Source organism: Lacerta agilis, chromosome 11 (assembly GCF_009819535.1).
Source record: "Lacerta agilis isolate rLacAgi1 chromosome 11, rLacAgi1.pri, whole genome shotgun sequence".
Classification (NCBI taxonomy): Eukaryota; Metazoa; Chordata; class Lepidosauria; order Squamata; family Lacertidae; genus Lacerta; species Lacerta agilis.
Genome location: NC_046322.1, coordinates 6,540,634 through 6,828,991, shown reverse-complemented (window position 1 = coordinate 6,828,991; position 288,358 = coordinate 6,540,634). Strand labels below are relative to the sequence as shown.

General features: G+C 45.4%; 1 protein-coding gene across 2 annotated transcripts; it reads right to left on the bottom strand.

Moving 5' to 3' along the window:
• Positions 1-105,844: 105,844 nt before the first annotated feature.
• PIK3C3 (phosphatidylinositol 3-kinase catalytic subunit type 3) lies at positions 105,845-217,388 on the bottom strand. 2 transcript variants are annotated; one of them, XM_033164180.1, is made up of 26 exons: positions 217,273-217,388; positions 215,044-215,232; positions 212,895-213,038; positions 210,987-211,116; positions 205,971-205,997; positions 199,978-200,064; positions 197,723-197,818; positions 192,572-192,643; positions 191,316-191,420; positions 188,317-188,409; positions 186,443-186,628; positions 184,536-184,690; positions 184,103-184,193; positions 182,672-182,739; positions 177,800-177,905; positions 174,233-174,349; positions 171,657-171,788; positions 168,850-168,978; positions 166,731-166,800; positions 165,901-165,965; positions 162,988-163,072; positions 160,292-160,366; positions 140,585-140,753; positions 135,202-135,292; positions 112,041-112,166; positions 105,845-106,336 (listed from the first exon to the last, which is right to left on the bottom strand). In XM_033164180.1, the coding sequence occupies exons 1-26, from the start codon at positions 217,338-217,340 to the stop codon at positions 106,322-106,324; spliced, it is 2,691 nt and encodes an 896-aa protein (XP_033020071.1). In that variant the 5' UTR covers positions 217,341-217,388; the 3' UTR covers positions 105,845-106,321. The 2 variants fall into 2 exon arrangements, with proteins under 2 accessions (XP_033020071.1, XP_033020072.1); XM_033164181.1 differs by lacking the exon at positions 205,971-205,997.
• Positions 217,389-288,358: the final 70,970 nt, after the last annotated feature.

The window sequence follows — 288,358 nt, the reverse complement described above, 5'->3', positions numbered from 1 at the left end:
CATAGCCAAGCAGGAATTTGAACCCTGGTCTACCAGGCCCTAGTCCAACGCTCTAAGAAATATACCACACTGGCTCTACAAATGCCATGCATCTCTCCTGTCAAACAAGAGCCATTATCACAGTTGAAGGACTAGAGTTAAGGGAGTTATTTGGTTCAGTTTGCATTCAAAGGCAAACCTACTTAACTTGCGCACTTTCCCAAACGATGCAAGAACTCAAAAATAGCCATTCTTCCAAACTTCTCTGAATTTTGCAGGGTAGTTGTGTGTGCAAAAAAAGTATGCACTAAGGTAAAGAATGCATAGGGTTGTGGAAAAAAAGATATATTGTCAAAAATGCAATATAGTGAGGAAATGGGTTTGCAAAATGTATATATTAGCCAAAAAAAAAAAAATCATGCAAAATTAATAGGCGGGAAATGCACAAAAAAGGTTGATCAATATCATGAGAGCTTGATAATAATACTAACCCCAAACTGATGTGAAAATGTGGAGAACTGAATTTAAGAATGGAAAAGTTAGAAATTGGTGGAAACTGAAAGTGATAGATTCAACCCTCCTTACCAAGCAAACTCACTTAAGGAGGGCGTGGCCTTTGGAAGGGGTGTGGCATGAGGAGTGTCCCAAGGGCCAAACTGATTGCCCTTGAGGGCCACGTTTGGCTGCTGGGCCTGAGCCTCTCCACCCCTGTCCTAAAAATTGCAGCAAGACTTTTTTATGAATAAGCATGTGTGGGATTTCTTTTCAGATGTTCACAGTTGAAGTGACAGACAGGGCTACCAGCCAATCAAAGAGTGGCCCAAGCTGTCGCTCTTTCTTGCTGCTCCATCTGGGGGAAATTACCAAAACGCCCTGAGGCAGCTGCATTGAAAGGAGAAAAGGCGGGAGGGAGCAGATGGCCACTCCTATGCTCATCTGTCCATTGTTGTTGCGAAGGCACATTCGCATTAGCTGTAAGTTCTTCGTATTGTTCCATGCCACACCAATCTCCGAGAGAATCCAGGGGTTCCAGACACTTACTCAACCTCAGTCCAGTATACCTGAAGGAGCGTCTCCACCCCCATCATTCTGCCTGGACACTGAGGTCCAGCGCCGAGGGCCTTCTGGCAGTTCCCTCGCTGCGAGAAGCCAAGTTACAGGGAACCAGGCAGAGGCCCTTCTCGGTAGTGGCACCCGCCCTGTGGAACACCCCCCCCACCAGATGTCAAAGAGAAAAACAACTACCAGACTTTTAGAAGACATCTGAAGGCAGCCCTGTTTAGGGAAGCTTTTAATGTTTAATAGATTATTGTATTTTAATATTCTGTTGGAAGCCACCCAGAATGGCTGGGGAAATGCAGCCAGATAGGCGGGGTATTTAATAATAATAATAATAATAATAATAATAATAATAATAATAGCAGTGAAGGCCAGCAGAGACTGTGGTGTGTTTAGGAGGTATGGATCTATTTACACAATTCTACAACCTGAGTACAAGATGGAGGGGTATCTGGTTTGTATGCTGAAAGTCCCAAACTGAATCCCAAGCAGCTAGAAGTCAGACTGGGAGGAACCCCTACCTGAAACCCTGGAGAGCTGCTACCTTTTGGTGTAGATCAATGTTTCACAACCTTGGGTCTCCAGCTGTTTTCAGACTACAACTCCCATCATCCCTGACCACTGGTCTTGCTAGCTAGGGATGATGGGAGTTGTAGTCCAAAAACAGCTGGAGCCACAAAAGTTAGGAAACACTGGCATAGGCAATACTGATCTAGATGGAACCATGGATAGCTCAGTTGGTTAGAGCATGGTGCTGATAATGCCAAGGTTGCAGGTTCGATCCTCATATGGAACAGCTGCATATTCCTGCATTGCAGGGGGTTGGACTAGATGATTCTCAGAGTCCCTTCCAACTCTACAATTCTATGATTCATTACCTCAGTGCAGGGTAGCTTCCACTTTTCATACGGAAGGACACACATTCCCCCATCCCGGCCTTAGAAGACATCCATGAGAACATAAGGAGAGCAATCTGGATCAAGTCAATGGCCTGAATTGGGAACACATTGGGTTTCATTGTATGTCCATGACTTCTTGCGTTATGAGAGAGAGCGCAAAACATTTCTCTATCCACTTTCCCCCATGCCATATGTAATTTTATAAACTTTTATCATGTCGCAACTTACCTTCTCACACTGCACTGTTTAGTATTCACACCATGGCAACCAAATTCGTGGAATCCCCATTTAAAACACACTCAGTACAATGGCATACACACAAACCCTTGGATGTATCTCAACTCTGCAAAGGTTTAAAGAATCGGTGCCACCTGCCCTAACCCTGCTGCAACACTTTGTACTAGCGAAACCTAGACTGTCGGTCTGTTTGTTTTGTTTATGGTGTGCTGCTGACGCAATATTATCCACTGCAAAGCTGGAGTGTTTCCAATTATCCTAGGAATACACGGCATGTCAGCATCCCAGAAGAGGCAGCATCACCTGCCAACATCCCAAGACGTTCCATTTTAGAAGATGAGATGTGGTTATGAAGCAGCGAGTGTCATTGATTTCCCTGCATACCTCTCTTTGCTCGCTCAGTCGCTCCCATAATAACAACAGCATAATGCATGTTAAATAGATTGGGCTGATCTCGCAAGTCCCCTTCTTCCATAGCCTCTAATCTTGTCAGTTGACTTACAATTTGGTCCTTGGCAGCCAATTAAGAACCCATATGTCCATGGCACTTATCTTTGTTCCATTCTCCAAATCAAGTGGTTTGTCACCGGTTTCAAGGAGATCATCGCAAAATTGTATCAGAAGAGCTTCCTTAAGGTGGGAAAAGAAGACAGAGTCCTTCACAGACAGGGAGAGATATTTATTTGGGGGAGGGGGATTTAGGAGTTTTTTTGCACAATATAGTGCAAATATATATTGCAATATTATCTGCCTGCATGCCTGCCTGCCTATATTCGTTTACAGCACGGAGTTATGATCTGCATTTGGGGGAAGGGCTTAAAACTCAGCGGTAGAGCATTTGCTTTGCCCCAGAAGGTCCTGTCCTGGACATGGGTAAGACCAGGAATATTCCCTATCTGAAACCCCGTGGATTTGCTGCCAGTCACTGTAAGGTAAAGGTAAAGGGACCCCTGACCATAAGGTCCAGTCATGTCCGACTCTGGGGTTGCGGCGCTCACCTCGCTCTCTAGGCCAAGGGAGCCGGTGTTTGTCCGCAGACAGCTTCCGGGTCATGTGGCCAGCATGACTAAGCCACTTCTGGCAAACCAGAGCAGGGCACGGAAACACCATTTACCTTCCTGCTGGAGCGGTCCCTATTTATCTGCTTGCACTTTGACGTGCTTTTGAACTGCTAGGTGGGCAGGAGCTGGGACCGAGCAACGGGAGCTCACCCCATGGCAGGGATTTGAACTGCCGACCTGCTGATCAGCAAGTCCTAGACTCTGTGGTTTAACCCACAGGGCCACCTGGGTCACTGTAGACAGTCCTAAACTAGATGGGACAATGGTCTGACTCAGCACAAGGCAGCTTCCTAGGTTCCTAGGATAACCATTATCTAAATTGAGGGGGCGGGGGCTCACAACATATATAAAATACAATCAAAGCTTAAACATAATAATATACAATAAAACCATCTAAAATATCCATTTCATAACAGTAAAATCCTAACAGCCAACAGAGAAGTAGACTAAAACATTAGCAGTAAAACTCAATGAGACGCTGGCACAACACCTTTAGTTTCTAGCCCCTCCTTATATCAGGAAGAAAATGCCTTAGGGGAGAGGTAGGTTTTCCACCCTTATTCTACAAAGTAGCTTATTCAGGACGCCTAGTCTTTTCCCCTTGGTGTTTCCTGTGATTCCGGAAAGCTTGCCCAATTCTGTGCCCCCCATGAATTACTGATGTTTTATTGCTCTTTCGATAGCCTGATAGCTGAACACAACGCGTACCATGAATATTTAACCGTAAGTGGTTGCAGAATTCGGAGGACATGTTTTATCAACTCTGTTTTGTGGTGCCTTCTTGCTAACTTCCAACTAATTAACTCCCCAATGTGCAAAGCTATCAAGCCCTTTCCCCGCTCGTGGCTGACATCTCTCGGTTCCTTGGTACCTCGCTTGTTTCTTTTTACCTTGTTGTGCTGCCATTTTCTTCTTCAGGATAAGAACATCACAAGGGGGCCCATCTCATACAGCATCTTTTCCCACAGTGGCCAACCAAATGTCTCTGGGGAGCCTACAAGCAGCAGCAATGGAGGGGACTTGCCAGTTGACTCACTCAATCCCCACTTAATCAACCCCCATTGTCGACTCCCCATACCCAGGGAGCCACATCTTCTGATCTATTGATTACTATGGTACCTACAGAGGTGGATTTAGAATAATAGGATCATAGAATTATAGAGTTGGAAGGGACCCCAAGTGTCATCTAGTCCAACTCCTTGAAATGCAGGAATTTAGCGGAATGTTTGGTTCGGCTGCACTGGGTTCAGAGCCTTGGGGACTCCGCAACTATTATGTATAATGGAAGGCAAGAAGCAGGGGGCACTGGATTTTGGCACTGCACAGGGTGGCACTGAAATTTGAGACCCCAAGGCATTGTTAAAACTCTGAAGCCTGTGAGCACTTTCTGAAGACCTTTCACATGCTACTAAGACCAGTCTCTTCACCTCTGAACTTCTTCAGTGATGCACAACTTAGCAGAGTAGTGCAGCTTTTCCTAGGCAACGATTGAGACTGCTCAGTCAGGACGATGATCAGGAACAAAGCTGACGACTAGTAACTTGATTTTGTAGTTTATTATATAAGGCAGTAAACTTACAAGCTATATACAAACTATACTACAGAAGGTCATAACCACAGCCCGAAAAATTATTGGTCATCCTCTCCCATCTTTGGAAGAACTATACAGTTCCCATTGCCTTAAAAAAGTAAACAATATTTTACAGGGTCCATCTCATCCGGGATATAATCTTTTTGTGCCACTGCCTTCGGGCAAGAGATATAAAACAATTAGATCAAGAACAAAGAGATTGAAGAATAGTTTCTACCCAAGAGCTATAACCATCTTAAATGCTTTAACCAGATAATATGACCTTGGAGAGTTGTGATGGGTGTGTATGTATGTGCATGTGTGGCTGACAATGTGTTTTCTTTTTTGTGCTTTTTTTGTTTTGTTTTTATGGGATGGCATCCAATTTTGTTGCACTTGTACAACATTGTACTTGTACAATGACAATAAGGAAATCTTATCTATATACAGACACTAACTTCATCACTCTCCGAGCACTCCAGAATACTCCTAACTAGCCAAATAATGTCATAGGTCATGCTGCCTATATGAGAGACCTGAGCCAATCACCGAGCTGTTACTAGATCCTCTTATCTCCAGGCAAATTTCTCCCATGCTCTGTCTCCCTAGCCCAGCGGTGGCGAACCTATGGCACGCGTGCCACACTTGGCACACAGAGCCCTCACTGCTGGCACACACGCCATCAACCCATCCACGCTGTTGTTGTTTTTTCCCCAGGCTACAGCCTGCGTCCACTGTTGAAACCCGGTATACATGTTCTCGATCCCGCCGGCGCCTGGCTCCTCCTCTTCCTCCCTGCTCTTTCCTCATCCCCATCCCATGTGTTCTAACCGCGCGGCGCCGGCTTCACGCGCTCGTGGCACTGCATCCCCCTCCTCTGGTTCCGGCCTCGAGAGATTCGGTGTAGGCGAGGCGGGCAGGCTGTTTTTCCTCCTCGGCTTCGCGGGTGAGGAGAGCGCGAGGGGGAAACAACAGTTAAAAAGGGGCGGGGTAGAAAGCATGCGCGTGTATGTCATAGATGGGAGGGGGTCGCGGGGGGAGAGCTTCGAGGCTGCTGCACGAGGAGGCGGCCAAACTGTTGGGGTCCCCCAGCAAGAAGAGTCGAGGGGGGAAGGCGGTTAGACTGAGCTGAGGAGAAGGGCGAGTGAAAGGGGTCGCCTCTTTCCCTTGGCCAAACCCTCCCCATAGGCTGCCTCGTCTGTGGGGTCAGCAGCTCCCAAAAAGAGCTCAACAATTTTGGGGAGCCCCCCCCCCCCCCGCAAAAACCCCTCAATGAAAAGCTCAACAGCTCTGAGCACTTTGCGATAAATAAGTGGGTTTTGGTTTGCAATTTGGGCACTCGGTCTCTTAAAGGTTCGCCACCACTGCCCTATCCTGTAGTCCAAACACTAATTGATCACTAGCCAAGCCGCACATAGACTATGAACGCCAACGGGCATGACCTACCAGGCTACCTATGTAATGGGCAACCTTTGCGACAAGCTGCTACTCCTCCTTTCAGTCTGTATCCCATTGCACACTCAAGTATATATGTTGCTAAGTATCATGTCACATAGTACCATGACCACACCCACCCTCACCCTGGCCATTCACTTTCCTGACCCTGCTTTGCACCTCAAGTGTTTTTGCTTGTCTGGAAATTGGATAATGCTTTTTTGCTTGCCTGGATAGAAGACAAGGCGTAAATGTGCATAGGAACTAGCATACTGTACAGAAGTAAAATTTACATTTGTTGTTGCCTTCAAACCCACCCACCACTGGTTTGTGACCCTCGAAAGGTTTCCCAGAAGGAAATGCGTCCCTTGGCTTTACAAGGGTTCCCTGTAACTGGGGTATAGGATTGCAGCCTAAATTCTACAGCCCTGCTCCCGTGTTCTAAATTGCACAGCCCTCTTTTTTCCTATTTCTTGAAATGTAAGCCTAAGTGTGCCTCAACCGCATGCTGGATCGTGGCCTGCAAGTTTTAGTCAGACCATTTAGGTGTCAGGCTGAGATCTAACGGCGGCCCAAGAACAATGCGTTAACAAGTTTATCAAGCTACCTTGCCCTTTAGAGCCTCTTAATGCTTATTTTATGCCTGCAGAATATACGGTAGGCAGAAGCGTTTGCAATTAGCACACTTTGCAAGGTTTTATAAGACAGCAGGCAAAAGGCCAAGAGACTCAGATGGGAGAGTCACCTTCATCCTGCAGCACAGGCAGAGACATGGGCTGGATAGATGAGTCAAAGCGATGTTCTGGACATCATCGCCAATGATTCCAAATAGCCTTACATTCTACAGGTGAAACTCAAAAAATTAGAATATCGTTGAAAAGTCCATTTATGTAAGCAATTGTTTTCATTAGCTACTGGAGTTTAATATATGAGATAGGCTCATGACATGCAAAGCGAGATATGTCAAGCCTTTGATTGTTATAATTGTGATGATTATGGTGTACAGCTGATGAAAACCCCAAAGTTGAAATTGTTAATTTGGGGTTCTCATCAGCTGTACGTCATAATCATCACAATTATAACAAATAAAGCCTTGACATATCTCGCTTTGCATGTCATGAGTCTATCTCATATATTAGTTTCACCTTTTAAGTTGAATTACTGAAAGAAATGAACTTTTCCACAATAGTCTAATTTTTGAGTTTCACCTGTATCTGGTAATGTCTCTGAAAGGTTGGGAATGGATCCTAAGATTTTCCTAGGATGCAGGTGATGTCCCTGGCTCATCCTACTTTGACCTTGGACTTTAATGAGCACACAATCACTGATTACCCAATAGACAGACTAAACTTCTTTCTTCTTCTTCTTTGGCGATCACTCGTAGCCGAGTAAAATTGTCTTCCATAAACACGGTTTTAACAATGAGTCCGTAAGTGATTGTGGAGGCCAATTCTGGATCCACATGTCCTTCCACAGTAGGGACATTGGTTTCTGGGTGAGAGTTGATCATGGTGTGGATTTGTCAAGCGTCCCTTCCTCTTAGCACGTTTCACCCTTGTGTCCTTCATTCAAGTGTCTTCAAAACCTGTGACACCTTCAGTAAAGGCTGTTCTCTATTTGGAGCGCTCACAGGCAGGTTTTTCCCAATTGTTGGTGTTTATACTACTTTTTAATAATTTGCCTTACTTCCATAGGAAGCAAGTCGAACGGACTTCAGTAACACATTCTCTTTGAAAACCAAGGTACGGCTTTATTTGGTATGCACTTTTGACTAATAAACTCCTATTTGCAAGCCAGTTTCCAAGATATACTGCACTTTAGTGTTTCATTATTGTCACTAATATACGCATTTCCATACACACTTCTGCCTATTATATTGCTACAAAAATTGGGGGCCACACACCTGCCAAGCAGTAGCAAGATTCCAGGGGGTTCCGGGCACCAAGGGTCTGTGTTGCTTTCGAGAACTGAGAGGCAGAGGAGACTGCCATAGCTTTAAGAAATATAATTTACTCATATGCTTAAACCTGAGTTTGGAGGGAGGGAGTTCAGATCTTACAGCATGGTCATCTCAAGAAGGGCTTGTTCTCCACAGCAGCACAGGCACTGGAATCAAAGGCATCTCTCACAGCAAGCCTCCTCAAGAGGTATCTCTCTCTTTCTTCTCTCCCTTCTTCCCAGCACATCTTGCTAAAAACAGTCCTTTTCCTGTCACCTCACACCCAGTTATCATCAGGTGGGTGAGAGGGACAGTTCTCTTGCATCGTCAATGGCCCTCAATGGTCCTCTATTGTTTCTTAATGGCTCTAGCTTGGCCAGGTTGTTTTGCATAGGCTAGCTGAGGACCATAAAGAAGACTGATCACCGAAGAATTGATGCTTTTGAATTATGGTGCTGGAGGAGACTCTTGAGAGTCCCATGGACTACAAAAAGATCAAACCTATCCATCCTTAAAGAAATCAGCCCCGAATGCTCACTGGGAGGACAGACCCTGAAGTTGAGGCTCCAGTACTTTGGCCACCTCATGAGAAGAGAAGACTCCCTGGAAAAGACCCTGTTGTTGGGAAAGATGGAGGGCACAAGGAGAAGGGGACAACAGAGAATGAGATGGTTGGACAGTGTTCTCGAAGCTACTAACATGAGTTTGGCCAAACTGCGGGAGGCAGTGAAGGATAGGCGTGCCTGGCGTGCTCTGGTCCATGGGGTCACGAAGAGTTGGACACGACTGAACGACTGAACAACAAAAATATGCAACTCATGTAAATGCAATGTGTGTGTGTGTGTGTGTGTGTGTGTGTGCAAGTCACATAAATGCAAAATGACATTCATGGGTGGGTTCCCAATAAACATTTTCTTGTTCTAAGTGGAATTGTGGGAAGACAGAAAGTCCAATGTGTCTCAAATATACAGTAATACAAAACAGTATTCTTTTTGTGTGTTGGGGGGTGGATGGGGTGTCCCCCAGTATCACTTTTCTTGTTCCAAGTGGAATTGTGGGAGGATAAAAGACATGGATGCGTCTGAAATATAATTCACTTAGTTTCCCTTGGCCAATTTTAAAGTGAAAAGTTGGGGGGGGGGGAGTTTTGAAGGAGAGAGAGTGGGAGGGAGAAAGACCTTCTTTTATATCACTAGGATATAAAAAATAAATTACAGCCTGTAACCCATCCCTTGGATATTAATAAAAGTTTGGCTACTTCATAAATAGAATTCATAATGAAGGGTTTTAAAACACTGATTTCTGCACAAAAAGAGATTGAAATTGAATCTTAAAAGCCTTGCGGTTGGACTCTCCAGTGGTGTAAATCCGTGCAGCCCTAAGGAAATTGAGCGTGTTGCTGGGGGCTTAACCCTGGTCCAGGATCTGCCCCCTTTCAGCGGGAGCAGGAGCTCTGAAAAGGAATCCCTCTCCCATCACAAGAGTGGCGATATACCCAACAGACCTCTTTGCATAGAGAACATTCATAATTACAGCTGCGCAATCACCTTCTAGACTTTTAATGACTTAATAAGATTTTTAACGACTATCTTTCAAAATGAGAGGCCCTGCTGGGGGAAAAGAGGCTTGTAAACCATTACCCAGCTGTGACGGGGCCCTCAAAGACATAGGAACCGGCTCCTGTTAAATACGGGGTTTAGTGGCCTGACCGGAGGACAGCTGTGCCACTGTCTCCCTGCAAAACCTGCTCAGCCATTTTGCAAATACACCTTTGACTTCCATCTCTCGAAGCCTGAAATAGGATTGTCTGTGAATATCACAGAGGGCGGCATTGGGTATGGGTTCCAATCCTTGCCAGGTTACTGGGGAGCTACCGAAAGGTGTGTGAAAGAGCTCAAAAAGAGCCCTGAAATTCTAATTTGCAATTGAGTTTTAATTTGCTTTTCCCCCCAGGGTGAGTTTAATGCCTATTATTACATCTCCATGGGGCAGCAAAGACTGAAATGCTAAGCAAGATTTGAGTTTTGAATTAAACTATAGAGTTAGCCTGATTTGAGGGAGCCATTATTTCCACCGCTAACCTCCACCTGCACAAGGTATCTTCAGTTTAGAATTAGGTATTATTATTGCAAAATGTTAGGCTACCCTCAGTTACCATCCAATTCAATGCACTTACATCTGAGCAGACATGGTTAGGATTGTAGCCTGAGATGCCTCTCCACATTAACTGTCAATCCCATGCATGTTTAATTGTACATTATCTCCCACTGAATACAGTGTACCCAATAGACGGCTTTTGAGCATTACAATGCGACCCCAAAGTCATGCTCAATCATACCTTTGAAACAAATAAAATCAGTGAATATTTTGCATGTGGTAATCACTGAAAACTCGGGGGGGGGGGGGGGATATGAAATATATTGCAGATTATGGCATTCTCTTTTTGAGACCTGTTGAAGGTCTTTCTTTTTCAGCAACCCGTTTAAGTCTCACCCCCCCATCCCAGTCCGTATCACTGTTGGATTTGAAATTTTGTGTACAGTGGTACCTTGGGTTACAGATGCTTCAGGTTACAGATTCCGCTAACCCAGCAATAGTACCCCGGGTTAAGAACTTTGCTCCAGGATGAGAACAGAAATTGTGTGGTGGCGCAGAAACAGCAGGAGGCCCCATTAGCTAAAGTGGTACCTCAGGTTAAGAACAGACCTCCAGAACGAATTAAGTTCTTAACCTGAGGTACCACTGTATGTTGTTGTTCAGTCGTTCAGTCGTGTCCGACTCTTCATGACCCCATGGACCAGAGCACGCCAGGCACGCCTATCTTTCACTGCCTCCCGCAGTTTGGTAAAACTCATGCTAGTTGCTTTGAGAACACTGTCCAACCATCTCATCCTCTGTCGTCCCCTTCTTCTTGCGCCCTCCATCTGTCCCAATATCAGGGTCTTTTCTAGGGAGTCTTCTCTTCTCATGAGGTGGCCAAAGTACTGGAGCCTCAACTTCAGGATCTGTCCTTCCAGTGAGCACTCAGGGCTGATTTCTTTAAGGATGGATAAGTTTGATCTTTTTGCAGTCCATGGGACTCTCAAGAGTCTCCTCCAGCACCATAATTCAGAAGCACCAATTCTTCAGCGATCAGTCTTCTTTATGGTCCTTCTGTATGGTACCACTGTATAGATATATGAAATTGTTGTAACTGTTTTAATTGTTGGTGCCTTCATTGTTAATTTGCTTTGTGATGTTTTATAGGAAGGGATACATGCATGGAAAGAAAGAAATGCGTATTTATCTCCCTATACAGTCTCCTCTGAGTCTTTTTTTTTTTGTTTGTTTTTTTGAAGGGGAAACATGCTATTTCATCATAATCAGTGTGTTAGGTAATTTATAAAGTTTAAGATGACAATTCTCCACCCTGAGGACACTCCAGAACGCAGGTATAAACAGAGGTGGTCGCACCCATGGAAAGAGTACTGGACAATGCAAATAGGGGAAGTTAGTAGCATGAGAATGGAGGGGTTATACCTCCACCTTCATGGAAAAGATGGCATCTAAGGAGTGAAGGAATAGAGATAACATCACAGAGAATGAAACTTGTACTATCAGCAGGTTTGGTGATGAGTCTAATCTGTTCAACGTTGGATGAGGATCCAATCTGATAGGAAGTGTTATTTAAAATATCTTGGCAGGTTCCAACACCAGACACCTTCAGGCAGCAGCCAGGGCTTGCCCTTATTTTCTTTTCTAGCCCAGCACTCCAAGAAACACCAGGCAGTTGGATCTGGTCACCATTTTCTTTTCCCAACCTAGCAGCATTTGGGGACACCTCAGGAAGTTTAAAGTGTCAACCAACAGCTTGGAGTGCAACCTTCATAGCCAGTTAAGCCTCCCAGGACCCACTGCAAGAAGAGGATCCCCAGCAGAAGACATATCACACAAGGGTCCCTCAAACCTGGAGCAGGCTCCGAATGGATGCCTGGAAGCTGAACCAGCGTGGAGGGGATTAAAGCCTTCTTTCCCACACAGCACATCACCCATGACTCAGCCAGGTGATCTCTCTGACTCCCCAAGTCCACAGGTCACAAAGGCTGGAGTTGAGTTTGTGTGGCTTCAACAAGGAATCGGCTTGGAATGGAAGCTTATCTAGGTCCTAGAGACTCTACCACTTCCTTGCTCTCATTCAGACCCTGATCTGAGCAGGTGCTTCTATATGCATTTCCATCCTCCTGAGGAGCCTCAGCTGCAGCTAACTGGGCCTTTCAGTGGTGGCTTTGAAGTTTCTGCCCAGCTTGCCATCACCTCTTCTCCTGGGGGGTGGGAATGACAGCTGACCTGCAACCAAGGCATCTGGTGTGGGAACCTTTAGTCCTAGGGCAGAGGTGTTCAGTCTTGATGGACTCTTTGGGGTCATTGGGAATGCGGAGGGTCTTTCTAGACGGTCCTATTCTCTTCCTCTGAGGAGACCTCAGGTTCAAGGTCTGGGCAGGGCTGAATTCTGAAACCTACCCACTTATGCTTAGTGATAAGGTGGTATCCCAGTAGATCTGACCAGAAGGCCTTCCAGTCCAACACTCTCTTCCCAACAGCGGCCAACCACAAGCAGGATGTTGTCATCACGATACCATCATCGTTCCATCACCATTACATAAATATATGAGTTGGTCCTCTATATTAAATGTACCCTCTTGTTGTTGTTCAGTCATTCAGTCGTGTCCGACTATTCGTGACCCCATGAACCAGAGCACGCCAGGCACGCCTGTCTTCCATTTGTGGGAATGTTTAGGAGTGTGGATGAGTATATATTATTTATATATCTCAATCCCAGCTTGTGTGAGCAAGCTCCAAACTTAGCAGAGTTTACATTCCCTTTTAAAACACAGCAGAAAAACGTTTGCATAGGCTTGCTTAAGCCAGCTATATTCCTGGTATATTCCCCTTGTTCCCTCTTAAAAGTAGAAAGACACAATACTGATTATAAGATATAAAAGGAGTTTACTTACAGACATCCAAGAATTACAGTACATGCTTCAAGGAGGCAGACAAACTTAGATAAATGTATTTACATGCAGTGAAGCTGCTTCCATGAGGGAACAGGCTTCACCTCTGCTTCTCTCAGCTGCAGGCTGAGAGAGAGCATGCTGCTTCTTCAAAGGATGAGGCAAAATGGAGAGTGATCTTTGGGATGTTGTTCCCAGGTAAGACCACACCTACTTCTGGTTCCTGTAACTCAGTCCAGGTAAGCAGGAAGTTAAGCCTGGAGGACTGAGTTACCTTCATGTCCTCTCTAGGAGTGTTGTGTTTGGCTGCTCTGTGTTTACATCCCACAAACCCCTTCTCAGACGAACACAACATACAAAAATATACAACTTTATTCAACCACCCAGAGTCCCAGCTTGACACGTAGATTCTGGAAACTCTCTCTTGGGAGGGGCTTCGTCAGGATGTCCGCAGCCATCTCATTGGTGCAGCAGTATGACAGTTCCACAAGTCCATCCTGGACTGCCTGACGTATATAATGGTACCTCACACCTATATGTTTTGTCCTGGCAAGGAACTTTTCACTCTGTGTCAGTTTTATGCAACTCTGATTGTCCTCCAGCAAACTGACAGCTTGCTTTCTCACCAAACCAAAGTCCTTGATGAGTTCATCGAGCCAGGCAATCTCTCGGCACGCTTCCGATGCAGAAATATATTCAGCTTCTGTGGAAGATAATGCTACACAGTTCTGTTTATAACTGCCCCACACAACAGGTCCATCCCCAAACATAAAAACATGACCACTTGTTGATTTATAATCAGCATTATCCCCAGCCCAATCTGCATCAGTGTACCCCACCAACTTAGGGTCACTGACAGCTGGCAACCTTAATTTACAGTTCACCGTACCCTTCAGATAACGCACCACCCTCTTCACACCAGCCCAATCATGCTCAGTGGGAGAACTCACTTTCCTGCTAAGAATCCCCACTGCATTGGCTATGTCAGGTCTACATGTGGTAACTAAATACAAAAGTTTACCAATTACCGACCTATATTCACTGTTATCTGGCAACAGCTTCGAATCCTGCTGATTCTTCAGGAAGTCTGTGGCCATGGGCGTTGCAACTGGGTTTGCGTCTTGCATCTGCATGCATTCAATCAGTTCATTTATTTTCTGTCGCTGGCTGAGAAGGAACGATCCATCTTCCTCTCTTTCCACCTGGATTCCTAGGTAGTACTTGACATCTCCTAGTTCTTTGACTCCCACCTCTTTGCTGAGGTGTTTCACAATTTGCACATAGTCTCTGTTATTAGATGTTGCGATAATCAAGTCATCAACGAAAGCCAATATATAAGAAAATTGTCCATTACTTGACTTACTGTACAAGCACTTGTCAGCGTTTCCTTGCTTGTATCCAAGTTGCACCAGCATACTGCGCAATTTCTGATTCCAAGCTCTAGCAGCCTGCCTTAATCCATAAAGTCCTTTTTCTAATTTGCAGACTAGATGAGCCTCATTCGGTTTTATAAAACCCTTAGGCTGTTTCATATAAATCTGTTCTGTAATCTCGCCATGCAAAAACGCAGTCGAAATATCGATGTGACGCACGTCCATTTGCTTAGAGGCTGCTATGCTCAAAAGCATTCTTACGCTACTGTATCTTACAGTTGGTGCAAACGTTTCATCATAATCTTCACCATATTTCTGCGAAAATCCTTGTGCTACTAGCCTTGCTTTGTAGCGTTGCACTTCCCCTTCTGACCCCTTCTTAACCTTGAAAACCCACTTGCAGCCAATGGCTTTCTTACCCGGAGGTAGTTCTGTGAGGGTCCAAGTCTTATTTTGATGCAGTGCATCCATCTCCTCCTGCGCGGCCTTCTTCCAGAGACTGGCTTCTGCAGTTGGCATCCGCTGAATCTCTTCCCATGTGGAAGGTTCCTGTGGTGACGCCGACCCTGCAAGGTAGGACAACCTTACCAGTGGAACACCTCTGTTGGTTCTGGATGAGCGTCTGACCTCTGGTTCTGGTTCCTGAACCGCATCAGCTTCTTCATCATCCTCCAACGCTGACATGTCCCCTTCTGGATCCTCTTCGTCTCTGGAGCCGCCAGGATTCTGGTCCTCTGCGTCTTCTGGTGCATCACCTGTAGGGGGCGCTATGACACTAGAAGGCAGATTAGTACTTTGTGGGGTTACAGAAGGAAAGTGTATAAGTTCTTGAGTCCATTCTGACTCTTTGGAACAGTCAATGACAGTCTTCCTTGTGTCAACCTTTGCAGACTGGCTTTCTGAAAGATCAACCTCATAAACATTATTGATTAGCTTTCCTTGGATATACACTTCACCATGCTTGGTTACATTGCATTGTCCATTTTCAAATGTGACCTTGAAACCTTTCTTTTCAAATGTGGATACACTAAGTAAGTTGCAGTTCAATTCTGGTACAAACAGAACATTAGACACTCTGGTTCTAAATGGTTCATTGTCTACATTGAATTCCAAATGCACAGAACCTGCACCTTTCGACTTCAAAATGCGGCCATCTGGTATCTGAATTTCAGATTCTTCATCATTTAGTTCATCAAAGTACTTTTCATTAAAACAAAAATGGGAGCTCGCTCCAGAATCTAAATACCACTTATTATGCACATTTTCATAATTCTGGACAGCTAAGCTCCTTTCTTGCAGCAGCATGTTGCACTCATGCTTCCCCCTTTTGTCCCCTTCTGGCTTAAAGGGGCGGGGTTTGTTCACTTTAGGAGATTTACAGTCCTTTGCTATGTGATCTCTCCTCTGGCAGTTAAAACAAGTTATTTCTTTGGCCTTTTTAAATTGCTTTGAAGCATAATTATAGTCACTTCTCCTAGAGTTGCGTTCTTGAGAATCCAAGCTTTCTCTGCATTCCTCTCTTAAGTGGCTGATTAATTCATTAAAAGTCAGATCTTTTGTGTGATCCATTAGGCTTCTAAATGAAGAAAATGCTGGTCCTAGCGATGCTAGCAAGAAAGTCACCTTAGTCACTTCATTAAGAGCTTCAGGAGTGAGAGCAATTCTTTGCACAATCTCTGAAAAACTCTTAACATGCTCTGTGAACTGCTCTCTGGAGTTCATCTTTAACTTGAGCAATTTATCTAGCAAATGCCTGTAGGAGTTCTGTGTAGATGCTCCATAAATCCGCTCAATGTCTTTTAAAATCTGGGATGCATCATCCTCAATGTTTATTAAGGATAGATGCTCATCACGAAGTGCACTTAAAATTATGTGCTTGGCTTCGCTATTCTTCCTTTCCCAGGCTTCAATTTTGGCTAAATCTTCTTCTTTATCTCCTGTAGGCTTTTCATCTTTTATAGCCTGCAGAACGTTCCTTGCACTCAGATATACCATTAAGCGTGGCTTCCAGTGCACAAAATTATGGTCGTTCAGCAGCATATAGTTTGGCCTTGCTTCACTAACAAAAGCTACACTAGCCATCTTAAAATTCAAAAAGTTGAAAAAAAAATTCAAAAATCCAAAAATTTGTCAAAAATTCCAAAAATCAAAACCTCAAAAATGCTCAAAAATACAAAAACCTCAAATAAATCTTCACTGCCTCTGAGTACTGTAAACTCTGAGGGAGGGGAGGGGGTTAATCCCTTTTCAGCACAAAGAACAAAGACAAAGAAACATGTGCTCACCAGGAAGTACTTTAAAAAAAATCTAACTCAACTCAAAAACACAATCCAATGCAATCCTTCAAAAATACACAAAAATATGCAATACTGGGGCCAATAACCCTTTGTGGGAATGTTTAGGAGTGTGGATGAGTATATATTATTTATATATCTCAATCCCAGCTTGTGTGAGCAAGCTCCAAACTTAGCAGAGTTTACATTCCCTTTTAAAACACAGCAGAAAAACGTTTGCATAGGCTTGCTTAAGCCAGCTATATTCCTGGTATATTCCCCTTGTTCCCTCTTAAAAGTAGAAAGACACAATACTGATTATAAGATATAAAAGGAGTTTACTTACAGACATCCAAGAATTACAGTACATGCTTCAAGGAGGCAGACAAACTTAGATAAATGTATTTACATGCAGTGAAGCTGCTTCCATGAGGGAACAGGCTTCACCTCTGCTTCTCTCAGCTGCAGGCTGAGAGAGAGCATGCTGCTTCTTCAAAGGATGAGGCAAAATGGAGAGTGATCTTTGGGATGTTGTTCCCAGGTAAGACCACACCTACTTCTGGTTCCTGTAACTCAGTCCAGGTAAGCAGGAAGTTAAGCCTGGAGGACTGAGTTACCTTCATGTCCTCTCTAGGAGTGTTGTGTTTGGCTGCTCTGTGTTTACATCCCACACCATTGCCTCCCTCAATTTGGCCAAACTCATGTTAGTAGCTTCGAGAACACTGTCCAACCATCTCGTCCTCTGTCATCCCCTTCTCCTTGTGCCCTCCATCTTTCCCAACATCAGGGTCTTTTCCAGGGAGTCTTCTCTTCTCATGAGGTTGCCAAAGTACTGGAGCCTCAGCTTCAGGATCTGACCTTCCAGTGAGCACTCAGGGCTGATTTCTTTAAGGATGGATAGGTTTGATCTTCTTGCAGTCCATGGGACTCTCAAGAGTCTCCTCCAGCACCATAATTCAAAAGCATCAATTATTCGGTGATCAGCCTTCTTTATGGTCCAGCTCTCACTTCTGTACATTACTACTGGGAAAACCATAGCTTTAACTAAACGGACCTTTGTCGGCAAGGTGATGTCTCTGCTTTTTATGATGCTGTCTAGGTTTGTCATTGCTTTTCTCCCAAGAAGCAGGCATCTTCTAATTTCGTGACTGCTGTCACCATCTGCAGTGATGTACCCTCTGTATAGTGCAAATCAATCTAAGTCTTGGGGGTGAAGGAAGAGTGGAACCCTATGTAGTATGGAGGCGCTAGATAGTAAAGGAAGATTTTCTGTTCCCTGCACCACTTTCTCCATTAAAGCAAGATCTCACTGCAGGCAAGATCTCAAGATGTTTTAGCTTCTTCCTCTGGAACTCATGGTAAACGTGGCTCTGCACACACTTTTACCACCAGCCATTTGGAGGAGGATGCTATCTTAGTTAGGACAAACCTTTCCAGCAGGCTGCAGAAGGGGAGAGGTAGGAAGTCCCTGTAACAGCTCTGCTGAGACCAGCTGTCTTTGGTTCCTCCTCTTCCTGAGCTCTTTCCATCCCAAATGCTTGTTCTAAACTCTGTAACTTTAAGAATGAGTGTATGAGCTTGCTTGTTTCCTCCTCCCTCCCCATCCTTTTTTCATTTTGTGCTGTGTCTTTCACATTATCTTGACACTTATTGATCTGTAGGCCACTCTGGGAGCCTTATTGGCTTCACTCCCTCAACAAATGTTAATGTCTGTCACAAAATACATCAAAACATGAGCAAACAGCCATATCTTTACCACTCACTAAAATTTCAAATAAAGATTTTGTCAGAATGGAACATGTTACCTCCCGGCATTTTCCCGAGAATGAGAAGGGGGAAAACCCACAAAATAAAATATAGCTGTTATAAACTGTTAATTATGGTTTATAATAGTAATAATCCCAGAGATTTTGATCATTACGGTAGTTAATGACCAGTTTGTTATAGTTTTAACAGCTCTCAGTTCCATCGAGGGATACCCAATTAGCAAGCCAGTCGTTAAATACTAGTAATGACTAATTATTTGAGGATTAAAAGCTCTAGTATAAATAAAAGAAAGACTGTAACTCTTTTAACGTTTGGGGTTTTAATGCATCCCTTCCCTGCCATGAGTTCTCCGCGGCTTTTGAAATGCAAGATTTCTGTCAGGGATTCATATTGCCTCAACAAACTTCCATTTTATGTCTTTTCCATATGTGAGATTATCATTCACATCAGCCTTTGTTTTGTATGCCTTTACGCTTCTGTTATCCAGTTTATTTTCCTTAAAACTCCATATAGGGTTGGGTGGACATTAAACAGGGTGAGTGAGGGACCTTTAGGTAGGGGTGTGTGTGTGTGTGTGTGAAATACAGCCTCTCTATCTGGCTACCCCTCTCCCCAGACCACACTTAACAGCCTTACTTAACACCATTCTTTAGTGTAAGTGAAATTCATCCTTCAACTCTGATTACACATCTTGCCTTACTGCATGGAAGACAGGGAAGATGTATAAACTATCCTATTGTACAAAGGTAGGATTTTCATATGTTGCTTTGCCCCCACCTGTCACCGACATATGGCCCCCAAAAGCCTAAAAAGCTCCAACCCCCTGATGTAAAGGATTGTGTGTTCCCACATGTGTCTACATCATCATCATCATCATCATATTTATACCCCTGCCCATCTGGCTGGGTTGCCCCAGCCACTCTGGGCAGTTTCCAATTCATATAAAAACATAATATGGCACCACACATTAAAAGCTTCCCGATACAGGGCTGTCTTCAGTTGTCTTCCAAAAGTTGTATAGATCTTTATCTCCTTGAAACCTGATGGAGGGCGTTCCACAGGGAAGGTGCCACTGCCGAGAAGACCCTCTGCCTGGTCCCCTGTAACTTTGATTCTCGCAGAAGGCCCTCAGAGCTGGACCTCAGTGTCTGGGCTGAACCCAACCAACAAGGTCACCAGAGGAGATTCTGCTCCATGACTCACCACCACCTGAAGTTTAGCTGGTGGGTGGTCAGGCCCTGGGAGGACCAATTTTAGGAAATTGCTGAAGTTTGTATTGGATGACCCAACAGTTGTGTGATTATTTCTTCATCTGATCAGATTTCTCTTTGTTGGTGCTGAATGGTTTCCGTCTTTTCACTGTCCCACATTAAGAGGTTCAGTTAGCAGGAACTTGAGATAGAGTCTTCTCTATGGTAGCACCTCATCTGTCAGATTCCACCCCAAAGGATTATCCCTATCCCTGACAGGTATTCAGCCAGGTAGTTTAAAAAACAAACCCACTTCTGGCCAGGGGCGTAGGGAGCCGCTTTGCCGCCCAGGGTGGCAAATGTGGGGGCACCCCCCTGGGGGCGGAGCACCACTCCCTAGCGCGTGTGCGCCCTGACGTCACGGTGTGCATGCAGCATCCCGGGTGGACTGCTCTCCTGAGCCATCCCTCTCACCTCCTTGCTTTGCACTTTTCTGGAAAACCAGCAAGAGCAGTGGTTGAGTGGGGTTGAGCAGGGCTGGCTGGCCTGGAGAGAGTCTTGAGGGCCCAATGGAGAGACTTTCAAGGGCCATATTTGCCAACCAGGCCTGCGGCTCCCCACCCCTGCCCTATAAAAGAAGAACAGCCATCTTTCTGTGAAACCTGGTGCTGGAATTGCAGAAATGCCACTTTCTCCAGTAGGGCCCATTAATCAAGAACCCAATCGCGACCTGCAATTAACGCTACAGTTGATTAATCCACATTGATCCCTCAGTGGACACCATCAGACCCATTCCTTTCCACACATCTTGGGCCGGGGGGGGGAGGCGTGAGGCTGGATACTGGGTCTCCCATTTATCTTATCTGAATTTCCTCAATAAAAATATCAGTCTTGGAGAAGAACACGTTATCTGAAAGACAGCTTGCCCACAGCTAAGTGATGCTTGCCATTAAACAATCTGTGCCATTTAGCATTAGATTAAAGGGGCTGCAACAAATCGGTTGGAGCTTTGGGCTCGATGGCAACCAGTTCTATATTTCTTCAACTATGCAATAAAATGCAACTGTACCTGTTCTGAATCATGGTTTGCAAGATGCAGCCCAGGCAGACAGGGGTTAAGAAGCTGAAGCTGAATCCTGACAATGTGATATTGATGCTAAGTGAGAAGCTTTGGGGTAGCATAATATACTTATTATTTATCATATATACCAGTTTTTCCTAACCTAATAAACCCCCTCCAGGTGATGTTGGACAGATAATGAGCACTCACACTTTATATGTGGGTGCCATTTGTGGGATGGCGCGTGGGGCTACAGTTCCCAGGGAACTTACTAGAAATAGGGGGCTAGCTTGCTTCTCAGTGTTATTATTCGGAGGTTCACGCCCAGCCTCAGTAGCTGGGAGATGGGGCCAGCACCATTTATATATGGGGGGGGGCAGAGGCATAGGAAGGTCAGGTGGTACCCGGTGCGGAAAATTTATTGTCACACACCCCCATTGATTCCCCCCACCTGCAAAAATGGTTTTACGTTATTTCATATTTTCTTACAAAGGAATAATAACAAATAATAATAATAATAATAATAATAATAATAATAATAATAAACTTTTATTTATATCCCGCCCTCCCAGGCCGAAGTCGGGCTCAGGGTGGCTAACATCAGATACATAACATTGGTATAAAATCAAACAATAATTAAATTACCTACTAAAAAACATCTCAAAATCAATTAAAGTCTAATTAGATGGCTTTCCACAGGGTTAGGGTTGGGAACAGTAAGTGCTCCACTGAACTGAAATTTCAGCCTTCACGACATAGGAAAACAGCCAAGTAAACAGCTATTTTGGTGGAGGAGGGTCAAGATATTAACCAATATGAATGAAATTTCATATATAGCTATATAATCCCTAGTATAGTAAAATAAGACCTTTGGAGCAGGCATTTTTTAAAAAAAGTTTTTTTAAAAAAATGAACCGCCCTAGTAGGGCAGTAATTTGTCACCCCTCCATTATGGAACCTGGGACAGACCGCCCCCTACGCCCCCCCTTGCTATGCCCCTGGGGGGTGGAGCCGACAGTAGCCAGGCAGTTAGCTCTGGAGATTCACCCTCCCTACCCTCCCTTTGTTTAATGTTTTCTTGTTTGCAGGTTAACTTTTTCTTCCTGTTTAGCAGGTGCTGCTATGGTCTTTGACTGGTTGCTGTTGAAGGACCCGGAAGAAATTTTCCTGCATTGGCAGGTTTTTTCTTCCCCGTTGCAATTCGTCACAACTTTACCGGTTATAGCCTTGGGTGGAATCCTTTAGTCTTTTCTTCCCCATATGGGGGGGGGGCGTGAAGTGGTGACTCACCCCCCTGCGGCAGCAATTCCAGGACCCCCCTCTTAAAGAGGTTATATATATGGGTGTCACTGGCCATATACTGAAAGGTCATCAGTGAATATGGGCTGGGCTGCCTGCTACCCTTACGTCTCACAGAGCACCCCCATATCCCATTTACCCTGATGAATCCCAGTTCCCCCGGGGGCTGGGTGGGATACATGCCCAAGGCCTAAGCCACGGTCTTCCTACATTCAGAAGTTTAAAAGAAGTTGTGGCCTAATTCTAATTCCATAACACGTTGTCAGAGTCTTTATTCCTTTCTTGTGATCCCTGGAGGCTGGGGCTGTCATAGAATCAGAGTTGGAAGAGACCACAAGGGCCACCCAGTCCAACCCCCTGCCAAGCAGGAAACACCATCAAAACATTCCTGACAGATGGCTGTCAAGCCTCTGCTTAAAGACCTCCAAAGAAGGAGACTCCACCACACTCCTTGGCAGCAAATTCCACTGTTGAACAGCTCTTACTGTCAGGAAGTTCTTCCTAAAGTTTAGGTGGAATCTTGTTTCTTGTAGTTTGGATCCATTGCCCCGTGTCCGCTTCTCTGGAGCAGCAGAAAACAACCTTTCTCCCTCCTCTATATGACATCCTTTTATGACATCCTCTATATGACATCCTGTCGTGCCTGGTCATGCAAAATGAAGAACTTCTTCAAACAGCTCAATAGCGAGTTCCAACTATGGAACTCACTGCCCCAGGAGGCAGTGATGACCACCAACCTAGATGGCTTTAAAAAAGGATTAGACAAATTCATGAAGGAGATGCCTACCGATAGCTACTAGCCATGATGGCTATGCAGTGCTTCTGAATACCAGTTGCTGGAAACTACAAGAGGGGAGAGGGCTTTGTGTTTGAATCCTGCTTATACAATTCCCATAGTCATCTGGCTGGCCATTGTGAGAACATGATGCAGGATACCATGGCTTGATTTGACCATGGCTTCCATCATCCCTGATAACTGTTCTCCATGGCTGAGGCTGATGGGATTAAGAGTCCAGCAAGATCAGGAGGACCACAGGTTCCTGAACTTACATAATTTACAACTGATGCAGCTCTTTGTGTGTAGCCCAGAATCACTCAACAGGTTTACATCCCTTTGCAGTCCCAAGGATTGACTTATGTGCTGCTCTCTGGGTAGGGCTGCCCTTGGAGATGTTTGGAAGCTGTATGTGAGAAGACCAGGGGAGTACATTTAGCAGCTCTGTGGCAACTGCACAGACAGAATGGGGAATGTGCTAGGTTTCCGGTGGTGTTACAGTTCGGCCTTTTTCACGTTCACAGTTTTGAGACTTTACTTTGACTTGATGGATGGTGCAAAAACATTTTCAATCAGTGTCATGAGTTGCCACAAGTGCAAAGGTGAGATCAGTTTCGTTCCTGTCATTCAATGCTGATCTTCCTTTGCAATGTGCAGCCCCGTGGGGATGTGGGCTAAGTTCTATGGCGCACTCTCTTTTTTTAATATAATTTTTATTATTTTTTACACTATACTACTACAATATAAAATTAAATCATACATTTTCATACATTTTCCACTTTGGCTTGCAAAGGCATGACTTCCCTCAATCCCTCCACATGGCTTTCGGAATTATATCTTGATATTATACTTCTTTAATCAACCATTGCTTACATTATCATAAAATTCCTTCTTACTTTAACTACCATACTTACAATAATATTTCTACACATTAACTACAAAACTTCTTGAAATCCTATTAGCATATTCAATTGTAAATTGTCTTTTAAGTAGTTCATAAACTTTAACCAGTCTTTGATGAATTTCTGGTCCCGCTGTTCCCGGATTATTCCCGTCATTTTGTCCAGTTCTGCATATTCTGTCAATTTCACTGTCCATTATTCTTTCATCGGCAATTCTTCTTGTTTCCATTTTTGTGCTAGAAGAATCCTAGCTGCAGTCACTGCGTATTGGAAAAGTCTAATGTCCTTCTTTTCTATGGCGCACTCTCTGTCCGTGCAGGGAAATGGTGAGACAGATCCTCCTATTGGTTACATTTAATAAATGCAACCTGTTTACCAAACAGGTATCATCTTGGCAGTGGTGGACATGGGTACTATGGTACCCTGTGCGAGGCCAACATTTGGTGCCCCCTCATCCCTTGTCCAAATGAGGCACTTGGCTTTGGGAAGGAGGAGGGAGGACTCTGGCAGGGTCCTTTTGTCTCCCTTCCTCCTTCCTGCAGCTGGCAAAGCACTAACTAGGCTTGGGAAGGAGAAGGGAGGACTCTAGGACCCTGTCAGAGCCTCATGCTTCCTTCCCAAAGTCCATTGCCTTGCTTTTGAGGCTTTGAGATGGTGCCCCTTCAGGCCAGTGCCCAGCGAGTGAGCACCACTCACATGGCAATAAATCTGCCCTTGGTTTCAGCTCTTCTTCGGTGTGTTAGCAAAGCGTCCTTGGAAAGAGAGGATACAGGCACTGTCCAGTTATTTCGTGAAGTATTCTGGAGTAGAGGGAGGAAAGATTATCCCTCGGGAGGCTGTGGGCTCTCCTTTCTTGGAATTTTCTAAGCAGAGGTTGGGTGGCCATCTGCCATGGATGTTTTAGCTGAGATTCTTGCATTGCAGGGGGTTGGACTAGATGACCCTTGGGGTCCCTTCCAAACTCTATGATTCCATGAAACAGGATGGGTGAAAGAACAGGGCCAGAACAAGAGCAACACACCCTTCTGCTTTCATTTTTGCTTGGCAGAGAGGATGACTTAACATTTGTCACATCTACGGCAGAGGAAGGAAAATAAGAGGCAAAAATGTGTGATTTCCTCACACGTTTCGTGAAGAGTCACCAATAGCCTGCAAAGATGGTCCTGCATATAGACAAGGTGACAGCTGTTTCCTTTACTTTGAGCTACTTAACAGTGCCACCTGGTGCCTAAAGACCTAGCAGATGTGGAAATTTCACCCACCCAAAAATGCCGCTCTCTTGCAATCAGAGAGCTAGCAAATAACAAGAGTTAGACACACAAAACAGCCATTCTTATTGGCACTTCCAGCCTAAATTTAAACACTTTTACCACTCTCGCTTTCAATGCAGAGGATAGAGTGCTCTCACCATGGAGATAAAAACCCCAGAGAAAAGCAGTGGGAGTCGTGAACAATATAAGAAATAGCCCGTGCTATTAATGAAAATAGCAAGACAATATGTAGTAATAAAACAAGGCAACCAGAAGGAATTCTTCATTTTTAAGCTGGTTTGGACACAGGAATGAAATGAGATATAATCCAGAGATCTCATCAACAACTCCACAATATTCTCCTCTTCATAGGAGAATTTGGTATTTTGGTTTCAATCTATTTTATACACCTTTAAGCGCCAGGCAAAAACATTTCCCTTTAACCAGGCATTTGGCTGATTGGCATCCAATGCCCCTTTAAAAAGTGTTGTATTGGTTTGTTCTTGTTTTATTTTGGTTACGTATTTTGTGTTTTTCTATTCCCTGGTGTGAAGAGGGACACTGTTTTGCAGAGTTGGCAACCTGGGATGGAGGGAGGGGACAGCCCAAGCATGACTTGGATTGGGGCCCTGCCTTGCTATTGCCAGTTATCCCAAAAGGGGTGGAGGAAGAGGTCACCAAGGCCACCCTGCCTTCTGAGAGTGATGTTCTCACAATGACCAGGGAGTTGGCTGGCCAATCAGCAGACCTAGGATAGGAGCTGGAGGAAGGCTCATAGAATTACAGATTTGGAAGGTACCACAAGATTCATTTGGTCCAACCCCCTGTATTGCAGGAATCTCATCTAGATAATGACAGATGGCCAGCCAACCTCTGCTAAAGACCTTAGGAGAGTCCACCACCTTCCAAAGGAGTCCATTCTGCTGTCAGACAGCTCTTAAAGGCATAAAGTTCTTCCTGATGTTTAGTTGGAATCTCCTTTCTTGGAAGTTGAATCCACTGGTACAGGTCCTAGCCCCCGGAGTAGGGTTGGACTCAACTTCTCTCACCAAGGAAGTACCACTGTCCTCTCCCCAAATGGATGCATTAGAGTCACGAGACCTGAGCTTGGTCAAGGGACCAAAAGATCCAGTTTTGCAGAACTCACCAGCAGTTCTATACCAATCCAAACACAACAGTCTGCCCACTAGGCAATGCTGTCTCTGAAACCGTCTCTTTGACCTGTAACAGCTAGGGCAGGATAAGCTTGCTATTGTGCAAGCTGCAAAAAATCCATAGCAATTCTGAGCCATGCCTAATCATAACCCAATCTCATGTTCATGTTGTAAGATTCATGAGCTAACAGCTTCCAGATATACAGCCGAGTATTTGGAAAAGAATAATTTATACAATTTCTGCCTAGAAGGTTTTACAGCCAGGCTAATCCTCTATTACAGACAAGCTAACCGAGATCATTCATGATTCATACCTGTGGTTTTGTTGTAGTTAACAATAAACAGGTGGATGTCATGTTCGGCTTTTAAAAAAGAGGAAAAGAAATCAATGTTTTTGGAACTGAAAGGGAATGCACATGAGGCTGGTGGCAATTTAAAATGTGCAAGGGAAAAAAAGAAAGTTATTTTCAGTGTGTTTTCCTAAAGTTTATTCAATGGGACTTGGATCAAACTGGACATAACCGGCTCATGGCATTCATTTTGCTCTCTAGGAAAAAGAATAAGATGGTACCGTCAATGGCCAGAATCCAGTTGGACCAACAACTGAATTTTACATCCATATTAGCAATGGGATAATGTCCTCTGCCTTCGGATGAGCAAACCTGTCAATTTTTGTCTCTCTCATTTTCTCATCCTTCAGTTCAGTGCTCCGTATTTTGATATCAGTTTGCATTTTTTTGTTAAAAAAAGTCACCAGGAAAATTCATCAGCATTTTACTGTGAATCTCTCTGAATACAGTGGTGCCCCGCTAGACGAAAATAATTCGTTCTACGAGTGTCTCCGTAGAGCGAATTTTTCGTCTAGCAAAGTGGCAATGCAGCGCGGAGGTTTTTGCACAGAAAAAAAAATTTGTCTTGTGAGGCAGCCCCATTGACTTTTTCGTCTTGCGGGGCAGCCTTCCGCTAGCGAATGCCGTTCATCTAGTGAGTTTTTCGTCTAGCGAGGCATTCGTCTAGCGGGGCACCACTGTATACACATTTTAAAATGTTTATCCCATTTAGCACCCTAACCAGGCTTGAGGACAGCAGAATAGTTATGAGGATGCAAGAAAGGGTGCAGGCCACCCCTAGCTCTATCCTTCAAGGGATGATGATGAGTGGGAGGGCTGTCTTAAGCATATGCAGCACCAGGGTGCAAAGATCCATTCGGCACCCCCCCCAGGTTGCCCAGTTCCAGGCGTGCAGGAGGGCGGAGCCAGCTGCCTGCCTCAGTGTCTCGCTGGCTTGGTCGCCCCTGAACTAGTGGTACACAGCTACTCGCAGCAGAAGAGCCCGCCACAGCACTCTGACCAACAGGTGGGCTCTTCCTTGGACTCAACTCTCGGGCCCCGGACTCTTGGCCTGGCACCCCTGAGAGCCTGGTGCCCTGCACCCCTAGCACCTATAGGTAAGACAGCCCTGATGAGTGATCAGAGGAAAAAGAGGGAGAAGACTGGGAGGAGGAGGTGTCAGAAACTGAAGAGGTAACAAGGCGTATTGAGCAGGGAGAGTCTGTGGCAGAGAGGAGTCTAGAGACAGAGGCAGAAGTGGAAGCAGAAGAGGAGCGAGGCCAGAAGCCAGAGATGAGCCTGGCTGGAGAAGAGGCACGTGTGCCTCCCCCTCCTGCTGTGACAAGCTCCCCTCCCTGCTGGTCTCCCAGGACCAGGAGAGGCATGAAGAGGGCGGAGGAAAAATTAGCATCATGCGGGTGCTGTCTCAGGATTCCCTGGGGGAAATCATGAGGAGGAAGGGATTTCGGCAGCTGTGGGGAGATGGGGACCTTCAGTCTCAGCAGGACCTGCTGGAGATGAGTTGCTATACCCATTAGGCATGACACTCCCATGCAGGTCCTGCTTTTGCTAATAAAAAGTTAACACGAACTTGCACAGCATAATTTACTGTTGTCTATCTGCTGTGGTGCCGGAGGAGACTCTTGAGAGTCCCATGGACTGCAAGAAGATCAAACCTATCCATTCTTAAAGAAATCAGCCCTGAGTGCTCACTAGAAGGACAGATCCTGAAATTGAGGCTCCAGTACTTTGGCCACCTCATGAGAAGAGAAGACTCCCTAGAAAAGACCCTGATGTTGGGAAAGATGGAGGGCACAAGGAGAAGGGGACGACAGAGGATGAGATGGTTGGACAGTGTTCTCGAAGCTACTAACATGAGTTTGGCCAAACTGCGAGAGGCAGTGGAGGATAGGGGTGCCTGGTGTGCTCTGGTCCATGGGGTCACGAAGAGTCGGACGCGACTGAACAACAACAACAACAATCTGCTGTCTACCTGCCCACTTTTCACCCTGACTCCACCCTCCACTGACATGCAGCGGTTGTATTTGAGGAAATGTGGCCTTTAAGTTGAAAACTGTTCCCCACCCAGGGGATATTTATAAAGATATAAATTGTACAGGCAATGCCTGTTTTTATTCCCTCTCCCATTGCTCAGCTAAACTTAGGATATGCATACAGAAGCTAGATGCCCTTGGATTTTGGGGTATCCTCCCATCCATTTTCATTTCCTTTGCAGCCCAGCTCTGGCATGTCTCTACAATTCCCAAATTCCCACTATTTCTACAAAAGAATGCTTTGCTGGCCATGCCTTTATAGAAATATATTTGGCACCTAGGAAGTCCACAGTGGATCATGGTTCCCTAACATTTCTATTGAATCTGTAACAGATGCACTGACATTATTATTTTTCCTTTCAAGAGAGAGGTGGAAGGTCTGTGCTGCTAATTTTCTCCCTTGGGCAATGATAGCTGCTACAGTTATTACTATCCTGTTCAAAGTATAGAACAGCGTTTTTTAAATAATTAAATGTACTTCTTCTTTTTTTACTAGAAATACAAACATTTTTTTAAAGGGCAGAGATTGAAGTAAGAGATAATTGTGAATCAATATGTTTCTTTGCCTGCAGTTGTAGGTTCTAATTCATCCGTGCAGCATTTATTTTTACTGAATCCACACTAGAAAGCACAATATAATTATTGCCCAATAATAGCATGAATCATTTTCAAGCAATGATGCGGGGCGATGGCAACACACATTCCTCAAGACTTCTGCTATGGTCTATGGACTTACTCAATAAATGCTCTTCTATTCCATTCCTCAAGTCAAGAATTCATAAACTGCCACTTCTCCTTCAACACTGACATGCAGGATTAAGAGACCACCATCACAAAGCAACGACATCAATTATGCAGTGGCCCCTGCAAGGTGTCTCATCAAACAAAGTGGCCCTCAAGCTGGAAATGGTCCCTCAACACTTGCTATAGACTATAGAGAAGTCTTTAGCTGATGGAATGAAATGGAACCCAGACCAGCCTCTCTCTAGATGGGGAGCTGTAATGCTCAGGTGTGAACAGGCCCTCTCCTAAGCTTTGCTAAATGGATTCACAAATTTTGATGGGACGTGGGAAGATTCTGTATTAATAAACCCATTCATACTGGGGGGGGGGGTTGTTCAGGTAACCACTGAGGGCTTGAAAAGTTATCACAAGCACATAGAAGATGGAGCAAGCTTGTTTTCTCCTGCTCTGGAGGGTAGGACTTGAACCAATGGTTTCAAGTTACAAGAAAGGAGATTGTAACTAAACCCCAGGAAGATGTTTATGACAGTGGAACGGTCTTCACCGGGAGGTTGTGAACTCTCCTTCCTTGGTGGTTTTTAAGCAGAGGTGGGGTGTCTATCTGTTATGGATGCTTTAGACAAGATTCCTGTATTGCAGGGGGTTGGGTTAGATGGCACTTGGGGTCATTTCCAGCTCTACATTTCTGTGATTCTATGTTACACTGAGCTTAGAAGCCAGTGTAACTGCCATGTGTCCCTGATATCCAGCTTCAGTTAGGACACTCTTGATCTGTTGAAGTTTCTAAACATTTTTCAAAGGTGCATACAGTGCACTACATTAATTCAAACAAGACCAACCAATGCTTTTGTCACCCGGTCAAGAATGGAGGGAATTCCCCAACAACTTTGAGTTCCAAAACACACACATACACACACCACACATATAGTAAGCCTTGATATGGTATTGCATGTCATTTATAACTGGATAGTGTGATTTGTCTAGAATCTGCAGTAAAATCAGGTGCAACAGTCCTTTCACCAATGCCATTTTATTCCACATGCACATGGAGTTACAGTGTATATAGCACTGGGAAACCACATAACCCATGATGCACTGTGACTGACAGCACTGAACAGATACACAAGGATGTCAACCAAGAACAGTACAATCTCAAAAACATCATGCCAGCACAAAGGACGACTGTGTGCATTTGAATGGATTGTCAGGGGGAATATATGGTCTGCCATTTTATAAATAAGGAGTAATTCTTGAGGTGGGTGAGATTTAGAACATGAGAACAAAAGAAGGGCCTTCTGGATCTGACCAATGGCCCTTCTAATCCAGCTTCATGTTCTCACATGTGGCCAACCAGCTACTTGCTAGCTAGATGTAAGCACTACAGTGCTCTGTCCATTTGTGTATTCAAGTAACTGATATTCAGAGTCGGTTACTGACAGTGTAGGTGAGGGTTGAGAGACTCCCCGCCTATACACACACACCCCAGCACTTAACTGTGTCATTTCTTAAGCAAAGCAACTCATTCGATGCTAAATTTCCAAGGATAATATTTTCAAACAAAGTTGATTTTTGCAATATATTCTATAATTTATTCTGAGAACTCTACAATAGTCCCATGGTTTCAGATTCTTTCTTCTTTCTTTCTTTCTTTCTTTCTTTCTTTCTTTCTTTCTTTCTTTCTTTCTTTCTTTCTTTCCTAATGCAGTTGAATCAGGGTCCCCTTGACAATAACTGCTCTTCTGAAATGTGCACTTGGGGGATATGTAGTGTGATCCTGCGCCTGCGGCTTTCTAACATTTCACTCCCCATCTGACAAAAAACCAATAACCCGTTTTCTTTTTATTAGCCACCTCGCCAAACAATACAAGAGATGATCTAATCTGCACTGTTTGTCCTGCTTAGCTTAATACAACTGCAGGAGAGTGTTGAAAAATGGCAGAGGCAGAGCCCTGCAAAACTATCGAATGCAGTAACAATGACGTATCGATTCCATGAGCCGGAGGGTAAACTGGGTAGGAGTCAATACCTTCTCCCAAGACCTACTGAACAAGGAAGAATGAAAAGGGAGAAGGTTTGAGAAACAAGATTAAGTTGTAATCATTGCCATACATTCTGTAATGGGAAACCCAGCCGCCGTTTTGCATGGGTCCCTTCCACCAAAGTTGTCCAGGTTGGCATTAAACAATATGAGATTAAAGACTTGTCAGACAAACTAATGAGTTTTGGATTGATTTCTGTCTTCAGCCGTGTTACCAGCATTTCTGACAGCTATGATTTATAGGGTATTCTTTAGGTCTCTTCATGAGAGGAGCTGTTTATTTTACTTGATGGACAAGGTATCTAATGTTTTCTAGTGGAGTGTGCAGATGGCAGGAAGGACAGTAATTGCTGAGGTCATCTCTCAACATCAGTGGCATGTGCATCCCCTATAAATTAGTCATTGAAATCTCAGGCATTGAATGCCAGCATCCTCTCTCCATATTTTATTTTATTTTATTTTATTTTATTTTATTTTATTATTTGCAACCTTTGGTCAGTGAAGTTCTCTCTGGGGAAGAAAAGATGTCTACTAGTTCCTTTGTTTAATAAATGAAGTTGGTATAGTCAATATTAAAACTTCCAGTGTGGATCCTTCCATCTCAGAGATGTTTTTGGAACAGTGCAAATTTAGGATCAGCAAAAGAAATGAGACCTGAGGCTTAAGAATAAGGGTAGTCAACAGAATGCTCTCCAGGGGTTTTTGGATCAATTTCCATAAACCCCAGCCAGTGTGCATTGCCAATGGCCAGGAATGGTGATATGTTTATTTACACCCAACCATTTCCTCTGATGGGACTCAAGTCAAACTTGATGGGACTCTTGGTGGACGTTGTAGCCCAGCAACATTTGGTGAGCACCTTGTTGCTCACCGCATCTTAAGAGAGCAGTGTGGAAAGGATTAGAGTCTTATCAAAATAACTTTCATAACTTTATCTCAATCATTATCTCAAAAACACCGTAAAGTGCATCGTCCTTTTTAAACTGCAGATTACCGAGAGATAACAGCTTGCTTAAACCTTCCGAAGAAATTTGTGGTTAAGATGTGATCTTGCTTGTCTGGCAACAAGGAGAGGTGAGAGAAGGTGATGCAGGCAGCCTGACTGCATCTCCTGCTTACCTGCAACCAACCACAAGTTTAGCTAGAATTTAAAACCTTACTTAAATACCGCACAGAGATCCCAAATAAAGTCGGGCCATGGATCTGGGTCGTGTCAACAACAGATTGTCCTGGGTTGCATTGGGGCCACTCCAAATAGCTCGATCAGACCCCGAATTGAATCAGGAGAGGCATGCACAGCTCTAGTTGCATCCTGCAGATTCTGCATTCAGCAGGGGATCGGATGGTATCCTTTCCAACACTATGGATCTATAATTCATCAGATCCTGACTGTCTTGAACATAGTTTGTGAGTGCAGAGATGGGGCTGGCATGCATGGCGACATTGTGACATGCCCCAGTCTCCACACCGCATTTGATTGGATGTTTGAATAGAGCGTTTCTGCTGTCTGAGCATGTGACAGGCATGTGGGTTCTGTTCCAAAATGGAATGAATGGAGGTCAGAAAGAGCAAATATAGATTTAACACTTGCATATGCATATCACCTGATTGTGTAAAGCAACCACAGAATATGTTCTCTCAGCAGGCTGGTAGAAGGTTGTAACTAAACCTATATTGTGCCTTCCTAATGAGAGAGAATATTGGAAGTAAAGCTTTTGGAACATCAGCAACAAATCATTATTACATGAAAATCCCCGTCCCACAGCTGAAGCACAAAGATATTTTTAATCAGCCCACTAATAAAATTCAGACATTCACTCCTTTGATATTCAAATTTGTATATCCTTCCTTTGAGAGCCTTGATGGTGATGTTTAATCCGATTCAAATCAATGCATCTCTTTTCAGTTCAGTTATGTGTAATTTGCCTTAATTTGTTCAATTTGCTGTGTTTTGTTTAATCTTCCTTTGTGAAAATTGATGCAAAAAAGAAAAGAAAAAAGAAAATCCAACTCGGTTATAAACTCATGCAGCCATTTGTTTAAAAACACATCAGGATTCCTCCAGAATACACACACACACCTGGGATTGGTGTGGAGAGGAAATAAAGAACTGCAATTGGTTGAAAGGATGTTACAATGCTCACAAAAGGTGGTATGTTGAGAGGAGGAGGTTGGTTGCAGAGAGAGCCCTCTCTAGGATGACTTGCACAACCATAGTGAGTGCTTGATGATGAGGAGGATGATTTACAGGGGCAGGGTGGTGATGGAGTGTAAAGGAGACAGTGGGGGAATCCCTGAATTTGTATGTTCAGAAATGCAAATGCGGCCTCTGGGTTTGGCTCCGCCTCTGGCTCCTCCCAATGTCAGGACATCACACATTTGACATCACGATATCACACGTGATGTCAGGACGTCACATGCGCGTCATTGGCCCCCTCAATCACCCTCATAAGCTGGCACTTCTGGGTTCAGTTGTGCTAACTGAGCACCATACGAATTAGCTCTGGGACAGCCAAATTCCAATTGTACTATGTCATCATCAAACCTATCCATTCTTAAGGAAATCATACCTGAGTGCTCATTGGAAGGACACATCCTGAAGCTGAGGCTCTAATACTTTGGCCACCTCATGAGAAGAGAAGACTCCCTGGAAAAGACCCTGATGTTTGGAAAGATGGAGGGCACAAGGAGAAGGGGACGACAGAAGACGAGATGGTTGGACGGTGTTCTCGAAGCTACCAACATGAGTTTGGCCAAACTGCGGGAGGCAGTGGAAGACAGGAGTGTCTGGCGTGCTCTGGTCCATGGGGTCATGAAGAGTCGGACACGACTAAACAACTAAACAGCAACCAAATGTCATCATCATCATTACTATTGCAAAGTTTTAAATTTAACAGTCCAAATGATGGGCAAACTGTTTTTCTTCAAAATTAGTTCTCCATTTTCAAGAGTCACCCCTGTAAGCCACAGAAAACTCAGGACAAGCTGTTTTATGAGGCCCTGCAGTGCTAACATCTGGGCTCAGTAAATTTCCTCACCCCTACTGTGGAAATACACAGCCTATTTCTCCTTACTGTCCCCCGACTGCTTCCCAGTTCTCATCTGCTCCAGACAGAAACAATTTCCCTTCATCTTTGGCCCCTGCAGGTGGACTTTGGTGAAAGACTGCCTCTATCTCCAATTGTTGCCCGCTGAGTTTATGGAGATAGATTATCAAGGGCTGAGGTGGCAAAGGATTTGTGTGGAGTTATGGTTTGGTCTCCTTTTCTTTTCCATTCTCCCCCGCCCCCTTCATTCCCCCTCTAGAATGTTTCCAAAGTTATGTTGCCTCAAGAGAGAGAAGGAAATATGACTCTGAAGAACGAACAATTCTGAAGGCATAGTTCCAGCAAGCCAGACCAATTCATTTGAACAACAGAAGCCTAACTGCATGTTAGAGAGCAGACTGTTTTGATGGCTGCTGAAAACAGCCTCCCTATATCATGTTCTGCCCCACACCCATCCCTGCATCCCCGTTAATATGTAGTTTCACTTACTCATGGGTAGGAACAGGGAAGACATCCCTCAGAATACCAATTGCTGGGTTCCACAAATGGGTACAATGCTATTGGGCTCATATAATTGTAGACCCACTCGCTGGATCATCACCTTGTTGTGGTGAGTGGGCTTGCATGTACGTAGTGTGTGCATGCTCAGAGTGCTAAACCACCCTAAATATATTTGCAGAAGCTTACAAAAAGCTTGTCCTATCACTCAACATCCAAAAAAAAACAACAACCCCTAAGTGCTGCACCACAAGTACAAAATAACCTTTCGGCAGTACCACAAATCCAAGTCAATGGTGTAACATTGGGAAATGTTGATCACTTCTCCTACCTAGGCAGTTATCTTTCCACAAGTGCCAACATTGATGCCAAAATCCAGCATCACCTGAGCTCTGTGAGTGCGGCTTTCTCCCAATTGAAGTGCAGAGTATTTGAGGACCGGGACATTCACAGGGAAACCAAAATGCTTGTTTACAAAGCTTGTACTACCAACCTTACTATATGCTTGTGAAACATGGACCACTTATAAATACCATCTCCAACTCCTCGAAAGATTCCATCAACGGTTTCTCCGGAAAAAAAACTTCGTTGGACTGGTCATGTTGTGCGGATGCCTGATGATCGTCTTCCAAAGCAACTACTCTATTCCGAACTTTAAAAAGGAAAGCGTAATGCTGGTGGTCAACAAAAGAGGTTTAAAGAGTGTCTCATGGCAAATCTAAAAAAAAAAAAATTAAAAATGTAGTATAAACACCGACAACTGGGAAACACTGGCCTGCGAGCGCTTCAATTGGAGAACAGTCTTTACCAAAGGTGTTGTGGACTTTGAAGACACTCGAACTCAGGACACAAGGGAGAAACGTGCTAAGATGAAGGGACGCTTGGCAAACCCACACCGTGATCAACTCTCACCCAGAAACCAATGTCCCCACTGTGGAAGGACATGTGGATCCAGAATTGGCCTTCACAGTCACTTACGGACTCATTGTTAAAACCGTGTTTATGGAAGACAATCTTATTTGGCTACGAGTGATTGCCAAAGAAGAAGAAGAAGAAAATTGTAGAGTTGGAAGTGACTCCAAAGGTCTTCTGGTCCAGCCACTTGCAATTGCAACTAAAGAAGCCCTAACAGATGGTCATCCAAACTCTGTTTATAAACCTTCAGTGAAGAAGACTTCACCACCTTTCCAGGTAGCCCATTCCACTTTTGAACAGCTCTTCCCACCAGAAAGTTCTTCCTAATGCTTGCACAAAATCTCATTTTTTTGTGGTTTGAATCCATTGGTTCGGGTCCTACTCTCTGGAGAAGTGGGAAACCAGCTTGGTCCATTTTCCATGTGACATTCCTTCAGAGATCCTATTACACTCAGATCAGTTTCCATCCCAACTCACAAATATCCATTTCCTCAGGCATCCCTATTTTTGCATCACTGTTTCTCCCAGGGCCTCCTGAATGTCAGCAACTGGTGGTTCCATTGTTGACCTGCACTGGTCATTTCCCATCAGCCTTTGGGAGGGGAGGGGAGGGCCTAAAGGCAACCACTGAGTCTCGATAGTGCAAGGCACAAGACCTTAACCCAAGTGTGGGGGACCTTTGGCTCTCCAGAAGTTGCAGAACTACAACTACAACCATTCCTAGACATTGAACATGCCTGCTGAAGCTGTAGGGAGTTGTCCTTCAGTAACATTTAGCTGGTCAGCAGTTCCAGAGGAAGGGATGCAGCTCAGAAGCAGAGCCAGTGGCAGACTTAGGGGGGTATAGCCCTGGAGGTGTCGTGAGGGGGGCACCACAACTATGATGTAAAATGGAAGGCAAGAGGCAGGGCGTGACGAATTTTGGTGTTGCACAGGGCACCACTGAACCTTGAGACCCCAAGGTCCACCACTGGCAGAGCTACATGGTCCCAGAATTGATCCTCATTAACTTCACATAGGGCTGGGAGAGATCTCATTCTGAAATCCTGGAGAGTTGCTGACAATCAATGCAAGCAATACTGAGCTCAATGGTCTTAGTCAGCCTGGGGCAACCTCCTATGTCCCTGTCTTGCTGATACTGTTTGATCATAGAAACATAGGAAGCTGCCCCATACTGACTCAGACCATTGGTCCATCCATAGAATCATAGATTCATCAAATTGTAGAGTTGGAAGGGACCTCAACGGTCATCTCTGACCTCGAGGGTCATCTATGAGATTTCTGCAATGCAAGAACCTCAGCTAAAGCATCCATGGCAGATGGCCATCCAACCTCTGCTTAAAAACCTTCAATGAAGGAGAGACCACAACCTTCTGAGGCATGTCTGTTCCACTGTCAAACAACTCTTACTGCCAGAAAATTATTCCTGATATTTCCAGCCCAGGGATTAATGATCTACGTAAGTATAAGGCAACTCAAAGAGCTTTCTCACTGACTTCAAAGAAACTTCACTGGGTGTGTCAGTTTGCCCCACTGCTGGCCAAGGGGCCAACTTTTAAGGTGTCACTGGAGGCAAGCTAAGTTTTAGTAGAAATTTAATCAAACCTCTCCTGTTAAATATTTATCCAATTACACGAGTGACAAGCGGAAAATGAATGAACCCCTTTTAAGGTAAGAATAGCACACAGCAGATGGGGATTTTTATCATTAAAGATATAATGAGATCATGAGAACCACCAAAGGGGCAAGTTAATCAAATAAGGCCATTCTATGACAAGCAGTCTGTCGAGGCGGAGGGGGCTGGCTTACATTTGCTGCACAGTACAAGTTGCGTTTGAGTTAATAAAGGCAAGCAGCCATTCTTCCCAAACTCGTTAGGAGACATCACATTTGAATGGGAAAGACCACAAGTGACATGAATGAAAGCAGCATTTCCAGAATGTAAATGAACACAATGTCCTTTTAAAACATGGAGGGGTTTTTTGGGGTGGGGTGGGGTGGGGGGTTATTGGGTTGTTGCTTTTATTTCGATTCTATATTTTGTGGTTTTATATTTTGATTTTGTTCTGTGAACCGCCCTGAGACCTCCGGGTATAGGGCAATATATAAATCCAATTAATTAATTAATAATTAATTAATAATTAATGCTCTCTAGAAGTTAGGGGCTGCAACTGCGGTAATCCCTGACCGTTGACAGCAAAGTGGCTGCAGCTTATGGGTTGGCTGGCTGAGATCCTCAGAAACAGCATTCTCAATTCAGTACCTCATTTTGATTCCTCCTCTCCCCCCCCCACGCCCCCAGTTCCTGCCAGGAACAAGCTGGCAGTAAATAACACCTTGCGAGTTGGAGATCTTCACAGACTTGGCAGAGGGTCAGGCCTCATGAGCACAGCAGCTCATCGCCTGGATCACCCATGGATCATTTGCCAAGGCTGAAAGTCCCCACCTCCCCACAGCCGTCTAAGTTCCCTCCTCTCCAGTTTCCACCAAGCACTCGTCTGCATGAAACCAACCTCTCCTCCACCTTTTTCATGCCTCTCCTGGTTCTGGGAGACCAGAGGGAGGAGAGCTTGTCGCAGCAGGAGGGGGAAGACACCCTGGCATCTTCACCATCCAGACTCTTCTCTGCTTCTCCTTCTGCCTCTGATTCTGGGCTTCTCATTGCCACAGACTCTCCCAGCTCACTATGCCCTGTTACCTCTTCAGCTTCTGACACCCCTTCCACACCCTTTTCCCTCTGACCACTCGTTGTTGTGCCAGCACCAATACCCAGGCTCTGAGCCTTCTTCCCTTGAGGGTTGCCCACCTGGTTCCTTCCACCATTCCTCTGTATCCAACCAGTCCATGACAGTTCCTTTGTTCCTGCAGGGGGTTGGTTTCCTGTATCGTAGGGATTGCACTAGGTGACCTTTTGTGTCCCTTCCAGTTCTACAATTCTGTTATTCCTGTGGAACAAGGTTGTGGGTACAGAGAAAATGAATGACAGACCCTTCTATCCCTAATGGTCAGTTGCAGCCTTTCCATCCCCTACAAGTGTTCTCTTCCTGCTCAGTCTGGGTTCAGTGTGGACTCCTTGGCGTCTCCTGATTTTACTCAGCGAAGACAAATCATATTCTCCTAACAAAAATGCCACTGAGCCTTGACATTCCTTTGAGTGTCCTGGATGGAAGGGGGAGATACTTGTTCACTTCACATTTTAATAAGAACCTACTCAATTTGCACTTTGCAAAACGACAGCAACAACAACCCTCTCTTTTAAAATCCACACTTCTCCAAAATTTTCATTGCAGTTCTCATACCAAACTTTGCATACAGAAATGGGCATATTTGTGAAAGATGCACAAAAAAATGCATATGCTTGTCAAACTGATTTCCCCAAAGATGCATTCTGTTAGGGGAGAATCGTTTTCAAAAACCCACATACAGTTGATAGAGCATGAGACTCTCAATCTCAGGGTTGTGGGTTCGAGCCCAACATTGGGCAAAAGATTACTCAGTTGCAGGTGGTTGAACTAGATGAACCTCAGGGTCTCTTCCAACTCTACGATTCTATGATTCTACTAAGCTAAATTCTGTATCAAAATGTGTGCATCGGGGAAAATGTGCACAAAAATGGGTGGGCGGACTTTGTTTCTTCCTTTAAAAAATGTGACGCAAACATATGGCAGTTTTCAAACAGACTGAAACCTGCCAAGTAAGATATCCTATATTTTCCAGGACTAACTTTGACAGGTGGGTGGTGCCTCCCACGCCACAGGAGTGCTTTTGAAGCCCAATTGCAAGCAGGGCCGGTGCGTCCATTTAGGCGAACTAGGCAATTGCCTAGGGTGCCAAAATGGAGGGGGCGCTGGCCAGGCTTGGGCGGGACGGGCTAGCCAGCCCCGTCTCGTCCATTGGGGCTGGTTGGCGTGGCATGCCAGGGCACCTGCACCTCCAGGGGTGCCCCCACGAGCCCACCGGCATACCGGGCGCCCCCTCCCCAACCTGCCCCCATGGCACAGCCGCTGTGGCCCAGCCCTATCTTTGTGCGCAGCGAGCGGGGGGAGCCGGGTGCTTGCCTCTCCACCACCCCCACCTCCCACTAAAGCAGGCTTTGGCAGGGGGGGGCACCAGAAGGTGGTTCGCCTAGGGTGCAAGAAGCCCTAGTGCCGTTCCTGATTGCAAGCAATTTCACCAGAACCCTTTTTGGAAATGGACTTCAAAGGCAATGTCCTGCAGTACTGATCAGCTGGTGGACACGGAAACATCACCTTTGAAGTCCCTTTGCAAACGACTTGCAAACAAACATGAAAACAATGGCAGCCAAACATTTAGCTGCTTCACACCTGGCATAGTATATGACATCAGCGACGAAGCAGGGGGCTGTGGCTTGAGAGAACTGCCCAGTGCCCATGCTGGCTAAATTAGGATCCTCTCATAGCCTGATAAGGTTCCCCTAGCCCTGCTCTATTTGCTCATGAAATTCTTTTACTGCAATCCTGTAATGGAAAATCCCAGGTGTGGAACTGCCCAGGCACCTGGCCCTTGGGGATAAGCCCACTGGTTTCTGCGGAGTTAAATAAAAGAAGTCCAGCCACTGGAGCAAGGACAAGACAGGGTTTATTGCATAATAGGTTACAGTAAAACTGCATACTTTTAAAAACTCCTATCATATCCCAGAATACAGTTTGGAAACATCATCACTACATCACAAAAGGGAAGGGTTATACATGATTAACATATTGGAAAAACAAGATTAACATACGGGGGAAACAGAGCAATATCAGGGAGATAGCCCTGAGCCAATGAGAATTGGTGTTAAGTATTGGCAAGGATACCTTGAGCACTTATCTGGGAGAGAACAATGGGATTCCAGCTGAGGGATATTAGCCCAGTGGCTTCCTGAAGCACCCAGAGATTACCTGCTGAGGCATTTCCCTGTGCACGTGGTCTCTCACCTACTGGATCATGGCAGAGAGATGGGTTCCCTTAACGGCATCACTCCATACCCCAATGAGTTTACTCGGGAGGAGACTTTGCTTGGGTGACCCCCCCCCCATAATTTCCGTAACAATCCTATACCTACTTCCTTGGAATAAGTCCCATGCCATCAAATCTGATGTAGCTCTAAAGTGAATGTTTCATCTGTGCAAGGTTTTCTGCTCTCTTCCCAACTCCTTCCATTGTGCACCTCCTAAATCTGTTCCAGGGGTTCCTCCAACCTTCTAGGGAAGATCTGGGGAGGGTACAGAGCATGTATGGGGTAAAGGGAGGGGGAAATTCCCATTGCACACGCATAAATCCTTGTACTAATGGAACCTCAGCAGCAATTATAGGATTGTGGCAACATGCAAGAGTACTTCAAATGCACACCCAACCAAGCCTTTGATGTGAAGCAAAGGCTTGATCAAGTCCTTTTTGAAATGAATGTAAACTGACAGACCAACACGAACTGGCCCTTGAATTCTTTGAGGTTTTTGTTTTCACAGATGGGCTGCATTTCAGATTAAAAGGTGCGAAAGGCAGAGATCTGACTACCTGTAACCGGGTGACAGCATTGAAAACCACCCTGCTTATCATATACTTGAGGCACGTCCATAAAGCCACTGGAAATTAATTCCTTTTTGGCAATGGGCCTGGACACATTTTTATAAATAAAATAGAATAATAATAATAATATTGGATTCTGAGAGTTTTAGCCCTCTTGGGGGCTGTATGTTCCTTTGGTGATACTTTGAAAATAGCACGTTGAAGAAATAAAAGTTATCGGAATGGGGTTCCTGTCTAGAATCTCCACATGGATGAATGAGGATTGTTGACAGTTTTTGTTTTGTTTTGGAAGAGAAATGTAGAAATGGGGGCTTTAAAAATCCCCTCTGTTATTCTCTTTTATTTTTCTATATTCTTTGTCGCTGTGCATTTGTTTCAAAGAAGCACAAGGGGGTTTCAATGTCTTGCTGTGTTTCATTCTCGAGTTGCAAAGAAGAAAAGAAAAAAAGAAAATCCTGGGCCAAGAAACTAAAGGAAAGGAGCAAAGTATAATTCACCCTGTGTGAAACCGAGTCCTCTAGAGTCAATAAAGAAATGCCTAATCATGACTCCAGTTTATGCTGGCTCAAAAACTTTGTGGGCCCCTGAGAAAAATAGGAAAAATTGGTGACGTGACTTTTTTTTGTCCTTGAATTTCTCAAGCTTGAGAGAACACCTTATCTCTTATATATCCAGTAGATCACTGTGGGAGAGTTTCTGCTTCAAGTTCCAAAGATCTCACAAGCTTACTCCATAACAACATACTTATAACGATCCCTGAGAGGCAAGCAGCCTGATAAGCAGCAATGGCTCTCTGTCAGTTTTATGTACGTTTATTTACAAGAAAAACGCATCCAGAGCAAGGCTTCCCACCTGCTCCCATTAACAGTAGTTGATCAGTCTGACTCACCGTTCCTCCTCCAACAGGAAGAATGCCAAAATCCCGCCTTTCTCCTCCTTCCCTTCTGTTGTTCTCTGAGCTTCTCCAGTCTCCTAGTACAGGGACTGAATGGCTGGCCTGTCTCCTCCCCACTCCCAGAAGACACAACCTCAGACTCTGCCTTATTTGCTGGTTGCCTGGCAATGCTCTGACCACCTTCTAACTCTTCCTCTCCTTGGAAGCTTACAGTGTCTTCCCTGGGAAGGAGGGGGGCCGGACTGCCCTTTCTAGACTCTGACAGCCAGCTCTCATCTGCAGAGTCAGCCCCTTGCTCACTTAGCTCAATTTCTGAGGCCAACTCTCCCGCTGTGCTCTGGGGGGGGTGTGTTCCTGACAATACACATACAAACACAACTTTCCATTCAAAAGCAAGTGTAGGGTTACATAGAATCGTAGAGTTGGAAGGGACCCTGAGGATCATGTAGTCGAATCCCCTGCAATGCAATATGCTGCTGTCCCATATGGGGATTGAACCTGCAACCTTGGTATTATCAGCACTATGCTCTAACCAACTGAGCTGTCCAGTCTTCAAGGAGAATACCACTATAGAACAGCCCTCCCCAACTGATCGTCTTCAGAGGTGTTGGACTATGGCTCCAGCCAGCATGACCAATGGTCAGGGATGATAGGAGTTGAACCAGGTTGGAGAAGACCACTATACATAAAACTGGTATTCAGTGGCATTGCATTTCTTAGGGCCAGATGCTGGAAATAAAGAACAAAGGGTGGTTGTCACCTTCATTTCTGAGCAGCCAAAGGCATTCAAGAGCATAAGAATAAGAACTAGAAAAAAAAAAAAGAAATGACCCATTGGATTTTGCCAAAGGCCCATCTAGCCCAACACCCTGTTCTCAAATGGCTATGAGAAGGCCACAAGGAAGACCTGGGCACAACAGCATTATTCCTGCCTGTGATTCCCAGCAACTGGTATTCAGAGGCATACTGCCTTGAACAATGGAGGCAGAACATAGCCATCATGGCTGGTAGACATCTGACCAATGATCACTAGGAAGCAGAATACTAACTGAGATGAACCAACAAGAAAATCTTGAGTTATAGCTCACCTTTCCTTCAGGGAGCTCAAGGTGGCATACATAAGTTTCTTAGGAAGTCTCACATCCAGGAAGCAACAAGACTCAGATCTGCTTAGAAGCAGTATTGTCACTGTGCCATGGACCTCCTCACATTGACTTGGTACCAGCATAGACAGTCAGGAAGTGAGCAACCATTTCTATTTCCTTGAAGGCTGTTTTCTGTTGACTTGAGTCTGCCTCCCCTGTAAACATTCCACACCCTTCTCAATTGTGTAAAGATTGTTTTGTTCAATTGCATCGGCATAAGTCTTTGTCAGTGGTGCATATTGTGACAAATGGCTGAAGTTGAAATTAATGAACAATAATTTAGTTGTGTACAAAGGAACATAAGGCTGGGGGTGTGGAGGGGGGGAGAACGGTTTAATTATCAGAGAGCCTGGTGGGAGTTTATTTCACAAAACCTCCATAATTATGCTGACAACCATTTGACAATAGTCTTGTTTTTTGGGGGGAGACTTTCATTGTTCAAAGAGAGGAAGGAAGGGGGTGAGAGATGCTGGTTTTGTTTTTCAAAATTAGAACTGGATGGATGAATCAATGAGGAATTATTATTATTATTATTATTATTATTATTATTATTATTATTATTATTATTGCTTCAACATATGTTCTTCCAGAGGTTCAAAATCTGCACTTGGATGAATAATGTAAAAATAATGATCTCATATCCTCATTCATAGGCTTTATAATGGATAGCTTGTCTGCATTTGAATCAGCATAAGGGTATGGCAGTTTAAGAATTCACCCCAAAAAATATGTTCACGTGCTTGTTTGAGTCCTCAAAGCAAACACACACTAACACTCTGCACTTCTTGAACTGGCTTCTTGAAATGACCAGAAGCCACTGAAACTGCCAACTGTAAGGGGCCAATGATGTTCCTTCTTGTAAACATCAGAAGAGGTAATGCTATGACCCAGTGCTCTAACTCCACATCCTCAGGGTCGTGGATTCAAAGGACAACTCAGACTAGGAGGAGAATGCACCCTCTGAAACACCCTTTGATGCTCCTGACTCCTCAAAATGTCCATCATCAGAGGACCTCCTGATGCCTAAAGAAGTCTCATGACCTTCTTCAGTGGTGCTGTGGTGTAAACCACTGAGCCTTGGGCTTGCTGATCGGAAGGTCAGCGGTTCAAATCCCCGCGAAGGGGTGAGCTCCTGTTGCTCGGTCCCAGCTCCTGCCAACCTAGCAGTTCGAAAGCACGTCAAAACAGTGGCAGAGCTTCATGCTCTGGCACCAGGGCGAGAAGCAGGAGGGGGTGGGGCTGGTGCACATTCTGGGGGCTGGGCGTGCCACCCGCAGGAGCATAGCGTGCATTCTGGGAGAGTGGCGTGCATTCTGTTGGCAGGGTGCACAGGGTGAGGGGGCAGCCGAGATGGAACCCTACCAGGATCACGCTGCTCGGGGCGCCCTGCCCCCTACACCCTGCCCTTCCTACGCCACTCTGTCAAAGTGCAAGTAGATAAATAGGTACCACCCCGGCGGGAAGGTAAACGGTGTTTCCATGCACTGCTCTGGTTTCGCCAGAAGCAGCTTAGTCATGATAGCCACATGACCCTGAAAAACTGTCTGCAGACAAACGCCAGCTCCCTCAGCCAGTAAAATGAGATGAGGGCCACAACCCCAGAGTTGTTCGCAACTGGACTTAACTGTCAGGGGTCCTTTACCTATACCTTTTTATAGAAGAAGCACTCCTGCACCTCAGCTCCTAAAAACAGTCTGCAACCCTTTCAGAGTAGAGGCTCCACTCACTCGGAGTGGGGTTTCAAACAACCAAAAGTTTGCTTTTTAGAATAACATTCATGCTTAACTTAGTTGACTGCTAACATTGGTGTCATTTGGAGCTATCCAGGGTGCTAGCTGATTTGCTTGATTTACTTTAATCTTTGACCTTGTTTTTCTGGACTAACCCTCTGCTTTGTCTCACCTTGCATTCCTAGAATCTACTCTTTGCTTGACCTGATCCTGTTTCTTGCATTTGGAACTGATTTATGTGTTCTAATGTTCCTGAACTATATGTCTAGCATTCATGTGTGCGCGCGCACGCACACACACACACACACACACACACCTTGATTGGAACCCTCTCTCATAGCTCGGACCACTTCCTAGAACAAAACTGAAAATGCATATATAGTGGGGGCTCACTTAACAAAAGCAGAGACATCACCTTGCCGACAAAGGTCCGTATAGTTCAAGCTATGGTTTCCCCAGTAGTGATGTATGGAAGTGAGAGCTGGACCATAAAGAAGACTGATCGCCGAAGAATTGATGCTTTGGAATTATGGTGCTGGAGGAGACTCTTGAGAGTCCCATGGACTGCAAGAAGATCAAACCTATCCACTTTGAAGGAAATCAGCCCTGAGTGCTCACTGGAAGGACAGATCCTGAAGTTGAGGCTCCAGTACTTTGGCCACCTCATGAGAAGAGAAGACTCCCTGGAAAAGACACTGATTTTAGGAAAGACTGAGGGCACAAGGAGAAGGGGACAACAGAGGATGAGATGGTTGGACAGTGTTCTCGAAGCTACCAACATGAGTCTGACCAAACTGTGGGAGGCAGTGGAAGACAGGAGTGCCTGGCGTGCTCTGGTCCATGGGGTCACGAAGAGTCGGAAACGACTGAACGACTGAACAACAACAACACTTAGCGTTGTGGGAATGTATAAATCCTGTCTCAATGTGAGCCTTCACTGACACCAGTGAAGTAAACTCTGACTTGAACCCGGAGTGTCAAATGGGAGTCTTCACAACCCTAATTTCAGCTCAGCCCTTCAAGCAGAGAAGGCAAAGGTGTAAGGTTTTTGGAAGGGATGTGAAAACATAATGCCGAAGGAAAGGTCTATCCATAGCCATGTTGGCTGCATGAAACTGCCATGTTCAGAAGTGGTGCACAACTGGACACCAGTTGCTGGAGGGTCAAGCAGCAGAGGACTACTGTCTTGGTGCATCCTTCTTCAAACTTGGGCTGTGTCAGGCTGGTAACATCTGGAGGCCCACTGTACACAACACTACCACACATACCTTATGAGTAATACACAGGGACACTTCTGCAGCCAGGATATCACATGCTAATCAAGTTCAAAGAAACCCATTTTGACAACAACTGATAGTGAGCAAACTATCTTCTGCTGGTTTTAAGTGTCTTGCAATGACTGCCTTTTATTTTTTATTTATTGGTCAGTTCCTGAAGCCTTTTACAATGCAGGCAATGATGCTCTCCCCCCTCAATTAAAGGGGCAGCCGTCATTCTCCACAGCTGCTTTGCTTTTATGGTACTTCTGAAGATTTCACTGGCAGCATAACAGGACTATCAACTGACTGATACCAACACCCCTTTCCTCTTCCCTATATTAACGTTGTTGGGAGGGGGGCATCCTTATTTCTTTCAAATCCCTGGTGAAAATTAGAAGAAAAAGAGACTGTACAAAGCATCCCATAAAATGGCCTATGCAATCATACAAATCAGCGTTAACCTTTTGTGTTCATTTCAGCTTGGCATGTCTGGATTAGCAATCTCTAACCATTGCTTAAAGTTCATTTTATAGCCATCTGCCTCTCCCCCTTGGGCTGTGTGTTTTAAAGGATCTTCCTCCCCCCTCGCATACTTTTGGAGCAGGTTTGCACCAAGGTCACTGCACACGAGAGGTACTGGTAGTTTCCCTTTTATGATGCAAATCAGGGGTTTTGCAGCTCAGCCGCCACAATAAATAAATAAGGCGGTTAAATATACAACTCTCGTCTTTAAAGACTGAAGGTCACCTAAGAGCCCTTCTACAGCAATTGGGGAACGGGAAGAGGAAATTGGTCCTTTTAATGCTCACCGCCTCATTTGCTCTCATGCATCCTCAAACTTGCCCATTTTCTCTGATTCTGAACTGGTGGAAGTTCAAGGCACAGTCCTTTTATTTTCACGCAATCAAAAACCGGTGGGTGGCTGAGGGGAGCAATATGGAAGAGCTGGGGAGAGAGTAATGTCCCCACATTCATCAGTGGCACATTTAAGCATGTGCTTCACTCTCCAATAGAAGTCAAAGGTACTTCAAAGAGCATTAAGAAGGTAAAAACATGACAACTAATCCAGAATGCGGCAGCTAGACTGGTGACTGGGAGTGGCCGCCGAGACCATATAACACCGGTCCTAAAAGACCTACATTGGCTCCCAGTACATTTCCGAGCACAATTCAAAGTGTTGGTGCTGACTTTTAAAGTACTAAATGGCCTCCATCCAGTATACCTGAAGGAGCGTCTCCACCCCCATCGTTCAGCCCGGACACTCAAGTCCAGCACCGAGGGTCTTCTAGAGGTTCCCTCACTGCGAGAAGCGAGGTTACAGGGAACCAGGCAGAGGGCCTTCTTGGTAGTGGCTCCCACCCTGTGGAATGCCCTCCCATCAGATGTCAAGGAAATAAACAACTACCATTCTATTCTCACATTGGCCAACTAGATGCCCATGGAAAGCCTACAATCAGAACCTGACAGAAGGTTTGAATATTTCCCGCACTTGTCTTCCCATGTGCACTTCAAAAGTGTACAAAGTTATAATGAATAAAGAGCCCCTTGTTTAATTCCAGACCTTCTGTCTCGCCTCTTCATTTCATTTTGTATTTCTGCAGCTGGTTCTTCCCGCCTAAGTGTAGAATCTTATATCTGTCCCTATTGAAATGACTGTGTGAAAAGGGCTAATGCTAATGACTTTCAGGCCATATCCTCAGCATACATTTAAGCCACTAATATATTGCTTTAAGAATCATGGCTTCTCCCAAAGGATCCTGGGAATGGTAGTTTGTTAAGGGGGCTGAGAGCAATGATTTCCAGAGTTCTCTGGAAAGAGGGATTGACTGTTAAACCATTCTGGAAACTATAATTCCATGAGGGGAATCGGGGTCTCCTACCAACCCAGGGGTTAGCAACCTTTTTCAGCCATGGGCCAGTCCACCATCCCTCAGACCATGTGGTGAGCCAGACTATATTTTTTTTGGGGGGGGGGAACGAATTCCTATGCCCCACAAATAACTCAGTGATGCATCAACTATAATAAAGTGCAAGTGTCTCTGCGTCCAGTCCCTGTGTCCATGGGATTGCACTACTGCACATGTGCCCCACGGACAGCCGTTGGGACTTGGAGCGCAGAGACTTCGGGAAAGGTCGGCGTGAGGAGAAGGTGGGAGGGAGGGAGGAAGGAAGGGCGGGGCCGGCTGGCTGTCAGTAAGCGAGGAGGCGGCAAGCCAGCCAGGGAATGCCCGGATGTGAGAGCGGGAAGGGGCTGGGGCGGGGACGAAAGCAAGCGGGCGGGCAGGCGTGTCTGCGAGGCTGGGTGCGCACGCCGAAGAGACCGGGCTGAGAGCGTCGATGTCGTCTCCCCCTCCCCAGCAACAGTGCTGCTCGCTTCTCGCAGCCCCGCCCGCGGCTCAAGATCATGCAGCCGAGCGTGACACGGTGTCCTTTTTCGCCTGTCAACCGGGACGCAGCAAGATGAGTTAGCGGCCGTTAATTTAATGGGCATAATACCCACTAGTTTTAAATAAAAGCACACATTCTACTTATGTAAAATCACTCTGATTCCCGGACCGTCTGCGGGCTACATTGAGAAGGTGATTTGGCCACATCCAGCCCACTGGCCTTAGATTGCCCACCCCTGTACCAACCCATGGAAAGCTTGTAAACAGAGTTCATCATTCTGGAACATGTTGGGTCCTTGCTGGGGTTGACATTTTCCCTCCATCCCTTGGGATCCTTGTTGTCCCCCCACATACACACACACACACTCCCTATGATTCCTATTGTAAAGGGTAAAGGTAAAGGTACCCCTGACTGTTAGGTCCAGTCGCGGATGACTCTGGGGTTGCACGCTCATCTCACTCTGTAGGATGAGGGAGCTGGCGTTTGTCCGCAGACAACTTCTGGGTCATGTGGCCAGCATGACTAAGCCACTTCTGGCAAACCAGAGCAGTGCACGGAAACGCCATTTACCTTCCCGCCAGAGTGGTACCTATTTATCTACTTGCACTTTGATGTGCTTTTGAACTGCTTGGTGGGCAGGAGCTGGGACCGAGGAACGGGAGCTCACCCCGTCACAGGGATTCGAACTGCTGACCTTCCGATCAGCAAGCCCAAGAGGCTCAGTGGTTTAGACCACAGTGCCACCCGCATCCCTTGATTCCTATTGTACCCACCCTAAAATGGCAGTGTTTCTATGGAAGTTGAAAGACGCATTCCAGCCAGGCAGAAACAATTGGGGTGGGGAGGTGTAGCAGGGCAAGTGAGGTATGTTCTGGGGGAGAGGAGTGTGTGGTTGAGGAGGGGAAATGTCTCAAGGGCCAGACAGAAGGCTGGAGGGCTGTAGTGCCTTATCCCTGCTTTGGTTTCATGGGAACTAAATTGCTTGAAAATCCAAGCCTATTAACCGAACAGCTTTCTGAATCGGAGTGATTGACGGGACACTTCTGGGCACACACTCGCATCTCGCCTTCTGCTGTTTAAGCAGCTCTGCTTCCTTTGTGAGATTTCCCTTTGAAATTACAGAAATTAGGGAGGAGTGGAAGTCTTAAAAAACCGACTATAATAGCTGGTGCGTGTTAAATATTCCATTAAAAGGTGCATTATGCTGACAAAAAAGAAAGAAGGAGAAGAAGACGAAGGCAAGCTTCCTTTGGAGTGTGTTTATTCGGTGGGTTTACAACTGGGAAGTGCTGAAAACTGCACTGTGTGTTATTTTTATTAGCAGCAATTTCAATACTTAGCAGTTGGGTGCACAAGAGACACAAAACAGAGAGCTTGACACTGTAGGGAAAGGCTGTCTCTGAGAGCGTGGGGAGTTCTTTGTTCCCAGCAAAGGCCTTCAAATATCTGAAAGAGGGTTGGCGTTTGGCTGGCCCAAAAAGCAAGAGTTAATTTTATTTCCTTCTCTCTAAGCTCGGCTAGCTGACTTCATCTGTGGTGTTTCCCCGATTGCTTCACTTCGGGAGAAATCCAATGCACAAGAAGATGGTGTGAAGCAAACCAATGTAAATTAAAGCGGCGTGAAGTTAACAACAGACCCAAACCCTGTTCAGCAGTGGGGCTGTTGCTCTGCATAATCTTGGCAGAGGGAAAACAAGCCTTTAAAATAGTGTTCTCTGCTGGGTTGGCAGGTTTAGGATCCAGCCTACGTCTCCCTGCTCTGGACCCACCCCTACCATACAACCAGATGACCCCTTTGGCTATTGGGGGGATTGCAACAGCCTCAGCTCAACCAGCTCTTACCCATGAAATGACTACAAGAGACTTGTGCTCAGCAGCAATAGTTGTTTATAGTTTATTACTACATTTCTATGCCGTCCTTCATCTGAGGATCACAGGGAGGTTTACAATATGAAAACAGGGGAAAAAATACAAACCCTGGTAACAAACTGAAACAATAACCCCTGGGGGGGGGAGAGAGAGAGAGAGAGAGAGAGAGAGAGAGAGAGAGAAGGAAGAAGAAGAAGAAGAAGAAGAAGAAGAAGAAGAAGAAGAAGAAGAAGAAGAAGAAGAAGAGGAGTTTGGATTTGATATCCCGCTTTTCACTACCCGAAGGAGTCTCAAAGCGGCTAACATTCTCCTTTCCCTTCCTCCCCCACTACAAACACTCTGTGAGGTGAGTGGGGCTGAGAGACTTCAGAGAAGTGTGACTAGCCCAAGGTCACCCAGCAGCTGCATGTGGAGGAGCGGAGACACGAACCCGGTTCCCCAGATTACGAGTATACCACTCTTAACCACTACACCAGAGACAGAGAGTTTAAAATGCCAATGATGGTTTAATCATCCCAAGGCCTGGGAGAAGAGGACTGTTTTCCCCCAGCACCTAAAGATATGCAATGAAGGGACCAGGTGAGCCTCCCTGGGGAGAGAAATCCACAAACGGGGAGCCACCACAGAAAAGGCCCGTTCTCATGTTGCCGTCCTTTGTACCTCTCACAGAAGAGCACGTGAAGAGGGGCCTCAGATGATGATCGCAGGGTCTGGGTCACTTCATATGGGGAGAGGCGGCCCCTGAATGGCCAGAATATGGCCTGTCATACGCAAAACGAAGAGTTCCCAACACTCCCCACCCCCCCAAAAAAAGTATGTGCAGAAAACACACTGCAAAGCAATTGCTATTTACTTGGTGCCTCTCCCCATTCTCATTATGATCTTTGTCAGGTGTATGGATTTATGTTCCATTATTTTCTGCACCCATTACCATGTTTGTCAAGGTAATGAATGGAATGCAAAATCTGCATCTCCAATATACATAGCAAATTACATCAGACACCTGTTATGGCGGCTCTGGTCATTAGGGTCCCTTCGTCCCCTCCAAGGCTCCGAAAGCCAGCAGTCAGTACTCGTCCGACTTCCATTCACTGAGGGATTGATTCAGGATAGGTCAGCGGGGCCGGCCAATCCAAGAGCAGCGTGCTGGAAGACATCCACCCCCCTCATGGCTCAGTAATTCACTCAAGTTAATTCCCAGCCCCTCGTTCTCTTGACAAATGAGGAGGGGAAGTGGCATGAAATTAATCGGGAACACTTTATTATACATGACAAATGGTTATTAATTTCTGTGATGCTCATTACAATAGCATTAATCATGGCGAACCCTTTTTGGTCTTACAGAGCAAGCCAGGAAGATGCCATTCCATACAAATCCTGGTCTAAATTTGAATTAATAAACGTCCACTTACTTTAACACCTCGCACAATTAATCTGTATTCTCTGACAGGGTTTGGAACAAAGAAAATGGAATATAATAATAATAATAATAATAATAATAATAATAATAATAATAAAAAATCCATGATCCAGAGCTGGGTTAGGTGTATGAAAACTCATTGATTGCCTTACTACTTTCCCTGCATAACCAGGTGCCCTCCCCAAAAAATGTTTTATGGTGCATATGTATTTTAATTCCACCCCCCAAAGGATTTGAATATTTCACTTTTCATACAATCAGTTAAAGAAAGGTTGGATCAGGGATTCTTCAGCTGTGATTCTAGCATTATAGAGCAACTAGATGACTCTCAGAATCCCTTCCAACTCTACATGTGATTCTAATACACGATCCACATGTTCAAAAGCAGGGGTCGGCAAACTAAGGCTTGCGGGCCGGATCAGGCTCAATTGCCTTCAGGATAGGGCCCGCGGACTGTCTGTGGATTGGTATGGGGATTGGGGAATCTGTTCGTTCAGGCTGTGCCACTTTTTCCCTGTGCCATTCATTCCATTCCCCCCTCTCCCTCCCGCACACTTCAGTGGCGCCTCCTCCCTCCCTCCTCCTGGCTTCTCCCCGCCCTGCCTAGAGGAGGAAGGGGGCTGGGCTGAGCTGGCTGAGTACCATTTTAAGCAGCCCCTCTCCGGAGCCAGCCCTTTTGCGCCGCTCATCTTCCCTCCGCCGCTGCCCTGGGGCTCCTGTGGGCCAGAGAGCAGAGCAGATGAGCTTGCTTTGCCTACTCACGAGAAGCAGCAGCAGCAGTGGTGGCGGCCGTGGCGGCGGCAGCAGCCCCTGGGAAGGTAAGTGCAGCGGCTGGGGCTGGGGCTGGGGGGTGGGGAGGAGGACTACTTGCCCCCCTCACCTCTACTTCCAGCTCCCCCCCCTCCAGTGCCACATCTCCGGCTGGCCACAAGGTCTGAGGGACAGTGGACTGGCCCGCGGCTAAAAAAAATTGCCTACCCCTGTTCAAAAGTGTCAAGAACACCAATATTTTAAAAGCTTAAATGTATTATTATTATTATTATTATTATTATTATTATTATTATTATTATTATTTTGCTATTACAGCCCTGGAATAAATAAAACAGTTACTTAATAAAAGGAGCAGATACATCAAGGAGTGTCTAACTTGTTCTTCATTTGGTGGGAAACTGTCAATATTTCTTTAAGTGCAATAATTTCACATAAATGTGTGTGGCAGATTCCCTGCCCCTGAAATTTCCCACTATATTTTAATGCAATGTATTATGAGGTCCCACTTTTCAATGATTTCACTAAACTTCTATCCATTGCTAAACAGGGCGGTGCAACCCAGTGCCCTCAAAATGATTTTTTGGGTCACAGCTCCTCTCACCTGAGCCATGTTCTTTGTTGAATAAGAGTAATAGGAGCTGGAATCCCAAATGTATGGAGTGCCCCAAGTCTGGGACAGGCTGCCTTATTCTGCATCAGACAGGGCAGGGCAGTCAACAATTAAAAGCATTTGCAGCAGCACCTTGTAGATGTCTACCACTTAGATCAGGGGTGGCCAACTTCCAAGAGACTGCGATCTACTCACGTAGTTAAAAACTGGCAGTGATCTACCCCCTTTTGGAGGGTTCAGGTCAAAGTTGTTGAGCTTTTTTTGGAAAGGAAAGCCCTGTTTTGGGGGGTTCACATAAAAGTTGTTGAGCTTCTTTAGGGAGGAGGAAAGCAACATTGAGCTTTTTTTTAAGGAAGGAAAGCCCTGTTTTTGGTGGTTCAAGTCATTTTAGGGGTACAGGGCAAAGATGCTGAGTTTTTTTAGGGGAGCCAAGGTTTTTTAGCTTCTTTGGGGCAAGCCATTGATCTACCGGTGATCTACCACAGACGTCCAGTGATCTACCGGTAGATCATGATCTACCTGTTGGACATACCTGACTTAGATGATCAATCTATCATTGTCTTCGGTGGGAGATGGCTTCCTGCAGATGCCCTCTCACCAGAAAGTCCCATGCATTGTAGCTACAGAGCTTTTAGTGTTTCCTCCTGTTCTGGAGGCTAGGACCTGAACCAATGTCTTAAAGTTGCAAGAGATAGATTCCAAATAAACATCAGGAAGAACTTTCTGATGGTAAGAGCTGTTCAACAGTGGAACAGACTCCCTTGAAAGGTAGTGAATTCTCCTTCTTTGGAGGTCTTTAAGCAGAGGTTGGATGGCCATCTGTCATTGATGCTTTAGTTGAGATTCTTGCATAGCAGGGGGTTGGACTAGATGAGCCTTGGGGTCCCTTCCAGTTCTACGATTCTACAATTCTATAATTTTGGCCCTCAGTGTAAGTAAGATCAATAAGTTAGTGACACAGTTAGTGACCTATATTGAGTCTCACCCTCTAGCTCAGTACTGCCTGGCAGCAGTTTTCCAGGGTCTCTGGAGACAGTGGGGATTGAACTTGGAATCTTTTGAATGCAAAGCAAGTCTTCTAGTAACGAGATGTGATGTTTGGAGCTTTGAGGGTTAAAGAAGCTCAACAGATCGCTCCTCCCACAGGGAGGATGTGTCACAACATCCGGGTTATCTGCTGTATGCGATGTCTTTGTGATTTATGTGACGCACCGTTTATTTCCAAGTCAGTCTTCCTTTCACTTTTGGAGAGACCGGAGATGGCTTCTCAATCTCCGGGGAGAGCTCTGTAATTTATATGCTTGTAAATAAAGCTTACTTGCTTTAATCAAGCCAGACTTTGTGGGAGTTTAATTGCTGGCACGAAAGGTACACACGCCGTTGCGCAAGAAGAAGTAAGAAGTAAGTAGTTTGAACAGAAACACTCTGCTAAAGCACTGGAGAAGCGGGAGAACGCAGAAGGAAGCGTTGCTGGACACCACTCCAAGTGCTAAACTGGTTTGAAGGCTTTTCCAGTTAAAACCAAAAGCCCCACACGAGATACAGTCCAGATGCTGCTTTCTATGTGCCTAAGAAGGTCTTGGGTGGAAGAGCACCTACTCACATTCTCTAGAGTCCTGGTGCCAGCTGCAAATTGCCACAATGGGGCAACTGTGGTCACAGATACTCCTTTCATCTGCGACATGAAACAAATGTGAGCCATAACACAGAGAGATGCTTCCCTCCCAATAAAATATAGGATATAATAAACTGAACCTCTATAAAACGCCATACCACATTCTATGAATTACTGCAAACGCGCCTCCGTGTTGCTGGAACCAGGTAAAGCATCTTGTAACTTTGCCTGTGCCATAAATCCACTTACCTCTCACTCTTTTTCCCGTGCATAATGTGTCTCATCTTGTTTACTTATTACCAGTGATTTATTTATTAAACTGCTCACATAAAGAAGCTACCGAAACAGAACAAGCCTGAAAACTGAAGACAAAGAAGTACAGGTGAAACTCGAAAAATTAGAATATCGTGGAAAGGTTCATTTCTTTCAGTAATTCAACTTAAAAGGTGAAACTAATATATGAGATAGACTCATGACATGCAAGGTGAAAGGTTGTTTTCTGCTGCTCCAGAGAAGCGGACACAGAGCAATGGATTCAAATTACAAGAAAGAAGATTCCACCTAAACATTAGGAAGAGCTTCCTGACAGTAAGAGCTGTTGGACAGTGGAATTTGCTGCCAAGGAGTGTGGTGGAATCTCCTTCTTTGGAGGTCTTTAAGCAGAGGCTTGACAGCCATCTGTCAGGAATGCTTTGATGGTGTTTCCTGCTTGGCAGGGGGTTGGACTGGATGGCCCTTGTGGTCTCTTCCAACTCTATGATTCTATGAAAGCGAGATATGTCAAGCGTTTATTTGTTATAATTGTGATGATTATGGCGTACAGCTGATGAGAACCCCAAATTAAAAATCTCAACTTTGGGGTTTTCATCAGCTGTGCGCCATAATCATCACAATTATAACAAACAAAGGCTTGAAATATCTCGCTTTGTATGTCATGAGTCTATCTCATATATTAAACTCCAGTAGCTAATGAAAACAATTGCTTACATAAATGGACTTTTTCCACGATATTCTAATTTTTCAAGTTTCACCTGTACATTCCCATTAGATGTTTAGCGGCATCCAAAAGTACTCCAGAAATCCCTGACTTCCCTCTTCTTATACTTTATTTCCTCTTTCTTTGCATGTGTATGCACAATTGTTCCTCTGCTCTAATGTCACTAAAGGGACATTTTCAGGGTTAATGATGCTTTCTTCTTTCTCCTTCACTATGGCATCCTGGCCTATCAGATGTCCTGGATACAAGCTGGATAGGGCTTTACACACCGAAACCAGCACCTTGAACTTAGCGCAGGAGCTAATTTTGAATCCTACCAATAGGTTACATTCCAGCCACAAGAAACTCAGGGATTTTTCCACCCAGGCAAGCAAGAGTCCTTATTTCAGTTTGCTATTTCATTCGCCATTCTATTACATAAGTGGTTGCCTTACCCTCGGCTGTGAGGTCTAAGAAACTCCTGGTGTTTGCAGCAGGGGTGCCAACTTGAATAAAATATTGAGGGAGGGGCCAGGTAAGCCCCGCCCTGCATAATCAATCACACGTAAAGATAAAGGACCCCTGGGCGATTAAGTCCAGTCAAACTTGACTATAGCGTGTGATGCTCATCTCACTTCAGGCCGAGGGAGCCGGCGTTTGTCTGCAGACAACTTTTCTGGGTTATGTGGCCAGCATGACTAATCCGCTTCTGGTGCACGGAGGACTGTGACGAGTGCCAGAGAGCATGGAAATGCCATTTACCTTCCTGACACAGTGGTACCTGTTTATCTACTTGAGTTGATATGCTTTCAAACTGCTAGGTTGGCAGGAGCTGGGACAGAGCAATGAGAGCTCACTTCATCGTGGGGATTCGAACCGCCGACCTTCTGATTGACAAGCCCAAGAGGCTCAGTGGTTTAGACCATAGAGCCACCTGTTCCCTTAATCAATTGCAAGATGCAGCACAGACATGCTATTTGAATGGCAATGCCCCTCAAATATTTTATGGGGGGGGGGCCTGAAGGGACCCTAGCAGTTGGCTCCTATGTTCTGTGGGTACTTTACACCTGACTTTTTTGCACAAAGACACCACAAGTGTGTGCTTTGAAGAATGGGGGGGTAGCACTACAAGTAAATTTTGGCATGGAATTCAGTACAAAATTTTTTATAATGACCTTATCCTTGTTTTTCCCCTTGCTTATAATTATTGACGGTTTAAATGCCTTTTAAGTGGAGGAAGGTTTACATATATCTAAAATCAATAATACATTACAGCCAGACAGGGTGAGGAGAGGACAGAGCCAATCTGGGGGGCAAATAATGTGGGAGGGGTGTGTGACCCAAAGGCCAGATAGAGGGGCATAGAGGACTGCATCCAGCCTTATAAGAATAAAAAATGAGCCTGCTAGATCAGGCCAGGTCTAGTCCAGGCACTCAACTACGTTAGTATTTTTTTAAAAGCATTTTAAATGCACTGTAACACTGTGGCACCAGGTGGCGCTGTAGAGTTAGGTTTTTCAGCAATGTGATTTCCCATTATGAGTTTTACAACACGTTTTCCTGAAACTTTTTTTAAAAATGTGTCTAGATCCAGCCCTGCATCCTAGTCTCACAATGGCCGACCAGATGCTTCTGGGAAGCCTGCAAGCTGGACCTGAGCACAAGAGCCCTCAGTTATTCAGAGTATTCAGAGGCAAAATGCCTTTTGATGGGGAGGAAGGACAGGCATCAGGTTCCAGTAGTTAGGGAACCAGACATTCTGTAAGGCACAATGTCACACAGTGGTGCAAATGCTCTCCAGTTGGGGCTTCCTGCAGTTAAAAAAAAGAAAAAGAAAAAAAACATTATATTTTGCACCTGAGCTCTCTGGAAGCTCGGGTTTAAGGAGGCAGCTGTGAAAAGCCTGGCTAATCTCCACCAGAAACGAGAGTGTGATCACGGTCGGTTTTTTTTATTTTAACAGGGGAGAAGATAAACCTTTCCATATTTGAACTGAGCGCGGTTATTAATGGCCCTCCTTACGCTGCCTGACTGTGCGGATCCAGGCTGTATCGCTCAACAGCTGGATTTTCCAGCAGCTTCATCTAATATTCACAGGCGATTGTCCCCGCTGATTCCAGCACAGGTGAAAGGTATTTGACAACCTGAATTATCTCGTTCGGTGTTTGCTTTTGAGCTTCGGCAAAGATATTGGGCAATTATTTGTCTGCGGCTCACTAAAGGGAATGACAGGGAAGTTAAAAAAGAAAGAAAGAAAGTGAAGTGAACAGCTATGGTTACATTTGTATATCTCCATTTTTCCCCCTCCACAAATCTCCAGGTTCCATATGGAAGGCTTGCTTTGCAATAACTGTGAGCAGTACATTAGACTGAGAATTAAGGCCCCCCCCTCCCCATGTATTATGACAAGTTCCAGTTTCTGATTGTATTTCTTTCCCCCAAGGGAAAAGCACCCACAGGAGGCTTGTGTGATTTGTATGTGTGCAATGTTCACAAATCTCTTGCCATTCCAGCTGATTGCCTGTTTTAATGAATCCTCACTTGCTTTTCTCTGTGTAGCGGGGAAACATCCTTTCCCCACACAGGGAGAAAAGCAATGATATGCAGGGATGGGCGGAGCTCAGAAGGTGATTCCATGATGTTCCCACTGGGTTCTGGCATTATGAGAGGGAGTGCCACCCCCCCTTTCCCACTTCCTCAACACCATGAATAATCTTAAACACATAGAATCATAGAAATTGTAGAGCCGGAAGGGATTCCAAGGGTCATCTAGTCACCTAGTCCAACTGCCTGCAATGCAGGGATCTTTTGCCCGATGTGGAACTCGAACCCACGACCCTTAGATTATGAGTCTCATGCTTTGCCAACTGAGCTGTCCCAGATCAAGTGAATTCCGTATCGCTTTTAATGGGTTAAAAAAAAAAGTTTGTACATTACTCTGCACCACCCTGATATTTTACGAATGGGCAGCTTGCAAATGATTTTTAAAATAAATGGGAGATAAAGGGCAGAGAAAGGAATGTCTTGTTCACACAGCACATAGTTAAACTATGGAATTCGCTCCTTCAAGGGGTTGTGAGGGCCACCTGCTTGACAAAATCATGGAGGGTTAAGGCAGCCAATGACGAGTAGCCACAATGGCTAATTGGCTACGTCAAAGGCAATTGTTTTGATTCCACCGTCAAAGTCAGCATGCCTTTGAAGACCAGTTGCTGGGAACTGCAGATGGGGAGAGCATTGATCTTGCACTCGAGCAGCGGCAGAGCAAGCCAATCAGGCGCCTGGGGCAGCGCACATGCCCTGCACCCAGGGGCGGGGCCAGCCACCCATGGGGCGGGGCAAGCCGGGGCAGGACGCTCCGCAGGGCCTCCAAGGAATCTGCCTGTTTCCTCCCACTCAGCCGCCCTATAGCTCAGGGGAAGGCGGTGGGCAGACAGTTTAGGGCAGTGTGGACCCTGCGGGTGCCCAAGCCACCACATCACTTCCAGGAGAGACGTGTGGTTTGGGTGCGCTGCAGGCAACCCTGTGAGTGCCGCCCGACATTTTGTCACCTCCATCAGTGGTGACACCCGTGTCGGGCCACCCCCCACCGCACCCCCTTCCCCCGCCCCTGCACTTCGGCCTCGCTTTTGAGTTTCTCACAGGCATATGGTTGGCTGCTGTGAGAACAGGATTCTGGACTAGATTGGCCATTGGCCTGATCCAGCAAGACTCTTCTTATATTTTAAACGGATGGAACTTTTACCATTCCTTCCGTGCGCCCGTGCACACACACACACACACCATAGTCTGCATTCAAGATTGCTGTTTCCCATGGGTGTGTTTCTTGTTATTATTTTCAAAAGACGAGTTGCTCCACTAAGTGTCATGAGTTGCATAGTAATCTGAGACACTTCGTGAATATTCCCCATGCACGCAAAGGATGTCAAGGCTGCAGCAGCCAGCCCATCGCCTGAAAGAATCAGGCTACCAACACTATCTGTAGAGGCCATTGCCATTTATATCCACATAGCACAGTGACTTTCTAGCCTTAGCTTTCTTGACACCGTTGGAGGCTGTGGGAACAATTTTTCCAAATGAAAGTCATATTGGAATGCATTATTCATGTATGGTAAAGGGAGAGGGTGTGTGTGTGTTGATGTTCTCAAGCAGTTAAGCATCGTTTGGCTACCCAGAGCTCAGCTTATTACATGCTGGGAAGAGTTACAGTGTTGCAAAATCTAAACCCAAAATGTAATTTATTGTGATTAAGTGTCAAGAGAGGAGTAAACAGATCTACCACTGCGATTTCAGATCTTTTCTTATAGCACAGCAAAAAACAACAACCCTGTGCATTCTCCGCAGGAATTTCTTCTCCAATTATTATTTTCTTGCTGTTGTTAATTGCTGTATTTTTGTTAACCATTCACAATCATTTTATAGTTTCCTCTCAGTGGCATTTAATTGTTTTGTATGTTTTTTTTTGTAGGGGTGATGCATTAAATGAGTGTTGAAAAATAAACAGATGTTATAATAGTAACAAGTGGTCCTAGGCCCCTTGTTTATTTACGGAGGCAAATCCTCTGTTGAATGGCGCTTTCAACAGGGACTTTGGAAATATGAGAAATACGAAATCTGAAATCTGAAATACAAGAGGCCCCCCTGGTATTGGCATTCTGCCGGCTCTTGAAGATGCACCTGTTTAGACAAGTATTCCCCCGATCTCCTGACTTGAACTTCCTAATCTAATCACTGTAATTGCAGATTTAACTGCTTGAACTGTTTTGCTGCCTTTGTGGGTTTGCTTTATTGCACAGCCTTATCGTGAATTCTTTAAGGTTGCCTGCTCAGGAGCATACCAGACCCTGAGATTTGAAGGCCCCAAACTGAGACCTGGGGGGGAGGGCGGCTCCTGGAGGTGTCATGGGTTGGGTCATCAACCCATGACACCTGATGACAGTGTTTTATGAGTTAATGTGCACCCCAGTTTGAGTGGCAGATATCCTGTGGGAGGCGGGACATTCCACACTTTAAAAGGAGGGAGCAGCCATTGGAGAGAGAGGGGGGGGGAGAGGGAGAGTGGTGACTGGAAGAAGGAGGGTGTGGGGCCAGGATAGTGGTGGGTAGGTTAGGATAGGTCGAAGATGAGTATGTGATGCTGAAAGAAAGTTTATGCTGTAATGAAACTAAGCCTATAAACGATTGAATTACTGAAACTGTTATGTTCTGAAAGAAATAAAGACTTGTTATTGTTGCGCTAAGAAAGTATTGTCGTTTATTTGGTCCAGTGAGTTATGTATGCTCATGAGGAGGTGAACTCAGGGAAAAGACAAAACTGACCTGAAGGGTGATAGTTTGTGTCTTGGAGTTTCACTCAGGATGGGCTAGAAACCTTGGTAATGCCACAGAGTTGCTAAGAGGGCTTAGCTAACTGATACAGTGAGGGATCTAGAGAGAGAAAGACCCTGAACTGTAGGCAAAGAGGAGTTTAACCCCTGAAGCCCAGAGCAGAGGATATAACCGGTCATGGCAGCTGGACCAGAAAACTCCCGTTACTAAGAGATCCCCAGATTATAAACAAAAGGGGATTGACATCTCAGACGGACCTCAGAGGGACAGGTGGGGTGGATCGAAATTTGACCCGGAACACCTGATTAGAAATTCACTTAGTAACAAGGGGAGAGTGTGAAGGGGAGGTTCGTCACAATGCCACTAAGCATTAAACGCAGTTGCTGAGAGAATGCCATTCAAATAAAACTCAGAAGGTCTAACAAGTGAGCAAATAGGTTATCTTGGCCAGGGGCGTAGCGAGCCGCTTGGCTGCCGGGGGCGGCAAGCCAAGTGGCACCCCGAGGGCGGGGCGTCGCTCCATGCTCATGACACATGCGCACAGAGCAATGCCTCCGCCCGGGCCAACAAGGAGGGGCGTCTGGCCCACCCCCTCCATTCCAAAAGCTCCGCTTTTTTCGCCGTTGGCTGGAGGCGCCAATCGCGGGGGCGGGGCCCCTGCCCTGAGTGTCACCCCCCAGGGTGCTACCCGGGGCAGACCACCACCCCCCGCCCTCTTGCTCCGCCCCTGATCTTGACTACCAAGATGGCATCTGCAGAGCTTCCAGAACAGTTCACCTTTGGTTCAGCACAAGGTGGGGCACACTAAATTGTGGTTTGTATGAGTTGGAGAAGTTGCCCAGTCAGTCCTTAGGCTTGCAGATGAGCTACTGCCAGCAGTGGGATTACAGCAAGGCAAAATATCTTAAACCAAGAGTAGCTAGTGTAATGTAATGTCCTCCACAGTTTACTTGGAATACAACTCTCGTCATCCCCAGCCAACATGCAACACCCTTCCGTTTCCACATTTCCATTGTCTTAAGTGCTATTGTCTAGGAAAGTCCTTGGGAATTGATTCTGGCATAAACTGGGGCTGGGTAAACCTTCCATATCCTTATGGGCCCCAGCCAGCCCCAGTCAGCATGTCATGGGTCAAGAGTTGGCTTCACCTGCTGAGCAGCAGCCTCAAGGAGCAGAAAGCGAAGTGACTCCACCTGCTGATTCGCATTCTTGCTCCTGGTGAGAACCAACTGGCTCCAGCTTTCTTAAGCAGGGTCTCCAGCATCAGTCGGTTGCTAGAAACAATATTGGCCATTCCTGGTCAGGCCTAGCTGTTTCTTGTGACCTTGGACCCTCGGCTTTCTTGAGCCCTGGATCGTCTGACTATGTGAACTGAGAAACTCCTGGCCTTAGGACTGGACTCGACCTTGTATATACAGACTCTGCCTCCAGGCAACTACCCCCCGAGACTCGGCCAGTTGGCTGGCTTCTTTCTCCACTGAGCTCTTCCATGGCTGACAGCACAGGACTACGACACCAAGCGTCCTGGGTGATGGGAGTTGTAGTTCAACAAAATCTGGAGGATGTCACATTGCCTACCCCTAATTTAAATGAAGTCTTTGCTTCTTCCAGGGAGGGGGGGGTTGAAATCACCCTGTAACCCGTTCAACCAAGATGCTTTAATTTCACAACTTGGAATGGGGAGGGAGGAGGAGGAAAAAAAAATCTTTCCAATCGAATCTTTATAGATCTCTGAATGCTAAATCTAGTAAAGTTATCTTATTCCTGTAATAAGAAGGTCAGCAGTTACCTGGGGCTCTCCTCATCCATCCTGGCATTTAGTAAATCAAGCATTGGTTACAAATTAGAGTAGGAAATTAAATGAGCTCAGCTGCCCAAAGTCTCCGCTTGAAGGTTAAAAGTTTAAATACCGTTTGGGGTAGAAAATCCGGCAAGGCTCTATATGTCAATGCCTTAACATGGTAGATAGCGGGGTTCTACATGTGTGCATCGGGCAGCAAACACCCAAGGCATCAAATGGATATTGGGCTGATATCTATTCAATAGGAGGAAACATTGCATTTATCAGCTGCTGAAAGCAAAAGCAGTGTAGTGCTGGACCAAACATGCTCACTGGATAGCTTTTGGCTGATGGGGTTTTTTCTTCTTCTCTTGCAGGGGGCAGGGGAGGAGGTGAATGTTAATTGTCCAGCCTGGCATGCTACTTCTCCCAGTAACACAAACCATTTCACTTACCCAAATCTCCCCTCAGAGCAATGCTACAGGGTGATGTAACTAAGGATGGATGAATCTATCGTTTTTTGGTTTCTCTGTTTCTATTTCCCCCCGGTGCTACGATCAGCCCATCACAGCAGCAATGCAAAATGTCATCGGCATTTTAATACCCGAATCTCTCAATGTATGCATTTTTATATACGATTTAACTCGAAATGCATGTTTCTGCAAGCAATTTCCACTAACACTAATTTCCCCCCGTTACTCTTTATGAAATACATGATACATGCGCAGTTTCCTGTAATGCACACATTTTTGTGTGCGTGCAAATTTGGGTTGGAGAACTTCTCTGCAGAATTTCGAGAAGTGCAGTTTTTGAAGGATAGCTGCTTCCATTTGCATAAGCAGGTTAGGTAGGTTTGCATTAAGATGAGAACTGGACTGATTTTCTCACCCTGTAGCCATGTAGCCAAATAGGTATCCCCTCTGCCCAATTTAGAACTGTGCCTCTCTGTATTGTATGCTTTTCTATGTATTTCTCTGGGGTTTTTTGTTTTTCGCTTTTTTTTGCTTTTCAGTTAACCAAAGCTGCGCCATTATTAACAGGTGAAAAGAGCAGGTAGCTCTGATGCCACTCATAGGGCCCCTTGCCCCCATTAACAGAGTTTAGGTATTGCATACCAGTGTAAAGGAGAGGCTGGCATAGAATCAATTCGGCTGATGGGAGCCAGCTGGAAGATGATGGAAGAAGACACCTTGATAAGATAACAGGAGTTTCTTAGGTAGAAAACAGCTCCAAATATGGGGTGTCCAATTGGAAGGCCAGGTAAAGAGTGATGAGCTATTCAAATTGCTGTAATTATTATTATTGATGATGATGATAATAATAATAATAATAATACCCTGACCCCATCCATCTGCCTGGGTTTCCCCAGCCACTCTGGGCAGCTTCCAACAAAATATTAAAATACAATAGTCCTTAGATATTAAAAGCTTCCCTAAACAGAGCTGCCTTCAGATGTCTTCGAAAAGTCTGGTAGTTTCCCCCCCCCCTTTCACATCTGGTGGGAAGGCATTCCACAGGGCAGGTGCCACTACCGAGAAGGCCCCCTGCCTGGTTCCCTGTAACTTCACTTCTTGCAGTGAGGGAACCGCAAGAAGGCCCTCGGAGCTGGACCTCAGTGTCCGGGCAGAACGATGGGGGTGGAGATGCTCCTTCAGGTATACAGGACCGAGGCCGTTTAGGGCTTTAAAGGTCAGCACCAACACTTTGAATTGTGCTCTGAAACGTACTGGGAGCCAATGTAGGTCTTTGAAGACCGGTGTTATGTGGTCTCGGCGGCCGCTCCCAGTTACCAGTCTAGCTGCCGCATTCTGGATTAGTTGTAGTTTCTGGGTCACCTTCAAAGGTAGCCCCACGTAGAGCGCATTGCAGTAGTCCAAGCAGGAGATAACTAGAGCATGCACAACTCTGGTGAGACAATCTGTGGGCAGGGAGGGTCTCAGCCTGTGTACCAGATGGAGCTGGTAGACAGCTGCCCTGGACGCAGAATTGATCTGCTCCTTCATGGATAGCTGTGAGTCCAAAATGACTCCCAGGCTGCGCACTTGGTCCTTCAGAGGCACAGTTACCCCATTCAAGACCAGGGAGTCCTCCACACCTGCCCGCCTCCTGTCCTCCCAAAACAGTACTTCTGTCTTGTCAGGATTAAACCTCAATCTGTTAGCTGCCTCAATCGGTAACCAGTAATATTGCAGAAATGATACAGGCACAAGAGCTTCATGTATTCAGAATACTATATAAATGCCTTGACTTCTTGTATTTTCTGTCCAGCTTTTGGAATTATCCACTGGGGCATCCTTTGTTCTTACTGCAGTAAGCACTAAAGTTAAACTTTCCTTGGCACTGCTTTCTTTATTTGGGCTAAAGAGGAATGGCGTATTTTCAGACCCCCTTTCTAGGGTAACACCCCCATTCCTTGATGCGACATCACTCTGGTGGGGGCTTCTGGGGAAAATACAAACGCACACCAGTTCTGTTCGGGGGAGGGACACCATTTTTTTTAAACAAGTCATGCTGATTCATTGCATAGTGGCCTTCTTAGGGATTTGAGGAGAGATGGTAGGTGAGAGCATACTACACAGCCTATCTGTTTCTGAGTTTCTAATCTTAAATCCAGTTCTCCACATTTCCCTATGAGGTTGTGATTTAAAAAAAAAAAGTCCTCAGCATTCTGATGTGAATTTATTCCAACATGCACATTGTTGTATGGAATGTTGCACAAAATGCAGATTTTTACAAAGCCATTTCCACCAACATATTGTGTTTCTGCGCTGTTTTCACTAATATGTGCATTTTCTATGAACACTTTATCCTAATATTTCCATTTGTGTAATCCTTACTTGGTTGGAGAACAGCATTGCAAAATTGAGAGCAATACAAATTTTGAAGGCTAGTGGTGTTTCAAAGCGCATCTTTTCATAGAATCATAGAATCCTAGAGTTGGAAGGGACCCCAAGGGCCATCCAGTCCAACCCCCTGCCAAGCAGGAAACACCATCAAAGCATTCCTGACAGATGGCTGTCAAGCCTCTGCTTAAAGACCTCCAAAGAAGGAGACTCCACCACACTCCTTGGCAGCAAATTCCACTGCCGAACAGCTCTCACTGTCAGGAAGTTTTTCCTAATGTTTAGCTGGAATCTTCTTTCTTGTAGTTTGAATCCATTGCCCCGTATCCGCTTCTCTGGAGCAGCAGAAAACAACTTTTCACCCTCCTCTATATGACATCCTTTGATATATTTGAACATGGCTATCATATCACCCCTTAACCTTCTCTTCTCCAGGCTAAACATACCCAGCTCCCTAAGCCATTCCTCATAAGGCGTTGTTTCCAGGCCTTTGACCATTTTGGTTGCCCTCTTCTGGACACGTTCCAGCTTGTCAGTATCCTTCTTGAACTGTGGTGCCCAAAACTGGACACAGTATTCCAGGTGAGGTCTGACCAGAGCAGAATATAGTGGTACTATTACCTCCCTTGATCTAGACGCTATACTCCTATTGATGCAGCCCAGAATTGCATTGGCTTTTTTAGCTGCTGCATCACACTGTTGACTCATGTCAAGTTTGTGGTCTACCAAGACTCCTAGATCCTTTTCACGTGTACTGCTCTCAAGCCAGGTGTCACCCATCCTGTATTTGTGCCTTTCATTTTTTTTGCCCAAGTGTTTGCATTCAGTTCCCCCCCCCCCCCAGAAAGTACCAATTAGATTGGGCAACCTTTAAATGTGAACCAAATTTCTCCCCCCAGCCACAGAATGCCAGTCTACTTTCATAGCCTACAAATGGGGCTGCATTTGAGGCTACCTGGGGATTGAAAACAACTGTGTCCTTCACGTCCTACATTTGAGCTTCTGGAGACAAGCCTGGGCACTGCTAGAAAATGACTTTTGGGCTAGATACGGCTGATGAAGTTGGACTTGCATTGAGCAGTGGCACACTTTCCTAGATGCGCTTCTTCGAGGCTTGATTTAATCTCTGACGGAGAACAATGGCATGAAAATAAAGGGGGCATAATAGCACGGCTCAGAGGGGTGAAGGAGGGAGGGAAGTGTTTAAATAAAATCCCCAGATGAATATTTAACTGCTGGGGTAGACTTCCGGCGGCGACGCCATCGTCGGGTGGTCGAAGGCTGCTTCGGGTCCGAAGCGCCTTGTCCATCCCGGGGGTTAGGAGCCGCGCTACCGCAGCGCGCGGCTCCGGTTGGGGTGCGGGAAGAGCGTCCCGCACCCTGGGCTCCCCGGCTGCGCCCGCGGAGGCTCTGAACCCTTCCCTTGCCCCCCCTGTAAAGGGGGAGTGGGGGTGAAGGGCAAACGGAGCCGGGCTTCGGGGACATGCCCCAACCGGGATGCAAATGCGGCGACAGAGCCCGCGGTGAGCGTCCAAGTTCTACCTGTGAAGAATGGAGCTAAAAGAACCCGGTGGTCGTGAGTAAAGAATTTGATCAGAAATCGTGCTTTTGGAACGATCCGGGGGGAAGGAGAATGGCAGCCTGCCCTCCCTCCCTTCGAGCTCAAGAATCTAACCAATTCGACTGATTGCTGCTACAGAACTGGTTACAATGTATTTAAAATTGACACAGGAGACTGGCAAACTTTTTTTTTTTGGGAAGTTAACTAGAGGAAAATATCTCCTTTTAAAGTTGCGGTATTTGCGCTCCAGTTCAGGAAAATGGCGACGAACAAAGAGGGGAGTAGAAATATGACACCCGTTTCCTCCTCCTCTGCCAGTATGCTGGGTTTCGTCCTTGAACTGGCACTGAACTCTGGACTAACGGACGAACAGAGACTCACTGCCTTGAAGGTGGAACTGCTTTATAGAAAAGTCAAAGTCTTGTGTGGGGGTCTGAAATGGAACCAATTGCCCACAGAGGAGGCTTACAAAACTTTTGATACTTTGGAAGAAAGCCTTGCCAAAGAGCTGAGAGGATGGATGCAAAGATGGAGTGAAATGAATGAGCTACTTCGGAGAAGAAATTCGCTTTTTGGGGGTGGCAGCCCCAAGGCGACGTTAAGATTTCGTATATCCAGTCCCCGAGGTGTGAGCTCGGGGGCCAGGGACAGAGAATTAAGGTATCTACAAGAAGAAAAGGAATGTTACAAAGAACCGAAGAAGCTGAGAGATGATGAGATGGACACCTCTGAACTCGCGGCAAGGAGAGGTTTGGACTGTGCCTGGATCTGTGGACGCTTGGAGAGGGAAGAGATATGGAAGTTCAGTGCTGATGCCATTAGGAGAAGAATAATGGACAGAGGGGGAGTGGGGTGAAGCATTAAGTAAAACTTTAAGCAGCCTGATATGGTAAATTGAAATCGGAGGGTGAATACTGTCAACAACTTTTTGTTATATTTCTTATTTGAACATGAAAGGAGATATTTCAAGTTTTTATGTTACTAGCAGCAACCTTAAGGATAGAAGAGATAGATTAGATGTGAATGATTTGAGAAGATTTATGAGGTGGAGTATAAGCAAAGTGAATTTAAGTGGATTAAGTTTATGGATTTAGAAGATTAAATGGTGAGGTATTATTATGATGATGCATTTTTAGCAACTGTTGAAGATATAATTGAATGTAATTATACAATGGTAGTTAATGTTTTTTTTTGTAGGAGAAATGGTTATAAAATAGATTAAGGATACAAACTCGAAGGTGAAAAGGCAGGGGAAGTCAAAAGTCAAGATATGGAATTAGAAATTTTTTTTTTAGAAAGATGCATTAAGAAAGCTTGACACTGTTTGTATTTGTTTTATTTGTTTTGCATTTGTTTATTGTAGGTGTGGGTGTGGGTTTATGTTTGTTATAGAAAAATCCCAATAAATTCTTATAAAAAAAAAAAAGAATATTTAACTGCTGTGCTCTTGGCATGTGAGAGTATGTGAGCCCAGAGAGCTTTGTGCATAAAGCAAGATGCTTTGGAGAACCCCGGTGAGATCAGCCACTAACTACCTGTTTTTGCAAAATGCCCCTGGGAGTGGCCATTTGAGCATAATAAAAGGAAACTGCAGCAGATTGGATGCAATTAGGATGTGGTTTTTTTTTTCCTTTTTCTTTTGCAGAGGAGAGCAGGGGGGGGGTATGGCTACTGGAATGAATCATGGGCCACGTGCAAAGGTGAAGGTGGTTTCTCATTGAATATGCGTTAGACATTTATACATTTTGTTTATTATACTAATTTATTACTTTTAGAAATCTTTGTTTAAAAGGCTAATAAGCAACTAGAACATAAGAATGCAATTCTCTTTAGGGCGATTAAACCTATGGGGAGTCCACAAGCAGGACCTGAACATAACAGTTGTTCCTTCCAGTTGTGATTCTCAGCAAGTGGTATTCAGACGAATTCTGTTCCTAAAGGTGATGGTAGAACATACAGTGATACCCCGGGTTATGCAAGGAATCCATTCCGGGCAGTGCTGTCAAGTATCTCGTTTTCCCCGGGAAACTCCCTTATTTCAAGCTGTTTCCCACTGCCATCCCTTATTTTTTATATCCCTTTAATTTCCCGTTTTTCAAAGGAAGCAGCTCCTCCCCCTCCCCCTGCTGGCCAGGGACTGGGAAGACCTCGCCTCCTTGCAGCCTCAAAGCAAGCGGGAGCCATTTCCTGCGCTTACAGGGGCCATATTTGGCCCCCTGCTTCAGCCCCTATCAGCTGCCGCCGAGCCCCTCAGCTAGACAATAGGGTTAGCGGGGGGTGGTGGATTCTCACTGGCCTTGCTTCGCAGCCTGTGGTTTTCCCTGGTAGGAATGTGACCTTGAACTCTGATAATTAACGCCTCTTGTTTGAAGGCTTGGCAAACATGTCTGTATGTAGGAACTACTGTACTTGCACAATGTACAAATATGGAGTTTACATTGCTGCTCCGCCCACTTTTGCTTCTGGCTCCGCCCACCACTGCCATGTGACTGTCCCCGGGATAGGTGAGGCTGCTGATCCCTTATTTTCAAATCCGAAAGTTGACAGCTATGATTCCAGGTCGTGGTACATAACGCATGCATGTGTATCACGAATGCATAGAAAAACCCCCAAAAAACCCTGGAAGTAGCGCGATTTGAGTGCTTCTGTGCATCCGGGAGTCGCACTCACTCCAGAAACACTTCTGGGTTGCGGGCGTTCGCAACTCGAATGTCCGCAACACGGGGGGTGCATAACCCGGGGTACTACTGTACTCATTGTGGCTGATAGCCATTGATGCCCTTGTCCTCCATGAACTTGTCTGATTCTCTTTGAAAGGCATCCAAGTTAGTTGGCATCACTACATTCTGTGGGCGTGACTTGCAGAGTTGAACCGTGCAGGTTCTTTATTTCATCTGCCTTCAATCTTCCAGCATTCAGTTTCATTGGATCACCCAAAGTTCTAGCATTATGAGAGTGGGAGGAAAAACTTGCCCATACCATGCATAATTTTGTTTAATTGCTTCTATCGTGGCACCTCTTGCTCTCTTAAAATCAGGCATAGGCAAAGTCGGCCCTCCAGATGTTTTGGGACTACAACTCCCATCATCCCTGACCACTGGTCCCGGTAGCTAGGGATGATAGGAGTTGTAGTCCCAAAACATCTGCAGGGCAGAGTTTGCCTATGCCTGCTTAAAATGAACAGGTATTATTATTGTATCATTGAATTACATACGGAAATCTCCCAGGAAGATGTCAGGAGCCACAGTCAGGAGCAGATCAGCAAAAAGAAAAAAGAAAAAAAGGTGTCAGTGAAGTTAACTCTTTATTCAACTAAACCAGATCAGCACAGGCCTAGTGATCACTGCAACACTTCCCACTAGGTCTTGCCCCAATACCAAGAACAAACTCAGTTGGTCTCTAAGATGCTACTGGGAAGAATTTCCTATTTTGTTTTGCCCCAATGAGGCAGTTGTGAGGACTGAAGGTCTCCCCACTGCTCTCTAAGGCTCCTCCCCTGGTTCCTTCCCCAGCAGCCTAAGGCTCTGTCATCTAGTCTCTGCCCTCTTCATTTCTCTGCCAGTGTGGTGTAGTGGTTAAGAGCGGTAGACTCGTAATCTGAGGAACCGGGTTCGCTTCCCCGCTCCTCCACATGCAGCTGCTGGGTGACCTTGGGCTAGTCACACTTCTCTGAAGTCTCTCAGCCCCACTCACCTCACAGAGTGTTTGTTGTGGGGGAGGAAGGGAAAGGAGAATGTTAGCCGCTTTGAGACTCCTTCGGGTAGTGAAAAGCGGGATATCAAATCCAAACTCTTCTTCTTCTTCTTCTTCTGGGAAACCAAGGAGGAGGGGAGCTGACCACTCCCTGGATTCTTCAGCAGCCTTCCTCATCTTCGTCTCCTGTCTGTCTGCGACAGCCTCTTCTTGCCCACTGCAAACCTTTTGCCTCTTCAGTTTCCCACACCACCTCCTCTCTGTCTTCTCCCTCTGACCGCTCTTCATCATCATCATCCCACCACCAATCCCCTGGCTCCGAGCCTTCATCCCTTGGGGGTTCTGCCAGACCGTGCCTCCCACCACTCCTATGCATCCAGCCAGTCCATGACATCAGCTTAAAAGTGCCTTGAAAATGAACCTCATCAAAGCACAACACGAAGACCCTTTCCCCACACTGCAACAGTTCTGCATAAATTGGCTGCAACCATCTAAGTCCCTTTAAACTAGTGGAGAGCGGGAAGCTCGCCCTCTTTGTCCAGCTTCCCAGCTGGTTAGGTTCACCCGCCCACCCTCCCTTTAGGTTTAGCATTGGCCTTGCTATGGACTTCGAATGGTCGCCTTGGTTGGCCGGGGGTGGCCTGGTAGGACTTTTTCCCAATTGGACTAGCCAAGATGGGGTTTTTTTTCGCCTACCTCGTAGCAATCATCACAACTTTTGGTTTGGCGGTTAGGCATTGGAAATCTCCATATGAAGGGGGGAGGGGAGGCAGCGTCATCAACTGCCCCTCAATCGAAGGGTATTCCGGTAAAGGTTTCTGGGGGGCGTGGCCGTGCCAAAAGCCCGGGGAGCTGAGGGCCCAAGGCACGCCCCTTACGGTGATCACAGGGGGAATTCTGGGAGATGTTCATCACTGGGGTTCCTTAACCACCGTTAACCCTTCACTGACTCCCAAGACACGGGTTGGGGTCGGATATAGCTGATAGGGTCCAATGCCTAAGCCAATACCGCTCAACATCCATAACCAATAAAGTTGTGGCCTTTACGCCCATAACGTGTCTGTGTCATTACTTCTACGGGGAGGGGAGGGACATAGCCACGCGAGCAGCAACCCCAGGTGAGCTCATCCCAGAATATGTGACTGCACCACACACAGTGCTCATGACCGAGTGGGAAATAGACATAATTTTAATCCGGGCAGAATGGCAGTATTGCCTGTACCCCATTCGGTTGTTTGGTTATCTCTGTTTCTGCGCGGTTCGCCTTTCAGTTCTGAGCCTCACAGCTATTTCGGATCTACGGTAAGAACAACACTCAGTAATTCAGTAATTAATTTCTAAGTTGAGCTGGAAGCTACATTTCTCCCGCCCAAGCTGCCCCCCACTCCTTCCACGCCGCTGCTCAACATGTCTCCATCTGAATTAAAGGTTTCGCTCCTTAAGACTGATCTCCCCTGTTTACTCCGAACGAGTTTGCCTGTCATCTTTTTTACGGCTCTGCGTCAGGATTATGTATAATTCAATCAATACCTTGGGGCAGACTATTTGATGATTACAATAAAAAAAAAATCTCATTTTGCTGTACTTTGTCGGGAGGGTTTCATTATTGTATGCTACTCGGCTACAAGACTTTATGGGACTGTAAGCCCCACGGGACATTTTAAAACATACGTTTTTTACGACGATTAAACTCCAAGATAAACGAAAACATTAAAATAAGGTATTGGGCTCATTTCCTTTTGTCTGTGATAGATACGAATGGGGGACATAAAAGGGGATAAATGGCGAAGCCCCCCTCCCACTTGCAAAAAAAAAAAAAAAAACCTAATGTGTTACAAGCAGACCAGTTGCTCAGCTTCCCCTTGCGGGTTATGATTGATTAGTGGCAAAGGGGCAGCAGCAAAGCTGAATTCCCCCCCCCCCCACACACACACAAGATAAAACACTGTCAGCAGGATGGAATAGATTCGCACATGCAACAAAGACTCCCCGCTGGATTTTTCTTCCCCCTCTAGTCTTAGGCCAACTTATTCAGCTCTCTTGATGGGCGAGATTATTCCAGTACAAAAGTATTTTGGTGGGGGCTTGGATTTTTTTGGGGGGGGGGCTGGGTGGGGAATAGTGGTGTTACAGTGGACTAATTGTGCACAAACTTCTGAAAGGAAAGGGGGTTTGAGAATTCCTAAGCAAATTCCTGCTCAGTGCCTGAGGGCCCCAGTCCTGCTAGGGTGGGGCCTAGGGGGGGCTCTGTAAAGGACTGCTGCCACTGGTGCTGCTGAGCAGAGAGGGCTCTGTTTTGCTTTGTTTTTGGTTTAAATTGCTGTTATTTTTTATACCCATGTCATCTTAAACTGTGATATTAATGCTGTATTCTTAATTTTAGATTTTGATTTATGTGGAAATGGTTTTCCAGTTGGTGGTGTATTTTTTTAATAAGTGGTTTACTTATTTATGACTTTTGTGATTATGTAAATCTTGTCATGTTGTAAGCTGCCTTGAGCATTGTTTTTAACTGTGGAAAGGTGGCATACAAATAAAAAAACAAACAAACCCCAACCCCCCCCCCCAAAAAAAAAAACCAACACAGTGGCCACTGGTGACCATTGGGGATTCGCAGGGCAGGAGGCAGGAAGACCAACAATAGGGGGAGCCAGAGCTAATGATAGGCAAAGCAACTCCCTTGACTACTTTGCAAGTTAGAAAGATAGGCAGATGCTGGGGCTGAGAGCAGACAGATGTTGATGGGGCAGTGCCCTGTTTGGCATAATGGACGACTATCCAGTAGCAAAGCGTCAAACAGACAGGAAATGAGAGCCAGTGGGGTGCAGTGGTTAAGAGCAGTAGACTCATAATCTGGGGAACCAGGTTCGTGTCTCCACTCCTCCACATGCAGCTGCTGGGTGACCTTGGGCTAGTCACACTTCTCTGAAGTCTCTCAGCCCCACTCACCTCACAGAGTGTTTGTTGTGGGGGAGGAAGGGAAAGGAGAATGTGAGCCGCTTTGAGACTCCTTCGGGTAGTGATCAAATTCAAACTCTTCTTCTTCTTCTTCTTCTTCTTCTTCTTCTTCTTCATCTTCATCTTCATCTTCTTCTTCTTCTGTCCCACATGCCTGGAACTGCCTCCATGATGACTCCTCCCTCCTTTAAAACAGGAGTGCCAGAGACACCATGGTGTATTGGACAGAATGTTGAGCTGATACCTGGGAAACCAAGATTCTTGGCAGTGAACTTCAATGGATGGTGTTGGTCCAGCCACTGCCTGGCATTGCTGTGATGACAAAATGTGGAGGGGAGAACCATCCACACCAACTTGCACTCCTTGGTGGAAAAGTGGGATGTGTAAATGCCTGGAGACAGTCGAGTTGTGTATCCACAGCTGTGGCCAGAGGAGGAATGACCACTGGGAGCAGCGCAGAGAGAAGAATTGCAATGGTGCATCTGCCACAGCACAACTGGATGCCTTCATATGCCCCAGCTGCAACGAAACATGTCTCTCCCGTATCAGTCTCTACAGCCACATCAGGCGCTGTAGCTCTCCAATGGTTTGACCTCACCCCTGAAAGCGACCTCTCCCATTGTCTCCCGAGAGATAGAATGATAAAAGCTGGACAAGACTGAGCATTTCTTAGAGAATCACCGAGGCACTCACTGCAGAAGGTATGGTCAGCCATGCAAATTGGACAACTCATGGTAGCTGAACATCATGAACTTGAAATCCTGCCTTCTGTCAATTCCAGTTCTCTGGGCAATGTCTCATTCAATACCACATTGTTCTCTCCTGCTTCATCCTCATGACTGCTCAATGCACAGATATCTGGAAGTTATTAGCACAACCCCCCCCCCCCCGTTCCCTATGCCAGTATACACATAACTGAAACAAACACATCTTCTCCTGTGTACTCCTGCAGCCATCATTCTCCCCTTATTTGCTTGTCTCTCCTTGGTTGAATTTTAGAGAAAAGACTTGCACTCTCATATTCTTTAATGCACCTGCACATTAATGATGTGGCATGTTGAGAAGAAGAAGAAGAAGAAGAAGAAGAAGAAGAAGAAGAAGAAGAAGAAGAAGAAGAAGAAGAGTTTGGATTTGATATCCTGCTTTATCACTACCCGAAGGAGTATGGGCAAATATGTCATTCTTTAGATGAGAGAGAGAGAGAGAGAGAGCTATTCTGAAGAAGCATTGCAAGCAGGAAGATTTCCAGGCTTTGCTTTGACTGGAAGCTATTCAGCTCCATTTCTCCAGCCTGGCCTTGAAACCACTAAGAGAAGCTTACTTTAAAATAAATAAATAAACAAATAAACAAATAAGCACCCATAGCAAAAAAAAAAAAAATCAAAAAAAATATTCTCCCTCTACCCTCTCATCTGTACATCAAGAATGCACCTTCTCTGCTTCAATGTTTCTCCACTCCCCTTTGTTGCTTCCCTCATTGCCCCCTGAGCCAGAGCTGCAGAAGTATTTCAAAATATGCAGGGCTCCAGGTTGTTGCTCATGTGGAGCAGCAACAGATTGCATTTTATTGGATTTGCTGAAAATCAAGTTTTGCTCATTCCCCTGTCACACTGCATTACAAGAAAAAGCCTGCTGCTCCATGCAGGGCCAACCACAGTTTTTCATGCTCCTGGCTTAGCTCTCTGTTGGAGTACCTGCCTTGCATGCAGAAAGCCCACAGTTCAAACCACAACATCTCCTGTCTGAAACCCTGGAGAGCCACTGCTGCTCAATTTGGACAATACTGAGCCAAATGAACCAATGGTCTGACTTGGTATGAGACAGCTTCCTATGTTCCTGTTTAGAGGAAAGACTGTGGCTCAGTGGCAAAGAATCTGTTTTGCATGCAGAAGGTCCCTGGTTCAATCCTCAGCATCTCCAGGAAGGACCGGGAGATAAACTTGTCTGAAACCCCGGAGTGTTTTCACAACTTGTATTCCCCCCCCCTGTTGTGAACCTCCCTGAGATGTTCAGATGAAGGATGGTATTGCTGTCTGCATCCATCTGTCTTGAGAGACAATGGTGTGTGCCTCTAGGGGTGAAGTCAAAACTCTGTGTTAGCAGCACCAACGTGACCTCCTGAGGGCGCAAGCCTGGGCAGTGTGCATGGAGGTCCTGGGCTGCTCAGGTGAGAAGACCTCCCACTTGGCCTCACTGATGTGGTCCAAAGGAAAGCAGAGCAAGACGTCTGGCACCAGCTTGGCTGCAGGAGTTGCTGGAAGGAGGTGTAAAGGTAAAGACAAAGGTACCCCTGACCATTAGGTCCAGTCACGGACGACTCTGGGGTTGCGGCGCTCATCTCACTTTATTGGCCAAGGGAGCCGGCGTTTATCCTCAGACAGCTTCCAGGTCATGTGGCCAGCATGACTAAGCAACTTCTGGCTAACCAGAGCAGCGCACTGAAACGCCGTTTACCTTCCCACCGGAGCGGTACCTATTTATCTACTTGCACTTTGACATGCTTTTGAACTGCTAGGTTGGCAGGAGCAGGGATGGAACAACGGGAGCTCACCCCGTCATGGGGATTCGAACCGCCGACCTTCTGATCGGCAAGCCCAAGAGGCTCGGTGGTTTAGACCACAGCACCACCCATGTCACTGGAAGGAGGCGTACAAGGCACCATTCCACCGTCTGAGGGACTCAACTCTGGATTTGCGTAGGGTTTACTCCTTAGCCTTTTCTTCTCCCAAATATATCCCACAAGGCAGCAGAGGTTTAGGATCAGAGTTTTCCTTCTCCTAGATGGGCTACCTTCCCGGGTTGAGGAGTCCCATCTGCCCTTCCGAGGGCAGGAGAGAGAGAGAGAGAGAGAGAGAGAGAGAGAGAGAGAGAGAGAGAGAGAGAGAGAGCTGCTGCCAATCAGTGTGGACAGTACTAAGCCAGCTGGATGAATAGTCTGAATCGGGACAAGGCAGCTTCTTCTGTCACTGCTGCTGTTGCTGCTGCCTCCTCCCTCCCTGGCTCACTAACTGAGCTCCTTTACCTGGCATGAACCCAGGACCCTGAGAATGCAAAGCCTTCTCTTCCCCACTGAACGACGTCCCCCGTAATTGCTTCTTGTTCCTTCGCTCGCTCGCTCGCTCACTCCCCTGTTCAACCAGACGCAAATCTGCTTGGTAAGTGCCACATCACATGCCTCTCCAGCCCTGGCGCGACTTACGTAATGACAAGCCTCCTTTGATTGTGTTACGCTGTATTAGTCATTTGGTATTCCAGGCTGAACCTCCCTAAGCTAATATGATGAATTATCTCTCTGCTGTGTGGACTTCCTAGAGTGGATGCCAGCTGCAGTACCTGAAAGGTTACTGTGGCAACTGGAAAGGGAGGGGGGCGGGCGGCATCCAGGGATTGCATTGCAAAGATACCTTTCCCTGGGCACCAGTGGAACAATTGCCTTGGGCGGGTAGGGGGGGCACAGTGGTGGGGAGGCAACAATTGTAAAACAGGAACAAGTGTTACAGCGAAGGCAGCTGTTAGGATTCTAGCAGAAAACCACCTCTACGGATAATTTTGAGAACTAGGTCAGCGCTGCGTCCTAGGCTGCATCTCAACCATACATTCAGAGCAATCTTTAATTAAATGTGCCTGCTGCCCTTCATCTGAAGACCCCAGGGCAGTTCGCAACAGGAAAAAAAAACGAAAACAAAATGAAAACATAAAATACATAATTAAAAAAACCAAAACTAAAGCAATTATAGGGAGTGAAAGAAATTAAAACATCAGCCAGTGCAATGCAGGGTTGTTGTTGTTGTTCAGTCGTTCAGTCGTGTCCGACTCTTCGTGACCCCATGGACCAGAGCACGCCAGGCACGCCTATCCTTCACTGCCTCTCGCAGTTTGGCCAAACTCATGTTAGTAGCTTCGAGAACACTGTCCAACCATCTCATCCTCTGTCATCCCCTTCTCCTTGTGCCCTCCATCTTCCCCAACATCAGGGTCTTTTCCAGGGAGTCTTCTTTTCTCATGAGGTGGCCAAAGTACTGGAGCCTCAACTTCAGGATCTGTCCTTCTAGTGAGCACTCAGGGCTGATTTCTTTGAGAATGGATAGGTTTGATCTTCTTGCAGTCCATGGGACTCTCAAGAGTCTCCTCCAGCACCATAATTCAAAAGCATCAATTCTTCGGCGATCAGCCTTCTTTATGGTCCAGCTCTCACTTCCGTACATTACTACTGGGAAAACCACAGCTTTAACTATACGGACCTTTGTCGGCAAGGTGATGTCTTTGCTTTTTAAGATGCTGTCTAGGTTTGTCATTGCTTTTCTCCCAAGAAGCAGGCGTCTTTTAATTTCGTGACTGCTGTCACCATCTGCAGTGATCATGGAACCCAAGAAAGTGAAATCTCTCACTGCAGGGTATCCATATGTTTGTCTCTCTACCACTCTTCCTTGGACATCTGTATGTCAAAAGCAGAAAACAGATGCATGATATTAATCAAGGGAATCAGGGGTGAAGGAATATGGGTGAACTGACCCTGCTATAAGCTGAAGTACACACACACACACAGACACACACACACACACACACACACACGAGCATGCCATCTCCTGGAACATTTGAAAAGAAAAGACTTCCACCAGAACATAACAAGAACCTACAAGATCAGGTGAATGACTCATCTTCCCTCCAGCATCCTGTTCTCACAGTGGCCAACCAGATTGCTGCTTTTTTCTTAATAAAGCATATACTTAAGCTCTGGAGGCAAGTCCAGGGTTATCTTTTAGTTTCAGCCATGAAAAGAGTTGATGCCAGTCATTCTTCCCCAGCAGAGAGAAAGCATAGCCTGTTGATGCTGCCAGGAGCAAATTCCTCTGAATAACAAAATGATTAAGGAGGCTCGCTGCTCTGGGTGGATGCAACACCGCCAGTCTTCTTGGTCAGCACCCAGGTTTACTTTGCATCAGTTTCCAGTGACTCACACCTCACTTCAAGGTCTTTGTCGTCAGCAGGCTCTTCTGGAAGACAGACTTTAATTGCCAACTGCCCGGAATCAGATACTGATGTAACAGGAGGCAACGACAGGGTTTCGTTCACCCAGACCTGCTTGGAACACAGATCCCTGCGTCTTGATCTGCCAAATCTCCTGATGCTTTGCTGGATTCATTTAGCAATAATGGTTATGTTTGATTATGGTAGCTATGAAAGCCTTTGCAGCATACAAAAAGAGACCAGAGCTCACCCATAGGGCCACCTGGCCAGCCCTCTAGCACCGTTAACATCCATGGGCAAATTGAAGAGATAGGCAATAGGCAATAGACCTATGATGGAAAGAGCAATACTTGAAATTAAAGTTACAGGTGGGTAGCCGTGTTGGTCTGCCATAGTCAAAACAAAATAAAAACAGCAGAAAACAGAGGGTCGTCAACAGGTTTTCCACACCTATCAGCTGATCACCCATTGGCACCATCCTTCTGAGTAATACCCCTCCCCACTCCCTCACTGTATTTAAGGGTTTGGTGACTTCCGTCTCAGTGTATCTGAAGAAGTGTGCATGCACACGAAAGCTCATACCAAGAACAAACTTAGTTGGTCTCTAAGGTGCTACTGGAAAGAATTTTTTATTTTATTTTGTCTTGAAATTAAAGTCCTTGATCCGCAGATATCTGTGCTTAGCAATGGACAAGGTGCCACTCGAAAGAGTCTTCGGTGTGTGCATCCCATATTTTCCCCTTCTGCAGGGGAAACATTTCACTTCCTCCAGCCCCCTCTGCTGCACAAGGGAGCAGGCGATACCAATGGGTTTACCTATCAGGGAGCCCTGCATGCAAAGGAACAACCAGGAGCTAGCTGTAAGCACTTAGTGTTTCCTTTGTAGGTGTATCCATATTTGCACCACAACTCGCAGGCCATACTGGGACTCATGCCAGGTCTGACGCCCAAGGTCTAGAGGTTCCTCACCTTTGCCCTAACGTGCAGGAACCCACAGCCACCCAGATGCTGCTGGACTACAGCTGGCATCACTCTTTGTCTTGTTGGCAAAGAGAAGAGGGGAACGGAGTCCAAAAATCTACGGAAGGCAACAGAGGTCATCTGGAGGGCACGGTCTATGCACCACAATGGCAGCAAGCCCAGAAACCTGCCAAGCCAGACCAGTTCTGTGTTGTCTGCAATTGCGTTATCAAGAGGGATCCCTTTCCCAGGGATGCCAGGGATTGAACCTGGAACCTTCTGCATGCCAAGCATGTGTCCTGCCATTTAACTATGGCCCACCCACCCCCATCGTGCATTCACCTACAGTCCACTGCTGACCGTTCTAAGCACCTGTTGGGGTGTCAGTGAGATGCACAGTTCAGCTGAGGGTTGCACGCTGTGAAGCAATGGCTATGCAGCAACAGGGAGAGCAACATGCAACTTACAAGAAGCATTGTTGTGCAGCACCCCAATCTCCAAGTGGCTCACAATTTCAGCGGTTCCAGGCATAGTTACCCAGGGTCCAAGCTTCCTTTTAGAAATGAGGCACAGTGGAGACTGTGGTGTCTTTATGATATATGGCTTACATACACATATCATAGAATTGGAGAATTGGAAGGGACCCCAAGGGTCATCTAGTCCAACCCCCTGCAATGCAGGAATATATTCAACCTCAGCCTTTGATGGAGGGGTTCACAGCATTAACACTCCACGGGGGTCTTGCTTTCTCCATAAGCGCAACCTTGGATTGTGCCCTCTGACTCCTTCTCCAACCACCTGCTTTTCTCTCTGCATTACATCACTCATAACCTCCTAGTCTAAGCTTCCAGCCCACATTGCTTCAAACTTCTCTCCTCTAAGCCCTGGCTTGTTTTTTTTACAGAGTGGAAGGGGCCCACCCATTGCCATTTCACACAGAGTTTCTTTTGATGATCTTCTTAATGGCCCATGCCCAGGCTATCACCTTACAAAGGAGAATAGCCCAGCTTACGGTACTTTGCTTTTAACACATGCTGATTCCAGGGGATTTGGAAGTGTTTAGCAAACAGCCTTAATATACAGGGTCTAGCTATGGCTTCACACAGATTATCTTATCTTAGCTAGCTTTTGACACCCCAAGCCTTAATTAATTCTAACACCTACAAGACCCAGGAATTGAGGGTGTCTAGTCCCTAGAAACTCATAAGAGCGAGCAACTTTCAACTGCGCCTTCCGGTCTGTCGATCGTGGTGTGTGTCTCTTACTGCTGTCACGATCTCTTTATGATCTGCTGCAAGCACATTTCCTTCACTTGTTCTTATTATCATTGTATTGCTTTTGGGCCTCAGACAATTATTCCAGCTGGGAATGAGCATGCTTATATGCTGCATCAGTTCCTTTCGTTCTATTCGCGCTGCATGTGTCATGTGCAAGGCACATTTCATACATCTTAATTATGTGATTATCTTATGAGATGGAAATCTCCTAGCCTCTGGAGAGGAGGAGGAAGGGAATATCACCGGCGACAAGAACAGAGGAAGTCAAAACTCATCAAACGGTTTTCACATTGCTTTCGCTATTGATTTGCCAAAAGATTATTATTGTGGTCCTTCTCCCAGCTTTCTCTCATTAGAGACTTATTGATTGTTAAAGCCTCATTATTGCTCCGAATGTTGGAGTGTATTTGGGGATGGGGAGGCAATTGATAAGGGAGGCATATTAAAGCTGAAAATTTATGAGGATGCTGTTTGCTAAATTGAGCCTTCTTTCGGTAGGACCTCGGCTCATTTTTAAGGCGCAGAAAAGAATTAATTAAACCCCTTACATGACCACCTCCTTGCCTTTTAATAAGGTCAGGGAGGGAATATATGTTGCTCTCTTTTTTACCCATAAAACAAGCATCCTGGGATTGATTGAAAGCACCAAAACCCATCTGACAATTTTACTGCAAAACGGATGCTCATTTAACAGCTCTCCTAGCTTATCTGTATGGCAGGGAAAGCACAATTCTCCTGTGTTAATTCAGCAATGACCATAAACAGCCGTAGGTCTCTCTCCCTCAGACATTGTCCTTCTGTTGCAAAGTTCTTGTTCTAGTTTTCTGAATGTGATCTTAAGTTCACGGGAGGTTTTGCTTTGCTGGGCAACATTACCCATACCAAACTTACAATTTGAAATTTCCCACAATGGTTGGACTATATGGAACTCGCAGAACTGACCAGGAAACTCCGAGACCAGGGGAACGAGGCGGTACAGAAAGACTGGAAGAAATTTAAAGACTATTTGAAAATTTATGCTAAGATTAGCATTTAAGAATTGAACTGGAAGACTAGATAGGCTACAGATATGGAAAGTATACAAGACAAAAGGAAAGATAGAAGTATGATAATGAAAATAGAGGTTAAGAAAAAAGATTAGATATAAATGATGATTATATAACGTTAAGAAATTACTAATGATGATATACAGTGAACGCAGAAGGAGAGGATGTGAGGAAGTCAACTAACAATGTTAAGGAATATGATGTTTATTGTTATTTTTGTATTTCTCTTTTTTGTATTGTGTTTTTGTATTTTTTGTTATTGTTTGTAGTGTTTATTTGTAAGGTGTTTTTTTTGGAAATTTAATAAAATTCTATTATTATTTTTTAAAGTGAAATTTCCCACAATGGTTCTCTTCTTCCTTCTCCCAGACCAGCTGGATGGAGCAAGTTCATCTTCTGCTGCTCCAGAATGCAGGACCTTAACCAATGGATTCAAATTGCAGAGAGAGAGAGAGAGAGAGAGAGAGAGAGAGAGAGAGAGAGAGAGAGAGAGATATTCTGAATCAACATTGGGAAGAATGAATTTCCTGATGGGACTAGATGGGTCATTGGCCTGATCCAGCCTGCTCACCCTAGGTTCTCATTTTGTGGAAGGGATTCAAACACTTTCTGGGAAATTTGGATTTTCCAGAATTAAAGTGGATCGAAATGCTCTGCTGGCAAAACCAAACAAATCAGCTTTCTAAAAAGAAATAAGAATGTTTGCTGTGATGGAGAAATGCATTGAAAAGCATGGGATGAACATACTATATTCAGTGAGATGTATAAACACCCTGAAGTTGGAACAAAGACAGATGAATGCTTGCTGTTGTGTAACCTCCCTGCAAAAAAATCAGAACAAATGCTCTATAAAAAAACCAGGCATGGTCTAATGTCCATGTAAGATTTGCACAAGGAAATCAGTATAAATGATCAATAAATGGGTGCTCTGGAAGAGCTCATTGGCCTGATTCAGCAAGTCAATTCTGATGTTCTTAATTTACGAAATAAATGCATCGTAGAGCGGTAGCTGGGTGGTCTTTGCCCAGAATATATAATAATACAAATAAAGATGGGAAGAAAAAGGGCTTGTCTATTACTAGGACAGGGGAGATCAGACGAGAAACATCCATTCTGTCAAATTGAACGATCCCGGGCTTTAGCCCTTATCCTCTGCCTTAGCATCAAGATGTCTTGGTCTTGAAATGAAGTGTCAAATATCATTTAGCTCTGGATGCACAAGATATATGGCTGCCCTTGGCGGGAGTTGATAACTCAGCGCTCTCCATGTCAAATGTGTATCTACCTGATAGCGCCTTCCATAAAAAACTTTACCTTGCTCTCCCTTCAACTTCATAAAAACAGTCAAGTTGCAAACCTTGCTGGCTGCAATTTTCCACAAATAGACCCATTTGTAAGGGGGTGGGGAGCAGGGTGGTGGTAGTGGTATCATTCACCGCCTTCCCTTCTGGGGGAAAAAGGAGGCAAAATAGCTTATCAGGAGTTGGAAGCAGGTCAAGGTGCCAAAGCAGCATATTTCATTATTAGCATAATAATAACATACTCCACTAAAGTACGAAGCCATTTGGCTAAGTTACATTTCTCACTTCCTTGAAGATGGAAAATCACACCTTTGCAGCTAAACTCTGATTTTAAACTTTATTCCTTGATATACTAATTCTGGGGTCAGCACTGCAGAATCAGTGGATACTTGAGCAACCTGGACATCCCCTTGGCACATGCAACTCCTATTCATTCATTCATTCATTCATTCATTCATTCATTTTTTAAAAAAACCCCGTAAGGCTTTGAGGAAGCTGTTTGGTTGCTGGGTTACATTTTGGGGGTGTTGCTCGCCTTTTGTGTTTGTTTGTTTTTTGCGGAGTGTAGATTTTTCATCCCTTTGGGTAGGCGGGGGGTGTTTCTGAGATCATAGAATCATAGAGTTGGAAGAGACCACAAGGGCCATCCAGTCCAACCCCCTGCCAAGCAGGAAACACCATCAAAGCGTTCCTGACAGATGGCTGTCAAGCCTCTGCTTAAAGACCTCCAAAGAAGGAGACTCCACCACACTCCTTGGCAGCAAACTCCACTGTCAAACAGCTCTTACTGTCAGGAAGTTCTTCCTAATGTTTAGGTGGAATCTTCTTTCTTGTAGTTTGAATCCATTGCCCCGTGTCCGCTTCTCTGGAGCAGCAGAAAACAACCTTTCACCCTCCTCTATATGACATCCTTTTATATATTTGAACATGGCTATCATATCACCCCTTAACCTTCTCTTCTCCAGGCTGAACATACCCAGCTCCCTAAGCCGTTCCTCATAAGGCATCGTTTCAGCAGCTCTTCTTTTGTGAAATGGGTATTTTGTGGTGCCCACAACATTCTATTAGAGGGGGAAAGAGCTCTGAGGAATCAGGTCCAGCATCCTGTTCTCACAGTGGCCAACCAGATGCTCATTATGGGAAACCAGCTAGTAGGACCCGAGCACAAGAGCAACACTCCCCTCCTCCTGTTCCCAACAGCTGGGATTCAGAAGCATTGCTGCCTCTGAATGGAGAAGAATCGAATGGAACAGCTCTAGTAGCAAGAAATGTGCTGCAATAACAGATTGTGCCACCCAGTGTGCAACAAAGTAATCAGAATCCCGATTGTGTGCTCCCTTGCGCAACTACATCGCGGTGGCACAGAACATTTAACCAGTGGAACAATAACAGTGCTACCTCGGTTTTTTGAACATCTCAGTTGACGAACGTTTTGGTTTTCGAACACCATAAACCCAGGAGTAAATGCTTGCGTTTTCGAACACGCCTCAGAAGTTTGACGGCTTCCGCTGAGTGTATATGTTATTTTTTCTCAATTTTCCCTATTAAATTTGCAGGCTGCCCTTTGCGCCTTGATTTTTGAAAGTTTTGGAACTCGAACAGTCTTCAAGAACAGATTATGTCCGTAGACTGATGTGCAGGTGTATACCACTTTCGGTTGCAGTGGCTATGACCTAATGCATCTTTTATTTTCTTATTTCTATTTGTAATATAGAAATAGAGAGCCAGTGTGGTGTAGTGGTTAAGAGCAGTAGTCCCGTAATCTGGTGAACCGGGTTCACGTCCCCGCTCCTCCACATGCAGCTGCTGGGTGACCTTGGGCTAGTCACACTTCTCTGAAGTCTCTCAGCCCCACTCACCTCACAGAGCGTTTGTTGGGGGGGGGGAGGGAAAGGAGAATGTTATCCGCTTTGAGACTCCTTCTTTTTCTTCTTCTTCAAATGCAATTTATAAGATACCTAATTGCTTTGTCTAAGCACACTTGAGTTTATGTTATCCGCTTTGAGACTCCTTCGGGTAGTGATAAAGCGGGATATCAAATCCAAACTCTTCTTCTTCTTCTCTTCTAATATGCTATGATACCAGTAAACTGCTTAGAGATCCCACCCCTCTTAAATGTTAAGTGGAATTTCAAGTATCAAAATAAAAGTGATCTGACAGACTAATCCAGATCTGAGCCCTGGCTGGCTCTGCCAGTCTCCACTATCAAGTGTGCTCACCCCTGACTGTCCTGAATATGAAATTATTGTTTTTGCTCTGCAAAAAAATGTCTCACAGCTCCCTTGGGTTCCCCATTCTACAACACCACTGGTCCTGCTACACCCAGCTGGAACATAGCTTAACAGAGCGGGGAGAGGAGGAGCTGGACCATCAAATGAATCTATGGGGAGGCATGTCAGACACCATTTTATGTGGCAGTCATTCAATGCTGAATATGCATGGGCAAACCGGAATACATGCATCTCTGCTGGTTGGATATAAGCAGCCATCTTTTCCACCTGCGTTACCTAAGTAGCCCAGAGTTCCCATTGTTCACTTGCAAGTCATATCACCCCCACCCTGACATAACTGCAAGCTCTGTTGCTCTGTCCCACTGACAGCAGCAGGCAGAAGATTCCCACCCTGTGCTGTTTTATTCCCTAGACCTTGCCAGGTTTGAAACACCTGCGATGGTTACAGTATCAAGGCAGCTCCAGCCGTGACTTGAGGACCCTATAAATAAGCATGCAATATACCTGTCACTCACCCGAGATAAAAAATATGGCATGTGCCTGAATAAAAGATTGTAGGTTGGTGTACCTTTTCAGAGATAAGGGAGCAGGCTGATGTTTCGTTGTATTTCAAGAGCAGCAAGTAATAAGTTTTGTTCCTCTGTCTAGACAGTTTCTATCCATTGGGTTAACCCATCAGCACTATCAGTCAATCACCTGCAAGGAGAAAAGTGCTTGGTTTTAAATGAGCAGACAGTGTGATTTTGAAGCTCTGCGGAGGAGTCCTTCCCCCACACACATGCATTATTATCCAAAAAGAAAGAAAGAAAAGATCTGCCATGCCATGGAATGCCATGCTGGCTGGTGATGCATGCACCCACCTAGTGCTACTCAATCCAGATTAATTGCTCACATATCCTCTGCATGGCTGAAAGGAATATCTGGGTAGGAAAAGCATTAACAGGTGCCAGGGAACATAGAGGCCTCAGTACCTGCTGCAGCATCCCTCAATATCTCATCTTGCTTTTGAATTTTTATTGGAGATCTTACTTCATGCAGGTCATAGTTTGTGGGATAACCAGTCTCATATAACCAAAATGCTTAAGTTTAATTAATGCATTGAGGGGCTGATTAATGAATGAAGGGGTTAATTAAGGCATAAAGGGTAATCTGTCCTGCTAAGCTAAGCTAGGGCAATCCCCATCATCTTGGGAGGAAGGAAGTCAAGTCTATTGTTCCTTCAGTCTACCATGTGAACTCCTTTGTGTAAAGAGGTATAGGCTGGTTGTTCCAAGCTCAGAATGCATGGCCTTTTTCAAGCCATCATTGTGTTCCTGTACCAATAATTTAGGAACTTTCACCACTGTAACAAAACCCAGTCTTTCTGCCTGTGTTTTCTGAATGCTGTATTGGAAAGCTCATGAACCTAACCTTTGGAGAGTTTGTAAGCAAACCATATTTAGCTTACCAAATGTCTATTTATCTATGCTCGGGTAAGTGAGAAACTTAGGAAGGAACTCACAAGGGCATATTTTAAAGGTCTAACCGTCAATATTTCCACTCTTTGCTGCATCTTTTGTGATTTTAAATCTCTGCTGGGGTTCTTTCACCAAAGACTACGTGCCGCAAATGTGGATCTTGGCATCCAGGAATTTCCTTTGATATACCTATTTTTTTTTCCTTGCCAACTATCACATTTAAATCATGGAACTTGGTCCCACAGGAGGTAGTGATGGACACCAGCCTAGATGCTTTAACAGAAGATCAGACAAATTCATGGAGGATGAGACTATCAATGGTTGCTAGCCATCGTGGCTATGCTCTGCAAATTGTACAGACCACAGTCCATGGTGCAGCCAGGTGATTTCAGACCCTGAAATAATAGTGTTATGGGGCAGTGTGTGTGTGTGAGGATTTAAGCATCCATGTGTATTACTTCAGTTGCAAAACACACACGATGAATGTTCCTCCTTTCCCATCCCTAGCCATTCCATGCTTTCATAACCTTCATAATGTGCTAGAGCAAAAATAAATAAAATAAGCAAAAAATCAATGGACGGTTTGCCTTTTTGATTGAAAAATTGGAAACAAAAACTCTTGAGCATGTACAATTTCACATCTTGAATAAGAGTGCTGCCTGAATAAGAGTGCCACCATGCCCACAGGAATGAAATGGTTTGCTGCTGCTGCCCTGACTCATTTAATTGGAAATAAGCACCATTTTAATTGGGAATAAGCATCTCTTTTCTAAGTAAAAATAATAAACCGAGCATCTGTACCCATGTACACTCCTGGGCAGCCACTGGCTGACTACAAGAAGTTTTCAGTGCATTTACTCCATTTGGGCAAGGATTTATACCCCATGCTCTGGCTTCTGTGTGTCTCGCACCTTCCCCAAATCTGCTCTGAAGGATTTGTGGGGTTTTTTTGGGGGGGGGGACCGAGAACAACTTTTGGAGGTGCATGGGTGGGGGGGGAGGAGAGGGAGGAAACCTCTCTTGCACAAGGACAAATCCTTGCACGACCAAAACAAGTTGCTTAGTGCTACATTGGATACACATACATACACATGTAACAAAACAAAAGGGAAAGAAAGGGCGCTATAATGGTCAGTACTGGCCTCAGTGAGCACAGCAATCTCCACGCTTTCCCATGTGAGTTTTATGTGCTTCTGCCATCAATCTTGTCCACTATTTTGGTTGTCCTGTGGGGGTCATGGGCTGTGGAGCCCTGGACTTCAGCCATAAGGTATGGCAAGACCTGTACCAGAGGAAACAGTTCCTCTACTCTGCTTCTGATTTCATTAGGAGGTGGCTCATTTTTATTTTTTCGCTAATCAGGTAAAAAGAATGCAGCGAGGTTGGACGGGCAGTCTCCTTCCTTTTAAGAGCACCAGCATGTATTTTTCCTGCTACGCCATATTATCCAATTTGGAGGCAGCGCAGGAAAAGGTGAAAAGAACAAAATTGGTTGATTAGTCATTTAATGTTTTGCACTCCTCGCTTTGTGGCCACGATCCAGCACAGAGCTAAGTGCCCTTAAGCTTGTTATAATTATGCCTTGGACTGTGGCTATTATCTTTGAAAATGTGAATGTAATAAAAACCCATAAAGTTCTCTCTCACTCTTTTAGTAAAGCAACACAAATGCCAGCGGCCAATCCCATTAAGCTAAGAGAAAGCACAAAGTTAGCAGAAGTAAACTTGGCGCAACATGATCGAGGGCTTGCTGGCACAAATGCAGTTCTAACAGATTTCCTGAAAATTAGGGTTGCTTGCATGGCTGCTTTGCAAAGGACATTCTTCTATTGGGATGGCTGCAAGAGGACAGGAGTCCTCTGTTTCAACAGCTATCTGGTACCTGTCCTGTGTAAACATAAATAATCATAAGGAGGGGATGCATGGACTACAAATCCACAGTGAGCACTGAAACAGCCAACTGAGGAAGCACACAGTTTTCCCCACAATGGGCAAATTTATTGGGCCGGATTCACACTAACCAGAGCCAGTGTGGTGTAGTGGTTAAGAGTGGTAGACTTGTAATCTGGGGAACCGGGTTTGCGTCCCCGCTCCTCCACATGCAGCTGCTGGGTGACCTTGGGCTAGTCACACTTCTTGGAAGTCTCTCAGCCCCACTCACCTCACAGAGTGTTTGTTGTGGGGGAGGAAGGGAAAGGAGAATGTGAGCCGCTTTGAGACTCCTTAGGGTAGTGATAAAGCGGGATATCAAGTCCAAACTCTTCTTCTTCTTCAACCAGCAGAAGGCAACACAAAGAATGACGCTAGCACAATGTGGTGTTTTCCCTCTCCTCCCCCTGTGCACCCCCCTAATTCATAGCTGTCAACTTTTCCCTTTTTTTAAGGGAAATTCCCTTATTCTGAATAGGATTCCTCGCAAGAAAAGGGAAAAGTTGACAGCTATGCCTTAATTGGCTGGGGGAGGGGATGAGAACCTCCAGAACAGCACACAGTGGAAGGGAGGGGAGGTCATTCCAACAGATAAACATAAAAAGTTACACTGATAGAGAGAGTTCCTTGGTGTTCTGTTGAGTTCCTCCCCCTGTATTCCCATTTAAATTTTAATAATTATTTGCGTAATTATTATGAAGAACTTTCTGATAGTAAGAGCTGCTCGACAGTTGAATGGACTATCTTGGATGGTGTGAGACTCTTAATTGAAGTTTATAAAATGGAGGTTGGATGGCCATCTTTCAAGGATTCTATTGCTGTGAGTTCTGCATTGCAGGGGTTTGGACATTCCAAATCTATGATTCTATAGATGATGCTTGGGGTACCTTAAAGGTAAAGGTAAAGGGACCACCTGACCGTTAAGTCCAGTCATGTACGACTCTAGGGTTGCGGTGCTCATCTCACTTTACTGGCTGAGGGTACCTTTCAGCACTACAATTCTATGATTCTATGACAGAGCATCTGCTTTGCATGCAGAAGGTCCCACTTTCAATATTCGGAGCCTCTAGGTAGGTCTGGGAGAGAACCTTGTCTGAAATCCTGCGCAGTCACTAGCAACACGTGTGGATGATACTGAGCTAGATGGATGATCTGACTCAGGACAATGCAGCTTAGCCTGTTCCTGCATTCTCCCTCCTCCCTCCCTTGCCTCATCATGTGAGAACCTTTACCTGGCATGAACTCAGTGTGGGAGCAGTCAAATACAACATTCCTTGTTTTCCTAGAGTGGACATGCAAGGGTATGTTTGGTCGAAACATCCTGTTCCTCCCGGGCTGGAGCATCCTTCCTTTTGCATGTGACAGAAGGTGGCCATGACCTAACCTGTCCAGGTAACAAAAGGACGAGGCACGCAGCACACCTCCCTCTTTTTCACTTGCTTCTACGTTTGACCAGCTTCTAGCTAGGACTGCTCTGTTGGCTACTCAGCTAGCAGAGGCTGGGATCATTCCTCCATATGGGGTAGATCCACATGTACATATTTGTAACCAAGTCTGCCTTCAGGGATCACAATGTGAACTGATGTAAGTAAACTACTTTTATTGACTTTGAATAAGATTGTGGCGTCTTTATTCTTTTAAGAGGGATTTAAGGGAAGTTACAAGGAATGTACAATTCAGTCTAAGACAGACTGAATTGTATAATAGTGAGAGGCTTACACAAGCCTGCAACCAGCTATCTGCTGTGCATGTAAAAAGGGGAATGTAAACTCTGCTAAGTAAAGGAACTTGCTAGCACAAGTTTGGAAGGATATTAATAAACAATATATCCTCTCCTGCCACACTCAGGATCTTGAGAATGCAAAGCCTTCTATTTCTCACTAAACTACGTCCTCCGTAATTGCTTCTTGTCCCCCACCTCTCCCAAATGCAAATCTATTTGATAACTGCCACATTGTATGTCTCTCTAGTTTTGGCATGGCTTCCATAACTGCAAGCCTCCTTCAATCATATTACACTGTATTAGTCACTTGGTATTCCAGGAAGATTCTCTCTAAATGAATACGATGGATAATCTCTGCTGTCTGGACTTCCTAGAGAGGATACAAGGGTCGAGGAAAAGTGTCTCGATTGGCACATGTTGCACTGGAACAATGACATATCTCCTTTCCATATAACTTAGATCTCCCAAAGTGATGGAAGTGCCAAAGGACAATTTAACACTACAATAGTTTCCATACCACTATGGCAAGCTTGGGAGAGACTCTAAGACAGCAAAATCCATTACAGAGCCAGTTCTTCTTTGAGGTTTCACATTAATTTAAATGCTCAGGCTTGCTGGCATCTCTTGACTGTTTTTGATTTTGACAGGCACCAAATATGAAATTTCGTAAGTTGTCAGATTTTCCAAATACCATTGCACATCATCCATCAAACGCAGTCAGATATTAAATACCATTGCGTTGCCACCCATCAAATATCATGAAATATGGAATCGCGCTGTACATCAGCTCTCATGCACAGTCATATATGGAAATCAAATATGAAAGGCAAATACCAATAATTTTTGCAATAAAGCAGTTCTGGGATATCGAGCGAGGAAATTTAGAGCAGCAAATTCATTTCAGCCATAGAAAAGGGCAGGTGCAGAGTCTCCAGGATGCGATGTGAAATAGCATGCAGAACCACAGTTGAGACATTTGGCAAAAGAAAACACACAATGAATATGTCTGGAGCCACACAACTTTGGGACATATTTACACTTGCTCTGGATTTTCCACCCTTCTTGAGTGAGGCCTTACAATGGGGTGCTCTTTAAATCCATGACAACTTTAAAACCTCTGGAGTAAGCAATCACCCCAAAGGCATCTGTTGAATCAGCGTCCTTGAAAGAAAATGGAACCGAGAGAGGCGTCTGCTACAATTTTTCCTTCCTTCATGCTTTTCTCTACTGATGCAACTTGAGTGGAATTACTTCTCGCTGCACTGGTGGGGGAAATGAGATTAGAAGTTTGCAGAGACTAAAGGGAACCCAGTTTTATTAAAAGAAGTAAATAAACCCCAAGGCCAATTCTCTTCTCTTCCCCAGAAATCTCTTCCTTCTTTCCTTTTAGTTTTTGTATGTGCAGGAAAGGAGAAAAAGGATCCCACACTCTTTAATTGCATGGGAGAAAAGTGAGGACTGCAAAATCCTTTCATTATTGTAAGAGGCAACCTATAACGAGACAGGAAGTAGGTATTCTGAGCTTCTCCACCAGTGAATCTGCTGCTAAGTCCCCCGTAAGTGTCTAAAACTTTTATACAGTGTGGAAGGAGTTTTTTTTGTGAAAGCAATCAATGTAAAAGAAAGGGAGTTCTGGGAAATTTGGGGCTGCCTGTGCCAGCTTTCACCCCCCCCCCCTCTTTTATAGAAGTCATTTGGGAAATTGAAATCAAGTTTCAGTTTTATTTTATATTTCAAGTATGGACTTAGCTATCATTTCCAGGGGCTTAAGAAGGAGTGTTTGAAGACGAAACTGGGGTGCGGTGCATTACACGACTAAGTGGATTACTATGGGCTTAGCTTTTGTAGGGTTTTTCATGCCTCAAGAAGGCGATACGGAGCAAGGTAAACTGAAGGATAAGCTGACATAACAATGTGAGATCCAAAGGCAATGGGAAACAAACAAAAACAAACAAATAAACATGAAGGGGAGGGGCTGTAGCTCAGTGGCAGAGCTTGTGCTTGACATACAGAATGAGCAGGTTCCATCTCTGGCACCTTCAGTTCAAATATGGCCCTCTACATCTCTCTCTCTGGATCTTGGGACTCTTCCCAGGTCACACACTCTACCTTAACCACATGCCTTCTCCCCAAGCCACACCCTTACTGGCCTTTTTCACACCCTCCTCGCACGTTTTTGGCTGGACTGTATCCTTGAATTCTAATTATTCCTCTTGCTTATCTGGATGGATGATGGAGAGGCCCATGGGAGTGATGATGATGATGAATTTATTATTTCAGTCACAGACCAGTTCCAGCCCACATACAATATCAAGGAAGTCATAAAGCACAATAGGGATACATTTGAATTTGCAATTAGGTATAACAGGGACAATACAGATATAGCAACAGTTAAAAAAATGGGAGTGTTTACAGTCCAAAGGTCAACTTTACAGTCTTTGCTCTACTTTTGCTTCTATCCCCTTCCACCACTTAAAGGCAATGCTCCAAATGGACCAAGGCTCTTAGGCACAAATAAAAACAAAAAGTTGCCACCCCTGAGTTAAAGGAATCAGGTAGTGGGTCTGCTAAGATCATCTGCTAAGTTTCTGGAGATCTGCTGTTACCTCAAGTAGGCAATACTGGTTTAATTTTACAAATAGCCTGTTCAAATATAAGGCACTTCCCTGTTTTTTTTTCCCTTGGCCCACATCTGAATAGCTCCAGGAGGTCAGATGGCAGGCAACTTTTGGCAGAAATGTAGGAATGGGAGGTAGGGTTGGTTAAGCTTGCATTTAAATGGTCACCTACCTTATTTGTTGCTTCTGAAACGATGTGTGGACTGACACACAACTACAGTGGTACTTCAGGTTACAGACACTTCAGGTTACAGACTCCGCTAACCCAGAAATAACACTTCAGGTTAAGAACTTTGCTTCAGGATAAGAACAGAAATCATGCTCTGGCGGTGCAGTGGCAGCGGGAGGTCCCATTAGTTGAAGTGGTGCTTCAGGTTAAGAACAGTTTCTGCCTAATGTCTCAACAACCAAAATTGATCTGTAAAAATGTTACATGTAAAAATGCAAGAGACATTGTACACACTTTTGTAAACCAAGAAAATCTCTAATAAAAAAAAAAAAAAGAATGGACCTCCAGAACGAATTAAGTGCTTAACCTGAGGTACCACTGTACCACTGGAAATTTGCATATCTGAGAATTATACGATTTGGTTCTCCAACCAAAACTGGTTTACAAAAATGCAGAAAGGTAAATATTTTAGTGGGGAAAAAACTATAGGAGGAAAGTGCTTGAAGTGCACACAAGCAATATTGAAAGGTGGGTGAGAGAACCCACCTGTCAATTATGTGTTGTCATAATTGCATCTTGTGATTGACATGTAGCTTGTCCCACCCACCTGTCAATTTTGGACCACAGAGCCTAAAGTTTTCCCCACCCCTGCTATAAATGGTCTTAGTAAAAAGGTAAAGGGACCCCTGACTGTTAGGTCCAGTCGTGGATGACTCTGGGGTTGCGGTGCTCATCTCGCTTTACTGGCCGAGGGAGCCCATGTACAGCTTCCAGTTCATGTGGCCAGCATGACTAAGCCACTTCTGGTGAACCAGAGCAGTGCACGGAAACGCCGTTTACCTGCTGCTATAGCTGGGATAGGTCTCCTTACAGTCTGGAGCCTCCCAATGAGCAACCTGCCCTGTCAATTGCATCAGGCAATTTATGAGACCATCGCAACATTGCAAATGAAGCAACGGTTTGTCGAAGTCATACATACAAACTATCCAATTGCTTCTGGGTCTGTAAGCATTAGTGCTGAGATTAATCCAGGTGGGTCAAGAATCACGCCCTATCAGTTTGTCTCCTCTTAATAATTTTGATGCTAATGCCAATTTTGGGCAATGCAAAGTGGGTTTTTATTTTTATGGGTGCTCATTTGATGCTTATTTACACACAATAAAGAAGTTGTAGAGAAAGGGCTGTGCAGTAATTAAGTTCCATCTCTCCTGTCCATTCTTTGAACGTGAAGATAATTGCCTTCAGCCCTTATAAATCGTCAGACGAATTCCACCAAGCAATAAACATGGTACTGTATCTTGGTAATTGTCTATTGACTGCACTTTCCAGTATGAATTAATTTTCAATTACAAAACTTACTTTCTTCCTGGATCAGGCCAGGAACTTTCTAATTGAACTGACAAATATCAGGCAGAACAACCTGCTCCACATCAGCCTCCTTAAACAACTGGCCATCCACTGCTTCTCCTGTACAAATTGGGGCCAGGAGAGAACAATGGGCAGGAGAGACGCTTTGAGATGAACAACGAAGGATGCTTAACCCTTCCTTTGCCCACAGAGCATACACCTTTGACCCCTAAAACACCCAGATAACAGCTGCTTTTCTTTCAAATGAAAGTGAACCAATAGATGGGTCTGGGATTTCAGATGGGGACAAAGCGCTGACTGAAGACCATCAGCCTGAAGGAGTATCCCTGTGGAGATCTGGTGTGGGGTGTCAGAACTGCTCCCTTGTTTGCCTCCAGTTATGCTCTGCTAATAAATACATCATTACAAACTCCCCAAAATTCTCTCTTCCAGAGGAAACCAGACCAAAGATCAGCAGATGATCCTTGGTGGCTGCCAATGTTCCTGCACCATAACTCTCCAGGTTGCTGCTGTCGGGAGGATCGTTCTGCCCCATCACTGTCCCTGGATTGGGGCCTGCCAAACTTCCACAGGAATTGACTTCCAAGAACTGGGAATCTTCATTCCCTTTCCCAGGTTATTCTGAAAGAGTCCTTGTTAGACCAACTGCATCCACAAATGTCACCTGAACACAAAATCTGAATCCAAGCCTCTCTCTCTCCTTGAAGCCATCAATTCTCCCATATTGACCTGATTATGGTCTAAGATGGAGCCCTCTCAATAGTCCCTATGAAGTATGAAGTATGTGGTGTGTGTGTGTGTCTGAGGAAGGGCCTCTCTAGAGGTGGCTCCTTGCAGATGGGACTCTCTCCCTACTGAGATGTGTCTGGCAACATTGATTTATAGTTTCAAGTGGGTGTTCGAATGAAAGACCTGATAAGACACAAATATTCATTGCTGCTGCTGCTATGAGTGATCCAATGATTTGATAGTTGCTGTGCTTTTATTTTTAAGGATTGTGTTATTTTATGGGATATATATATCAGGGATGTCCAGCAGGTAGATTGCGATCCACTGATAGATTGCCGGGTGACCATGGTAGATCGCAGGACCCTCTCCCACCCCTCTCAAAAACTTCGACTTCCTAAGAAAAGCTCAACAACTTTGGTAGATCACTGCCAGTTGTTTTGTAGTGGGAAGAGATCTCAGTCTCTTGAAAGTTGGACCTGCCGGATATATATAAATCTTATTTGACTTAGGAAAGTGCCCTGGGGTAGACCTTGGTAATAGGGTGCCCTGTGAAAGACCAAAATGTGATCCACCCTGCAAGCCCTCACAAGGTGCTGGGCTTTGGGGAGGAGGTGCAAGGCTCTGGTAGGTTCCTAGAGCCCTCCCATCTCCTTCCCAAAGCTAGGCAAACAGTAACTAGGCTTTGGTAAGGAGGACTCTAGAAACCCGTGTAATAAGCAAAAATCTGCCCTTATTCCCTTATGGGGTACACAAGAGCCCTTTGTAGGTTCTCCATCAGCAGGAGAATATAACAGAGGCCAACCAGAGAAGACTGAGAAGCAAAGTCTTTATTTTTCGCTGTTACAACTGGGTCCTTCTTCTCACTCAGGAGAACAAAGAAGGAACCCAGAACAAAGGCTGCCTGTCCTTATAAAGACATTTCAAAAATCCCTCCTTGAGTCCAGGCCAACCCCCCCAGATACATCAGATCTACATCACAAATTGGGAGGGTTAAAGGAGGTAACCTGAGAATTTCTGACACCTATGCCATCCCTCCTTGACCCCTCCCAGACACACATTTCTGCAAAAACAAAAGGTTTCCTGGCTAATGCTGGTCTAAGAACCATCCTTTGTTTTAGGCTGGGAGTGAAAACGGTTTTCAGGGCTGTTTTTTTCTGTGCTGCCTCACACACGTGTATATGTGTCTGCTTGGTACATTTATATATATATATATACACACACACACATACACAGACACACACATATGCACGCACGCACACACACACACACACACACACATATACACCTTAATATTCTTACAACACCTGTTAGAACTCTCATGTCTCCTCCCCCCCCCCCCGCAGCTTGGTGCCCTGTGAGGAGGAACTGGTCGGGTCATGCTGCCCTAAATCTGCTTCTGTCTGCTCTGTGGCTTGTGGAAAGGATGGCACAAGAAAGAAGCAAATAAACTCAAACACTATTGCTCCAGGGACTTCTTGCTGTTTTAGGAAGTGGGGAAGCACATGTTGCACCAAGGTGGGGCAAGGGGAGAGATCCATGAGAATGCATCAGAAGGGAGGTTTGCTTCCAGAAGTGGTCCATTGGGTGGGGTGGAGCTGCCACACTTGTTTTCTGGAAGATGGATCACAGTTGTTTCCTGGGAGAAGGGGAGGACCGAGGTAGCAGGAAGGTTAGCACAGTGCAGGAAGGTTAGCACACACAGAGCCAGTGTGGTGTAGTGGTTAAAAGCACATGCAGCTGCTGGGTGACCTTGGGCTAGCCACACTTCTTTGAAGTCTCTCAGCCCCACTCACCTCACAGAGTGTTTGTTGTTGGGGAAGAAGGGAAAGGAGAATGTTAGCCGCTTTGAGACTCCTGAGGGTAGTGATAAAGCGGGATATCAAATCCAAACTTCTCCTCCTCCTCCTCCTCCTCCTCCTCCTCCACCTCCTCCTCTTCTTCTGCAATTTATAAGATACCTAATTGCTTTGTCTAAGCACAAATGAGTTTATCAGAAACGCTGTACAATGGTACCTCAGGTTACAGACGCTTCAGGTTACAGACTCTGCTAACCCAGAAATAGTACCTCAGGTTAAGAACTTTGCTTCAGGATGAGAACAGAAATCCTGCAGTGGTGGCACGGCCGCAGCAGGAGGCTCCATTAGCTGAAGTGGTACTTCAGGTTAAGAACAGTTTCAGGTTAAGAATGGACCTCCGGAACGAATTAAGTTCTTAACCTGAGGTACCACTGTATTTATTATTAATTAATCATAGAATCATAGAATCATAGAGTTGGAAGAGACCACAAGGGCCATCCAGTCCAACCCCCTGCCAAGCAGGAAACACCATCAAAGCATTCCTGACAGATGGCTGTCAAGCCTCCGCTTAAAGACCTCCAAAGAAGGAGACTCCATCACACTCCTTGGCAGCAAATTCCACTGTCGAACAGCTCTTACTGTCAGGAAGTTCTTCCTAATGTTTAGGTGGAATCTTCTTTCTTGTAGTTTGAATCCATTGCCCCGTGTCCGCTTCTCTGGAGCAGCAGAAAACAACCTTTCACCCTCCTCTATATGACATCCTTTGATATATTTGAACATGGCTATCATATCACCCCTTAACCTTCTCTTCATGCCTCCTTGTATTTATTCATACTTCAATGTCTTAACTCACTGGAGATCAATAGAGTTATGTTTAAGTCTAAATCTATATTTAATTCTAAATCTCTGCAAAAGATTCATTTTAAAACAAAATTAAAAGTGTAGGGGGTAAATAACAGACCCCCTGCCATTCATTTCCAGGCTTGAGCTGAGAAATCTATACTAGTCCTTAGTAGGAGTCCCACATGAGAAAAACTGAGATGAGTTACGGTTCCTAACTTTCAATTCAGCTCCTGTGGTCATTTCTTTCAGTAGCAGCCAGTTGCTCGGACATCTGCAATCATATTCATCACCATGCCATGAGTAGCCAATTTCATTTGCTGTTCTCTGAAGATCAAGCTGCTGGTAAAGGCAGAAGAGCAAGTTGGGCTGTGCTTCATTCCTGATCAGTTGGCAACTCTATGTCTGGTAAGCAGACACAAATTAGATTCCCTTTCACAAAATTTGGTTGAAAACTTCCAATGAAATCTCAATAACATCCAATGCAAATCAGAAGATTGAGGCCCTCCTTGAGATTGTCTAAAGGCGACACATTTTTCATATACTTCTGAATTATTACTCACCCCATTTTTAAATGAAAAATTAGATCAGCTAAGTGCATCACTTTGATAAAAGCTATGCAAATCTTTATATACAGGACCCATCTATAACGGTGACAGCTCTGATAAAGTATTTGATTCCAGCTTCAAAGAGGAGACCCAACTATTTTCTGAAAACGAAAGCTATTCTTTCTTTGCTTCGTTTTTAAATAAAGCCTTCTGCCTCTTCCCCTGCTATTTCTGACAGTTACAAATTACATATATTATTTACTGTGCTTTCCTTCAACTCCCTGAAATAATTAATACTATAAATAAGACAATGGCTAGAAATAAATACTTCCCCCCCCTCCAGTGTGGGCTTGGCAGAATTTGCGAAAGTGCACAGTCAGTTATACTGAGCATTTGGCTTTCAAGCAGAGAAGAACTTTTAGACTCCTCCAATGGGTTGTGTAGAAAGACTGTCAAGTCAAGATGCTCTTAAGTACCATTTCCAGGCAAATTGCCCCATGCAGGGGAGACTGTGAAAATGTGTTGTTCTCCTCCTGCTGATAGGGAGAAATCTGTGACTCAAATGGTAGGCAGTGTATGCTTGCAAGATAAAAGAAGGAACTTTGCTGCCCAAAATGTGTTACAGTGAGCACCATATTTAATGATGTAGGTACGGTGGCAAAATTGGGCGACAAAAGACATGCAGGTTTTTTTTCTTTTGAAACCTCTTTAGCCTCCTTGCAGGGAAGCAAGGGGCATTATCAGAGTTCAAGAACACCCCCCCCCACCCAGTCAGGCAAATGCACTCAAGGAGGATGCAAATTAGAGCTGGTGAAGGGTGTGGTCTGGGAAGAAATGTGGCTAAGGAGGAGAAGTGGTCCGAGTAGTATCTTAAGTAGCTTGGGGGTCAGATTTGGCCTCCAGACTTGAGGTTACCGAATTCTTGTTTCAGAGAGCAGAACCCCAAGCAGAGGGGCAATTCTTAGAATCATAGAGTTGGAAGAGACCACAAGGGCCATCCAGTCCAACCCCCTGCCAAGCAGGAAACACCATCAAAGCATTCCTGACAGATGGCTATCAAGCCTCCGCTTAAAGACCTCCAAAGAAGGAGACTCCACCACACTCCTTGGCAGCAAATTCCACTGTCGAACAGCTCTTACTGTCAGGAAGTTCTTCCTAATGTTTAGGTGGAATCTTCTTTCTTGTAGTTTGAATCCATTGCCCCGTGTCCGCTTCTCTGGAGCACCAGAAAACAACCTTTCTCCCTCCTCTATATGACATCCTTTTATATATTTGAACATGGCTATCATATCACCCCTTGACCATATCATCTCTTGACCAAGAGATTACCCTGTAATTGCCTGCAGTTGCCCTATGCATGGTTTGATACACACACACACACACACACACACACACACACACCTCAATTTGCACAGGGGTTGCATTCTGGGTCGAACATGGATAATCCTGCCTCGCCCCCATTACGCCCAATCATGCCCCTTTTCCTGCCACTTCTGCGTTCATGGAAATGAGCATCTGCACCGTCACATTTTTTGAATGTGCACAAAATGGACATTTTGTAATTGCTAACTGTAATATGCTATTAATCAAATATCTAACATTAGTGTACTTGCCTTCCTTTTTTCAGAAGAAAAAAACACTTTATTGGGTATAACATGGGTGTATGCATATGAGAGACAGAAATAGGGAACACTATCAAACAGTGGAAGATGCAGAACATTTTTTTTTATATATGCATTTGTGACTTTAAGTCACAAAAGTTACTAGATATAAAATGAAACACACCACTTCTCCAAATTTGGGAAAACAATCTCCAGTGTTTGGAAGATCAGGCAGTGCAGATACCATTGAGCTAGATAGGTGAAAGGTTGAACTCTGTGCAATGCAATTTCCCATGTCATCAAAGTTTTTCCTACTGCCTTACAACAGCTAGAATTTGCAAAGCTCTCTCTCTGTGACATCACAGCAATTGAGCCAATAACCTCAGCCAGAGGCATGATTCTTGGGCAAGCTGAGTCACTCACAGGAGCAACGAGCACCCACTGCAACACCAATGGAAAGGCACAGAATAACTGTAACTGCTGGTTGAGTTTCAGCACTAAAAGCAAGAAATCACCCGCACCACAAATAAGTAAGTAAATTTATTTGACTGTTCAATTATCTACCTGCCCTTCCACCTTCCTCACAAAAGCATCATGTTGCATTAGTTCCTGTATCTAATTTGGTCATGCTGAACACCTGGTACACCCCCCCCCAACCTTGAAAAACAAGATCCCTTCTGCATTGACCTGACCTTTTGCTCTGTTGCCTCAATCAGCTTGCTTTGTACACCTGGGTCCTGCATTGAAATGACTCCCAGACAATTCTGCTCAGATAGGGAGGCTTCAAAGACATGGAGAGCCGACAAGCATAGCTAGGTTTCTTTAGCAGCATTGCCATTTTATTGTGGGGAGAGAGAGATAATGCATCTTAATGCAGGAAGGTATTTAAAATGGTGGGGTCTAGAACATTATGTTTCAGGGTCCAAACTCTACTGAAAATCTGGGGCTGCCTCGACTGTTTCACTTCCCCTAGCTACCACCTTTCTCTTGCAGGATGTGACATGAAAAAAAGAAAGAAATGTGTATATTTATGCACAGAACAGAGAAAATTGAGCTTTTCTCCTTCTCTCCTAACACAAGAACCCACGGAGCTGAATGTTGGACTATTCCGGAGAGATAAAAGAAAGCATTTCTTCATGCTTTGCACAGTTAAACTGTGGAGCTTGCTCCCATAGGAGGCAGTGCCGGCCAACAATTTGGGTGGTTTTGGACAAATTCATGGAGAACAAAGACTATCAATGGCTCCTAGCCATGATGGCAATGCTCTGCTTCCATGGTTGGAGGCAATAATACCTATGAATAATGAGCGGTAGTGAGCAGGCCAGCAGTAGAAGATACCATGTGTTCCAGCCCAAACATAAGGGACCACTGCACTGGAGAACAGGTCAATCACAGCAAACTAAGAAGCATAGGATAGGAAGGTGCCATTTCCTACAGCAGTGCTGGCTGCAGCTGATGGGAGTTGTAGTAAAAAATATCTGAAAGAGACCAGGTTGAGGAAGGCTGCCTTAAAGGTTTGTGGGCAAGCAAGAACATGCTATAAATACATTAGTGATCCAATATACAGGCCCACGCAGGACAAGCTTCCTAGTTGTCTTGGCAGCAAATTTATCCACAGTCAGGTAGGAGTAGGTGGTTTAACTCTTTGAGATATTGCTGATAAACCTGGAATAAAACAGTGGCCAGTAATTTATCCCAATGATTGCATCTCATGCCTTTTGTGTTGAATAAATAGCTGCTATCCAATGTCCTGAAACAGGACTTTGGTTTCTAGCCATGCTGCTATCCGAGGTGCTGAAACTCAATTGGCTTCCTCCTTGACATTCCTCAAACCCAAGCTTCCTCAACCTTCGCGCTCCCCTCCAGATGTTTTTTTTTTTTTTTTTTTTATAAGATTTTTATTATTTTCCAATAAACAAGAGAAACACATAACATAACATAAACACCAACATTAACACAATAAAAAACACATTACATAAATACAATCGACATAGAAAACAATTAAAACAAAACCAAAACCAATACATACCTAAACTGGAACACCAATCTATCTCTTACTACTTAACAAAATCTAATTTCTAATCTTCTAAAGGGACCTCCCCCGCTTTCCCTCCTCTGCCTTCAATACTAATATACTTTGGTAATATCCATTTTTAACATTACAATTCATTGTCCAACCTTTTATAATATCATAAAGACTTAACATCTTATAGTATCATGAAATAATTCTTAAATCAATCTTATACTTCTTTTCACTTGAGCTGCTGCTATTAATCAGTTACATATCTCTTCACTAATTCAAAATTCCCAAAATCGTAGCATCAAAATCTTAAAACTTAACATCAAAATCCTAAAATCTTAACACACTATCTTCAGGGTACCATAAATCCATCCTAATACAATTTTTATCATTTTCACCCTATTCCCCTTCTCACCATTTTTCTGCTCTCTCCCATGCCCCCCCACCATTCATCTTTACATTTCCCTCTATTGTCCTTGTTCAGTATCATCTTAAAATTTATAAATCTCCTCCTTGGGCGCCTCAAGAGGCACCAGCTCTCCTCTCCCAGCAACTCCATTTCGCAATTTTGATTTCCTTCCACTTCTGTCTTCAAAAATCTTCTCAGCTTCATCTCTGGACTCCCACTCCAGAGACTGAATCTCGTAGCTCCAGTCAAAACATCTGCCCTGTGTCTCTCACTACACCAGAGCCGTCCATTTACCTGGGGTTGCTGAATCAATTCGTCCCATTTCGCCAGCACCTCCCCCAGTTCCCTGGAGAAGTCTACTTCCAAATTATCAAAATTTTCCCAGATCTGGCTGGTCTCTCCTGCTCCACAACAAATTTCTTTGAAATTACGTCCTAACCAGTTCATTTTCCGATTCACAAACTCCAATTGCAGAAGGATTGTTCTTTGTTCCTGGGTAATACCCGGATCTAGAATCAGTTTAAAAGCGAAAGCAAGCATGGTTGGAGAAAACAAAGGGTGTCGAATGTCAGTAATTTTCCATCTTGCGTATTAGTTTTCCAGCGCCATTTTCCCTGAGACAGGGTGCCAAAATTAATTCCAAAAGCCACAGAAGAGATATTTCCAAAATCTTCAATCCCCCAAATTGGGATTTAATCCATCTTCTCTGTCAAAGTGCTTCGTAGCAACATTGTGTCTAGTGATACAGCTGCAGCCGCTTGAAGCTTAATTACCTCCTCTGCACAACAAAGGAGAGGGACGGGCTTCCTTTTAACATCCCTCCCGGTTGGCAATTATTCAAATGTAAATCCAATTAGTCCCACACTTACTGCAGCCGGGGTTCTTCTTTTTTCTTTGAAGTTAGCAGGAAAAGCTTGGTGCTCAGGTCTGGCAGAATTGCTGCTTTGATCTCCCGGGGGGGTGCATCCGCCTCTTCAGTCCCGTGTCGGTAGCTCCGCTCGCTTGATTTTCCCCCCTTACGAGGGTCAATCAAGAGCAGAGACGGCACGTCTGGGACCCACGAGGCCGCGGTCCACGGGACGCTCTTCCCGTGGCTTTAAGGGGCCCTTGGCGCAGACAAGGAGACCCCTAAAACCCCCCGGGGACTGGAACTGACTCAGCTCCACTCCGCCATTATCCGGCACCAAACCGGAAGCCCCCTCCAGATGTTTTTGGCCTACAACTCCCATGATCCCTAGGTAGCAGGACCCAGTGGTCAGGGATGATTGGAATTGTAGTCTTAAAACATCTGGAGGGCTGAGGTTGAGGAAGTCTGCTCAAAACCCTTGAACTAACTGAAACAAATAACCACTGGTGTCTCCAACAGTGATGCACTGGCTATTTTGGTTAGCAAGATTGCCTTGTTCTCAGAAAACCCTCCAGTATTTCTGTCTGGGTTTTTATAGTTGGGGGAGAAAGCCTCTCTTGCAATTAAAATCTCTTCAGAGTCAGAAGCCTTTGCAGTGGTGGCTGCTGCTGAAAGCAGCAATATTGCTATATATAGCCCAGGAGAACAATCCAATTTTACAGTTTCCACTTCCACCCAAAGGCAACATGTTTTCAGCACTGGAGAAAATAAAGACGGCACAAAGGTGACACTTGGATAAGAGGGGCAGGGGGGATTTGATAATAGAACTATTATATTAAAAAAAAAAACTTTAAAACCCACCCTAAAATATCTTGGCTTGGTATGGAACATTATATATATATATATATATATATATATATATATATATATATATATATATATATATATATATATATATATATATATATATATATATATATATGGTGCCCTGCAAATTGAAGCCTCACAGTAGGTTCCCTACCCCATTTTGTCCAGTTCATTTAATCCCATGGTTTAGTAAGATTATGATGCTGGGTTTCCTTGCCTCAGCTGCATTGTATCAAGTCTGTCTGTTGGTCCATCTAGCTCAGTATTGGCAGCACGGACTGACAGCGTCTCTCCAGAATTTCAGGCAGAGTTCTCTCTCCCAGTCCTAACTGGCGATGCCAAGAGTTGAACTTGGCAGCTTCTGCAGGTAAATCAGATGCCCTGCCACTGAGATATAGCTCATCTCTAACATAGTAGAGAAATAAAATGTTCACTGCAAGACTGGCTTACAGTGAGACTGGCTCGGCTGTATTCAGAGTAGGCCCATTGTAATAAATGGACAGTAACATAATTACAGTGGGTCTAGTCTGGACAGAACTTCAATGGATAAAACCTATTGACCGTATAATATACTCTGCTGGAAATATGAAACAAATTAACATTTTCTGTCATACGTTTTGCAACGGAGGACACATGTATACTGACAAATGAGCATGGAAAAGTTACAGGGATTTTTCACAACTTGGCAACATTCAGCTGTAAGATATGGTGGTGAAAACATTTTCCCATCTGGAATAGAGATCATCAGAAAATTTTACAATTTCTACCCAAGAGCTGAGAAAGACAAATGAGAAGTCTTAAAATAAGAGAACTTTGCATCAAAAGAATTTTATTAGTCTTGGGATATTTAGTCAATGTACATTATTCTTTATTGAGAGAATGAAAGAACTTTAAGGGCTTTTTAAGACCATCAGTGATATTTAGCTTTTTTTTCCATTGTGGCTGGGCTCTTGCTGACACTTTGGAAGACAGCTGTTGCCAAAAGAAAGAACCACACAGCTGCTTATTCCCAATAACAATTTGGACAAGTCCTATCAGTGAACCCCAAACTTCAGTTCCCAAGTCCATAAACAGCTTTGACAATACTTTTCTTTCCATTAATTAAAATGGACATTTTGTAACACGTGCTCCTATAGACACCAGCCGATTTAAGCGCAGTGGTAAGCTTCAGTTTCTGACTCCAACATCAGGCGTAGAGAAACACTTAGATGGCCGTGACACGTCCTTCTTTTCATAGTATTTGCATTTGGAGGGATACTTCTCTCTTTCCCAAACTTCTTGACCTTGTCTTAATGGAAATCCAGACGAGGCAAACTATCTGAGCTGCTAAAATGTTCAGTACACTCTGTTGGGTGCCATCTTCAACAGCTTAACACACAACCATGTGGTTTCCTCCAGAAGCTGATGGGGCTCATTTTCTCCAGTACTAAATAAGAGGGGGGAAGAGAGAAAGAAATCAAACATAAAGTAAGGCATCAATTTGGCTTGGATGCTGTAGGTCGCTTTACTTGTTGCCTTCCCAAGACTGACTGCACTGGGTGGGGTGGAAGGGAGTTTATTGGGCTGGGTATGAAAGACCTCGGAAAGGTGGATGGCAATCGGGAGTTACCGTATTTTTCGCTCCATAGGGCGCACCGGACCATAGGGCGCACCTCGTTTTTAGAGGAGGAAACAAGGGGAAAAAAATATTTTTCTGGTTTTCCTCCTCTAAAAGCCCTGTTTTTCTGAGGATCAGCTAAAAGTTTTGCAGCTTTTTTTGCAAAGGGAAAAGCCTTGGTTTTTTTGAGGATCAGCTAAAAGTTTTGTAGCTTTTTTTGCAAAGGGAAAAGCCCTGGTTTTTTGTTTTTTTTTTGAGGATCAGCTAAAAGTTTTGCAGCTTTTTTGCAAAGGGAGAAAAGCAAAGAGGAAAAGCCCCATTTTTATGGGGTTTAACTCACATTTCTGCAGCTGAAGGAAAGGAAGACATTTCTACAGTTTCCAGACAGATAATCTAATCAGCCAGTCACATGTCGCTGGGGAAACAAACAACCTCCCTCTGCAGCACATTCAACAATGGAGGGCGCGGCTGAAAGGGAGCCGGGACTCTTATCTCTCTCCCGATCTCTTGCTGATCAGCTGCTGAGCGGGGTCCTTTCAACACCCCTTTTTCTCTTTGTAAAATAAAAAGCACAATCTGCTTTTGGCCCCTGGGCAACTTGGCTCCAGGGACCACCATTCGTTCCATAATACACACAGGTATTTCCCCCTAATTTTTAGGAGAATAAAAGTGCGTCTTATGGAGCGAAAAATACGGTATGTAGATGCTGATTTACACCCCTGACTGTTTTGCCCTCTTTTCTACAAATCTGTAATGAAGGAATTTCACGTTCTAAGTTGGATACATGGCAATTCCCCCAACTCTCCACCCTCAGTTTTAACCATTCGGAACACATGCATCCCTAGCACAACTTTCGTCTGATACCTGCATACACAGTAGTCAACCAGTTGCTAGAGCTGAATAACCACTCTGTGCTGGGGCTGAATGATAAGGTGAACTGGGGTGATGTTACCCTTCCCTGAGTCGAAGCATGATGGGAAACTCAGCTTCATAATTAAGAATAAAAACATTTCCTTAGATCTGAAAGCTAAAGTACAATTTTGGTTGGAGAACCAAATCACATAATTCTGCAAATCTCCAGTGGTACCTCGGGTTAAGAACTTAATTCGTTCTGGAGGTCCGTTCTTACTTGACAAACCTTTATTAGGCATTTTACAAGTAAAATCGCGAGAGAAAGAATCACATACAAGAACTTTAAAATATATATACACAAAGAAACAACAATTAAACTCATAGACTGATTGTATGTGTATATATGTAAAATCTAGAATTTCCTCCTGAAAGTACTCCTTGAAGCACTGCTGCCAAAAACTCGGCTACCCCCGCAGTCACCCCTTGGTCAATGTCAGAGAGACAGAATCCAACGCTTCCACCATGCTACGGTTTCAAACCACCCAAAAGGGGGGACAACACGCGTTCACGCAGCGTACTGTGTAGTGGACAATAAAAGAGAATATGCTCCACAGTGTCCGGGACATTCAGGGAACATCTGCAGTATCTCTTGTTTCTGGGAATATTCTGATATCTACCTCTGACAAATGCCGAGGGAAAGATATTCAGTCGGGCCAGCATAAATGCCCTACGTTGGGCTGATATTATTAGTTTAGTTCTTAACCTGAAGCACCACTTTAGCTAATGGGACCTCCCACTGCCACTGCGCCGCCAGAGCACAATTTCTGTTCTTATCCTGAAGCGTTATTTCTGGGTTAGCGGAGTATGTAACCTGAAGCGTATGTAACCTGAAGTGCATGTAACCTGAGGTACCACTGTACTTTGCAAAGGCATATGTGGAACATTACAAAGAAAAAGTTCATTTCCTGCAAGTGCTGCTTCTTAAAGTTGTCGCGTCTGACATTTGTGTTCGTAAAGACATATGCGGAACACAAAAAAGCTGCTATTTGGACCTTACGTATATAAGAACTGACCTATTTGTATTTCCTGTTCAAAATGTTGGTCTTCAATTGCTTCTACTTAATTTGATAATGTGAAAAGAGGTATGTTTATGTGATTTATAAAGAATTCACATAGTTAAACACAGCCAGTTACACTGTGGGTGTTATCATTATCCCTAGCAGAACATGCAGGCCAGAGTGCCAATCACAAACTTTCAAACTTTGTTGGAGCTTGAGTGTGTCTTCCTGCTTTTTGAAAAGGCTGCATTATCTTCCAGATGGGCTTCCAATGAGAAACCGCCAATGGTTGGGTCATACTGTAGCACTGAGGCCACGTGAAACTTGATGCTTTCCAGTTAATTAAACTTGATACCCATCAGTAATAATATATATTTACTTCTGGAAAATAAAATAAAATAAAATAAAGAGCCTCGTAAAATGTGGTGATCTGGAATAATAGCTGGGGCTGCTGGTTTCGCCGGTTGAGATAAGAGGCTTTAATAATGTCAGCGGCTACAGAAGCCCATTGTATTTCAACAGCGTCACACGCCAATTTGCACAGGATTTAAAGCAGCAATTATTTTTGCCCCTAATTAATAAATGTCCTGCAGAAAACCACGGGAAGCATATCCAGTCCCAAGAATAAACAACTGAAGTCTGTGGACCGGTATAGCAAACTTCTGCTACATCCTCCTTCCTCGAAAGATGAACACAGTTGACTAGTTGTCATTGCCTTCATCAACCAGTTGCCCTTTGTATGTCCTGGACTACAAACTCTCCCAACATCATGGCTGTGCTGGCTGGGATCGATGGCAGTGCAGGTCCAAAACATCTGGAGGACAGCGGGTTGGTGAAGGCTGCTAGTCACAATGGCTATGCTCTGCTTCCATGGTCAAGGGTAGAAGTGATTCTGAATCCCAGTTGCTGGAAACCACAAGAGGGGAAGGTGCTTTTGTGCTTGGGTCCTGCTTGTGGGTTGCCCCCTGGACCAACGGAAGTTTCCGAGACATCGTCAAGCTCAGCCTCACCTATAGCACGTTGCAATAAACCAGTCTAGAAGTTAGCAGAGCATGGAGTACAGTGGACAAGTCATTTCTGTCCAAAAGGGGCTCTAAGTGTTTAACCATCCAGGAGTGGAAGAAAGCTCTCCTAGCCACTGAGGCCACCTGAGCCACCACTGACAGTGATGATTCCAGGAGCAACAGCTTGGATGCAAGTGATGCTGGAGACCTGATGCTTTAAAAGCACCACCACAACAGAAGAAGAAGAAGAAGAAGAAGAAGAAGAAGAAGAAGAAGAAGAAGAAGAGTTTGGATTTGATATCCCGCTTTTCACTACCCGAAGGAGTCTCAAAGCGGCTAACATTGTCATTTCCCTTCCTCCCCCACAACAAACACTCTGTGAGGTGAGTGGGGCTGAGAGACTTCAGAGAAGGGTGACTAGCCCAAGGTCACCCAGCAGCTGCATGTGGAGGAGTGGAGACGCGAACCCGGTTCACCAGATTACAAGTCTACCACTCTTAACCACTACACCACACTGGCAGCAACCACCACCACCACAACAGAAGGAAGTTGAAGATCTCATGTACTAGCAAAGCACAGCCTGAGAAAACTTCTAATTGCACCACAACTGTTGTAAAACTCCTGGCAAAAGGAGGGAGGGAAACGTTATGAATGAATGAGCCCAGCTGGAAAAATAAAACATGAAGAAGCAAAAATGGATGACCGAGATCAAATCTGTAAAACTCTTGATTTATTAGCCCAACCTGGAAAGCACATTAACGCGCTGCTGGCACAAGAACTCTTGAGAAATGAGGACCCATCACAAAAGAAACTGCTACCTTCCACCCACCAACCCTTGGGGAGGGCAAATGGAGAAGACTGTGGATAGCCTTTTTCTTTTGACCATTAGGATGCAATCCATGGTCTGGGGTGTGCCAGTATCATTTTTAAAAGGGGGAAGACAGGGCAGCACTTCATATCAATAATGTGCATATCCAGTTACTGCAGTTGTGTGTTTACATCACAGTGTTCGGGATACAAGTTGTCTGAGGACAAACAACAGGAAAAAGCTCTCATGCTGAACTTAAGAGCCTGCCTGGAAGTCTCTGGCTGGGCATTGCTGGAAATGAGATGCTGGTATAGAGGAGCTTATGGTCTGATTCAGCAGGGCTCTTAAGGTGTTGTTGTTCTGGTCCAAGCTTCCTGCCATGGACTGAGATATAGAAGGCTAAGTGACCATGAGTGCACATTCAGATGAAAGCTTCCTATGCCACAAGAGACCATCTCACGGGACCCTGAAGGAAAGGCAGGTTCTTTCTGCTTTTTTTGGGGGGGGGGAGGTCTCCGTCTGGAACTTGAGGATCAGAAAGCACTCAAATTTGTAAGGCGAGCCAGGTTGGGTGACCCAGCATGAGCTCTGGAGGCACCAAATTCCAGCTCAGAGCCTGAACATGACAGCCCTGGGCTAGGAATCCTAGATGCAGCACTTCTGAGCTAGAATCCCCAGAGGAACCAGGGACTTCAGGGTTTCCAGTTCCTTGCTCATCGCATGGGGGTGCCTCTTTAAGGCTCCCCATTATGCGGCCGAGGTACATGTGTCATATGGAACATGGGATGGGTAGGCAGGATCAAAAGGTATATAAAAAAAACGCATTTGGGGGCAAGGTGCATTCAGAGCATGCAATCAGCTCCTAGTGACCTGTCCAGGGTCCTGAAAGCTGGGCACCGCATGCCCTCCTCTGCATTTGTGCTCCAGATCAGAGATTCCTTCCAGCCCTGCTGATTCCTCCTCATCTTGTTTGCTATGCCCTCTGCCTTCTTGTGACTTGACATTCTCATCTGTATAGCCAGTTGACAGAGACAGAGTGTTCTATTCTGGCTATGGCACATGCTTCTCCTGGACAGGAAGAAATCAGACGCGATGAAAACAGCATGCTTGGTTCCTCTGCCACAGACCTGCTGGGATGTGCAATGAGTTACAATGCAAAATCTGACTCGGGTGCCAAAGAATCAATTGTTCCAAGGTCTTGCTAAGCCAGGAGACCTCCACAAAGAGTTCTGCTGCCACTGTGAATGCAGGCAGACTGGATTTCTGTAGCTTGGCAAGGGGGCTGTGGAGATCACAGGGCCTCTTAAATATAGAATCATAGAGTTGGAAGGGGACCCTGAGGATCATGTAGTCCAACCCCCTGCAATTTAGGAATATGCAGCTGCTCCATATGGGGACTGAACCTGCAACCTTGGCGTTATCATGCTCTAACCAACTGAGCTATCATCTGAAGTGATCTGCTTCCCAAGCTACTGTTTTGCTGTTTAGATGGTTGTGTTTAGATGAGTGAGAGTGTGCATGTTTGTGTGTGTGTGTGTGCCTGTGATTTGGCAGTGTCAACCAAATCAGCTTGAGTTTCTCAGGTGATAAAGAACTAAGATTATTCAGGGCAGACAGGGAACTGCATTTTCAAACTTACATACCGTATGATTGACTTATGGAATTCACTGTTAGAATGGGTGAGGAGGTAAGGTATCTGGCCAGCTTTTTTTTTTTTTTTTTTTAAGAAATGAAATAAATTCAGGGAGGAGTGGTCTACCTGCAGCTACTACCTAAAAAGAAATACTTTTGGGCTCTTCTAATGTTCTTACCTGAGCAAACTTGTGGATCTGCTCCACCATCGCAGCAAAGAGAGCATGGACACTTTCATCTATCAGACTCTGCATGTAGTGCACAGCCTCCTCGTCAGAGAGATCCAGGCGGAACTTATCTTGCACCTGGGAAGGAAAGAAGAGAGCGGGAGAATTTTTAAAAAAGGAATGTGATTTTGTACATTGCAGATACAACCCCTTTGCCGTGTCCCTTTGTTGTTAGGAGGGAGTTTTCAAAGTACAAAATCCTACTCCAAAATCCCACAACCCCCTAGACGTAAAAAACAAACAAAAACAAACAAACAAAAACAAAAAAACAACAACAACAATGGGAGGACGGCATAGGCTATGAGATTAATCCCACTCAGTGGACCAGAATATGGTCTAAACCTCCCTTTAAATCCATATCAGCAAAAAGGAAACAACTCGCTCTGAAACTCACTTACAGATGGTACCTAATACCAAGGAAACTAGCGTTAATACACCCAGGAACCTCAGCAAAATGCTGGAGAGGATGCACCTCCACAGGCACATACTTCCACATGTAGTGGGAATGCCCCAAACTCCAACTATTTTGGACAACCATCATACAAGAAATATGCAAAATAACAGCAAGTATTAGAAGTCACCCACAAAACACCTTCCAAGATAATAATGCCCACTCACATCATAAAGAGCTCATACACAACCTACTTTCAGCAGCCAGAAACATCATAGCCAGACACTGGAGAGACCTATCAGGAGTAAGCATGGACCAATAGTACCAAGTAGTATGGGAAACAACCTTATTAGAAAAAAAACAACAACCAATAAACTGAAACTGACACGGGGACAAATAGAAGAAGATGCCTTCACCCCGGTATGGCTCCCTTTTATCACATACACAGCCCAACAAGACAACGACAAGAATCCCCCGACAGCATAAGAATCAATATGGCAAACCTGATACAAAAACATTCACCCACCCCACTCACACATGAAAAAAAGGTCGCCACAGCCAATCACAAACAAACAACCACACTCTAGGCCAACCCAACTTCTCTCATCACCAAAGGAACACAGGCGATTAGTAAAGAGAACCTGCACAAACGACGCTGACACAAAACCCCACACATTCTTGTTTTTTAAAGAATGTGAAATATGCATATACCCCAAAGTTCCCCGGGAAGATGCAAGCAATGCAAAATACAGTGGCTCAACAGTTTGCTGGAGCAGACTATTGCCATGTTATATCACAGCTGAAAGAATCACAGAGGCATAGAAACAGTTGGAAGGGACTCCAAGGATCATCTAGTCCAACCCTCCTGCAATGCAGAAATCACAGCTAAAGAATCCCTGAGAGAAGGCCATCCAACCTATGTTTGAAAACCTTCAAGGAAGGAGTGTTCACCCCCTTCCAAGGTGGTCCTTTCCATCATCTAATGGCTCTTACTGCCAGGAAGTTATTCCTAACATTTAGCTGGAATCTCCTTTCTCATAATTTGAACCCATGAAAGGACTGGCTGCCAGTTAGCTACCTAGCTAAATCCAGTGTCCTGATATTAGTGTGGAAAGCCCTAAATGGCTTGAGACCAAGATACCTACACTATGGTTTCATTCCTTACATACCCAACCAATTGCTGTGCTCTGCTGAATATTCCATCTTATCAGAAGGTCCGTTTCACACAATGATACTGAACTTTAGTGTTACTGAACCTTTGCAACTTCCTCCCGACAACCTTATCTGCCATGTCTACTGTTTTTTTCAGCACCAACTGAAGACCTTCCCTTTTCAACAAGCCTTTTGAGTGGAGATCTTAATCTGCATTGGAGTTGAAACTTGAGTTTACATATGAAAGTGTTTTTTATTTTACATACGATTTTTTAAAAATGGTTTTAATTGTTTTTAAATATGAAATTGTGCAAGTGGTTTTTTATTGCGGATGCTTTTATTGTCAAAACACATCAAGGTATTTTACTGAAAGCTATTCAGAAATGGAGTTAGTGGCATAAATACAATCTTGAAAGGCAACATTTTTTTTAAGAGCCAGTGTGGTGTAGTGGTTAAGAGCGGTAGACTCGTTATCTGGGGAACCGGGTTCGCGTCTCTGCTCCTCCACATGCAGCTGCTGGGTGACCTTGGGCTAGTCACACTTCTTTGAAGTCTCTCAGCCCCACTCACCTCACAGAGTGTTTGTTGTGGGGGAGGAAGGGAAAGGAGAATGTTAGCCGCTTTGAGACTCCTTCGGGTAGTGAAAAGCGGGATATCAAATCCAAACCACGCCAGGTGTATGGGCACATGGTTTTGCACAGTCATAGGCAAACTCAGTCGTCCAGATGTTTTGGGACTACAACTCCCATCATCCCTAGCTAACAGGCCCAGTGGTCAGGGATGATGGGAATTGTAGTCTCAAAACATCTGAAGGGCCAATTTTGCCTATGCCTGGTTTTGCATCTACACTTAATAGCTGTACAGTTTTGGGTCTCGTTGGGAAGCTTGTGGCGGAGGCTTCACTCCTTGCCCCCAGATTTCCTCCCCTCATGTGACGTGGGTACAAGGGACAGTGCTTACTCTATAAGGGATGATGTCCAGAGGTTGAACATTTGCTTTCATGCAGCAGGCTCCACATCTGGGCTTCTCCAGGCAGGACTGGAAAAGACTCCTGGTCTGATATCCTGGGAGAGCTTCTGCCAGCCAGTGTAGACAATACTGAGTGAGATGGACCAAGGGACTGACTCAGTAGAAGGCGATTTTCCTAGGTTGCTAAGGCAACCAAATCCCATTTCCAGCTGGGGATGGGGATGCAGAAGATTTTTGTTGAGGCTGGTCAGAGTGAAAATGCACGCGCTGTAGCTGTGGAGCTTTTTTAAAAATAAATAAATAAGAAAGAGCCTTTTGGAAAAACCTTACGGTTGTTCAGGGAAGCAGCACATAAGAGATGAAAACAGCAGTTCCACCAAAGCCACCTCTGTATGGTAGGCAAGAATTAGATTAGCGGGGATTACATTTTTCACCTGTGAATTAGTTACAACACTCATTCAGTTTCTTTCCACTGACAGCCGGGAGGCTTAAAAAGGAAAGTGCCAATGCTGGGCTTACATGGTGCGCGATCCAAACGCCTGGAGTCCTAAAACGAAAGGGGGTGGGGAGAAGATGCAGGAACTTCCAAGTCTTCCTGATTTGCCCTTGTGGGCAATGCCATGACCACTCCCTGTATGGAGGTGGTGGAGGGGAAAAAAAATACACCAATCAAGTGCTTTTCAAGGTTTTTGCATCCGAGGGCAAGAAAAGTGTTTGGCACCTGCTGGCCACCAGAATCTCATAAAGCACATGGAAGGTGTCTTCTGTAGCAGGATTCCATTTTTTCAAGGAAAGGGCCTCTAATCCAACCTCCTGCTGAGAGTCAGGCTAATCATTCCCCGGCCCTCAACAGGTTTGACCTACACAATCCTGGTCAGGAGTCTGTTGAAGGAAGGAGACAGGGTAAAACCTCACCCATATGGCTTCAGGAAAGGGCAATGGAAGCTCTGCACCAGGCTCTCTCTATATGCTCTCTCTATACGCTGTGGGTTAAGCCACAGAGCCTAGGGCTTGATGATCAGAAGGTTGGCGGTTCGAATCCCCGCGACGGTGAGCTCCCGTTGTTTGGTCCCTGCTCCTCTCAACCTAGCAGTTCGAAAGCACGTCAAAGTGCAAGTGGATAAATAGGTACCGCTCCGGCAGGAAGGTCAACGCCGTTTCCCTGTGCTGCTCTGGTTCGCCAGAAGCGGTTTTGTCATGCTGGCCACATGACCCGGAAGCTGTCTGCAGACAAATGCTGGCTCCCTCGGTCTATAGAGCGAGCTGAGCGCTGCAATCCCAGAGTCATCTGCAACTGGACCTAATGGTCAGAGGTACCTTTACCTTTACCTATTCATACAATGGGTCGAACACAGTGAAGAAGCTGTCTTGACAATGTATAAGTGCTTGTGTGGACGAGTGCAAAGTTGTTGATTTGCACAGCTAAAATACTGGGGGTATGCTCTAAACAGACTGTACGGGTGGTAAACGTTACATGTGAACAATGGTGCGAGTGCACAAGTGTTTGCGTGAGAGATCACACCCCTACTGTACAGCTGAACGTGCGCAATGAGAGCCCCCTCTCCCCCCTCCACACACCCCGATACCCTCCCCAGATGTGCTCCATAGGGTTGTGGGAACCTCTAAAATGCAGATATTGGGGTGCATCAGGCAGGAATCCTTGAGCCGATGGAACATTCACATAGGATGCAACACATTAAAATTATTATTATTGCGTTAGTTCATGGCTTTTCACAAAAAAAACACCTGAGTGACTTACAGAATGTGATAAAAATTCCAAGCACTTGTCAACCATTTAAAATCAGATACACAATAAATAAATAATAACCAAGGATTCTGGGATTCCCTCTGAAAGCCACAGGGAAATCACAAAGCTTCCACTCTGTATAAAGATGGCATTCTTATTGATTATCCAGTTCTGAAGGAGATGCCTGACCAAAATCAATGCTGCACACCCACCGTATAAGAGTTTCCCTCATTACACTCTTTAAGGCAAGAACCCCAAGCTGGTTCCTAATTCTCCATTTGCACAGAGGTAAATGGAAGAGCAGGGACGTGGGTGGCGCTGTGGGTTAAACCACTGAGCCTAGGGCTTGCCGATCAGAAGGTTGGCGGTTCGAATCCCCACCACGGGGTGAGCTCCCATTGCTCTGTCCCAGCTCCTGCCCACCTAGCAGTTCGAAAGCACACAGTGCAAGTAGATAAATAGGTACCGCTCCGGTGGGAAGGTAAACAGCGTTTCCGCGTGCTGCTCTGGTTCGCCAGAAGCGGCTTAGTCATGGTGGCCACATGACCCGGAAGCTGTACGCCGGTGGTCCCGACATCCTCAGCCGCGACTTCGACTGCCCGTGAACCGGACAGTGACAGGTTCATGGTTTTCTACAAAAATCCCTGAGTGGATTACATATTTTTATAAACAAAGTCCAATCCCTTGTCGACCATTTAAAATCAGGTACCTAGAAATATCTATCTATCTATCTATCTATCTATCTATCTATCTATCTATCTATCATCTATCTATCTATGTGTTCAATACAAGAAGAACAAAAGGGGGGAATACCCCCATCTCTACCCACTAAACGACAGCAAAAGCAGGTCATATATCATACCAGAGTACAATTTATGGCCAAGAGGAATGGAATATCCTGATGCAGGGAAGCTGACAGGGCTGGGGCCAGGTGTGTTTCTCCGGGCATTTCACAGTCAGAGGACCATTTTGCTGCAGTTAATTTGAACACCTTTGATTCGCTGCTTTGTTTTAAAACTGCCCTTGCCTAATCAGAACTTTTTATCTCTCTCTATTGCCTTGCTCACTTTCAGGAAACATGGTAGAAAAGTTTTTTTTTTTTTTAAAAAAAATATTTTAAAAATACAGTGGTGCCCCGCTAGACGAAAATAATGCGTTCTACGAATTTTTTCGTCTAGCGGTTTTTTCGTCTAGCGAAGCGGCAATGACAGCCGCACTTTCGCTAGACGAAAAAAAAAGACGAAAAATTTTCGTCTTGCGAAGCAGCCCCATTGACTTTTTTGTCTTGCGGGGCAGCTTCCACTAGACGAATGCCGTTCGTCTAGCGAGTTTTTTCGTCTAGCGAGGCATTCGTCTAGCGGGGCACCACTGTAAGACAATTCTTCCTATTCGCGCTGCTAACATGTCTCCATCCTTTCGTCCTTTTGGCGAATGTGCAATTAAAAAGAGGAGGGGAGGAGGAAGTCCGTGAAGCCAGAGAGGAAGAAGTCTTGCCAAGGTGACAAATTATTTCTCGGGGTCATTGTAGGACCAAGATTAATGAACACACAAGTTCCACTTGTGAAGCAATCCACAGGACAGGCAAGATCTCAGAAAAAAAAACTCTGCTCGGTGGTACAGGAAGTGAAGCTAATTTTGTTTTGAATCTTTGTGAGCGTTTACAAAATCCATTTAGCTGAATAATTTAAAAAAAAACACACACACACCCTGGTTATGTTGCAAGTGGTCAATCCCCCTACCCAAGCTTTATAGTTTGCACGTGGGAAGTTGCCTGCAACTTTTTGAATTCCTATTAAAATCCAGCCTTTGTTTGTGTAGCTGTTAGAATTATTAATGCCTCGCAAGCAAACTGCATCTTAGATGCAGAAGATGGGGAAGAAATTGAGATATAATTTTTGCATTGCTTCTACAGAGGCCCTTGCAATTATCTTTCCTCCAGCATCTAATTAAATATGGATTTTAGACCATTTGTAAGTCCTGAGACTAAAGTGGGGAGGCGGGAGGGGGAGGAAAAACAAACAAACCAGCACAAGAACGTAAGTTATTGTTCCAATATTGGTCCAAGAATAAATAACACATCTTCCATTGGGCCAAATACCATTGTAGAAAATACACAGAAGCATTTTCATTATGCTATCCTTCAGCTGACACAGTTTGGTGCCAATTCATAAGCCCTCCTGCACCTAATACAAACTTTGCCCAGATGTTTTATGTTCAGACACCAATTTCCTCTGCATTCAAAGCAGAGGCACACTCCACGCTTAAGCCCAAACACGATTAGCTCTCGAAACGAAAGGGAGGCACCCTCCTTGCGGCTCTCGGGAAATCCGATTGAATCCCAGAGTTTGCTGGATTTAGTTCCATTCTGGACATGGGAGGAATAAGTTAACATTGGCAATTTCACCTTTTGCCAGAGTAATCCGGCATCCCTACCCACCGCTGAACACGTCTCCTGGGCGGTTGCTCCTTTTCACATGTTATTGGTGCAATATGCGGACGGGGAGGTGTGTGCCCTGTGATATTGTTTGGCATGTGGACTGGACCAGCATTGGGGAATCTGGCCTTCCAGCTCCCATCAGCCCCTGCAGCCAGCATGTCCAGTGGTCAGAGATGAGGGGAGCTGTAGCCCCAGGACACCTGGAGGGCTGCAGGGTCCCCCGCCTCATTCGCCTGCAGCCTAAAACTACAAAAGCCATACTTGGTACTTGTAACACATTGACAGGAGGAGATGTACTGCATTTTTTAAAGTGTTATCCCCCCCCCCCCGGCTTTATGTGGACTTAGAAAGTACAGTAACCATGAAGGTAGTTCTTTAACTGATACGCATCAAAGCTCCCCAGGATGCATTCCATCAGTGTCAGAATAAACTGCAGATTCCCTTCAGTAACTCGGGAGATCACAGATAAAGTAGCTCCCTCTCCTCCACTACTCCTAGCACAAAACAAACCTTTTGACCAAAAAACAACCCTGCCTCCTCCTCCTCCTCCTTCTCCTCCTCCTTTCTTCTTTCTTCTTCTTCTTCCTCCCCATCTCTTGGAAGCAGCAAAGAGTTACAATGGAATTATTGAGATCAAAACTCCCTTTGCCTACCGTTAAAATGCCGGGAATGTAAACAGGATGGGTTGGGGCAAGGGAAAGTGGCCTCCACAATGAGAAGGTAAGGGGCACTTCAACTACTCCACCTGTTTCCTGGATGTTTAAAGTGTTCGTTCATGAGCAATAACGATTCTTTCGACTTTAAGCCTGCGTGCAAGGTTTGATCTTCTTCAGTGCTGCACAGCAGTTGCCGCCGCCCGAGGCATGTTATAAATATAATAACCACAGCGCAGCGGTACCTCGGTTTTCGAGCGTCTCGGAAGCCGAACATTTCTGTTTTCGAATGCTGAAAACCCAGAAGTAAATGCTTCTGTTTTCGAATGCGCCTCGGAAGTCGAATGGCTTCCTCTGCGTCCCCCCCCCCAATTTTCTCCACTGACTTTGCAGACCACCCTTTGCGCCTCGGTTGTCAAACGTTTCGGAAGTCGAACGGTCTTCCGGAATGGATTACTTTGGACAACCGAGGTACCACTGTATTATTGTAGATGTCATCTTCTTAAACTTTCTGATGGTAAAAGCTGTTTGACAGTGGAACAGACTACCTTGGTAAGTGGTGGGCTCTCTGTTAGAGATTTCAGAGTTGCCTACGTGCAGAAATGCAGCTGTCTTATCTCCAAGCAATTAAGTAATTAACTAGTTGGCAGAAAGCCCAGATCTGCTCTCTCTCAGACCCTTAGCAACGGCCTGTGATTGGTCAATTGAATTCCTAAAGACTCAGCTCTGTGTGAGAGCTGTGTGGTTAGTGTGTTAGTGGTTGGTGTGGAGAAAGTGGTCAGTGTAAAGAGAGAGAGACAGAGAGGAAAGGATTTTACGTTTTGTTTCTTTTATTTTGTAAAGTCTGTAAATAGTAACTTATGGATGCTAGTTGCTTCAATCAATAAATACTGTATATAGTTATCCAGTGAGTTGCCGAGTTCCTGCGTTGAGCTGTCTAGTCAATTTCACAACAGCCAGAAGCTTCCAGAAAAGTCTGCGTCTAACTCTGCGGTGTCCAGGAATACGTTATACTCCTGACACTAAAACTTAAGACTCTCCTTCATAGGAGCTTTTTAAAGCAGAGGTTGGATGGCCATCTGTCGGGGATTTGTTAAATGTGATTCCTGCACTGCAGGCGGTTGGACTAGATGACCCTCGGGGGTCCCTTCCAACTCTACAATTCTGTGATTCCATGATCTTCAGTTGCTCAAGCCCCATATGATTTTGGGCAATGGAGCTTCAGCCAGTCACGTCAAGGCTAGATACGTATCTTGACGCAAACCTCTCCCCTTTTGCACGATATCTGGCTCCGATGTGAGAAAGCTGGCAGATATATGAGCTTCACCTATGGATATAAGGTCTGGTCTTGCGCAGAGCCTAGTCGTTGGCCCACCTGGAATGCCTGCTCTGTGAATTGTCTATTCCAGGAATGGGGAGGTAGATCTGGCTGGTGGGCTGATCTTTATCTCACCCAGGAGCCAAAGCTGACTTGTGGGTGGACCACTCACCTGTCAATCACCTGGCACCACAATGACATCGGGGGACATTTGGGTACCAGTGTTCTACGTTCTACTCATAGACAGGTCCTTTGGGTGTCTAGTTATGTACAAGCAAGCCACACTGCAAACAACTGAAATCAACCAGCCAAGCACTGGACCGCCTAACCTCTCACAGTGATGCTAACAAAAACCCCTACACTAACACTATGCAACAGAAGGAAAGAACACCCTCCACCTCTCCCTCCCTTCTCTCCCCCCCCCCCCCAATCACAAGATGACCATGACGGAAGCATCTCTCACTACACGTAAACGAACTGTGAAAAAATACTCTATAAATCGAAAGTGGAGATGAAAGATGTACTTTCCCCTGTTTATAGCACAAGAAAATCCTTTTTTTAAAAAACAACTAATTATTAAAAAATGACACCAGGGGACTTGTTTTTGCCTGTCTGGGTGATCAGCTGACTGCAGCAAACCTCCCGTGGCCCTGTCGCATCCTTACTTGCCCCACATCTGTAATCATATATGACCCCATATGTAGGACCAGTGGGCGTGGCTTGGCCCAAATGGCCTCGTAGTCCAATCAGGCCCTCAGGTTTCCCACCTCTGGTCTATTTTGCTCTCCAGGTTCCAGAGAGGGGCCTTTGTCATCACTCCCTACCTCGTTCTTTTCAGCTGGAGATCCTGACCTCTGTCCCTGGGACCTCTCTGCATGCAAAACACATGTTCTACTACTGAGATATAACCCCCTTCCTTTAACCACCTACAAACAGTAGGAGAAAAAATAACAATAGATGCAAGAGATTGCATCTGGCAGTATTTGCTCTGAAGAAGCAAAATTTTGTACAGCAAAAGCGACATGAATTTCCAAGGGTCATCCAACCAAGCCGGGGCAAGGATCTCCTCTTTTCTGGCTTCAGGCATTAGGCTGCCCATAAGGCAATAACCTGCCCCAGAGGAATGATGGATTAACAAGCTAGAGTGTAAGACCAGACCCTGCTTTCCTGAGGCAGAGGCTAACAATGCCTGAGTCAGCTACTCCGGGCAATTTGGTATCAATGTTTAATGACTACATGTTGTGAACTCAAGAGTTAGGTAGAAAGAAAGAAAGAAAGAAAGAAAGGAAGGAAGGAAGAGCATCCACACCAAGTCCCAAAGCTTGTCTGGCAAGCTTCTGTTTTCCCACACACCCCTTGATATTTCATTCACAAGACTAATTGCAAGTCAGCCATTCTGAAAGTTATCTGTTGCTACAGCGCTCTGCCTCCAGCGAGGCTACAAGGCACTACTGATTCACGCTACAATGAATGAACAGTTTAATAGACATCTCATCACTTTGCTCATTGCAAAGGCAGCAAGCCCCAACACTCCATCTTGTTGGAAGTACAGCGGTACCTCGCAAGACGAATGCCTCGCGAAACGAAAAACTTGCTAGATGAAAGGGTTTTGCGATCGCAGTGGTCACTCGAAAACGTTTTGCGATCCACCCCCCCCCGCACAGCCGTTTCCATGCAAGCCACGCTTCGCAAGACGAAATTCTCGCAAGACGAAGCAACTCACAGAATGAATTAATTTCGTCTTGCAAGGCACCACTGTAAGTCCAGGGTTGTTTCCACCAGGGCTGAAAGTCACTGGGGAAGGGCCTTAGCTCAGTGGAAGAACACCTGGCTTGCATGCAGAACATCTCCAGTTCAACCCCTGTGTCCTGGTCTGAAACCCTGGAGAGCTGCTGCCAGTCAGTGTAGACAATACTGAGCTGGGTAGATCAATGGTGTGACTTGGTAAAAGGCAGATTCCTATGTTCCTTTCACACACTGTCTGTCTTCTGGATTGAAGGGTGGCAGCCTTTGATGGTTCAGGGGTCATGTTCCCTTCTGGGCTGGGGGATGCACAAGTCAGTGGTGAGTGTGGCCAGAAGAAAAAATGGGTGAGTGCGGATCTATATCGGAAGCAAGGGTGGGAGGAGACCAGCAACACCTCCTCTTTGTGGGATGCAACATGAGCAGTCAAGTACAACACTTCCTGTTTGCCCAGAGTGGATACTCAGGAGACTTCCTGTCAAACCTGGTCTCCCCCTGCGTGTGACTAGGTAGGTGGGCTTAACCCTGGGAGACCCCATAAAAGGGGCTGGTCACAGAGCTATCTTTCTTCTTCTTCCATTTACGTCTCTTGGACTGCATGTGGGATGAGTTCCCATATGGGATGAACTCAAACCCTCCTCTGTAACTCTAAGCTAAAGCCTGCCTTCAGGGATCCAACTGTGAACTGAATGTGAGTAAACTTCTTATTACTTTTAAAAGAAGACTGTTGTGTCTTTATTCTTTTTAGGAGGGATAAAAGGGGACTTCCCAGGAACCAAAGCCAGTTTGGATTGCTTAAGTAAAGGGATTCAACCAAATCTACCAACTAGCTTCCTACAGTATATTGGAGAATGCACTCTGTTGCTGGCTCACAGGCGTGAGTTAGGAAGGATACTATTAAATCAATATATCCTATCCTATTATCTGCAACATTCCCACACTCTTTTCCAGGAGGCCACTGTAGTTGGCAGATCCGGCCTCCAAGGAACTTGCCACAGCTGTCAATGCCACTGCTACTTCAGCAGAGGACGGTGGTGCGCTCCTTGGAGGCTGGATCTGATACCCCTGTGGATCCTGTTGCCTGAGGCAGCCAAGTCACCTTGCCTCATGTGTGGGCCGGCCCTGGATGTAGGCTGAAACACACAGAGACACAACCTCTCCTAATCAGGCAGGAGCCAATGGAAGGTATAGCTAAATTAATTCTAGTTTTGTCCCCTATCCTCCTTCTCCTCCCTGCTTTTTTCTACAAGTGTGACACTGGTATGAAGCGCAGAGGAAGCTGTAGGGTAAAGGCTCCTTCCTCCTGCGCCTCTGCAGAGATAGAAGTAAATGTCAGGTGGAGAAACCTCAGCTACCTCTTGGCCTTATTCTGGTTATTTCCCAGCACCTCTCCTGTTAAGGTCTCCCTAAAAAAAAACGAAAAGGGAAGCAGTGCACAGATAAGAGTCATTTTTTAATTATTATTATTTTTGCACGGGGGATTTGTCTGTGCAAAATGTTAAGCAAATGCTGAGCATCATCATATCCTACGAGCAGAAACTTGGGGCTCCTTTGGGATCGCTTGAACCTTCCTTCTGTCACTTTCTGTCAAGCAAACAGATGCTTTTTTGTTGTTGTTCAGTCGTTCAGTCGTGTCCGACTCTTCGTGACCCCATGGACCATGCCCCTCGCAGTTTGGCCAAACTCATGTTAGTAGCTTCGAGAACACTGTCCAACCATCTCATCCTCTGTCGTTGTTGTTCAGTCGTTCAGTCGTGTCCGACTCTTCGTGACCCCATCGACCAGAGCACGCCAGGCACCCTTCACTGCCTCTCGCAGTTTGGCCAAGCTCATGTTAGTAGCTTTGAGAACACTGTCCAACCATCTCACCCTCTGTCGTCCCCTTCTCCTTGTGCCCTCCATCTTTCCCAACATCAGGGTCTTTTTCTGGGAGTCTTCTCTTCTCATGAGGTGGCCAAAGTACTGGAGCCTCAACTTCAGGATCTGTCCTTCTAGTGAGCACTCAGGGCCGATTTCTTTGAGAATGGATAGGTTTGATCTTCTTGCAGTGCATGCTATGAACAGTTAAAACAGGGCTACTTTTCTTCTTCTTCTTCTTCTTCTTCTTCTTCTTCTTCTTCTTCTTCTTCTTCTTCTTCCTTACAGGCATTGCTGGGCTTGAAGAAAATAGATGGCCTTTATCATCCATCCCTGCTCCTGAACTCTGATTTTTATTTTTATTTTTATTTTCTTAAAAAACACACAATGCAACAGCGGCCCCTGCTGTAAGTCCAGGGATGTCTCACTGGAGAGAGCCCAGGCAGTTTGAAGCATTATGTTTCTGAAACCTGCCTGCGTTTCTTTTGTCTGGCGAAGAAATCATTGGTCCCAGATGCTCTCTCATTTAAAGGTCATGTTTGCTATGAAAGACACATGCTGAACTCAGAGGTCGCTTGGCTCAAAGGCTTGGGGAGGGGGTGAGGAGACTAGTTTTGTTTTGTCTTGTTTAGATTTAACAATAGGAAACTCGCATCCAGGCATTACCTAGAGAACAATACTGCCAAGTTGCCCCCCCCCCCCCCCCGAGCACCTTCTTCTCCAGCAGACAAAAATATTCTGTACTTATTATGATCTGAACGATTGTCCATCTTGGAAGGAGGCGAGGGAGACACTTAAAGCCGAAACAAAGAGGATATTTGCAAATCGCTGCATCGACTTCATCACCCAAGGCAGCGTTGGCTGATTTATTTTTTTTTAATTTTGGGGGTAAAAAAGGAGAAGTGCTGGAAAACTTCTTTTGCAAAAAAAAGTAGAAACAACACATTCTTTTCCATGAGCATGTTTAGGGGGAAAAAGCTGCTTTCTGCTGAGTCTAACCAGTGGTCCATCTAAGCTCAGATTGTCTGCAGTGACTGGCTCCGCAAGGTTTCAGGTAGGGGACATTTCCCCAGTCCTACGGGACGCGGGTGGTGCTGTGGTCTAAACCACAGAGCCTAGGGCTTGCCGATCAGAAGGCGGGCGGTTCAGATCCCCGCAACGGGGTGAGCTCCCGTTGCTCGGTCCCTGCTCCTACCAACCTAGCAGTTCGAAAGCACGTCAGAGTGCAAATAGATAAATAGGTACCGCTCCGGCGGGAAGGTAAACGGTGTTTCCGTGCGCTGCTCTGGTTCGCCATAAGCGGCTTAGTCATGCTGGCCACATGACCCAGAAGCTGTACACTGGCTCCCTCGGCCAGTAAAGCAAGATGAGTGGCACAACCCCAGAGTCCTCCACCACTGGACCTAATGGTCAGGGGTCCCTTTACCTTACCTTATATTGCATTTATTTTAGATTTGCCTTTACACCCTTTTTGCTGACCACCAGCATTACGATTTCCATTTTTAAGTTCGGAATACAGTAGTTGCTTTGGAAGACAATAATCAGGCATCCGCACAACATGACCAGTCCAACAAAGTTGATGTTGAAGAATCATTGCTTCAACACTGGTGATCTTTGCTTCCTCCAGTACACTGGCATTAGTTTGCCTGTCTTCCCAAGTGATGTGTAAAAAATTTCGGAGACACCGTTAATGGAATCTTTCGAGGAGTTGGAGATGGCGTTTATAAGTGGTCCATGTTTCACACACACACTATGTGTACATAACATAGTAACATATGAAGGCAGTAACTCCGCCCCCATTCACCCCAAATATTGTAGAAGGTTCAGAAAAGGGCAGCCAAAATGACCAAGGGATTGTAGCGACCCACCTTTGAGGAAAGGTTGCATTGTGACTTTTCCCTTTAGAGAAAGGATCAATAAGACATGGTTTATAATAACATAGTTTATAAAAAATAAAATAAAAAAATCCTTCCAGTAGCGCCTTAGAGACCAACTAAGTTTGTTCTTGGTATGAGCTTTCGTGTGCATGCACACTTCTTCAGATACACTGAAACAGAAGTCACCAGACCCTTATATATAGTGAGAGAGTGAGGAGGGGTATTACTCAGAAGGGTGGCGGGAATGGGGGATTGGCTGATGGGTGTAGAAAACCTGTTGATGACTGTTAATGACTGCAATTAGTCCTAAAGGAAAAAGCAAGGGGTGAGATGGCTACAATTAGCTTTATCATGTATAATGAGATAAGAATCCTATGTCTTTGTTCAGACCAGGTCTCTCTGTGGTTTTGAGTTTGGTAATGAGTTGCAATTCAGAAACTTCTCTTTCCAGTCTATTTCTGAAATTCCTTTGTATTAAGACAGCTACTTTGAGATCTTTTATAGAATGTCCTGGGAGATTGAAGTGTTCTCCTACTGGTTTCTCTGTCTTGTGATTCCTGATATCAGATTTATGTCCCATTTATCCTTTGGCGTAGGGTTTGGCCTGTTTGTCCAACATAGAGACCTGAAGGGCACTGTTGGCATTTGACTGCATACACAATGTTGGAAAGTGAGCAATTAAATAGTCCTGAGATGGTATGTTTGATGTTGTTGGGACCAGTAATGGTGTTGTCCGGGTTTATGTGGCAGCAAAGTTGGCATCCGGGTTTATTGCAGGCTCTGGTACCAGTGTCCATGTTAAGTCCTGTGGACTCCTTAAAGAAATATTATAGTACGGTGAATTTGCGAGCAGGATTTGAACTATGAGCAACATAAGGAATTAGATATTACCGTATTATTGTTATGATATAAGAGAGAAAAGATAGGATGCAGCAAGAGGGAGTAGCAAATAAATAAAAAAAAACACCACGAAATATGGGGTGGGAAGTCGCCAAGGGAAAGCAAAATATATATTTTATGTATTGGAATGTATATGTGATTTTTTTTAAAAAATAAATTAATAAAACTGAAATAAAATAAATAAATAAAAGAACTGAAATAAAATTATTCATGTCATGGAGAAAGTGGATTGAGAGAAAAGTTTCTCTCCCTCTCTACAATTCGTGGAGATGCAGTAAAGCTGGAAGTTGGAGGGCAGATAAGAGAAAGTGCTTAGTTATGCAATGCATAGTTAAACTATGGAACTCCCTGCCACAGGAGGCAGTGATGGCCACTAACATGGATGGTTTAAAAAGTGGATTGGACTAATTCATGGAGGAGAGGGCGATCAGTGGCTACTGGCCAGGATGTCAGAGGCAATATGTCTCTGAATACCAGCTGCTGGGGGTTCACAGTTTGGCAGACTGCTGCCCCATAAACAGCAGCCCCTTTCATTGTTTTGACTCCAGATCCTGTCATTCAGAGGTGCAAAGCCTCCAGACATAGAGGTCCCATCTTGCTTTTGCGCTGGCAGATCCCTTTAAAATATAAGGAGAGGGTCATAAACATCAACATTAAGAAAAAGAAAACAGCAGATTTCTATTGCAATTATTTGGAAAGGAATAATATCAAGATGATTAGAAGATGGCAATTTGGGGGGTGGGGAGAGGGGGGGGACCTGAGTTTGTCACGTGCAAGAACAGCTTACTGTATGTGCTTTGATTATTTTTAATGAAGAATACAGTTGCTATAGTGATCCAGCACAGAGAAATATTTTGGTAGACAAAACCCTACATCACTCTTAAGTATCAGTGGGTATAAATTAGTCTATTTACGGAGACAAAGGCTGGAGAATGACAGAAGTGTGTCGGAGAGGACTGCGTTTGTACTGAAGCTGTTCAAAACCATCTTACCCTTAAGCTTTAAACACCAACAGAGTAAAAAATTGTGAATAAATTAGAGCTCTCCGTTTCCTGCGATTGTTACAGCACAGGGAAAGCCTTTATCGTGGGAGAGGTGTGTAAAAAGGGGCAAGGCCTCCATTTGATTATCACTATAAAGGAGTTGTGTTTAAACTGCACCGTGATTTTAAAAGCTTTTGTCATGTTGCCCCTTAACAACAACCCTGTGAGGCAGGCAGGGCACCTTTGCTCCCATTTTACTGGTGCATGCTTAGAGGCCTATGGGCTGGATCAAAAAAATACCTGCCCTCAGATCCATTTCCACGTACTGTGAAATACCTTTGAGATGTTTTATGGGCAGTCAAAGAAATGATGCTCGGAGAGGGTCCACGCAATGTGTGGCATAGCTTTTGTGCAGAAAAGGATAAGCAAAGCCGGGTTTTCCTCAGCAGATGCTAAGCTGCAGAGATGCTCTTTATTTTATGCTAATTAATTAATTATATTTATTTAATGTTATATTATATATAACAAATAATATAACCACCGGGTAGGTAAAGGTAAAGGGACCCCTGACCGTTAGGTCCAGTCGCGGACGACTCTGGGGTTGCGGCGCTCATCTCGCTTTACTGGCATATATATATATGCTTGAGGTGAGAACTATACACAGTATTTCAAATGCAGCCACGCCATATATTTGTATAAAGGCATTATGAATCTATGCCAGTGAAAGTTGTTCAACATCAGAAATAGATCACCTGAAAAATGGGCCCTGGTCAAACTTGCAGCTGAAGTTTCTGAAGAGTCCTCCAAGCACCTTAAGTCACAGGATTTTATTTTATCTTATTGTTTAAAATAATGAATTTTAGCCACTCATTGTTTCCCTTCTCTGTCATCCTGATGCTTTAGGGAGCCCTTGCACCAGGAGATGAGAAAATTGACTTAGAATACCCATCTGCATAAAGCAAATAGCAGTGTTTGTCTTGTAGCCAGGCAAACATAGCGCACTTTACAAGTCTTCGCCCCCAAGCCTTCCATGAAAATGATATTATGGCTGAAAATGGGCTATTGACTCCATTCAGGCACCGACAGGTAATTTAATTTTACAGGTCAAGGCAAAATGGATCCTTATCTTGTTTGAGTTTCTCGAAATATATATATGGATTTCTTGTTTAAAGCTTTGAGGAGGGGAACGGGGGGGGGGGGACAGGACGAAAATCAATCAAGACACAGAAAACATCTGTTTAAATTCTCCTCAACACAATGTGCGCGGCGTTATCTTGTTTAAATGAGTTTGAGCAAGCTGCCCACTTCAGCCAGGAGAAGTTTGAGGCAACTCTGTCCTCTCTCGACTCCACTCACGAGAGCTGAAACGCGGCCTTGTTTACAACGCACCAGAATAGCCTCTTATAACAATGGGTTTGCCTGGATGGAGGGCAGAGTCGGATGCGTGAAGAAACAAAGGCAAAATCTGCATTTATTTGCTCCACCCACTTTTGCCTCTGGCCCCACCCACAACTGGAATCTGGCCCCCGGAATACTGCCCTGAGGGTAATGCGGCCCTCAGATTGGGGGAAAAAAATGTTCCCCGATCGGTTATATGGCAAGAAGTGATAAAATACTATCAAATAGATACTGGAAAAATCTGGCTCTTTATTAGCAAAGAGATCCCAATTTAGATCTAGCCCAAACACATTGCTTCATAGGAATGATGTGCCAAGAATGGAAAATTCTCTTCTGTAACAAAGAACAAAAGGAAAAAGGAAAAAGAGAGAGATGATACTGCTGAAAATCAATGCAACTGTACCATTAGATAAATATAGATTTTTCCTGATAGGGCTGCAGAAAGAAAAGCTTTGCCACAGGGAGCGGAAAAATAATAATATAAATTCGGTTTCAAATTTCTCCCAGAATACCTGATGATTTTGCAAGACATCATTCTCACTTCAAACTGAGCAGCCCGTACAAAGTAAAAGCTATTGAACTGGGGAGAAATGGAAGTCCTTCTTGAGATCACCGTGTGCTTAAATACCAGCCGTCACCTTCAGGGCTTGGAAATTAAGGAGATTTAGCATCGCTTGGGGACTCCAGCGATTTCAATGGTAATTTCAGCACCAGCTTTTTGCTATTGGTGGGCAAGTGCAACACTATGATTGGCTATGTTTGGGGGCTCAATACACCGAAAAGAGTAAGGACGTGGGTGGTGCTGTGGTCTAAACCACTGAGCCTCTTGGGCTTGCTCATCCGAAGGTCGCCGGTTCGAATCCCCACGATGGGGTGAGCTCCCGTTGCTCAGTCCCAGCTCCTGTCAACCTAAGCAGTTCAAAAGCACGCCAAAAAGTGCAAGTAGATAAATAGGTACGGCTCCAGCGGGAAGGTAAAAGGCGTTTCCATGCGCTGCTCTGGTTTTGCCAGAAGCGGCTTAGTCGTGCTGGCCACATGACCCGGAAAAACTGTCTGAGGACAAACGCCGGCTCCGAACGCCTGTAAAGCGAAATGAACGCCACAACCCCAGAATCGTCTGCGACTTAACTGTCAGGGGTCTGTTACCTTTATACCGAAAAGAGAGCCTCATTCCTGAGAAGGCAGGAAAACAACCTCACATCCTTTCTCCCTCTCTCACAGCACTAGAACTCGTGGATTTCCGATGAAGCTCAGACCCTCCAAATGTCCCAATTTTCCAGGGACAGTCCCAGATTTACAGAAGATCTCCTGGTTTCTGATTTGATTCTGATTGGAATATCCCACTTTTCCTTAGGACGTGCCTATTTTCATCAGGGAAATGTTGGAGGGTACAGAGTTAAGCGACCCTCGGGACAAAGAGATAAGTGTTCAATTTGTCTATGTAATAGTTCGTGGTACTCCTCATGAGTAAGAGGCAATGACTTAGGATCTGTATATTTACATCAGTTTTATTATACAGATATGTACAAGACAGAGCTCCAAATTTCCATGACTGCCTTAGTCAGTCTCAGATTCCGGAGATGGCGCTTTCCAATGGCGCCTCCAACAAAAAAGCCTGGGGACCCCCCAGTCTCCTCCTTTCCTCTTTCCGTTTGAGCCCCCTATGTAATTGGGGCGACGGAACTACCATTTCCCCAACTGTCCCTGAACTGCTGAATTGGTGTCAGGACCCTGCAGCGTCTGACTGTCCTTCCACCAGGGAACTCTCTCCCTGCCTGTCACTCCCACAGCGAGGCTCTGGGCTCCTCAGGCAGAGTTGGGTACTTTCAGCATCCCAGGTGCCTCCCTCCACCCCAGCCAGCTCTCTGCTGCCTCTGGAGGCTCCCCTGACAGTCTATGATCATTATTTTTTTCTGTAGCTGATAAACTCTCAAAAGGTATGCCCAAAACTACAGTGGTAAAGTAGAAAGGTTGCAAGGACTCAGGCCAGGACGGCAATAAACAATGGTTTTCTCTACTTTTGTTGTTGAAAGTATAAAACACTCGGTACACTTTGACCATAAAACTAAAAAACTGTTTGCTACATGACTTGCTATATTATTTACTATAATTCGTTATGAGTATTCTTTCATATAGATATAAAACTTCCTATGGTTGTCGAAATGCTTGTTACACAACTGTCTTGATAGAAATGACTAAATAGATAATAATGTCAGAAGATAGGAGTTTAATTTGAGATTCTTTATTATTCCAGCTGATGAAGAATAAACGAAACAGGGCCTTGTCTGGAGTTAACAATCGTTGTAACTGGAATTTGTTTTATACTTTCAACAACAAAAATAGAGAAAACCATTGTTTATTGCCGTCCTGGCCTGAGTCCTTGCAACCTTTCTACTTTATTTCCTGTATTCTCCAAGGACTCCAATTTTCTAATCAAAACTACAGTGGTACCTCGGGTTAAGAACTTAATTCGTTCTGGAGGTCCGTTCTTAAACGGAAACTGTTCTTAACCTGAAGCACCACTTTAGCTAATGGGGCCTCCTGCTGCCGCTGTGCCGCCAGAGCACAATTTCTGTTCTTATCCTGAAGCAAAGTTCTTAACTTGAAGCGTTATTTCTGGGTTAGCGGAGTCTGTAACCTGAAGCGTCTGCAACCTGAAGCGTCTGTAACCTGATGTACCGCTGTACTTGATCAATGCCGTTGACATATCCTGGCAGAATTTTCGCAGCAGGAGACACTCCGTCAGCCGGAAAACCCAGGGCCGTATCCATACCACTGCAGGCACTGCTTGATTCCATGATCTGGTCCTCTATCGTGGATAATGCTAGGAGTCTTGTAGAGCCTGGGGCCCTGCCGGCTAGACGTTGGGTCGTGCAGCTTCCCGAGCCGCTCATTGCAAGAGCTTGCTTGATTCTGAAGGTGGCACTGCCGGCATGTATTGAAGACACAGCAACGAAAAGTGATGACATAAACATCGTCATACAAATAGGATGGGGAAGGGCCGCAGCTCAGCGGCAGAGCATCTGCCTTGCAAGCGGAAGGTTGCAGGTTCAATTCCAGGCATTTCCCATTTCCTCCCTCCTATGAATATAAACACAACAGCGATCCAGGCAGAGGGCCTTCTCGGTAGTGGTGCCTGCCCTGAGGAATGCCCTCCCATCAAGGAAATAAACGACTACCTGACTTTTAGAAGACATCTGAAGGTAGCCATATATCGGGAATTTTTTTTATGTCCGATGTTTTACAATTTTTTAATGTGGTGTAAACCACCCAGGGTGGCTGGGGAAGCCCAGCCAGATGGACAGAGTATAATAAAATAAAATAAAATAAAATAAAATAAAATAAAATAAAATAATTAAAGCACATATGATCAAACTTTGTAAAAGAAAGTGCAGCCTGGAGAGCTACGGAAATTAAATAAGAACATCATAACATCAGTAACCTTTCCAGATCTTCAGTCTTATGACATTAAGACAACATATTGTCACACAAGATCAAGAGCGACTCACTGTTCGAAAGAGAAATTGATTACTAAACTTCAAAGGCCTCACAAGGTATATCACACAAACTGATTCCACCCTCCCCACCGCTACCCCCGAAGAAAGCGCTTTGGGTTTTATTCTATTAGACTTTCCATTAAAATAGACTTTGAAAAATGGAAAGGAGACATCTTCATTAAAAACAGAAGGAACAAAAACGCTGTGATGTGAAGGACTGACAAAATAAATAAGATTCCAAATGCAGAAGCACATATATAATATAATAAGACGAGTCTTTTACAAGATCGGCAAAACTCAGAAGAAGAAGCTGCATTCGAAAGACCTCAGAAATGCTTCTTAGCCAGTAGCACATTGAAATGTAGTCTGAATGGAGAAAGAGAAATTGGGATGGATGGCTCTCTCCAGCCAACACGAAAACGTGCGCGCCGTTGCCCAAATGAAACATGAAACCTGTTGCCCACATATTAATAACAAGCTGGTTATGTTCTGCCTTAATTGGCACGAAAACACAAAGGAAGAGACTCTCCATTTGATAAAGGAAGAGTGTCAGATTGCTCGCAAGACAGAGTCCAGGCCGAACACAAACACCGTCACGTCAAGCAACACTGAACTCCTGACAGAGATGAATGGGATTAAACTAAGTGGTAAGTCAGAACTTGAAGTCTGCAGATGAGGAAAAGAGAAAGAAAAGAAAACAAGCAAGACCCCTGGAATCCAGAACAACTGACAATTTCGTTCTTTGATGGCCAATTATATATCCTTGACGATTGCATCTCAGTCAGTGACGAGGGTTAGGAAACGTAAAACCCCCCACAAGAGAAATCAGAACGGTTTCAGAAGTGGCTATTCCCACTCCTCCATCAAATTAAAAAGAGACCAGGCTGGAATAGGATGGGGTTTCTGAATCATTGGAAGACAGAAATGAGATTGCTCTTGTCTGGCAAGCTGCCCTCCTGCTTCTTTTATAGACTTCCTTCAGATAATGTCTAGGATGACTTCCAACATTACATTTCTCACTTTGCAAGGGTCCCTGGGCCAATGCATACCGCTAGAGTCCTCTGTGTGCCTGAGTTCAAGGGATTATCACAACCATCGTCAACCACAATGAAATTTCTACCCAGCCCTTCCTCTCAAAGGAGCCCAGGGCAGCAAACAACAATACAATTAAAAACAACACAATGCAATTAAAATAATCTGAAGCATCTTTAAAAAGACATAAAAATAAATTAAAAGAACATCTAAACTAGGGTTTACTGTTTGAAATATGGCAGGCATAGGCAAACTCAGCCCTCCAGATGTTTTGGGACTACAATTCCCATCATCCCTAGCGAACAGGACCAGTGGTCAGGGATAATGGGAGTTGTAGTCCCAAAACATCTGGAGGGCCGAGTCTGCCTATGTCTGAAATCTAAACACATTCAAAAACACTAAGAGCATCTCGAAACATTCGAACACAGACAGATACCCTCACAACCAACTAATCCAAGGTTGTCAGGAATAGCATCATTCAGCCTGAGAGCTGCATTTGCTTCTGGGCGATTTTCCTGGGGTGGAACACAAATGATTGGCAGAGCCAGAGGCAAAAAAGAGGGCGGGACAATGGGCGTGTCTCTTACCTTTGTACTGCGGTCGACATTGCGGTCACATAAAAGCCAGAGGTTTCTCCAGAGCCCCCTCACATCTCTCCAAGCAGGGAAGCAAGAGGCAACTCCATGGCTTGAGGTGATATTCCAACCAGGCACACGAGGAGGCATGTGGAGCAGGGTTGGCGAAGGCCTCAGCTTGAGAAGAGTTGCAAAGCTCAGAAAGAGAAGCCTGGCCTTAAGGACCAGAGCGTTCCCCGCTTCTGAACCAGCAGAAGCGAGGAAAACTTGACTGGCATCCTAAATCCTTTTAAAATGTGTTGTTGGGTTGCTGTTGTCTTTATTTCGATTGTGCATTTTGTGGTTTTATATTCTGATTTTATCTCGAGGACAGCCCTGAGACCTGAGGGTGTAGGGCGGAATATAAATTCAGTCACCAAAAACAACCACCGTTGTTTCATGGGAACAGTGACACACGATGGCAGGGGGCTGAGAAATGAAGCACAATGGTGGGAAGAATAAATGAAATGGGTTTGGGAGTCAAGCCCCTCTCTTTGTGGCCAGAGCACATGGCGTAGCACACACACTTTGTACTCAATTCTTACCTTCTTTACAGTCTTGTCTGGCTCAAGAGCTATGTCCGGGATGTTGGCATCGACCATGAGGGAGAACAGGTTCAAAATGAGGTTGGAATACCTGTGGAGAAGAAGAGGGCAGGCGTGGTAAGAAAATAATAACCCAGAGGGGAAGCCAATTTAGCAACAACCAGGGATTATTGTGGCACAGGCTTATAGGGGCTTGATGAATGAAGTGGATCCTTAATTGGCAGCGTGCCAGCCAAAGTTTTAGATACAGTTGGATGCACAATGTGGACAAAATGAGACATCTGAAGGTCAAATTAATCGCGCTCAAAAACGAACCTACAGCAAATAGAAAACGAGCAACCTTAGCTTTTCGTTGGCATTAGCTGGAACACTGGCTAATTAAAGTAAATTTCCTAGGGAGGATGAGAGACTTTGTTACTTTTGCAAGATGGGTGGAGAACTTCTATTCTTCTTCTTCTTGTCAGATGCCGTTCCCAACACTTGCATTACACCACTGGTTTTTGGCAGCGCGAAATCCACCCTGCCCTGTCCAAGGAGCCGACTTGGATGTGGATGGCGCTGTGGTCTAAACCAGTGAGCCCCTTGGGCTTGCCGATCAGAAGGTTGGCAGTTCGAATCCGCGCGACGGGGTGAGTTCCCGTTGCTCTGCCCCAGCTCCTGCCGACCTAGCAGTTCAAAAGCATGCCAGTGCAAGTAGATAAATAGGCACCACTCCGGCGGGAAGGTAAACGGCGTTTCCGTGCGCTCTGCTTTCCATCATGGTGTTCTGTTGCACCAGAAGTGGTTTAGTCCCGCTGGCCACATGACCCGGAAAGCTGTCTGTGGACAAAGGGCGGCTCCCTCAGCCTGAAAGCAAGATGAGCGCCACACCCCATAGTCGCCTTTGACTGGACTTAACCGTCCATGGGTCCTTTACCTTTTTACCTCTGACTGAGCCTTTGGGGATGGTTTAAATAACTTTTCTTTAAAAAGCTGTTTCAGGGGCTGGACCGAAATATTTCTGGTATTTCCACTGTGCGGACCTCGGAGCGTGTCTCCTGTCCAAAGTTAGCATCCGACCAGGGTTCTGTGAATTATGTGAACCAGCCATTTTACACCTATAACTTTGGAGATCCGAAAGCCATTTGTAACCATTAAAAAGGAACAGCCTGACAGCTGCCTTGAGCTTTACAACCAAAGTCTGTATGCTTGAAACAGCTGCTGGCGTTTCAAGGGATTGAGCTTAACATTTTACCGTCTCAAAAGTAAAATGTGGTGTGTGGGCTTTTGTTTTTAAATTAAATTTAATTTAAAAATTAAATTAATAATAAGTTAGCACCAAGATTTGAAAGAGTGATTATTTGAACTGACCTATTTAACACTGCAGATGGTGACAGCAGTCACGAAATTAGAAGACGCCTGCTTCTTGGGAGAAAAGCAATGACAAACTTAGAAAGCATCTTAAAAAGCAAAGACATCACCTTGCTGACAAAGGTCTGTATAGTTAAAGCTATGGTTTTCCCAGTAGTAATGTACGGAAGTGAGAGCTGGACCATCAAGAAGGCTGATCGCCGAAGAATTGATGCTTTTGAATTATGGTGCTGGAGGAGACTCTTGAGAGTCCCATGGACTGCAAGAAGATCAAACCTATCCATTCTCAAGGAAATCAGCCCTGAGTGCTCACTAGAAGGACAGATCCTGAAGTTGAGGCTCCAGTACTTTGGCCACCTCATGAGAAGAGAAGACTCCCTAGAAAAGACCCTGATGTTTGGAAAGATGGAGGGCACAAGGAGAAGGGGACGACAGAGGATGAGATGGTTGGACAGTGTTCTCGAAGCTACTAACATGAGTTTGGCCAAACTGCGAGAGGCAGTGGAGGATAGGGGTGCCTGGTGTGCTCTGGTCCATGGGGTCACGAAGAGTCGGACACGACTGAACGATTGAACAACAACATTTAACAGTAGAGAGTAAACCCAAATAAGGGGAAATGTTTTGTTTTGCTGGTTTCAATCTGAGCACAGGCTCACCTGTGCAGAACTACAGCTTCCATCATCCTTGTCCGTAGCTGGGGTTGAAGAGCTGTCTGGGGTTGATGACAAGGGATGAAAGGAATTGTAGTCCAAAACTTCCTGAAGGGCACGAGGAAGAGGAAGCTGGATTAGATGAACTCAGGGCGTGATCCACCAAGGTTGCTCTCGTGTTCTTGTGCTTTTCGAGTGTCTCCTTGCACAACGGGTCATTAAGGCAAGGAAATGAAGTCCTCAATAGATCAACTGCGGTTAAGCTGCATTTATCTTCCTTCTCCCTGTGCCACAGAAGACACAAAGCCTTAAAAATCGAGACTTTCCCCCAGCCTTGCTAAACACTACCAATGCTGAACTGAAACGCAATTAATTAGCTAGCGAAGAACAGAAAGCATCACCGTCGAACAATGACATTTTCCTGTGACAGGAGCAAGAGGGTGGGGAGAATCTCCCGTGAAGACAGAAGATGAAGACAGAAAAATAATTCTTTTAACAAATTATTCCCTTTCTTTTCTATTTCAGGGTGTTTTCATTTGAACTGTGTTCTCTCCCACCACCAGCTTTCAGCGTCTTTTAAATATATTTATACAGCCATTCAGAGTTACTTGAGAGACTCCCCAGACTGCAGTCTGGTTTTCAGAATAGATATCTCACTGATTCTTCCTAGACGCTTTATATATATTTAACGGGGGGGGGGGAGATTGTGGGTTTTATTCCCCCCAGTCTCCCGCTATCTTCTTGAGCAAGCTTCTCCCGTATCTCACCCCACCCTGAAATGAATTCCTTGGGCGCAAATTCCAAGTGTCTTTCTCTCCAACTATTATCTTTAATATTCCTCACTTTTGTGCGTTTTGTTCCACATACATCATAAAAAAAAAGATCCAATCAAGGTGTCGAGCCATTTAAATTCATTCCCGTTCAGGCATTCTGGAGACAAAAGGCTGCGCCGGCAACGTTTTATTACACATTATCAGGAGCGTTTCGAGAGACAATCAAGTTGGAACCGCTAGATCCTCAACGCTCTTCACCTTTTAATCTTATTGTCTATTAGCGCTTCTTTGTACAACTCCGGACATCCAGCTATCCATAAATTAAGAGAGAAGGCAATTCCTCAGCACCTGGGACCAATTCGTAAGTAATGCCACTTTAACCTTGCTCTGATCATCTCGTATCTATAATGTCCTCTCCGTGGGCCTAACCTCGTGCCACATCACTCCTCTTTAGTCGACAATTCTGCTCAAGTTACAGGTGGGTAGCCGTGTTGGTCTGCCATAGTCAAAACAAAATCGAAAATTCTTTCTAGTAGCACCTTAGAGACCAACTGAGTTTGTTCCTGGTATGAGCTTTCGTGTGCATGCACACGAAAGCTCATACCAGGAACAAACTCAGTTGGTCTCTAAGGTGCTACTAGAAAGAATTTTCAATTCTGCTCAAGTCATCTTTCTCTCCGGACGCTATCGCCGCCATCACCTCTTCCCTGAAGACTGAACAGTAGCTCTCAGTCACTGTCGGCATCTATTTCCAGTTTGTCGTCTTCACCTTTAAAGCTCTTCACACCTGTTCTCTCTTCGCTCACGTCTTCCCTTAGACCTGTTGCTCTTCCCTGTGAGTCCACCTCCCAGTGAGGTCCATCTGGATCATTTCCTGACACTTCTGGGTACATAGGAACAAACACACGAAGCTCCTTTATACTACAGACAATAGCCTTTTATACATTATGGTGCTGGAGGAGACTCTTGAGAGTCCCATGGACTGCAAGAAGATCAAACCGATCCATTCTTAAAGAAATCAGCCCTGAGTGCTCACTAGAAGGACAGATCCAGTACTTTGGCCACCTCATGAGAAGAGAAGACTGATGCTGATGTTGGGAAAGATGGAGGGCACAAGGAGAAGGGGACGACAGAGGACGAGAAGGTTGGACAGTGTTCTCGAAGCGACTAGCATGAGTTTGGCCAAACTGTGGGAAGCAGTGAAAGATACGCGTGCCTGGCGTGCTCTGGTCCATGGGGTCACGAAGAGTCGGACATGACTGAACGACTGAACAACAAACAAACTGATGCTCTGAATGTCACCTGCACAGGTTAATCCTGTTGCAATGATTCTAGGGAGAGATGGGAGTAACCGAGCTCACCGATTAATAACCTTGTTTTCTCATTCTGCTGAATTGCTTCTAATGCATTATCAACGACAGCTTATCAAAGGCATTGCTTTCTCCCTCCCATCTCTACTTTTCAAGAAGATGGAGCACTACTTCCCTCACGTCTGTCTCCCAAGGATCGCCACTAAAAGGCTGCGTTCAGATGGCACTTTTGTCTATCTGCCCGACACTTCCTTACCTGCTTAATTCCTTGTTTTAAAGGTAAAGAGACCTCTGGCCATTAGGTCTAGTTGCGGACGACTCTGGGGTTGCGGCTCTTATCTCGTTTTACTGGCCGAGGGAGCTGGAGTACAGCTTCCGGGTCAAGTGGCCAGCATGACTAAGCAGCTTCTGGCGAACCAGAGCAGCACACGGAAACGCCGTTTACCTTCTCGCAGGACCTATTTATCTACTTGCACTTTGACGTGCTTTCGAACGGCTAGGTTTGCAGGAGCGCTGCTCTGGTTTCGCCAGAAGCGGCTCAGTCATGCTGGCCACATGACCCGGAAGCTGTCTGCGGACAACCGCTGGCTCCCTCGGCCATTAAAGCGAGATGAGTACCGCAACCCCAGAGTCGTTCGCGACTGGACTTAACTGTCAGGGATCCTTTACCTTTTAATATCGATCCAAAGGCCACATTTGCATAACACAACAGGTAATGCAGTGTAAAAGGAAAATTCCAAATTAGGATGTTAGAATTACAACCAGGATTTTCGCTTTGTTTTTTTATGGAATAGAGCAGACATGTCCAACCGGGTGACAGCAATCTACAGGTCGATCCCTGGGGTGCTTCAGGTCGATTGGTGGATTAAGAAAAGTGATCACCTGTGTGCTCCTGATTAATCGCTCTGCGCCCCTCCCCCCGGGGCTATGTTCCATTTACGCTGCCGTCACCATAAATGTTCCCCCAAAGAAGGTCAACAACAACCCTTGCCAATGCTCTCCAAAAAAATCTCGACAACTTTTGACAATGACAATGGTTAGATCACTGCCGGTTTTATTATACTGGGAGTAGACCGTATTCTCTAGAGAGTTGGACGTGCCTGCAACAGAGGAATGTTTTTGTTTTGTTTTGTTTTAAAAAATAAAAACATTAAAGGAATAAAGAAGGAGCAGGAGAAGAGTGTGATGGTGAAAACGAAAAGACTGCGTTTGTGATTGTGCCAGCCAGCCAGCCTCTCTGCTCAAAAGCGAAGGGAGAACCGGTTGGTCAGCCCAGCAGCAGAAGAGCTTAAAAGGTTACCTGCGCAGGTGGAGGAAAGCTGTGTAGCACTGCTTGCGGAACTCCTGGTATTGCTCGCTCTGCGTCCCCCCCATGCCTTCCACCATCTCTTTGTTCAGCTTCATGGGTGGGGGAAGAGGTTTTGGGTCACGGCCCAGGATGTAGCCAAAATCGATGTGGAAAAGTTTGCCTGCATTTGGAGAGAAGGTGGATTATCATTAATTATTATTGCATCTTTATTTACTTTCAGAGCCCTGCGCCAATCATTTGGGGTTGCTTTTTTCAGTCAGCAGAATCAGCCAAAATCCCACCCACCCCCTCAGTTCAGCTCATCTGCTGGCGGATTCCCACATGGGAATAAACACCTCACCCATTCCAGTTATGCTTGAAGCACTTATGGAATAATTAAACGTTGTTGTTGTTCAGTCGTTCAGTCGTGTCCGACTCTTTGTGACCCCCATGGACCAGAGCATGCCAGGCACGCCTATCTTTCACTGCCTCCCACAATTAAACGCCTATCTTTCACTGCCTCCCGCAATTAAACGTTACAACTTATAAAATTACTGGTCTAAGGAAAATAAAGTAAAACCATGTAAGGGGAACGATTCCTCCTCTCTGACATTCAGCTGTCTGGACAGAATAACCAGCCCTGACCTCTCTCTCCTCCAGAGCATGCCTTATAAAGAAGTCTGTTGCCAAGGCAACCCTGTTGCCGGGCAAAACTTGTTGCTAAGTGCAAAACTTTTCAAGGATCATTTCAGCCCTTTCATTAAAAGAAGTCAGTTCCCCAAAGCCTTTTGGAACAAGGAAGTTTTCCATCTGCTGGCAGGAAGCATAAAAGAGGGAGCCAGTCTTGTTTATCCAGGGACAGAGTTCCAAACTCTGGGAGCCACCACCAAGGAGGCGCTCTCCTGCACCCCCACCAAGTGTGCCTGTGTGGGTGGAGAGACCGAGGGAAGCACACCCCTAGATCTCAAAACCTGGGCAGATTTGCATGAGGGAATATACTCTTCTAGATAGCTTGAAACTCTCTCTCTCTCTCTCTCTCTCTCTCTCTCTCTCTCTGTGTGTGTGTGTGTGTGTGTGTCTCACACAAAACTTAATTTTGGGGTTGTGGGTTCGAGCCCCATGTTGGACAAAATATTATTTCATGCCACTCTTCTAAGGAATACTTCAGACAAAAGAACACAAGAGAAGATGAAGAAATTAGAAAAGAATATTGTACGGCACTGACAAAATAGGATTTGTTTCTTGTACATACTGGATGCGGGTGGTGCTGTGGGTTAGACCACAGAGCCTAGGGCTTGCTGATCAGAAGATCGGCGGTGCGAATCCCCGCGATGGGGTGAGCTCCCGTTGCTCAGTCCCAGCTCCTGCCCACCTAGCAGCTCGAAAGCACGTCAAAGTGCAAGTAGATAAATAGGTACCGCTCTGGTGGGAAGATAAACGGCGTTTCCGTGCGCTGCTCTGGTTTGCCAGAAGCGGCTTAGTCATGCTGGCCACATGACCCGTAAGCTGTATGCCGGCTCCCTCAGCCAATAAAGCGAGATTAGTGCCGCAACCCCAGAGTCAGACATGACTAGACCTAATGGTCAGGGGTCCCTTTACCTTTACCTTTACCTACTGGACTTGGTGGTCAACTGAAAAGCTACATTTTAATATATTATGTTACAATGTTGATTTTGAGAATTTGAGAAGCTGTATCTAATTTTTGAAGGACAGATCCTGAAGTTGAGGCTTCAGTACTTTGGCCACCTCATGAGAAGAGAAGACTCCCTAGAAAAGACCCTGATGTTGGGAAAGATGGAGGGCACAAGGAGAAGGGGACAACAGAGGATGAGATGGTTGGACAGTGTTCTCGAAGCGACTAGCATGAGTTTGACCAAACTGCGGGAGGCAGTGAAAGATAGGGGTGCCTGGCGTGCTCAGTTCCATGGGGTCACAAAGAGTCGGACACAACTGAACGACTGAACGACCACAACAAATCTAATTTTTGAGAAGTAGCCTCTAGTAAATAACTTTGCGATTGTTACTATACGGGCTATTACGTTTACATGTTTTGTCAACTGGATTTGCGTAATATAGGCATTCTGGTGATTTTGGACAAAATATTCCTGCATTGCAGGGGGAGAGACCAGATGACCCTGTCACTCCCTTACAATTCTATGATATGTGTGTGTTTCTCTGTGTTTTGTGTAAATGTGCGCACGTGTGTATATGAATGTGTATGTATACTTGTGTATGTATTTATTTATTTGTGCATAGATAGATAGATAGATAGATAGATAGATAGAGTGGCCAGCCCTACAACAGACAGAGCACACAAAACACAGACAAGACAAAAGCCACAAAAAATAATGAAATAAGATGCTGCTGCTGGGGGTGGGGGCTACAGAATGAAAACTGAGAATTTCTTCATTTATATTGTCAGTTGGTTGACTATGAATCATTTATGAGAGCATTCCACCTTGGCTCAAAGCAATGAGAGCTCATTATTCTACCTGAAGTTGTGATTATTTTGCATTTTTCAGAGGGGGGTGGAGAGCACACTATGCCCTTCATGCTCGCCACCCCCCCCCCCCTTTATGAGACATACTCCTTTTCAAATGGTAATAAACCAGCTGACTCTCAAAAGTGGAAAGACCACGCCAGTTAAATGCACCACCCCAAAACAAATGAAAACGGAGGAGCTGTAAACATTTCCAGCGGCATGAAGCACACACACACACACACACACACACACTGGGAACCACTGGCGCCAACTCCAGGGAGCCATGGATGCTTCAGCACGCAAAATAATATATTTGCGGGAGCTGAGCCCATCACCCAAGTCAATGAAGTTGAAGCCATTTGTTGTGGGCACCCACAATTTTTGACACGAGGCGGCACTTATGGTGGGCACTGGGGACGAGTTTATGGAACCAAAGGGGTGGTAGCCCAAAGGTTTATTATTATTGTGTGGGTTAAACCACAGAGTCTAGGGCTAGCTGATCAGAAGGTCGGCGGTTCGAATCCCTGCCACGGGGTGAGCTCCCATTGCTCAGTCCCAGCTCCTGCCCACCTAGCAGTTCGAAAGCACGTCAAAGTGTAAGTAGATAAATAGGGACCGCTCTGGCGGGAAGGTAAACGGCATTTCCGTGCGCTGCTCTGGTTCACCAGAAGCGGCTTTGTCATGCTGGCCACATGACCCGGAAGCTGTCTGCGGACAAATGCCGGCTCCCTCGGCCTATAGAGCGAGATGAGTGCCGCAACCCCAGAGTCGGACACGACTGGACCTGATGGTCAGGGGTCCCTTTACCTTTACCTTTAACCACTGGATTAGGCAAAACAGATGGAACCAAGTTCTGCCAACAGCTACTGGGGCAAGATAGCCAAGTTAGCCAACGAGCAGGGTACCTCTAGACTACAAAGTGCTTTGAGAGAAGTAATGGAGGTAGATCCACTTTCTCCATGCCCTGCTTGCGGGTTCCAGAGAGCATCAGGAAAGAAGATTCCACCTAAACATTAGGAAGAACTTCCTGACAGTAAGAGCTGTTGGACAGTGGGATTTGCTGCCAAGGAGTGTGGTGGAGTCTCCTTCTTTGGAGGTCTTTAAGCGGAGGCTTGACAGCCATCTGTCAGGAATGCTTTGATGGTGTTTCCTGCTTGGCAGGGGGTTGGACTGGATGGCCCTTGTGGTCTCTTCCAACTCTGTGATTTTATGATTCTATGATCTGATTTGTCATTTGGGGGGAGAAAGTTCTTAGACTGGTGCAGCAAAGGAGGAGCATATCCAGGACCTTGGATAGCTCTAAAGGAACTTGCGAATGCAACTATGGGAGATGCTGTCCCTGCAGGGAGCTGGAGCCAACTGAAGCCTTAAGTAGGCTGCCAAGGCATGTATTGTGGTGGGCCCCACCTCCCTGGAGGAACAGGCTTATTTCGTGCTTACAGGTTTCAGCAAAGGCTGTGGAGACTGCAGGGAACTCATCTGCTGTGTCAAAGGACAGCAGCAGGTCTGTGACCTTGGGGTTGGCCACAAGGGACTGAAATGAGGTACTGAAGGTTCTCCCCCCAACCGAGGAAGTAACTTGGTCCTTACACTCCATCTGAGTCTTTAGATCAGGCATCCCCAACCTTCAGCCCTCCAGATATTTTGGGCTACAATTCCTATCACCCCTGACCACTAGATGCTGGACTAGCTAGGGACTAGGTGTCCTGTTAGCTAGGGATCATGGGAGTTGTAGGCCAAAACATCTGGAGGGCCACAGGTTGGGGATGCCTGCTTTAGATTGTGGGCTACGGTAAGAAGAGTCTGCTGGATCAGGTTGACTGCCCATCTAGTCCAGAATCTAGTTCTCACAGTGGCCCACAAACAGAACCCAGTGGCCCTCAAACACAAGAGCACCATCCCTTCCTGTGGTTTACAACAACCAGTATTCAGAATCACTGCTGCTTGCAACCATGGAGGCAGATTATAGCCATCATGGGTGGCAGCCATCAACATTCCTCTTAATGAGCATATTTACTAGGAAATAAATTATAGAGGACTCACTGAGCCTTAGTTCTAAGTAAAGATGCTTACACCAGGCTCCTAGGTAAAGGGTAGGCTTGAGAAAAAATGAAAAAAAAACAACAACAACAACAACAACAACAACAATAATATGCAGTGGACAGAAAAAATATTGCAAATATTAATTCTAGGTATGGATTGCTCTCCCAGAGGCCCTACATGCCAGAGGTCTTCTTTCGCCTTTGCTGTTCCGGGCTGCTCTGTGATTTTCCTTCCTAGCTTTCCCCCTACAGCACAATGTCTGAAGGGAAAACGCACAGGCTGTGTGTGTGTGTGTGTGTGTGTGAAAGAAATACTGTTGTGTCTGAATTCTCAACTGGAAGGTCCACACCTGCTTGGCTGGGAGGCAATTGCTGCTTGCTACAAGCATCCAGCCTGAGGTTGAGGAGAGGGTCTGTTAGTGGCATTGGTCTTGATAACAAACTGCAATATCCAAGTTCATTGTTGGGAGAAAAAGCAGGAGAGGGCTGTTGCCATCATACTACCTACACAACCACAGCTGGAAGCAGCATGCTGGACCAGACAGCCCCCTGAATGGATCCAGAAAGTCTCTTCGGATGAAGAAGACTTGGCATGATGCCCTGTTTGGAAATAAAAGCCTTGGGTAGATAGTGTTGAATTTACAGAAGGAGGAGGAGGAGAAGAAGAACAGTTTGGATTTGATATCCTGCTTTATCACTACCCGAAGGAGTCTCAAAGCGGCTAACAATCTTCTTTCCCTTCCTCCCCCACCACAAACACTCTGTGAGGTGAGTGAGGCTGAGAGACTTCAGAGAAGTGTGAGTAGCCCAAGGTCACCCAGCAGCTGCATGTGGAGGAGCGGGGAATCAAACCCAGTTCACCAGATTACGAGTCCACTGCTCTTAACCACTATGCCACGCAGGATTTCATCATTCCTGGTGAGAAGTCAAGTTTCTATCCTTGACCAAAGTGGTGCCCCTCTAGCTTGGCTCCTGTAGCCACAGTGTTTGTATACTGTTAAGCTATTACACAAGAGCACTCTCCCCTCCAGCAGTTTCTGACAACTGGTATTCAGAAGCATTATTGCTTTCAACTGTGGAGGCAGAGCAGTCATCCTGGCTAGTAGCTAGTCTTATCCATTGTCAAGTTGTCTGATCCTCTTCTAAAGTCATCCAACTTGGTGGCCACCAGTGTCTCCCATGGCAATGAGTTCCGTAGTTTAACTATGCAATGCACACACACTTTTACAGTGGACCCTCGGCTTACGTTACCCTCGGGTAATGTAAACTCCGGGTTGCGGAAGTGGCAAACCCGGAAGTATTTTCCTGGGTTTTGCCACTCCCGCATGTGCAGAAGCACTAAACCACACTGCACACATGCACAGAAGCAGTCCCCCAGTTGCGAATTCCTTGGGATGCGGCAGGACCTCCGGAACGGATCCCGTTCGCAATCGGAGGTACCACTGTAAAAGCAAGATTTATATACTGCTTAATAATGCCATCTAATGTATCTGAAGATGTGTGCATGCACACGAAAGCTCATACCAATAACCAACTTAGTTGGTCTCTAAGGTGCTACTGTAAGTATTTTTTTATTTTGTGTCGACTATGGCAGACCAACACGGCTACCTACCTATATCTAATGCCATCTAAGCAGCTTAAATAAAATTAAACATTCAGAAGAAAATACCATTGAAATGAATGGATTTAAAGGAGAAGTAGACAAAACAAAATTATCAAAATCTGATAAGGTTCCATAATCCATGTGGAGTATTTTCTGTTGAAAGATCTCAGCTATGGGGGAAGCCTCAGCTAGGAGGGTTAGAGTCCATGTTGCTCAAACATCGATGATGTAACAGGCATGGTCCAATAGGTGCTGATTATTTGCATTGCTACATTCCACACTGCATTTGTTATTGCAGGAAAATGGGGTGGATCCCTATTACCTACTTTACAGGGCCCATTTAAAGATGGATGTGATTTTTAAAAAGGCCACACACTCACAGATATGTTTAAGCCACACTAATCTCAAATTCCCTGATGCTGGGAAAGATGGAGGGCACAAGGAAAAGGGGACGACAGAGGATGAGATGGTTGGACAGTGTTCTCGAAGCGACTAGCATGAGTTTGGCCAAACTGCCGGTGGCAGTGGAGGATAGGGGTGCCTGGCGTGCTCTGGTCCATGGGGTCACAAAGAGTGGGACACGACTGAACGACTGAACAACAAAAATCTCAAATTTTCCTGGGTTACCTCCACTCAAGAGCAGAAAAACATATTGCCCACTTAAAATACCACATACATCTGAAAAAAAAAAAAAAACACATTTGAAAATCAGCAGGCTTTGATCTATGTTGCAGAGTTACACTAGTTATTTAATTAAGAACATTTAGAGGGATTCTTCTCTCTACTCATTTATTTCAAGACTGTCATTATGATGAGTCTAGAGATACACATATTTTTTTTCCAAAAAAGACAGCAGAATAAGTCTTGTGGCTGCAATTACATTTCTCATCCAGTTCTGTACACAGAGAATAAGAGGTGTTAATTAATCTTAGCCTCATTTGCATATGTAGCTAGTTCAGTAGATCTGTGTAGCACACTTCAAAAGTCGTCAGATCAACAAGAAGGATTGGTGTAGGAGTGCAAAAATTAAGGAACTGGAAAAAAGAAATATTAATATTTCTCTCTCTGTCTGTCTTTCTTTCTCACACACCATTTGTGCACCTTGCAATTGCATTAAATGCTTGTTAGGCCCTCATCAAACAGAATAGAACTAGTACACGTTATACCTTCTGTTCCATAAATAAAAATAAAAGATTTGCACCATGCCCAGTCCTCCACCTTAGGTTACAATATCTGCACAGTTCCTTGTTTTGCACAAATGCTTTTGTCTTGTTTTTATTTATTTAACAGAATTTATATACCACTTGACCGCAAGAAAATTTCCAAGGAGCGTACAAAAAAAAATAAGAAACTGCTCGCCCCAAGCCTTTCTCCTCCCTGCTCGTGCCCAAAACCCTTTTAAAAGAAGGGGGAGAATATCACACAACAGTTTCCAAACCACTCTGTGAAACACACGTCCCACTGTTAAACCTCACTGCAGGCGTGTTTAACAGAGGGGAGGGGATGTTTCGCAGTGCTCCCCCCGCCATTAAACCAGCTTGCCTGGTGCTGCCTGCCACCCACACAGTTGGCTTGACTGCCTGCTGTTCCTCAACTGCAGCGTGACGACAGCCTTACCCTTTTATGTATATAGGAAGAAATGTTAAGAAACATCGACGATAAGCAGGTATTTGAAACTATTCAAATTGTGATTGGAACTAACGTTGGCTAAAAAATAAATGAAACAAGTGCAACTTCTGGGTGTCTTAATAGAGTGTTTTTCAACCTTTTTTGGGCAAAGGCACACTTGTTTCATGAAAAAAAATCACGAGGCACACCACCATTAGAAAATGTTAAAAAAATTAACTCTGTGCCTATATTGACTATATATAAAGTAATTCTTTTGAATTTTTCAATTTTTCCCACGGCACACCAGGCAACATCTCGCGGCACACTAGTGTGCCGCAGAACAGTGGTTGAAAAACACTGTCTTAATAGAATCATAGAATTGTAGTGTCAGAAGAGACACCGATGGTCATCTAGTCCAACCCCCTGAAATGCAGGAATCTCAACAAAAGCATCCATGACAGGATAGGCATGCCTAAACCTAATATATTTTAAGGAGCTGCAGAAAAGAAGGTGCCAACCATAACAGGCTCCTTATCTGCCATAAGGAAAGAGGGAAGAAGCTAAGTTGTAGATTGAAATTGTACCCCCTGATCTACAGGCCCCGGAAAGATGGATTTTTTTTTCTTGTACTCCAACTTTTTCTTGTATAGTCATACCTTGGAAGTAGTACAGCTTAGTCCCCGAATGTTTTGGCTCCCAAACATCGCAAATCCGGAAGTGACTATTTTTGGAAGCTGAATGTCCGATGGGGCTTCAGCGGCTTCCGATTGGCTGCAGGAGCTTCCTGCAGCAAATACATGTGCATGCAACAGACAATCAAGCCAATCAAGAAGCCAATCAAGAAGCTATGCTTTGGTTTTCAAACATTTTGGAAGTCGAACGGACTTCCAGAATGGATTCCCTTCGACTTCCAAGGTACAACTGTACTGTAGATCCAGACATTTGCATTTCATTGCTTTGTCGCAGTTGTGTCTGTTGCATGCACATGTATTTGCATTTTATGTAAACTACTTCCCAGAACTACGGGTAGCAAATGGTATAAACATGAGTCTAATCGCCGCAAGTCATCCTGCATGTCTGTCCATGCATGCAGTCCAGCAGTATTGCGGTCTTGTTTCAAAATATTCATGAGCAGAAGAACAGCACGACACATCTGTATTGAGTTAAGGACTGCAAATAATCAGCATTTCATATTGCGGGGCTCCCGCCGCCATTCATAGACCCCCAAGATGAGAGCCTTCCTGACCCCTCTCGCTCTCTGCCATCTCCCCGGATGCATATTTGCAGGGAAAGGGGTTAAGAGGGCCACCAGAAATGCCTCCAAGCTATTTGTCTCTGTCAGTTTAATCAACTGTTTCCTCCCAAAGAACGAGCATTTCTTATTTCAAATTTGTCAGAGTCAACAGTCATGACAATGCCTGAAAAACAGCTTGAAATAAAGAGTGAGAAGGGGCAGGCAATGGGACCTCAAGGCTTCGTCGTCTTCTTCTTTTGCAATGAAAAAAACTGGGTTAGAACTTGTCAGGGAACTGTCCCCGGCACAGCGCAAGGTGGTGGAAGGGCTCTTGGGATGCTACAGAGAGCACCGGCCCTACCTGACCAGCAGCATCTCCTCTGGAAGCGGAGGGAGCAGTGAGGCTTCCAGCGGGGAGGGGCATGGGTCTCAGGAGATGGAGGGTCGAGGCTCTGGGGATGTCGGAGAGACCCTGCAAACCCCTAGCCCCAGGGACGATGAAGGAGGCACACAATTTCCGTCGCCCCAAAGGCGTTGAGGGGTGAAACGAAAGGATGGAAGGCGGGGTTTTCGTATACCGAAACTCTTTTGTTGGGGTCAGAACCGGAAGGGGCCATTCCCGGATTCTGGCGATGTTTGATACAGATATGAATTTGTAAGCTCTGCACTGTACGAAGTATGCACAATAAAACTACAAAAGGAAAGGTCAGAGTTTTGCCTGCTTACTCATGAGCAACTAACAGGGGACCTTACAAGAACTAAAACAACAACAATAATAATCTTGGTTGAGCGAATTTAATCCAAAGACTCATGACAGCATTTTTAGCTCATACAGAAACATCTACACTGACTGGTTGAGATTCTGCAGTCCTACCTTGAGATGAAAGGAGTTGAACCCGAGACCTTCTGCAACCAAGGCTTATGCTCTGCCATTGAGCTACAGCTGGCTGATTTCTTAACAAATAAAATACTATTGTAAGAATCTAAGACGAGCTTGCTGGATCAGGCCAATCCAAGTCTAGCATCTGGTTCGCCTGCTGGTCAACCAGATGCCTGTGGGAAACATGCAAGCAGCATCTGAGCACAGAAGCACTCCCCCATCCTGCAGCTTCCCACAACTGGTATTCAGAAGCATTTCTGCCTCTGTCTGTGGAGCCAGAGCACAGTCATCACGTCTATGAATTTGTCTGGTATGCAGGCTGAGACCGTACCTGCCTGCAGACTGTCTTGCCAGAGTGGTGCATGCTCTAGTTATCTCCCGCTTGGACTACTGCAATGCGCTCTACGTGGGGCTACCTTTGAAGGTGACCCGGAAACTGCAATTAATCCAGAATGCGTCAGCTAGACTGGTGACTGGGAGTGGCCGCCGAGACCACATAACACTGGTCCTGAGAGATCTACATTGGCTCCCAGTATGTTTCCGAGCACAATTCAAAGTGTTGGTGCTGACCTTCAAAGCCCTCAATGGCCTCAGCCCAGTATACCTGAAGGAGCGTCTCCACCCCATCGTTCAGCCCGGACACTGAGGTCCAGCTCCAAGGGCCTTCTGGCGGTTCCCTTACTGTGAGAAGTGAGGTTACAGGGAACCAGGCAGAGGGCCTTCTTGGTAGTGTGCCCGCCCTATGGAATGCCCTCCCATCAGATGTCAAGGAAATAAACAATTATCTGACTTTTAGAAGACATCTGAAGGCAACCCTGTTTAGGGAAGTTTTTAATGTTTGATGTTTTATCGTGTTTTTAATATTCTGTTGGGAGCCGCCCAGAGTGGCTGGGGAAACCCAGTCAGATGGGTGGAGTACAATAGTCTCTTGTCCACTACAGGAAATCCTATTGCCATTGCTGGTGCCAGGGATTGAAATTTGGGCATTGTGCATGCACGGTATATTCTCTATCAATTCTTTTGCCTTAAACTCCTATGCCACGCTAGCTCTCTGAACAGCATATATACATACTTGGGTGGTATTGATCCCCACCTTGAGGGTGTAATTAAAAGCAACAACAAAGAAACCTGACTTATAGTTAGAATAAATAAATAAATGCAGAGATCTAACATATAAAGAGGTCCCTGCTTTGTAGCATTATCAGGAGAACAGACATGTAACATACACAGAGGTTCATGTCTACATCAGTTCAGTTGTGAAAGTAGTTCTGCAAATAGTAATATCGGGCATCCTATTTCTACATACCGTAATTTTTGCTCCATAAGACACACTTTTTTCCTCCTAAAAATTAAGGGGAAATATCTGTGCGTCTTATGGAGCGAATGGTGGTCCCTGGAGCCGAATTGCCCAGGGGCCAAAAGCAGATAGTGCTTTTCATTTTACAAAGAGAAAAAGGGGGTGTTGAAAGGACCCCGCTCAGCAGCTGATCAGCAAGAGATCGTGAGAGAGATAAGAGTCCCGGCTCCCTTTCAACCCCGCCCTCCATTGTTGAATGTGCTGCAGGGGGAGGTTGTTTGTTTCCCCAGTGACATGTGACTGGCTGTTTAGATTATCTGTCTGGAAACTGTAGAAATGGCTCCCTTTCCTTCAGAAGCTGCAGAAATGTGAGTTGAACCCCATAAAAATGGGGCTTTTCCTCTTTGCTTTTCCCCCTTTGCAAAAGGAGCTTTGCTTTTCTCCCTTTGCAAACAAGCTGCAAAACTTGTAGCTGATCCTAAAAACAACAACAACAGGGCTTTCCCCTTTGCAAAAAAAGCTACAAAACTTTTAGCTGATCCTCAAAAAAACCAGGGCTTTTCCCTTTGGAAAAAGAAGCTGCAAAACTTTTAGCTGATCCTCAGAAAAACAGGGCTTTTCCCTTTGCAAAAAAAGCTGCAGAACCTTTAGCTGATCCTAAAAAAAAAACCAGGGCTTTTAGAGGAGGAAAACCAGAACAAATATTTTTTTTTCTTGTTTCCTCCTCTAAAAATGGGGTGCGCCCTATGGTCCGATGCGTCCTATGGAGCGAAAAATACGGTAATACCCATCCATCTCCCTTTTAAGATGTGCAAAGCATTTCACGTACATCTTCTCAGCACCCCTTTAAACAACCTTGTAAAGTAGGCGAACATTCTCCCCATGTTGCAGACAGAAGGACTGAGGCCCATAGACAAGAAACTGGTTTACCTAGTGAATACATGGATGAAGCAAGATCTAAGCCAGCCTTGGTTAACTTGGTGACCTCCAAGTGTTTTGCACTATGACTCCTAATACACAAACCTAATACAACTGGGTTGGCCGTGGGGTCTGAGGCTAGATCTCCTGGACTTCCACAGAAGGCTAATCTAAGCTATGGACTCCCCCAGCTCAAACTTTTAGAGAAATCGCTGCACGAGGGAGATAAGAAAATGCATCTCTAGATTGTTGCAGTGAAAATAATGCTCAACTTGGACTGGGCAGGCCCTAGAGTTCAATTAACCACTCAGCTTTGAATCTCACTGGGTGACCTTGGGGCAGCCGTGAGCTCTCAGGTTAATCCACTCCTCAGAGTTGTTGTGATACAAACTACCCTGAATTCCTTGAATGAACAGGAAGATACAAGACAGTAAATATCTTTTTTTTAAAATAAATTAAAAAAAACACCAATTATTATTTTTTCTTTGTTGAGAAGTCAAGGCTTGGAATAATCTCCGAGCGGCTCTACAGCCTATAGTTCTTGGGGAGCAGTTATAGGACTGTGGGTTGACGTTTAATTAACCAGCACCGCGGCTCCAGTACGCACGTTTACTCAGAAGTAAGTCCCACAGGGTTCAATGGGATTGCACTGGATCACAGCCGGATATCATGAAGCAGCACAATGTTTCGTTCTATGCCACAAAAAAAGAGATGTAAGCTTTTTGCAAGCAGGAGCTTTTAAGATTTGCCTGACGAAGTCTATATGCCAGTGCTGTAAAAACAGAGCCAACGCTCTCCCCGACTTTCTGTTTACTGCTACAGGCCAACACAACTGCTCCTCAGTAATCAGTAAAAAAAGAAAAGAAAATTTTCTTCGGATTTATCATGTTCATGCACTGCCCCCTACTGTACTCTTTGGGGCTTCCCAGTGCAAAAAAACACAAAACACAAAACAGAATGGGATGTATATGGATGTGTGTGTAGTAATTTGCTATGCAAATATACAGTGATCATCGTAGAAACATGGGGAACTGCTTTGTATTAGTCCGGTACAGTGTTTCTCAAAGTTTGGTCTCCAGCTGTTGTTCCACTACAACTCCCATCATCCCTGACCTCATCTCCTGCTAGCTAGGGATGATGGGAGTTGTAGTCCAACAACAGCCGGAGACCCCAGTCTAAGAAACACGGATCTAGTACCATGTACTGTGGCATAGAGTAGCTTGCAGCTTTCACCTGTGGTTCCCAGAAGCTGTCGCCTGGCTTCGACTGGCCAGTTAAACCAGAACAAAATAAAAATTTCTTTCCAGTAGCACCTTAGAGACCAACTAATTTTGTTTTTGGTATGAGCTTTCGTGTGCATATCTGAAGAAGTGTGCATGCACACGAAAGCTCATACCAAGAACAAACTCAGTTGGTCTCTAAGGTGCTACTGGAAAGAAAATTTTATTTTGTTTTTCTTAAGATTTAGTGTCAGGAGTATAACGTAGTCCTGGACACAGCAGAGTTAACCACAGACTTTTTTCTGGAAGCTTCTGGCTGTTGTGTAATTAACTGGACAGCACAACGCAGGAACTCAGCAAACTCACTTGGATAACTATATACAGTATTTATTGAAGCAACTAGTATCCATAAGTTACTATTTACAGACTTTACAAAATAAAGGAAACAAAACATAAAATCTTTCCTCTCTGTCTCTCTCTCTACACTGACCACTTTCTCCACACCAACCTAACACTAACCACACAAGCTCTCACACAGAGCTCACTCTTTAGGAACTCATTGACCAATCACAGGTCATTGCTAAGGGTCTAGAGAGAGAGCAGATCTGGGCTTTCTGCCAACTGGTAATTGCTTGAAGATAGACAGCTGAATTTCTGCACGTAGGCAATTCGAAATCTCTAACAGTTTTGACTATGGCAGACCAACACGGCTACCCACCTGTAACTGCAGTTAAACCAGGTGAGGGTAGCCAATGGGACTTAAATCCTTGGTGACTTACGGACTTCCCCTGCATGCAAAGACACAGACTCTGGCAGATTGAGCGGACCAATAGTGGGTCAAGGAGGCCGTTTCTGCATGTGCTGTAGAGGGAAGTGAGGAGTAGATGGGGTTCATCCACCTGGGAAGGTAACCCATCTAGGAGAAGGAAAACTCTGATCCTAAACTTCCTCTGCCTTGTGGGATATCTTCAGGAGAAGAAAATACTAAGGAGTAAACCCTACACAAATCTAGAGTGGAGTCCCTAAGTAAAAAAAAGGTAAAGGTAAAGGACCCCTGGACGGTTAAGTAAGTCCAGTTTTGACTATGGGGTGACTATGGGGTTGCGGCGCTCATCGCGCTTCAGGCTGAGGGAGCCGGCGTTTGTCCTCAGGCAGCTTTCCCGGTTATGTGGCCAGCATGACTAAACCGCTTTTGGCGCAATGGAACACCATGATGGAAGCCAGAGCACACAGAAACGCCGTTTACCTTCCTGCCACAGTGGTACCTATTTATCTACTTGCAGTGGCGTGCTTTCAAACTGTGAGGTTGGCAGGAGCTGGGACAGAGCAACGGGAGCTCATCGTGGGGATTCGAACCACCAACCTTCTGACTGGCAAGCCCAAGAGGCTCAGTGGTTTAGAACACAGCGCCACCCGTGTCCCAGTCCCTAAGACGGTTGGTTGGCACCTTGTACGTCTGCTTCCAGCAACTCCTGCAGCCAAGCTGGTGACAAACCAGCTCAGCTTTCCTTTGGGCCATATCAGCAAGGCCAGGATGGGGGTTTTGTTGTTTGGGCAGCCCAGGACCTCCATGCACACTGCTCAGGCTTGTGTCCCAGGGAGGTCACTACAGTGAGGTCTGACTTCACCCTGGCAGGTGCATTCCATTGCCTCTTGAGACAGACGGATGCCAACAACAGCAGGCCAGCTTCTGTGAAACAGCGCTCTCCATCCTTCATCCAGACAAACAAGAGTCCCATATACTTCAGCCAGGAAAAAAAGGGGCGTGTGAAATAGGGATAGTAAAGGACAGACCTGGGGAGAAACAGACCTGGGGAGAGTGCCTGGGGAGCTGCATCTGGCTTCTGGGACTGAGCTTCCCAATCTCTATGGTCAACGCTTACTGGCCGGAGGTCTCTTAAGCCCTACTTAGAGAAGCTGGGAGTTGAACCTGGGTCTGCCTTGCATGCAGAACAGATTCTCTACCACTGAGCTATGACCCTTCTCCCCATGCCAGGGGCTGAACCAGAAATCAACTGTGCAGGACTTCTGCCCCTGAGCTACGGCAGAGTCCCACCGAAGTTATTTCTCCTGCAGGTTGGGAGGGGAGCTGCCACCACTAATTTGAAAGACAGGTGAAAAGTCAATGTTCTCCTGTCCCACAGGGATGTTGTTTTCTGCTGCTCCAGAGAAGCGGTCACGGGGCAATGGATTAAAACTACAAGAAAGAAGATTCCACCTAAACATTAGGAAGAACTTCCTGACAGTAAGAGCTGTTCGACAGTGGAATTTGCTGCCAAGGAGTGTGGTGGAGTCTCCTTCTTTGGAGGTCTTTAAGCAGAGGCTTGACAGCCATCTGTCAGGAATGCTTTGATGGTGTTTCCTGCTTGGCAGGGGGTTGGACTGGATGGCCCTTGGGGTCTCTTCCAATTCTATGATTCTATGAAATTCAGACACACACCCACACCAGCTACTGTCTTTAAATTTAGAAGAGGAGGAGGAGGAGGAGTTTGGATTTGATATCCCACTTTATCACTACCCGAAGGAGTCTCAAAGCGGCTAACATTCTCCTTTCCCTTCCTCCCCGACAACAAACACTCTGTGAGGTGAGTGGGGCTGAGAGACTTCAGAGAAGTGTGACTAGCCCAAGGTCACCCAGCAGCTGCATGTGGAGGAGCGGAGACGCGAACCCGGTTCACCAGATTACGAGTCTACCACTCTTAACCACTACACCACACTGGCAGCACAACCTCAGGCTTCGGAATTTTTTGGGGAGAAAGCTGCAGCCATTGAGAATGCTTATCTGTGCACCCTTGGGGTGGGATCTGCTTTGGCACACAAATAGTGTACTGGCCACAATGGCTATGCTCTGCCTCCATGCTTGGAGGTAGAAATGCTTCCAAATGCCAGTTGCTGGAGACCGCAGCGTGAGAACAGTATGGTTGACTAGATGAGCCATTGGTTTGATCCAGAAGACTCTTGTGATGCAGCAGTTTGGGCCACAACTCAAGCAGCCGACTTTTAAACATTGGGATTCTGACGGAAGCGCTTCATTTATGGGACAGAAAATTCAGCTGCATTAAGGTCTGATTAATACCATAATTGAAGATCCGGCGGAAAGGAAAGAATCTCTTTGTTCAGTACGAATGTGATTATGGCCAATATCAATCTAATTAACTAGTACTAATAAATGTTTTTTAAATACACACTGTATTTGGAATGCAGTTGAGTGTATAATAGCTACTAAATCTGTTGAAGGCCTTTAAGAAAATAATAATAAAAAACCCACCACAAAGGCATATAATTAACAGATCTTGAAATTGCTTTTGTGATAGCTTGTATATATAAAAGGGTCCGCCAAATACCAATTAGCTACGTTATTTTATAAGGAACAAATTAGGAGTTTTGGAAATGATACCAGTTTTACTTCGTTCATTTTGTGAGGGTTTTTTTTTTTTACTTCTTCTTTTTTTTTCATCTTAGCAGTTTAAAGTTGGCTTGCCAGTGCTGTCCCTGTAAGCATTTGACACTGGTTAAATTTGACACCAGCTTTCCCACTTTCTGTGTACAGTGGTACCTCTGCTTGCGAACGGGATCCATTCCGTTCGCAACATGAAAAGAGTGCAAACTGAAGCGCCAAATCTGCGCATGTGCACGGCACGATTTGGCTGTTCTGCGCATGCGCGAAGCGCCGAACCCAGAAGTAACCCGGTACTTCCGGGTTCAGCATGTTTGTATCCTGTGATGAACGCAACCTGTAGCTAGAGGTATGACTATACATGAATTGATACTACACACACAGCAAAATCCGATCTGTACTATACATTTAATGCAGTATTATACCACTTTAAAAGTCCTGTGGTTTAACAATCAATCCCTCTTCCTTGGGAGCTGCAGCTGTGGGAGGGCAACAGGGGCCTCCTAGCAACTCTCAACACCCTTAAACTACAGTTCTTTGGGGGAAAACCACATTTGTTTAAAGTGGCTTGATACTGCTCTTGGTGCGAGGTGCAGGTTGGGCCTTATTGTAGCATATCTTCAGCTCTTAAGAGAAGCCCTGTTTTTAAGGGGACAGGAGTCTTACAGACGAGATCTCAAGAGTGGAAAGGGAACTATACTTCCCCCCGGTTTCGGAAATCTTCCTCCTTCTGTGCTGTAACATTGCCAAAGGGCTTTGCATGGCCAGTTGTGAACCCGAGAGATCTTATTAATACACAGCGAACTTAAGAATATATAAAGAGTCTGGTGGATCAGGCCCATCTAGTCCACTATCCTAGATTTACCATGGCCAACAGGGAAACCTGCAAGCAGGATCTGGGCACAAGGGAAATCTGTTATTCAGAAGCATTGCTGCCTCCATCTGTGGAAAGCAGAGCCCAGCCATCACGGCTAGTAGCCGCCCATAGCCCTCTCCTCCTCCATGAATCGGGTCCAATCCTCTTTTGAAGCCAGCCAGGTTGGTGGCCACCACTTCCTCCTGAGGAAGTGAGTTCCATAGTTTGAACTACACACTGTGTGAAGAAGTACCTTCTGTCACCGCCCCTGAATCTCCCAATATTCAGCTTCACTGGACATTCATGTGTTCCGGGGTTGTGAGAATGGGATACAAAACCTTTCTCTAGCCACTTTCTCTACACTGTGAATAACTTTAGGGTGCGTGTTGGGGGTGGGGGTGGGTAACAGAGGTGACAAGAGCATGAGGAACAGAGGACTGCTTGTTTCTGCTTTCATGGTATGCTTCAACCCTAAAACTCAGCTCCAACATATGGCAAGGTGTGAGGGGACCAGCAAGGTAAATTCTGCATTTCCTTTCATTTGGTATCTGAAGAAGTGTGCATGCACACGAAAGCTCGTACCAAGAACAAACTTAGTTGGTCTCTAAGGTGCTACTGGAAGGAATGTTTTATTTTTATTTTTATTTTTGTTTTGACTATGGCAGACCAACACGGTTACCTACCTGTTCCTTTCTCTGGTTACTCCGCGCCCCCCTCCCCGCCTCTCTGCATCTGCCTCTCTCTCTCTCTCTCATTTTTATTAAAGGATTTTCATAGTTCACAAAGGCACACATACACCTCTGTTTCCAATTCACAGACTCCTTTCTACAGGTCACTGGCATTCAATGTGAGACACTGCGAGGTTGGGAGGGAGAGGGGAAGAGAAGGTGGGGTTGTGATTTTTCCATTCTTTTGCTTAGTGTACGTGCAGAGTTTCTGTGTCAGCGTTGTGCGGACAGGTTCTTTATTGAGCTGTTCGTTTCTGTTGGCGGTGCGAGAGGTTGGAGAGGGGAGCCATGCCGGAGCGAAGGCACCCTCCTTTGTTTGTCTCCGTGTTAGTTTCAAATTTGTTGGCTAGCTTCTTCAGTAGGGCTGCTTCTCATGCAGTTTGGTACCAGTGGTCCCTGTTTACTGCTGACAGGTCTTTCCAGTGTCTAGTTATGACACTCCTAGCTGCTGACAGCAGGTGGCTTACGAGTTCTTTATAGTGTGAATGTGGATTGTTGTCAATGTTGGGTTTCTATTCCTCCCACTGTGCAGATCACACGTCTGTGTTTTTGCATTCCAGCACCGATTGTTGGAATCACGGGAGTGGATGTTTACTGTATTCTGTTTCCGTTTGTTAACTTCGTCTTCAGACTTCTCTCAGCGAGAGGAGACATGTTTTCCTTTCTTCTGTCTTACGCTTAATAAAGTAGTTTTAGTGTGCACAACCTCAGCCTTAGTCCGTCTGTGTTTTATCTCTGCTGGACTATGAATATGTGCTCAGTGTCTCCAAGACATGAGTCATTATAAATTGTCAGGAACGGCTGTCAGAAATCCCTAGAGCTGAACGCTGGACGCTGATGGGAGGCTGGAATCGTTCTGGCATTATGCCTGGGGGTCATCCTTGCCCCCGGCCGACCCGACAGTCTACCCCAAAAGTAGATCTGACTTTTTCAGCGTTTCACGAGTCATCCACACGACTTTCAGTTGCATCAGACCAGAGGGTAGAAACCTGATGTTTGCTGGACTCAACCACCCATCAGTTCCAGCCAGCATAGCCAATGGTCAAGGGTGATAGGAGCAAGAATGTTTCTAAAGCATTCTTGTTACGGAAAAGCACTATGGAAATAGTTCTCAAATTTCCTTTTTCCTTGAGCCAAATATGCAACAGGTAAAACATAATTCACTTTTATAGATGATTAGATGGTTAAGCCTGCAGGCCTAGTTAATTTGATCTGTATACCACTCTTAGCTGTTCTCGTCACGGCAGATGTAATGACACGGAACATTATTACAATTATGTCGGGGAAGGAACTTACCGAGTCTCGCATCCCTTCCTTTTAAGTGGAAAGCAGAAAATGATTTTGCACCAAGATGCAAGCCTCACAAAAGCAATAATAATAATAACAACAGTAAAAACAGCAATAACAAATAACAATAACAAGTAACAACAACAACAACAATAATAATAAGTTACCTGTTTTGGTTAGCAACAGATTATCCAAATGCCTGTCTCCAACGCCAAGGATGTATGTAATTACACAATATCCAGCTGGAAATAAAAACAAAAAACAAAAACGAATAATTGTCAACTGGCATAATTTCTATCTCTCTCTCTCTAAGAAATCACAAAGAAACTGAGACAGGATCACTGGGAATATTATGGAACGAGACTCTGAAAGCCGACCAAGGTTTCTGGCACAGGAAAGGACCAGAGGCTTCGGGAATAGCTGTGCATACATGAGGTTACCTCACAATTAGGCACATATGACCATGTAGGGTTAGGGATAGACCAAAGGAAGTGCCTTCTCTGCAGTTAAGTCACAGAGTTCGCTTCCGGAAGATGCAGTTATAGCTACCATACTGGGTGGTTTTTAAAGGGTTTTTGAAACAAACTTCTGGGAAGGATAAGAATATCAAAGGTTTGTAGCCATGATGGATACTGACTATCTCTAGTATCACAGGCAATATGCCTCTGAGTAGCATTTGCTGGGGAGAAAAGTGTGGAGAGGGCTGTCACATCCAAGTCCTGCTCCTAGCCTTCCCATAGGTATCTGTTTGGCCACTGAGGGACTTATTTATTTGTTTGTTTACCTATTTACAGTATTTGTGTTCCGAAGATCAAAGGGCACAACATAAAAAAACAACACAAAACGAGAACGCTAGCCACGCAATATTACACAAAACCCGTAATATAATCAATTTGTTTCGTTCAAGTAAATCTGCATAGCACCCTTCACCCATAGAGCTCAGGGAGGTTCACAGCATAAAAATACAAGCTAAAAATATATACAAAATATGCTTTAAAACCAAGAACAAAAACAAACCGATAACCTCCTCAACCCCACATATTTAAAAGAGCGTTGGATGTTCATCTGCCAAAGGCCTGTTCAAAGAGGAACGTTCTCGTCTGGCTCTTAAAGGTGCATAATGAAGGCGCCAGGCGAGCCTCTCTGGGGAGAGCATTCCACAGACAGGGAGCCACTGCAGAGAAGACCCCGTTCTCGCATTGCCACCCTCCGGACTTCTTGAGGAGGAGGCACACAGAGAAGGGCCTCAGATGCTGATCTCGGGGTTCGGGTAGGTTCATATGGAGAGAGGCATTCTTCTTTGCCCTTGCTAATAAATAACACCACTGATCTTTAGTTAATTCTCTGACTTTGCTAGGAATATAGGAAGCTGCCTTGCACCCAGTTTGTTTGTTTGTTTTTGCTTTTTAAAATGCTTTATTGAAATTAGAAAAAAGTAATATATAACAAAATTATCCATAAAAAATATTAGTGTTTGTTACATTGTATCGTGTTCTTCTTCAGATTCCATTGATTTCCCGTCAATCCCTCATGCGTCTAAACATTATTCTGCCTATTGCACTACTTATTTCAGTTTTCTTTTGTGAGATTTCGCAAATGTTATGTTTTCTAATACTCATCCAATATACGGCAGAAGTTATTCAAGAGCTGCCACAGACTTCATGTTATTACAATAATCCTTGAGATACATTTTAAACATGCCCCGATTCCTAATAAAAGTTTGTTCAGTGCGGTCTCTCAGTTTTTCTGTCAATTTTGCCAAATCAGCATATTCCAACAATTTATTTTGCCAATCCAGCTTTGTCGGTAATTTCTCACCCTTCCAGTTTGAAGCTATCAATATTCTTGCAGCCACCATGGCGTACAAGAATATTTCCCTCGCATTTTTTGGTATGTCAGGGTCTAAAATCCCCAAGAGGAAAGCCTCTGGCTTTTTAGATACAATGGTGCCCCGCTAGACGAATGCCTCGCTAGACGAAAAACTCACTAGACGAACAGCATTCGCTAGCGGAAGGCTGCCCCGCAAGACGAAAAAGTCAATGGGTCTGCCTCGCAAGACAAAATTATTATTTTTTTGGCGTGAAAACCTCCACGCTGCATTGCCGCTTCGCTAGACGAAAAATTCACTCTACGAAGACACTCGTAGAACGAATTATTTTCGTCTAGCGGGGCACCACTGTAGATAGATAGATAGATAGATAGATAGATACCCTAAACATTCTTTTAAGCTCACTGTAGATTACATCCCAAAATACCTTAATTTTCTTGCATGTCCACCACATGTGTAACATTTGAGTCTTCCCCTTTTCCACATCTCCAACGTTTACTTGGATTTACTTGGTATCTGAAGAAGTGTGCATGCACACGAAAGCACATACCAAGAACAAACTTAGTTGGTCTCTAAGGTGCTACTGGAAGGAATTTTTTTTAATTTTTTATTTTGTTTTGACTATGGCAGACCAACACGGTGACCTACCTATAACTGTTTACTTGGATTGTTCTTATATATTTTAGATAATTTTAGTGGTGTCAAACACCGACAGTATTGTATTTCCCCTCAAAGTGTAACAAGTGGCGAACTTCATGTTGACTTTCCATAAATTTTCCCAGTCCTCCATTGGGATGTTGTAACCAAAATCCTGAGCCCATTTGACCATAACAGATTTTACCTTGCACCAAGTTTGAACATGCTCCATCAAACTCAGAGTTCCTTACACTGACTGACAGCAGCTCTCCAGAGTTTCAGGCAGGAGTCTCTCCCAGCCCAGAGATTGCTTGCAAGGCAGACCCTCTGCCACTGAGCCGCAGCCCCTGCCCCGATTTAATGCAATCTGTGCCCTCTTAATCTCCTGACATCACTTACCACAGCTTTTGACGTAAGTGTCCATAACCTCTGCGCTTATTCCGTGGGGTCCCGTTTCGCTTGGTGCGTGTTTTCGGAAGAAGTTCTGAAAGAGAACGTCGCTGTAATGTTTATTTCTTCTCCCACGTAAAGCTCTGAAAGAGTCCCTGGGGGCTGGCTGAGCTCGTAAGTAGTTGGTGGCCTTGGATAAAATCCATTAAAGCATGTTACTGGTGAACACAGCCCACCCCCCTTCCTCCCTCACCCCCAAGTATCAATCTTGATATTTAAAAGGCATCCAAGGTCCAGTGCAGAAATAGCCTATATTTCTTTTAAAAACAGCAGATAACATTAAGCAAAGAACAATCAAGCAAATTACATTCCCTGCCCCCTTAGTGCTAACATCGCAGCACTCAGTGGATATCTGATGGAATTTCCTTAACCTCCGCAACAGAAAGATTTAAAATCACTTTGCATCACACACACACACACTCAAGAGCCTCTCCTTCGGTTCTTTAAAATAATCCCATCCTTTTGAATTTCAAATGCAGACTTATTGCATAATTACGGAGAGTGCTAAATGCTTCAAAAGTAGATATATTCCTTTTGTGCCTGGGTAGCAAAATTTAAATAGCATTAGCAATTCAAAGCAATTGTGAATGAAGATAGAGGAAACGAATTGCAAAGTGGGCATTAATGTACTTTGTTTAGGGGGAGGGAGGGCGGCACAACTAGAATCCCAAGAGTGAATTGGCCCAGATATAGGAACAAGGCCCCCTCTAGAAGAAAATTCAGCTTTAAAAAGTAGGGGGTCACAGGAGCAAAATCCTCCTTGCCCCAACAATAACACGTTACTGGTCTTCAGCACATCAGCCACCGCAACAAACAGATTTTTAAAACATGCAACTTTCAGAAAGGTTTCGATAAAGTCCCACACTGAAAGCTCCCGAGTAAAAAAGAAAAAGAAAAAAGAAAGAAAGCTCCCGAGTAAGCTTAGCATTCATGTTCCAGGTGGATGCGGTTATCAATGGCTATTAGCCATGATAGTTAAAGCGGTAACAAACCTAGACAGCATCTTAAAAAGCAGAGACACCACCTTGCCGACAAAGGTAAATATGGTTAAAGCCATGGTTTTCCCAGTAGTGATGTACGGATGTGAGAGCTGGACCATAAAGAAGGCTGATCGCCGAAGAATTGATGCTTTTGAATTATGGTGCTGGAGGAGACTCTTGAGAGTCCCATGGACTGCAAGAAGATCAAACCTATCCATTCTTAAAGAAATCAGCCCTGAGTGCTCACTGGAAGGACTGATCCTGAAGCTGAGGCTCCAATACTTTGGCCACCTCATGAGAAGAGAAGACTCCCTAGAAAAGACCCTGATGTTGGGAAAGATGGAGGGCACAAGGAGAAGGGGACGACAGAGGATGAGGTGGTTGGACAGTGTTCTCGAAGCGACTGGCATGAGTTTGGCCAAACTGCGGGAGGCAGTGGAGGATAGGCGTCCATGGGGTCACGAAGAGTTGGACACGACTAAACGACTGAACAACAACAACAAAGTTATGCTCTGCTTCCATAGTCGGAGGCAGCACTGCTTCTAAACCCCCGTTGCTGGAAACCACAGGAGGAGAAAGTGCTCCAGTGCTCGAATCCTGCTTGCAGCTGTCCCACAAGCATCTGGTTGGCTGCTGTGAGAACAGGATGCTGGGCTCGGTGGGCCATTGGCGTGATCCAAGAGGGTCTTCTTCTGTTCTTGATGATGTGGTCCAAAGGAAAAGAGAGCAAGACGTTTGGCATCAGCTTGGCTGCAGGAGTTTCTGGAAGAAGGTGCCCTCCAACAGCCTTAGGGACTCCACTCTTGATTTGTGTATACTTAACTCCTTAGCCTATTCTTCTCCTGAAAATATCCTATAAGGCGGCAGAGGTTTAGGATCAGAGTTTTCCTTCCCAGGTTGAGAAGCCCCACCTGCCCCTCTGCAAATTTTTACTGTGCTAAACAATGGCACACACCCACCCACCTAGGGTGCTGACCTGAATCTCACCCTAAAATGGAAACCGACCTTAAGGAGTACACATGGAGAAGCATTAGAAACCAAGCAAAAGCATTTATTTGGGTCATTTCTTTCGGGGTCAATTGTGGGTGGTGGGCAGCAGAAGAACAGGAGAAATAATAATCAATAAAGGTCACACACACGATCTACTCAGTTTTTATTTCCCTCCTTGGAATTTTGATATCCTAACAGCCTTATATGATGCAGAGTTCTTTTTAAACACTGCTTTATCCTTGAATTCCCCACATGCGATCAGGGGTAAACGAAGGCGTCATGACACCCAGGGTGTCGCTACGTGGGGCACATGTGTGGTATCGCTACGCACGACACATGAGCCGTACGTAGTGACTCCGCACATGCGCTGTAGATAGCAGTTTGTTGGTGCCGGCACTCCAGCGCCGTGTGTTTGGTGCTGGGATCCCAGAGTCGCCGCTACAGCCATGAACGGAGAATCCTCTACATGCGGCTGTAGCGGCGACGGAGGGATCCCACCGCCATCCGTACGGTGCTTGAGCGCCAGCAAACCGCTATGTACAGTGCATGCGCGGCGGCGTTACATACAGCGCATGCGTGTGACGCCACACATGCGCTGTACATAGCGGTTTGCCACTGGTGCCGGGATCCTCTGCTCAAATCCGCATCCGCGAACAGAGGATCCTCTACATGTGGCTGCAGCGGTGCGATGGCTGCTTGCGCTGTCGCGAGTCCCCATGGGGTGGCTTCTTGTTGTCCCCCCCAGACATGGCAACCGGGGCGCACCACCACCCCGCCCCCCGTTGCGACGCCACTGCATGCGATGCAATCTCAAGGAAATAAGGCCACTGGGCGAAATGCAAGAACGAGCAGGTGCTGAATCCAGTACAGGCACCCAAGTCAAAACACAAACCTGTATGCTTTCTTCGGTTGCAAGAACCTCAGCCACAGGGACTGACTGAATGAACTGCATGAAACCTGGAAAAGGGGGGGGGGGATGATAGAGAGAAAGAGACTCAGGGTCAGAAAATCTCAGGTGTAGGTGCCAAGAAGCCAACCTCAAATTCCTGTGTGCTTTTAAAAGCAGTGGGGTGGAATTAACCAAGTCTTAAACAGGCCGGAGCACTGTTCTTTAGAGTTTGCATTTTATCAAATTTATATCTTTGCTGTACCCCACTGTCAGGGAACTGCCCTCGGCACAGCGCAGTGAGGGTGACAGGGGTTTGGGATGTTACAGGGAGCCCCGACAACACCTGAGGAGCAGCACTTCTTCCTCCAGTGGGGGCAGCAATGAGACCTCAAGTGGGGAGAGGGAGGTTTCTTAGGGAACGGGGTGCAAAGGCTCTAGGGCGCAGAGGGTGGCACGCCACTTCCGTCACCCCAATTGCGCAGAGGGGTGCCACGTAGGGCAAGGAGGAGGAGATTTTGCATCCCACATCTTTTTTTGCTGGGGGAGGGTAACCGGAAAGGGGCACTCCCGGATTCTGCTGACGTGTTTCTGTAAGCTCTGCACTGTAAATAGTTTTGCCCAATGAAACTTTAAAAGAAGCTACGGAATCGGCTGGTTACTCATGAGCGACACAACAGAGATCTTACACCCACTTTTAAGGGAACCAAAGCAGTTGGAAGCCTTGTAAAAAAAACAAAAAAAAAACAAAAAAAACCCCCAAGCATTTAGCATCAAGAGTTCTCTAAAAACTCCTGCTCCTGCTATGATGAGTGTGTTTGGGGAGGTAGCCTTACCATGTTTTGTACTAGTGGCCAAGACCTTGTAAGGGGTCAGCTTCAAATCCAGATTCTCCTTGCGTAAGAGCTACAAGTAAAACAGAAGAGACAAGCATAAGGCAGGGGCGGGAGAGAGAGAGAGCTAAGAAATTATTGCTGCGTTGGAAGACAGCATACAGGTATCTTCTATCCTATGTGGTGGTCGTGTAAGGTAAAAAAAAAAGCTTTCTGGGAGATGATATATAATGAACTGAAAAAATGTTTAAGATAACTTTTGTAAAAAACAAAAAACAAAACAAAAAAAACAGAAGCTTTTTTATTGGGAATTGTAGGTATCGACATCCCAAAGGAGCAGAAACGACTTCTTTATGTATGTGACAACAGCCGAACGGATCTTACTAGCCCAGAGATGAAAAGAAGACAAAGTCCCTACCAGAGAAGAATGACAAACTAAGCTGTTGGACTATGCCGAAATGGCAAAACTGACCGGAAAGCTCAGGAACTAAGAAGACAAAAACTTCAAGAAAGAATGGGGGGAAATTTATAATTTATTTAGGGCAGTGTTTTTCAACCACTGTTCCGCGGCACACTAGTGTGCCGCGAGATGTTGCCTGGTGTGCCGTGGGAAAAATTGAAAAATTCAAGAGAATTACTTTATATATAGTCAATATAGGCACAGAGTTAATTTTTTTAACATTTTCTAATTGTGGTGTGCCTCGTGATTTTTTTCATGAAACAAGTGTGCCTTTGCCCAAAAAAGGTGGAAAAACACTGATTTAGGGGACCACTGTAAACGGATGAAAACATTAGCAGGATTGTGATCTCACTTGTTACAAACTCTATGGACAATATGGATAGATATAAAATATAGATTTGATAAAAGATGCAGTTGAAAACGCTGGCATTAGGACTTGAGATTCTGGGAAATCTCTGTATATGGAAATGTATTTGGTTTTGTTATAAATCTATATTTGAAAAATCAAATAAAAACAGTTGTTGTTGTTTAAAAAAGGAAGACAGCATGCAAAATGGCCCAGGAAAGAAACCAGCTTTGGTTCACAGAATTCTCCTGCCCCTGTGGATGTCTTGAAAAGGGGTTTGGGCGAATCTATGGAGGACCGTAAGGCTTTCAATGGTTACAAGCCATGATGGAAGTCTGCCTCTGTACACCAGGTGCTGAGAATGGCAAGTTGGGGGGGGGGAGATATTGTGGTCCTGTCCTGCTTGTGGTGTTCCCATCTCGCTGGCTGTTCTGAAAACAGGGTGGGGGACTAGCTAGGCCCTTGGTCTGTACCAGCAAGGCTTCTAGGTGCAAAAACACCTGCAGCGCCACAGCTTCCCCATTCCTGATTTAAAGGCTCATCTGCTCTGACCTCCCTGTATGGATGTGCTCCCTTTAACCTTCACATTTCTAACCTTTATCCATGCATATGAATCTTATAAAATCATAGAGTTCCTGAATTGGATTTTTTTCTGCCCAACGTGGGACTTGAACTCACAGCCCTGAGATTAAGAGTCCCCATGCTTTTACCAACTCAGCTATCCCACGTTTCCCTTTACTCAGGGCCTGGTCCCTCCTAATATCTCCGTAAGATAACTTACACTTACACTTAAAAAGGTAAAGGGACCCCTGACCATTAGGTCCACATCACTTAAAAAAAAAAAAAAAGTTTTATTTAAGGTCAGCCTGGATAGCTCAGTTGGTTAGAGCATGGTGCTGATAATTCCAAGGTTGCAGGTTCGATCCCCATATGGGACAGCCTCATATTTCTGTATTGCAGGGGGTTGGACTAGATGATCCTCAGGGTCCCTTCCAACTCTACAACTCTATGACTCTATGATTCTAAGGTTTATAGAGAAAAATACAAAAGTTTCCCTTTTTCTTTTAACCAAACCAAGACTTTTATCTAGATATAATAAAAGCACAAAAATGGGGGCGGGGGGGGGGGGGGGAGATAATTAGAGAAAGGAAGGAAGGAAGGAAGGAAGGAAGGAAGGAACCAGAAAAGAGAAAAATAGAAAAATAAAAACACTCAGATCATTTTTTAAAAGTTGTTTAAAGAATGAAATTCTGGTTGTCGTGTTGACAAAGACCTATTCACAATCTCCACCCTTCCTTCTGCTTAGCCATTGTCACCTTGTCCATGAGCGAAATGATCTGAAGAATTAGTTGATCCTGCCGCAAATCATCCCCGTGTTTAAATATAACAGGATACTTGTCCCCGTCTTCAGTCTTGAAAAACAACTGGGCTGGCATTAGGGCGCTCTGGTTGGAGAAACGGAAAATGCGGCATATTAAACTGTGACTGGAAAAGGACGGCATGGTTGGAGAGGGAAAGGATATGGAGCTGAGGTTTCTTCATTTTTCCACATTGTAAGTTGCCTTGAGCACTGTGGAAAGGAAACATACAAATAAACAAAATTGTATGTATATATATGCGTGTATTTATGGGCGCCACCTTGGGTCCCAGGAAAGGTGGGATACGAATGTGAGGAAAATAAATAATATTTGCACAGGAGAAAACGAACGAACTCAGAAGTCCACCAGCTTCTGTGTGCATCCAATATACCCCCTACCATCTCGACAGTACTAGAAAGGGCAAAATAAAACGAGTGGCACTGAACTGAAACCTAAAGAAAACAAAAAAATTCCTTCCAGTAGCACCTTAAGAGACCAAGAACAAACTTAGTTGGTCTCTAAGGTGCTACTGGAAGGATTTTTTTCATTTTATTTTGTTTTGACTATGGCAGACCAACACGGCTACCTACCTGTAACTTAAAAAAAAAATGCTAAGGGGAAGGATAGCTTTGAAGCAATTAGCTGCCCTCCCTAATTAACTTAGTGAAAAATGGCAGCTCTGTTTAAAACGCCCTTTCCGAAAAGACCTGATTGGTTTAGCTGGCAATTCGTCCCTAGTGAAAAGGATGGGAATGAAACCAATTAGCCTCTGCAAAATAAATACAGTTATCTTTTTCTTTTTTTCTTTTTTAACATAAACCGGCATCCTCATTCTCTCTCACTGAGTCTCAAAGAAAAAAAAAGCTATAGGCCTGCCTGCCCACATCCTTGCACAACATTTTAAGGGTGAGGTAAGGGTACCACACAGAGGCCCAGACACACGGGCCGCATTTGTGCTGTCTTCCCACAACACTTACTAAGGCCGTACACCTTTGCACCATACATTTAAAGCACCAGGGTACCATTTTGAATTATGGGAGCTTCCCGCAATGAATTATGGGATCTTCAGTTTGTTTGTTTGTTTGTTTTTAATATAATCTTTATTGAAGTTTCAAATTAAAACAGACATAATCGTCAAACAAAGACAGGAAAAATAGATAAAAAAGAAAAAGGAAAAAAGCTGAAAAACCAAACAAGTATATAAGAAATCAAATCAAATCTTACCTAATCTTTTCCGGACATCATCAATCAAATCATCTCAGATCACATCAAATCATATAAAAAAACTTAATAAATCAACATATAAAGCATATATAGCCTGTAAAAAATAACCCATAAAACTTAATGATTATCCATATTACAACTAGCTTATCCCTTTTGTCGTTTATCTATTTCTCTTATTCTATTTTATTTATCTCTATAGAATTATGAGATAGACAACTACCAGACATTTAGAGGACACCTGAAGGCAGCCCTGTTTAGGGAAGCTTTTAATGTGTGATATTTTAATGTATTTTGATTTTTGTTGGAAGCCGCCCAGAGTGGCTGGGGAAATCCAGCCAGATGGGCGGGTTCCAACAGAATATTAAAATACAATAGCCCAGGGGTGGCCAACTCCCAAGAGACTGTGATCTACTACAGCGTTAAAAACTGGCAGTGATCTACCCTCTTTTTTGGGTGGGGGCCGGGTCAAAGTTGTTGAGTTTTTTCAGGGAGGAGGTAAAATGTTGAGCTTTTTCTAGGGGAGCCACAGTTGTTCAGCTTCTTTGGGGGGAGCCAATGATCTACCAGTGATCTACCACAGGCGTCCAGTGATCTACCAGTAGATCACGATCTACCTGTTGGACGTGCCTGGTATAGTCTATTAAACATTAAAAGCTTCCCTAAACAGGGCTGCCTTCAGATGTCTTCTAAAAGTCTGGTAGTTGTTTTTCTCTTTGACATCTGGTGGGAGGGTGTTCCACAGGGCGGGTGCCACTACCGAGAAGGCCCTCTGCCTGGTTCCCAGAAGATCTGAGAGGTCCATTTAACTCAACCCCTTGCAACGCAGGAAGAACAGCTAAAAGATCCCAGACAGATGGCTTCCCCACCTCTGTTTTAAAAACCTCCCATGAAGGAGAATCCACCATCTTCCAAGGGAGTCCATTCTAGTTTGCAAGCATAAGCTAGCAAGCCTTACCAGAGGATGCTAAACACACACACAACAGCAACAACCACATCCCTGCTGACATGCTTGCATCCCACTCACGGAACATGGACAACAGACAAGACGGTAGGTGATTTACCTTGAACAATAATAATAATATCTTTAATACGGTCAAAGACCAGAGAGCCATTTGTAAAAGTATGATATTGTAACTTGTATTAAGCTACAAATAGAAATAAAGATGCGGGCCAATTCACGGAATTGGTGCTTACATTTAAAACCAAGTTTTAGCCTTTTAAGGTATTAAAATTTAAATTCTTAAGTCTATACTGTCTATTACCGTTCCATCGGTTTTAAAATTCGGACTCCGCTGTTGACATCATTCCTCATCTTACTCTTGTCGCAATGTGACAGTACTTTGCCACAGGCCTGATAATTTCGGGCTTCTTAATATCTAGGAGGTGTCTGGTATAGGTATCATCTGTGCTACCGGGTAATTTCCTCAGAATCGGTTCGATCAGCTCTTTTCTTGAGTCTCGGTATAATGGGCAGTGTAGAATAACATGCCCAATGGATTCGATCTCGTTGCTATTACAGGGACACACCCTTTGTGATTTACCTTGAACAGCGTCGCTTTCTCCGGGATTATCCCTCGGATTTTCACCTGAGGTTCCAGGGGCAAGGGAATGGGCTCAAAATCTGAAAGGTTCATCTTCTCGTTGTCTGCCAGGAGTGCCTGCAGCCTCTCGTTCTGAAATCAGAGCGGGGAAGGGGAAAGGAAGGGACAGCATGACTTGCTGAACCACGTGCTAATGCCAAACACCCCAAAACCGAAAACAGGGGACCCTTAACCATTCACTAGGAGCTGCAGCGTGTGGGCTAACTCATGAATGGAGGAAGGGAAGTCAACTGCAATGTAGCTTGTTCATCAATGGGCAAGCTACATTGCAGTTGACTTCCAAGAGAGAGAAATCAATGAAACTACCGTATTTTCCACTGCATAAGGCACACCTGACCATAAGACGCACCTAGTTTTTAGAGGAGGAAAACCCTGTGTTTTTAGGATCAGCTCAAAGTTGTTGAGCTTACTTTGCAAAGGGAAAAAAATCTTGTTCTATGGGGTTCAACTCACAGTTCTGCAGCTTCTTTAGGAAAGGAAAGGGAGCTGTATCTACAGTTTCCAGACAGATAATCTAACCAGCCAGTCACATGTCGTTGGGGAAACAAACAAACTCCATCTGCAGAACATTCAACAATGGGGGCCTGGGTAAGGGGAAAGGGAGCCAGCGATCGGCCACACATTCACTCCATAAGACACACAGACATTTCCCCTTACTTTTTAGGAAAGTGTGTCTTATGGAGCAAAAAATACGGTAGGTTCAAATGTGGCTGCTGATGGTTTCTCCATCACATGTTGCTGTTGTTGTTGTTGCTGTTTATTTGACAAAGTAATAATCATACATAAATAAGAATAAAAATGTGCACCCCACCATTGAGACCATTCCATTGTAACTATCCAACCTCCCAAAATCTGAACACCTCTTGCAATGGCTTGAACCCTTTCCGTTTTAACAGTACAAATTCTACAAACACCCTCCATATCTCCTCAAAACCATTTCTCCTGCATATTCCCTGTCTTACCTTAATGGCACATGTTAATTTACCATGAACAGCTATACCCCACATCTCTCTATACCATTGTTCTATTATTTTATATTCTGCTTGCCCCTTCCACTTCCTAGCTGTCATAATCGTGCAGTTGTCCATTGACTGATTGATTGACGTGGTGTTTCATTAAATGTTCTCCGCAAAGCAGCTGGAAATCGACACGTACATGCATGCAAACACACAGACCCAAAAATTCAGCACTGGGTGCAAAATCGTAGCTTCTTGAAGAAGAAAGATTAAGCAGGTTTCTAGTCCTTATCGCTACAAATACATGTGGGCAATGACTATTATTTCCAGTAAATATTTTTTGTTAGCATTTATGTCGTTCTTACTGTTTACTGGCGGAGAAGGCAGGCTATGCTAAAAATCAGAATTCATATCAGTTGTTCCGAGGCTGGGGAAGGTGCAAAGTTCCCCACGCTGGGTATTTGGTGCGGTTATGTGGCAGAACAAATAAAATGTGGAAATTAACAGCAGCGGAAATGGAATAAACAGCCGTGTGAATGCAGCCTATGGCTCCGAGTTCCAAACTGCACATTCTGTCACAAGGAAACCTCATTAAAAGAGGGATACATTTGCAGTGAGAAACACAAGTGTCAGGGGATTGTCCCAGGCTCGGCACAGGGTGGTGGAAGGGCTCTTGGGATGCTACAGAGCGCCTCAGTCCCACCTGACCAGTAGCACTTCCTCTTCCAGCAGGGGAGACAGCGAAGTCTCCTGTAGGGAGGGGGAGGCAGCCAAGGGAACTGAGAGCCGAGGCTCTGGGGATGTTGGAGAGACCCTGCACTCCCCTCATGCAGAGGGAAAGGAGAGAGACACGCCATTTCCGTCACCCCAACTGCGTAGAGGGGTGAAACGAAAAGAGGGGAGGCGGGGATTTCATATACCGAAGCTCTTATGTTGGGCTCAGAACCGTAAGGGGCCACTCTTGGATTCTGCAGATGGTTGATACAGACATGAACTTTTAAGCTCTGCACTGTACATAGTATGCACAATAAAACTACTAAAGGAATGGCTGGAGTTTTGCCTGGTTACTCATGAGCAACCAACCAAGGACCTTACAACAAGTATGGACAAAATAGCTTTTTTTTGGGGGGGGGGAGGGAAGGGAATATAGATACAGTATATGTATATAAATAAATTAAAAAAGGTAAAGGACCCCTGACAGTTAAGTCCAGTCGCAGACTCTGGGGTTGCAGCGCTCATCTTGCTTTACAGGCCGAGGGAGCTGGCGTTTCTCCACAGACAGTTTTTCCGGGTCATGTGGCCAGCATGACTAAGCCGCTTCTGGCGCAATGGAACACCGAAACCAGAGCAGCGCATGGACACGCCGTTTACCTTCCCGCCGGAGCAGTACCTATTTATCTACTTGCACTTTTTTTTTGGCGTGCTTTCGAACTGCCAGGTTGGCAGCAGCTGGAACCAAGCAATATATATATATATATATATATATATATATATATATATATATATATATATATCTGCATGTATATCTGTATGCATCCCTATACAATTCTCCCATTTTACCTTTTTTTTACGATTGCCACTTTCACGCTGCACTGCTTTCATGAGATGAACGAGCCGATCTACAAACGTCTGCTGGGCCGCCAGCAAAGACCGCATCACCCTGACAGACTTATCACCCTGCGTTAAATTAGAGGGGGGGGGGGAGAGAAGGGGAAGTAGAAAAGGATTAGTTCTCTCTGCTGTAATTATTTTGCCTTGAGTGGGGCTCTAAGCAATCACGGCTCTCGGAGCGAGCGGATAATAAACACCGACGTTCGCTCAAAAAAAAGGTGTGTGGGGGGAGGAGGTTTCTCCCGGGCACTCCCACCCCCCTTCCCAGCCCTCCATAAAATGCAATCAAAGTTCTCTGTAGCAGGTAGTTGGTTACCTGACCTTTCGGGGCTTTTTTTTGTTTGTTTGTTTGTTTCTTTCTACAACTGCACCAACAACAATTATTCTGGAGGTGAGGACTTATGTGACACGAGTCAATTTATACAGCAGAGAGGGAGGGAGGGGGGAGAAACCCCCAGAGCCCCGATGAATGAGAACTCCAAACAAGCACAAGGCTCTTTTCAGGGATGATGATTATGACTGATATTAGTGTGCCACCTTTCAACCGAAGACCACAGGGTGGTTCAGAACAGAAAAATACAAAATGTGAACTGCACTTTCAGTTTACTTTTAAAGAGTGCCATTGACGGAATTCATAATTGCCCAAATGGCGTCCCAGGAGGAATCCCTGGTCCTGAATGGGGCAACTGTGCCCCCAAAGGACCAGGTGCGCAGCCTGGGAGTCATTTTGGACTCACATCTCTCCATGGAGGCGCAGGTCAATTCTGTGCCAAGGGCAGCTGTCTCCCAGCTCCATCTGAGACCCTACCTGACCACAGACTGTCTCGCCAGAGTGGTGCATGCTCTGGTTATCTCTCGCTTGGACTACTGCAATGCGCTCTATGTGGGGCTACCTTTGAAGGTGACCCGGAAACTACAACTAATCCAGAATGCAGCAGCTAGACTGGTGACTGGGAGTGGCCGCCGAGACCACATAACACCGGTCCTGAAAGACCTACATTGGTTCCCATTATGTTTCCAGGCACAATTCAAAGTGTTGGTCTGACCCTTAAAGCCCTAACCGGCCCCAGCCCAGTATACTTGAAGAAGCATCTCCACCCCCATCGTTCAGCCCAGACACTGAGGTCCAGCGCCGAGGGCCTTCTGGTGGTTCCCTCGCTGCGAGAAGCCAAGTTACAGGGAACCAGGCAGAGGGCCTTCTCGGTAGTGGCACCTGCCCTGTGGAACGCCCTCCCATCAGATGTCAAAGAGACTTTTAGAAGACATCTGAAGGCAGCCCTGTTAAGGAAAGCTTTTAATATTTGATGAATTATTGCATTTTAATATTTTGCTGGAAGCCACCCAGAGTGGCTGGGGAAACCCAGCCAGATGGGAAGGACATAAATAATAAATTCATCATCATCATCATCATCATCATCATCATCATCTCTAGGACTTTTAAAGCACCAATCCAGCCTTGGGTGCCTGTTATTTCTGAGGTTCCCAGTGCACAGTCTTACAGCATCATGTTGTTGTTTTTCCTCAGAAAGCTATTATCAGTCTTGTTCCATGGTTTCGGCTCCACGAACATAAAACACAAATTGCTCGCACAACGTCATCACTACGGATTTCTGCCCCAGGTGAAGAGCAGCGCTTTTCTTAACCTGTGCAACAGCCTGCTATTCTTAAAATATCATACAGCCGAATAAATAATATACAGAAGCATTTAATATTTCCAAGGAAAGCGTGGAACAAAAATGACTTCTTGTCCCGAATGGGGAATTTGCCTTAAATGATCCCAGCGGTTGAAAGCAAGTGTGATGTTTATCACAATGCACTTTGTCTGCTGAAGTATTAGGAATCAGAGAAGGGGGAAAGGGGTGGGAGGGGAGAGAATTTAACCCAGGGTTGTCACAGGTGTTTTACAGAACCAGATGGGAACAAGAAAACCGAAATATTTATTTCTATACATTACTAACAGTGCCTCCAACTGTTAGCTTAGAACCTTTTCCTTTTCCTTCTTTGCAGTTAACATAATGTAAAGGTAAAGGGACCCCTGACCGTTAGGTCCAGTCGTGTCCGGCTCTGGGGTTGCGGCGTTCATCTCGCTCTATAGGCCGAGGGAGCCGGCGTTTCTCTGCAGACAGCTTCCGGGTCATGTGGCCAGCATGACAAAGCCGCTTCTGGCGAACCAGAGCAGCGCACGGAAACGCCATTTACCTTCCCGCTGGAGCAGTACCTATTTATCTACTTGCACTTTGACGTGCTTTCAAACTGCTAGGTTGGCAGGAGCTGGGACCGAGCAACGGGAGCTCACCCCGTCATGGGGATTCGAACTGCCGACCTTCTGATCAGCAAGCCCTAGACTCTGTGGTTTAACCCACAGCACCACCTGGGTCCCAGTTAACATAATAGAGAATGTCAAATGTATACTGTCTGGTCTAATGAGTGAAAGAGAGAGGAGAACTTCTCTCTATTCAATTTTATACACTTCTATCATGTCCAGGGCTGGATTTAGGTTTGATGAGGTCCTAAGCTATTGAAGGTAATGGGGCCCTTTGTACGTCCAGCTGTCCTTTGTCAACAACAAATTGTCTCTGTTTTTTTTTTTGTTTTGTTTTTTTTTGTTGAATATATGCTATATGGTAATTTATGGGACCCAATCGTGATATTTTAGGGAGAAGACTAACAGGCGGGGCCCATTACTTACATCACAGGAGCCTACACAACACAAAACACCGTTGCTGTATGTAGGTTTTATTTTATTTGTTTTTTATCTTACATTTTGGAAATGTACATCCAGCTTTTTTCCCCTTTAATTTTTTTTGGGGGCCCCCTAAAAGAGTGGGGCCCTAAGATATAGTTTGTTCAGCTCATACGTAAATTCAGCACTGATCGTGTCCTCACTTACCCACCCTTTCTCTGCATGGAAAAAGGCCCAAATTTGTAATGTTGACCCATATGGGCGTTAACCCCCCCCCCCGATCTTTGGGGTTTTGGGGTTGCCTGTTTTATTGTGAGGTGTGCATGCAACCTTTAAAATGATGCTCACCAGTCTCCGCACGGCATGAAACGGTCAACTTCAAAAATAATGAGCAGCATGTTTAGTTTTGATGTTATCGGAATTGGATAAGATGGTGGCTGCAAATAACGAAAGGACTTTTGGATTGATTCAACAGAAATACCGGTTGTGAGGAGATGGAAGATAATCAGACTGATATAAAATCCACACAGAAACATATTATTCATTTTAAATCGCTTGTGGGAACAACTCGGAGGCTGTGAAAGAATGAAGGGTAACAACAGATAGAACTGGAGAACATCGGAAAGAATACGACATGCAGTGGATGATGAGCCTTCCAAAACATGAAGCATGGGGAGTCCCAAAAAAATAAATTATAATTTGGCAGAATATTTGGATTATATGATTTGCATATAATTTGGTATATTTAATATGATTTGATTGAACCGTTAATTTGGAAACTTTAATAAAAATGATTTATATACAGTATATAAAAAAGAAACAGCCAACTTCACCTTTAGCAGAGCTTGGCTGAACCTTCTCATGACGTTCAAGTACATCTCGTGAGTTCTGGGGTCTCTCTGCTGGGTGTCCTGATCTTCACACTCCACGATCACGTACCTTGCATGGAAGATGAGAACGAGTCAGAGCTCAGACTAGAAGGAACACCTTTTCGCCCTGGCTTTTGACACCTGAGATATAGATATCTATAGGCCCATCTGCACGGTACATCTGAAGCAGTCGTTGCTTCTCACAAAGAATCCTGGGCATCGTTGCAAAGGGTGCTGAGAGTCGTTTAGAAACCCTTGTTCCCAGAACAGGCTCCAATAAGTGTTGGAAGTGCAAAGGAAAAGAGGGCACTTTTTCATATGTGGTGGAACTGTAAAATAATTTAAAATTATTGGGAAATGATTTATAATGAAATGAAAATAATGTTTAAGATAGCCTTTGTTAAAAGACCAGAAGCTTTTTTTTTTTTTTTTTTAATAGGCATTTACAGGTCAAAAGAGAAGAAACTTTTCATTTACATGTTCCAGATTGCGCTACGTAACACGGGCGTGCTTAACACGAACGCCCGGGGGGGGGGGAAGAAAAAACCCGGAAGTTCATGTGTTTTTGCGCTTCTGTGCATGCTTCTGCCCAGAACGCTTCTGCACACCCGTGCATTGTGCGCGCTCTGGGTCGCAGAGGTCCGTAAGTCAAACGTATGCAACACGGAGCGTATGCAACTCGAGGTATGACTGTATGCCACAACTGCGGCTAGGATATTGCTAGCCCAAAAATGACGAGATACCAATAAAAGAAGAATGGCAAGAAAAACTGATGGAATATGCTGAAATGGCGAAGCTAACTGAAAGACTTAGAGACAAGGACAATAGAGACTTTTTAAAAAGCCTGGGAACCATTTATGTTGTATCTACAGAAACATGGTGAAGAAATGGACTCACTAGCAGGGTTAGAGTAAACATTTACAATTTACAAAACAAAAATAGAAACTACAAGCATGGTGTTAGAATGATAATAATATTTAATTTAGAGAGTACAATGTTAATGCATAACAAAACAGGCAGGAGAAGTCAATATGTAAAAAAAAACAGAAGACGAAGTTGAGGGAAGTTGCGGGGGGGTGAGGGGGGAATTTGTTTTCCCCCCCCTTTGTATTTGATATATTAGTGTGATGAAGATAAAAATGTAAAATTCAATAAAAAAATATTTTTAAAAAAGGAAAGGAAAGGAAAAAAGAAACCCCTGTTCCCTTCACAGAGCTACCTCTTCCAATTTTTTCCCTGGGCTTGAATGTCAAACCACCTTGAGAATTGAAGCTCTGGTGAGGGAAATCGAAGCCAATAAAAGACATTCATCTCACAGTCTATACAGGATTGCTTCTTTGTAAAATAAAAATATGGATGTTACAGGTGCCTCTGTGACACAAAAGCAAGAGCAGAAACGGTCTCTAGCACTGCAGGGAATTATCCATTTTCCAGCTCACGCTTTGCACGCTTATATTTGCCAGTAGGTCCCATCACCTACTGGCAAATATAAGGGGAAGAAATGGAGGCAGTGAGAGATTTCACTTTCTTGGGTTCCATGATCACTGCAGATGGTGACAGCAGTCACGAAATTAGAAGACGCCTGCTTCTTGGGAGAAAAGCAATGACAAACCTAGACAGCATCTTAAAAAGCAAAGACATCACCTTGCCGACAAAGGTCCGTATAGTTAAAGCTATGGTTTTCCCAGTAGTAATGTACAGAAGTGAGAGCTGGACCATAAAGAAGGCTGATCGCCGTAGAATTGATGCTTTTGAATTATGGTGCTGGAGGAGACTCTTGAGAGTCCCATGGACTGCAAGAAGATCAAACCTATCCATTCTCAAAGAAATCAGCCCTGAGTGCTCACTAGAAGGACAGATCCTGAAGTTGAGGCTCCAGTACTTTGGCCACCTCATGAGAAGAGAAGACTCCCTAGAAAAGACCCTGATGTTGGGAAAGATGGAGGGCACAAGGAGAAGGGGACGACCGAGGATGAGATGGTTGGACAGTGTTCTCGAAGCGACTGACATGAGTTTGGCCAAACTGCGAGAGGCAGTGAAGGATAGGCGTGCCTGGCATGCTCTGGTCCATGGGGTCACGAAGAGTCAGACACAACTGAACGACTGAACAACAACAAAAAAGTGAGGCTTGGAACAAAGTTAGTACTGCCTAGAGCACAAGACCCTGCCACAAAACAGTGGCAGGATTCTGCCTTTTCTGTGTTCCCCATCAGTATCCTATATGATAGACACCTAAGTTTCCTATATCTCAAGGGCTTTCACTTGGAAGAGGGAGAAAGCTTGTTTTCTCCTGCTATAGAGGGTAGGACTCGAACCAATGGCTTCAAGTTACAAGAAGGGAGATTCCGGCTAAGCATTCTTTAAAAAAGCTTTCTGACGGTAAGAGCTCTTTGACAGTGGAACAGCTTCCCACTGGAGGTGGTGGAATCTCCTTCCTTGGTGGTTTTTAAGCAGAGGTTGGATGGACATCTGTCATGGATGCTTCAGCTGAGATTCCTGGATTTCAGGATGACCCCTGGGTCCCTTCCAACTCTAAGATTCTGTGATTTAAACCAGTACCATGCCACTTTAAACAGCCATGCCTCTCCCCAAAGAACCATGGGAACTGTAGGTTGTTAACAGTGCCGAGAGTTGTTAGGAGACCCTTGTTTCCTTTGCAGAGCTACAATTCTCAGAGTGGTTTAGCAATCGTCCCTCCTCACAGGGAACTCTGGGAATTGTGGTTTGTGAGGGGAACAGGGGTCTCCTAGCAGCTCCCAACTCCCTTAACGAAACAAAATAAAAAATAAAATAAAAATCCTTCCAGTAGCACCTTAGAGACCAACTAAGTTTGTTCTTGGTATGAGCTTTCGTGTGCATGCACACTTCTTCAGACACACTGAAACAGAAGTCACCAGACCCTTATGTATAGTGAGAGGGTGGGGAGGGGTATTACTCAGAAGGGTGGTGACTATGGCAGACCAACACGGCTACCTACCTGTAACCCCCTTAACAAACTACACTTCCCAGGATTCTCTGGGGAAAACCATGGCTGTTTAAAGTGGTACGAACTTAAAAATGGTAAGCGTAATGCTGGTGGTCGAGAGAGAGAAAGAGAGAGAGAGGTACAAAGACTGTCTCAAGGCAAATCTAAAAAAAATGTAGTATAAACACCCACAACTGGGAAACACTGGCCTACGAGTGCTCCTGTTGGAGAACAGCCTTTAGCAAAGGTGCCATGGGCTTTGAAGACACTCAAACTCAGGACACAAGGGAGAAACGTGCTAAGAGGAAGGCACGCTTGGCAAATCCACATTGTGATCAACTCCCACCCGGAAACCAATGTCCCCAATATGGAAGGACGTGTGGATCCAGAATTGGCCTCCACAGTCACTTACGGACTCACTTTTAAAACCGCATTTATGGAAGACAATCTTACTCGGGTTTGAGTGATCGCCAAAGAAGATACAGTTTTAGATGGGGCCTCCGTGTCTCCTCTCTCTCCAGAGCCTTTCAAAATAAGGCTTTTTGTACCTCTAGCTCCTTTCGCCCTCCCCTGTATCCCAGCCACAGATTACAAATCAAACTCCGGGCTTTCATCAAGGGTTAGTACATCCAAACACCCCTTTGATTATTTCCAACTCCTGCTGAGGCAGGTCGGGCAAAACACACCATTGATCAGCAGAGGCGAGGATTTATAGCTAAGTCTGCCAGAACTGTAGCTGATGACATTCAGATTTTGGCACTGAGAAATGGAGCAGTCTGGATAGAAGAAAGTGTGTGTTTGTGGAGGGGGGGAAGGGGGGAGTTTAATAAAAAAAACTGGCCAATTCTGTCACCGGTAAAGGAAGCAGAAAGTGTTTGGAGCAGGGAGCCATGAATATGGGGGATGGAAAGTAATTTTTAAAATCATCATCATTACTGGTATTTATTCCCCCCCACCCATCTAATTCATTTGTAACTGAAAATCAATAAAACGCTTTTTTTAAAAAAAAAAAGTAGCCAAAAAATCTTTCCTGAGGGCAGACTGAGCAGCCAGACCAAGTCTGAGGGAGAAACAGCAGGTCTATAGCACCTTTCTGAACTCCGCTAAAGGTCTGTGTTTAGGGAATTCAGAAGTGGCAAAACTATGGTTTAAGATACATAGAATCATAGAGTTGGAAGAGACCACAAGGGCCATCCAGTCCAACCCCCTGCCAAGCAGGAAACACCATCAAAGCATTCCTGACAGATGGCTGTCAAGCCTCCGCTTAAAGACCTCCAAAGAAGGAGACTCCACCACACTCCTTGGCAGCAAATTCCACTGCCGAACAGCTCTCACTGTCAGGAAGTTCTTCCTAATGTTTAGGTGGAATCTTCTTTCTTGTAGTTTGAATCCATTGCCCCGTGTCCGCTTCTCTGGAGCAGCAGAAAACAACCTTTCACCCTCCTCTATATGACATCCTTTTATATATTTGAACATGGCTATCATATCACCCCTTAACCTTCTCTTCTCCAGGCTAAACATACCCAGCTCCCTAAGCCGTTCCTCATAAGGCATCGTTTCCAGGCCTTTGACCATTTTGGTTGCCCTCTTCTGGACACGTTCCAGCTTGTCAGTATCCTTCTTGAACTGTGGTGCCCAGAACTGGACACATGATCCAAACACTCATTTTTCCTGAGGTTGAGGGGTCTAGGTTTGGTGAATGTCTGGGCTGGGTGCGGGATAAGGGTGAGGAATACTTAAGCAGGGGAGAAAACGGACAAGCTTTTGCTCTCCATCACCTTGCTGGTAAGGGACTGCGTCCCACTTGCCAGGAAGCTAGAGCGGAAACTGTTTGTGGCGCACAAGGCATCGACCCGCTTTTCCGCACTTACCAATACAAGTAGTTTGCCAGCGTGGAATTCTTGCAGGCTCGCGAGATCAAGAACGTGCAAAGGTCTTGCTGAAAGTACAGAGAAACATCGCTTAAAGGTTGTGAAACAGAGGAGGACCTGTACGTGTTTGAAACGCACAAACAGCTCTTTGGGATATTTATGTGATGGATATGTGCCACTTTGCTTTCTCCTAGGTAGAGAAAGCTGGAGGGGGAAAGGTCACACACACAAACATGTCAGGTTCAAACATAACAGTGGTTGCAGTTTGGCATTAAGAAAGCAATGTTGTGCTCAGAATCTCCCAGGATAAGGGATACCGAATGCCTTATATGCTATATTGCAAACTATATGAAACATCTAGGAGGGAGGGGGTATGGGAGTAATATTTGCTTGTTTTGATTAGTATGCATTTTTTTCCCTCAATTTGTTTTATGGATTTGTATATTTTAATTTAAAATTTCAATAAAGTTTCTTAACATTTTAAAAAATAAAAAAAATAAAAAAGAAACATCTAGGAAAAATATTTAGAGAAAAAGTTAGCAGTGGTAACTCAACAACAAGGATAGGATTAAATATCTGCTATCTGGTTCGGACATGTTTGCGATGTCTAATATTCGCAGTGAAGGTTGCTCAACTTGGGTTTCCCTCGTTATTTAAGATTCTGTTTTTTTATGCATTTTTTTCTTCATTGCATAGGTCAACAGAATTTCTCCTCCCTCTCCACACCTGCCCTCTAAATCTGCTCTAGGGCTTTCCTCAACCTTTGGGGGCAGATTTGGGGTGCAGGGCACCCACACGGGTAGAGGACAGGGCAGGGAACTTCCGTCACAGAAATGGAAATCCTTGCAACTAGCAGAACTACTTTGCTGGAGATTGTCCTCTGAAACCCAAGACCCCTGCAAAGTAAAGGTAAAGGTAAAGGGACCCCTGACCAATAGGTCCAGTCGTGGACGACTCTGGGGTTGCGGCGCTCATCTTGCTTTACTGGCCAAGGGAGCCGGCGTACAGCTTCCGGGTCATATAGCCAGTATGACTAAGCCGCTTCTGGCAAACAAGAGCAGCACACAGAAACGGCGTTTACCTTCCTGCCGGAGCGGTACCTATTTATCTACTTGCACTTTGACGTGTTTTTGAACTGCTAGGTTGGCAGGAGCAGGGACCGAGCAACGGGAGCTCACCCAGTTGCGGGGATTCGAACCACCGACCTTTTGATCGGCAAGGCCTAGGCTCTGTGGTTTAACCCACAGCGTCACCCGCGTCCCTGCAAAGTAGGCCACAGTATAATTCAGGTGGGGTTGGGTCCAATGTAGCTCACAAAGAGGCTGCTCCGAGAGATCGTGGTTGAGCTCAGAACTGAAAATCGGAACCTTCCCAGCTCCAATAGAGCCTGTTCTCTTAAAACTTAAGGGTTCCTGTCAGTATTTTACTCACCTCAAGGTTTTCGCTGTCGGCAGGCTCCTTTGATTTTGCTGCAGAAGGTGGGGGGGAGATGAGAGGCAATGGGCTTGTGATGATCTGAGAGCTGACAGGAGAATGGAAATGGGTTACACATGGATTTTAAGGCCTCTTTCTCATGGGAGGCTGTCTTAACCCAAGGTAGACCCTTGAGTCCATGAGGTCTAGTATATTTTATTCTTCTTATTTTGGGGTGGGGGGTGGGAGTGGGGGGAGAACCTCAGGTCCCAAGGGGCCACATGTGGATCCCCAGCCCTCTGGGAATCTTCTCAGACTGAACATGCTCTTCCTCAGACACACCTGTTCTCCCCAGGAAGACAGGATGCAAAACTATGCAGTCTACAAAGTTGAGTGGGAGAGACTCCCCACTCCCCTACGGACCTCCAGTCAGGTTAAGTCTCTCGCCTACCTGTCTATTTCTGCAGGATTGGCCCCAGACGTCGCCATGCTTTCTGTCATGGATCCCTGGCTGTCTTTCTTCGTCGGTTCCAACCCATTCTTGATGTCGTCGAAGTTTTCGTACTTCAAGGCCTGGACCAGCTGGAGCAGATACATCAGGAGATCCTGAATAAGGAAGAGGATGGCAGTGGTCCGTTCAGCTGCCGGGATCCCAGGATTTTTGGAAGCTAACCTACCCTGCTTAATTACTTGCTTCTTTCTCCGCGTGTTTAGGTAAAAAGTGCTTGTGCATTTGGGTTTCCCAATGGCGCCTTCGGTTGGCCACTGTGAGAACAGCATGCTGGTCTAGATGGGAGGTTGGTGTGATCCAGCAGGGCTCCAAATGCTGTTAGACTACAACTCCCATCATCCCTGACCGCTGTCCATGCTGACTGGAGCTGCTGTAAATTACAATTTGCATCATTTGGAGGGAACCTTTCAAGCCACCCATCCATTAGGCAACTGTACCAACTACAATCAATGTTTCCTGCTTGGCAGGGAGTTGGACTGGATGGCCCTTGTGGTCTCTTCCAACTCTATGATTCTATGATTCTATGAATCAAAACGATCAAACCCCATTGCACTCAGGCACACGGCCCAACCGTTGGACACATGGCCCAACCGTCCTAACCCAACAGCTCACATTTTAATGTCTAAACGCCACTCTGAAGAAAAGTACGTCTTTAGAGCTCGTTCCACAGAAGGCAGCAATGTAGCTCACCTGACTTCCCCTGGAACTAAATTCTATGAATATTGAAAATTAGGAAAGGGGTGGATGAAAGGGGATGGCTGCAATGCGGGAGATGAAAGAGGGAAGCAAGAGGGTGGGGGAGGAAAGAGAGGGCAAAGGGAGAAAACACATACAGTCATACCTTGGAAGTCGAACGGAATCCATTCTGGAAGTCTGTTCGACTTCCAAAATGTTCAAAAACCAAAGCACGGCTTCTGATTGGCCGCAGGAAACACCTGCAGCCAGTCAGAAGCCATGGAAGTCCCATCAGACATTCAGCTTCCAAAAATAGTTTGCAAACCAGAAATGTTCCAAAATGTTCAAAAACCAAAGAACAGCCTCTGATTGGCCGCAGGAAACACCTGCAGCCAGTCAGAAGCCATGGAAGTCCCATCAGACATTCAGCTTCCAAAAATAGTTTGCAAACCAGAAATGTTCCAAAATGTTCAAAAACCAAAGAACAGCCTCTGATTGGCCGCAGGAAACACCTGCAGCCAGTCAGAAGCCATGGAAGTCCCATCAGATGTTCGGCTTCCAAAAATAGTTTGCAAACCAGAAATGTTCCAAAATGTTCAAAAACCAAAGAACGGCCTCTGATTGGCCGCAGGAAACACCTGCAGCCAGTCAGAAGCCATGGAAGTCCCATCAGACGTTCGGCTTCCAAAAATAGTTCGCAAACCAGAACACTCACTTCTGGGTTTGCGGCGCCCAGGAGCCAAAATGCTCGAGAACTAAGGTGATCAAAAACCAAGGTATGACTGTACTGGGATAGCTCAGTCGGTAGGGCATGAGGCTCTGACTCTCAGGGTTGTGGGTTTGAGCCCCACATTGGGTGAAAGATACCTGGATTGTAGGGGGTTGCACACCCTCCCATCAGATGTCAAGGAGGTAAGTAACTGCACAACTTTCAGCAGACATCTGAAGGCAGCGCTGCATAGGGGAGTTTTCAATGTCTGGTGTTTTATTATGTTTTTATAACTGTTGGTAAGCTTCCCCGAGACAGGTGGACAAGGTACAAACAAAATGATCCTTGTGGCCCTTTCCCGACTCTACGATTCTACATGCCAGCCTATGGAAAAAGTCAGTCACACGTGTCTGGTTGAATCTAACCGGAACGCAGGACAAGGGAAAGCGGGGCATTCCCACACCTCGTCGTCTGCCTGCTGCAACCTAGCGACAGCGTAACGCCGGACTGTGGTGTTCGTGAAATGCGAGGACAAGAGCTCCAGGGAGTCTTCCACGTCCATCGGCTTCCACTTCCCCAGGAGCTCCAGCGCCTGCTTTGCTTCCTGCGGGAGGTACCAGTTGACGCACTTCAAGAACTTGGTCAGCGCCTGGAAGACAAAAGCTGCAATCACACAAAAGCTGCCTCCTTCCTCCTACTGAACTAGACACGGTCGAAAGCACTCAGTGGCGTGAAAGAAAAGCAGAAAGAACGATGGATAACATCAGAAAGGAGATGGATGATATCGGATTACGGAAATCAACGGAATTATGAAGCTGATCAAAATCATAATTGTCTGAAGCAAGGGAAGTCATACATAAAAATTAATAATTTGGCAATATATTTGGACTTATTTGGACTATTCGGATTAATTTATATTTATAATTATATGATGTGATTTTTGTAATTGGAAAATCTAATAAAAATTATTTTTAAAAAAGAAAGAAAAAGAACTAGACACGGTCAGGGCCGGTGCATCCATTTAGGCAAACTAGGCAGCTGCCTAGGGCGCCAAAATGGAGGGGGCACTGGCTGGCCTGCCCCCCGCCCAGGGCCGTCTTAAGTATACGAGGTGCCCTGGCGCAGCCGGCCAACTCGCGCTCCCGCGCTCTGCCGGGCAGCCGGAGGGTGCTGCCGGCGGGGCTGGAAGGCGGAGGCGCCCTGGCGCCTTGCGCCAGTAGGCTCAATGGTGAAGATGGCCCTGCCACTGCCCCCGCCCGGTGCCACTCCACCAGCGGCAGAGTGGCGGGGGACGGGAGAGCAGCCCGAAATTGGGCTTCTCCGCAGGGCCAGTGCTTGGGATTGTCGGGGGAGGGCACCAGAAGGTGATCTCGCCTAGGGCGCAAAAAACCCTAGCACCAGCCCTAGACACGGTCATTTCTAATTTCATCCCTGCCTTTAAAACAACAGTAGCAACACAGCAATGGCAACCATAAGAGCCCATGAACAGGGTCCGAACCACAGCGGGTTCAAATGCTCTTTTACTGGCTTAGCTACAATCCCATGCAACTCTCCAAGAGTTGTTGTCGTTTTGTTTCTTTTCTTGTCTAGCTGCCCTTCCTTTTCCTCACTATGCTTCAACCTCAAGTCGACTTCCAATCACGGGGTGGAAAGCCTACAGACTACAGGGGCCGTGGTAGGATATTCAGCCATTCACATGGTTGCAGGATAGCAGAATGTGCAGAACAACAGAATATTTAAAAACATTTCAAACCGCACACATCCACAGAGGAAGGGAGGATTTTTAAAAAACACCCACCCACACCCAGACATGTTTTGATGCCTGCGGCATTAAAAAGCACAGATAATTACAGTACAGGTAGCTCTAGTTAAGGACTCGATCAGTTCTGCGGTGCCATTCGCACCCCCAAAAGTCCATAACTAGAGTGCCGCTTCTGTGTGTGTTAAGTAGTGGGTGGACACAGCAGACAACACAGTGATTTCCAAGCAGCTCTTGTTTATTCTCAGGCTGGAACAGAAGTGAGCTGAAGGGCTCAGCAGCCTGCTTATATAGAACTCAGCTACAAGCAACAATAACAACTTTCTGTAGTTACCCAATCCCTGAACGTCACTTTCAATCCCTCATTTGCATGTGCGGACCTGAATGAAAACTGCAGCAGAATGAACTATATACACACACCCCTAGTGGCCTGGGGTGAGAACTTCAATACATAACAATGTACGCGATAGAGCGCTTCTGCGCATGCATTTGCAAGCCAAAAAGACGCAACATGAACCTAACGCAACACGAGGTATGACTGTAATTATAAGAAATATAAATTTAATTCAGGCACTCGCCTTTTCCTGATGAGTGAGATAATATCGGAATTTCCACACGAGGTCCTGCTCTTCGTAAGTCAGCTGCTTCGTCGGAGGGTAGCTCACGATGATCTAAATGAAAAGGCACTTATGGGTTTCTTTTATTTGGACCGAAGGAGTGGGGTGTTGTGTGCCCCATCCTAAGCACACAAACACCAAACCTCTAAAATAATACCTATTGCTAACACGGAGGCCAGAAGTGCCTCGTCACCTTCTGCCTCATTTGTATTCATTTATATACCGCTAATTCCTAAATAAAATATCAACGCAGTACACAAACCCATACAATAAAAAAGGAAAAGTTAAAATCAGAAACCAGATTTTACTACAGTGGTGCCTCGCAAGACGAAATTGATTTCGCCTTGCGGAAATTTCGTCTTGCTAGGCACCGTTTCTCATAGGAACGCATTAAAATTTAATTAATGCGTTCCTATGGGGGGGGAAGTCCAGGGGCCCCTTCCCACCGGCACCGGAGCCGGAGCCGCGCGGCGCCGCATTTTAAAGCTGCAGCAAGTGAACAGCGGCTCCGGTGCCAGTGGGGCAAAGTCGGATCGCGCCCGCCATCTTGGATGGGCGGGCGCGATCCAACGCCTCCTCTCCCCACTGGCACCGGCACTGGAGCTGCACGGCACCGCGTTTTAAGGCTGCAGCCAGCGAACAGCAGAGCTGCTGTTCGCTCGCTGGAGCTTTAAATCGCAGCGCCGCACGGCTCCGGTACCGGCTTGCAGTGGTACCTCGCCAGACGAATTCGCCTTGTGAAAAATAGCCATAGACGAATTTGTCTCGCGAGTCAACTAAAAACTCGCAAAACCCTTTCGTTTTGCGAGTTTTTCGTTGTGCAAGGCATTCGTCTTGCAGGGTACCACTGTATTGTGGAAAGGTGTATTCCTAACTTGCCCGTATAAGCCTGACAAGGAAGAAAGAAAAGATTTCAGGAGGGATTCAGAGGTTGAAACGCAAGGTGCCCACTGAGTCTCTATTGGCAGAATATTCCACAGGAAAGACTCGGTCCCTTGATGCCTTTTAAGTTAGACTCGGCAACTCAGGGAACAACCAAGGATGCTGATTCGTTTATTGACCTGAGATACAAGAGTTCAGGCAATCCCTAAGATATCCTGCACCCCCAATGTCTGTGGCTTTGCAAATTAATGTAAGAACCTGGGACCTTCTGTTCTTCAGCCAAACAAAACCTGCATAGGCAGCTGCAGTGATACCTCGGTTCTCAAACGCCTCGGTACTCAAACAGCTTGGAACCCAAACACTGCAAACCCGGAAGGAAGTGTTCCGGTTTGCGAACCTTTTTCGCATGCTCCGTTTTGAGTGTAACGCTTCCGATTTGAGTGCCGCACCGTTGTGTTTTTGTGGCTCTTACTGTTTTGTTTTTGTGACTGTGTGGAACCCAGTCCAGCTACGAATTAATTGATTGCGTGACGGCAGTACAGTGTTCATTGCTCTCATTTTATGGATCAATGGTCTCGTTAGATAGTAAAATTCATGCTAAATTGCTGTCTTAGGGGTTGTTTTTAAGTCTGGAACGGATTAATGCGTTCTGCATTACTTTCTATGGGAAAGTGCGCCTTGGTTTTGGAACGCTTTGGTTTTGGAACGGACTTCCGGAACGGATTAAGTTTGAGAACCAAGGTACCACTGTACTTCCTTCTGCTATCAGTTCTCTTTCCAACAATTAGCCCCACTTCTTACGAGCACTTCATCTGGGCATGCAGAAGAAGACTAACTTGAGCATCCCCCCGCAACCCCAACTGCTTTAGGCTGCTCCTTGGTACTATCTATCATCAGGGCCTTATATCAGGTGGCCCCTTGAAGCTGATACTTCAGTTCAATTGTATTCTACAGGTGAAACTCGAAAAATTAGAATATCATGGAAAGGTTCATTTCTTTCAGTAATTCAACTTAAAAGGTGAAACTAATATATGAGATAGACTCATGACATGTAAAGCGAGATATGTCAAGCCTTTATTTGTTACAATTGTGATGATTATGGCGTACAGCTGATGAGAACCCCAAATTAACAATTTCCACTTTGGGGTTTTCATCAGCTGTACGCCATAATCATCACAATTGTAACAAACAAAGGCTTGACATATCTCGCTTTGCATGTCATGAGTCTATCTCATATATTAAACTCCAGTAGCTAATGAAAACTATTTCTTACATAAATGGACTTTTCCACGATATTCTAATTTTTCGACTTTCACCTGTACATCCAAATAAACTGAAGTCACAGCTCCGACACCTCCGATATCCAGGCTACCGAGACACCAGAGAAAAGCTGGTGTTTCTCTCAATGTGTCTGGATCTGCAATCAGCCATCAAAATGTGACTGCAGAAGAACAGTGTGGTTTGACGTAATGATTGCAAACCATGGTTTGGGCTAACTTTGAAGTCAGAGCAAACAAACCATTGCTATGCCCTCTGGAGGCTAACCTCCTGCAGGAGTGCTGAGAGGCTGGGAAATGCAAACAGATAAGGTGCTCTAAACTACAGCTTGCCTGTACTGTTTGGAAGTCTTAACCAAGGTTTAGGTTTCCAAACTGTGGATAGCACTAAGAAGAAGAAGAAGAAGAGTTTGGATTTGATATCCCGCTTTTTCACTACCCGAAGGAGTCTCAAAGCGGCTAACATTCTCCTTTCCCTTCCTCCCCCACAACAAACACTCTGTGAGGTGAGTGGGGCTGAGAGACTTCAGAAAAGTGTGACTAGTCCAAGGTCACCCAGCAGCTGCATGTGGAGGAGTGGAGACGCGAACCCGGTTCCCCAGATTACGAGTCCACCGCTCTTAACCATACACCACACTGGCCATAAATCAGTTCGCGGTGCCTTAATCTGGTCAGTTTGAGAGGGTGAGGCTGAAAATCGGGGTACAGGTAGCACACACAACGTCTTGCGTTTGCATTTCAGGAGCTGCCAGTCAACAATACCCAACATCCGTTCAAAGGTGTGGGGGAACAGCAACATACGTTGAGCTGATCTCGGGTAGCAGCGTTGGGCTTGAGATCGTGGTCGGAAGGTCCACTTCTTAAACTCCGAGCAAGCTTGTGGTGTTTCCTTTCCACTAGGTTTTCCTTCAGTAAACAAGAGTTAGTTGAGAGAGAAGGGAAATAAGCTTGCATTCACACAACAGTTTATTCTGCTTCCTCAACGTTCCCCTAGTGTTAACTTCTGCATTATATCTGAGTGTTTGCATGACTTTGAAGCCGCTTTTAGAAGCTATCTGAAGACACCCCTGTACAGGGAAGTTTTTTAATGGTTTATGTTCTACTGTGTTTTTAATATTTTGTTGGGAGCCATCCAGAGTGGCTGGAGCAATCCAGTCAGGTGGGTGTCATATAAACAAGAAGATTATGATTACTATATTTTTCGCTCCATAAGACGCACTTTTTTCCTCCTAAAAAGTAAGGGGAAATATCTGTGCATCTTATGGAGCGAATGGTAGTCCCTGGAGCTGAACTGCCCAGGGGCCAAAAGAGGATCATGCTTTTTATTTTACAAAGAGAAAAAGGGGGTGTTGAAAGGACCCCACTCAGCAGCTGATCAGCAAGAGATGGGGAAAGGAGTCCCTGGCTCCCTTTCAGCCCCACCCTCCATTGTTGAATGTGCTGCAGAGGGAGGTTGTTTGTTTCCCCAGCGACATGTGACTGGCTGATTAGATTATCTGTCTGGAAACTGTAGAAAAGACTGCCTTTCCTTTAGAAGCTGCAGAAATGTGAGTTCAACCCCATAAAAATGGGGCTTTTCCTCTTTGCTTTTCCCCCTTTGCAAAAGGAGCTGCAAAACTTTTAGCTGATCCTCAAAAAACAGGGTTTCTCCCTTTGCAAAAAAGCTGCAAAACTTTTAGCTGATCCTCAAAAAACCAGGGCTTTTCCCTTTGCAAAAAAGCTGCAAAACTTTTAGCTGATCCTCAAAAAACCAGGGATTTTCCCTTTGCAAAAAAAGCTGCAAAACTTTTAGCTGATCCTATTAAAAAAACAAAAAAAAAAAACAAACAACCAGGGCTTTTAGAGGAGGAAAACCAGAAAAAATATTTTTTTTCCTTGTTTCCTCCTCTAAAAAGGAGGTGCGCCCTATGATCCGGTGCTCCCTATGGAGTGAAAAATACGGTACTTATGGAAAACTGAGCCATTCTCATTTGTACATTAAGGTGCATGAATACACACTCCCCATTTCAGCATCCCCTTGCCGTTCCACGGACTACGTTGTGCAGAAAACGACTCACCATAGACATCTGTGGATCTGGAACCTTGACGATCTCGGAGCTCGTTAAAATGGGCGATGACTCATCGCCGTCCTAGGTGACAAAGCCGTTCAGAGAAAGGAACATTAAATCTCTCAGCTGATAAAGACCAACGCGGCTTGTCAAAGGGACGTAATGTGTTCCAGAGACAAGATTTCGAAACTCAGCTCTTAAGCCACAGTGCCTTGAAGAAAGCCACTGCACGGGTGGAAGTGAGGGGGAACATGGAAATCCGACCTTGTGGGGAAAGAGACAACACAACGCAACAAAGTGACAATAAGTGTTGGAAATGTAAAGAAAATGTTGGTACCTTTTATCATGTGTGGTGGGAATGTAAAAAGGTGAGAATGTATTGGGATATGATATATCATGAGTTAAGAAAAATGTTGAAATATAACTTTGTTAAGAAGCCTGAAGCTTTTTTATTAGGTATAGTAGGTACAGGCATTGAAAAGAAGGATATTAGACTTTTCCAGTACGCAGTGGCGGCAGCTAGAATTCTTCTAGCACAAAAAATGGAAACAAGAAGAATTACCGATGAAAGAAGAATGGACAGTGAAATTGACTGAATATGCAGAAATGGACAAATTGATGGGAAGAATCCGGGAGCAGCGGGACCAGAAATTCATCAAAGACTGGTCAAAGTTTACGAACTATCTAAAAGACAATTTACAATTGAATACGTTAATAGGACTTCAAGAAGTTTTGTAGTTAATGTGTAGAGCTATTATTGTAAGTATGGTAGTAAAAGTAAGAAAGATTTTCTTTTTTGATAATGTAATCAATAGTTGATTAAAGAAATATAATACCAAGTTATAATTCAGAAAGCCATGTGAAGTGATTGAGGGAAGTCATGGCTTGCTAGCCAAATGGAAAATGTATGAGATTATTTGTTTAAATGTAGTATTGTAGTAATTTAGTGTAAAAAAATAATAAAAATTATATATATATATATATATATATATATATATATATATATATATATATATATATATATATATATATAAACACAACACAACACAACACAACAAAGCAATGGAACGGAAACACATTTTAAATTACGCAATGGCTAGGATTTGTTTTCGAATAATCTAGCAGGTTTATCAGTACACACCCAGCATCAAGGCTATCTTAAGATCTCTCCCTTCCCTTCTGTTGTGAACAGCAAATCCCCAGCTCAGGCACATCTTGTTGTGCATTCATGAGAATGCCATCAGAGCAAAAACCACACGTTCCCTCTCCACTTTCATGACACAGAGAGCAGGACTATAGCAGAGCATACAGTCTGTATTCTGGCCTTCCTCCGAAGGAAGTCCATAGGGGAGCGCCATACAGAAGGTGATCCCAGTCTGTCAGGGATGAACCAGAGGTTTCTAGTTCCCGGGGGGGGGGGGAAGAGACCTAGGGCTGGGGGAAGGAGGAGGTGTGCCTGAAGGAGGGGAGGAGGAGAGAGTTACGGAGGCTAGTGTGGAAGAGCAGAGTGGGTGGTACACCGAGCCAGGAGCTTCTTGGGAGCAGGAAGGGTTAAGCATGCGAGTTCGCCATTTCCTAACTGGTTGGCGGGGTAAACGCAGGTCTCAGCAGGGATCTGACTTAAGCAAATCGGATGAATGGCCGCTAGGTGATAATGACTGCTGTACATATATTGTAAATAAAATCCACAAAACCATTGGATTGTGTGAAGAGAGGAAGTTGCCCGCCCTGACACAGTCCATCCCCAGTTACATCAGCCCTGTAAGATAGGCTAGTTTGAGAGAGCGAGAGAGACTGGGTCACCCAAGGCCTGCCCAATTTGCTTCGCTGCTTGACAGGAGATTTAAACTCAAGTGTTCATTTGGGCCCTGCTAGGACCACAAAACCATCAGCTTCAGCAAGCAGTTCAGAAGTCACAATAAACCAAAAACAGATGTAAACTTCAGCCCTCTGTCATCTTGTGCCGGCTGCCTGGAACTTTGCACGGAATTTCTGTGACAGTTACGTGAGACCAATAGAAGTACACATATAAAAATAAAAAAGGTAAAGGACCCCTGGACGGTTAAGTCCAGTCAAAGGTGACTCTGGGGTTGCGGCACTCATCTCGCTTTCAGGCCGAGGGAGCCGGCGTTTGTCCACAGACAGTTTTCCAGGTCATGTGGCCAGCATGACTAAACCGCTTCTGGCGCAACGGGACACTGTGACGGAAACCAGAGCACACGGAAACGCCATTTACCTTCCTGCCGCAGCGGCACCTATTTATCTACTTGCACTGGTATGCTTTCGACCTGCTAGGTTGGCAGGAGCTGGGACCAAGCAATGGGAGCTCACCCTGTCGTGGGGATTCGAACTGCCAACCTTCCGATCGGCAAGCCCAAGAGGCTCAGTGGTTTAGACCAGTGTTTTTCAACCACTGTTCCGCGGCACACTAGTGTGCCGCGAGATGTTGCCTGGTGTGCCGTGGGAAAAATTGAAAAATTCAAGAGAATTAATTTATATATAGTCAATAGAGGCACAGAGTTAAATTTTTTAACATTTTCTAATGGTGGTGTGCCTCGTGATTTTTTTCATGAAACAAGTGTGCCTTTGCCCAAAAAAGGTTGAAAAACACTGGTTTAGACCACAGCGCATACTTCTGTTGTCTCCTGAGAGAGACGAATGCCAACCATACCCGAGACCTTTGGATGATGAGATTAAAGGAGACATCATGTATTTGGCATATTAAGATGCTATAAATTACTCAAAGAAGAAAACAGCAATGGTTGCTTAGCCAATGTGAGAATGATAACATTACCGTATTGTTTTGGAATACAAATCCTGGACTGTGTAAAAGTGACCAGAATGAAGAAATTACTGTATATTCTGGCGTATAAGACTACTTTTTAATCCAGGAAAATCTTCTCAAAAGCCAGGGGTCGTCTTATACACCGGGTGGAGAATCTGTGGTCAAGTATATCTCAAATTCTATATTTTAACTGGAAAAGTTGGGGGTCGTCTTATATGCCCAGTTGTCTTATACGCTGGAAAATACAGCATTAAGAAGAGTAGGGTCCCAGATACATTCTGCACCCCCAGATAGTTTAGAGGCATCCATCGTCTGCATCTTATACAGCTTTGACTATACGAGTAGTGAAATAGAATAAATGAAAACTGCATCCCTTTAGTCCAGTTACCGATCAATATAAGGTTTATACAATCATTTTTCTTCTTCTTCTTCTTGTCTGCTTGCTTACTGCTTATTTATTTCTTATCAATCTCTTCTTCACACACTCCTACCCATCTGAAAACGACAGGATTCTGTAAAGCAGTGACGGACTGGGCAACAATCAACATTCCTACCAAAATACTAGGATACTAGATTTTGTTAAGGGCTGGAGGAAGTCAGGAACAGGCCAGATCCTCAGTTAGGGTGGGAAACAACAAGCACTTGATTTAATTGCTTGCCGATATATCTACCAGGAAAAAAACTATCAGTGCAACCACACACACAAACAAGTGCCATTTCTAAGCTATGTTATTTTCAAAGGTGCTGTCAGGAAACCGCCCTCGCCGGAGCTTGAAGCGGTGCTGGGGCTTTTCCAGTATCGTGAACCCCCGTCTCTGCTGAGCAGCTCGTCATCCTCCTCGAGTGGAGGAAGCGATCCCTCTTCCAGTGGGGAGGGGGAGATGGAGGCAGGAAGTGGGAGCAGGGGCTGTGGCAGGGATGGAGAGCCTCTGCACCAAGCGGGAAGAGGGGGAGGGACCCTTTCTGTCGCCCCGTTTTAGCAGGGAGGAAAGACGTAGAGGGGGGAGGCGGGGGTTCAGGATCCCGCGCCTTTTATGTTGGGCAAAAAAAACGGAAACGGACATTCCCGGACTCTGCAGAGGGATGAGCTGGACGTCTTTATTTTAGCTCCACTGTAAATATCTGCACAATAAAGAACTTAGTGTTTAGGAGTTCTGTGTTTGCCTGATTTCTCATGAGCAACCACTGAAACACCTTACAGGTGCTATATAACGTTATCTTACAATACTTTAAGTTGCTTTCCCCACTCTTTAAATTTCAGATTATGGAGGCAATGAGCAGGCCTCACAATTTTGAGTCTGCGGCTATAGTTCTGCCTGCCACTCTGGGTTGCAAATGAGCAAAGTCAAACCTTGACTGGAGACCCAAATTAAGACCCAAATTAACGTACATTAATTGATTAACGAACTAATTACTTTAAAAAATATATGTGTGTCATGACACTCTTGTCTTTGAAGTTGCTGTGAGTAACTGCCGGCTCAAGCGTTGAGCTTTAAAAGCTGTTTATTAGACATGGATAATTACAGAGTGATAAATCATGCCTGCACTCCGAGCTAACAGACTTCTGGACTGGAATCCTCGCACCTCTTCCAGCATAGGAAGTTATGGGTCGCCCTAAAATGACGTCTGAACCTCCTTCTCCCCCTTTGTTCCCTCCCCTGTCTGCTACTGACAGTGTGAGTGCTTTCTCTTTCTTCCTGAGACGTCTGCAGAGGGGGGCTGGGTGACGTGGACGTATCTGTCGTTATTATTGTAACTTGCTCTCTATATTTACCCTCCTCCCCCTGACTGGCAGACTCCCAACTTTCTCTTTCCTCTATGCTCTCCCCCCTCTCTTCCCGAGCCACGCTTGGCTCCCTGACAATATGTATTAGAGCAAAACCATGTAACATACCACTTGAACATAACCCATACATTTTTGTACCATGCGTCCTCTCCAACCCTTAAATCATTTGAAATAAAAGAGTCCTGCAAGACTTATCTGCCCAAGTTTTAAAGTTGTAACGGTGGGGGTGTTTATTAAAATTGGTGTGTGGGGGGGTTGACGGGGAGGGGGTTGAGGGCAGGAATCAAAGGAGGAAAGCTGGGCCGGTGAATCTGAAGGTTCTTAAAACTACTTGCACTTATCAAAATTCTATAAACCTGAAGTGTACTACATGAATGGCTGGAACACGCAATCACACGACAGCTTCTGTATTTGATTTACATGCTCACATAAGTGTCTGCCACCTGGCAGATGTGTCTGCTAGGCTGTCCTGGAAGGGCAGGGGGGGGGAGGATTCCACCGCCAGCCCCGGCACGAGGGGAAACATGCAAATTTGTTTGCCTGGCGCTTGAGGTGCAAAAATAAGCAAAAGCTCGCAAAAGCCGCGTACCTTCTCGTAATAAACTATGCCGTATTCTTTGTCATCGCATTTTGCGCAGCGGAATTCAATCATCAGATACATAAAGTTGGAACTGCGCTTCTCACTCTGAAAGCAAAGAGAGAGAGGGAGAGAAGGGGAGAGATTTAATGCCAGGATAAACTGCACTGAGAAAGAATGGATTATCTCCTGTGCGGGCAACTTATGGATCAGATTTCCATGCTGCTGCTGCAAGGAATGGGTTTTTGTGGAGGGTGGGGGACCATGATGGCAGGCTGTAGATGTCATGGAGGTTTGGAGTCTCTGCTTCTCTGCAGACCCACTAACCCCATGTTTTGCAAACTTTGTTCTCCAGTTGTTGCTGGACTGCAACGCCCATCGTCCCTGACCACTGGTCCTGCTAGCTACAGATGATGGGAGTTGGGTCTCCAGCAGCTGTTGGACAACAAGTCTGAGAAACACTGCACTAATCCGTTGGATATTGGGGACCCACTATCAGGTCACAGCTGGATCTAAGGTGGGTTGCAGGAGAAGCACTGAAATGCAAATATAGGGAAAGAGGTGGGTCTCCAAATGCATGTGTGGATTAAAGATGGGTCAGAAAAGACTGGGGACTACTGGAGACTAAGCAATCAATGCGTGCAGGAAAGTCAAAGGCTGCCACACATCATTCAAATAATGATTTTGGGAGGGGGGTGTTAGAAAATGTACTAAATCAAATGTAAATATGTCAGACTGCTCCATCAAATATGAATATCCAAGACACTTTCATGGGACAGGTGTTGCCGCAGTTCCTGCCTTTTGGACTGTTTCATTGGAATGGGCTGTAAAACTCAGCAGCAGAACACATGCTTTGCATGCAGAAGGTCCCAAGCTGAATCAACTATGGCAACTCCATTGGGAATTCTCCTTACCTGAAACCCTGGAGAACTGCGGCCAGTCAGTGTAGCCTATGCTAATTGATATGGGTGAACTATCTGCTCAACATAAGACAGTTTCAAGTGTTTCTAGCTTGTTCTAGAATCCTAGAGTTGGAAGAGACCCCAAGGGTCACTTTGTCCAACCCCCTGCAATGCAGGAATCACAGCTGAAGTATTCATGACAGATGGCCGTCCAACCTCTGCTTACAAACCTCCAAGGAAGAAGATTTCCTTGGAGTTGAAATCCACTCATAAAGCTCACCGTCAGAAAGTTCTTCCTGATGTTTAGTCAGAATCTCCTTTCTGGTAACAAACTTGTTTTCTCCTGCTCTGGAGGATAGGACTCAAACCAAGTTACAAGAAAGGAGATTCTGACTAAACATGTAGGGGGGGGGAAATCTGACAGTAACAGCTGTTCAACAGTTGAACAGACTCCCACAAGAGGTGATGGACTCTCCTCTGTTCGAGGTTTTCAAGCAGAGGTTGGATGGCCATCTGTCATGGATACTTTAGTTGAGATTCCAGCATTGCAAAGGGTTGGACTAGATGACCCACACAGTCCCTTCCACACTCAACAATTCTATGATTCTATGAAGCTACTGGCAGAGCCAGTGTGGTGTAGTGGTTAAGAGTGGTAGACTTGTAATCTGGTGAACCAGGTTCGCGTCTCCGCTCCTCCACATGCAGCTGCTGGGTGACCTTGGGCTAGTCACACTTCTTTGAAGTCTCTCAGCACCATTCACCTCAGAGTGAGTCTCCTCTTTTCCAGGCTAAACATACCCAGCTCCTTCAACCATTCCTCATCAGGCTCGGTTTCCAGACCCTTGATCATCTTGGTTGCCCTCCTCAATATCCTTCTTAAATTGTGGCACTCAGAACTGGACACAGTATTCCAAGTGTGGTCTTACTAAGGCAGAATAGAATGGCATTTCCCTTGATCTGGACATTAGACTTCTGTTGATACAGCCTAGAATAGCATTAGGGTTTTTTTCCTTTTTTTCTTTTTTGCTTTTGTGTTTTTTTGTTTGTTTGTTTGTTTGTTTTTGCTGCTGCATCACACTGTTGACTCATCTTAAGCTTGTGGTCCACCAAGACCCCTAGATCCTTTTCGCATGTACTGCTAGTAAGACAGGTGTCCTCCATCTTGTATTTGAGCGCAGAAACTGGTCCATTACCAGCCTTTGAACTGAGAAATTTCAGAGCCGAGTCTTTAACGTTTGCACAGAATGAGGGTGGAGACTGGAGACTGGGTGCGCCCCCTGAATTACAGACATCCTGGGGCACCGAGATTTTTGCATCAGCGAGGCTCAGAAGCTCATTAGAAGCTCAGTGCCCCCTACGACCTACCTCATTGATCATCTCGATCTCCCGAAAGGTCAGTCTGTCCAGCCAGTCGACTTTGACCATGTGGCCTTGTCGGTGAGATTTGGTGAGCTGCCGTGGGTGGAAAGAGAAAGAGAGAGAGGCATCATTCTGAATTCCGATCACAGAATCGTAGAGTTGGAAGGGATCCCCAAAGGTCAACCCAGTCCAACTCCCTGCAATGCAGGAATTCGTTGTTTTGAAGACAACCGAAAATTGCTTTAAACTAAATATACATGACATGTATTTCAAGCCTCAGCAAAACACCCTTTATAACACCCAGCATGTTCACAAAATTCAGAGCATGTTAATCAAAGGAGCTGGGGGCAGGTGGGGAAAGAGATAGTTAACTTATTCAGAAAGGTCACAATCCACCCTAAAAAACAGTGTTCAGTCCCAAGGGTTTTGATGGGAGTGGTGCTGAGTGGAATTCCAAGCATCCTTCCCCAAGAATTAATTACCACACAAAAAGTGTGCTTAGCATTGCAACTTTGCATGCTCGATCCTCTTGCTGGAATCCACGAGACTGGGGGTGGCGGGAAACATTCCCAAATTTTTCATAACAGAGAACCAAGGCTGCATCGAGACGGCAGTTCGTTCAATGACTCTGACATTTCTCTGTTAATTTCTGCATCTCAGTCGAGCTCTCACACAACGCACGAGCCAACTTCTGGCAAATACAGCCCGAATACAAAAAAAAAAAAGTTTAGCACTTCCAGGAAACAATGTGCTTGCAAACTGCAGAGAAATGGGTGCTAAACTTGTGGAACATATTCCCAGGAGTAGCTTCTGTGTGGTGTGAAACCTCAAATGCTGAAATCGACAGCTGGGGGAAACGGAATAAACTGTTGTGTGAATGCGGGAGTCATATGGATCGTATTCAATTAAATCATTGCATAGATTTGCACGAGTGCGAGAGGATTTTTCTCCCTCCTGCCCCTGTGCATGATCCATGCCGTCTCCAGATCTGCAGGAACTCCCAGCAGATTTAGGGGGTGCATGGAGGGCGGAGGGAGGAAAACATTGTGTTGTGCATGTATAAATCTTTGTGCTGATGTAACATTCACATGAGCACTATGTTGGATAAAGCCCAATATTACTTGCAGTGAACTGGTCTCTGGACAAAAATTAAAATGGCAAGGAAAGTGAGCCGCAGTTGAGTCACATTCATGGGTCTTCTCCAGCAGCTGGACACATGAGTGTGCAAGATTCAGAGAGGTAAACCCACGCTGTGTCTACAATCTCTGAATCCGAGGTGCCCTTTAACTCTCGCAACACTTATTGGCTTTGACGCACTTATTGCCCTTATTGACATTTTAAAGGCAGCTAAGTTAGGCGCTTGCCACTGTACACTTGTAGCAGTCAGATTCAAATGTGAATCATGTGTTGTGTCGTTGCAATATGCGTGGAGGACCGGGTGTAGGTTTGATGAGGCCCTAAACTACTGAAGGCAAAGGGGCCCTTTATATGTCTAGCTGTCTTTAGTCAACAACAAATTGTCGGGGGGGTTTTGTGTTGAATATATGCTATATGGTAATTTATGGACCTAATAGGTCCATACACAACACAAAATACTGTTGCTGTATGTAGGTTTTATTTTATTTGTTTTTTATCTTATATTTTGGAAATGTACACCCAGGGTTTTTTTTTCCTTTAATTTTTTTGGGGGGCTCCCAAGAGAGTGGGGGCCCCACAGCTATAGCTTTTGTTTAGCTTATACGTCTGCTCACTCCACAAAGCGGGTTTGAATTGCAACCTACCTAAAGATTTTCCTTTTTGCAGAAGATTGGAAAACATTTATTGAATACATGGGAAATAACTGCATGCAGCTGAAAACGCTGGCAGCATTAAGATAAATTCAACAGAGTAAATAATTTTCGATGGATGCAAAAGTGGAAAAATTGATTTGAATGGTTATGCAGGGATGTAAGATGTGTAAAATGACCCATGGAAAGAGAAGAACGCAAGTCGCTGGATATTTTAAAGTTTGCAAAATGTTTATTTGAAATTGTAAAACAGAAAACGTCATAAAAATTATTAAAGAGTAAAGATTTTCCTTCTGCAAAAAAAACAAAAAAACACCCCACAACCCAGACACCAAGTCTAAAAAAAACCAACAACCATGAGATCGACCCTGCAAAGATTTCCAGATCTAGAATTTGTGGAAGTAAATTTTGTGCTGCAATAAAACCTTCACCTCAACCGTCCTCATAGCTAAGCAAAATGGCTGAACCTTAAATATTTATCATTTACGTTTTCAAGAGCTTCGTTAACGTAGAACAATACTCGAAATTTACCAAAATTAGGGAGAAATGGCATATAATGAGATGGTTCAATTTGCACAATGCAGCTCATCAGCAAGACTCAGTTAGGCCAGAGGGTGCACTGGCTCATTCAGAAAAATACACACTTCCAAAGGCCCCAGAGAATTGGGCAAAACAGCCTCAAGAAACCCCCACTGTGCCTGCAGCTCACAAGGGGACCCTCCCTTGGTAGCTTCGGACCCAAAGGCATTTCAATAAAACGTGCGAGACAGAAACACACATGCCCCCCCCCAAACCCCCGGTGAATTCGGACCCACCGGCCATATATTATGTTTGACAACCCCTGGATTTTGCAGTCCCGGACACACAGCCGAAACACATTAGCATAACATCGCTCGAAACAAGACGCACTCGGGGATGGGAGGCTTGAAGCAAACACCAATCCATACAGGTCAAGAAACCATGCATGCCACTTCTGGTGTGCGTTTTTAGTCTGCGTTGTTATGAAAGGCAACAAGCCCAATGGCAGGGGAGCAATGGCAAGGGAGGTACCGCTTCGTTTAACTCTCGTATCTTTTTGGGGGGATGGGGGGTGGGGGTCACAACTGACCCACCAAAGCGTAGACCAAAACTTCACCGCTACCACACTTCATGCTCAATGCTTCCTCTTACAAATGCATGGGGTTGACCGTCCTCCGTGGTTCCAGGCGCCACTCCCATTCCCCCATGTCGTTAAAACTAGATTCGGGCCAGTCAGACCTCAGCTAAGCTCAATTCGGGAAGGTGGAGTATTGGACATCAAAGGCAGACGGGGTCTGAATGACCCCAATGTGGCGAATATTGCCCTTTAACACAACAATCTCTATTTCACGCCAATACCGTAGTTAGGATGTTGGGAGTGCTGTATTTATCACCCTGGTGCTTTGCTGCATTTTAATTAACATCCCCTAGTTCATCTGAGTTAAGGGAGAAGATGCGTAAGTAATGGGGTCTGAGAGACCCTACAGAAATTAGGGTAATTGCAGACCAACAGCATGCCTCTGTACTGTTAAACCTTTCTGGCCACAATTACCCATACAATATATATATGTTTCTTTTCATATATACATAGAAAATTGGGATCACTGCCCAATGCACTATGCCAGGGGTCCCCAAACTAAGGCCCGGTGGGCGGATGCGGCCCAATTGCCTTCTAAATCCAGCCTGCAGACGGTCCGGGAATCAGCGTGTTTTTACATGAGTAGAATGTGTCCTTTTATTTAAAATGCATCTCTGGGTTATGTGTGGGGCCTGCCTGGTGTTTTTACATGAGTAGAATGTGTGGTTTTATTTAAAATGCATCTCTGGGTTATTTGTGGGGTGTAGCAATTCGTTCATTTTTTTTTTTTTTCAAAATATAGTCCAGCCCCCCATAAGGTCTGAGGGACAGTGGACCGGCCCCCTGCTGAAAAAGTTTGCTGACCCCTGCACTATGCATTAGACCAGAGGTTTTCAACCTTTGGGGGTCCATGGCTCCCTTGAAGAAATATATTCTTTTTGCAGCACCCGTGTGGGGCTCAGGAGCCCAATTATTTCACCCCTTGCCTGCAGAGCTGGCAGCCTCTCACCCTTCCCCCCCCCAATACTCTCCCTTGTGGAGTGTTCCCTCAGCCACCTCTCCCCTCTCTTTGGGAGTCCTCTGGGCAGCCGTGCCCCTGGTTTCTGAGCTGCCACCCTGCCCCAAAGAGAGGTGCCCCCTCACACTGCCCCCCACAGGGGCCTGGGAAACACCCCCTGGCCAGCCCCAGAGGCACCATTCGCCTGGGGAGCTTGTAGCCAGGGCTGCTGCAACAAACAGCTGTGCAAGCCTTTAGGAGGCAGAGACTCGAGAGGGCATTAGAGGAGGGAGGGGAGGAAAGAGGGACAGAGGCCAGTAGAAGAAGAAGAAGAGTTTGGATTTGATATCCCGCTTTTCATTACCCGAAGGAGTCTCAAAGCGGCTAACAGCTGCATGTGGAGGAGCGGAGACGCGAACCCGGTTCACCAGATTACGAGTCTACCGCTCTTAACCACTACACCACACTGGCTCTCTCAGTGTTGCCCGCAGCACCCCAACCATCATTCAAGATACCCCAAGGTGCCACAGCACACTGGGTGAAAACCACTGCTTTAGACAATGCCACACCGTGTCAGTTCTGTGACAACGAAGAGCAGGGCGTTTTCATGTGGAAATACCAATCTATGGAACTCCTTGCCCATGGATATTAAGCAAGCTCCATCTCTCTCATACATTTCAGGTGCTTTTGAAGGATGCAAGCTCTCCCTTGGAGTCAGCTGTATGCTTTTATGAAAAATAGCCTAAACACTTTCCATAGCAATCCACACTGCTCTTATCATTTACATTAGGTTCCTTATGACTCATAGAATCATAGAATCATAGAGTTGGAAGAGACCACAAGGGCCATCCAGTCCAACCCCCTGCCAAGCAGGAAACACCATCAAAGCATTCCTGACAGATGGCTGTCAAGCCTCCGCTTAAAGACCTCCAAAGAAGGAGACTCCACCACACTCCTTGGCAGCAAATTCCACTGTCGAACAGCTCTTACTGTCAGCAAGTTCTTCCTAATGTTTAGGTGGAATCTTCTTTCTTGTAGTTTGAATCCATTGCCCCGTGTCCGCTTCACTGGAGCAGCAGAAAATCACCTTTCTCCCTCCTCCATATGACATCCTTTTATGTATTTGAACATGGCTATCATATCACCCCTTAACCTTCTCTTCTCCAGGCTAAACATACCCAGCTCCCTAAGCCGTTCCTCAAAAGGCATTGTTTCCAGGCCTTGGACCATTTTGGTTGCCCTCCTCTGGACACGTTCCAGCTTGTCAGTATCCTTCTTGAACTGTGGTGCCCAGAAATGGACACAGTACTTCCAGGTGAGGTCTGACCAGAGCGGAATACAGTGGTACTATTACTTCCCTTGATCTAGATGCTATACTCCTATTGATGCAGCCCAGAATTGCATTGGCTATTTTAGCTGCTGCATCACACTGTTGACTCATGTCAAGTTTATGGTCTACCAAGACTCCTAGATCCTTTTCACATGTACTGCTCTCAAGCCAGGTGTCACCCATCCTGTATTTGTGCCTTTCATTTTTTTTTTTGCCCAAGTGTAGTACTTTACATTTCTCCCTGTTAAAATTCATCTTGTTTGCTTTGGCCCAGTTCTCTAATCTGTTAAGGTCATTTTGAAGTGTGATCCTGTCCTCTGGGATATTAGCCACCCCTCCCAATTTGGTGTCATCTGCAAACGTGATCAGGATACCCTCAAGCCCATCATCCAAGTCATTGATAAAGATGTTGAATAAGACTGGGCCCAAGACAGAACCCTGTGGCACCCCACTAGTCACTTCTCTCCAGGATGAAGAGGAGCCATTGATGAGTACCCTCAACAGTATATAAATTGGCAAATAAATACATTTTTGGGAAGGAAAACGAAACACCCTGTGATTAAATCCAGGCCTATCTGACCCATAATAGCAATTAATTAAGTTCATTTAGAAGCATAGGAGGGTTAATACACACTAAGGCAGCTTAAGAGCAGTGTTTTGCAGCATAATATATGCAACACGGAGAAAGCTTTTTAAGACGTTAGTCACCCGGAAGTTGCAACATGCATTTTTTCCACCAAAAAAAAAACAGGCGCCAGCAAACCGCGGCTTCTTGGTGTTGCTACTTACTTCCTCCAAATGTTCCTTGCCAGAGGCCTACATTAAAGAGACCCATTCATTAGTCGTGAGCTGTGAAGGGGCAGCCATCTCTAGACCATTAACCGGAATCTAATATTCTGCTTTCTCGGAAATTTTGCATCACAGCCTAATTGGCAGAAGGGAATTCCATCTCGGCGTAACTCTTAATTCAGAATTAACAGAGCTTAGCCAGATATGAAGGGAGTTGAAAACGTGAGAAAATAGGATGTTGCTGTACATTTACAACCATCCATTTAAAGAATTACTGTATTTTCCCGCGTATAAGACTAGGGTTGTTGTTTTTTATTTAAAAATAATGTTTAAAATTGGGGTCGTCTTATACACGGTTATATCCCCCGTTTTCTTAATTTGGAGACCCCAAAAATAGGGGGCTTCTTATACATGGGGAGAGCGTCTTATACACGGAAAAATATGGTATATAGTCATCGCTTCCCCCAAAAAATTATGGGAAGTGTAGTTTGTTAAGGGTGCTGAGAGTTATTAGAAAACCCCCATTCCTGTCCCACAGCTGCAATTCCCAGAGTGGTTTAACAATCAGTCTTTCTTCTCCAGGAACTCTGATTGCTAAACCACTTTGGAAACTGTATATCTGTGAGGGGAATAGAGATGGGTGTCCAAACATGTCTCACCACCCAAACTACAGCTCCCAGAATTCTTTGGAGAAAGCCACATCTATTCCAATATGGTATTGTCAGGAAAAAACCCTCCCCACGGCTGCCGGTGTTGCGGGAGCGTTTGGAATACAGGGATCCACGTCCGCTGTTCACGAGCTCCTCCTCCCCCTCCTCGGCCGGAAGCGACCATTCCTCAAGCGGGGAGGGAGAGGTGGAGCCAGGAAGGCGGTGCAGGGGCTTGGAAGGGGTCAGAGAGCCTCAGCACCGCAGGGAAAGCGGGAATCGGGGTCAAATTCCCACGCTCCAGGGTCGGATGCAGGAAGGACGTAAGAGAGGGAGGCGGAGGTTCAGAATCCAGCGGCTTTTTTGCTGGACAAAGAACCGGAAGACTTCATTCCGGGATTCTGCTGAAGACTGAGATGGACGTTTGAAATCTTACTGCACTGTACATAGCTTTCACAATAAAGAAATTCGTTTTTAGAAGTTCTGCGTTTGGGAGCGTTACTCATGAGCAACCACTGAACGTCCTAAGAGGTATCATAGTGTTTTAATACTGCAGAACCTCAAGGAACCAAAATGCTGTCAACTGTTTTCGCTCATCTTCACTTACTCCAACCCATTTCCCTGCTCACAGCTGTGAAGAATATCCCTATGTTATGAATGGTCCATGTCACCATTGAGAAAAAGAGGTAGGGAAAGGCCAATATACCGTACTTTTCCGTGTACAAGTCTACGCTTTTTCTGTAAAAATCATGCTAAAAAGTTTGGGTCATGTTATACATGGGTAGCGCATAGGGTGGACGTTTGATTGGTTGCTGCCGAGGCTTGTCAGGCTATTCTGCATGCTATTGGTTGCTTTGTCAATGGGTGGTGTTGATTAGCTGCTGCTCAGGCAGCTTCTGCCGGCGATGGAACAGACGGGAGGCGGGTTTTAAAAAGCTCAACAAACCGGAGCAATCCTCCGCAAAAAAGCTCAGTAACTCTGTGCCATCTTCCCCATATTTTCTTAAATTTTAGTCCCCCAAAATAGGGTTTGTCCTATACATGGGGTCGTGATGGAAAAGTACGGTATATGTGGACCGTCCCTGTATCAAGTGACTTTTCTTATTGAAGCTCTCAAAATTCTTAACCTTGAGCAAGGTGGTCCTCTGAACTAGCCAGATGTTTAATTGAGAATCAACCGCAGTCTGTCCATCATTTGAAGAATAAGTCTTTAAAGCTGTCTTGTCCCTAAGTGGCAACTAAACATTCTGTTTTGGCGATGGCAAACTTGGTTTAAGGAGCCATGTTTGTGCCTAGCTTATATATCCGAGTGTGTAACAATTCACAGAATCACAGAATCACAGAAAATAGATGATGATGATGTCCCAACCAAATCAGAGTGGCAAATTAAGTTGACAGAATATGCATACCTTGAAGACTTAACATATAGAATAAGGGAACAAGAAGAACATACATATAGAGAAGATTGGAAAACGTTTATTGGATGTATGGGAAATAACTGTGTACAGCTGAAAACGCTGACAGCATTAAGATAAATTCAACAGTGTAAATACAGGTGAAACTCAAAAAATTAGAATATTTTGGAAAGGTTCATTTGGTGAAACTAATATATGAGATAGACTAATGACATGCAAAGCGAGATATGTCAAGCCTTTATTTGTTATAATTGTGACGATTATAGCATACAGCTGATGAGAACCCCAAATTAACAATTTCAACTTTGGGGTTCTCATCAGCTGTACGCCGTAATCATCACAATTATAACAAACAAAGGCTTGACATATCTCGCTTTGCATATCGTGAGTCTATCTCATATATTAAACTCCAGTAGCTAATGAAAACAATTGCTTACATAAACGGACTTTTCCACAACATTCTATATTTTCGAGTTTCACCTGTAAGTTATGATGGATGCAATAGTGGAATGCTGAATGGTGTAGTTTCTGTAAAATATGGAAGGATTTATGATATGTGAAATGAAGCATGGAAAGAGAAGAAGGGAAGTCATTGATATTTTAAGGATGTAAAAATGAGTACTTTAAATTATAAAACAGAAAATGTAATTAAAAAATTGTATCAGATGATGATGATGATGATAATGGATGGCGTTGTTGTTGTTGTGGCCTATGTCAGACCACTCGCCCATCTCGCTCAGTTCTGGAACAAATCCAGTCTGAGTTCGGTAGCATGTTAACTAGACTGCTGTCTCCCTCTTCTGTGCATAAGCCAACTGACACAGCTGCACATAGACTGCACATCCTCTTAAAAAGGGACTATGGCGACATCTTAAGGAGAATCCCAAAATCACACATGGTTCTGCGGCTAGGAGTTATCTATTGGGCGGGACAGAGAAAACTTGGGTGGGACAGGAGGAAAGTCCTTGTCACCAGTTCTGGTCCAATTGCTTATTCTTTTAAAAAGTCTGAATGTCAACAGAAGGTCACATCCGTCTCCTTTTGACAACATCGTTCTCTCCAGCTGCCCAGTTGCCCTTTCACAGCAAAACGGTTCACTTTCAAAGCAAAAACTTCTACTCTCCTTTAGGGAACGGACCCTTCCTCTGCAGGAATGCACCAGCTGGTGAAACTATAAATCTTCTACCCTGCTAAGAATGTCGCCCAAGGCAGGCAGAAAGTGCATCCTTTGCTCTCCGGTGAGGCACCCCTCACTTGACAGGATTGGGGAATCCGAGGCTCTCCAGAGGACCACAAATCCCATCCCTGACCAATGGTCAGGATAATGGGAGTCGTGGTTTGCCAAAATCTGAATTAAGAATCACATAGCTTTGCATTTGCTTGGCGTGATTTATGCTAGCATGGAAAGGAGAGTGAAGGATCTTCACAAGTCAAGTCAGTTTGTAAGAGTCTTGAATCGCCACACTCAGGTAAAAGAGATTGCCCAAGTGCTTTGAAGAAAACAAAGGGACTAGCCGGTTACTTTTTTAAAAAATCGACTTTTGCTAGACACCCTAACCAGCTTAAAATGCATTTACTAGATTTTACAGTTCCTCCAATACTACCTGCCAGCACAGAGTGGTAACATGGATTGGGTGGTTGATGCTGCAAACATTTCCTCTTGAGTTCAACCTCGGCAATGTCGCAGTGACCTACCGACTAAAAATGTGTGGATTATAATGCTTTTTTTTTTTGTATTAGAATCCCAAGGTAAACTAGCCTTATAAGAGGTATGTGCAATTTAACGCAAGTTAGTTTATTGCCATGGTAAATCTCCAAAAGATCAAACTGACATATTTATAGCCCCGTTCCAGATATTCACTTCAATTTGCACAAAGCCATGGAGAGTTGCCTTGAAACCATGAAATCTGACATCCATATTTTTTAAAAAGGAAAAAGGAAGGGGGTGGGGGAGAGATTTAACAAGGTCTATTGAGCTTGGTGCCAAAAGTGAACAATATCAAACTGTCACAAAAGCAGGAATCGACGCTGCCCAGAGTGCAAAGGGGAAACATTGCACCAGATCTAGGAACTCAGACACAACGTGCAGGGTGGAAGGTGTTACTACAGCTCAGAGCTTCCTTTCCAGACTGGAAGGGGAATAGGGAGAGTTACTACAGCTCAAAGTTTCTTATCTAGGGTGGAAGGTGAGTGGCTAGAGAGTTACTGCAGCTCAGAGCTTCCTTTCCAGGCTGGAAGGGGAGTAAGGAGAGTTACTACAGCTCCAGGTTTCTTATCTAGGGTGGAAAGTGAGTGGCTAGAGAGTTACTGCAGCTCAGAACTTTTGCTTCGGAGTGGAAGGTGAAATCTAGGGTAGAAAGTGAGTGGCTAGTGTTACTACAGCTGAGAGCTTCCTGACCAACAGATACACTCTCTCTTCAGGCAGAGCTGCAATGCAACATATGGTCTGGGTGGTTGCTAACCCCAGATCTATCTCTTGTAACATTAATGAGGGAAGGAGGCATTAAATACTTCACATGGAAGCCAGCCTCCCCCAACCTCCCCTACTTTTTATTAAAATTGAAAAAGAAACTATTTTTTTAAAGGAAAGAAGGGGAGCGTAAAAGAAATACAGCAATTGAAACATGATAGGAAAGATGCAGTGTTAAATCACATTATAACGTGACTTAGTGATAAATCACTGTACGTATTTAACCAGAATGACAAGAGACTCCCAAGGAAAGTTTGAGACAATTGCTGGTAATTGAAAGATGAAAGCATTAAGACACCAATCAACGGCAAAAGAATCCTATCATCTTGCTTATTGAGGAAATGAATTTGTTTTTCTTAGATATTCCATTGGAAACAAGGACCATTTTTGTCTGTGCTGTCCTTTCCCCAATTGGGCGTACAGGGTGCGTCACACTGAAATTATACTTCCACACACGGAGGGACGCACAAGGACTTCCCCTCACCTTGGCAAGTCGACTCATTTGATCCTCCGAAAGAGTGCTGCTGGTCCTCCCAGGAGTCTTGGTGGGCTCCGAACCGTCTGCCTCCACGTTGGGCCAGACCTTCAGGTCGTGCATTCCCTGGCGGAACATCCTATGAGAAAAGGGCGGATTTAGGACAATGCCCACACGAGCACAGACAGAACACCCACATGCAGAAAGATCACCAAAGGATTTGGTACGGCAGCAGTAGCTCATCGCACGTGCCATTTCCTTACTATTCATCCTATTTACATTAAAACTTTCATACAAGGAGCTGGAACATAGTTCTCCGCGCTCCGAATTCAAGGCCCAAAACAACCATGTGAAGTAGGCTAGGCTAAGAGGCAGTGACTGGCCCAACAACTTCTTACAGATTTTGTGCCAATTACCTAAAACACCAACTACTTCCTTCACAAGGAAGAGCTTTTATGCTCGCAAGACTAAATGCTTTCCCCTCCGCAGTGAACACAGGTTTGTTGTTGTTCAGTCATGTCCGACTCTTCGTGACCCCATGGACCAGAGCACGCCAGGCACTCCTGTCTTCCACTGCCTCCCGCAGTTTGGTCAGACTCATGTTGGTAGTTTCGAGAACACTGTCCAACCATCTCGTCCTTTGTCGTCCCCTTCTCCTTGTGCCCTCCATCTTTCCCAACATCAGGGTCTTTTCCAGGGAGTCTTCTCTTCTCATGAGGTGGCCAAAGTATTGGAGCCTCAGCTTCAGGATCTGTCCTTCTAATGAGCACTGAGGGATGATTTCCTTAAGAATGGATAGGTTTGATCTTCTTGTAGTCCAAGAAGACTCCCTGGAAAAGACCCTGATGCTGGGAAAGATAGAGGGCACAAGGAGAAGGGGACAACAGAGAATGTGATAGCTGGACAGTGTTCTCAAAACTACCAACATGAGTCTGACCAAACTGCGGGAGGCAGTGAAAGACAGGCGTGCTTGGCATGCTCTGGTCCATGGGGTCACGAAGAGTCAGACACGACTGAACAACAACGACATATGGTATCAAGTGTCAGAACAACTTGGCCACAATAAGGAATTTTAGCCCATGGTATGACTATTTTCCACCTTCCTATTTCGACTCTCTGGCACCCTATCTGCATAACCTAGCAATTCTAAAATATAGACGTGCTTTTGCTCCTGCAAGATTGAATGTATTGCTCTCGGCTGTACTTGAGGGACAATTCCAACAGATCCCACACAAAAGCACTTATGTCCCTGTGGAAATGGCAGTACCGAATCAGTGGTGCATGCCCTTCTGGCTTGCACTCTTTATAGAGACTTGAGGAATGAGATTATCACCCCTCTTTTATTGTCCATTCCGGGTCGCGCAACCACCGCCATAGTGTCCTTTCTCTGGGCAGATCAAGTTGACAGCAAAGGTTGCAAGGTTTTTAGCTGGGGCAACTGGAATAAGAGCCGCCATTTGACTATCGATTCAAAACCCTAAAATGTATTTTATATAATTGACTTTTCATTTCTATTCTTTGTATACTGTACTGTTGTCTTATTGCTATGGCCAATGGCTGACGCAAATAAAGATTCATTCATTCATTCAAAGCAGTGACCACAGGAGGAATGACTGCTAGGAGGAGCTCAGAGAGAAGAAACGCCATGGTTCACCTGCAGCAGCACAACTGAACGTCTTCACCTTCCCCTGCTGCAACAAAACATGTCTCTCCCATATCGGTCTTGACAGCCATGGTAGGAACAGCAAGTCCCCAACAGTTTGACCAAAGGATTGATTCTCTCCCGAGATAGATGGAGGCCTACCAACAAGTCCACCATGCTGGCTATTTGATTTGACACAGAAACTTCCTCCCAAACTCTACATTTCAGTGTTTAAATCTGAAAGGCACAGAACACATGAAAGCGGAGCCACATACCCATACTTTCCGAAAAGCGAGACAGTCGTTCCCCCGACAGGGATTGCTTTGCCAGGTCCATAGACATCCCAAATTGTCAAGGCCACTTGGGCATTGCGCGGCAAGTCTGGATACTTGACCGGCAGTTTTAACCACTCGTTCCAGCTGAGGAGAGATTGTGGATATTAGTGTGGAATTTAAAAACCATACAATAGCGGAGCTGCAAGGTCCCCCAAGTGCCATCTAGTCCAACCCCCTGCAAATGCAGGAATCACAGCTAAAGCATCAGTGCAGATTAAAGCCATCTAAACTCAGTTTAGAGACCTCCAATGTGGGAAAGCCGACCACCTTTCATCAGTGCCGGATTTACGTATACCGTAAGCTAAATAAGCTAAAGCTTATGGCTCCACTCTTTTGCCCCCCCCCAAAAAAAAAATTTGAAGGGAAAAACTGGGTTTACATTTTCAAAATATAAGATAAAAAATAAATAAAATAAAACCTACATACAGCAAGAGTGTTTGTGTAGGCTCCTATGATGTAAGTAAGTAAGTAATGCTAGCCTGCTCCTACATATCACTGGTTTGCTCACTTCTATATATAGGGTGCCTACATTCTGCATGGACTGCTGGCATGGCAACATGTGCAAATGGCTTGAGATACCTATTAGGTCCACAAATACCATATAGCATATAGCACAGAGACAATTTGCTGTTGACAAAGGACAGCTGGACATATAAAGGGGCCCCAATACCTTCAGTACTGGGCCTCATCAAACCTAAATCCAGCCCTGTTCAAGGTGGTCTGTTGTGTTATCATTTTTAAATCACAGAAGAAAAGTAATCAGTGCTATTCATCGTGTGGTTTCTCCCATAACAGCCCCCTAGGTTGAAGCAAAAGCGCAATTCAGGACATAGATTTTTAGGTCCCAAAAATACTGTATATTCTGGCGTATAAGACTACTTTTTAATTCAGGAAAATCTTCTCAAGTCGGGGGTCGTCTTATACGCCGGGTGGAGAATCTGCAGTCGAGTATACCTCAAACTCTATTTTAACTGGAAAATTTGGGGGTCGTCTTATACGCCCAGTCGTCTTATACGCCGGAATATACGGTACCCTTTGCTCTTGTGACATGAATACACCAGAAAATATACCTTTTTTTGGGGGGGGGGAATGCCCTGTCTTTGACATTCTTCAGAGAGAGACCTACTGGCGACTCCCTTGAAGCTCAAAGTATCCGCTTGCAAAGAATCTGTAATCCAGTATCTGCTGAGGGACTGAAACTACTGAGATTGTTTCAGGATATTTAGCCGAGATTTTTAAAGTCAAATCTAAAGCTACTTAGTTTTACTTAATGGTGGCTACTGAGTCTTTTGTACGTTTCATGTGTTTAATATGTCTTTCCATGGGAAGCTTTTTTCTTTCTTTCTCATCTATAATCCTATTGTCTAAATTATGCCAATAAAGGCTGAATCAACGGGGGGATGTGGGGAGGTGGTCAGTTCCACCGTCAGACGGCTCTTACTGTCAGAGGGTCACCAACTTGGAAAACTTTAAAAGAGGATTAGACTAATTCGGAGGAGAGGGGCCATCTGCTACTACAGTGGACCTCTGATGCGAACGGGATCCGTTCCAGAGGCGCGATTTAGTGCTTCTGCGCATGTGCGAAGCGCCGAACCTGGAAGCAACCCGTTCCGGTACTTCTGGGTCTGGCACGTTCGTATCCCATGACGAACGCAACCCGCAGCAAATGCAACCAGAGGTATGACTCTACTAGCAACAATGTCATAGAATCATAGAGTTGGAAGAGACCCCAAGGGCCATCCAGTCCAACCCCCTGCCAAGCAGGAAACACCATCAAAGCTTTCCTGACAGATGGCTGTCAAGCCTCTGCTTAAAGACCTCCAAAGAAGGAGAAGGTCTATGCTTCTGTTTATGCTATGTCTATGCTTCTGTTTGTGGGTTTCTTACAGGCATCTGGTCGGCCACTGTGAGAACAGGAAGTTGGACTAAATGGGCCACTGGCCTGATCCAGCAAGGCTTCCTTGTGTTCCTATGTCATTATGACAGTGGAGATCATGGCTAATAGTCGTTGCCTACCCCCAGGGTCTGTTAAGTCTCACAAAGAGGTATGGCAGCCAGCTATCCGAATTGAAAGACGAAAGGCACTTACTTCCATCTGGTGCTAAAAGCTTTGTAGGACGTCCGAACCGGAAGGGCAAGAGGCTTGCCCTCTGCAAAGACCTGGCAGGTGACGTACAAGTCGGAACAGGTCTCCTGGTACAAGCCCGAGAACCTCAGCATGGGATTTTCCAAAACCGCTTTGTAGCTCTTCTGCTCTCTTTTCCCCTCCAAGCTTCCTCTAGGGAAACAATGCACAAAGGAAAAGATCGTAGCAACAAGATTTTCACACAGCCAGAGGTAAGTAAGTCCATCTACTGTTCCTTGTCAAAGTAGGCTTATGCAAGAGAAAAGGCAGTAAGCCTATTTCTAAGACCATTCCGCTTCAGACTGTAGGTTATGGCTCCAGTGTCTGAACGGGGTGCGTGCGAGAACTCCCTGCATGTAGAAATGTAGCATTAAAGGGGATGAGTTGTGGCTAGCCTGGCCTTCTTGATAAGCGAATTTCTATGGGCAGGGCATTATGCTTTTAAATGGGAAAGCATTCAGACTCAAAAGGAAAGGAAGAAGTCGCTCTGCATTGCTCACACTGGCAGCAGCAAGCTCTCTAGGGTGTCAGGCAGGGGACGTTCCCAACTCTACTTAGAGATCGATGCCACTGGGACCCTCTGCTTGCAGGGTAGGTGCTGCCCTACTAATACGTTTTGATGCAATTCAAGCCTTGCAGCGTTTGTTTTAAAGTACATTTTGAGCCTATGAGCAACTATTGAATTAATCGCACCAACAAATTATTTTAATAATAATAATAAAACAGACAAGGGGAAAAGATGCCTTGCAGAACATTTGTAACCTTCACCTCAAAAATGTCCCGTTCCCTATATCAGCAAGCTGCACTACACTGAGCCCATCCAGATCAGCATTGCCTACCCGAACTGGCAGCAGCACGTCTCCTAGGTTTCAGGCAGGGGACATTCCTAGCACTCCCTGGAGGTGCGATTGGGAATTGAACCCAAGACCTCCTGCTTGCAAGGTAAGGCGCTGCCCTACTGGTGCCTCTTGCTACAGTTCAAGCCTCTCGGCGTTTGTTTTAAAGTACATTTGGAGCCTTCGAGCAAATACCGAATTAATCGCAACGATTAATTGAATGCAACGACAATAATAAAACAAGACTAGCAAAAAGAAAAAAAGAAAAAGATGCATTGCAGAACATTAGCAATCTTCACTTCAAAAACGTCCCATTCCCTACATCAGAAAGGAGCATTGCACTGAGTCGGATTATTGGTCTGTCCAGTTCAGCATTGCTCACACAGACTGGCAGCACCACCTCTCCTGTGTTCCCAGGCAGGTGACGTTCCCAGCGCTTCCTGGAGGTGTCCCTGGGTACTGAACCTGGGGCTTTCTGAATATAAAATAATAATAATAATAATAATAATAATAATAATCTGACATGAGTTTGGCCAAACTGCGGGAGGCAGTGGAGGATAGGGGTGCCTGGCGTGCTCTGGTCCATGGGGTCACGAAGAGTCGCACACGACTGAACGACTGAACAACAACAACAAAAGCTTTCCGTGGGCCAGATAAAGAGACCTGGGTCTCTAGAACCCACAGCCTGGGTTCTAGAATCAGGTCCAGAAAACTCACGATAAATATCTAGGGTGCTTGTAGAGGGAAATATCTAGGGTGCTTGTAGAGGATAGGGGTGCCTGGCATGCTCTGGTCCATGGGGTCACGAAGAGTTGGACACAACTGAACGACTGAACAACAACAACAAAAGCTTTCCGTGGGCCCGATAAAGAGACCTGGGTCTCTAGAACCCACAGCCTGGGTTCTAGAATCAGGTCCAGAAAACTCTCGATATAAATATCTAGGGTGCTTGTAGAGGGAAATATCTAGGGTGCTTGTAGAGGATAGGGTGCCTGGCATGCTCTGGTCCATGGGGTCACGAAGAGTCGGACACGACTGAACGACTGAACAACAACAACAACAACAACAACAACATAATTTATTTACACCCCGCCCATCTGGCTGGGTTTCCCCAGCCACTCTTGAGTGGCTTCCAGCAAACATTAAAATAAAATAATCCATCAAATATTAAAAGCAGGGGCTCTGACACTGAGATGAGGACCCCTTGCCCCTATGGGGCTGCACCCCCACCAACAGCCATATATATTGCCCTCCCCACCCAAAAGCAAGCCTCTAGGCATGCAGATAAATGTGCATTTGCATTTATTGATGCATGCATGCGCATTACTCCCTTCCCCCCCCCCCGCAGCCCACTCACATCTTGAGCTGCACATTGATGTCCAGGTCGCAGCTGTAAACATAATGGAACTTCTCCGCCTCCCCCATGGCGGCTGCTCCTGGGATCCCTCCTTCCTCGCTCGCCCTTCTGCTTCTTTCCAAACAGCTGGTGGCTCCTCGGAAGCCCCGCCCCACCCGCTCCTCCAATCAGAAGCCGGCCCGCCTCGGAGCGGCCGTCTGGTTGGAGCAGGAGCCTCCTCCGCCGGCGTTCCCAAAAGGGCGCAGCGAAGCCTGCCCGGAAGTTATCCTGCTCCCTTCGCTGCTGGCTTTGGTGCCCGGCACAAAGATGGCGGCGGCGCCGAGTACGGAAAATGACGATGAGAATGATTAATGGCCGCGCCCAAGGGAGGAATGGGGCGGGGCGAAGATGGCGGCGCCCTATAGGGGGAAGCTTTTCCGTGATGCTCAAAAAAGGGGAAGTTGAAGGTGAGGGACTTGGGTAGGAGGGGCTTAGCTTTCGTTGGAGCCCATGAAAACTGGAGGAATATATACGTTGCTGTTCTTTTACTATATTGTGTTACATTATGCCACACACCCATTCCATCCCAGTAAGTGCGTTTATAGTGTTGGAAGCCGCCCAGAGTTGCGGGGTATACATGATAAAATTATTATTATTAGTAGTAGTAGTAGTAATAAACTAGATAACGTAAGTAAAATGTTTAAACAAAATTAAATTTTATATATATATATATATATATACACACACACACACACACACATATATATAATGGTAGTTTTTATCTTCACGGGAAAAGTAAATATTTAGCAAATTAAATATTGACAATACACTCCTGTGCTTTGCAAGCTCCAAAGCTCCACTGTGGCATAGAAAAGTTAAGATCTCAAATAACAAAATCTAATTGCGTGTTTAATGTCTTGGCGTGTGTGGCAAGGCTTGCTAGCTCTTGTTCACGTGCTGCTTCTCCCCCTCCCCATATATATATATATATATATATATATATATATATATATATATTGGAGTGAAAATATATTTCCTCTGCTAGGGGTACTCTCATTCTGACTCAAGAAAATCACCATTTTGTAGTTCAGATCGGGAAAAATAAATACAGTAAATGGACAAAAGTACAAATATTCACAAAATGTTTAGGGGTATGCATACCCATGCGTTCTACCAGGAAAAAAGCACTCTCTATCCTTATCAGAATATTGGGAGGGCAGGGGGACACACAAACAATATACAGGTGAAACTCAAAAAATTAGAATATTGTGGAAAAGTCCATTTATCTAAGCTATTGTTTTCATGAGCTACTGGAGTTGATATTTGAGATAGACTCATGACATGCAAAGCGAGATGTGTCAAGCCTTTATTTGTTATAATTGTGATGATTATGGTGCACAGCTGATGAGAACCCCAAAGTTGAAATTGTTAATTTGGGGTTCTCATCAGCTGTATGCCATAATCATCACAATTATATCAAATAAAGGCTTGACATATCTTGCTTTGCATGTCATGAGTCTATCTCATATATTAGTTTCACCTTTTAAGTTGAATTACTGAAAGAAATGAAACTCTCCACAATATTCTAATTTTTCGAGTTTCACTGGAGAAGCAGGACATATGGCCAGTTTGAGGCTTCAGCCTACTCACTAAAAGAGGGAGGACATTCTTGAGATGTTTTAGACTGATAGTAGTTGTTTGAAACATCTCTTGGGGACAGATGTCTTTACGGATGTATTTACGGATGCCTCCAAACAGCATCAATGCAATACAAATGTGGTGTCCAAAAGTCTACAAAATCTCCCCAGTTGCTCATATAAAAGGATAGAATTGTAGAGTTGGAAGGGACCCTGAGGATCATCTAGTCCAACCCCCTGCAATGCAGGAATACACAGCTGTCCCATGCGGGGACCATACCTGCAACCTTGTCCTTCTCAGCACCACCTTCTAACCAACCAAACTATCCTGTTGTGCTCTGTCACTTAGCTATGGCTGCTAATTAAAAAAAGTTTTGCAATAAATCGTCGTAACGATTCCCCGATCAGTCCACAAGTCGTAACAATGAAATGGTGAAAGCATTTTTTTACAAAAAAAAACACCATCATAATATCACCAGCCTAGAATGCAAAATTCCACAGATACCACTAGATGGGGGTAAAACACAAGAGTTGGGACCTTCCGCCACCAGAAGGGTCGTCTGCTAAGAAGGCAAGTCATTCATAGATAGATAGATAGACGTTTTTCAAACTTCACATCAAATGGGGGAAGAAGAAGAAGAAGGCAGGCAGGAAGAAAAACAACCCTAACTAAATCTTTTTCCTGCCTTTTTTTGACTTCGAAAGAAAAATGGGCATTTCAAAAATGTTCCTGATTAGATTGGAACAAAAAGATGATGCATCCGTTCGGGATGAATCACGAGGCGCGAAGCTTTCTGTCACCCTGATATAGACCTGAAATGCTTAGCTTGGATTTATAGTGCCGTCTGAGAGCCACAAGACTCTGTTTACTCATATGGGAAAACTGGGCGCAGTTTGCAGCCTTTCCTTCGGCGTGATCTGTTACTTTATCACCTTGATGGATCCGGAAGATACAATAACTCTGCCTTCTAATACGCGGGGCTACAATAGATTCTTTATCAACTGTCTTTGGTTTTAATCTCATCTCTTGGGGATAAAGCCCCCACCCCCACCCCACACTACCGATCTCTCACTTTGAAATGCAGACACATTAGTGCAACTCCTTGTGGCAGAATAATCCAATTTTTTGGGGGGGGGGGGATGGCGAACATAAGGGATAGGTCCTATGCTACCAAAATCAGAGGTGGACTGTTTTGCTGCCTGAAGATTTAAAAGTAGATTGCATTCAATGGGTGGCCCCATAGCTCTGTAGCCAGACACAAGCCTTAGAAGGGCAAAGTCCTAAATTCAATGTTTATTTCATTTCATTTCATTTATTTATTCCTATTTAACTAACTGCATGTAACCAGTTACAGGTGGGTAGCCGTGCTGGTCTGCCATAGTCGAAACAAAATAGAAAATTCTTTCCAGTAGCACCTTAGAGACCAGCTGAGTTTGTTCTAGGTATGAGCTTTCGTGTGCATGCACACTTCTTCAGATACACTGAAACAGAAGTCACCAGATCCTAAATATAGTGAGGGAGTGGGGAGGGGTATATCTGGTGACTTCTGTTTCAGTGTATCTGAAGAAGTGTGCATGCACACGAAAGCTCATACCAAGAACAAACTCAGCTGGTCTCTAAGGTGCTACTGGAAAGAATTTTCTATTTTGCATGTAACCACTTACTACACCAACAGTTAATGTTGCTTGACACTGAAAATGGAGCAAGAAGCCAAGTCAGGGATCCAATGGTACCCAGATCACTTTCAGCACCACGGAGAGCTGCCAAGGTCCTGCTGAGGCAGCAATAAAAGCTGTTGTCCTTGCAGGTACAGAGATCCATCTGAACTATGATGTACCTGTATGTTAACTGGATCTGTAGCTTAGCTCCTCCCCGGCTTGTTGAAGGGACCCCACCTTATCTTAACATCTTGGGGAAACAGGGGTCCTGTGGGAGACACCTCTTCTGAATCAGTGGAGGGAGGGAGGGCTCTGTCCTCTAGCCAGGAAGGTCCATGTGTGCCACTGGTCCATGAGAGCCAGTGTGGTGTAGTGGTTAAGAGCAGTAGACTTGTAATCTGGGGGACCAGGTTCGTGTCTCCGCTCCTCCACATGCAGCTGCTGGGTGACCATGGGCTAGTCACGCTTCTTTGAAGTCTCTCAGCCCCACTCACCTCACAGAGTGTTTGTTGTGGGGGAGGAGGGGAAAGGAGAATGTTAGCCACTTTGAGACTCCTTCAGGTAGTGAAAAGCGGGATATCAAATCCAAACTCTTCTTCTTCATGTGAATGTTGCTATTTTATTTTTAAGGTAATGTTGTTTTATATGTGTCTTTTTGATGCAATGGCCTGTAGGCTACGCAAATAAAGTTCTTCCTCCAAGGATGGAACCAGAGTCTCATTCTCTTCTGCATCCTCTAATTCCCCAGGCCAGGTCAAGGGTTATGACAGTTAGACACCTGTGAAGGGTGACTTCACACATCCACCTAAGGATGGGCCACCAGGCTGGCAAGACTGGTCCATGTGGCCTGTTCACCATCCTGTGACTCTCTTTTGCTCTGCTTGCAGGCTTCCCAGAGGCATCCAATTACCAGGGCTGGTTAGGAATTTGTGCAAAAGAAAATGCTGCAACAAACACACATGGCCATGAAGGAGGCAAGTGTGGTGGTGTCTGGCTGCTGTGATGGAGGTGGAGTGGCAGGGATGGGAAAGGCAAAGGTGCCTGGATCTGCCACCTGAGGTGACTGCCTCACCTTGCCTCATGAGTAGGCCAGCCCTAAAATTCGACACTGTCCAAAACGTGATGCTAGACTCAATGAACCAGCAAGGCTGGAGGCGTTATGACTAGGAATGACAGAAGTCCAGTAACTTACTGCTGATGGGTGAATCTATGGTGTGATTTGCATTTGATATTGCATAGAGTTCTGGCTTCCTGATATGAAGAGGGTATTGTAGAGCTGGAAAAGTGGCCACCAAAGTGATTGAAGGGATGCAGAAGCTCCCCTGTGAGGAAAGGTTACAAGACGAAACAGTAGGAATCATAGAATCATAGAGTTGGAAGAAGAAGAGAAGAGAAGAAGAAGAGTTTGGATTTGATATCCCGCTTTTCACTACCCGAAGGAGTCTCAAAGCGGCTCACATTCTCCTTTCCCTTCCACCCCACAACAAACACTCTGTGAGGTGAGTGGGGCTGAGAGACTTCAGAGAAGTGTGACTAGCCCAAGGTCACCCAGCAGCTGCATGTGGAGGAGTGGAGATGCGAACCCGGTTCCCCAGATAACGAGTCTACCGCTCTTAACCACTACACCACAAGGGCCATCCAGTCCAACCCCCTGCCAAGCAGGAAACACCATCAAAGCATTCCTGACAGATGGCTGTCAAGCCTCTGCTTAAAGACCTCCACAGAAGGAGACTCCACCACACTCCTTAGTAGCAAATTCCACTGTCAAACAGCTCTTACTGTCAGGAAGTTCTTCCTAATGTTTAGGTGGAATCTTCTTTCTTGTAGTTTGAATCCATTGCCCCGTATCTGCTTCTCTGGAGGAGCAGAAAACAACCTTTCACCCTCCTCTATATGACATCCTTTTATATATTTGAACATGGCTATCATATCACCCCTTAACCTGTTTGACAGTGGGATGGACTCCCTCGGAAGATAGTCATGGCTATCAACTTGGATAGCTTTAACAGCGGTTTAGACAAATTCGTGGAGGATAAGGTCATTGATGGTTGCTATCCATCATGGCTCTGTGTACCATCTACAACCGAAGTGTGAATGCCAGTTGCTGGAAACCAGAGGATGGGAGAGTGCTGTTGAATTCAGGTCCTGTTTGCAGGCTTCCCACTAGCATCTGGTTGGAAGTAGAGTTGGGACTAAACCAACCTTTGACCCGATCCACCCGGCCTCCTCTGATGTCCTTATATTCAAATGCATCCTTTCTTTCCCAAAAGTCTCCCCACCCACGGATAGGTCCTCCTGCAAAGGGTTTCCAATGGCACAATTTATTTGTTCTCTCCTCCCTCTCCCCCCTCCCCTCCTTTTTTGTGTGTTTGCGCTAATGTTCTGAACATTGACGCCGCATAGCCGATGATTATTTGCCAGACAGAGTGACTTAACGCAGATCTGCAAGCTGTTCCCATTTGTTAAATGTCAGAAAAACACATGCGAGTCAGTGGCTTTAGCACTTAGCTGCCAGCTGGTTCTTCTGAAAGGAGGGGACGGGTGACACTCTATCAAACAGCAGGCTTTCAAAAGAAGAGGAGACCTCTTCCAAACTGCGGTTCAGATGTTCTTTTAACAACATAAGCAAAACAAGGCGCTCAGCTCCCCTTCCCTCAATGCACACACAAACACACCAAGTCTCTCGCCCACTATTTTCTCTTGAGATCCGATCTTCTGTTTCTGTGGGTTCTTAGCACCCAAAGTCTTGCACAACAGGAGGGAGAGCGCGTTTACGGACATGTGTTGACATCATTGCACATATACTTAAGAACATAAACCAAGCTTGCTGGATCAGGCCAATAGCCCATTCAGGTCCAGCATCTTTTTCTCACAGTGACCAACAGGATGCCTGTACACATGCCCTCCAACATTTCTCCAAGGAAAAGAGGGGTGTCCTATCTTCTTCTTCTTCTTCTTCTTCTTCTTCTTCTTTCTTCTTCTTCTTCTTCTTCTTCTTCACCGTCATCATCATCTTCATCATCATCATCATTTTTATTATTTATATCCCAACTTGACTGGGTTGTCCCACACTCTGGGCTACTTCCAACATATATAATATTGTTTATTATTGTTTATTATTATTACCGTAATTTTCGCTCCATAAGACGCACTATTCCTTCCTAAAAATTAAGGGGGGATATCTGTGTGCCTTATGGAGCGAATGGTGGTCCCTGGAGCCAAATTGCCCAGGGGCCAAAAGCAGATCGTGCTTTTTATTTTACAAAGAGAAAAAGGGGTGTTGAAAGGACCTCGCTCAGCAGCTGGTCAGCAAGAGATCGGGAGAGAGATAAGAGCCACAGCTCCCTTTCAGCCTCACCCTCCATTGTTGAACGTGCTGCAGAGGGAGGTTGTTTGTTTCCCCAGCGACATGTGACTGGCTGATTAGATTATATGTCTGGAAACTGTAGAAATGGCTCCCTTTCCTTCAGAAGCTGCAGAAATGTGAATTGAACCCCATAAAAATGGGGCTTTTCCTCTTTGCTTTTCCCCCTTTGCAAAAGGAGCTTGCTTTTCTCCCTTTGCAAAAAAGCTGCAAAACTTTTAGCTGATCCTCAAAAAAAAAAAAAAAAACCCAAACCAGGGCTTTTCCCTTTGCAAAAAAAGCTGCAAAACTTTTAGCTGATCCTCAAAAAAAACAACAGGGCTTTTAGAGGAGGAAAACCAGAAAAATATTTTTTTCTTGTTTCCTCCTCTAAAAACAAGGTGTGCCCTATGGTCCGGTGTGCCCTATGGAGCGAAAAATACGGTATTTGTACCCCGACCATCTGGCTAGGTCCCCCAAGCCACTCTGGGTGGCTTCCAACAAATATTAAAATACATTAAAATGTCACAGAATAAAAACTTATCTAAATAGGGCTGCCTTCAGGTATTTTCTAAACATCTGGTAGTTGTCTATCCCTTTGACCTGTGATGGGAGGGCGTTCCACAGGGCGGGCGCCACTACCGAGAAGGCCCTCTGCCTGGTTCCCTGTAGCTTTGCTTCTTGCAGTGAGGGAACTGCCAGAAGGCCCTCGGCGCTGGATCTCAGTGTCTGGGCGGAACGATGGGGGTGGAGACGCCTTCTGGTATACAGGACCGAGGCCATTTAGTATGTTTTTAATATAAAAACATATTAAACCATTAAACATAAAAAACCTTCCCTATACAAAGCTGCCTTCGGGTGTCTCCTAAAGGTTGTACCGTTACTTATCTCCTTGGCTCAGGGGCTGCATAACTCCAAATCCCCCAACATTGTTCAAATGAAAATAGGGACGTCCTAAGGAAAAGCAGGAGATTCTGGGATCAAATCAGAAACTCAGAGGGCTTCAGTAAATCCGGGACTGCAGAGACTCCAAGTGTCCATATTTTTCCAGGGACAGTTTTATATATGTTGGAAGCTGCCCAGAGTGGCTGGAGCCACCCAGTCAGATGGGTGAATGATGATGCTGATTGAATAGGTAAAGGTAAAGGTCCAGTCATGTCTGACTCTGGGGTTGCGGCGCTCATCTCACGTTACTGGCCGAGGGAGCTGGCCTACAGCTTCCAGGTCATGTGGCCAGCATGACAAAGCCGCTTCTGGTGAACCAGAGCAGCGCACGGAAACACCATTTACCTTCCCGCTGGAGCGGTACTTATTTATCTACTTTGACGTGCTTTCAAACTGCAAGGTGGGCAGGAGCTGGGACCGAGCAACGGGAGCTCACCCCGTCGCGGGGATTCGAACCGCCAACCTTCTGATCAGCAAGCCCTAGGCTCTGTGGTTTAACCCACAGTGCCACCCGCATCTGATTGAATAGGACATCCCTATTTTCATTGGAGAAATGTTGGGACGGTATGGGACTGTCCCTGGAAAATACGGACACTCGTAGGGGTTGTACAAGGCCTGCAAACGAGACGTGAGTGCCACAGTGCTCCCCCTGTGCTTTCCAGCCAGTGGAATTCAGAAGCGTTGCTGCAATTTTATGTTGAGGCAGAGTGTGGCCATCGTGGTAAACCAGTTCAAGGGAGGAAGTTGAGACACAGATGCAGAGGCAGACAGATGGGGGACATAATATACAGACAAATTCCATATATGTGGGGGATATATTTTCAGCAACGTGGCTTGAAGATCCCCTACAAAAGCCACCTCACTTCATTAAAGTGACGAGGGGAGGCAGAAGCCGTCCCTTCTCCCCGCTCCCCAATACTTTTTAACTCCTGACAATCCTCATAATCAAGGGCATCTGCAAGTGGGTAAATGTGAAATAAGTGTTCACGTTAATTTTTAATCAACCAACAACAGCAATGTGTTAATTGAATACCATTGCACAAATGTAACATGATGCGTCAGCCATGTTCTTGAAGCGGGGAATGTTACCCTTTTGTTTATCATTCCCAGCTCCTTGGAGAAATAAACGAATGTGTTGCTTATCTGATCTGTGTCGACTGGGAAAGCAGGGCCAATTTCAATCCTGAAGTTCTCGCTCTGCTTCAGAGAGGTGATGATGCAGCTGCCCGGAATAGACCAGCTCGATTGGTTTAAAACAAGCTGAGCTTTCTCTCTCAGGGGAGCTGTGAGTATGAAGTGCTCTAGCAAAATACTCTGGAGTTTGGCACCAAAGACCAAGTGTTTGAATCATGCTTCAAAGGCGACCTGAACGAATTTCTCTGGGCCTAATTTTTAAACATATGGTAGCCGGAAAAAATCAACAGCCTCAGATATGCTGATGACACAACCTTGATGGCAGAAAGTGAGGAGGAATTGAAGAACCTTTTAATGAGGGTGAAAGAGGAAAGCGCAAAATATGGTCTGAAGCTCAACATCAAAAAAACTAAGATCATGGCCACTGGTCCCATCACCTCCTGGCAAAGAGAAGGGGAAGAAATGGAGGCAGTGAGAGATTTCACTTTCTTGGGTTCCATGATCACTGCAGATGGTGACAGCAGTCACGAAATTAAAGACGCCTGCTTCTTGGGAGAAAACCTAGACAGCATCTTAAAAAGCAAAGACATCACCTTGCCAGCAAACCCCCCAAGGGAGAGCTCAACTTCAGGATCTGTATAGTTAAAGCTATGGTTTTCCCAGTAGTAATGTATGGAAGTGAGAGCTGGACCATCAAGAAGGCTGATCGCCGAATAATTGATGCTTTTGAATTATGGTGCTGGAGGAGACTCTTGAGAGTGCCATGGACTGCAAGAAGATCAAACCCATCCATTCTCAAGGAAATCGGCCCTGAGTGCTCACTAAAAGGACAGTTCCTGAAGTTGAGGCTCCAGTACTTTGGCCACCTCATGAGAAGACAAGACTCCCTGGAAAAGACCCTGATGTTGGGAAAGATGGAGGGCACAAGGAGAAGGGGACGACAGAGGATGAGATGGTTGGACAGTGTTCTCGAAGCTACTAACATGAGTTTGGCCAAACTGCGGGAGGCAGTGAAGGATAGGCGTGCCTGGCGTGCTCTGGTCCATGGGGTCACGAAGAGTCGGACACGACTGAACGACTGAACAACAACAACAGCTTCTGATTCCCTTGCCTGTTTTGAAAAATTAGTTGGTAATTTGTGTGTGTGCGTGTGTACTACTTATTAGTTCATCATGGAATTGGAGAGTTGAATGGGACTCTGAGAACCATCTAGTTTCTAGTCCAACTCTTTGCAATGCAGGAATCACAGCTAAAGAACAGGGTTCGAAACTCCCATTGTTCTAGGCACATTTTGGGATGGGGAATTTCATTAGCGCGAGCAGTTTCTGAGCTCTGGGTGCAGTACTGCGCCTAAGATTTTAGATTAAAACTGCAGGGTGGAAGGAAAGGAAGACCTTTCTCTGCCTCCCCACTTCCAGCTACTCTCTGAAGACTGGAGAAGAGACCCTCGTAAGAATATTGGGGGGGGCAGGGGAATGACTAGACTATGTGAAAAATGAACATTATATTTTATCTGCAATCCGTTCATCTTCAGCTTTGTATTCCTGTTATAAAAAAGCGTACCTAGACATTCTGTTGTTGTGCCAATAACCGAGGTTAAAGGTGCCATTTAGCTTCCAGCTTTCATCACTCACTTTCTAACACTGCTAAAGGATCCCTGAGAGATGGCAATGCAACTTCTGTTTAACAACCTCCAAGAAAAGACAGTCTGCCACCTTCTGAGGGAGTTTGTTCCACTGCCGAATGACTCCTACTATTAAAAAGTTCTTCCTAAGGTTGCATTTGAATTATGGTGCTGGAGGAGACTCTTGAGAGTCCCATGGACTGCAAGAAGATCAAACCTATCCATTCTCAAAGAAATCAGCCCTGAGTGCTCACTGGAAGGGCAGATCCTGAAGTTGAGGCTCCAATACTTTGGCCACCTCATGAGAAGAGAAGACTCCCTGGAAAAGACCCTGATGTTGGGAAAGATGGAGGGCACAAGGAGAAGGGAACGACAGAGGATGAGATGGTTGGGCAGTGTTCTCGAAGCGACTAGCATGAGTTTGGCCAAACTGCGGGAGGCAGTGAAGGATAGGGGTGACTGGCGTGTTCTGGTCCATAGGGTCACGAAGAGTCGGACACAAATGAATGACTGAACAACAACAGGGTTGCATCAGAATCTCCTTTCTAGTCATTTGAATCCATTGGTTCGGGTCCTATCGTCTGGAGCAGCAGAAATTAAGCTTGCGACGTCTTCCATGTGCATCTCCATCCTGGCTAAGAAGATTGTCAGTTCTTGGCAGATGTTCCTTTCCTCTTGACTTCTTTCACCTTTTCTGCTTCTCTACTCACACTGGGTATTTGTTTTGCCCAGTAAGGGTGGGTGACTGGCCACTGTCAGGTTAGGATTGGGGGGAACAAGAAAGATTCTGCAAATAACAAAATACAAAATTCCTCAGAGCTGAGGTGAGCTTCCATAACTTGAGAAACCTCTCCCGGGCATGAGCTTCCCTTCCCCCACCCTCCTTCCAATATTGGTCGCTTGACAAGAAGCTCTGTCTCTCCTCGGCTCCATTCCACTGAGATGAAGCTCTGTCTGATAATGAGACCTCTTCCCGCCGTGTCCCTCATCTCTGACAGTGCTATTAACAGCTACAAACACACCTCGGCAGCTCAGATTTAAAAATAACCCAGTGTTTTCGCCCACCTTTCATGCTCGAAAAGGAATTTGTAAATTGTCAGGTTGACTTAATTTTTTCCTCTAGACTCACACCTATTTGCTGTAATAAGAATTTCCCCCTCGAGTTTCACTCAGCTTGCAGAACGTGGCGGGAGAATTGGGATTAGGGCTGGTATTTGTCTACCTTTATTATTATTATTATTTCTTATTTAAAAAAAAAAAAAAGCTGATACTCTTTCAGCAACTCGGCTATCCATTCTGGCTGCCAAAACAGCATTTTAATATTTTGCCTTGAGGGTCAAGCGCTTTATTTTAAGTTAGCTTTATGACTCCGCCAATGTCTTTCTCCCTGCGCTATCCTGTTTACTTCAAAAGCTCGATTCCTTGCCACTCTGATTATTATTTCCCATGTAAACAAATGCACAAATCTTGATTAATATTTATTTTTTTGGTTGCTAAAAGGGAGTGTGAATTTGGGACAAATCACCACTCACCGAAGCACTCAACACCAAGAATCCTTGAGAGGTTCCTTCATTTGCTTTTAGATGCTTTTAATTTTGCCGTGTTTTTTATTATTGCTACATTGCTCTCCTTTAGGATGAAGAGAGAGGGAGGCAAAAATGTCACCATCCAATTTGGCCAGACACAAGGGCGTAGCAAGGGGGGGCATAGGGGGCGGCCCGCCCCATGTTCCACAATGTAGGGGGTGACAAATTATCAAGGAACAATTACTGCCCTACTAGGGCGGTTCATAAAAAAAACTTTTTTAAAAATGCCTGCTCCAAAGGTCTTATAGGGATTATATAGCTATATATGAAATTTCATGCACATCGGTTAATATCTTGATCCTCCTCCACCAAAATAGCTGTTCACTTGGCTGTTTTCCTGTGTCGTGAAGGCTGAAATTTCAGTTCAGTGGAGCACTTACTGTTCCCAACCCTAACCCTGTGGAAAGCCACCTAATTAGACTTTAATTTGATTTTGAGGTGTTTTTAGGAGGTAATTTAATTATTGTTTGATTTTATACCAATGTTATGTATCTGATGTTAGCCACCCTGATCCCGACTTCGGCCGGGGAGGGCGGGATATATATATATAAAGTTTATTATTATTATTATTATTATTATTATTATTATTATTACTTGCTATTATTCATTTGTAAGAAAATATGAAATAATGTAAAACCATTTTTACAGGGGGGGAATTAATGTGGGTGACAAGAAATTTTCCGCACCGGGTACCACCTGACCTTCCTACGCCTGTGGCCTGACATTTCCTGAGATCAAGGAGGAGCTTTTCATCTATGCTTGGATATCATTTGACGCCATCTTGAATCAAGATGGGAGGCTGAACCTTTCCAATTTTGGTTACAAGCAGTGCAGGGGTTGACACCATCTGTCACTTCCCCTCTCCTGTGTCTCGGTGTTCCACTCATAGAAGTACACAGGGAGGCTGTACCTGTCATTGGCTCTGGCGCCACCTACTGCTGGTCTCCTGCCTTACACCTCACCAGGCCCACTGGGCAGCAGCAACGACTCTTCAATGCTGTGTAAACACAGGTCGCGCTATCCCAACACTATGCATTCTCAGGAAACTATTAGTTAGGCAAGCATTTGCATAACGAGTTGAAGATTTCCATTGAGTCCTGTGGGGAAAGTTCTAATTCATTCCCGACCACAGAACTTTGAACACAATGATCGGGGAAATCCTGGAAAACCTTCTGAAACCTTGCAAAAGACAGACAAGGAAGGAAAAAACATGTCTCTTTTTTGTCCAATCATTCCCCTTCCTCCCCACTCCTCGCATGGTTTCTGGTGAAACTGCTGCCACGGACCAACAAAACACGCAAAGTAAGGCTTGTTTAAGACTGCTTATTTGTACTACACACAGGTCTGGCTGTTTGCATAGAGATTCATAGAATTGTAGAGTTGGAAGGGACCCTTAGGGTCATCTACTCCAACCCCCTGCAATTCCTTCTTGACAGAAATGCCCTCTCTGAGGAGCTTCCTCCCGTCAGATCTCAAGGAGATAAAGAACTACGCAACTTTTAGAAGACACCTGAAGACAGCCCTGTATTGTTCAGTTTTTAATGTTTGATGTTATATTATGTTTTTTTATATTTTGCTGGAAGCGCCCAAAGTGGGTGGGGTATAAGTGAGATGACGATGATGATTAAGGAAATCTCAGCTGAATCATCCAATACTGATGTCCTTCCAACCTCTGCTTGAAAACCTCCAAGGAAGCAGAGTCCGCAACCTTCCAAGGGAGACGGTTTCCACTGTTGAACAATGGGTGGTCTAGACCACTGAGCCTCTTGGGCTTGCTGATCAGAAGGTCAGCAGTTTGAATCCACGTGATGGGGTGAGCTCCTGTTGCTCTGTCCCAGCTCCTGCCAACCTAACTGTTGAGAGCATACCAGTGCAAGTAGGTAAATAGGTACCGCTTGTGGTGGGAAGGTAAACGGCATTTCCGTGCGCTCTGGCTTCCTTCACGGTGTTCCGTTGTTCCAGGAGCGCTTTAGTCATGCTGGCCACATGGCACCCGGAAAGCTGTCTGTGGACAAACACCGGCTCCCTCGGCCTGAAAGCGAGATGAGCGCCTAACCCCATGGTCGCCTTTGACTAGACTTAACCATCCAGGGATGCTTTACCCTTTACCTTTCACTGTCAGAAAGTTGTTCCTGATGTTTAGTCAGAATCTCCTTTCTTGTAACTTGAAGCCACTGGTTTGAATCCTACCCTCCCAAAGCAGGAGATCTGTGGTATCTATAGGGAGGTTCTGGGTACTCATTTGTCGTGTTGGATAAGTAGTTTTTGCATATAATGAGCATTTATAGAACAGGACCTGTGTGCATTTCACAAAGTATAGTTCTGCCTGGTGCTACCATTGCGATTGAAAAGAGGGACCCCAACTCTCCAAACACACACTTGCTGTGTGAAGGCTGGTGCTGGCTGTACCCAGTCTGTCAATCATCTCATAGTGACAAGAGCTCTGCTTTTCCAGCCTGGCTCTGCAGAGATTTTCAACCTTGACAAATGCCTGACAAATGGCAATTGCAATCCAGGGTCTTGATTTAGAGAATGGAGAAGGTTTGCAAAAAGAGCCTCTCCCTTGGGGGGTTTGCCGGCCAATTCTATTCTCTTTTTTGTTCGGGTCCGTAGTTTTCCAGCCACAGATGAATGGCAGCTCACTATGCAATAACTCATGATCAAAAGCCAAAGCTTTCTGACTCAGCACAATGAGAATTTCTTTCAGGGTGTGTGTGAGAGAGAATGGAGCATAACCTTTCGCCCCCTCCACCTAAAAAGAAAAAAAGAAAGAAAGCATTTCCAATATCTCCAAATCAAACAAGGTTGGGTGTATTTTTTTACATTAATTGCCTGAGACGGACAGAAAACAATTACGGTATATGTACCATTCAGTGAGAGAGATGGAACCGGTATTGAGTAAGTGTTGAGAGATTCATTCCCCTGTTTATTGTAATCACGTGACTGGATATGTGTTTTCATTCCACAGAGTGGAAGTGGGTAGTGACAGAAGACAGGATGTTTTGTCTTACTGTGTTTCCCTGAAGTAGGACTATTGTCCATTGTTCTCTCTCTTTGCTGTGTGATGCTAGAGAGAGAGGGAACCATGTTGAAGTGCTCTGACTGTGTATATATGTAATAAAGTAGGTTAGCCAACATGCTGAGTTGCTGTGGTCTGTCACGCAAGCTGGGCAAAACTCTGTGGATGCCTAAGAGTGTGTTGATGTACTCCCACATCAATCACTTTGATGTCCGGGGGCTGAAGAAGCCGAGAAGCTCCCGAACGATCGTCCTTGTGAGTAGAGGCCATTTCCTGACATCGGTTATGGGCCCAGGTATTGGGCCACAGACCCAGTGCCAGCAGAGGAGGGACCGGCTGTTTTTGTCTTGGTTGGGAGTCTCCTGGAAGCGGCAGCATGCAACGTGAGCCAAGCCTTTTCTGAGTTTGGAAAAGCTGCAGAGACTCCGTGAGTAAACTGGCTGCCTGAAATCGAAAGTAGAAATTCGGCAAGCTGGAATGTTTGTGTGCAGCTGGCAAGAAGCCTTGCCAACAGAAGCTAAGATTAATCACTGCTTCTGAGAGATCCTAGCTCAGAGTAAGCTCCAAAATGGAGAGGTTGAGCAGGAATGGATTCCCTAGGTTTGCATGGAGGGACCTGGGAGAAGAGACGTCCCATCCCCTGAGTTTTGGAAATGGAGTGGAAGATGTACTAACTAGATGGAAGTATTCTGCATTGCATTGCATTATGATGCTGTCTTGAACTATGGAATTTGCTCCTCCAGGAGGCAGTGGTGGGCACCAACTTGAATCGTTTTAGAAGAGAATTAGACAGATTCATGGAGATGAAGGCTATCATTGGCTTAGCCATGCTTCGTCTCCATAACAGGGATGTGGGTGGCGCTGTGGGTTTAAACCACTGAGCCTTGGGGTTGCCGATCAGAAGGTCGGTGGTTCGAATCCCCGCAACGGGATGAACTCCTGTTGCTCGGTCCCAGCTCCTGCCAACCTACCAGTTCGAAAGCACATCAAAGTGCAAGTAGATAAATAGGTACCGCTCCTGTGGGAAGGTAAACGGCATTTCCGTGCGCTGCTCTGGTTCGCCAGAAGCGGCTTAGTCATGCTGGCCACATGACCCGAATGCTGTACGCCGGCTCCCTCGGCCAGTAACATGAGATGAGCGCCGCAACCCCAGAGTTGTCTGCGACTGGACCTAATGGTCAGGGGTCCCTTTACCTTCACCTTTACTGCCTCCATGGTTGTTGCAGCAATGCTTCTGAATGCCATTTGCTGGAACCCACAAGTGAAGGGAGTGTTCTTGTGCTTTCACGTTTCCCGAAGCCATCCAGTTGGCCACTGTGAGAACAGGATGCTGGACTAGGTGGGTCATTGGCCTGATCCAGAAGATTCTTCTTGTGTCTCAAGATGATCAAGGTTCTGGAAACCAAGCCTTATGAGGAACGCTTGGATTTGCTGGGTATGTTTAGCATGGGAAAGAGGAGACTGAGAGGAGATATGATAGCTATCTTCAAATATCTCAAGGGCTGTCCTATGGAAGATGGAGCAAGGTTGTCTTCTCCTGCTCTGGAGAGTAGGACTTGAACCAATGGCTTCAAATTACAAGAAAGGAGATTCCGACTAAACATGCGGGGAAAACTTTCTGGCAAATTCAAATTCAAATTTATTGCGGCTATAAGCCCATAAAAACATAAAATATGGAATATATGACATAAAATTACAGCAAACCATAGACCCTGGAGTCATAGGGAAACAAATCACAGCACAAATACAAGTTTTAAAATTGCAACCAGGAAGCAGAAAACAAAGTATTAGTGGTCGTGTAGTTGGCCACAGCGCCTTTTTTGAGATATGACAGAGTTTAGAAACCTTGCACTGGCAACAAGAGCTGTTTGACAGTGGAACAGTCTCCCACATGAAGTTGTGGACTCTTCTTCATTGGAGGTTTTTAAGCAGAGGTTGGATGGCCATCTGTCTTGGTTGCTGAGATTCCTGCATTGCAGGGGGTTGGACTAAACGGCCCTTGGTGTCCCTTCCAACTCTATGATTCCATAGGTAAGAGCTGGGGAAATGTTTTCAGCCTGAAGACCACATTCCATTCTGAGCGACGATGGATGCTGTTCCATCGCCAGTGTGGGAATCGGATTCAGCTACCCACCCGATCATCTTCTGTACAAGGCTGATCATTTTACCTTTTCCGCAGGCAACAAGATGTATTGGGTGAGCCCTGAGCAAGACACATGGCCACTATAACTGTGTCGGATGTTGAGGTCCCCTGAGAGGGGCTGAGTTTGGACAGCCGGAGATCTTGCCAAACCTAAGATGCAGCCGGGTCATCTGTACTCCTGCAAATGTACCAACGCAGCCTCTGTGGTCAACGTATGCATTTCTGGGTCTTAATGGTGTTCTCGAGGAGTGCTTAACAGGACCTATTTTACAAGCTGGCTGAGCTGCACCACTTAAATGCTATTATGTTGATGGATCCTGCTGACAATGGTTTAGGGAAAGACGAGGCGTCAGACAAAACAGAATGAATGTTTTATTGCGGAGGGGGTAAGGGGGAGCACGGGGGATTTAATATCATTGTTCCTTGGAACTTCCCCTTCTGCTAACACAGCACAGGAACCTTTTCACCTCTCAGTGAGTGTGTGTTCTTCCACTTTTAAAGATGCGACACATTTGCACAAAAATCACCTGTTTTGTCATGGAAATGGAATGCATAAATGAATCCAAAGTAAGGCACTGACAGCTCTCCAACATCAGCGTTTTCAGAATGCAGGCAATTGTGGTCCTTAAAAAAAAAGAAATGAGTAGCTGTATAGGCAATATCCCTTTTTACTCCAGGGTAGTTCTTTAAAAACTGCTTCTCCATCATCACCATCGTTGTCATGATCCAACTTTTCTTCCCAAGGCCTCCCTCACTTCCCCACTTCCTCACAACACTCCTGTGGAGGAGGCTAGGCTGAGAGAGCAGTATCATCAGGTTGGAACCGGTGGTTTTGGATTGCCGTCTTACGTTTGGTTGCAAGAAATGGCACCATTTCATAGAAGATTAGCTCAACAAGTCCAATCACAATGAGCTCCTCCAGGCAACCTGTCTACTGACTATTCGTCTTGCTTTGCATGCACAAAGCTTGTGTGGAGGTTATGTTGGATACATGCAACCTTGCATGCCTCTATGTTATGTACTGAGTGGAATAGGATCCAAAATGCAGCAGTCTGATTGGTCCTAGAACAATAGGATTCAGAATGCAGCAGTCTGATTGGTCCTAGAACAATAGGATCCAGAATGCAGCAGGCTGATTGGTCCGCAGGTCACCCAATCCAGCTCCAGGTGGAAGTTAATCTGCAACCTGATTGGCATATAGGAGCAGGGGCCGGTGCGTCCATTAAGGCGAACTACGCAATTGCCTAGGGCGCCAAAATGGAGGGGGCGCTGGCCAGGCTTGGGTGGGTGGCGGACGGGCTAGCAGCAGCTTCTCCGCTACAGCAGAGAAACTGCTGCTTGCCTCTCCACCATCCCCCACCTCCCGCTAAAGCAGGCTTTGGTGGGGGGCGGGGGGGCGCCTGAAAGTGGTCTGCCTAGGGCGCAAGAAACCCTACCACCGGTCCTGTATAGGAGTATCCTGGAATTAGCCAATCACGTGGGGCCCATTGTGCAAATAATGTATATAAAGCAGACATTTTGGGGTAACTTCCATTCCTCGCTACTATGAGATGAATAAAGAGCATGAAATCCACACTTGACTCTGAGTATATTTCACTCTAGTTCGTAGAGGGCAGGGTATATTCAGAACAACAGATAACCAGGATTTCCTGTCGAGTTCCCAAGCACCACCTTTTCCTGTTCATTTGTTCATCCATGTCGCGGGTCAGGAGTCAGCTTCCCCTGCTGACCAGCAGCCTGAAGGGGGAGAAGGGGGGCTGACTCCACAGAGTGACTCCTTCACAGAGAAGAAGGCACCAATGAGATCAAGCAAGCACTGATGAGAACCAGCTGGCTCTGGGCTTCTTAAACAGAGATCTCAGCAGCAGTCAGATGCTGCCAACAACGCCTGTAGTTCCTGGCCCTATCTTGCTGCTTCCTGTTCTCTGTCTGGATTCCCTGACCTCTGGATTGGGCCCTTGGTTGTGTGATCATCTAGATTCTTTAACCTCTGGGCTGTCTTGACTTCCCATGTAGATTAGGCAAGAGTTCCTCGGAGACTCCAAGACCCCGCTTGCTCAGCAACAGGACTCGGACGGGTCGACGGCGATCCCACACTTTTCGGCGTGTTTCCCCATCGCTTTTCGAAACTGCAAAAAAAAAGGTCTTTATAAATGGATTTGTTGCACAAGCGTGACAGAGCACTTCAATCCACTTGAAATGCACAAACCAAAATCTTTAATCCCTCTTGCAAAATAGTGACGCTGGAGGCACCCACAATCCAATAAGGACATTCTCAGCACTCTCACCTCAAGTACCTGGGTGTTTAGTAGAATTTCCTTCCTGTATAAGAGTGCAGCTGGTGCTCCTGCTACCCCTGCTGAGGTTTTGAGGGAGGCCCCAGAGGGCAGTGAGGCTGAATGTCCCCTCTCCCATTCCATTTCTTAGGCTGAAAGTGGCAAATTGAGACAGCAAGCGTTTCAGATGTTCTTCAGGGTCCGCAGCCCAATCCAGACAGTTTTGTTCGATGTTTTAATGTGTTGTAAACCACTTGTGAGATTTTCCTTCAAAATATAAAGTGGTGTAGAAATAAAATAATAATAATAATAATAATAATAATAATAAAATGCATTGCATCACAACTGTTCATGTGTTGATGGAGGAAGTCAGATCAAATTGTATTTGCTCATAGAAGGAAGGTCCTCTGTATTCCAATAAAACCATCTTCCAGTTGCCCCATTAGTGCTCTCATTTCTTTCTTTTTTTGTGAGTTTCTCTCTAACAGCTATGGTCTACACCTTTTGCGTGTCAAGGTCCCCAAACCACCCCTCAAGTAAAACACACTTCACACCAGATATAAGTTTAAGGTTTTTGACATTAATTTGGCCACAACTTTATTGAATACAAAATAAGTGAGTGGTTGCTTAGGCATTGGTTAAGACTATCTGTCCCTCTGGGGACAGAACTGACATCCACCCGCCTGTGGAGTCAGTACAGGGGAAAACGCTTTGGGGAGAGAATGAGTGCCCGTTCTCCCCTAATGCTCCCAGGGGCTCTTGCGTGGTCCCTGGCCCCCGACCGGGGGATACGGACAAGCATGGTGAGCCCCTGGATTCCTTTAACGGAATTCCCCTTGCAGCAGCAGCATTGAAGGGGCAACCACAGCCAACCTGCCCCTTCGCAGCATAGGAGGGGCAACCACAGCCAACTCTGCCTCTCCTCAACCAATTTATAACCAATGCTTAACCGCCAACCTTACAAGTTGTGACTAATTGCTATGCAGTAGGCGAAAACCAAATGGCACCAGCCAATCAGCCAAATGGAAAAATTCCTACCAGGCCCCTGCTCCAATGCAGACGACCCCATGACAGGCATAGCAAGGTCAATGCAGAGGCCTAATAACAGGGCGGGAGGGCGGGCGATCCGATGCACGAAGCCAGGAGGGCTCCGACGGTGAGTGCAGGGTCATTTATAGGCTCTGGACTGTCCACCAACAAGTTGCAACATATGAATCTCCCCAACGACAGCCAGAGCCCAATCACAGTAGTGGCCATCCATACTAACCCACCCAGCAGCAGAGGGGTGACTTGCTAGCCCCCACCGCAACACGTGCTCTCCATGAAGGAGAACACACTTTGTCGCCATTCAGGAATATGAAGATGTTCTAGTCTTTTCCAATTATGAGCTATTAGTTGCTTTGCAGAGACTAGGAACGGTGTTATTAATTCTTTATGTCGAAGGTTTTTCTGCTCCCTGTGGAATATTATCAGTAAAGCCAAGGATGGAGTATTCTGTATGGTACATCTGTGCTGTAAGATGATTTTATAAAAAACAACAACAACAAGTGCCACTGTCCCCAATAAGGCTTAATTGCATTGCAGGCCCACCCCTGTGTGGCATATTGTTTCAATACCTATCTAGCAGTAAGGTGTCATTTGAGAACTGATTCCATTACATTTCTGCAGAGTTGGATACCACTGACTCAATAGCTTAAAGGTATTTTCTTTTATACTAGCGGGAACAGAAAGTACAGGCTTCTGCGCCCCCCCCCCCCACATTGTGCCAGGCAGCTTGCTCAATATCAGACATCAAAGCAGACTCCCAGGCGTGCTTTGAACAGGGCTGGCCCAAGTCATTTGGGCACCTGAAGTGATCCACAAAATAGTGCCCGCCCCCTGCCGGACTAGGGAAAAAGAAGTGAGTAAAGATCTACATTGGGAACAGGGCAGAAGCTGATTAAGCTTCAGCTTCAGGGCCCCTGATCCCAGGGAGGCCCTGTTGGAGATTCATTGCCTGTGTGCAGTCATGGGATTGTTGTCTATCACATGACAGTGTTTTCATTCCACAGAGTGGGAAGTGGGAAGTGATGGGAGACAGGATGTTTGTCTTACTGTGTTCCCTGAAGTGGGATTATTGTCCTTTGTTCTCTCTCTTTGCTGTCCGATGCTAGAGAGAGAAGGAGCCATGTTGAAGTGCTCCGACTGTGTATATATGTAAATAAAGTAGATTTTCCAAAATGCTGAGTTGCTTATGAAGCTACTGAACAATCGTCCAGAAGGGAGGGAACATGCCAGTCAGGCATGTGTCTCTGCCAGGGTTCTACTTGCGAGCAGGACATTTCCTGACTTTAGTCCACACTGCTTTTTTTTTAATAAAAAAAAATGGGTCGGCTCAAAATTGCACTGAACTCAGTTTGACCCATTTTGTTGTTGTATATATTTCAATAATCCCAAGAGTTTGAGAGTCAGTAGCACAGATGTTCTAAACAACCCGACTGAAGAAAATAACAGTGACTACCCAGACCTTGTTGCTGGTCGTGAAGGCAGATCCTCGTAACAGTTCAAGCTTCAGCACACCAAAAACTGATTGGGAACAAGTGGGGAATCTAATCAACCTTACCCACTGGTTGAAGTGGGAATCAAAGGCTGTGGTGGTGGTTGGGGGGCACGTGACCCGTTCTGAATCACACTGAGCAGGTCCAGGAAACCCTTCCATTTCCTCTCTAGGGATGAGAGAAGACCACCAGTGCCTCCTATTTGCCAAGAGGCTGCTGTAGAGGCGGCTTTGGCTGGGCAGCTGAGAAAGTGGCAGATCCAGCCTCTGAGCAGTGTTGAGGCTGGATCCGCTGCTCCTGTGGATCCTGCCACCCGAAGTGGTTGCCTCACCTTCCTCATGGGTGGGCCATGTCACAGGGCTGCCAGGCAATGGGCTGGAGCCAAGGGAGGAGGCTGAACAGAACGAGAATAAGCCCTTGGAAAGCGACAGGCAGAAAGGGAGAGAGACATGAGAGAAAGAGTTAATGGAAGGGAACACAGAGGGGGAAGGGGGCTCTGATGCAAGCAAGGAGCCTCAGCACCGTCTGACCAGTTCAGGGACTGAGGGAGATGGGGTGCCCATCCCTTCCGCGCAAGAGCGAAGGGGTTGGAAACGCAGAGAGGAGAGGTGGAGGCTGGGGTTACCCAAGTTACTCTGCTGGAGGCGGAGTCGCAAGCCGCCACTTCTGGGATCTGTGAGCAATGAGTTGGACACATGAACACTTAGCTGTAACCTGTATATATGTATATAATAAAGGACTGTAAATATATCTCTGACTGAGCAGAGGTATTTCTTGGGGAAAGCTTCCAGACCGCTTCACAGACCAGACCTTGCTTTAAATCACCAAGTGTTTCAGTGAGCCAGCGTGAGGCTTCTGATTTGATGCCGGAATGTCCCCAGCATGGTGTAGTGGTTAAGAGCAGTGGACTCGTAATCTGGTGAACCCGGTTTGCGTCTCTGCTCCTCCACATGCAGCTGCTGGGTGACCTTGGGCTAGTCACACTTCTCTGAAGTCTCTCAGCCTCACTCACCTCACAGAGTGTTTGTTGTGGGGGAGGAAGGGAAAGGAGAATGTGAGCCGCTTTGAGACTCCTTAAGGTGGGATATCAAGTCCAAACTCCTCCTCCTCCTCCTCCTCCTCTTCTGTGTGGAGGCCACATAATATTTTACACGGAATTGATAGCTGCCTCTTATATGAGGAAGAGGAGCCCGGTGGCAGATTTTCAAAGAGAGTCAGGGGTCAATTGGCTTGAGCCACAACTGTGGCATCATTGATTAAATAAACCACTTGGGCTGCATTTACATGACAGTTTGTGCCATTTTGCTGACATGTCCCCAACTGTTAATATTTGAGCTTTCATGTTACGTAAAACCCACTTCCAGAAATCTGGTGGAATAAAGTGGGAGTCCAGTGCTCATTTCTGTGTTAATCGCTTCCAGGGGAGAAAATAATCTCCTTAACCTGGAGAGCAGTGGTGAAATTGGGGCTGGTATACTGCCATGCAGTTATTTCCTGTCATTTTCATGGGGAAATCATTGGGGGGACGGGGATGGGACAGAAGCATGCATGTGCAGAAAGTGTGAGGTCATTTCAATGTCCTCAAATGACATCCATTGTTGTATCGCAGCACACCCACGGGTGCGAATGAAATTTAGCACAAATGCCAGCATATCAGTCAAATAAAACCACAGTGCCATAGGACAGCAGGTACCGCGGTGTAAAAGGAAAATTAGAAAACAGGACAGAAATGCTAGCGTACAGAGGCGTACCGAGCCGCTTGGCTGCTGGGGGCGGCTAGCCAAGCAGGACCCGCCGGGGGCTGGGCCTCGGTCCGTAGCGTATGCGTCATGACGCATGTGCTACCGAACGCAGCCCGGGTGGACTGCGCATGTCCGCAGAAGCCTGAGTGGACTGCGCATGTCCGCACATGCACAGTCCTGTGGACCGCTGCAGACATGTGCAGTCTGCCCGGACTCCCAAGCCGCCACCCGGCACCCCTTCCATGCGGCGGCTGCTCGCACGGAAGGGCTGCTGGGCGGTGGCTTGGGAGTCACACTCACGGGGGGTGGGGTGGTGCAGAGTGTCACCCTCCCCAGGCTGGAACCCAGGGCGAACCGCCCCCAACGCCCCACCCTCACTATGCCACTGCTAGTATATAATCAGAAAAGCTGATGTAACATGCCCCATATCTGAAGTATAACTAAATATAAAACTAGCACTACATTTCTAAAGGCGGTACTTTGAGAAACTGGATTATTCCCCTGGCCTCACAACGGACTATTGATGGTTGCACTAGTTTCGTGGCTGCTAGTATCATGAACCTAAGCCGACGGTCAAAGCTTTATTTTATGCAGGTCTGTCCGGTGATTTTATGCAAATATCCGGTGATGGGAATTGAAGCTTAAAAACCGACCCTTTGTTTTCCCTCTGTGTTTTGTTTGTTACGATTTTACATTATTGCATTGTTTATTCCCCTCCTGCCTCAACAGTGATCGTCTTGGGCGAGGGAGGTGGAGGGAATAGCTCGGCCTTTGAAGGAAGGCAGTTGTTGCAGGTAATTGTTGAAATATCAAGGGTATTGCGCCCTCCATTACTTAAACTTTCATTTGTGGCTTCCATGGTTTTGAAGAATGTTTATGACTGACAATCCTTTCTTTACGGCTCTATCCTTCAAGCTCCGTCTGATACCATGGAGAATGACTGCATGAGTGCTTGATAAAATGTCAAGATGCCATTATTTCCAGGAGAGTGTTTGGGAGCAATGAGGTCCCCTTCAATTTATCTCAACCAGCTGACTTTAAGGCTCTGGGATTTCACTTCCTGGGCCACTGGCACAGATGCACGGAAAGGAAGACTTCCCGTCGCCCACTGCACCTGCTGCTATTGTGCTGCAGGTGGGTAATAACCAACGGCATTTGCTTCGGATTTCAGGTAACAATATTTGGGTTTTAACTAATCGGCCATGTGAACAGGAGTTTGTGCATGATAACAACCACAATTTAAGACACTTGAAATGCCAATGGCTAAGAAAGGAAGAGGAGGAGGAGGAGGAAGAAGAAGAAGAAGAAGAAGAAGAAGAAGAAGAAGAAGAAGAAGAGATAAACAGGCAAGGCAGGTGATGAGAACTGAGTGTGCAGAAGAGTGGAAGAGATAGATTTGCATGGTGTCCCAGTAAATCTTCAAGTTCAATCTCAAGATTTTTGCCAATCTTGTCCCCCCCCCCACTGAGTTGGTATCACATTTGGGGAGCACACAGAGAATAAATAATTTGTCTTCAGGGTGGGAAACCACCATGAATTATTTCGCAGGGCAATTAAAGCAGCGGAGTCTGGTCCATTTGGGTAAATTACAGTCTGACCCCAGTTGATTAGACTTGAGCATGGTGGTGATAATGCCAAGGTTGCAGGTTTGATCCATATATGGCACAGCTGCATATTCCTGCATTGCAGGGGGTTGGACTAGGTGAGCATCTGGGTCACTTCCAACTCCACAATTCTATGATGATGATGATGATGATGATGATGATGATTTTATTATTTGTTCCCCACCCATCTGACTGGGTTGTCCCAGCCACTCTGGGCAGCTTCCAACAAATATTAAAGCTTAAAGAGATACCAAAAATTAAAAGCTTCATAATAAAGGGCTGCCTTCAGATGTCTTCTAAAAGCTGCATCTTTATTTGACATCTAACAGGATGGTGTTTCACAGGGTGGGCGCCACTGCCAAGAAGACCCTCTTCCTGGTCCCCTGCAACTTCACTTCTCACAGTGAGGGAACTACCTGAAGGCCCTCCGAACTGGACCTCAGTGTCTGTCCAGGCTGAAAAATGGGGGGTGGAGACGCTCTTTCAGGTATGCAGTGCATTCCCTCATCCCAATATAGATTGGGTTCATGCCGTACATCACCTTCTCCCAAAGGAACACAGAGGTTCCGAACATTATTTGGAAGCTGATCCTCCTCAGCCTTTTACTCCATAAATACAACACTGTCTGAAGCTCTAGATGCGTATCCAGCCTCCCACCTCAAAATGCTTTCCAAACCAAGTAACTTAACAACTAAAAAAAAAAATCTCTTATATGAACAAAGGTTGGGGGTGGTGTGTGTGTGTGGGGGAGAGAGAGAGAGAGAGAGAAGGAAGGGAATGGAGGATGAAAAAGCACTTACCTGGTCAACATTATTTCATAAGATGCCAGGATATAAATCAAGAATGGGTCGACCTTCAGAGAAATTTCAGACTTATTTACAGTAGGATGCACTGATCACTTTATCTACCCATTGCTCTGTTCCCCCCCCCTTCCCTTGGCGACTCATAAGTAATGTGGTCCACACAACCCCCGTGTAAATAGACCCAATATTTCAAGGAAGGTCATGGTATATACTCCTTTCCTCTCTTATGAATATATGATGGTGTACTGCAGGCCTGCTACAGCATCTGTCTTCATGAGCAAGGAGCTCGGTTGTGTGACTCCTAATGCTGGCAGGCATGGCTAGTGGGCTCTGGAAGAGAATGAAGCATGGGCCAGGAACGTGTCTCGGGAGCCTCGTACCCTGGAGACCAAGATATAGGAAGCTCTGCTGCAAAATCGGGGGAAACTGAACCGAAACAAAATGGAGGGGAAGGAGGGGAACCGCAGGCCAAACGCCATCCTCCGAGCCACAGCCGCTACCAACCCTGCTTCACACCCTTTAAAAGTCGTTTTTGCGTGGCTTAAGTATGTAATTGTTCTCCGATAATGACTCTTGCTTGCCTGGATGGAGGACAGTGACAGAGGGTATGCTACCACCACACAGGACGGGCTTTTGGGTGGCAAGGCATGCAGGGATCCTGCTGTGCCCCTGGGTCAGAGCTGACCCGGGAGTGGAGCTGCGGTGTGGCTTCCTCATGCGCCATGGCACAGAAGAGTGGAGAGCAACGTTGCCGCCGATTCCCCTCTCTCCACCCCTGCCCCAGGTCCGGCTTGACCCAGGGGTGGAACTGCAGCTGGCGGCGTTGGGCCATCATGTGTGGAAGCTGTCTCCAGGGCTGTCTTGTGCTATCAGACCCAGGTTCCGATGAGAGAGCCTGTCGTAGGGGCACCTGCTCGTGCCCCTAAAAAAATATGTGTCTGGGGCCACGGTCCCCCCCAGCCCCTCATGCTACACCATGGATAGAGGCTGGAAAGAGGTATTATTATTATTATTATTATTATTATTATTATTATTATTATTATTATTATTTCTACCCCACCACTCTGGGCAGCTCCCAACATATTAAAAACAGAATAAAACATCAAACACTAAAAACTTCCCTAAACAGGGCTGTCTTCAGATGTCTCCTAAAAGTCAGATAGTTGTTTATTTCTTTGACATCTGAAGGGAGGGAATTCCACAGTGTGGACGCCACTACCAATAAGGCCCTCTGCCTGGTTCCCTGTAACCTCACTTCTTGCAGGGAGGGAACCGCCAGAAGGCCCTCGGAGCTGGACCTCAGTGTCCGCGCTGAGCGATGGGGGTGGAGATGCTCCTTTCAATTATACTGGGCAGGGGTCATTTACGGCTTTAAAGGTTTTGCCTCTGTCCCTGTTCTTCAGAGAGAGCCAGTTTGGTGTAGTGGTTAGGAGCGGCAGACTCGTAATCTAGGGAACCGGGTTCGTGTCTGCACTCCTCCACATGCAGCTGCTGGGTGACCTTGGGCTAGTCACACTTCTCTGAAGTCTCTCAGCCCCACTCACCTCACAGAGTGTTTGTTGTGGGGGAGGAAGGGAAAGGAGATTGTTAGCTGCTTTGAGACTCCTTCGGGTAGTGAAAAGCGGGATATCAAATCCAAACTCTTCTTCTTCTTCTTCTTCTTCTTCTTCTTCTTCTTCTTCTTCTTCTTCTTCTTCTTCTTCTTCTTCACAGGCATGTGGTCCCCCAGATTGGGGGGGGGGGGCTGAGAAAGGTTCCCAAGCCCTGCTTGGAAGAAATTGGTTTTTAAAAAAATAGTAGAGAATTACTTCTTCACACATGCTTTTCCATGAGTCGTTGGTGCTTTATATTCTTCGAAGGAGATTGTAAATCGCCAGTGGTCCACTTGTCAACTCGAACCTGCTAGGGTGTGGGGAAATCTGCAGTCAAAATGGCAATTACATTTGCTGAATAAGCATATGAAGGGGTTAAGGCTCACAGAGTCCCTGCATTCCCACAAAAGACAGGTCTCTCCTTTCCTTTCAAGCCAGCGATGTGAGCAGAAACACCTGGTTGGGCTCTGTTCAGAGCCCAGACTCCATTTTGGAAACTAATTTTGTTTTATTTTGTAACTAATAAGTATTTTTACCTGCATGCTACTTTGATATGTTTGCTGCCTGCATTGAATGTGAGTAAACCTTCTTATTTTTACTAAAACATGTGGTTTATTCTTAGCATCGGGGAGAAACACGGGAAAGGTCAGCAAACCGCAAATAAACAGGGATAAGAGGTGTAATTGCCTAATTCCTAAGTTGCAAAAGTGTGTGTTTTTACTCTGCTTAAAAGGGCTTTATAGCCTGATTACTCTCTCACATTCAACAGGAGGCTTAAATTTTAGTTTATAAATTTAATCCTCAATCCATCTCCACTGTACAGGAGTAAACGCCAGTAGATTCAATTCCCTTCCATTGAAAAACATACATTGTATCATGTTTTACAGTATTTGACCCTGCCCTAACTCCATTCTGGGGATATATAGTACATAGTTTGCATAGAGTTTGCTCCACACACAGAGCTTATGCTCTGAACAACACTCACCACATTTGCTCCTCTTCCAGCAAAATGAATGGAGAAGCCATAATGGGCAACAGAGCCGAACACAGACTCTGGAGCACATCCAGCAAGAACGTATCACCAGTTCAAAATGTTGGCCTACAGCCGTGATGTCAGGCTTCGGTGAATCAGCTTCCTCTCCCCATGGCAGCAGATAAGAAGATCAAAGAAAGGAGCGTCTTAGCAGTTAGAAACTTTAATAATCACAGCGAAAGAACAAAGAACATAGAAATGGCGGTGCTCCCAATTAAGGGCAACACCCCCTTCAGTCCCTATTAATCTACATCATTCCTACGTCTTGTAATCTGATATTGTACCCTCTGTGCATTCTGTTCTGACACTTTCTGAGCTCTTCTTGACCTTGGGCTGAGCAGAGGAATGCTGTCCAGGGACTGTGAATCTGTTAACTCTCTCTCTTCCAGTGTTTCTTCTCCTAGCTGTTTCCCATCCAGTGTTTCCCAGTTTCTGCCTTCTGAACTATGCCGCTCTGCAAACCACTGTTCCAAATCTATACTGTCCTTCTCCTGGGAAGATGCAGGAGCAGGAGCAGGGGGATGGGGAGCCTCCCACCATCCCTCCTCAGCACAGTCCTGGACACGTGAACTTCAAGGGCACGTACAGAAGCAGACTGCATCTGCTTCCCCATTCCTGCAGCCCCACTTCTGGAGGTTCACCTGTGTCAGGAGCTGGCTGGCTGCCAGCTTAGATAAACAGCACACAGTGGTGGTAATTACAAGAAGAGTTATTGTATACAGTCATTAGCCTCAGAGCCGCTCCCACTAGCGACTATCCATCACAATTCAGTTGAAGCATCTGAGCTATCATCACGTCTCCAACAGGAAACACGAAAACGTCCGCCCCTCCTCCTTTTTGATTGACGCCTCTCTTTGACCTTTGTTCTTCTGTGAGCCATTGGACTTTCAGGGTCAGCTCCCTCTGCCAAAGATTCTCCCCTCCCCCGAGATGTGACTAACGGCCGCACTCCAGAGGGTTGGCCTGCGTCCAGCCCGCTCTCACTGTACTGATAAGGTACCTTCTCTCCTCCTTCGGGAAAGGGGGGCTCTAGCCCACTGCTTTCAACTGGATGAAAGGCACATCTCTCTCCCCCCCCTTCTGAATGACTGCCCCCTCCCCCAACCCAGACTGCTCCTCTGGGCTGTGGGAAGCTATTTCCACAACAACCTGAGTCCGAAATGGGCTGGAGTGCACGGGTGGATGGGGACAATTCTTTCAAAATAGGAAGCTCTCCAAAAATGCCATTGCGACCCCAGAGCCGCTCAGAATGTATTGGAAATGCCACACTTAGCCAAATGATTAAAGCCTACATCATGCAAATCCACCCAGGCTTTGATGGCTGTTGATAGAAGACAGTTAGCTGTAGGCAGTATCAATCCTTCCCTGTATCTGCTTGAGGACGGTGCCTGCAAGGCCAGAGAGATGCAAATACCCTTGTCGTATGCTATCCATCAATCCGAGAAGCATGTACTTTGTAGCCACCCGCGGCAACAGAGAATCAATATGTATGAATTTTTTGTCACTCAGCTGGTATTTATCTTTGAGGGAGAGAAGACAAACACCAGGGCCGAGCCCGGGTCAGAGTTGCGAGATGGCGTTAGCATCGCTAAGGGAAAGCGGGTTGACAGCTGGCAAGGAGAGGGGTCAGGTGCTGTTGACTAGCTGGAGGTAAAGGGAGGAAGGAGGGGGGAAGATCAAAGGTGAGCCGAGAGCCCGGCGGGATGGAGCCGGTGACCTGAAGGTGAGGAAGTGGGAGGGAAACCCTCTTCAAAGGAAAGATCCGTGTCCAGGAGTGGCACACATGACCTCTGGAGTGTCAGCAAGTTGTTTGTTCCCCCCCTTTCCCTGAAAAAAAAAATGGCAACAAGCTAAAGGCAAGCTCTTGCAGACAATCAGGAAGAAAATGGCTGAGTTCATGGAAAGGATGAGAAGATAGTTTGGTGGAATAGTTTTCAGGTGCAAATCCCGATGTTGGTCAAAGCATCGAGGTAAATTCCCTAGGACTGGGGACAGGTAGCAAGGATACATCAACTGTATAGAAATCTGCTCCCTGGTTTCTCAGACATTTTTGTCTCTTGCAAAATAGACTTTCTTTTTTCTGCCTTGTTCTCAGAGCACTAAAAAATTAAATTGTGCTTGGTGTTTGAGCTTATCTTATTTTTGCAAAGTGGCAAAGAGTGGCTGATGTGCTATCCTTCCCTAGTAAACATATTTTCTAGCATTACTTCTACCATTCTTCTATACTTTTCCTCCCCAGTCAGAGGCAGTGAGGCTTCTGAATACCAGCTGCTGGAATCCACAGGAGTGGAGAGTTGCTTTTGTGCTCAGATTGTGCTCAAAGCATCCAGTTGGCCTCTTGTGAGAGAGAACAGGGTGCTGGACTAGATGGGCCATTGGTCTGATGCAGCAGGCTCTTTTGTTCTTATGCAGCCTCCCTGGGTGCTTTCAGATCTGGAAAGGAGCAGTTCCTTCATGAAGTCTCCCCCTGGAGAAAGTTTGAGTCCGCATTAGCTATATTGGAATGATGGGAGTCTGAGTCACTTTGAATAGCTTAGCTATGTTTAATATCCTAGTTCTGATCTGATGATAAAGTCCAGACCTTGATGAAACTGCTGGTGAAACGGGAAGATTTGAAGCTGGCCACCCGTTGGGAGGACATACCCACATGTCTGAATGACTTTGTATAACCTTCTCCAACATTGGGAAGATAGACCCATATGCCTTATAGACTTTTGCATAACCATCTTTAACATTATATTGCACTTTGTATATTGCACTTTAAATCAGCACTTTGATGTTTTAAAGCATATATAGGCTTTGCCTCTGAGGAAATATCTATGTATACTTTTTGTATGATGATATTGTCAGTTTAGTTCCATAATTAATACATTTCTATCCAGAGATATACACGGTTTTGTATTTTATCTGTGGAGCACCCAGGAGGGCTGCAGGATGCAGACCGCTGGTGAGACTATTTGTAGAATGAGAGAAAAGACACAAGCACTCCAGGGTCAAAAGTAAGGTAAAAGCAAGACATAAATCTTTCATTCCACCCATGAGAACTTTAGAAAAGAAAACCTCCCTTTATCTTAGTTCTGTGAGGGAAATAGGAGTATCCCGACAACACTCAGCACCCTTAGCAAACTACAGCTCCCACAGTTGTTTGGGGCAAGCCATGCCTGTTCAAAGTGGAATGATACTGCTTTTAATGTACTCCCCACCCCTGTGAACCACGTTAGGATACAATAATTGGGGGGTGGGGGTGGAGTAAGAATATAAGTTGTGTGTGTGTGTGTGTGTGTGTGTGTGTGTGTGTGTGTGTGTGTTTAACTATCTAGCTAGAGCTGCAAACAAGGTGCTAGCCTGGATGGACCTTTACTCTGAACTAGCCAGGTTCTCTAGAGAAGTGAGAGCTGGACCATCAAGAAGGCTGATCGCCGAAGAATTGATGCTTTTGAATTATGGTGCTGGAGGAGACTCTTGAGAGTCCCATGGACTGCAAGAAGATCAAACCTATCCATTCTCAAAGAAATCAGCCCTGAGTGCTCACTAGAAGGACAGATCCTGAAGTCGAGGCTCCAGTACTTTGGCCATCTCATGAGAAGAGAAGACTCCCTAGAAAAGACCCTGATGTTGGGAAAGATGGAGGGCACAAGGAGAAGGGGACGACAGAGGGTGAGATGGTTGGACAGTGTTCTCGAAGCTACTAACATGAGTTTGGCCAAACTGTGAGAGGCAGTGAAGGATAGGCGTGCCTGGCGTGCTCTGGTCCATGGGGTCACGAAGAGTCAGACACGACTGAACGACTGAACAACAACAACAGCCAGGTTCTCTGCATCCTTAATTGCGCAGAGCTGATTCCTGAGCTCACCTAGGTTTTTTGCTGCCTGCTTCTGACTCACAGAGTGGAACGGCTGCCCTCTTCAAGTATTTTAAAAGGCGTAATGATTTTTGCTCCCCTTTCCCCAGTAGAGAGTACATTCATCCAGGCAGATATGATTTAAATATAAAGGAGAAGTTTACTAGAATAGAATTTAAGAATATTAAGAAGGGATTTGGTTCTGAGAGAAATATTAGCAGCGGAGACATGGATAAGGATTTTGAAGGAATTTAATTAAAATTTAATCTTCTTTCTAATTAAATTTCCTTTTAATTAAACTTAGAATTAAATTTGCTTTGTTTAATTGGAGGAATTTAAAAAGTATTACCTTGGAGTGTCAATCAATTATTTTAAATATATATTTAAAAGTTGACTTTGGTTCACCCGGTTTAGAAGATGAGATCCCACATTGATTTTATTTTATTTTTAAGGGAGGGAAAAGGAAGAAAATTAAAAAATATATATGTATATTTCTCCATTTTGTAATTACTCTTCCTTCCATTTACCTTCCCAGCTCAGTGAACAGAAATGTGTTTTGCCCTCATTTACTGACCGGATTTTGCAAGGTGTTTAAAATTATGTGTGGTATAGAGAGGGAGAAGTTTTGCTCCCTCTTTCACAATACTAGAACTAGGGGTCAACCAGTGTAGCTGAAGGCTGGAAGACTCACAGACAAAAGAAAGCCCTTCTTCACACAGCACATAGTCAAACTATGGAACTCACTCCCACAAGATGTGCTGATGGACACTACCAATTTAGATGGCTTTAAAAGAGGGATTAGACAAATTCATGGAGGATTAAGCTACCAGCGCCTGCTAGGCGTGATGGCTATGTTCTACTTCTACCATCAGAGGTTGAACGTCTCTGCTGGGGGAGAATGCTATTGGCCTGACCCAGTAGGCTCTTCTTGTGTTCTTATGTCAAAGGTTACCTTGGCTTGCTGGACTCTATACAGACTAGCAGCCTGTAGCAGCTGGGTGGGCTGCTTCTCCTTGAACTCATCCTTTCATGTTCATTTTGGCCCTGTCTCCCACTGTATGACTGAATTCAACCCCACCCTTTGGTTTGAGAACTCCCAATACAGTGCTACCTCGGGTTACAAACACTTCGGGTTACAGACTCCGCTAACCCAGAAATAGTACCTTGGGTTAAGAACCTTACCTCAGGATGAGAACAGAAATCGCGTGCGGTGGCACGGCGGCAGCGGGAGGCCCCATTAGCTAGTGGTACAGTCTCAGGTTAAGAATGGACCTCCGGAACGAATTAAGTTCGTAACCAGAGGTACCACTGTACATCAATTGGCAAGGCAACAGAAATCCCAGGCTTACAGATTCCACTTGTCCTCCATTCTTTCATTCTACCTAAATCCAGGAGAGTTATTTTTTTTTTTTTGCTTCTGCTATCTAGACTTCTGCATCTCCAATCTCCTCCTCCTTTAATCTGCCTACTTTCCTACACTACAGACTCACAGATGAAGGAGATTAAAGCGCTCCTTCCCCTTTAACAAACACCGAATGGAATCTTGCTTTCCTCGGTCTCTTGCTGTTGCCTTCAGTACTCCCTCTCAGTTCTTCCCTCTGGTTTATATCGTCTCGCTTGCAATCTAGGACTGTCTAAGGCAGTGATGTCCAAACTTGGCCCTCCAGCTGTTTTGGGACTGCAACTCCCATCATCCCTAGCTAACAGGACCAGTGGTCAGGGATGATGGGAATTGTAGTCCCAAAACAGCTGGAGGGCCAAGTTTGGCTGTCAATGGTCTAAGGTTTGTTGACACTGTATGGCAGGTCTTCAGCCTTTGGTCCCCAGATGTTGTTGCACTCACATCATCCCTAACCATTTGCTGTGCTGGGTGAGGATGATGGGAGTTGTTGTCCAACAGCATTTAGGGACCAAAAGTTGAACAACACTGCTTTAGTGCAGGCCACAAGCCTGAGTCTGGCCCTCGGGATGCCTGGTTGTCATTCCCTGCTCCCTGGTATCTGCCACCTGAGGCATCTGCCTTAGTCTGCCTGATGGTAGAACTGGCCTTGTCAGGCTCACATGGGTCTGTGTTTGCATGGGGGCAGGAACCACAGCTGCTTCCTAAATCAGGGGTCGGCAACCTGAGGCCCATGGGCCACAATCGGCCCATGGGGGTCATTTAACCGGCGCATGAGCCACCCCCGAACTGAGCCGCCCACTTGGCAAGTCCCTGTGTGCTGCGCTAAACCAGCACGGCATGGCGTGGTGCGGGGACTCGCTTCCACGGCGCCGGAAATCACACCTGCACAGACACAGACATCAGAAATCACGTCTCTGCAGACGCCAAAAATTGTGTCTGCACAGACGCAGGTGCCAGAAATCGCAGGCGTGCGCACTCGCGCACCCGCGCAATCCGGCCCACGGAGGGATCTCCACTGGAGAGAACCAGCCCAGGCGCGGTAAACCTTGCTAACCCCTGTCCTAAATGATCAAAAATATTATTTTGGAGCCAGACCTCCTCGCCTACTTCCTGTACCTGGTTCTTGCCCTAGCCTGTACTTTTTATATAAAAAGTTACTAATGGGATAAATGGCATCTCTTCGGGTTTGTCCTGAACTCTGCCTACAGAAAGAAAGTGGTCTTTTTAATAATAATAATAATAATAATAATAATAATAATAATAATAATAATGGGACTTGGAAGTGCTTTGGGCTGAATAAAGTCCTCAGTATTTTGTTATATTAACTGTCAGCTGAAGGAGGCAGAAGATGCAGGAGATTTCTCCCCCTTTAATCGGTGAAATCGGCCTCCCCTGCGATCTAACCTCGGTCATTGCTTATTAGAGATTTCAGGCACCAGGCTGGCCTCTTTGCACTTGAATATATTTTCATAAGAAAAGCTCCGGCCCCACGTGCGAGGATTAAATAAGGACGGCGTAGATCTTCTGTGCAAATTTTTGACACCTCCGCATTCATAATTTATGGCGAGTTGTTACAAAGGTAAATAGATTTTTATTTACCGTGGTTCCCCCCAACCTCCCCACCAGCTGGGAGCCCTCTCATTTGTTTTCCATCCCATCTTAGGCAGGAACCTAAATAAATAATTAGACTCTCTCTCTCTCTCTCTCTCTCTCTTTTTTTGTGGCACGCTACATCTTTTCTTACCCATGTGCGGTATAAGTTACGTGTCTCAGGGTGAAGACATGTGTAACAGGCATCCCCAAACTCAGCCCTCCAGCTGTTTTGGGACTACAATTCCCATCATCCCTGACCACTGGTCCTGTTAGCTAGGGATGATGGGAGTTGCATGTCAAGGACCCGATCCCTCCCCCGGAGAAAAAGACACAATGTAAGGTTCAAATTGGGCAAATGAAGGGCCACAACTTTATTGGTTACGGATGTTGAGCGGTATTGGCTTAGGCATTGGATCAGCCGACTATATCTGACTCCAGTACGTCGTGCTGGCAGTCCGGGAAAGGTTAACCACAGATGGGTGAGCCCCTGCTGCTGCACATCAGCTAGGGACTCACCCTGCGATCACCGGCATGGGGCATGCCTGGGGCCCTCACCTTCCACGGCTCCGGACAGTGGCCACGCCCCACCGAACTCCTTTACCGAAGTACCCTTCAGCCATTTGGGGGGAGGTGATGGCCAGTCCTCCTCCCCCCCACCTTTCCAACCTACCCTAAAATCCAATGCCTAACTGCCAATCGAGCCAAATAGGCTCGCCGTCAATACACTCACACCCAAAACCAATACCTAATTCCCAGTATTATATCTGCCAGCCAAGCATCATTTCCATCATCCGACAAGTGCACACCATCGCTCCGATATAGATTTTCCTTGCAAAACTTTATCGCAGGGTGAGAAATGACCTGGCCACCCAAAGCCATCACTCTGCGAGCCACCGCTTTCTCCAATAACTTCCTGGCCCTATTCACGGCAATCGGGCAGCTGCAGTCACGCCAAACACGCCTTTCCAGCAAGGAAATGTTGGAGACCCCTGATTTCTCAAACCTCCTTTGAGAGGTCTTCACACAGTTCCTCAGCACGAGTGAAGCTCAGAACAAGAAACCACCACAGAACTTGTCCAAACAAGCAACTAAGGAAGCCTTTTCTCCTCCTTCTTCCTCTAATATCTCTCATCGTTTTGCTATGGAAGGAGAAGAAAAATAACTTGCAACTTCAGCACCTAATTCCATAAAATTATCTGTCAAAAGTTGATATTTAATTCCCTAAGCTTGCATTTCTTTTGTAAGATCTTGGAACATTAGGCTACATTTACCATTAAATACTTTCTTTTTCATTTCTTGTATATGTCAGAAATTTATCTCTATTACCCACAAAGTGGAAGGGGGAAAAAATCTTTAAACTGTTCCAACAGAGGCTAGTTCAAACCCAAGGCTTCCTGCTGTCTTCACAGAATATTCTCCACAGAATGGGGCAACCCAGACTCCTGATACTGCATTTATGTGCACGAATAACTTTATGCAGGCTAAGGAACTTTATTCTTTTTTTGCTGAGTTCCAGTGGAACTTGAAGTTGAAATACTTCTCTTCCGCCTAAGTCTGCTTCAAAATGGAGGGTTAGATACGGAAAGTTTTCCATCCAGTTGGCATAACTGCCTGCGGCAGCGAACCTTTTTCAACCAGCAAAAAGCATACATTGCAGACTGCCTTCTGGGGGCAAGAGTGGGTGGAGCAACAAGTGACATGTTTACCTCTGAACAGTAGACCACTTTCTGAACATACTAATACAGCTGTCTCCTAGGTACACAGAAAGCTGTCTTACGCAGAATCAAACCATTGGTCCACAAATCTCAGAACTGCTTACACTGACTGGCAGTAGCTCTCGGGGATTTCAGACAGGCACATTTTGAAGATGTTTATGGTTGAACTTGGGACCTTCTGCATGTAAAGAAAGTGCAGTGTAACAGAGCTGTGTATCTTCTTCATCATCCATCCATCCATCCATCCACTGGCGGACAAAGGTGGGGGCGGGGGGAGCAGTTCTCCCCGGGTGCCATCCCGGGGGGTGACATTGTGGCTGCCCCCACCCCCTGGGATGCTTGGCACTCACTGCACACCACCAGGACACTCTCTGTGCATGCCCCGGGACACTCGCCACTCACCACGCAGCCCCCCAACGCGCACCAGACACCCCATGGGTGGCGAGCCAGGCCTCCTGGGATGCGCACCAGCCACGCCCTTGATGTACACCGCTCCTGGTGCCAGATCAGGCAGCTTTGCCACTGCATGCATCAGTTCAATCAAAATCCCAGGGTACAATCTCATCAAGGCCAAAACACTTGAGGATTGATGGAGGGCCAGTGAAAGGAATTCCAAGAGGACTAGAGGGCCACATTCAGCCACATGGCGTGAGCTCATGCCACCCTGCTGGACTATGAGTTCCCAACTTTGCCCCTGTCTCATTTTAGGAATAGACAGAGAACTAGGTCAGTTTCATACACATTTATTCAAAAGTTTGTTCCCAAAAAAGTTCATTGGTGAGATCTAGCAAGGGTCTTCTTTGGTTAACTTCACTGACTTCACCAGTTTACTCCCAAACCCAATTTAAGGTGCTAGAAGGAACTGCAGGAGAAAAATTCCCTTGGATCAGTATGAAGGCTTGCACCAGATTTGCAGTTTGTCAGACTTCTTTCAGTAACACATGTGAGAACATCCCATTAGCACATACTCTTATATAGGAAAAAAATACCTTCCCCTGGCTGATTATTCTCTAGCTAGCCAGCCACGTTCTGCCACCAGAACATACCGCCACTTCTTCATCCACCCACAGTCTTTGAAAGCACTTACTCAACCCAAGTTTTTTGCTATATGTGCAGAATACTCCTTGCACCTTATGTGGAGTATTAAGATTTAGTGTCAGGAAATAACGTAGTCGTGGACACAGCAGAGTGAACACAGGTTTTCTGGAAGCTTCTGGCTGTAGAGCATTGACTGGACAGCACAATGCAAGAACTCAGCAACTCACTTGGATAACTATATACAGTATTTATTGAAGCAACTAGTATCCATAAGTTATTATGTATAGACTTTGGAAATAAAAGAAACAAAAGTAAAACCTCTCCTCTCTCTCTCTCTCTCTCTCTCTCTCTCTCTCTCTCTCTCTCTCTCTCTCTCTTTCTCAACCTTCATTAAACAAACTACACACACCACACACCAGCTCTCACACAGAGCTCATTATTTAGGAACTCCTGAACCAATCAAAGGTTGTTGCTAAGGGTCTGGAGAGAGAGCAGAGCTTGGCTTTCCGCCAACAGTTAATTGCCAAAGCTGACTTTCTGCACGTAGGCACTTTGAAATCTCTAACATGGAGATGGTCCCCCCCCCCACTCTGTCAGCATCAGGCCCTGCCTTAACTGGTTGTCAACAGTTTTGTGGTCAGACTGCACTCTTGTGTGGTGACACTGGCCTTGCCGATAACGGGTATTGTGGAATTTCTACCTCAGAAGTTACCTTTAAAGTCAAGGTCTGCAACCTAATGTGTGTGTGGGGAAAACATGGCTGCCCACAAAAAGGTGGCCGCTGGAAGCAGCTAGGGAAGTCCCTCCAAGGTCATCTTTATAGCCTAGTCCATCATTGTGAGGGAGAAGATCACTCTCAAGGGACATTTATGATCTGGAGCTGGAGTGGAATTAAACTGAGGAAAACAGTATGATGTGGACAGTGAATTGCCCTGCGGTCAAACGGAAGGCCTATTACTATTTTTTAACTAGATCCACAGTCAGAACCTTGGGCCCACATCTGTCCTTGGAATATTCGAATATTGTAAGCATCTCTCTCTGTTCTTTTGGCATTGCTTCACCTCAGAGGAGACTTCTGAAGGGGCGGGAAAGGAGAGAGATTGATTTAAATGGAAATACATTCAAATAAATGGATTTTTTGGTTTGAAGGTTGTTCCTGAGCAGACTTTCCTGTGTGGGTAAAGGGCCCATTTGAAAGTATGATGCCTGATCTGCAGGGGCAACGCTGTATCTTAATTTCTTCTCATTTCAGAGGGTATTTTTATATAAAGTTTATTGAAATGTTATGCAAAGCAGGGGCTGCTAGCTGTAAGACAAGACAGGGAGGGAATTGCAAAGATTTGATGGTTTTTTTTTAGGAGCTGTGTGGTGGCGAGGCTTATGATTTCTTCATGTTTGCGGCCAATATTTCATTTCCCAACTGGAACCGTACCAGCGGAGCTGTTTCATATCAAACTTAAGCCCTCAACCACAGCCGCCTTCTTCAGAGAGGGAAGAATAACCTCACTCAAGATGAAGTTGGATGCAACGTTTCACCAAAGGACTTATCAATCAGGAACGTCCTGGCTTCAGTTTCCCTTGCACAAGCACATGCACACCCTAGCAAACTGAATGCTGGTTCAGCCTGGGGCGTACCATGGTTTGCAGGTGCCCGGGGCAGGACAAATGCCATGTTCTCCCTGTGGACTGGGCAGTGGTCAATCCTTTCAGCAGCCAACATCTAATCAAGGGAGTCTCTCCTTGCAAACTAGCCCCGACCTGGAGAAATGCGAAGCCAGGAGTGCCGTTGTGTCACCTCGCCCTCTGGTCCTTCAAGCAAGGCATTCTGGGCAATGCATGTGGCTCTGGCGGTACTTTCCCCCCTTCTTCTTCCTCCCTCCCTCCTCAGTGGGTGACGTCTCCCTCTCTCTCAGCCAGCCCAGGGAACAAGGGAACGAGGGAGGTGTTCATGGTGAGTTCTGGCACATCTTTTTCTAGAAAAATAGCACTGGGTTTATCTATCTATCTATCTATCTATCTATATCTATCTATCATCTATCTATCTATCTATCTGCCTACCTACCTACCTATCTATATCTATCTATCAATGTACATCTATCTCTTCATCAGCTTCATTGATCCCAAGGTAAGGGTGACATTTGGAATAAATTATACAGCACTAAAAGTGAAAATTTTCAAAGAAAAGCCATGTTTCAGTTCATATAAATAAATGCAAATTAGGTGGCTTCTCATCAAAATGCAAGGGGGGGGGAAAACCAAATTCCTCCCTCGTATTCATGTATTTTTAAACCATATTCCAGTAGTGTTGGGATGGACAGCAGGACAACAAAAATGGATGCTGCAAGCCCTTATGGTCACCAAGAATCCCAATGGAAGTCTGGAAGGATAAACACCCACCATGTATTCAACAAAGGCCTGAGGACCTAGCTGCTCTCGCTGTGCTTTAACACAACTCTTATGAATACCAACTTCCTGTGGGTGCCAGCCAGGTCATTTGGATGGCTTGTAGTGATGTTGTGGTTAGATTGTTGGACTAGGACTTGGGAGACCAAGGTTCAAATCCTCACAGGGTTGTTGTGGGGGGGGGCGGGGGCGGAGAGAACCATGTACACCACCTTGAGCGGCTTAGAGAAGAAGATTGGATATAAATATAATAAATTAATAAAGATAGCTGTGTTGACAGTTGTTGTAAATTATGTGAGCTGATGGGTCCTTCCTTCCTTCCTTCCTTCCTTCCTTCCTTCCTTCCTTCCTTCCTCCCTTCCTCCCTCCCTCCCTTCTGTTCTGTGGTGTAGTGGTTAAGAGCGGTGGATTTGTAATCTGGTGAACCGGGTTCACTTCCCTCTCCTCCACATGCAGCTGCTGGGTGTCCTTGGGCTAGTCTCTCAGCCTCGCTCACCTCACAGGGTGTTTGTTTTGGGGGAGGAAGAGAAAGGAGAATGTTAACCGCTTTGAGACTCCTTAGAGTAGTGATAAAGCAGGATATCAAATCCAAACTCCTCCTCCTCCTCCTCCTCCTCCTCCTCCTCCTTTTCTTCTTCTTCTTCTTCTTCTTCTTCTTCTTCTTCTTCTTCTTCTTCTTCTTCTTCTTCTTCTTCTCTCCCCCACTCCCTCTCCTTCCTTTCTTTCCTTGTTAAATTATTGTTTTTAAAAGCCAGTTAAAAAGGCAAACAAAACCAAATTTCTCTATCCAACTAGAATCGAGGTTTTTCCACCTTTCCTTTCTGTGGCTATTTTTTTCTTCTTCTTCTTCCCCGTTATAGGACGCAGGGAAGATCTGCATCCACAGACGCGGCTGGTTTTAGCATGCAAGAGGCGCCAATCAGAGTGAGCATGTAGGCAAGTCAAAGACAATCGCATCCGGCAAAGGCCGACAGCTTGGGCTTCCCATTAATAGCCTCAGCATGTCACTGAGTAAGACCCGGAGGCAACACTGCTGCCAACATGACTTGCCTGAGGAGCTTGCCAGAGACCAGATGATGCTGTGTGTGCGTGTGTGTGTGTGTGTTTGTGTGTTTGTGTGTCCCACAACATTTCTTTTCCCATTTGGCAGCCAATATCTTCTTTTAAAAAAAGAAAAAAGAGAAAAGTCAAGATTTGAGGCTTAATTCCTAACAGCAAACAACCCCAGAATATCATTAAAAAAAAAAAAATACCAGAGGATTTAGGGAGGAATGATAAAGATGAGTGGCTCAGAGAATCCACCAAGTTCCTTCTTCTTCTTCTTTCCTGCTGAGTAACCTCAGTCCGTACCCCACACACTTAAAATTCTGGAGCCGTGCTTGGAGGGGAGGAAACGAACAGTGCCTGAATCATACACGGACACATTCCCTGCAAGCCTGAGGGCTTTTCGCACTCCCGATTTAAGATTGTATGTTCCTAGGGGGCAGAGATGCACAAGGCACTTTTGAGGAACCGGCTGCTGGTTCATATAGTGTATTAATACCCGTTTGCACTGCAAAGATTTTATCACGTCCGATTCTGCTATATATACATTAGCAGCTGATAAACAATACAGATTTATGTGTGTTTTAATCGCTGGTCTTGCCTATCTTATAGTAAGTATCATATGCTTTAATGTTGAGTGTTAACAAAACAAAGTATTTACCCCTTTTTACGAAATTCTGTACAGCCCTGTATATATCCATGGTGATGTGCATAATACTCTAGCTATAAGGGCTGCTGGCAGACCCTTGCTCCACTAGTATTTTGATTTTATAGTTCCCTATCTCCAGCATGATTTCCTAATTGGAGCTTGGTAAGGCAGAATCCATATTTCACTGAGATTCCAGAGGAGAATTTTGAACACACACCCCGGGGAAAGCTGAACTCTTAAAATGTTGAAAGAACAAGTTTTGTTTATTTCTCTGACCTTTCTTTAAGGGTAAAAATTATACAGTGGTGCAATGGAGATCTGGCCAAGTGTTGGACCTCCTTAAGAACATAAGAAGGGGCCTGCAGGATCAGGCCAAAAGCCTACTTATTACCGCATCCTGTTCTCACAGTGCCCAACCAGAGGCCAATGGGAAGCCAGAAAGCAAGACTTAAGTGCAACAACACTCTTCCTACATGTGATTCCCAGCAACTGGTACACAGAAAATTGTAGATTTTGAAGCCTGCCTGCATACCTTCCAAGTGCCCCCTCCAATGAGATACCCCCTTTTTTCTTGTGAGATCTCAGTGGCCATTTGGGGTGCCATTCTCTCACGCACTCTCGCACTGCGCTCTCTCCCCCCAAAAGCGCTTTTTTTCACGGCTGTGATCTTGCACGGTGCAAGATACAAAATATCTGAAGAAGTGTGCATGCCCACGAAAGCTCATACCAATAACAAACTTAGTTGCTCTCTAAGGTGCTACAACTGGAATGATTATTATTATTATTATTATTATTATTATTATTATTATTTTGTTTCAACTACAGCAGACCAACATAGCTACCTACCTGTAACTAGAATCTTTTTTATATTATTATTAAAGATTTTCTTGGTTTACAAAGTGTGTATAATGTCTCTCGTATTTTTCCATAAAACATTTTTACAGATCAATTTTAGTTGTTGAGACATTAGGGAGGGGGGAGGAAGTGGGTGGGATGGGTGGGAGGATGGGGTGGGGAGATGATGTTTCTATTTTCCTTAATATATGTAGGATTTGGTATCAGCGTCGCTTGTGTTGGTTCTCTGTTGTTTGCTTGTTTCTTTGGCAGTGAGAGGTCACGATCGGCATAGGGTTTGATTGTTCATTTGTGGTTGGCTGTGGTGATCTTTGGTTTCCTGTGTGAGTGGGGTGGGTGGGTGTTTTGGATCAGGTTAGCCATATTGATTTGTATGCTGTCGGTAGATTTTTGTCATTGTCTTGTTGGGCTGCGTGTGCGATGAAGGGGGACCATATGGGGGTGAAGGTGTCTTCTTCTGTTTGTCCCCGTGCTAGTTTTAGGTTGCTGGTTAATTTTTCTAGTAGGGCTGTTTCCCATACTACTTGGTACCATTGGTCCATGTTGACTCCTGACAGGTCTTTCCAGTGTCTGGTTATGATGTTTCTGGTTGCTGAGAGTAGATGGATTATGAGTTCCTTGTGTTATACCCTGGTTAGCACAACACCAATTACATGCCCTCTTAAACAACCCAGCAGTAAAATCAACAGCAACTAGACCCCTGACAACCTTTGAAAACCTCATCCTAATGACAAAGGGACACGGCAAAGGAATAGTATCCGCAATATACAAAAAACTAGAATCTTTTTAAAGACATTTTTTGTCCTTGTCTTTGAGTCTCTCAGTTAACTTCGCCATTTCCGCATATTCCATCAGCTTTTCTTGCCAATGTTTTTCCGTTGGTATTTCATCGCTCTTCCATTTCTGAGCTATTCTGACTACAGTAATGGTTTTTATAGGGATGGTTTAGGTGTCATTGAGGACGAGTTCATGGCACCAAGGGAGCTGGGGCTCAAAAAGTTTGGGAAGCACCAGCCTAGATCTTTTCATTGCACCCATCCGTTCCATGCCCTTGGCTGGCTTTTGTTGCCTGGTCCATTTTGCAGCTTGCCCCGGTCTTACTCAGCTCAATTGCCGAAGCGTAGTTACAGATCCTTTACCTAGTTACAGATCCAGAATGCTCTGTGCGAGATGAAAAGGATCCCGGTTCCCTTTCAGCTCTTCTTTAGATCCTACCCTCGGCATCCCTTTACTTTGCCGCTAATTTCCCCGCATAGAGGTTCGCTCTTTGAAATAATGCCATGCTCTTTTCTTTTCCTTTTCCTTTTCTCTCTCTCTCGCAATCCCCTGCTTCACCCCCTCCCTCCCATGCAAGAAAGTCTGGCACCAGGCCTTCTCCCCACCCCAAAGAAAAGCCCTCCACCAGCCACTAAGTGCCGTTGCGTTTGAACGCTGCAAGGTAAATGCTGAAAATGACAGCTTAAATGGAATCATTAAAGGAGATGTGGGCATTATTCTGGATGTTTTTGAAGGCTTCTTTTGCAAGGCAATGGCACCTTTATTTTCTCTCCCGGTGCCTGCTCTTTCATAAAAGGCTCTGACAACCCATTATTTCTTACTTTCTCTGTTTCCATGCGTGAACTCGGGGGTGATATTCAGATCCCGTGTAACCTGTTGGCAGGGGAAAAGAGGGAGAAAGAGAGAGCAAATTGTCCTGGGAGCGGGGGAGGCGGCAGGAACGATCCAGCCCCCCTTCCTCCCCCCCCCCAAAACAGCAGATCTATATTGATGTGCATAGGCACCGGGACTCCAAATCGCTGCCGCATGTTAAGGAGATTGTAAACAGGTTGTTAAACCTCGGCTTCAAAGGAGTGCCGCGCAACACCGCCTAGGAGCAAGCCGGGAATTATTTGTTTGGATTTAAAGGCAGCGAACTGCCTTCCACTCAATCGGAGCATTCGTTGGTCCAACTAGCAGCTAAAGCTGGCAGCAGGTCTCTGGGGTTGTGGAGGGGATATTCCCAGCCCTTGATGGAGATTCCAGGGATCAAACCTGGGACTGTGTGGATGCAAAGTGGAAGTTCTGCCGCTGAGCTGCAGTCATCCCCCCCCCCCCTGTACTGGTTGTCTGTAAGGGTTTGCTCACTCTTATGACATACCACGCAACAGTCCTGTTATAAGTGGGAAAACCCACATTTCTAGAAGCCACTCCAGCTTCTGATTCTGTTCCTGGCTGCACCCAGGGGCAGCTCTACTATGAAATTAATGAAGCTTCGGGACCCCTATTCCCAGAGGGGCCCCAGAAGCAGAGCCGTAGCTAGGTGATCTTGCGCCCCTTTGTTGTTGTTGTTCAGTCGTTCAGTCGTGTCTGACTCTTCGGGACCCCATGGACCAGAGCACGCCAGGCACCCCTATCCTCCACTGCCTCTCGCAGTTTGGTCAGACTCATGTTGGTAGCTTCGAGAACACTGTCCAACCATCTCATCCTCTGTCATCCCCTTCTCCTTGTGCCCTCCATCTTCCCCAACATCAGGGTCCTTTCCAGGGAGTCTTCTCTTCTCATGAGGTGGCCAAAGTACTGGAGCCTCAACTTCAGGATCTGTCCTTCCAGTGAGCACTCAGGGCTGATTTCTTTAAGGATGGATATGTTTGATCTTTTGCATTCCATGGGACTCTCAAGAGTCTCCTCCAGCACCATAATTCAAAAGCATCAATTCTTCGATGATCAGCCTTCTTTATGGTCCAGCTCTCATGGACAAATTAGCTCTTATTTCCACCTCTCCTCCAACCCCATTCAATTCACCCTCTATTAAAAACCTTTTCTTATGAGGCAATAATCAATATTTTTATTTACAGACATATTTATGGACATATTTTTAGCTGATTTTATGCCCCCCCTTCATCTGCGCCTCTGGTGGGGGCCTACCTCACCACCCCCTAGCTACGGCCCTGCCCAGAAAAGACCTTAGTCCACGTTGCTTAAAAATTTGGGTCTAGCAGACCCAATTTGAGTTGCATGGCTCAAACTGATTGCTTTGTTGTTGCATATATTTCAACAATCCCAAAGTTTGAGAGTCAACAGCACAGGCGTTGTAAAGATCTGTCGTGGAACATCCCCAATGAAGAAGATAACAGACCTCATTGTTGGTTTCGAAGGGTACAGTGCAAGCTTCGGGGCCCCTAAAATGTAGCTCCAGAGCACAGGACCAAAAGAAACATTATTATTTTTTTAGGCTCCAGCTTGAGTCTGTTGGCTCCCACCAGAACATAGGACCAAAAGACAGGACCAAAAGACGTGCTCTCATTTTGTGCCCGCGCACCACTTTCTCCTTCCGGAAGCAGCGCTGGCTTCTGGAAGTATATCTGCCGGAAAGTCGAGCCGCTGCAGCCCTTGAAGCAGTGGAGTCTATGGTGGTGGGTGAAGGTTTATTAAGGACCCTTCTGTGGAATGGTACAGGGAAGGGGAGACCTGTTGTCTTTTTCGCCTGCACAAGCTACCTGGAATTCTTTTACCTGGAGAGGCCATTCAGCGACCCTCCTCAATTTCACCAATCCTGCCTCAGTTTTAGGGACTGGACTGAAGAGGAACGGTGGAGGCTGCCGCCCCTCCCCCTGAACCTTCCCGAGAAGAAGAAGACAGTATAGATCAGTGTTTTTCAACCTTTTTTGGGCAAAGGCACACTTGTTTCATGAAAAAAATCACGAGGCACACCACCATTAGAAAATGTTAAAAAATTTAACTCTGTGCCTATATTGACTATATATAAAGTAATTCTCTTGAATAGGAATCAAATAAACACAAAGAAAGTATTTTATAATTCTTGGACTTAAGAGCAGGGGTCCCCAAACTAAGACCCGGGGGCCGGATGTGGCCCAATCACCTTCTAACTGCTGCCTGCGGATGGTCCAGGAATCAGCGTGTTTTTACAGAATTGGAACCTGTCCTTTTATTTAAAATGCATCTCTGGGTTATTTGTGGGGCATAGGAATTTGTTCATATTTTTTTCAAAATATAGTCCAGCCCCAAGTAAGGTCTGAGGGACTCTAGTCTTGTACCTGAGTGACTTTTTGTGACAAAGACATGAGTGGAGAAGCTCCTGAGACATCCTGACATGATATAATTAACTGCCATGCCACACTTGAGAGCCCAGCCAATGTGGTGTTTCCCTTTTTTGTGATGATCTTGTGCTTTGGGAAGTTCAAAGAGGTTGAACCAGCAAGTGCGAAAAAAATGCAAAAGGAAACCTACACATCCTAATTATTCATCATTTATTAGCAAAGTGCTCTCACCCAGCTGAAAGGAGCCAGGCTTCTTATTTCCTCCAAACAGCAAAAGAATTCTTAATTAATTTATGTAGGTTGGAGATTACTGCACTTTGGGAAACATTTCCCTTGAGAGGTTATTGATGCGGTTTTGCATCCGATTTGGTACTGAATCCTCTCTCTCTCCCCCCCCCCTCCCCGGCCTCCGCCTCGCGCGCGCTATTTCCAAGCCCCCACCCACGTCCACCGCCGGCTCCCTCCTCCTCATCTCCAGCCCGCTCTTTCCACCCCCCCTCCCGCTTCTAAGATGCGCGCGCCTACATTGGCCTCGGAACCCCACTCGCGACAAAGCGCGCACGGCGCGCAGGATCCCTTCAGGGCCACGGCGACGGCCGAGGAGGCGGGGAACTCCGGCAGGCCGGAGGGCGCTGACGATTGGCCGGCAGGAGGGCAAAGGAGGGAGGGAGGCGCTTTTGAGGCGGCTGGCCCGGCTGCCGCATCCAGGGCCGTGCAATGCAGTGCAGTGTAGCCTCGGCGCTGCTGGGGCAAGGCGGGTGTCTCTTTTCGGCTCTGTGTACAAACGCGCGGGCTGACCCTGATTGGCTGAAGGAAGGCAACAACAACGGCCGGGACGTTTTGCCCACGGCACACCAGGCAACATCTCGCGGCACACTAGTGTGCCGCGGAACAGTGGTTGAAAAACACTGGTATAGATTTACAGGGGTGGTTTGCAGAAGGTCATGACTCTGAGACAGAAGAAGGACAGAACTGGGAGATAATGGAAGGGGAGGAGAGGAAAACGGCAGAGCCAGAACAGCTGGATGACATGCTATCACTAGAATGCATTCCCGACCCCCCTTCTCCTAGAACCAGGAGGGCTGTGAAAGTGGAAGAACAGAAAGTGACCGGCCGAAGGGATCATGCAGCCACAGTAGAAGGGGTGACACTGCAGACGACGTAGATTAAAAGGGGGCAACAATGCCATTGATTAATAGGAACTACATTCCTTTGTCCCTCTCTGTAAATCCTGAATAAGTAACGTGGTAAGGTCTCTTCTTGTTACCTGCTTTTTTTCCTCGCACCAGGGGAGGGAAAGGATTCCCTGACCCTTACCACTCAACCACTCTCTCCCACATTTAGCCATCTCCTACCAAACTCCCTTTAGAATTCCTGTCCATTTGTTTCCAACACGCCAAGCACCCCTCCTCTCCCTTCCAAGCCCACTGGGTGACCTTGGTCCCATCCCTGCCTGCTACCCGAACCTGCCACACACGGCTCGTTTATTTATTTCTGCCAAAAAGGCTCTCAGAGTGTTTTATAATCAATTAAAACAAGCCAGTCCCTACCTACAGGCTTAAAATCGACACGCGGGGGAAAAGGACATGCAGGTTGAGGAGGGAGAAGATGAAAAAAAAAATAAACAGAGGGACCAATCCTTAAACAGTTCTTCTTATGACAATCAACTGGCTCAAATAAGGCGTTGGATGTGCCTGATGGAACTGATCTTTCTTTCTTTTCTTTTTTTATATAGTTTTTATTAAATTTTCTGATTTACACTTTAAAGTACTCATTTTTACATCCTTAAGATATCACGACTTCCCTTCTCTTTCCATGGTTCGTTTTACATATCATAAATCCCTGCATATTTTACAGAAACTATACCATTCAGCATTCCATTATTACACCTATCATAACTTATTTACACTGTTGAATGTATCTTAATGCTGCCAGCGTTTTCAGCTATACACAGTTATTTCCCATGCATTCAATAAGTGTTTTCCAATCTTCTCTAAACGTATGTTCTTCTTGTTATTTTTATTCTATATGTTAAGTCTACAAGCTGCACATATTCTGTCAACTTAAGTTGCCATTCTTCTTCGGTTGGGACCTCACTCGTTTTCCATTTTTGGGCTAACAGAACATGGGCCGCAGTAGTAGCATACATAAATAACCTTTTTTTTTGACACCTGGTAATTTCAGTCTGAGATGGAGCCGGTCTTTTGGCCAAGCAGGACAGAAGAGGCACAGGGTTGTTGGGGGGGGGGGGGTTAAATGGGGGAAAATAAAGTGTGCCACATTGAGCTCCTTGGAAAATAAGGTGGGATATAAACACAATTCATCAGTGCCACCCTGGATGGCTCTATTGGTTACACCAGTGTTTCCCAACCTTGGGTCTTCAATTGTTTTTGGACTACAATTCCCATCATCCCTGACAACTGGTCTTGCTAGGTAGGGATGATGGGAGTTGTAGTCCAGAAACAGCTGGAGGCACAAAGCTGGGAAATACTGGGTTAGACCATGGTGCTAATAATGCCAAGGTTGCAGGTTCGATCCCCGTATGGGATAGCTGCATATTCCTGTTTTGCAGGCAGTTGGATTTCAGGGATGTCCAGCCAGCAGATTGGGATCTACTGGTAGATCCCCAGCTGGTCCTGGTAGATCACAGGATCCTTATTGTGTACAAAAAGTTATGGGGGGGAGCTAAAAAAAAAAAAACATCTGTGCAATCCTCCCCCCAAAAAGCTCAACAACTCTGGGCAATCCACCCACCCCACTCAAATGACAATGGGTAGATCACTGCAAGATTACACACACAGACACACACACACACTGGGAGTAGATAACAGTCTCTTGGGAGTTGGACATGCCTGGATCAGATGATCCTCAGGGTCCCTTCCAATGTATGATCTATGAAGTATCCCTGCCTGGAAATGCTTTGTTTTCTCTACCTGTTTGTCCCCCCCCCCTTCCAGGTAATCTCAGCTGTGTGAAGGATGCTCTCTGCTGAGATGTGAGCACTGGGGCTGGGGGAGGCGATGGGGCAATCTGTAACTAAGCACTCCATTATGCAGGGAGCAAGCGCCGCAATGCAATTACGGCTTCCTAGCAGGACCCTTGCCGTATTTGTTTGGGGGGGGGGGGGGTGGGCAGGCAGACAGACAGCGCTGGACAGCCTTTTTCTGCTTACTTGGCTTCTGCTTATTAGGTTCTTGTCTTACAAGCACAGCGACTGAAGCGATTAAGGACGCCCATTTACAGCAGCAGCTCATAAATATTGCACAAAGGTGCCATTGACATGCCTAAACTTTGAAAGGAGAACATGCAACTGTTGGGAGGGTGGGGGGCTCGAAGTTGTAGAGAGGGGTGTTGTTGGTTTTTTTTGAATAGGGGTGGAAGGAACGAGAAACAAGCAAAGATTCCCAGATGTAGCACTCCTGGTTTCTGCTGTGTGTGTATAAATAACCATAATCGAAAAGGGAGAGCGCGGCTCATCCTCGCTTCTGTTCCACGCTTGATACGCCGACCCCCACCCCACCTGCTCCCGCCGTCATCGCATCCCCCACTTCAACACAAAACCACGCAATGATAAACCATCTGGATTGCTAAACGGCACCGCTGCGTTCTAATTCCTCTGGAATGATAAGGCCACCAGAACGCTCCCTTCGTGTTTATTAGGATTTATCGGCGGCAAACAGCAAGAAGACTTAATTAATTCTGGTTACCGGCCCAAGTTGGCGCATCCAAAACTTGTCAAAAAGCGCTCAGCCTGGCTTACACCGGCTTTGCTCGTCAGATCCGAATGCCGAGCCGGTGGCAGGGTGCAGATGTTCCTAAGGAGCAATGGCACCTGGGTCCGTGCCTCTTAAAAGCACCGCTTATTCATTTATTTGTTGCTCTTTACTGAGAAGTCGCCAGCTAAGCAATTAAGAAGCAAACGGACAGAAGCTGCAACCAAATTTGGCAGCGTGGAGAGTTCCTGTTCAGGATGCCAGCTGGCCAGCCACGCCCTCTTTTGGGATATATCCTATTCCAGTGTTTTTCAACCTTTTTTGGGCAAAGGCACACTTGTTTCATGAATCGAAAATTCTTTCTAGTAGCACCTTAGAGACCAACTGAGTTTGTTCCTGGTATTAACTTTTCGTGTGCATGCACACGAAAGCTCATACCAGGAACAAACTCAGTTGGTCTCTAAGGTGCTACTAGAAAGAATTTTCGATTTTGTTTTGACTATGGCAGACCAACACGGCTACCCACCTGTAATTGTTTCATGAAAAAAATCACGAGGCACACCACCATTAGAAAATGTTAAAAAATTTAACTCTGTGCCTATATTGACTATATATAAAGTAATTTTCCCACGGCACACCAGGCAACATCTCGCGGCACACTAGTGTGCCACGGAACAGTGGTTGAAAAACACTGTCCTATTCCGACCCCCACCCCTTCCTCATGTTTCCTTTACCCATCTCTCAACAGCGAATTAGCACTCCAAACCCACTGGGCATGCTCAGCCCTCACTGGGATATTTTGAGGTCTCACCCTTTAAAGCAGGCATCCCCAAACTCTGCCCTCCAGATATTTTGGGACTACAACTCCCATCAACCCTAGCTAACAGGACCAGTGGTCAGGGATGATGGGAATTGTAGTTCCAAAACACCCGGAGGGCCGGGTTTGGGGATGCTTGCTTTAAAGGGTGGCTGCACCATACTAACTAGTGGACACTTTGAGAACAAAGTCATAGAATCATAGAATCATAGATTTGGAAGAGACCACAAGGGCCATCCAGTCCAACCCCCTGCCAAGCAGGAAACACCATCAAAGCATTCCTGACAGATGGCTGTCAAGCCTCCACTTAAAGACCTCCAAAGAAGGAGACTCCACCACACTCCTTGGCAGCAAATTCCACTGTCCAACAGCTCTCACTGTCAGGAAGTTCTTTCTAATGTTTAGGTGGAATCTTCTTTCTTGTAGTTTGAATCCATTGCCCTGTGTCCGCTTCTCTGGAGTCATTCGCCTCCATCATAAGCTAGATGCTACTTACTTATTTTGCCTGGCATCTGTCTGTCTCCAGAGTGTGCCTCCGATGGTGGGTCAAACCACTATGTTAGTGACCTCCCTGGGGCTCAAGCCAGGGCAGTGTATATGGAGGTCCTGGGCTGCCCAAACTACAAGACCCCCATCCTCATATGAACCAAAGGAAAGCTGAACAATACGTTTGGACCAGCTTGGCTGCAGGAGTTGCCAGAAGGAGGCATACAAGGAGCCACCCAACCGCCTTAGGACTCCACACATGATTTATGTAGGGTTTACTCCTTAGTCTTTTCTTCCCCTGAAGATATCCTGCAAGGCAAAGGAGGTATAGGATCAGAGTTTTCCTCCTCCTAGGTGGGCTACCTTCCCAGGTTGGTGAGCCCCGTCTGCCCCTTGCTTACATATATGATACTACCATATAAGGCCCAATACATGACGTAGACCCAATAAATCACTGCAGTTCATCGAAGACAATCCCTTGCAAGTTCCAAAGATCTCAGAAGCCTGCTTCACCATAACTCAGAGCAGGGTGTTTTCAGTGTGACTGCCTCTGCTTAGTGGAACAACATTCTTATCACAGGTTCCCACCGTCCGTACTTTATGGAAACAATTGAAGACATTTTCGTTCCAGCAAGTTTCGCCGGCAGGATGAAAAGTTCTCTGCATTAGATGTTCACTCAGTATTGTTTTGAAACCTGCCTTTAGCCATTTTTGTACTGTGCTTAAAACTATTTTTTTAGCACATGCTTGCAATTTGCCTTGATGTACGTGTGGAAGGCAATTCATAAATAAATGAATAGTGTCACTTGATGGCTTGCCGCTCTGTGATTTATCACTTGGTGGCACAGGGCTGTAGGTGTGAACCGTTTTCTTTGGGGAGGGGGGAAATAAATGAAAGCATTTGCAGTGATGTGAATGTCACATCAGATCTCTGGCTGTGGCACCTGGACCGCGGTGGCCATTTCACAACCCCACAGCTTACCCCGAAGTTGGCAGCAACAGTCTTAAGAGAAAGCCGGCAGAAGTTTGTCAGGAAAAAAAGCATTGACATCATGGCGAGCTTCTTCTTCTATTGGTTATTAGAAGGAGTGCTCAGGGTGGGGAGTGGGGGATAGAGAAGGCAATCTCATTTGCAAAGAACAGAACAATGAAGCAATAAAGGAAACTAATTTTGCGAACTTCTCAAGGGTGCACAGGATGGGTGATGAGTTGTAGACTGAAATTAAAGTGGGTTGATAAGAAGATTAAGCTGAAACCTTTGAGATTTGACACAAGAGTGGAATTTTGTGCAGGATGGGGAGGGATGAGGGGAACAGCTGTGGCCCAGAGAGAAATGCTAGAGAGTTTTGCCCTTTGCTACTGTCCTTTTATTTCACACACACGCACACTATGGTCAAGTAGAGCAATTGAATTTTGGTTGGCATTTGATTGGAATGACTGCAGACCCCAGCTGGTTTAAGGTGACCAGGGCAGGGGGCCTTTATGCATCCCAAATGATTCCTAGACAGGCAGCCAAAGCCACAGTTTTACCAACCCCTGTTGGGCCCTCATATCTGATTGTTGTGCCTTGTATAGCTTGGGACTTCACAAGTTATGCTGAGTTGACAGATCACAGGATGCCCGGCCTTTAAACCACACAATGCAGAATTGCACAAAGATAAGCAATATCCCTTCATCTCTGGATTTTAAGTCCATCGATTGTTCCTATTCATATTTATATGAGGCGAAGGCATAATCCTTTCCTCGCAGCATCCTATTAGGCTCAGGAAATCAAAAGCGCACTGGATACTGGTTTGCATACCTCTGGCAAATTAAGGGATTACGCCAATTGCCCGAGTCCAGTCTACCTAACAGCACAACATAGCAACGGGGCAAAAGGTCTGCAGGGATGTGATAAGATGGAGGAGGTCGGATGACAAATGAGAAGCATGGCGAAAGGAAATCATTACCGGGGAGATGTAGACAAACTGGGAAGGAGTTCAGAGGAGTGTGGCAAAAAAAAAATGATTAGGGAACTGGAGGTACAGATTTGTAAAAGTGTGTGTGTGTGTGTGTGTGCGCGTGCACACACACAAAAACAATAGCTGCAGTAAATTTGCACAGTGGGGTGAAGAAATGGCCACGGGGAATGTGTCAGCTATAAAAGATCTAAAGTACCAAAAGGAAGGGAAGGATTTCAAGGAAGCCCAGCATGGAATAGCCAGGAGAAGTAAGAATCTATTTGTTTTTTAAAGGGAAAGAAGAAACAGCAGGATAAAAGTAGGAAGCATTCCTCCAACAGAAACCTAGAATGTGCAGTCATGAGAGGAGACTGATGACAGGGTCTGTCTGTACAACCAGCAAAACTGAGCTGCAAAGATGTTCCAGGGTTCCACTATTTCAGTCTGCAGGTCTCTCTCTCTCTCTCTCTCTCTCTCTCTCTCTCTCTCTCTCCCTCCCTCCCTCCCTCCCTCCCTCCCTCCCTCCCTCCCCTGGTTGTCTGAAGACCAAAATGATCAAGGGGACAGAGGAACTCCCCTTCCGAGGGAAGGTTACAAGATTTGAAACTTTTTTCTTTTTTTAGTTTAGAGAAAAGGCAAATGAGAGGGGGCACGACAGAGGTCTACAAAGTTATGCAGGGTGTAGAGGTAGTGGACAGAGAAATGCTTTTCTCCCTCTGTCATAACACTAGATCTCATGGGCAGCCAACAAAGCTGAATGTTGGACGATTCAGAAGACACAACAGAAAATGCTTCTTCACACAGTTCATAGTTACACTGCGCTATCCTCTCCCCCAAGAAGTAGTGGTGGCCACCAACTTGGATGGCTTTAAAAAGGGATTTGACAAATATTTGCATCTCATTTTTATACATCATCATCATTTATTAGATTTGTGAGGTCCATGGCTTTACACAAAATACCATATAACATTGTTAAAAGGGTAGAATTAAAATTGTTAAAATTATTAAAATAGGTTATGAAATTCATGCCGCGCTGTCCCAGCAAAGGAGACTCCTCTTCCTGCACATAGATACCAAAAGTCAATGAATCAAAGACCAAACATATCTATTTAAAGACCCGAACCAATGGATTCAACTGACAAGAAATGAGATTCTGGCTAAACATTAGGAAGAACTTTCTGATGGTAAGAGCTGTTTGACCATGAAATGGACTCCTTCAGAAGGTAGTAGGCTCTCATGCATTAGACGTTTTTGTGCAAAGACTGGATGTCCATCTGCCAGGAATGCTTCAGCTGAGTGCTCACTGGAAGGGCAGATCCTGAAGTTGAGGCTCCAGTACCGGTACTTTGGCCACCTCATGATGAGAAGAGAAGACTCCCTGGAAAAGACCCTGATGTTGGGAAAGATGGAGGGCACTAGGAGAAGGGGATGACAGAGGATGAGATGGTTGGACAGTGTTCTCGAAGCGACTAGCATGAGTTTGGCCAAACTGCGGGAGGCAGTGGAAGACAGGAGTGCCTGGCATGCTCTGGTCCATGGGGTCACGAAGAGTCAGACATGACTGAACGACTGAACAACAACAAGAAGAACTACCTCTGACACATGCAGACATAAAGGACCATCATTGCCAAAAGCCAATAGTCTCATCTTCCAGGAATTTCTCTAGCTCATTTTTAACATTGTAAGAACATAAGAAGATCCTATTGGATCAGGGCAAAGGCCCATCTATTCCAACATCCTGTTCCCATTGTAGCAACACAGATGCCTATGGAATGCCTGAATGCAGAATCTGTAGGTAACGGCACCTTCCCCACTTTGTACTGAGAGACAGGCTGTCTCTGATGCTGTAGATGGTATTCAGCTATTGACACGGTTAGCCGCAGCCTCCACAAATTTGTCTAAGCCTCCTTTAAAGTCTGTGACTGTCACATCAGTGTTGTTCTTGATTTCCTTCTCTCTCCTATTCTCACTATTCTGTGCTTCAGACTTAAGCCCAAAAGATAGCAACCTCTCAGAGAGAACAAAATTAGTGGATTTCGTTTCAGAAAGTAACGCTCTGAGCTTTGATTTCAGTTGTTCTCCGTATCTTGCCAGAAGGAACCAGGAACCTAGAATGATTTTTTTTCACAGAGAACAGCAGTTCAAAACCCCACTGAAGTCCACGGCAGTTTTTTTTGTTTTGTCTGAGTTCAGTGAACCTTGAATCCAGCCCCCGAGACCACCTCAATGCCAGGCAGTCTGACCTGCACTGTGCATCCGAGCTCCTTCTTCGAACAAATTGCTGTTTGATCTTGGACTGACTGAAAGATGTCCTCATCTAGCAGTATAGGACGAAGGAATGTTGTACGGGGAGTGGAATAGGGAATTGTAAGACCCTCAACGTTCAGAGGTCAATATGGAGCATAATCCAACAGAAAACATGCATAGGATAAATAAATAAAATATTTGGAAGGAGGAGAAAGGAAAAATGAATGATACTATAAAATAAAATAAAATAAAAACATTCTTCAGGGGAATTTCACATATTATGTTTCAAGTATCTCACAAAATTCATTGCACAGAAGAAAAACACACACACCCTGTTACTTTCCTTAACTAGAGATTGCCAGCAGAATAGGCCTTGATGGATCTGTGCTCATCTCCTTCCTGCACCCCTCTAAGTATAGGTGCGAACTACGCAGGGGCCATGGGGGCCCAGGCACCCACAGATTTTCAGTCCTCTTCATTGGCGATCACTCGTAGCCGAGTAAGATTGTCTTCCATAAACACAGTTTTAACAGCGAGTCCGTAAGTGACTGTGGAGGCCAATTCTGGATCCACACATCCTTCCACAGTGGGGACATAGGTTTCCAGGGAGGAGTGATCACGGTGAGGGTTTGCCAAGCGTGCCTTCCTCTTAGCACATTTCTCATTTTCATCCTGAGTTCAAGCATCTTCAAAGCCCATGACACCTTTCGTAAAGGGTGTTCTCCAATTGGAGCGCTCGCAGGCCAGTGTTTCCCAGTTGTCGGTGTTTATACTACAAATTTTCAGTGAAGGGGTGTGCCCCCCCAAGGTTCTATGCTGTGGTGCATGCTCACATCATGCCAACATGCAGCGGGGCATCCACACGTCACATCAACACACGCTTGCGACCTGAGTGATGTCAGCATGCCCCGGGCACCCTCTATGAGAAGAGCCGGCTTCATCGGGCCAATGACCCACCTAGTCCAGCATCTTGTTCTCACAGTGACCCAAAAAATGCCCATGGGAACCCCACAAGGGGAATAGCACTCTGCCCTCCTGTGATTCCCACTAACTTGTAATCAGAGGCATACCACCTCTGACAGCAGAGGTGAAACATAGCCATTGTGGCTTGTAACCCTCCATGAATTTGCCCAATCCTCTTTTACAGCCAACACAGTTGGCGGCTGTTACTGCCCCCTGTCGGAGCGGATCCCTCACTTTAGCTACACACGGTGTGAATAAGTACTTTCCCTTCCCGCTAACTACTTCCTAGAAATACAAAGCCACTCATAAGGATCTGGGGACTCTCTCCATGATGTGTGGAGTGAGCCAGAGCTGCAATAGTGCATGGTACATGAAATTGGTAAGCTACCTCCACCTTCTCCCAAGGGAATGCTGGATCCAAACTATAATGTACATTTAAGAGAACAAGATAATAATAATAATAATAATAATAATAATAATAATAATAATAATAATATTTTATTTATACCCCGCCCTTCCCAGCCAAAAACTGGGCTCAGGGCGGCTAACGCTAATTAAAATCACAACAAATCACAACAAAAACATAAAAACAATCAATTTAAAATACAGATTAAAATACAAATTCAAAAATTCAAAATTAAAACTGCAGTCTCATTTTCAAATAGCCCACCAATAAAAGAATGAAGCATAAGTATCAAACAGAAACCAACCCAAAGGCCAGGTGGAACAGCTCCGTCTTGCAGGCCCTGCGGAAAGATGCCAAATCCCGCAGGGCCCTGGTCTCTTGTGATAGACTGTTCCACCAAGTCGGGGCCAATACTGAGAAAGCCCTGGCCCTAGTTGAGGCCAACCTAGCATCTTTGTTGCTCGGGACCTCCAAAAGATTATTATTTGAGGACCTTAAGGTCCTACACGGGACATACCAGGAGAGGCGGTCCCTTAGGTAGATCACAGATGAACCTGTGGCGTGGAGGAACATAGGAAGCTGTCTTCTACTGAGTCAGACCATTGAGCAAAGTAGCTCAATATTGTTTACACGGATGAATCTCCTGGGATTCAGGCTGGGGTCTCTCTCAGCCCTACCTGGAAATGCTGGGAATAAAATCTGCAACCTTCTGAATGCTCTACCACTGAGCTATGGCCCTTCTTCTAGCTGTAAACCTAAGTCTAGGGATGGGGAACTGCCCTTCTCTCTGTGGACGGTGACATCAGGCGAGTCAACTTTAAAGGAAAAATCAGAAAGGAACTCCAAGCACATTCCAAGCATTCTTCTTTCCATCCTTTGCAGTTCTGGTTCTAATTTAAGAATCAATCCCTATCTGCAGGAATCACATTCGAAGAGAACACATTCTTCTCAGAACGTATCAGCTGTTTAGCCTTCATGGTGTGGGTCAAACATAACTAGGAGACTTCTTCCTTCCCAACGTACCTGTCACAATTCCTCAAGCTGAAGATAGATGTAGCGTATTAACAGGATTCGCAGTGGGTGCTTCACCCACAGTGTGATCTCTGCTACACAACTTGCATTGCAGGCATGCCAACCAGTAAGTCAAATGCTGGTTCAGCTGTCACTCTCTGTCCAATCCTCATGCTTTGGCAGGCTTCCCATATATATATATATATATATATATATATATATATATATATATACACACACACACACACACACACACACACACACACACATATCGTATTAGATTACACAAACCACAGAAATAGATGTAGCTCAAAGGTTGAAAACCTTAGGCTCAGGGCCCAGATGTGACCTGCTAGGCATCTCTTGCAAGCTCTTGGCACTTTGCTCAGGTCACATCTGGGCTGCACCCTAACTTGTTTATAAGATACTTGGAATAGAGGCCAGATGGATGCAACCCTATTGTATCCTGTTGCTCTGTTCATGCAACAGACTTGCTTTTTCGCGATTGAGGTTCCTCTGTCGCTTCTTCCCTTAGCAGACACTCAAAATCTGCTCCAGAGAGTTGGGAGTTTCAGTTGCTGGAAGTCACAGGAGGGGAGAGTGCAGTCATGCTCAGGTCTGCTTGCAGGTTTCCCATAGGCACCTGGTTGGCCACCGTGAATGGGCTGGATGATGAACTGGATGGGCCATTGGCCGGATCCAGCAGACTCTTCTTATGTTCATATGCAGGTGGTTCATCCTCAGCATCAGCACAATTTCACTAGAAGAGGTCTCAAAATGTGCCGGATGCTGGGGGGGGGGCAATCTCCCAGCTGTCCCAACCCCCAATTTATTTATTTATTTGCTGCATTCCCCCCCCCCATGAGAGTTTGTTTGTTTATTGCATTTATATCCCACCAAGGTGACACATGAGGCTCCCCACACCTCCTAAGTTGATCCTGACAAGGGTTGTGTCAGGAAGGTTGGGCTGAGAGGCAGTGACAGGCCCCAAATCACCCAGTGAAGCTTCATGGCCAAGTGACGATTTGGACTCTGTTCTCTACCAGGTCCTGGTGTGACGCTGTAACCACTAGGCCACTCTGGGAATTTCTACACCACTCTCAGAACCATTAATGGCACAGTCGTACCTATGCTAGCCTTCTTCAACCTGGTACCCCTACCTACACTAAGCAGAGGCTCTCCAAAGTTTCAGATGAGTCAACCTAGAGATGACAGGGGTTGAACTTGTGATCTTCTCTATCAGGTGACAGGAGCCTTTCACCCTCCAGATGTTGCTGGCCAGAGGTCCCCCAGCCTAGTCTAGCACACCGACCATTTGTTTGTTTGTTTTCTGTATCTCCCTTCATCTGAGGATCACAGGACTGTTTACAATATTGTTGCACGGCACCCCAATCTCTGAGCGGTGCGAGATTCCAGAGGTTCCTTGGAGGTTTTTTAAGCAGAGGTTGGGTGGCCTTCTGTCATGGATGCTTTAGCTGAGATTCCTGCATTGCAGGGGGTTGGCCTAGATGACCGTTCGGATACCTTCCAACTCTACAATTCTATGATTCCAGCTGCGTACCCAGGGTTAATATTTATAGATATCTACACACACACACACAACCTGAGCTTATGATGGACGGGATTCACAGCATTAACACCAAGCCGCATTCTTGGATTCAAATGGAAATAAAACATGCCTTTGATACCCTGCAGCTTGTTGTTGTTATTGTTTATCAGACCAGACCCTCCAAGTGTCCCTATTTTCCAGGGGTGTCCCTGATTTACAGAAGCCATCCCAGTTTCTGATTTAATCCAGAAATGTCCCACTTTTCCTTGTTGTTGCTGCTGTTTAGTCATTTAGTTGTGTCCGACTCTTCATGACCTCATGGACCAAAGCATGCCAGGCACTCCTGTCTTCCACTGCCTCCCGCAGTTTGGTCAGACTCATGTTGGTAGCTTCAAGAACACTGTCCAACCATCTCGTCCTCTGCCATCTCCTTCTCCTTGTGTCCTCCATCTTTCCCAACATCAGGGTTTTTTCCAGGCAGTCTTCTCTTCTCATGCTGGTTTCCCCCCCCCTCTGGCACACATCACGGACAACTCTCCACTCCAAACTCTGGCTTTGCCCTTCTCCCATACAGCCCCTTCATTTGCCCTCTTTACACCTTATCATGAGACAAGCCTAGCTCTTCCAAGAATTAGAAGCCTTGGTGAGATTTCAACATTTGCTGGATCCAGGGAATAGCAGGGTCTCTGCATAAAACATACTTCTCACCCCCAAATTCATAGCAATAAAAATATATATAAACACACACACACACACACACACACACACACACACACACACACACACATATATACCAGAGTAACAAAAACAATACTCCCCCATTGCCCACACCCAGTTTAAAAGTCCATAGATTGTTCAGTTAGCCTAAGGCCTGGGAAAAGAGGAATGTTTTTGCCTGGTGCCAATGTGACAAAGGTGGCAGATGAGCTTCCCTGAGAAGGGCATTCCACAAATGGGGAGCCGCCACAATAAAGGTCCATTCTCGGGTTGCCACCTTCTGAACGTCTCACAGAGGAAGCTCACAAAGAAGGGCGTCAGGTGATGGTCACAGGGTCAGGATCAGTTCATATGGGGAGAGGCAGTCCTTGAGGTATCGTGGCCCTGAGGCTTTTAAGGCTTAATAGAATAGAATAGAATAGAATAGAATAGAATAGAATAGAATAGAATAGAATAGAATAATAATTTATTGGCCAAGTACATTTTTCAATATACTCGGAATTTGCTTTGGCTACATTACAGTGTAAAATACATTATACAAACAATAGTAATTTACAGAGCAAGAGCCGAGGCTGCCCTTCTCGGCGCCTCTTAAGCTGAGTTGGTGAGTGTAGGCCCGCCTCCTAGGCCCGATGGAGTTGGCCGGAGGAGGGAGCGGTCTTCCCAGACACTCACAGCAGCAGCAACAGCAGCAGTGTTAGGATGCAGGTGGCGCTGTGGGTTAAACCACAGACCCTAGGCCTTGCTGATCAGAAGGTCGGCGGTTCAAATCCCCGGGACGGGGTGAGCTCCCGTTGCTCGGTCCCAGCTCCTGCCCACCTAGCAGTTCGAAAGCATGTCAAAGTGCAAGTAGATAAATAGGTACCGCTCCGGCGGGAAGGTAAACGGCGTTTCCGTGCGCTGCTCTGGTTCTCTAGAAGCGACTTAGTCATGCTGGCCACATGACCCGGAAGCTGTACGCCGGCTCCTTCGGCCAGGAACGCGAGATGAGCGCCGCAACCCCAGAGTCGGCCACGACTGGACCTAATGGTCAGCGGTCCCTTTACCTTTACCTTTTAGGTCAAAACCAGCACTTTGAATGGAGGCCAGAAACTGGTGTAGTCAGGCCAGGACACTGGCAGAGGAAGAGGGGGGTGGGGGGAGCACACTGCCCCCAGCAGCACGATCTCAGTGGGATGCCATCGCAGCTGTCCCCCTGCCCACGCTGGGCACCACACCCCCGCAGGTGGTGCGCCACGCCCCCGGATGCATGCCATGCCCCTGGGAGCATGCGCCAGCCATGCCCCCGCCTGCTGTCCGCCCCCCCCGGTGCTGGAGCACGAAGCTCCGCCACTGAGCCAGGATTGGCGTGATATACTCAAACCGTCTTGCCCCAGTGAGCAACCTGGCCAATGAATTCTGCACCAGCTGAAGTTTCTGAACCATCTTCAGAGGAAGCCCCATGTATAACACATTGCAGTTAGAGTATCTAACCAGAGCATAGACAGCAGAGGTTAAGACTATCCATATCCTGATAGGGGAGCAGTTGGGCAACCAGCCAAAGCTGATGGAAAGCTCTCCGTGCTACTGAGACCACCTGAGCCTCAAGTGACAGCAATAGGTACAGAATTACCCACAAACTGCACACCCGGTCCTTCAGAGGGAGTGTAACCCCATCAGGAGCAAGCCTGGAGAAAGGAAATAATCAACCTCGATTTTTCATCCTCCTTAAAAGAAGTGCAATCAAAACAGCTCACATTTTACAAAGGTACATTTAGGGCTTTGTCTTCGCTCCCAAGTAAACTGTGGGACCCCTTTCCTGGTCGAAGCTGCCGATGGGAACAGACACACAGAGGCAAAGTTGGTTAGAACAGCACTATTAATTTATGCCTCACCAACAATGGCCCCCAAGACGGGAAGAGGCGTATATTAATTTATTTCCAGCATGTAACATTGCTAAGCTAACGCATTTAGCCGTGAACGCTTACCTCACCTCCTGCTGCGAAGGTAAATGAAGCATTTTTCGGAGGATGGGAAATTGCGTCACAGGGCCACTAGATGGCAGCTTATGCTTAGGGATGCAGGATTCTGCAGACACCTTTGAGGAAAGGAAGAAAGAAAGAAAGAAAGAAAGAAAGAAAGAAAGAAAGAAAGAAAATCCCCACACCCATTTCCTCCTTGTATCTTTCACACCTTATGGGGCAAATGCCCAGCGATGCCCCAGAATGCATATTCAACAGGGGGTCAAAGACAACCCTGGCTCTGGGATGAGCCTACCTGGATGAAGGTCCAAATTCACAGTCAGATTTCTGCAGCTGGAACAGCTCAGATGGTAGAGCATGAGATTCTTAATCTCAGGGTCATGGGTTTGAGCCCCATGCCGGGCGAAATATTTCTGCATTGCAGGGGGTTGGACTAGAGGACCCCTGTGGTTCCTTCCAACGCTATGATTCTATGATTATGTGTTGGCGACATTCACACATGACATTCCCCTGGAGTGCATTTAAAGCAATTTACGCATGCAGCGAACAAATGCAATGTGTGACACAATGTGTGACAAAGGTCCTTCTTCCACCTAAACTGCAAATTGTTGAGGTGTGTGCCGGTAAACAGAGTAGGGAGGCTGAAGGAGTAGCAGCTGTTCTAGAATCGTAGAATTGGAAGGGAACCTAAGGGTCATTTAGCCCAACCTCCCTGCAATGCAAGATGCTCAACTAAAGAATCCATGGCAGATTATTATTTTCATTTATTAGACTTATTGGTTGCTTGTCACCCGAAGGTCTCCAAGCGATTTATAGGAGAAGAAGAAGAAGAAGAAGAAGAAGAAGAAGAAGAAGAAGAAGAAGAAGAAGAAGAAGAAAATATATGCAATACATAATTTATGCCCCCAGCCAGATACACAGGGTATAAATGATAAAATAATTTTTTTAAAAAAATGTTAAAGGGGAAAGAGGGGGAATCACACAATTACTATTTCATATAACATAACATCCATGGAAAGCAACGATTTGTGCATTTAAAAGATGTAAATCCCACAAAGATTAGGGGCGGGACCTGCAGGCTTCACCCACTTCTGGGTAAACCTCCGGGAACCACATGTCAGGGCTGGGTGGGCGGGGCTGATCGCAAATGTGGGTGGAGCAAGAAATGCAAATTTTATGTTTCTGCAATAGGGTGAAATCTACAAACACTCGCAAACCCCTTACTATCCTCTGTCCAAAAAACCATCAGAACGCAAGGACACATTCCAGACAGGCAAAAATATTCAAGGAGGGTGTCAAGCAGGTTTGGGCGAAGGGGAGGTGGGCTTGGGAGGGGGCTTGGCCTGAGGAGAGCCGGGGGGGGGGGGGGCTACATTTGGCATGCAGACTTGAATCTCTTCATCCCCGCTGCAGGCAAGGGACATCACACGCCCAACTCTAAAATCAACAGTATTAAACAAAGCAGTACTCAGTAGCTATTGCAGATAAAGAATAAAAGGTCAGCAATAACTTTGGTAAACAGCTTCAGAAGATGGTGAAATTTGTCAGGAATTTAGAGAACAAGCAAGCAACACAGCCCCTTCCATTCTTGTCCGGTTCAGATTGGAATCTAAGCCTGAGCAGAATTCCTGGTTAAACTCTTCTTGGTCACCCAGCCCTGAAGTTGGGTAGGAGTGTTTATAGAAACCAGCCTACTGTGCAAACGGGGGAAATATTTGTTGATGAGTCTTGCCTGCCGCTGGTATGTGACCGTCAAAAGGTTGTGTGGAAGGGAATGTGGTCCTATTGGCTCGAAAAAAGGTTTTCCCCACGGTGGGGTAGGCATTAGTGAGGCAGATGGATCAATGGTCCAGCATAGAATCATAGAATTGAATAGCTGGAAGGGAGCCTGAGGATCATCTAGTCCAACCCCCTGCAATGCAGGAATATGCAGCTGTCCCATATGAGAATCAAACCTGCAACCTTGGCATTATCAGCACCATGCTCTAACCACCTGAGCTATCCAGGCTCAGACATACCCAGCAGCATTTCTCTGATGAAAATAGGGATGTCCTAGTCAGTTGTTGTTGTTGTTGTTGTTATCATTTTACAATTTATACTCCACCCCTCTGATTGGGTTGCCACTGCATCTCTTCTTGGGAGAAAAGCAATGACAAACCTAGACAGCATCTTAAAAAGCAGAGACATCACCTTGCCGACAAAGGTCTGTATAGTTAAAGCTATGGTTTTCCCTGTAGTAATGTATGGAAGTGAGAGCTGGACCATAAAGAAGACTGATCACCGAAGAATTGATGCTTTTGAATTATGGTGCTGGAGGAGACTCTTGAGAGTCCCATGGACTGCAAGAAGATCAAACCTATCCATTCTGATGGAAATCAGCCCTGAGTGCTCACTGGAAGGACAGATCCTGAAGTTGAGACTCCAATACATTCCTGGATTAAATCAGAAACTCCCCCTCCCCCCAAAAAACATTACCCCCCCCCCCAAGTTCTGAAGGACAGTGGGTCGGCCCCCTGCTGGAAAAGTTTGCTGGCCCCTGTTCAAGAGAATGACATCTCTCTGCTTTCATTCCCATGCAAGAGAATTAAACCTTGCCATAAGTGTGTCTTTCCCCTCCTGCCCACCTTCGCTTTCCCTTGATTTGCATCACCATCATCCGCACGCACCATGACCCAATCCATGAGGTTTCTTTGCCCTTTCTCCCACCCCCCACCCCCCACTCACCCACAGCCTCTCTCCCCCCTCCCCATCATCTCAGCCTGCTTTGTGCAATTCTCCATGCAGAAACACACGTGTGGCATCTGCTTCACCGAATCCACCACTGCCCTTTCTCTTTTGAAGCATACATGGTGCTTCTCCCTCCCTACTGAGACAGCTGACGTTCCCCCCCCCCCCCGAGGGCATCCATCACTGACTGCTGCATAGGAACTTCTCCTGTGGAGAGGGAAGAGAAACAACCACCGCAGCAGCATTTGAGGCACTGATACAGCTATCGGCCCTGGATAGCATTAGTCAGTTATGACTAAGAGGAGATGGTAGATATTTGAACATCACCCTAAGAACACAAAAACCTGCCAGGTTCCATTTAGCTTGGTATCGTCTACCACACTGTCCAACATTTCTCCAATGAAAATAGGGACATTCTATTCCACAACAACAACAATAATAATAACCCATCTGACTGGGTTGCCCCAGCCACTCTGGGTGGCTTCCAGCATATATAAAAACACAACAAAACATTAAACCTTCCCTATGCAGGGCTGCCTTCAGTTGGCTCGGAGGTCGGATAACTCCATAGCCGCTGGCATTTTTTCTGATGAAAATAGGGACGTCCAACCATATTCGCCAACATTTCTTTGAAGAAAATAGGGATGTCCTAAGGAAAAGCAGGGCATTCCAGGATCAAATCAGAAGCCAAGACAGCTTCTGTAAATCTGGGAATGTCCCTGGAACACAGGGACACTTGGAGGGTTTGGTCTACATGGCTAGCAGCAGCTCTCCAGTTTTTCGGCCAGAGGTGCTTTACAATTTCTATCAGGAGATGCCAGGATTTGAACCTGGGGCCTTTGGGATGCGAAGAATTGAGGACTACGCAGCCAACAAAAGCAGCACACACACTCTTTTTCCAGATCACTCCCTCCAAACACATGAAACCCAGGAAGTTGCCTTACTCTGAGTGAGACCTGTTGTCCATTTATTGTATTGTCTACAGTAGTTCTCCAGGATTGGGGGGTAAGAGTCTCTCCCAGCCCTACCTGGGGATTGAACTTGAGACCATCTGCATGCAACTCAGAAGAGCTACCACTGACCTATGGCCCCTATAAAGGAACAGAGGAAGCTGCCTTATCCCGAGTCAGACAGTTGGCCCAACTAGTTCTGCATTGTCTACACCAGTAGTTCTCAAACTGGCAGGGGTGCCAACTTGAATAAATATTGGGGAACCCCCCCAAATAAGCCCCCAAGTGGCATAAGATTCAACTGCCAATGTGTCAGGGACTGGAAACATGGAGACATTATGGGGAAAGGCCATAGCTCAGAGATAAAGCATCTGTTTGCATGCAGAAGGTCCCAAGTTCATTCATTGGTATCTCCATGTAGGACTAGGAGAGAACCCTGCCTGAATTGAGGCAGAGCCTCTGCCAGTCAGAGTAGACAATACTAATCAAGATGGGCCAATGTTCTTAATATATGGCAGCTTCCTCTGTTCCCATGTACCAGTTTGTCTTTCATCTCGTGTAGCAGAAAGTTTGGGCTAACCCAGCTTCTTCCTGCTTCTGTGTTTTATCACCCAACATGCAAATGAGTCAGGTCTCCTGTTTACCAATGGTTGCTTTAGACCAGAGTTTCCCAAACTGGGGTCTCCAGCAGTTGTGGGACTACAACTCCCATCATCCCTAGCTAGCAGGACCAGTGGTCAGGGATGATGGGAATTGTAGTCCAAAAACAGCTGGAGACCCAAGTTTGGGAAACCCTGCTTTAAACTTGTATTTTATTAAAAGGCGAAAGAATTATACGATCTGAAGAGAAACCAGAGTTTCTCTTCAGATCGGTTGTGTTGGACAGGAGGGGGGTGGGGTAAAGGAGGAATATTTAAAGGGGATATTATAAAGGCTGACCACGGAACTCCGAAACCAGAGGGGAAACGGTTTATGAGACTGGAAGAAACATTTAGGTAATAGATAAGTTGTGATTTTTTTAAAAAAAAATATTTGAAATTGGAATCAGTAGAAATATAGGCTACAGTATAACAAAGTTTAGTTAAAAGAGGATAAAAGAGGTTGAGATGCGGAATTGGATGTTTTGTTTGATAAGAATAAGATTGACTTGGTGGTTTTTAATGATAAGAATAAGATTTAAGATATGTTGACGATAATTGTAAGATTAAGATTAGGTGATAGAAAGTAGATTTATAATGTTACAAAGTTACTAAAGAAGATTAAAAAATGAACGCAGAAGAGAGGACGTGAGGAAGTCCCAAAATTATGATTGTAAAGAGGATAAGAATGGATAAATAAGTGTTTTGTTTGTGTGTATTTTGTTTTGTAGTTTTTGTATTGTTTGTATTTGTATTTTGTGTATGTTTTTATTAAAATCCAATAAATTCTTATTAAAAATAAAATAAACTTGTATTTTATTAAAGTACCACTTAATGCCAAAAATAAGGGGTCTACAAGTATATAAAGAAAAACCCAACAGCGCAAACCAAATCCATAGGTACCTAATTGAAATATAGAACAGAACGATCCCATGGAAGCGTGAAGATTTGGGAGAAGAAATCTGTACACATGATTAAAAAGTGAATTTTAAATGAAGCCACCTTTTGATTTATTGAGCGCCATCTGGAGCTACTTCTGGCCGTAGGAGGAAAGCCAGAGACATCAAGGAAGACCGGGAGCTGGAGGGGAGCCAGCTTCAGGAGCTAAAAAGGGAACAGAGAGGAAGCCGCTTTACGTGAAGATGTAAAAAGAGCTCTATTGGATCAGGTCAATGACTGACCCAGTCCAGTTCTCACAGTGGCCAACCAGATGTTCCAGTGGGTAACCTGGAAGCAGGACATGAGAACAAGAGCATTCTCCTCTCCTGTGGTTCCTGTTGTTCAGTCGTTCAGTCGTGTCCGACTCTTCGTGACCCCATGGACCAGAGCACGCCAGGCACACCTATCCTTCACTGCCTCTCGCAGTTTGGCCAAACTCATGTTAGTAGCTTCGAGAACACTGTCCAACCATCTCATCCTCTGTCGTCCCCTTCTCCTTGTGCCCTCCATCTTTCCCAACATCAGGGTCTTTCCTAGGGAGTCTTCTCTTCTCATGAGGTGGCCAAAGTACTGGAGCCTCAACTTCAGGATCTGTCCTTCTAGTGAGCATTCAGGGCTGATTTCTTTGAGAATGGATAGGTTTGATCTTCTTGCAGTCCATGGGACTCTCAGGAGTCTCCTCCAGCACCTGTGGTTCCTAGTAACTGGTATTCAGAAGTATAATGTCCCCAATGGGGCAGAGAGAACACAGCCATCAGGTTAAGTTAAAAAAAAAAAAAGTAAAAGGTAAAGGACCCCTGGACGGTTAAGTCCAGCCAAAGGTGTTTACTGGGGTGTGGCGCTCATCTCGCTTTCAGGCCGAGGGAGCCGGCGTTTGTCCACAGACAGCTTTCTGGGTGTCATGTGGCCAGCAGGACTAAACCGCTTCTGGCACAATGGAACACCAGGATGGAAACCAGAATGCACAAAAACGCCGTTTACCTTCCCACGGCAGCGGTACCTATTTATCTACCTGCACTCAACATGAGTCTGACCAAACTGCGGGAGGCAGTAGAAGACAGGAGTGCCTGGCATGCTATGGTCCATGGGGTTACGAAGTTGGACATGACTAAACGACTGAACAACAACAACAACTAACCGTATACTATGTACAGTAAACAAAGAATACTGTGGATTACTGTAAACTGTGATGGTCACCCTACCTTTAAAAGCACACAGCAAAGCTGGGAAAGATGAATAAAAGGGTAAACAAACTGGCCAATTTCCAGAGGAGGAGCTGTGTCCATCTTTTGCTGCACAACCAGCACAATTTTTATGGCTTACACTTTTGGGGTGTTTCACCAAATGCATGCAATGTTATCCTGAGTTGCAGTATGCATATATAGATGGCTGGGAAATGAAATGCAGAACAGTTTAGACAGTGTTAATTATGTGGCGATAGAAAGGGAGAAAGGCCCTGCAGGCCGGGGATTTATCCTTGCCCTTAGCGCAGAGCCAAGTGCCACTATTGGTTGGTTGTTCCCGTGCCCAGGGCAACACCCCCAAATTCCTGCCGCCATTGGCCAATTTGGCAACAGAAGGACAATCCAGCCTGCAATAGGCCAGTTCATAGTAGAGGACCGAGGCCTGCCCACAAAGCCACCCGCCCAAGAAGGGGCAAACAGACTTAACGAAACAGTTCTCAACGACACAGACATCCTGGCATTGGTGAGCCAACTAATGCATCTAATCTGCTAAGAATCCTTTGTCTCACTTCAATAAACACACAAATGCTTGCATTGGATTGCAAAAAGTGAAGCCAGGGGGAAATGGAATGCAGAACAATACAGACTGTGATAATTATGCATTTAACAGTGGCAATTCGCAAAACGGTTCTCAGCAACACAGACATCCTGACATTGGTAAGCCTAGTGCATCTTAGAATTATAGAGTTGTAAGGGTTTAAGGATTTAGATTTGGTGGATAGAGTGCCTGAAGAACTGTGGATGGAGGCTCGTAACATTATACAGGAGACAGCAACGAAAACCATCCCAATGAAAAAGAAATGCAAGAAAGCAAAGTGGCTGTCCAATGTGGCCTTACAAATAGCGGGGGAGAGAAGGCAAGCAAAATGCGAGGGAGATCGTGAAAGATACAGGAAATTGAATGCAGATTTCCAAAGAATAGCAAGGAGAGACAAGAGGGCCTTTCTAAACGAGCAATGCAAAGAAATAGAGGAAAATAACAGAATGGGAAAAACCAGAGATTTGTTCAAGAAAATTGGAGATATGAAAGGAAGATTTCGTACAAAGATTACCACAATTAAGGACAAAATTGGAAAGGACCTAACAGAAGCAGAAGACATCAATAAGAGGTGGCAAGAATACACAGAGGAATTATACCAGAAAGATATGGAGGTCTCATACACCCCAGGTAATGTGGTTGCTGACCTTGAGCCAGACATCCTGGAGAGTGAAGTCAAATGGGCCTTAGAAAGCCTCGCTAACAACAAGGCCAGTGGAAGTGATGATATTCCAGCTGAACTATTTAAAATTTTAAAAGATGATGCTGTTAAGGTGCTACACTCAATATGCCAGCAAGTTTGGAAAACTCAGCAGTGGCCAGAGGATTGGAGAAGATCAGTCTACATCCCAATCCCAAAGAAGGGCAGTGCCAAAGAATGCTCTAACTACCGCACAATTGCACTCATTTCACACACTAGCAAGGTTATGCTTAAAATTCTACAAGGCAGGCTTAAGCAGTATGTGGACCGAGAACTCCCAAAAGTGCAAGCTGGATTTCGAAGGGGC

Bases quoted from the DNA above. Each gene is read 5' to 3' on its own strand.
- PIK3C3 (XM_033164180.1), bottom strand. From the start codon at position 217,340: ATGGGGGAGGCGGAGAAGTTCCATTATGTTTACAGCTGCGACCTGGAC. The intron at 188,410-191,315 runs GTATGTTGCTGT...CTTTTCATTTAG, and splicing joins CTACCCGAGATCAGCTCAAC to ATCATCGTGAGCTACCCTCC. The intron at 168,979-171,656 runs GTAAATCACAAA...TTCTCCAACCAG, and splicing joins AGAAAGCGACGCTGTTCAAG to AGCGCCCTAATGCCAGCCCA.